Source organism: Vipera ursinii (assembly GCF_947247035.1).
Source record: "Vipera ursinii genome assembly, chromosome: 3".
Taxonomy (NCBI): domain Eukaryota; kingdom Metazoa; phylum Chordata; class Lepidosauria; order Squamata; family Viperidae; genus Vipera; species Vipera ursinii.
In genome coordinates, this window is record NC_139516.1 from 105073335 (window position 1) to 105361692 (window position 288358).

Consider the following 288358-nt stretch of genomic DNA (forward strand, 5'->3'; position numbering starts at 1 on the left):
CATAACCAAATGTCAGTAAGTGTGCAGAGGTCTCCTTGAGCTGACAAGAAGTTGCACAGACAATTAAGGAAAAAAGTAATGAAGTACAGGTAGTCCTCGACTTACAAAAGTTTGCTTAGTGACTGTTCGAAGTTACAATGGCACTGAAAAAAGTGCCTCCCAAGCCACAGCCGAGCAAGACACCTGCCTGCCCGCCCGGTGGCGCTCTTCCTCCTGTCCAAGGTTTTCATTGTTGTGAGCATTTCTGTTGAGGATTGGCAGCGGGGGTGGGGTGGGGTGATGTTTGGTTTTTATTTCCCCCCCTCGTCTGCTGGGTGGTTGCAGCAGGTTTTGGTCACTTCACATGATCCTGGGACACTGTGACCATCATAAATATGAATCAGTTGCCAAGCATCTGAATGTAAATAACAAGACCCTGGAGATGCTGCAACATTCTAGCTGATCGGCACTTTTTCTGGGCTCAGCGGAAGCACCAGGATCAGTGCCAAGCTCCAGCTGGAGCCTGGAGCTGATCCTGGTGCTTTCACTGAGCCCTTACAGCCCCAAAGAAGTGTTGATCCTGGCACTTCTGCTGAGCCCTGACAGCCCTGCAGCTCCAGCCATCTCTTGCTCAGGCTTGTGCGGTGCTGCCTTAATTGCTTAAATCATTTCCCTAAACCAAATACTGTAGGCCAAGAGATTGGTGTTGCATATATATAATATGAGCCAAAAATTCCCTATAAAATAGGAAGTGATGTATTCAAAGAGGAATCCCTTGTGTTTTTCCATATCAGACAACTCATTAAAAGTTTTCTTCCTCTTCTCTTGGTGTTTACAGTAAGAAAAAGCAATTTAAACATCAATGTGATGAGGGAGCATGGAATATTAAAGATTTAACTTGACTTCTGCTATACTGTTCTTTTTCTTTTCCCATTCAATCGTATCTGACTCTGGACAACAAGTCCCTGCAATTTTCTTGCAATGGTTTGTCCTTTCCTCCTTCCTAGGGCTGTGAGAGAGTGACTGGCCCAAGATCATCTAGGTGGCTTCTGGTTTCCAACCCAATGCCTCATCACTACACCAAACTGGTTCTTGTTCTTTAAATAAAACTCTATTATACAATTTTATGGGGATTTGATAATGGACTAAATTCTGCATCTGTTTCGTGTCATTGATTCTAGTTTTATCATTGCTTCACCCTTGCCATCCCACTGTCTTCCTGTAACTGATAGTTCAGCCTGCCCCAACCTTTTGCCCTTTAAAAATGCTGAACAATGTTTCAGCATCCCACAGCCAGCATTACAGAAGTTACAATCCATTACATTTAAAGGGTATTAGAATAATTTGGATTATGAGCTTTTTACAGTAGGAAGCTGACTCTTTTAATTTTGCAAAATGAAAAAAATCCATGTACATTAATGACATAGTAAGTTGTGAAAGCAATGTTAATTATGATGATGCAGAATCAGTCTAAAAATTAACTACGTACATACCCATCATGCTGTTCCCTTTTGAAGTATGCAATGCCTTGCAATGCATTAAAAAGAATAAAAAATAATAAGCAAAAGTAAACTGAAAGGCCAAAAATAAGAGCAAAAAAGAAATCTATATATACAGGTGAAACTCGAAAAATTAGAATATTGTGCAAAAGTTCATTTATTTCAGTAATGCAACTTAAAAGGGGAAACTAATATATGAGATAGACTCATTACATGCAAAGCAAGATAGTTCAAGCCATGATTTGTCATAATTGTGATGATTATGGTGAAAACCCCAAATCCACAATCTCAGAAAATTAGAATATTACATGCAATCAATAAAACAATGAGTGTACATAGAACAATATTGGACCTCTGAAAAGTATAAGCATGCATATGTACTCAGTACTTGGTTTGGGCCCCTTTTGCAGCAATTACTGCCTCAGTGCGGCATGGCATGGAAGCTATCAGCCTGTGGCACTGCTGAGGTGTTATGGAAGACCAGGATGCTTCAATAGTGGCCTTCAGCTCATCTGCATTGTTCGGTCTCATGTCTCTCATCTTTCTCTTGGCAATGCCCCATAGATTCTCTGTGGGGTTCAGGTCAGGTGAGTTTACTGGCCAATCAAGCACAGTAATCCCACGGTCATTGAACCAGGTTTTGGTGCTTTTGACAGTGTGGGCAGGTGCCAAGTCCTGCTGGAAAATGAAGTCAGCATCCCCATAAAGCTCGTCTGTAGAAGGAAGCATGAAGTGCTCCAAAATCTCCTGGTAGACAGCTGTGTTGACCCTGGATTTAATGAAGCACAGTGGACCAACACCAGCAGATGACATGGCTCCCCAAATCAACACAGACTGTGGAAACTTCACACTGGACTTCAAGCATCTTGCAGTGTGTACCTCTCCATTCTTCCTCCAGACTCTGGGTCCTTGGTTTCCAAATGAGATGCAAAAGTTGCTCTCATCAGAAAAGAGGACTTTGGACCACTGAGCAACAGACCAGGTCTGTTTTTCTTTAGCCCAGGTAAGACGCTTCTGACGTTGTTTGTTGTTCAGGAGTGGCTTGACAAGAGGAATACGACATTTGAAGCCCATGTCCAGGACCCGTCTATGTGTGGTGGTTCTTGATGCACTGACTCCAGCCTCAGTCCACTCCTTGTGAAAGTCGCCAACACTTTTGAATGGCCTTTTCTTGACAATCCTCTCCAGGCTGTGGTCATCCCTGCTGCTTGTGCACCTTTTTCTTCCACACTTTTCCCTTCCACATAACTTTCTATTAATGTGCTTTGATACAGCATTTTGGGAACATCCAACTTCTTTTGCAATTACCTTTTGAGGCTTTCCCTCCTTATGGAGGGTGTCAATGATGGTTTTCTGCACAACTTTGTCAAAAGTTGTTAAAAACAGATCATGCCAGACAAATCTTATTACATTCTTTGACCAAGTGACAAAATTAGTGGACCAGAGGAATGCTGTAGATATAATTTACTTGGACTTCAGTAAGGCATTTGATAAAGTAGATCACAACCTACTACTTGATAAGATAGAAAAATGTGGGTTAGATAGCATCACCACCAGAGGGATTTGTAGCTGGCTGACAGGCCGTACTCAGCGTGTGGTCCTCAATGGAACTGCATCTACATGGAAGGAAGTGTGTAGTGGGGTGCCCCAGGGCTCTGTTCTGGGCCCAGTGCTCTTCAATATCTTCATTAACCATTTGGATGAGGGGATACATGGGGAACTCATCAAATTTGCAGACGACACCAAGCTGGCAGGAATAGCCAACACTCCTGAAGATAGGCTTAAGATACAGAAGGATCTGGTCAGACTCGAACATTGGGCACTATCTAACAAAATGAAATTCAATGGTGAAAAAAGTAAGGTTCTACATTTAGGCAGGAAAAATCAAATGCACAGGTATAGTATAGGTGGTACCTTGCTCAATAGTAGTAACTGTGAGAGGGATCTCGGAGTCCTAGTAGACAATCACTTCAATATGAGCCAGCAGTGTGCTGCAGCTGCCAAAAAAGCCAACACAGTGCTAGGCTGCATTAACAGAGGGATAGAATCAAGATCAAGTGAAGTACTAATACCACTTTACAATGCTTTAGTAAGGCCACACCTGGAATACTGCATCCAGTTTTGGTCACCACGATGTAAAAAAGATGTCGAGACTCTAGAAAGGGTACAGAGAAGAGCAACAAAGATGATTAGGGGGCTGGAGGCTAAAACATATAGGGAACGGTTGCTGGAATTGGGTATGTGTAGTTTAATGAAGAGAAGAGTGAGGGGTGACATGATAGCAGTGTTCCAATATCTCAGGGGCTACCACAAAGAAGAGGGAGTCAAGCTATTCTCCAAAGCACCTGAAAGCAGGACAAGAAGCAACGGATGGAAACTAGTCAAGGAGAGAAGCAACCTAGAACTAAGGAGAAACTTCCTGACAGAACAATTAACCAGTGGAACAACCTGCCTCCAGAGGTGGTGAATGCTCCAACACTGGAGGTTTTTAAGAAGAGACTGGACAGCCATTTGCCTGAAATGGTATAAGGTTTCCTGCCTGAGCAGGGGGTTGGACTAGATGACCTCCAAGGTCCCTTCCAACTTCTTCTTCTTCTTCTTCTTCTTCTTCTTCTTCTTCTTCTTCTTCTTCTTCTTCTTCTTCTTCTTCTTCTTCTTCTTCTTCTTCTTCTTCTTCTTCTTGTTATTATTATTATTATTGTCAGGTCAGCAGTCTTCCCCATGATTGTGATTCCTACTGAACACAATTATGACAAATCACGGCTTGAACTATCTTGCTTTGCATGTAATGAGTCTATCTCATATATTAGTTTCCCCTTTTAAGTTGCATTACTGAAATAAATGAACTTTTGCACAATATTCTAATTTTTCGAGTTTCACCTGTAATATATACACCATTATTTCTTTTTCTTTTCTGAATTTTTCTGTCTCGCATACCATCTTTTCTTTCATTACATCCATACATCACTATTGTACTTTAAATTTGTTACCTGTCCCTTTTTCTCTCTGATAACAGTGCCACTCAACCATGACTTTCTCTGTCTTCCCCTTCCTTTTGCTCCATTTATTCTTCTTTCAATTATTTCTTTTGCAAGCTGATTCTCATTGATTCTTACTATATGCCAAAACAACCTCAGCATAGTTCTTTCATTCTAGCCAATCACTTTTGTATTCAGTTCACATTCATTTCAGCACCCATTCATGCTTGACCCTATCTCTTTTGGTTTCACCCTATACACTTAAATAACTTGTTCCCTTTGTATTTGCCATAATTACTTTTGTGTAACGAAGTGAGAAGAAACACATGAATAAACATCCATTTTGTTATTTCTGACAAGCACAAGTCCTATGAGTTAACATTTCCAAATAACACCAACAATAAAATTTATTAAACTTGTATGTCACCCACCTCTCAGTAACTCTGGGTTGTTCACAACACCCAACGAAATTACAATAAAGAATAAAAAAAAGATGGTAAGTGTGCTGAAGTAAGTGTTCTCACTTTTCGTCACCCAAAGTCTGGGTAAACATCCAGGTCTTAACAGCTCTTCTACACAACAGCAGAGTGCAGGCCATCCAGATCTCAGGGGAACTTTGTTCCAGAAGACAGACACTTCTTCTGAGGTCCTGAGAGATGATATTGTTTAATTGAAGTTACCTGAAGCACGCCAGTTCCGCAGGATCAATTCTGTCAGACAGATGTTATGGCAGACAGACTCTCCCTCAAATAACTAGGCCCCATGTCATGTAGGACTTTTTGAGTAATAATAAGCATGTTGAATTCCACCCAGAAGAAAATTGGCAATCAGTGCAGCTCACAACGTAGAGATGTTACATGAGCATAGTAAGGCATGACCATTACTGTTCACGCCACAACATCTGGATCAGTTGAAGCTTCTGGATGGTAGTCAAGAGTATTCAGAGAGTATTGCAGTATTCAAGCCATAAGATAACCATATGGGATTTTAGCATAAACTGCATACAAATGTACACATACATAAATATCTCAAACTCATACAGATTTAATATCACCAGAAGCATTCCTTATTAATTTTTAACCATAAATATGAATATGTAAGAGGACAACACATATCCTTGTGTTATTCACTGCTCACTGTTTAACCATTCATTGAGTATTCCATTTATTCTCGCTCATGTTTTGTTTTCATCATATAATGCTCTTACCATATTTAACAATCAACTTCCAACTCCATATTATCACAAGATATTCTATAATGCAATCCTATTCCATAATTCATCTTACCCTAAGCTTTTTCTTCAAACATATAATTAACTTTCTCACATTGATATATTTTTCAATAACCAGCTGAAAAGGAAAAATCTGGTATGCACATTCCCTGCCCAGCATGGAGCCACTAAAGTACTTCTCAAACTTTGTTCACTGTTACTGTTTCATACCATTTTAATTACAATTTTACACTTTCACAACTACACATTCCCAGATATATTTATCAGACCAATCTCCCTGGAGGCTTTGCAGTCATTTTACTCCTTTTCCCTTTCTATAAGAAAACAATATGATCATTTTTTATCAGTCATCAGGCCCAAATGCATCCATCACATGTACATTAAATAAGTTACATAGCCACTTCATTAGCAAATAAGTTGCACAGTCTACACCTGCAGCCTTATTGGATCATTATAAGGAACTTACTTCACCTCCACTACTATATCTTGCTGAAATTTAGAAAATAGATTTATTTCCTTTTAGAAAAGAAATCCTTGTGTCATCCAGACCATAGCCAAATTTTCTATTCATCTTGAAGAATCCTTAGGATATCTTAAAACATTTCCTTGTATTTGATATAAAGGAGGTATTATATAATACTTCCACTGCATTTTATGTTGTGCCTCATCAGTGTATTTATATATGAAAGCTAGTTTTAAACTATAATAATTATTTCTTTCTGTTCCTTCTTTTATTGTAGTCTTGCCATTTTCAACATTCTCATAGCATTTATTAGTCCATTTATTTCTGTGGGACTTTAGAATAATTCATTTAATTCCACTCTGTATATTGTTATCATTCCCATAAGAAATCTCTAAGTCACTCTTTCCAACATCCATTCACTTCAATTTCATTTGAAGAGTATTTGTTTTATTCTTAACTGGCTGATTTCAATTAATATCCAAATTCAAATCTAATACCTCTTTGATTCCAAACTTTTATCAGAATTTACATATGAAATTGTGTGCGATATCAATGCCGTTCCCTAGAGTTTTCACTATTCCCTATGGATTATTCACATTTATAGACTGGGAGTTATTTTAATCAGATTTCTATTATGTTTTTTCTCCTTTTTTCTTTTATCCCAATACTCTTCAATGTTTAGCAAATACTAGGTCAACCTATGAAGATAGATACTGTTGCCAATATCATAAGCTGATGAGATGTAATAATTCTACTCTAAAAAATTGCAAATGAAATGACAGGTCCCTTTATGCTAAGATGACATGTTGGTAAATGAGGATTATTAGCAAGGTTATATCCAAAGCAAGGTTATATCCAATTCCATTGCTGAATTTCTACATTGCTGTTATGTAGAAGATTCTGCAAGAGCAAAGGCCACACTGAGGAATAACAAAGCAGAGGAAAACTGGAATAATTTCATTGTTACAAAAGTTGTTTTAAAACATATTTGTCTTTGTACAAATGAAAATCTTGGAGTCGGGGATGGTCATACAAACTGACAAAGGTTGTCAAGCCAAAAATTTAATGGGACAGAAGATCACAATAGTAGTTGCTTTGCTGTTTGTTGGCATTTATGGAAATAGTTGTAATACCCCAAAGTTAGCTTACTTCTGTTGACAAGGTGCAGAATGCTATTCTATAGTGAAGGGACAAATAAATAGAGCCAGCTGTTGAAAATGAAATGCAGAAAGGAAGACCACCCTCTTATCCTTCACCTTGAGATGAAGTATGCTTTTGGCCCCTCTTTTTCAATAGCCTAGTTTCACTCCATTTCATGACAGTATTAAATTGGTAGTAGAAAGAATAAACATGCCTTGAACTGACACAATATCTTTTCTTTGCTGGTGAGGAAAAAGGGGCTTAAAGTACTTACAGTAAGAATAATCTCAGCATGAAACTGAGTGGGGAGATTAGCCTAGATTGTTCTTCTATAAACATTAGTCTTACAGAGAAAATACTGCACATAAGGAGCTTTCAATGTTCAGCTTCACTGATTGTTTTAATCGGCATATTCCAGCAATCATGCCAGATTTTTTTTCATTTATTTCAGTTCTTTTTTTTTTAATTGAAAAGTTTTACAATACATTTTTGAATACAAAAAAACCCCTCCTCCCCCTCCCCTCTCCCCAACCCCTCCTCCCCTCCCCCCTCCCCGACTTCCCAGAGCTGAATACAGGGTATAATAATACAAACAAGCATAATCTAAAATATGGTAACAACAATAATAAAACATTAAATTCTATCACACTTTAACTCTCCATAATATTAATAAAATAACTACTAATTATACGTCATAAAAATCCGCTACTTATTTAAATGCTAAATGATACTTTTTAGTCCCATATTTATTCTGGATATAATCAATCCATCTTCTCCACTCCACAATATATCTCTGTTGCGATTGGTCTTTCAAATACGCTGAGATCTTTGCCATTTCCGCCAAGTTGGAAACTTTTAAAGTCCATTCTTCTATAGTCGGTAGTTCTTCCTTCTTCCAATATTGTGCTACTAAAAGTCTCGCTGCTGTAATTAAATTCAACATCAACTTTGTATCTATAATAGTAGTATCTGTAATAATACCCAATAAAAAAATTGCGGAGAAAACTTTATCCTTTTCTTAAATATCTTTTGCATATTCCACCAAATTTTAATCCAAAAAGCTTTAACCTTTTTACAAGTCCACCATATATGAAAATAAGTTGCATCCTCACAGCCACACCTCCAACATTTGGGCTGGCAGTTCGGATACATACTTGCTAATTTCTTAGGGTCTAAGTGCCACCTATAAAACATTTTATAAAAATTCTCTCTTAAATTTTGGGCCTGTGTAAATTTTACATTTCTAACCCAAATCTTTTCCCAAGTGTCCATTGTTATAACTTCTTGAAAATTCTGGGCCCACTTTATCATACAATCTTTAACAAGTTCCATTTCTGAATCAATTTCTATCAATGCATTATATATCCTTTTTATATGTGCTTGACCTTGATCTCTAATTTGTTTTACCAAATTTTCATCAATCATCGAGAAACCAACTTTCTGGTCCTCTTTCCATCTTGCCTGTAATTGCCCATACTGGAACCAAGTTTGTACAATCTTTTCTTCTTTTAAGATATTATATGGCTTTAATTGCCATACATTCCTTTCTAAACTTAAAATTTCCTTATATGTAGTCTCATCATGTTTAAACCCCACATTTATATTTTCTATTGCATGTTTAGCTATTGCCCAAATTGGTATCTTATAATTTAACTTATGTCTATACTTTTTCCAAACTCGCAACAGAGCATACCTTAAAATATGTATCTTAAACACATTATTTATTTATTTTTATTTTAATTCCATTTATATCCTGCCCTTCTCCGAAGACTCAGGGTGGCTTACAAGCTTAGCAGTAGCCTTCATTCTATGTATATGCCTGCTTATTAGGGCTTTCACACACACACCAAGCGGCATTATTACAAAGTCAGCTTAATTGCCCCCAACAATCTGGGTCCACCTTCTTATCATACAATAAATATGCATGCCAACCAAATAACAAATCATGACCCTCAAGATTTAATAATCTCCCTTGTGTTAAATTAAACCAGTCACTTATCGATGACAAAGCAGCAGCCTCATAGTATAATTTAAAATTAGGCATTTTAAGACCGCCTCTTTCACGCGTATCTTGCATTATCTTAAATTTAACTCGTGGCTTTTTCCCTGCCCAAACAAATTTATTAATTCCTTTTTGCCATTCCTCCAAATTTAAATCCTTTTTAAGTATAGGTATAATTTGAAATAAAAATAAAAATTTTGGCAAAACATTCATTTTCACTGCTGCAATTCTAATTCTAAAAATATTTTAGTTTTTTGTATGTTTATCTTAAATCCAGAAACTTTCCCATATGACATTATTATCTCCATCAATTCTACAACTGAATAATCCGGCTGAGTTACTGTAATAACCAGGTCGTCCGCAAACGCCCTCAATCTATAATCCTGATCTCTTATTTGGATTCCCCTAATTTTCTTCGAATCTCGTATTTTAATCAGTAATATTTCCAATGTTAAAACAAACAATAAAGGTGACAGTGGACACCCCTGTCTTGTACCCTTTTCAATATTACATGGTTCTGTCAAACTGTTATTTACTATTATACGGGTTGTTTGCTTTTGATATATTGCCCGAATAGGTTGTAAAATTTTTTCCCCAAATTCCATTTTCTCTAATACTTTCATCAAAAATTGCCAATCCAATTGATCAAAGGCTTTTTCAGCATCCAAAAAGATCAGCGCTGCGGGGATCTGATTATTTCTTTCCAAGAATTCCAATAGATCTACAATGTGTCTCATATTATTCTTCATTTGTCTACCACTTATAAATCCAGTTTGATCACTATGAATCACTTGTTGCATTACCTTCATTAATCTGTTAGCTAAGATTTTTGCAAATATCTTATAATCAGTATTTAAAAGCGATATTGGTCTGTAGTTTTTCGCTTGGGTGGCATCCTGATCTTCCTTCGGGATCAACAAAATAAAAGCAGTTTTCCACGATGGAGTTACCCCTCCTCCCAATTGAATTGTCTTAAACAGTTCCCTTAAAGGTTCCACCATTTCTAACTGTAAATTTTTTATAGTAAGCGGCAGTCAAACCGTCAGTTCCCGGCGCTTTACCCACTTTTAATTGTTTAATTGCTAGAAAAATTTCTTCATCAGTTATCAATTGGTTCATCCCTTCCTTTTGTTCTTGCGTAAGAACAGGAATATTGGCTTTTATCAAATATTCATCTATATCTACATTTCTAATCTTATCTCTAGCATACAACTTAGAATAAAAATCTACAAAAGTCTTTTTAATAAGACTTCCGGTGGCGGCGCGGCGCCGGAGACAGCCTTTTCGGGCTGCCCGCGGCTCAGCTGTGTTGTTTCCACCCGAAACAGCGCCGATCAGCTGTTTGGGTGGATTTGAAGCCCCCTCCTCGGGAGAAGAGGAGGGGGTGAGGCCCCAGGTAGGGGTTGAGTTCTCCGGGGCCGCCTGAGCTTATAGCTGGGGCGGCTGAAGGATTGAACTCCCCCGCAGCCTGGGTTGCTCCCAGCTGTTCAGCGTCTCTGCTCCGTGATTTCTGGAGCGGAGCCAGGCGTTTGCGACCACCCCTGCCAGAAGGAAAGACCATGGAATAAAAGGAGCAGGCAGAGCGGTACAGGAGGAAAAGGTGAAGAGGACTTTTATTACTGCTTTCTAGCTTAATGGACTTTATAAATTTAAAAGTGAAAGTGCGTAGTAAGTGAAAGTAAAGATGGCGGCTAAACCTCCCCCAAAAACTCTTCGGAGTGCTGGAACGTCTCCGGTGCAACAGTCATCATTGCAAGCGTTGCTTCCTCCTGATGTATTGACACCGAAGGATCTACAAGATGCTCTTGAAAAACATGCCCAGGTAATTCTGGAATCAATGGGTGATAAATTTGCAAAGATGGAGGAGAAATTGGAGAAATTGGAGGAGAGAATAGAAGAGAGGATGGAAGAGAAGTTTAGTGTGATGAAGGTAGACATTTTGTCTTCAGTGCATAAAGTGGCTGAATGTGTGGAAGATTTGGATGAAAAAGTGGAAGATTTGACTCAAAAGAATGCCATATTAGAAGCAAAAGTACTGGAGAATGAAGATTTAAGAGACAAAATGGACAGAGAACTGAGTCTTGCTCAATATTACCAGATGCAGTATGCTGTTAGAATCAGAGGCTTAAAAGAGAATATTAAGGAAGACCTAAAGCAGCTGATTTCGGAGGCTCTGGAAGTAGTATTGAGTCAGCCAGCATCTGAAATAAAGGGAGGCATGGATAAAGTGTTTCGTGTGAACTCATGGATTGCTAGACAGAGAAAGCTACCTAGAGATGTGGTGGTTTATTTTGCAAAGAGGGAAATTAGAGATGAAGTTATTCAAGCTGCCTATGATACTAAAGTTGTGATTGCTGATCAAGAAGTTTTGGTTCTAAAAGAAATTCCTCCAAAGATTTTAAGGAGAAGGAAGGATTTTATATTTCTTGTGCAAGAGCTCAAGCAACGAGATATAAGGTTCAGATGGGAGATTCCAGTTGGGTTGATGGTGATGCATGAAGGTAAAAGGTACCGTCTGGCCACTGTGATGCAGGCGCGTGATTTTTATAATAACGTTTTAAAAGCAACCCCACTATCACTTCTGGAAGCTGCAAAGGGATCTGGAGAAGGAGAACATCAAGAGGCTGAAGATGGACAGACAGAGGAGAATGGTGCTGGAGGAGACCAAGCTACAACTTCTTTGGATGATCCTAGAGAGCAGAGGGTGACGCGTGCTGCTTTAAAACGATAAAAAAAAATAAAAGAACAAGATCAGCAGAAGTCTATGGAACTTCCAAAACGTACTTACAGCCAAGCAGTGGGAGGAGCACAGCCTAAAAAAGATAGTCCTATTAAAGCAGTGCTCCAAGAGCTTTGGGATGATATGCATGGCAACTAAATTTTTAACTTGGAACGTTAATGGACTAAATTCACCACAGAAGAGGAAGAAAGTTTTTCAATATTTAAAACAATTTAAGATAGACTAGACGCCAAAGGCGCACGGAACGCTGTTACCTTCCCACCGTAGTGGTCCCTATTTTTCTACTTGCATTTTTACGTGCTTTCGAACTGCTAGGTTGGCAGAAGCTGGGACAAGTAACAGGCGCTCACTCTGTTACGCGGCACTCGGGATTCGACCCGCCAAACTGCCGACCTTCTGATCGACAAGCTCAGCGTCCTAACCCACTGAGCCACCACATACGCTGTCATAAAACCAGAGAATGGGGGTAAATCCATCAGAAAGTCCATGGACACAGCCCCCCAGGGTCTTTTGGGTGTCGGCAAAGGCTGCAGTAATCCAGGCGGGGCCCGTCGCTGACTTGGCCTGCCTGCATGGGATGCAGGAGGTAACATAGGACTGGGCATCGTGTCGGACTCGGGGCCACCAGAAGGTACGGGAAACCAGGTTCAGGGTCTTGAACAGGCCAAAATGCCCCGCCGCCGGGTTATCGTGACACTGGCTGAGGATGAGTCCCCTGAGTGGCCCTCCTGGAACGTAGAGCCGGTCACGATAATACAAGAGTCCATCCGTGACCGTCCAAGGAGAATCTGGCCCCACCTCCTCCTTCCGCTGAGCCACCCACACCTCCTGCTACTGTGCCTCCTGGATCCGAGCCCGTATATCAACCGGCTCCCGCACCGCAGCAAAAGACTTGACGGGGATCACTGTCCTAGGCAGAAGCTTGTCTTCCACTCGGGAATATTCAGGCTTCCTGGACAGAGCATTCGCTCTTTGATTGTGCCCGCTAGGTATGTACCGAACCCGGAAGTCAAACCTCGCAAAGAAAAGAGACCACCGGATCTGGCATTGGTTCAAATTCCGAGCGGTCTGCAGGCTTTCCAAATTCTTATGGTCCGTCCGGACCTCGATTTGATGCTGCGCTCCCTCCAGATGATGCCTCCAGGCCTCGAACGCCACTTTGATGGCTAGCAGCTCCTTCTCCCAGATTGTATAATTGCGCTCCGAAGGGTTCGGTTTTCGTGAATGGTACGCGCAAGGGAAGAGGGTACCGCTGGGCGTCGTTGCCTGGAGTAACACTGCCCCAATGGCAATGTCAGAGGCGTCCGCCTCCACAACAAACGGCCGTTGCGGGTCAGGATGCTTCAAGATGGGCTCCTTCATGAAGGCTTCCTTCAAAGTCTGGAAAGCCTGTTGTTCTGGAGCGTTCCACTGGAACCGAGTCTTCTTCTGCAGGAGCTGGGTGAGGGGGGCTGTCAAGGCAGCAAACCCAGGGATGAAAGTTCGGTAATTGTTGGCGAACCCAAGAAGTCGCTGAACATCCTTCACGCAACGTGGGGGTTGCCAACTCTGCAAAGACTCAACCTTACTCGGCTCCATGGCGATGCCCTCAGGAGAAATGCGGTGACCCAAGAAATCAATGGTCACCTGGTAGAACTGGCACTTCTCCAACTTGGCAAACAGCTGATGTTCTCGGAGTCACTGCAGGACCTGATGGAGATGCTGATGGTGCACCTCACGCGACGGGGAATAGATCAGGATGTCGTCCAAGTAGATCACGACAAACTGATCCAACAAATCCTGGAAAATGTCATTCATGAAATGCTGAAACACAGCAGGGGCATTGGTCAGGCCAAACGGCATCACCGTGTACTCAAAATGTCCATAGCGAGTACCAAACGCCGTCTTCCACTCATCACCCGGCCGAACCCTGACGAGGTTGTAAGCTCCACGCAGGTCCAGTTTCGTGAAGATCTTAGCCTCCCGGAGTCGGTCCAAGAGTTCGGGGATGAGGGGCAGCGGGTAACGATTGTGCACCGTGATGGCGTTGAGTTTCCTATAATCGCAGCAAAGCCGCAATTCGCCTGACTTCTTTTTGACGCACGGGTGCAGACACTGGCGAGGACGAGGGCCGGATGAAACCGTGAGCCAAATTCTTCTCCAGAAAGTCCCGCAATGCAGCCAACTCGGGGTCCAACATGGAGTACAAACGCCCCACTGGGAGAGGCGCATCAGGGACTAAATCAATGGGGCAGTCATAGGGCCTGTGCGAGGGTAATTGATCCGCCTCTGTCTCGCTGAACACATCAGCAAAGTCGGACAGTTCGGGAGGCAAGGAAAACCCTGGGGAACCCTCCACCTGGCCGGCACAGATATGGAGGGAGTGGTCCACGCACTGCAAGCTTGGGAAGGTGACCAAGTTCTGTGACCAATAGATCTGTGGGTCATGCGCCCGGAGCCACGCCAGTCCCAAGACCACGGGGAAATGCAGATCTGAGGTGATATAGAACTGGATGGCCTCCACATGGGAACTGATGGCCATACATAATGGTTGCGTGGTGGCCGTAATTGGCCCAGACAAGAGCACTCGACCATCGATAGTCTCCACTAACATGGGCGGATCCACCGGGCACTGGGGAACAGCCCATTTGGCCACAAATGCTGAGTCCATAAAATTTGTGGTGGCCCCAGAGTCAATTAAGGCATGGACTGGAATCCCCTCTGGCTTGCCAGGAAGGATCAGACGTGCCTCCAATATCAGATGCCGTGGAGGTCCACAGGCAGCATCGGAAAGACGTCGCTCAGTGTTGTTGTGGGACGCCGGATCTATCACACCTTCTAGATCGGGCTGGGGGCATTTCCCGACAGAAAAGTAGGGGACTTTCTCGGGGCAGACTCGGTCACTGATGCCCGCTGTCGCTTCTTTGGGCAAAAAGCAGCCAAATGCCCAGGGTCCCCACAGTAAAAACACAACCCCCCCGATCGTCGTCTGTTCATTTCAGTCACCGATAGACAAGACCTGGCGGCACCCAGCTCCATTGGCTCCTCCCTTTGAACTAGGGGCTCATGCACAACAGGGGCTGCAGGGGTCTGTGGGGTGGCACGGCGACTCCTTTGCTGCTGCAGCTGAGCATCGATCCGCAGACAGAGATGGATCAGCCCATTGAGGTCTGAGGGAATATCCACACGGGCCAGCTCATCCAACATCTCCTCCGACAATCCATCCTGGAAGGCATCCACAAGCGCAGCCTCATTCCAGGCGGAATCCTGGCTAAGCAGGCGAAAATCGCTGATATAGCCCTGTAGGGGGCGTTGACCCTGCCTCAGAGCTTTCAGGCATCGAGTAGCAGTCTGCGTCTTAATAGGGTCCTCATACATCAGACGCATATGATCACAAAACCCCCCAAAGTTGTCCAACAATGGGCTAGGTTGAGCCAGCAGAGGCGTGCCCCAACGAGCTGCATCACCCGAAAGAAGGCTTAACACAAACCCCACCTTATCCCGGTCAGTGGGGAAATCAGCTGCTCTCACGCTGATAAAGAGCTGGCATTGTCCCAGGAAAGCAGGAAACAGTTCTGGAGTGCCTGTAAATTTATCCGGCATCGCAACTTGGCATTTTCTCCTGGGTGGGGGTGATGGTGGGGGTGCAGCATGAACCTGAGCTTGCAGTTGAGCCACCTGAGCTGCCAGCAAAGTGAGTTGCTGGGTGAGCTGGGCATTCTCAGCACGTAGCTGCTCCATAATAGTAGTAAGGGGTGGGAAGCTGAAGGCAAACTGTTCTGTACCAGCCTGCTACCGGCCCTGCAGAAAAGGCAGGGACAACCCCTTTTACAAGCAGGCAAGAGGCTGGAATTACGCCTGCCAAATTTATTGCTACAAAAACAAACGGAACAAGACAAACCAAGAAACAGGAGCTTTAAGAAACAGGAACGAGTGGTTGCCTTCAGCAAACCAGCCCTCCCAGACACTCCCCTTATATAGAGTTCAGGGCGTGGCTTCTCTCTGCCTCCTTCCGAGAAGCCCCATTGCCTTCCTCTGTTTACTCCTAATTGACTGCCTCCTGCGTCGGGCGTCCTTGAACAGGGCCAGCTGTGGGTCATCTTCATCCACGCTGTCAGGCTCACACAGCTGGGTCTCCGTGGTGACCAAGTGGGAGGGGCCTGGCTGAGTGCTTTCATCAGCAAGATCTTCAACCCCCTCAGCAGGTGTCTTCAACACCCCCCTCCTCCTCCTCTGAGTCATCCGACCCAACTGCCGAACCCACAGGCTGACCCTGAATCACAACAACATCTAAAACATTAAGTGGCTCAACCGGTGGTACGTGTACAACTAGTGCTACGCGAGCACCTGGCTGGTGGTACGTGTAGGACGGGTTGAACAGCACTAAAAAAATGTTAAAAAAATATATTAAAAAAGTGTTTTTTTACTAACCTGCTTTCAGCTGTATTCTGTTTCTCCATTTGCTTCTCAGCCATTGCCACACATTTGAGAGACAAAAAAGAAAGTTCCATGAGACTTTCTAACTTCTCATGAGATCTCGCAAGAAGTTAGAAAGTCTCATGGAACTTTTTTTTGTCTCACAAACGCGTGGCCAGAAGGGAGAAATGGAATGCAGCTAAAAGGCAGTTAACCAAAAAACCACTTGGGGGAGGTGAGGGCATCTGGGCGAGGACAGGAACCTTACCCTGCATAGTGGCAGGAAGGTTAATGACGGGCGTGGGGGGCCCAGGAGGAGCTGCACGGGAGGGTGGGCAGATTGTGGGCACCAGGTTTGTCCCCGTGCGTGAGCACGCCCCCACCGTGCCAGGCAAGTGGAGCCGTGGCACTCATTGGCAGGCACAAGCAGCCCCGATCCCAGCACAGCCCCTCCCCACTCTCTTCATCCTCCCCTTGGAAGAGCTGCGGGGCTCAGGAGTCTCCCCCCATGTAAAAGCAAACACCGGGAGGTGTGCACAGGGTGAGTGTCTTGGTTGCCTTCCTCCCCCCCTCCGCTTTTTTTCCGCCCTTTCTTCAACGGCCTTGAACGCATGTTGAGGAGGAAAAGGGGCGTCCAGCCCTTTTTATCTCTGCTGCTGCTGCCAGCACCATGTTGAAACAACCATTGCCGCCACCCTTCTCTCAACCTGCTGTGCCTTCCTCGGGCCCCCCTCCTCCGACCACACTGCCGCTGCCTGTTTTTCACAAGCAAGTGAGCTGGATAGGAGCCCAGGTGACACTGGCGTTTGCGTCTTTTCTGCAGCACAGACCTGAGGGCTACTTCATTCCCACTCAGCCTCTCACAGGACCCGGGCTGCCTGCACTGGTGGGAAACATGGTGATTCTTTTTTCACAGCGGTGGAGCGCAGGCATCGCTTGGTGATGACTCTGCGAGATGTGCCTTTGCAGCGGGTTTCCCCTTCTGTTAGATATCAGAGGATTGAAAGGCAAGTTGCTCCCGGGGCATAAAAGTAGAGGGTCCAAACGGCGAGAGTGACGCAGCTCTCCGACTCTCTGCTTCAGGCTGAAACAGTCTCAAAGGTGGGGACCGGAGATTATTTCGCCCAAAGGAAGGGTGACTTGGTGGCGATGCGAGTTTGTCTCCCTTCCTTTGGAGAAGGGAGAAAAGTGTTGCTCTCTTCCTTCGGGCAGGTACAAATGTAACTTAAGAACGGTAGCAGTGTGGCCAGGAATGGGCATCTCTCGACAGCGCTGGGGAAAGCTATGGGGAGAACGATTACACAGAGAGGATCGGGGAGCCTGGGTCGAACAGTGGCCCCCCATAGGGGGAAAAATGACTGGGAGACTTAGCCGGTTCGTAATATATGTACCTGAAAACAGGAGATGAACCAGCGACATCCTCGCCCTGCCTGTGCGTGCGCAGAAGCTGAGGCGCATGCACTCTCCTCTGCCTCTGCGCACGCACAGGCAGGGCCGCGATGTCGATGGTTTACTTCGCCTGGATGCTCCTGTGTGGTTGAGAATGCGCCACTGCCTGCCAAAACCAGGCTGGGATCTGGGCAGCACAGGACAATGGGAGGGAGGGAGGGAGGGAGGGAAGGAAGGGAGGGACAAAGAGGGAGGGTAGGAAAGGAAAGGCAGGAAAGAAGGAAGGGACAATGGGAAAGAGGGAAGTCACCCACCCCAGTCCCACCCCCCTCCACCAGAGACCCACGAATTCCCCCCCAACAGGCACCCCACAACCTGAGTGATGAGCTGGCCACACACACACACACACACCCAGCCATTGATCACATGACCCTGGGACACTGAATGTTATAAGTATGAATCAGTTGCCAAGCATCCAAATGTAAATCACATGACCCTGGGGATGCTGCAAAAGTCATTAGTGTGAAAAATGGTCATAATTCAGTTTTTCAGTGCCGTTATAACTTCGAACAGTCACTAAGCGAATCGTTATAAGTCAAGGACTACCTGTATTTTATCATTTTTTCCTCTTTTTTTGGTCAAGTTTTTTACACCTTGCTGGGCGACTGGTGGTACTCGGATATTGCCTTATCTTAAAAGTGATACAATGGGTGAAAAGGTTGAAAAGCCCCGAACTAAAAAAAAAAGTCCATTTTTTATAACTAATGAGAAATTTGAGGGGCAATGTCAATCTAGTTGATTTTCTTTTGGAGAAAAAATAAGATCTCTTTTTTTTAATATTTACTTATTTTTATTTTTCCATTTCTTCCAGAAACAAGTCAACACATATACCGCAATACATAAATACATACTCGTAAGTTTGGGTGCTGCTCGCCCATTTCCCCTTTCACTCCTTCTCTCTCTTTCCTCTTTTCTACTTTCTTTTTCCCTTTCTCCTTTCTTTCCTACTTCCCTCTTCTTCCTCTCCTCTCCTCTTTCCTTTACCACTCCCCTCCCGTTTCTCCCCACTTTTTCTCCTCTTTTCCTCTAACCTTTCTACTTCCTTCCCCCTCCTCTACTCTCTTCCCTCTCTCCTCTCCTTTCTTTCCTCCCATTCCTCTTCTGATACAATTCAGGGGTAATGTCCGAGCAGCTCCTCTCCTTAGATTTTCAATATCTATATTAGGTATGATAACATTAATTTTCTATTACATCAATATTTCTATAAATCTGGCCTTCTTGGTATATACTTCTATAAATTTTTATACTACCTCCGGTTAAGCAATACAGTGTCGCCTGGGTCTCCCTCCTTATCTCCTCCTTTTTTCCCATTTAAATTAGTATTAGCCATCTTTTAGGCATATTCTCTTTTTCACTCACTCATACAATTTTCCTCAGATTTCATAATACTCTGGCTCTGTCTTATTTTTAATTATCATTGTTAATCTGTTCATTTCCGCACATTCCATTATTTTCCCAATCACCTCTTCTTCCGGAGGAGCTTTCAGTGCCTTGCAGTTTTGTGCAAACACAATCCTAGTTGCAGTGGTTATATGAATAATCAAATATGTGTTCTCTTTACTATATTTCTCTGGTAAAATACCCAACACGAATATTTCCGGTCTTAGTTCTATATGTTGTTTAATCATCTTTTCTATCCATGTTCTAAATATATTCCAATAGGTTTTAGCTTCTACACATGTCTACCACAAACAATAGAAAGAGCCTGGTATTTGATGACATTTCCAACATTTCATAGATCTGTCCTTGAACATTTTAGCCAGTCTTTCTGGGGACATATGCCATCTGTAGAACATCTGGTACATATTTTCTTTATACACTGTTGCCATTGTCAGTTTATAATTTCTTTCCCATAATTGCTGCCATCTACCTAATTCAATCGTATATCCAAAGTTTCTTGTCCATTTTATCGACTCCTTAACTTGCTCCTCTTCTAATTCTCTATATCAGGGGTAGGCAACCTTGGCTCTTTTATGACTCGTGGACTTCAACTCCCAGAATTCCTGAGTTGAAGTTCACGAGTCATAAAAGTGCCAAGGTTGCCTACCCCTGCTCTATATAAAGGTAAAGGTAAAGGTTCCCCCGCACATGCGTGCTAGTCGTTTCCGACTCTAGGGGCCGGTGCTAATCTCCGTTTCAAAGCCGAAGAGCCAGCGCTTGTCCGAGGACGTCTCCGTGGTCATGTGGCCGGCATGACTAGACGCCAAAGGCGCATGGAGCACTGTTACCTTCCCACTGTAGTGGTCCCTACTTTTCTACTTGCGTTTTTACGTGCTTTCGAACTGCTAGGTTGGCAGAAGCTGGGACGAGTAACAGGCGCTCACTCTGCTACGCGGCACTCAGGATTCGACCCACCAAACTGCCGACCTTCTGATCGACAAGCTCAGCGTCCTAACCCACTGAGCCACCGTGTCCCTTTGCTCTATATAGTAAGTAGCTATACAAGATAGATCTAACATGTAATTGAAAAATATGATACTGGCTCTACACACAGACTTCAAGGAAGGGATAGGCAAACTAGAAGAGGACTTAAAAGAGGTCAAAGATCTGATGGAGAAAAACGAACAAAGACTGCAACAAGCTGAAGAAAGAATTGAACTAACAGATAAGAGACTAGAGGAGATTGAGAACCGACTTACATCAACAGACAGGAATCAGAAAAAAATGATTATCTCCTTAGAGATGGATAGAGCTGATTATTATTTAAGATTCCAAAACGTTGAAGAAGAAAAGGGAGAGAACCTAGCAGATGTAATGGCGGGAATATTAGCAGAAGCATTGGAGGAAAGCAAGGAAAAGGTAATTAATGATATAGATGAGATATTTAGAATACATAATAGATATGCAACGAGAAGTACTCTCTCCAGAGAGGTGCATATAAGATTTACTAAAAAAGCATTAAGGGCAGATATATTATAGAAGCTAAGAAATGCTACAATAAAATACAAAGGAAGAGAGATAGTGATATTAAAACAGATCCCAAGAAGAGTGAGAGACCTGAGAAAGGAGTATCAATTTTTGACGAAATGTTTAATTAAAAAAGGGATAAATTTTAGATGGTTAATACCAGAAGGAGTAATGATAAATTGGCAAGAACAGAGACATAGACTGGACACATTAGAGAAAGCAGAACTTTACTATGATCAATACTTTGGGCAGCAAAAAGAAGAAAGGCGGAGAGGGGAAAGAGTAATCAGACATCAGGGAGACGATACAGAGAAGCAACGGAGTAAGTATAGTATAGAACAGGAGGAAAGGGTGTTGAGAGAAGGGACAAGAGCAAAAGAGTCAAAAGATCAGACAGATGAGAATAATGAGAGCAACTAAAACTTTAAATAAATAATCATGGAGGAAAAGATAAAAGCAATTTCGATAAATGTAAATGGACTAAATTTGGCTATAAAAAGAAAAAGAACCCTAAATAAATTAGGGAAATTAAAAATGGACATAATTTGCTTGCAAGAAGTTCATATTAGGAAACAACATAAAAATCTATTAGAATATCCAAAATCGGGAGAATTATATACCTCACTTGCAGATCAGAGTAAAAGAGGTGTGGTATTATATATTCAAAAAACAATACAAACTACATAGTTATATTCAGATGAAGAAGGGTGAGTTTTAATGGTGGAAGTAATTATGAATTGTAAAAAACTTTATTAGTAGCGATTTATGCCCCAAATGAAAACCAAGAAAATTTCTATTCAAAATTACACCAGAAAATAATAGAATTGGAATTTGAAAGCATATGTATGATTGGAGATTTCAATGCTATCGTAAAGGCCGAGCTGGATTATAATACGACAAAAAAAACAACAAGACTCTAAGGAGAACACTTCCAAAATCTTTTCATAATATGGTGGACAAATTAAATATATTAGATGTTTGGAGAGAAAAATACCTGGAAAAGAAGCAATATACATTCTACTCTAACAGACACCTGTCCTGGTCGAGAATAGACATGATATCGACGTCAATAGACTTATTCATAAATACACAAAATATAACCATAGAAACAAACACATGGGAGGACCACAACCCAGTCACAATTATATGGAAAGGACAAAAAAAAGAACAAGATGGACATTAAACCAAATCACACTGAATGAAAAAGACTTTCAGCAATATATGGAAAAAGAAATGACTTTCTTCTTCAAGGAAAACAAAAAAGAAGATACCTCACTTCAAAATGTCTAGGACATGTCAAAAGCGTACATGAGAGGACTTGCTATAACTTATTTGGGGAAAAAGAATAAACAGAAAAGACAAAATAGGGAAAAACTGGAGGAAGAATATAAGACACTTGAGAAAGAATTACAGAAGGATACACAAAACAAAAAGATCAAAAATTTAATGGAGTTGAACAAACATAAAATGAACTTACCGCTAATAGAAAATGAAGAAGTGGCAATGAAAATAAAGGGAGCTAAACAAACGTTTTTTGAACACACAAACAAACCAGGGAGATGGTTGACATAGAAAATTAAAAAGGAAAAAGAGAAGAGATGGATTAAACAACTGGAAGATGCTGAGGGGACTTTACAACACTGGAATGAAGAAAAGAAAAAAAAATAGCTTGGGAATATTATGAGAATTTATATAAGCAACAGTTTCAGATAGGATAAAACAATTCATGGAAAAAACAGAGATACCTAAAGTACCAGAGAAATTAAAAAAGCTGCTAGAAGGGAAAATAACAATGATGGAATTAACAGAAGCAATTAAAAAACAAAAGAATGGCAAAACACCAGGACCAGATGGGCTACCAGCAGTTAGGCAGTGTAATGCTGGAACTCTATAATGAACTTCTCTCTGAAGCCAAGATACCAGATTCGTGGTCGGAAGCACTCATTACCCTGATACCAAAAGAAGAAATGGAAATACAGAAAATAAAGAATTATAGACCGATTTCCTTGCTGAATGTGGACTACACAATATTCGCATCAATCATGGCCGAAAGACTTAAAAAGTTCTTAAACGAATTTATTCATTTGGACCAAAATGGATTTCTGCCGAAAAGACAGATTAGAGACAATATGCGAATTATATTAAATACATTAGAATACTATGAAACACATCCCGAAAAACAGATGGCATTGATGTTTTTGGATGTGCAGAAAGCATTTGATAATGTGAATTGGCAATTCATGATAAGACAACTACAGATTACGGATTTGGGGGAGAAATTTACAATATAATTAAAGCAATAAGCAAGTAGCCAAAGTAATGATTAATGGAGATATGACTGAAAAGATTAACATTATGAAGGGAACAAGGCAGGGATGTCCCCTATGTCCATTATTGTTTGCGTTGACACTAGAGATACTAAATAGAAATATAAGACAGAATAAGGATATAAAAGGTATGAAAGTTAAGAGGGAAGAATATAAGCTACAAGCTTTCGTAGATGATCTAGTGTTTATCTTGGAGGAGCCACTAGAGACAGGGCCTGTATTAATAGAACAAATAGAAAAATATGGTGAGGTAGCAGGTTTGAAGATTAATAAAGATAAAACAAAAATGTTAGTGAAAAATATGACTGAAAAACAAAAAAAAGAATTGATGGGAAAATTAGATATACAGATTGTAAAGAAGGTAAAATATCTGGGGATTCATCTGACAGCAAGATGTATAACAATTAAAGAAGATAACTATTACAAATTGAAAAGACAAATCGAAGTAGATTTAGATAAATGGAAAAAGGTACAATTATCATTAATGGGTAGGATTGCAATAATCAAAATGAATATACTACCACAATTGTTGTTTTTGTTTTCAACAATATCAATAAGATTGGAAAACAAATATTTTGAGGGGCTAAATAAAATAATTTTGAAATATATTTGGCAGGGGAAAAAAGCAAGGATTAATTTAAAAATGTTACAGAATGCAAGACTCAGAGGTGGATTTGGTTTACCTAATTGGGAACTATATTATCAGGCTGCAGCATTATCATGGATGAGAGAATGGATCTTACTGAGGAATTCTAGATTATTGACATTAGAGGGACATGACTTACAGTTGGGATGGCATGCTTTCATATGGTATGGGAAAAATAGAATACACAGCTATTTCCAGAGACATCATATTAGGAATTCTTTATTGATGGTTTGGGAGAAAATAAAGAGAAAGCATTACTTGAAGATTCCAGATTGGCTCTCAACTATGGAAGCGTTAATACACCCCAACATATTTAACATGGGAAACATTATAAGATATAAAGACCTACTAACAGACATGGGGGAGCTAAAAAGCAAACAACAATTAGAGGAACAAGGAATAAAGATGGACTGGTACATGAGAACGCAAATACAATCTAGATATGAAAAAGATGCTAAAATAGATGGTTTTAATTTGGGGAGAACAGAGTTAGATGAAATACTTACGGGAACTGAAGAAAAATGGATTAAGAAATAAGATCTCTCAATGCAGGTAATTCTCAACTTACAAACATTTGTTCAGTGAACAAAGTTACAACAGCACTGAAAAAAAGTGACTTATGACCCGTTTTCACACTTATGATCCCACAAGCCTGTGATCAGACCTTGGGTGCTTAGTACAGTATTGGGTGCTTAGTATTTTCATTTGGAAGACTTCAAAATGCTGTGTATGTGAGCAGTAGTGCCATTGCTGGTGGGAATTCTTACTTCAACTTATCTCCTCACTTCTGAATTCAAGGCAACCGTTATCCTGCCTTGCAACCTACCCCATGTCCAAAACTTCAATCAGAATATATCTCCAAAGAACTTCTATTTCAAGGCAGTTACTTGAAAAAAAACAACAAGCAGGAGTATCTGTGCTTTATCAAAGTTAAGATGAAAACAAACAGTACTTCCTGCTTACTATGTCTAGACTATTGTGCACCCAGGAAAATGTGAGAGCCATCTGTCTGCAACATCTGTCACTCTCAATGATCATCATTGGCTGAACTGACTTGTTAAGCAGACATCTCCTTCCTTCCTCACTAGCCCACATGGATCCTTTCCAAAGCTGCACGAGTGGAAAGAAGGCCATTCCAGATATAAATATATCATTCTTCAATTTATGCAACAGCTACATACCGCAGACATGCAAATCAAGTACTATGAGGAAGAAAACTTAAGTTCTACTAAGGTTCCTTCCAAAGCATTCTGGAAGATAGAAAGGAATAACTGTTCTCACCACCCTATTTCTGGAAATATCTCTTCCCAAGGTTAATACTATAGGAAAAATTGGAAATTACCAGTTAAATATATTACCAGTTAAATATATAGTATCTGCTATAGTTACCAGTGTCAATGCTGCTAACATTGGATGTTGTTGCTTGACAACATAGGTGTCATGGTTCCGAGGCAGATGAAAGAACATTCCATGATTGTTTATTCTAAAAAGTCTATGATAATGAGAACAAAGCATCGGCACTCATGGATGGCTGCCAGAATCTGAATTCTCCTCCCCTGAACACATATCATACACAATTCCCTCCTTTAATTACACATCATGAATCACATTCTCCAATTAGTTTAACATACGAAGTTTCACTTCCTTTCTATAGCGTGCCATCCCTTATCTTATCAAAACATCCGGGTTAACATTCCCCCCCCACTTCAGTGATTCAAAGCAAAACGGTTAAAGCAAAAGGCTGCCTCTTATATTGTTAGAGCAAAAACATCCAATGTTTGCAGCATTGAAATCATGGAGATGTAGCCTTTTTCTTTAACTTGTATGTTACTTTTAGAGTTAGAATAAGTGGACACTGGGGGGGAGTAGGGAGAATGTATCACAAGACTGTTTGTAATAAGAGAAGAATTGGTGGTTGAAGAAGGGAGGGAAAGTTTGCATTTTAAACTAATTGGAGAATGTGATTTATGACATTTAATTAAGGGAGGGAATTGTGTTTTGATACAATGTGTTTAGGGGAGATCTTGGCTTTGACTAAAGCTATGCTACTTGATTAAAAGATTATTTAAGGTAAACAATGCCTTGAAGTTCTTTCAAGTACTGCATTTGTCGGAACCATGACAACCAGTTTCAAACCTTAAAAATCAAAGCACAATTCAGCAAACAAAAGCTTGCCCTGGACTTTCTATTCCTGTTTAAAACTAAATTTATTCAATTAAGGTGTTCATTAAAGCACATTTGCACTAATTTACAGATACTATTCAAGGGCATGTTTTTTCATGCCTAATTAGTACAATATTACATACCATGAGACTGAGTCCACGTATTGCACAATACTGTGCCTTATTAAACCCACAGATTACCAAATAAACTATAACTGGTTTGGTTCATACAACATTCTAGCCTAAAACCAAAATAACCACATTATGTTTTAATTTATTTATATATCCAAAATCTAAAAGTCATTCCCTTTTCTAATGAATATAAGTCAAAAACTAAACAAACTGCATCAACTGACCTCACTTAAAACCCCATTTTGTGAACTGGGTTTGTGGGTGACTATCAACATGGTGAGGATGGAATGTTTTTTTTTATTAAATTTATATGCTGCCCATCTCACTATCAAAATGACTCTGAACTGCTGGAATAAAAGCATGAACCAGAGAAAAAATAAGTATTGTCCTTACCTGCCTACTTATTTACAAACTTATTTGTATTGCAACAGTTGTATTTGAATGAGCCCATGTAAAGTTCTTTAAAAACTGTTTCTCCCACAAAAGAATGGAAATAACTGATTTTTTTTATGCTTTTACTCAGACATTAGAAGTCAAGATGCACATGCTTTGCTATTATTTATGGGCTGAGGGACCAAAGACTATTGTCCTAGCGAAAAAATCAGAAGGGCAAGACTAGTGTGGCTCCATCTATTAATCAGCACTACACTGATGTTTTTTCTTTGCTGTAGGTCAGAAAGAATAATGCCCCAATCATCCCAATTGTCCAGCAGCACCAAAAATATATTCCAGGTCTATCAACTACCATATTTTCTGGTGTATAAGACGACCCGGCGTATAAGACGACCCCTGACTTTTAAGAAGATTTTCAAGGTTTTTCATCTTATACGCCGGAAAATACTTACATACCCTGCCCTCCCTGTCCGTCGCAAAGGAGGCAAAGGCCCGACTGGCCCCGCTGGCCCTCCCGCGCTTCTGCCGGCCCCCGAGGCGCAGCGTTTCCCGGGCGGCAGGCAGCACCAGAGGGCAGCCGCCACCCTGCCATGGCCGGCGCCCCTCCTGCTTCCCCTCCAGGCCTTGAAGTTAAACTTCTCCCATTGGGCACAGGGCGGGGCAGCTCCGCCCGCAGCCTCTTTTTTAGAACTCGTGCTGCTTCCCTCTCACCGTCGGCCGAGGCGCGCTCAGCCCAGGCTCCTGGTCCCTCTTCCCGGCCGGCTTCCCGCCCTGCCCCTCATGGAGCTGGACTGGGCGTGCAGCCTCTCGGTGTGGCTGCTTTTCCTGGGCAGCCTGGCGGTGCGGCTCCTGCGCTCGGACCTGTTGCTCAGCCGGCGGCTGCTGCTGCGCGTGGGGCTGCTGGCCGTCCTGCAGGCGCTGGGCCAGGCCGTCCTGCTGCTGCCCCTCAGCGCTGCGCTCACGGCGGCTGCCTGCTGGCTCGTCTCGGCCAGCACCGCCCGGCGGAAGCGCATGCCCGCAGGGGGGAAAAGCGGTGCTGGTGACAGGTGAGTCCGGCGGGTGCGAGGCCCTCCCCTCGGGCCAAGAGCCGACGGGCAGCACCGCCTTCACGTGGGGAGAGCCGCCCGACGCTCCCACCCAGCTGTGTCCCGGAGCCGCAGTTGCGCGGGGCGGCCTGGCCCGGGCGGGGTCCTGGAGAGCCAAGGGCCCCGGGCCCGCTCCATCCTCCCCGCGGCAGGACCGAGCCTGGTCTCCACGCTCGCCGGAACCAAGAGGAGGATGCTGGCGGCGGGCAGGCACTCCCTCCCCGATCCGCCAGGGAGCGTCTCCCAAAGCGCAGCTTCTGGCGGCCGGGAGTCCGTCGGCCTGGTCGCTGGCGAGCTGGCCCGCGGCTAGGGCCGGGGCCCAGGAACCGGTAGCCGGGTGCGGGGAAGGAAAGCCGGGCGCGGGCTTCTGCGGCTGGTTGCGAGGCCGGATGCGGGCATCTGCCGGGAGAGATAGTGGGTAGCAGGGCGTGCTCTGCTTATGCTCAGATGCCGCTTGGGTGAGGGGGAGGGGCTTCCTGCCGCTCCCAGGGTCTGGCATTTGCAAGGGGGAGGGGAAGGGGCTTAGAGGCTCTTGGGGGTGGGAAGGGAGAGTCACGATGGAGGGGGGACTGGACTAAGGAGGCTTGAAGTTGCTTTGCAAGAACGGGGACGCTCGACTGATTTATGGTTTTTTTCCGGCGTATAACACGACCCGGCATATAAGACGACCCCCCAACTTTTTTTTTTTTTTATTGAAAAGTTTTAAAAATACAGTTTTCCTTTAAAAAACCCCCTTCCCCCTCCCTCCTCCCCTCCCTACCTCCCCCCTTCCCCCCCCTCCCCCCCTCCCTCCTCCCCCCCACCTCCCCCCAACCCCCCTCCCCCCCGGACTTCCCAGAGCTAAATACAAGGTATATATATATAAAAAAGCAATCATAAACAACCATATACTAACAACTATAAATTCTAAAATCCATCACTCTCTAACTTATATAGGATCAAACAAAACTTAGCATTATTAAATATATATAGAAGACAAAATAAAAAAAGAAAAAAGAAAACGAAAGAAGACTTATTCAAATGCTAGATGAAACTTCTTGACCCTATACTTATTCTGGATAAACTCAATCCATTTTCTCCATTCCATAATATAATGTTCTTGCGAGTAATCTTTCAAATAGGCCGAAATCTTCGCCATCTCTGCCAAGTCGGAAACCTTTAAAATCCACTCTTGTATAGTCGGCAGTTCCTCTTTCTTCCAATATTGACCTATCAAAAGTCTTGCTGCCGTAACTAAATTCAACATCAACTTAGAGTCCACAACTGTAGCGTCAACAATTATTCCCAACAAAAAAAATTGCGGACAAAACTTTATCCTCTGCTTAAAAATCTTCTGCATGTTCCACCAGACTTTTATCCAAAAAGCCTTGACCTTTTTACATGTCCACCATATGTGAAAATATGTTGCCTCTTCATCACCACACCTCCAACATTTAGGCTGATAATTCGGATACATACTTGCAAGCTTTTTAGGATCTAGATGCCATCTATAAAACATTTTGTAAAAGTTCTCTCTTAGACTTTGAGCTTGAGTGAATTTTACATTCCTCACCCAGATCTTTTCCCACGTGTCCATTGTAATAACTTCCTGAATGTTTTGGGCCCATTTTATCATACAATCCTTAACAAGCTCTGTTTCTGAATCGATCTCTATCAATGCAAGATATATCCGTTTAATATGTGCTGGTCCTTGATTTCTAATTTGCTTTATCAAATTTTCATCAGTCGTTGCAAATCCATTTTTTTGGTCTTCTTTCCACCTGGCCTGTAACTGAATATATTGAAACCAAGTCTGAACAACCTTCTCTTCTCGCAAGAAACTATATGATTTCAAGCACCAAATATTCCTTTCCAAACTTAAAATTTCCTTGTAAGTAGTCTCATCATGTTTGAAACCAGCATGTATATTTTCTATTGCGTGTTTTGGGATTGCCAACAATGGTATCTTGCTGCTTAACTTATGTCTATACTTCTTCCAAACTCTCAGCAATGCCTGTCTTAAAATATGCATCCTAAACACAGTATCTACCTTCTTATCATACAACAAATATGCATGCCAGCCAAACAACAGATCATGGCCCTCAAGATTTAATAACCTCGATTGTGTCAAATTAATCCAATCACTTATTCCTACTAGTGCAGCAGCTTCATAATATAATTTAAAATTAGGCATTTTAAGGCCACCTCTCTCACGAGTATCCTGCATAATCTTAAGTTTAACTCGTGGCTTTTTCCCTGCCCACACAAATTTATTGATACCACGCTGCCATTCCTCCAAGTTAGAGTCTTTCTTAAGAATCGGTATCATTTGAAATAAGAATAAAAATTTGGGCAGGACATTCATTTTCACTGCTGCAATCCGTCCCAACAAAGACAATTGCAATTTTTCCCAACTCTCCAGTTCTTTTTGAATTTTCCCCCATAACTTTTCATAATTATTTTTATATAGCTTTGTATTAGAGGGCGACAAAATCACCCCCAAATATTTAACCCTTTTAACAATCTCAAATCCAGTTAATCCTTCTAGGAGAGCCTTCTGCGAAACTGTCATATTTCTAGCCAAAATTTTAGTTTTCTGTATATTTACTTTAAATCCAGAAACCTTCCCATATTGTGTTATTATCTCCATCAGGTCCACAACAGAGTTCTCTGGCTGGGTCACTGTAACAACCAGATCATCTGCAAATGCTCTCAATCTGTAATCCTGATCTCCAACTTGTATCCCCTTAATTTTTTCCGAATTCTGAATCTTAACCAATAATATCTCTAATGTTAATATAAATAACAAGGGCGATAGCGGACACCCTTGCCTTGTGCCCTTCTCAATATTACATACTGTTGTCAAACTATTGTTAACTATAATTCGGGCAGTTTGTTTTTGGTATAATGCCCTAATCGGTTGTAAAAAATTTTCCCCAAAATCCATTTTGTCTAAAACTTTCAACAAAAATTGCCAGTTCAATTGATCAAAAGCCTTTTCAGCATCTAAAAAGATTAGCGCAGCAGAGATCTGGTTGTGCCTTTCCAAAAACTCTAACACATCAACTATATGTCTCACATTAGTTTTCATTTGTCTTCCACTAATAAACCCCGTTTGGTCCCCATGAATCACCTGTTGCAGAACCCTCATCAGTCTATTAGCCAAAACCTTAGCAAATATCTTATAATCTGTATTTAAAAGCGATATCGGTCTGTAATTTTTAACTAAAGTAGCATCCTGGTCTTCCTTCGGAATCAAAGAGATAAAAGCTGTTCTCCAAGACGGGGGCACCTTTCCCCCCCTCTGGATTGTCTGGAACAGTTCCTTTAACGGTTTTATCATCTCTAATTGTAAATTTTTATAATAGGCCGCAGTCAAGCCATCAGTGCCTGGTGCTTTATCCACCTTCAGTTCCTTAATAGCTGTAAAAATTTCTTCTTCGGAAATCAGCTGGTTAATCCCCTCTTTTTGTACTTGCGTAAGAACCGGGATGCTAGCCTTCTCCAAATACGTATCAATATCTTTTGCATTAATGTCCTCTTTAGTATATAATTTCAAATAAAAATCCACAAAGGCATCCTTAATAAGATTCTGTTGATACACAACCCTTCCTTTATACTCAATCTTATCTATATTAGATGCCCTTTGTTTTTTCCTCAGTCTATAAGCCAACCATCTGCCTGGCTTATTAGCATTGCAGAAAGTATTATGCCTAGCAAACCGCAGATTGGTCGCCACTTGATCAGCCATTAATTTATCAAATTGTCCTCGTAACAGTCTAATAGCCTCCTTGATCTTCACCTCCTCTGGGTTCAAAATCAAAGCCTTTTCTTTTTCCTTTATTTCATTCTCCAGTTCTTTCCTTCTAGTTTCCACTGCACGTCTATGTCTATTATTCATATATATCAACACCCCTCTCATATAGGCCTTGCTAGCATCCCAAACCATATCCATAGAGGTACCCTTATTCATATTCATCTCAAAAAAATCCTTCATCCGCTGTTTGCATTCTTCCACATTTCTCTGATTTCTAAACAAATTCTCATTTACGCGCCATGAGCGTCTATCTCCTCTTTCCTTATCAATCTCCAACCACACTGGACTGTGATCAGAGATAATTCTTGCGCAGATTTTCACCTTTTTAGTTCTCAAAAGAAGATCATTAGTCAACAAAATAAAATCAATCCTCGAAAAAGATTGGTGTCTATCAGAATAAAATGTATAATCCTTCTCCCGCAAATGTCTCTCACGCCAAATATCTCGCAATTCCAGGTCATCCTTCATTTCAAAAAAAGATTTAGGCAGTCTAGCGTGACTTGGAATGCGTTTAAAGGCTCCAGCCTTATCCAACTGTACATCCATAACTCCATTCCAGTCCCCCATAAAAATAAAGGATTTATAATCCAACTGGGTAAGTTTTGTATGAAGTAAACTAAAAAAGTCAGCTTGTTGTTGATTTGGAGCATATAATCCAACTAAAAGCGTCTTTTTACCTTCAAACAACAGCTCGATCATAACATATCTTCCATGCTTATCTGCTTCAATTAGATCCGCTGTTAAGGCACTTTTAACATAAACAACCACTCCATTTTTCTTATTCTCTGCAGAAGCAACAAATTGCGTACCCAGCCTCGAGTTCAATAAATACTTTTGATCCAAAACTCTAATATGCGTTTCTTGCAGGCATATAACATCTATCTTAAATTGTTTTAAATATTGAAAAACTTTCTTCCTCTTCTGCGGTGAGTTTAGTCCATTAACATTCCAGGTTAAAAATTTAGTTGCCATGTATATCCCCGAAAAGCTCTTGGACCACAGCTTTGATAGGACTGGTTACTTTTGGCCGTGCTCCTCCCACAGCTTGGCTATGAATGCGTTGTGAAGAATCTGAAGACTTTTGCTGATCATGTTCTTTTATTTTCTTTGCTCGTTTTAAAGCAGCACGCGTCACTCTTTGCTCTCTAGGATCATCCAAAGAGATTGTAGTTTGATCTCCTCCAGCACCATTTTCCTCTGTTTCCTCCTCTTGTTGTTCTTCTTCTCCAGATCCCTTTCCAGCTTCCAGGAGCGTTAATGGGGTTGCTTTTAAGACATTATTGTAGAAATCACGTGCTTATTTCACAGTAATCAGCCTATACCTTTTACCTTCATACATCACCATCAGCCCCTCTGGAATCTCCCATCTAAACCTTATATCTCTTTGCTTGAGCTCTTGCACAAGAAATGTATAGTCCTTTCTTCCCCTTAAAATCCTTGGAGGAATTTCTTTTAAAACCAAGACTTCTTGTTCAGCAATCACAACCTTAGCATCATAGGCAGCTTGTATAACTTGATCTCTAATTTCTCTTTTTGCAAAATAAACCACCACATCTCTAGGCAACTTTCTCTGTCTGGCAATCCATGAATTCACCCGAAACACTTTATCCATAGCTGCTCTTATTTCAGATGCTGGCTGGTTCAATACCCCTTCGAGAGCCTCAGAGATCAGCTGCTTTAAATCTTCTTTAACATTCTCTTTTAAGCCTCTAATTCTGACAGCAAACTGCATCTGGTAATATTGGGCATGGCTTAACTCCCTTTCCAACTTGCCTCTTTCAATTTCATTCTCCCGTGCTTTTACTTCTAGTATAGCATTCCTTTGAGCCAAATCATCCACTTTTTCATCTAAATCTTCCACACATTCCGCCACTTTATGCACTGAAGTCAAAATGTCTACCTTCATCACGCTGTACTTCTGTTCCATCCTCTCTTCCATTCTTTCCTCAAATTTCTCCAATTTCTCCTCCATCTGTGCAAATTTATCAGCAATTGATTGATTAATTGATTCCAAAAGTACCTGGGCATGTTTATCCAAGGCATCTCGCAAATCCTTCGATGTCAGCACTTCAGGAGGGTGCAATGCCTGTAGTGATGATTGTTGCACCGGCGAGGATCCTCCACTCCGAAGAGTTTTAGAGGGAGGTTTAGCCGCCATCTTTTAATCCTCAATTATGACGCACTTTCAATTAAAGTTTAAAAAGTCCAACAAGTTAGAGAGTACAGTAAAATAGTCCTCTTCACCTTTTCCTCTTGTACCGCTCTGCCTGCTCCTTTAAATCATAGTCCTTTCTTCAGGCAGGGATGGTTCGCAGACGCCTGGCTCTGCTCCAGGAAGTTCGGAGCAGAGACGACGGCCAGCTGGGAGCAACCCAGGCTTCGGGGGAGTTCAATCCTTCAGCCGCCCAAGCTCGAAGCTCAGGCGGCCTCGGAGAACTCTACCCCTACCTGGGGCCTCACCTCCTCCTCTTCTCCCGAGGAGGGGGCTTCAATTTCGCCCGAACAGCTGATCGGCGCTGTTTCGGGCAAAAAAACAAACAGCTGAGCCGCGGGCAGCCAGGGGAGGCTGTCTTCGGCGCCGCGCCGCCAGCGGAAGTCCGACGACCCCCCAACTTTTGAGAAGATTTTCATGGGTTAAAAAGTTGTCTTATACGCCGGAAAATACGGTAGCCAGTTGTATGGAACTGCCAGATTTTTGCCCTGAACACTCATATCATCTCTGTATTATGTTAACATATGTATTTAATACTGTACATATATTTCATAGTTTAACTATCAAATATAAACTGCAATAAAATATAAACTGCAATAAAAAAACATAGAAATTATGCTGGGTCAGATGTGGTTTTATTTCTTCTCACAAGTTTTCTCCAAATAGTTAAACAGCAGAATACTGGAGAAATAATGCTGTTTATGATTACAAAGATGCACAATGACTTAGAATAACTATTCTAAGAATATTATATAGGAAAGAATGAATGTTCTGTAGCTTCCCTGATAGTAAAATTCAACTAGGTTATAGGTTTGTTTTGTTTTGCTCTGACAATCTAGCGACCTTTACTAACTACCATCAATACATCTGCCATACTCCAATGATAAATAAATATTCATTATTTGTAGGTTGTAGTCCGGAAATTACTTCAAGGTAAGAAATATAATGTGACCATTATTAAAAAAATGCATACTACCTTTGCAGCCTATATCTCTTCATGTTTTTATTTGGAAACTAATGTAAATGAATTCAATGTGGCTGACTTCTAAGTGACTATTCATAGTCAGTAAGTCTAAAACCTGAGCGATACCTTCTGAAATAAAACAATGAGAGCTTTACAGTACCATGTGGCCACTTTTCTTCCAACAGACTGTTGAGAAAGAAACACGCCATGACTAGAACATGTTTTCTTTTGATGTGTTTTATAGTAGTTTCCGAGTATGCATTTAATTTCAAAAGGAAAAAGAACTAAAATGCAGCTACAGATTAAAGAAATGTATTAGCATAATTTAACAAAAACCTTACGAGTATATGTCTATGTATACACACAAACTTAATATTGTGAAATATCATATGTTATTGTAGGAATAATAATGTAGGTGCCAAAGTATGGGAGAGAAACACTACTGTATTTAGTTTCTGAAAGACAAAAGAAGCTTTATATAATTGATCTACCTTGCACTACAGGTTGTCCTAGGTTTACAATGACAATTGGGACTGGAATGATCATTGCTAAGCAATATGGTTGTAAAAGTGCAATATCACATGACTGCAAAACTTAGTGACAGCAATTCTTGCAGTCCCAGTTGCTGTCAAACAAGGACAAACACACTAATGACCCCCGCCAGTTCGCCCATTGACTTTGCTTTTTAGAAGCCACAAACATTGCAAATGGCAACCACATGAATGTTGGGATGCTGTGAAGGCTAGAACTCTGTGGACTGGTCATAAGTACCACTCACTGAGCACAGTCACAAGTTTGAACAGTTGCTAAGTTTGTGGACATAAAATGAGGGCTACCTGTAATTATTACTTCACACATGGGAACCAATGTATAAAAGAGTCAGGTAATCACACCCTAACAATATTAATCTCAATTATAAAACAACTAAAGCTGCCATATATGGGCTGTAAAAATACAAACAACCACTAGGTAAAGATAAAGGTAAAGGTTCCCCCGCACATGCATGCTAGTCGTTTCCACCTCTAGGGGCCGGTGCTCATCTCCGTTTCAAAGCCGAAGAGCCAGCACTTGTCCGAGGACGTCTCCGTGGTCATGTGGCCGGCATGACTAGACACCAAAGGTGCACGGAACGTTGTTACTTTCCCACCGTAGTGGTCCCTATTTTTCTACTTGCATTTTTACGTGCTTTCGAACTGCTAGGTTGGCAGAAGCTGGGACGAGTAACAGGCGCTCACTCTGTTACGCGGCCCTCGGGATTTGACCCGCCAAACTGCCGACCTTCTGATCGACAAGCTCAGCGTCCTAACCCACTGAGCCACCACGTCCCTATAAACAACGACTAGATGGTGTTAAAGCTGGATAATTGAGAAAGGCAAAGAACACAAAAAAGGACTCATTTCTAATTATAGAAATTCAGTTGTGTTAATCATGTCAGATTATGGAAAGAGCTCACAAAAATAGGGATCTTATCAGAACATCTCATCAGAACATCTCATTACTCTCATGAGAGACTTAAATACAGGTCAGGAAGTGACAGTACAGATAGAACATGGAAAAACAGACTGACTCCAGTCATTCCTTTCCAGTGTGAAAGGAATGCAACAAGACTCCCATTGTTTATTTAACCTGTATGCCAAATATATAGGAAACATATATTTGGGGAACATATATTATTATAATACATAAGGAAAGCTGAATTGGAAGATGCACATGGTTTAAAATTGGAGGAAGAAACCTGCACTATGCTGATGACATTACCCTAATGGCAAAGGAGTTACAAGCCATAAGTACTAGAAGTCAAAGAGCACAGTGGAAAAAAATGGTACTAAAATTAAATACGAAGACAATCAAACTAATGAAAACAGAACAACCTGCTTAGAATTTGGAATGAAGATATCAAAGTGGTGGATAGCTTTTACAATCAACCATCAACAATAAAGAAACAATCTGTCAAGAAATATGCCACAGACTAGCACCTGGTAGAGAAGCCAGGAAGGCCTTAGAAAAGATATTAAAATGTTGTGATATGTATCTATAAAGATCAGAACAATGTCTGCCACAGTATTCCCTGTGATACTCAATGGAAGAAAACTGTGAAAGAAAGACTTTAAAGACTTGGAAATCCAAGAAAACAAATTGATAGATCATCTGTTCAGGCCAGTGCCGAGGCGGATCGCGGGGGGGAGGAGTGGGGGTCGGTTGCTTCTGGGGCTCCAGGGCCAGTCGTGGGATTACCCATTCCCACGACGTTAGGGAATGGCAGCAGGTGTAGGAACAGAGGGCCGTATCGATCTCAGGGAAGGTCTCTCCGCTGCTTACAAGCGGTGAGGCACTCCGACCCTCTGGTTCTGCCCCGAGGTCCCGGGAGTGAGGATGTGCAGCCTCCTGAGCTCCGGCTGGTGTACTTGAATGCCAGGTCGGTCGTTAACAAAGCTCCTCTCGTCCGTGACTTGGTCGAGGGTGAGCAGGCGGACCTGGCTTGCATCACGGAAACTTGGTTGGGCCCAGAGGGCGGCATTCCTCTGGTTGATCTTTGCCCACCAGGTTTCCGGGTGCTGCACCGGCCTCGGGCTCAGGGTAGGGGTGGGGGAGTGGCTGTTGTTATGAGGGAGACCTTGTGCCCACGGGAGGCCACCGTTCCCCAGATAGTCGGGTGTGAGTCTCTCTTTTTGAGATGCGGCCCTGGTGCGCAGTTGGGCTTGCTGCTGGTGTACCTTTCACCTAGTCACGCAGCAGCAGCCCTGCCTGAGCTTCTCGATGTCCTCTCTGGGTTGGTGATTGAGTTCCCGAAACTTATAGTTTTGGGGGACTTCAATCTACCATCTCTGGGAGGATCATCTGAGTTGGCTCGGGAGTTCATGGCTTCCATGACGGCCATGGACCTGACGCAAGTAATTTCGGGACCGACTCATGAGGGAGGCCACACCCTTGACCTAGTTTTCTTATCTGGACGGTGGTTAGATGATCTTGGTGGGGGCTCCCCAATTGTTATGCCCCTGTCATGGACCGATCATCATCTCCTGCGGCTGGTCTTCCGTTTTGCCACCCCCCGCCGTGGGTGTGTGGAACCTATCAAATGGTACCGCCCCAGACGCTTAATGGATCCCCAGAGGTTCCAGGCGGCGCTGGGGTCCCCACCTGCCTCCCTTGCTCACAGCTCGGCAGACGCCTTAGTGGAAGCCTGGGAAAGGGCAGCCACTGAGGCTCTTGACCGAGTTGTACCCCTGCGGCCCCTGACCCGGTGCAGATCCCGTCGAGCCCCATGGTTCTCCGTGGAGCTCCGGGAGATGAAGCGTCGGAGACGGGGCCTAGAGAGCGGTTGGAGATCCAGCCGATCCGAATCCGATCGATTGCGACTAAGAACCTATACTAGGTCTTATCTCGCTGCGATAAGGGAGGCGAGGTCTAACCACTTCGCCACCCTTATCGCTTCCGCAGATAATCGCCCGGCCGCCCTGTTTAGGGTGACTCGCTCCCTCCTGAATCAGGAGGTGAGGGAGGATCCCTTGCAGGGTCGTGCCGAGGAGTTTAACCAGCATCTGTCGGACAAAATCGCTCAGATTCGGACCGGTCTGGACTCTGACTGGGCAGAGTCTGTCGAGCAGGACACGGGTGGTCTTGTCGATATCACCTGGGAGGAGTTTGATTCTGTGACTCCGGAGGAAGTGGACAGGATCATGGGGAGGCTGAGCACCACCACATGTTTATTGGACCCGTGCCCTTCCTGGCTGGTTTATGCAGCCCGGGAGAGGACACGTAGCTGGTTCCAGGTAGTTATATCGGCTTCTTTGAGTGAGGGTAGCTTCCCCGCCGTCTTGAAAGAGGCGGTGGTGAGGCCTCTCCTCAAGAAGCCTGCCTTGGACCCAGCTATATTGAACAACTTTCGTCCTGTCTCCAACCTTCGCTTTCTTGCGAAGGTTGTTGAGAGTGTGGTGGCACATCAGCTCCCTCTGGTCCTGGATGAAGCGGATTATCTAGACCCGTACCAATCGGGTTTCAGGCCCGGGTACAGCACGGAGACGGCATTGGTCGCGCTGGTGAATGATCTCTGGAGGGCTCGGGACAGGGGGCATTCCTCTGTCCTGGTCCTATTAGACCTCTCAGCGGCTTTCGATACCATCGACCATGGTATCTTGCTGCGGCGTCTCGGGGGATTGGGAGTGGGAGGCACGGTTTTGCAGTGGTTCTCCTCCTATCTCCAGGGACGCTCGCAGTCGGTGTTGGCAGGAGGGCAGAGGTCGACCGCGAGGTCTCTCATTTGTGGAGTTCCTCAGGGGTCGGTCCTCTCGCCTCTCCTGTTCAACATCTATATGAAACCGCTGGGTGAGATCATTCGTGGTTTTGGAGTTGGGTATCATCAGTATGCTGATGATACCCAGCTTTTCTTTTCAACCCCAAACCACCCCAGTGATGCCCTCACCGTGATGTCCCGCTGCCTGGAGGCGGTTCGGGTCTGGATGGGGAGGAACAGACTTCAACTCAACCCCGACAAGACCGAGTGGCTTTGCATACCTTCATCCCGGGTTTATTCGGACTTTCCACCTCTCGATATGGGGGGCAAATTATTACCCCCCGTAGATAGGGCTCGCAACTTGGGAGTCCTCCTAGATTCACGGCTCACCCTGGAAGACCATATAGGAGCTGTGACTAGGGGGGCTTTCGCCCAGGTTCGCCTGGTGCGCCAGTTGCGGCCCTATCTAAGCCGGGATGATCTATGCACGGTCACTCACGTGCTCGTGACCTCTCGACTAGACTACTGCAACGCTCTCTACATGGGGCTGCCCTTGAGGACCACCCGGAAGCTCCAACTGGCACAGAATGCAGCCGCGAGAGTTGTGTTGGGAGTTTCCCGATACTCCCATGTCACACCTCTGCTCCGTGAGCTGCATTGGCTGCTAGTTGTCTTCCGGGTGAGATTCAAGGTACTAGTTATGGTATTTAAAGCCCTACATGGCAGGGGGCCGGAGTACCTTAGGGAACACCTGCTGCCGGTGTCAACTTCCCTCCGCCCTGTGCGTTCCCACAGAGAGGGACTCCTCAGGGTGCCACCGGTCAGGGAATGTAGATTGGTGGCCCCCAGGGGGAGATCTTTCTCTGTGGGCGCCCCGGAGTTATGGAACCAGTTACCGGTTGAGCTCCGGACGGCGCCCGATCTTCGCTCCTTTCGCCGCTATCTGAAAACATACCTGTTCGAACAAGCCGGCCTGGCCTTAGGGTGGGATTGCTGGGGTTTTATTATCATTTTATTGGGGGTTTTATTAATGTATTTATTGTTTTTATGGGTATGTATTTAATTACTTTTTAATTTTTGTAACTTTATGTTTTATTCTTGCCCTGTACACCGCCCTGAGTCCTTCGGGAGAAGGGCGGTATAGAAATATTAATAAATTAAAATTAAATTAAATAAATAAAACAAATTAACTCAAGAGTTCTCACTTGAGGCACAAATGATTAGGCTCAAATTATTCTACTTTGGGACATACGTGAAAACCTAGTTTTCTCAAGAAGGATCATTTTTCTCCAACATTTTAGCTTTATTTACAAGACTTGCTGTGTCAGAAAAAATAGTCTAATGAGGTTCCAATATGCCATTTCACCCAATGTATTTGTGGGAATCAGAATTTAAACATACAAAATTAAACCTTGATTTAAAAATTATGGCAACTCCAAGTATAGATGTCAGTCAGTTGAGCTATCTCAATATTTCACCAGTCTCCTGGGGTCCCCAGGCCTGATGGAACAACAAGGTCTTCAGGGACTTTCAGAAAGTTAAAGGGGATGAAATGTTTTGGGGATGAAACCAAAATAACCAGGACATATACAGTTGCAGTAAGGGACGCGGTGGCTCAGTGGCTTAGGACACTGAGCTTGTAGATCAGATGGTCGGCAGTTTGGCGGTCAAATCCCGAGTGCCGTGTAACAGAGTGAGCGCCTGTTACTTGTCCCAGCTTCTGCCAACCTAGCAGTTCGAAAGCACGTAAAAATGCAAGTAGAAAAATAGGGACCACTACGGTGGGAAGGTAACAGCGTTCCGTGCGCCTTTGGTGTCTAGTCATGCCGGCCACGTGACCACGGAGTCGTCCTCGGACAAGCACTGGCTCTTTGGCTTTCAAACAGAGATGAGCACCAGCCCCTAGAGTTGGAAATGATTAGCACGCATGTGCGGGGGGGGGGGAACCTTTACCTTATACAGTTACAGTAGTACCATTATCTCATGGTTTAGAATATTAAATCATGGTTTAATTACGACTGGTAAAAGTTCATACAACAAATTAAACAATATATGCTAAAGTGTGCAAAATATAACAACCGGGCTTACTCATGCTACAACAGTATGTGAAAATAATTGCTCATTTAATACTATGCCGTATTAAAAGTGAACTGTGCATGCAACATTCTCTACAATTGCAAACTCAAAATGTTTTCTTTCGTCTCTTTGTTCTTGCTCTGTTTATATTTAACGATTCACTTCGAAATTTCAGAAGATTTTGGGAAAAATACGGTGAAGGAAGAAAAACAGCTAAAATGAGGGATAGTCAGTAAAATCTCAGGTTAAATTGTCACATTGCCCCGGGATGTATGAATTAATCCAACGGCCCGACTCTGCTCAATATACACTGAACCCTAAACTGAATTTAAAAGCCGTATTTAGTCACAAATCAGTCAGCCCCATTTTAACTCCGTAATAAGCGAAACAATGAATGTCTAAAGGAGTTTCTGTTCTTCGTGTAGGAGACAGAGCAAATCTTAATATGGCTGCGGTCCCACAAATGTCTATTCAAAACAGTCTGCCCAGTTCAACCGGTCTTTCTTTTCCGATTGCCGGTTCAAGGAGGCATCTGCAAAGCCACAGGACAGATCTTTGAAGCCCCTCGCACTAACAGCTGCCACTCCAGCCAGAAGGGCATCTACCCGAAGGAAGTTTTACCGGAACTTAATTTTAAGCCAACAGAGCAAAAAAAGTAACAAAATAAAAAAAATTAAGCAGCCTCGTCTGGAAGTAAGCGAGACAGCGCAAATCGTTAGAATTTTAAGATCGAATTTGTGTTGGTTAAATGTTATTTTATTCGAGTTAAAATTGAATTCAGATATAAAGGCGGACGGATCGGGCTGCTGCACAAATTTAGAAGCCAACAATGAAAACACATCCTCAGCCTGGGAGCGACGGGGAAACACGCCGAATAGGCGACTGCAATTCCAAGTGGCCCCTTGATACCACAGTAATTAAAATCGCTTCATTCCCCCCCCCCTTCGAACGGATGGAAAGAGGAAGAACAGCGGCTTCCTCTTTCTCTGAGGAGAATAACACTCTACAACTCGCATACCTTCCCCCCTCCTCCTTCTACTGACCCACTTTGTCGCGAGCCGGGTGGATTAGTAAGGAGAGGGGGGAAGAAAGACGAAGGAGGAGCTCCCAGCCGGAATCGTTGCGAGGCGGAACTCTTTTTTTATTACTGCTAAAGTCCAGCCGGCAACCCGCGGAGTGATCTGATTCGTCACACAACGAGCTGTAATCTATCATCTCAGTTAGTGGCGGAGGGTTACCGAAGATATATATTTAAAAAGTCCCCTGCGAGGAGGCGGAGCGCCGAAAACAACGTCTTTTACGCACCTCTCGGGTTCTCGCTGGACTGGCTGCAGAAGGCGGAGAGCCGGAGCGCGATAAAGGTGGTTGCGGTCTTTTTGTCAATCTCTCCCCGCTGGAGAAGAAGACGAAGAAAAAACACGCGTGCTTGCCTCGTCACGACTGACGTCGGATTTGCTCGTCCTTCCCGCCTTTCGGTTGTTACTGCGCGCCAAGGTCCTCTGCCCTGCCACGCGGAGTCGGTCGGCGAAGGGGAGGCGGAACGAGTTGCGCCCTTCTCTTCCTGCCGCTGCCGTTCCCGTTTTTGTTTTCCTCCCCCACCTCCACGGTCTTTTTTGTCCCTTCTCACCCCCTTCTCCCGTCTGGTAGTTCCTCTGAGGTGCCACGGTGCGCCCCACGACTTGGAAGCAGAAGCCTCCTTTCCTTCGCTACAGACTGGACGTTCTCAATATGAACGGTATCGTCTATATTGTGCAATTGCAGGTATGAAAAGGGCGGGCAGCAGGCGATCCATGGCGTCTTTCACAGGCTCCGGTTTAGCGCTTCACCGAAGTCCGTTGCTGGGAGCGCTGTTGGGCTTTTGTCTCCGAGGGGGTAAAAAAAAAATGTCCGTAGGTTGCAGTCTTGTGCATAGAAGACCACTGATCTCGAGGGAGGTACTCTGGAGCACGCCTGGCCGCGAGTAGCCTTAGAGGTGGGAAGAAAAGAAGTGGCAAAGTGGCTGCTTGGAGCATTTTGTAGACTAGAGACAGTACTCGGCTAACGCACGTGGATTGCTTTGATCCATAAAATGCGCAGTGGAAACGGAAAGGGGTTCTGCTAAGAAAAAAAATGTTTCTGCGTCTAAACTTTATTATGCATAGATTTTATTCCTTTTGGGGGGGGGGTGTTTCCACCTTGATTTTCTTAGCATGATGACCCCTCTCATTCGCTCCAAGGAAAAATTGTCGCTTTTTTAGACTCGGTGCAGCTTTCTTCTGCCGAGAAATGGAAGAAGCGAAAAGAGTCTTTGCTGTGTCAGTAATGCCCTTAATTTCAGCATGGATGGTTGCAGTAGTGGGCGTTCCCCTAATCGTGGTGTCATAAATCACAGTAAGAAGGAAAAGTATTTTTATTTGTGTCGGTAAAAATGTAAAACCAAAGGTCGCTCCGATTTTGTAGCATTAAGTTGAAAGGTTTCATCAGGATTCAATACTGAGTTGCTGAGATGGGATTATTATCCATTGCTTACATTTCTTCCTCAAAAGAATGCAAGGGCAAAAGGATATTCTTCTTTGCGGTCAAATAACCTACGTGATTTAAAATGGGAAGGCTGGTTTGAAATAAAGGCGTCTAAATTCTTGTATTTCAGCAAATCTGACTTGTCATCCCTCAAACAATCTTGAAATACAGGTAGAAGTCCTGACCTTTCCCAGAATGATGCACTCATCATAAAGAATATTTTTTTTCTCATGATTGGCCATGTCTGAAAGCATTGGCATGTGGCAAGCTAAGACATGTTTTTTTGGCTTGTTTTGTCTGGGTTAGGGAGTATCCTTGTTTGAAAGAAAGCAAGAATTGGCAAGGATTTTAGAATTGCAATATTAGAATTGCTAGGAAGTGGGGAAAATAAGCTATAAGGTAAGAATTGTTCATTATTGGTAGCTTTTTTTCTTATGCTTTTCCTTTGTTCGTTCTCAACGTTGCTGCATCTTGTTGCCAGCTCATGGGATTGAAAATCCTCTACTCCAATATGCTTCTTGGTGGAAGAAATATGATTGGCTAGTGTGCTTTCTTTTTCAGCCAATTGAAAGATGAAAGCTGTATGATGTGTGTTGCACAGCTGCGGAGTAAGGAGACAGCTTTTATTAGTCTTCCATATCTTAAATTTATTAAATAATTGACTCAAATCTCTTCATGCAGAATGTTTCTGAAATATAGTATATGGTTATTTCTGGGATTTTAAGTAAGGAAAGTAGTAAATTCTCCCTTGTGGTCAAAATATAAACCTCGCACAAATATTGGCATTAATTTATGTTGTCATTTGCTTGTTCCTGAATAGTACAACTAAATAGCTGTATTCTGTATTAAAACAAAATCTAGGATTCAAAATACAGGAAGGTTTCTTTCCTTTAAAATTGTTGGGAAAGGCTCTACATTTAATGAGTTTGTAACTTTCTCTTCACTATAATTTCTCAATCCAAATATTCTGCTTTTTTAAAGTACAGTTTACACACCTGTATCACAGCCCCTCCTCCATGTTAATAACTATTTCTGTGAGGTAGAATTAATAGGGTGAAATATTTATATCAGCTGAACAGAAACTAGAGTGTTGTGAGATGGGAAGAATACATTGTGAAAAAGATAACCCAGCCTTAGTGCTGCTGCTTTAATCAGCATAAATCTAGAAAGGTTCAGTCATAATTATATTATGCTTATTTGGCCTACTTGAGCTAAATTTCACACATGTTGCATAGTTGAAGGGGTTTAAGGAAAGGTATGGTGTACCAATATTGAAAAGCATAGTATATGAATGTCAGGAAGCTGGGATTTTTTTTCCAACTTCCATTACTTTTTATTTCTGCCCTCTTTTACAAAAGGACTAAGGTGCAGTTCTATTCTGCCCTTGAGGACCACCCGGAGGCTTCAGTTGGTGCAGAATGCAGCCGCGCGGGTTGTGGTGGGGGTTTCCCGATACTCCCAGTAACACCTCTGCTCTGCGAGCTGCATTGGCTTCCGGTTGCCCTCCGGGTGAGATTCAAGGTGCTGGTGATGACCTATGAAGCCCTAAATGGCTTGGGTCCGGGATATCTGAGGGAGCACCTGCTGCGGGCATCAAGCTCCCTTCGTCCTGTGCGCTCCCACAGGGAGGGCCTTCTCAGGGTGCCGCCTGCAAAAGATTGCCGGCGGACAATAGGGGGGGGGGAGGGCGTTCTCTGGGTGCGCCTGCCCTTTGGAACCAGCTTCCTGTAGAGCTTAGGACTGCCCCTGACCTTCACTCATTCCGCCAGGACCTGAAGACTTGGCTCTTTGAGCTTTCTGGCCTGGACTGAGAGTTTTAATTGGATTCTAATTGGGATTTTTATGTATTCAAGGTTAATGTAATCATTTTAATTGTTTTTAATTTTTGTAATTGTTGTATTGTATTTTTTAAAAAACCTTGTGAACCGCCCTGAGTCCTGCGGGAGAAGGGTGGTATATAAGTTTAATAAATAAATAAATAAATAAATAAATAAATAAATAAATAAATAAATAAATAAATAAATAAAATAAAATTTTTTTTTTCCTAGGACAGTTAATGCCTTGCTGTTTTATACAGTACTCAACTTTCATCCAGGCTTTTCTTAACAGCATTTTCTCAACATTCTGGCATTGAGAAATTGTTACTGTGTTTAGAAATATTATAATTAGTGATAGTGGTTTTTTTAATCTATTGTGCAACTTTTTCTGACTTTTCTTTGATCTTAGTTGTTAGATGTTTGCCCCCTGTCCCCTGAAGTACATTTTCAGCATAATACCTACTCAGATTTTCACACCTGTAAATAACCACATTTGGTTATTTATCAATTATTTTTGAAATTGGATGCAGCATAACTGCACAGGAAGGGATAAAGTTACACAATTGTTTTAAAAAAAATATGAAGAATTATTTTTTTATTTCACTTACTGTTGCAGCTGTTAATGCTTGGGGTTTAATTATGAGATGCATAAATTATGAAACATGCATAGCTTTTCAATTATCATTTGGTTATATAATAACTTTAAATATTTTCATGAATTGGTACATGTCTCTTTCAAGAACATTGTTTAGTAAATCTCATACTTTTTTAAACATCTAAAATTTTACTTGAAAGTTTCTTATGTCATATATATCCGTTCATCCAATTCAAATCAAAGTACTTGTATTACTTCAACCTCAAAAGTCTAAGTTATTGAAAAATGGTATAGAAATTGGGGAAAATTCTATCTGCAATTTGGTACATTGAAGAGGCTTGAAAATTATTTGTTTTTGTAGATGTTCATTTAGCCATTTCAAAGTGACTAAGCAACCACATAAATACAATAAACTTTAGGAAAACATAATTTTCAATTCTCTTCAATGTACTGAATTGTAGTGATAGATTTCTTTTCCAGTTTCTATAATGTTTATATAGCAAGTGCTGTGCTGTTTAATCTGACCTGTGCTCAAGTTGATAATTGTAACATATTACATTCTAAAATAGTATTTAGTGATTATAACAGTGATCTAAGATTCAGTTTTCAAGTGGAGTAGCTGTATCTTAAAATATATACTTACTATAAAATTGTCTCTGGATTTATGTTCACAAGGAAAAAAAGTAACTTTTATAGATCTCTTCAAATAACTAGAAAATCTGAATAACATGGAAATTCCAAATTCATTTCATATTTGGGTTTGGGTTTTTTTTGTTTCAGAGTATGATGCATGACTATCACAGAAGAAATTCATGTCTATAGCTTTTAAGGACTTGATTACATCGTTTTAAAGCCTGATAGTTTTGGAATCAACAGTTTAGAAGTTACAGCTGCATGCATTTTTTCCAAACCAGTGTTCTCCTTAGAAGGAATATAAATTGACATACCCTGTAATAACACACAGTGGATTATTGAAAGTCTCCTAACTTTGAAATCACAGCATAAATCTAACTGGTGAGTTTATTCATTTATATATGCTTGTAAATAGTATTTCATGTGATGTATTGTAAATATAAATCAGTATATATTTAAGTAGATAGACTTTCCCATGTTCTGAAACTAAAGCCAGAGTAAAAAAAGAAAGCAATTACTATACTAGAAAAATGTAAACATCAAACAGAATTTTATTTATTTATATATTTATTTTAATTCCATTTATATCCCGCCCTTCTCCGAAGACTCAGGGCGGATTACAAGCTTAGCAGTAGTATATGTATATGTATATGCCTGCTTATTAGGGCTTTCACACCCCCCCCAAGCGGCATTATTACAAAGTCAGCTTAATTGCCCCCAACAATCTGGGTCCTCATTTTACCTACCTCGGAAGGATGGAAGGCTGAGTCAACCTTGAGCCTGGTGAGATGCGAACCTGCACTAATTGAAGGCAGCTGGTGTTACTTAAGGAGGCATTAGCCCACTGCTCCACCAAGGCTGCATTTAGCTCCAATTGTAATAAAGAAGTTTGCAATAGTGACGAATAAAGAAGTCTCAATAGACAAATAGGAGGACAGTTGCTCATCTCTTTCCCCATCCATGCAAAGAAGATATTCTTCCATGGTTTACTCTTCTTTCTGATCTTGAAAGTAAAGAGGGGACAGCTACTTTAGTCATATGCTACACTCTGAAAAGTCCTTATTGCTGAGGTGGTTACTTTTTCTTGAAAAATAATCATTGAGAGAAAAGATAATGCCAATTTTTGTAATACTCTCATTTGTAAAGCACAACAAATAGTCGCAAAGCTGAAAAGCTTTCATTTTTAAAATTAAAAGGCAAAAGCAAGCATCTTTACAGCTATTATTTTCAATTAAAAGAGAGACATAAAAGCTTTTATTGCCCCTTTCCTCCCCATATTGATTTCCCAATTTATGTTAAGGCAAATTTTATTTTCCTGAAATGAATGCTCAGTTATAATCTCACTTAATTCAGAGGTCAGGATAAATCTCCTAGTTCTTTTTTTTTTTAGTTTGATGTGCCTCCTAGCACATATAGAGGGAGAAAACATTCTGGCCAATGGGCAGAAGGAAGAGCAACAGCAGCAAAAATGTTTGTCCTTTAAATTAGTTTATTTACAGTCAAGGGGAGATACTGATCCAGCTTATCTTTGTACATGGACAGAGATCATTTCTGATATTTATATATTTTTGGTTGGGAGTTGCTCAGACAGTATTTTTTTTAGTTTTCCTCAGTACTTTTTAGTAACCGGCAGTTTTTAGTAACTGGCACTTATTAGCATCCTTAAGATTGTATTTTTCTGTGTTGACAATTATGTAAAAACATACTTTTCTGATGTTAATGTGCTTATGGCATTTATGCCATAAATTCACACATTAAATATGTAATCCCATGGAACAGATTCAGTATAATGTGGGGGATACCAGAAATTATGAAAGAAGGGAAAAAGAATGTATCTATTTGAATTAGATGTATCATTTTTGCAACTTGTTGGGTCTATTCAAGAAATGAAAAAAAAATTTACTGCATAATTCACCACAATGCTTGCCTAGACCTGAATTTTATTATTTTCTGTATAGTTTACACTATTATGGTGTAATACTGGGCAGAGTCTGACGGTGAGAACATGGGTGATCTTGTCGATGTCATCTGGGAGGAGTTCGATCCTGTGACTCCGGAAGAGGTGGACAGGATTATGGGGAGGCTGAGCTCCACCACCTGTTTATTGGACCCGTGCCCCTCCTGGCTGGTTTATTCGGCTCGGGAGGGGACACGAGGCTGGCTCCAGGCAGTGATAACTGCTTCTCTGAATGAGGGTAGTTTTCCCGCCGCCTTGAAGGAGGCAGTGGTGAGACCCCTCCTCAAGAAGCCTGTCCTGGACCCAGCTGTTTTAAACAACTTTCGTCCAGTCTCCAACCTTCACTTTCTTGTGAAGGTTGTTGAGAGTGTGGTGGCGCAGCAGCTCCCTCTGTTCCTGGAGGAAGCTGATTATCTAGACCCGTACCAATCGGGCTTCAGGCCCGGGTACAGCACAGAGACGGCATTGGTTGTGCTGGTGAATGATCTCTGGCGGGCTCGGGACAGGGGTTGTTCCTCTGTCCTAGTCCTATTAGACCTCTCAGCGGCTTTTGATACCATCGACCATGGTATCTTACTGCGGCGTCTTCGGGGGTTGGGAGTGGGAGGCACTGTTTTACGGTGGTTCTCCTACCTCCTGGGACGTTCGCAGTCGGTGTTGGCAGGAGGGCAGAGGTCGGCCTCGAGGCCTCTTGTTTGTGGAGTGCCTCGGGTTGGTACTCTCACCACTCCTGTTCAACATCTATATGAAGCCGCTGGGTGAGATCATTCGTGGTTTTGGGGTTGGGTATCATCAATATGCTGATGATACCCAGCTTTTTATCTCCACCTCAAACCACCCCAGTGATGCCCTCTCTGTGATGTCCCGTTGCTTGGAGGCGGTCCGGATCTGGATGGGGAGGAACAGGCTTCGGCTCAACTCTGAGAAGACTGTGTGCCGGCGTCTCGCGAAATTCAGAATATTCCATCGTTAATTATGGGGGGGTGAGATATTACCCCCCGTAGATAGGGCTCGTAACTTGGGTGTCCTCCTAGATTCACAGCTCTCCTTGGATGATCATATAGGAGCTGTGACTAGGGGGGCCTTCGCTCAGGTTCGCCTGGTGCGTCAGTTGCGGCCCTATCTAGACCGGGATGCCTTGCGCACAGTCACTCATGCACTCGTGACCTCCCGTTTGGACTACTGCAATGCTCTCTACATGGGGCTGCCCTTGAGGACTACTCGGAGGCTCCAGCTGGTGCAGAATGCAGCCGCACGAGTGGTGGTGGGGGCTTCCTGATACTCCCATGTAACACCTCTACTCCGTGAGCTGCATTGGCTTCCGGTTGCCCTCCGGGTAAGATTCAAGGTGCTGGTTACGACCTATAAAGCCCTAAATGGCATGGGTCCAGGTTACTTACGGGAGCATCTGCTGCCGGCATCATCTTCCCTTCGTCCAGTGCGCTTCCACAGAGAGGGCCTCCTTAGGGTGCCGTCAGTCAAAGAGTGTCGACTGGCGACCCCCAGGGGGAGGGCGTTCTCTGTGGGTGCGCCAGACCTTTGGAACCGTTTACCGGTGGAGCTCCGGACGGCTCCCGACCTTCGCTCCTTCCGACGTGACCTAAAAACATATTTATTTGAACAAGCCGGCCTGGTCTGATGGGTTTAGGGGTATTTTAACGTCTTGTATTAATCTATTGAATTGGGCTATTGTATTTAATATTTCTTTTAATTTTTATATATTGTATTTTATTGTATTGCCCTGTACACCGCCCTGAGTCCTTCGGGAGAAGGGCGGTATAAAAATTAAATAATAATAATAATAATAATAATAATAATAATAATAATAATAATAATTATTATTATTATTATTATTATTATTATTATTATTATTATTATTATTATTGATTTTAAGATGGCCTTGTGTAAAAGAACTGTGATTATAGTAGTTTATATTAAATATCACAAGCTGTTCTTTGTTTCAGCCACAGAAACAGCAAAATGATTCCTAATGGGTATTTGATGTTTGAAGATGAAAACTTCATCGAATCGTCTGTTGCCAAGTTAAATGCTTTGCGCAAAAGTGGCCAATTTTGTGATGTTAAGCTTCAGGTAGAGTGTGCCTGCTAATGCTGAGTTTCTAAAATATTCATAAATATTTTAAAGTAAGGATATCTATTTTGGTAATTTTATTTCAAAGATAGATATAGGTCTTCAACTTACAGCTGGTTGCTTAGCAACCTGTTGAAGTTACAATGGACCTACCTGGGAGGGGTACCTACGAACCTGAATTTGAAGTTCCGATGGTCAGGCCTATAATCATATGACCACATTTCAGCTGCTCAGTATCTGGGCTGCATTTGTGGCCATTTGCAGCTTCCTGGGGTCACATGACCACAATTTAGAGAAGTTTTGCCAAAAACGTGAATTTACTTCCATTTTTCAGCCAAACCAACCCATTGTGAACTATGGCTTCACTTAATGGCCATGGTGGTCATTGTTTAAGCAATGACCATTTAAAAAAATTAGGTCAGTCACATGGGTGACCGATTTACAACCTTGAATGGCAGGCTCCGTTACAGTCATGACTCAAGGACTATAATAAGACATTAATAAAGTGGCCTTTTATTGCATATTGTGAGATCCATTCACACTACTTGGAGGTTATTTTTACGCCTCTTTCAGTTTTCTAATTATGATCATGATTGGTCCCAAGTCTTAATTAAAATTTGTGTTTATGATAGAATTGTTTTAATATTTTTAAATCAAGAAGAAATAAAAGTGCTTTGCCAAGTGTTCTGGTATATCATGTACCACTCAAATTATAGTTACTCTTAGCAGTTTTATAATTTGGTGAATAGTTTCTATTTCAAATTTAATAACAGGCTTTTATTTTAATGAAGGTCTGTGGACATGAAATGTTGGCTCACAGAGCAGTACTAGCCTGCTGCAGTCCTTATCTTTTTGAAATCTTCAATAACGACAGTGATTCTCATGGCGTTTCTCACGTGAAATTTGATGATCTTAATCCAGAGGCTGTTGAGGTCTTGTTAAATTATGCTTACACTGCTCAGTGAGTGATCCTTTTTCTATATTACAAATATTTTTACTTTATACTCTGTCCAGAATAAATCAGAACAATAATTATATCATTTTAATAGATTAAAGGCCGATAAAGAACTGGTCAAAGATGTGTACTCTGCAGCTAAGAGGCTGAAGATGGAGAGAGTCAAACAGGTATAATGGGGTTTTGGCAGATAGCAAAACTTGAACGACTTGCCTGAGTTCAGAGGCTGAGCACGTTCAGGCTTAGTTAGCATTCACCATAGGAAACTTCTAGGGCAGATGTCAAACACAAGGCCCGGGGGCCAGATCCGGCCCGCGAAGTGGTTTCATGTGGCCCGCGAAGCCATTCTGGAAACAGTGAGGGAACGGCCCCCACTGCCTTGACCCCAGCCCAGAGACCCTCATCCTGCCAGAGACCCTCAGATCTGTCCCACTCCTGCCCAGGCCCCCATAGGCACCCTTGATGCGAAAGATGTAGAGCTGGCCACGCCCACCTAGTAGGCCATACGCACTCTAGCCACCCCCACCCTGGCCATACCCACCCGGCCCCTTGAGGGCAATCGCAATGCTGATGCGGCCCTCAATGAAATTGAGTTTGACACCCCTGTTCTAGGGAATGCTGAAGCTGAAATATAGACTAGGAAATTGGTAAGCCATTTCCATGGTGATACCAGGATACACAAATATATCCATGAATGCCCAAAGAATTGAACTAGGTCATACCTTAAAATGTAAAAACTGAACACTTTTTCAAAGTTAAATAGTATGAATAACTGCTGGCACACTGTTACACTTCAGTTCTAGGACCAGTTTCATATAATACATTTTTATTAACTTTTAAGAAGTTATTTTCTTGTACTCAAAAGATATACCTAATAGACAAACTGGACACTAATCATAATTACACATAGCAACAAAACGAAAATAAAAGTCTGTAGCGCACATTGTTAAAACATCCATAAGAAGTCTCTCTTAATCATAGTAAAATCATTTAAATCATTTAGAGACAATGTAGCCAAAAATAACTTGAAATGTATTGTGTAGCATTCAGGTCAGCGAATTAAAATATCTTGTGCATATTTTAATTATTTAAAAATATTTTTATTAAACAGTTTGGGAAAAATATATTCAAAATGAAAAAAGTGGGCAAGAGACTAAGATACAGGGGGGGCAGTATCTTACAAGGGTGGGTTTTTTTGTAAATTGATTGTAGATATGTCATTTTAAAAACCAAACTATAGAATACAGACTAGGGATCTGGTAAAATCTGAAACAATGAAGTTGCAAACTACAATATATCGTAATTGTATACTTTTTTTGTGGGGGGGGGAAAGGTTTGTGGAGATTATTTGCTGTCCAGGATGAATGTTGAAAGTTGCATCTCTTATCGGAACTTTGCAAGCAACATGAGTGATTTACGATTACTGAACAAGATTGATGGTTACATTCAAGAGCATTTGTTGCAGATCTCTGACCAAGAGGAATTTCTCAAACTGCCACGTTTAAAGGTACTTATCCCATTTCCTCCTTCCGCATCCATCATCTTGTTAAGTTTTTCACATAAATATTAATTGCTTCAGTTAAGTGTTCCAGGTTGACAAATAACCTATCTAGTACCAGGGACATACACAAGCATTTAAATTTTTATTCAATTATGACACCATTTGGAAGTAAATAAGTATACTTTTAGCAGCATTCTTTCTCTAATTAAAAAAAATAGTTGCATGAAAGTCACCATGCACCTACTTAGCACAGTTGGGAATACTGATTGCACAAACTTGTAATCTTAAACAATTTGCAGATACGCAGTTTTGTAACAATGCCACCTCAGCAAGAAAAGATAACAAGCATGTTTAGTATAGATTTTCCCAAGCCATTTACTGTTGCTCGCTGTGACATACAAGCCCAGAATTCAGGTCATTTGCACAATGATAACAGTGAAATTCACTAACATCTTATAACTTGAGCATATCTTTTAATTAGTTTAGCCAATTTCTCTTTTATTTCCAGTAAACCCTAACTTTCCAAACCTCCTCTATTATTTTTAGTATTTTCAGTACTTTCTCTCTCTTGGCAGATACAATTTCTTCCACATTTATCATACCTTCATTAGTTATAGTATATCCATGCTAGGCCTCCCAGGACCACCTCCTCCACTCCCTGAGACATCCCATACACTGCTTAATGACTTGTGTAAATGCTTAATGACCATATAGGCAATTGCCAGGATTGCAGTCATTGAACAAAGCAGTCACATACTATCTCACTTAACAACTACAACAACTTACAACTGAAATTCCGGGCTCAGTTTTCCTAACTGAAGGACTACTAGAAATGGATATAGATTAAAACAGCAAATAGCAATTCATACCACATCATAGATGAAAACCACCAAGGGCTTAAATGAATTGAGGAAGACTAACACAATTTTTATTTATTATTTTACTTTAACTGTTCACAGAAGACTAAAATATATTGTTCAAAATCTTTGACATAGCTTGTTCTGAATGATTCAGTACAATAGCCATAGAGTGCTAAGTTTCATTACTGCTTTTTATTTTGAAATATCTTCTAGGTTGTATCTTTTGAGATAGCAAGTATGTGCTGTCATTTATTAGCCACATTTCTAGCTGGTTCATGGTAAATCTGAATTTGGCAAGAAATCTCTTATCCTTCTATACTGCCTGTGTTCAATGCAAAAAAGATACCCATGCTCGATTGCTAATTGCTATTTAGATTACATTGATAACTTTCTTCCCTGTTAAAAATGTGAAGTCTGTATATGTTCTGTATTATACAAAAATATATGTAAAAGTATAGCCCATCAAAAATGAAGAAATCTTTATCACATTTACAATGTTTGGGGTTGTAGGCTCTCTTAACTAGTGTGAATTTAGGGTTGATTTAGTGGCCACAGTGTGTTTTTCTTTTTTATTTCAGCTGGAGGTTATGCTTGAAGATAATGTTAGCTTGCCCAGCAATGGCAAGCTGTACACAAAGGTAATCAACTGGGTACAGCGCAGCATTTGGGAAAACGGAGACTGTCTTGAAGATCTGATGGAAGAGGTCAGTTTTAGGAACATGAGATTGGACCATCTTTACCTACTACATTTTTCTGAAATTAAGGATGATCCCTTCTTTTTTTGTGTCTTTTAAAACAAAGCTATGAAGAATTTAAATTTTACTATAGGTATCCCTAAGCTGAGAAACTAGGGGGGTTTCAGGTGAGCTGCTTAAACTACTGTTCGAGCTGGTCTTCTGTGTTTGTCACAGTTTTCTTTACTCAACTTCAAATAAAGCAGTTGTCTTCATTTTAAATTTGGGGAGGTGGTTTGAAACTTGCTTTGTTCTTAATGTATTCTTTTTACAGGTTTTACTTAAAGAGAGAAAATAGGCCAAAGGTTCTAATGGTTGTTCCTCCCCATTGATTTATCTCCCCATAGGTTTATTAACAAAACTAGGATACTCATCGCTGAAGGACCATAGAAGAAACTTCAAGTGTAATGACACGTAAAGAAGCAGCAGTTCTGCCCCAGTTCTCCTATGAAAATTCGCTGTGGGCAGAGAACGATGATGATGTTTAATGGTGTTTACTTCTTTACAGGATATTTTAACAATTGAAAAGTTTTGTATAATTAAATAGCCTAATTCATGAACATAACTTCAACCATTTGGGTTAAAAATGAAATGCACTGGAGATTCACATTTCAAATTGTCTGGAGAAATTTATTTAGTTGCCATCAGAGGGAAGCCTTAATTTCCAGAGCAATTGTTTGCTGTTCTTCTTTTATACCTGAGAATCTCAGTTATATAATCAAATTTCCCTTATAGTATTAATACATTTAATCTGAGATGTAGTAATGTGCGACAGAAGTTCCTGAAATGAAAAGTTCCATTATCTTTTTTGAATTCCCTTTTATAAAACATAAGTGTTTGATTTACATATTTCAAAACTGATTTGCAAAAAGAAATTTGTACAATTTATTCTGAAAGATAATGTACATTATACTTGTTGTACATTTGGATATTTATGAAACAAGGAATATAGAAGTCAAGAAGATTTCTTTTGAGCTGTGAAAACAAGGATCCTTTATCCAGTGTCTGAAGATCTGTTGTCATGAGAAAAATCTCCTTTTTAAAAAAAAATGCCGTTCTGCTAGATGAAGAGAAGATCAGGCTGCACTCCTGGAATCCTTATGAAGTTTCTATACAATGTACCATTAGTTAAGCAGCAATGGAGACTATAGCCAGATTGCTGTTCTATTGTTTTGCAGGTGCAAACGTTGTACTACTCAGCTGATCACAAGCTGCTTGATGGAAATCCACTAGATGGACAGGCTGAGGTGTATGGCAGTGATGATGACCACATTCAGTTTGTGCAGGTACAAAATGCACATGGTCTGAGGTAACCTCAGGTAAAGCTGGGTAGAGTAGTACAACACAACTACAATGTTGTGTATTATAATGAAAAGACATTTACAGTTTAGAAGACTAGGGAAATTCATACTTAGAACAGTTGTGTCTTCCTGGCTCATCTAATTTTGAGCTATGCCATAATGCATTTAATACATGCTAAATGCTGCGAAACCAAGAATATAATTAGATATTTAACTTAAGCTTCCATGAGATAGAAAGATAAATGCTGAGAAGATGAATGTGGCAGAACAAGTCTCCCCTTTTCTCAAGAGTTCAGGAGAAAAGAACGGGCAATTCAGAAGTACTGGAGAATAGAACATGTTTCTGTCACAGGTGGCTAGGTATCAAATCGTAACATAATTTTGAAATCCTGGTGTAAACAATGGGTGACTTGAGCAAAAAGGTTTGTCATTGCAGGAATAAATTACGTGTTCTAGATAAATATGGCAGAAAGTAGTGGGAAATTTTGTTTCATTTCATGACAATCTTGTTTTCTGGACTTGGTAATAAAGTTATGTTTTCACATTTCAGTTAAGTATGAAACAAAATTCATTAACAGTTAATTATGAGTGAATTCTGAATTTACAAGAATTAGAATGAGATGATATTAGTTTCTTGGCCATTTAGTAAGTTTTTCACTAGCATTTAATATTTGAAGAGAGTAAAGGGTGTTAAGATGCATGTCGAATTCCACTGAATTTAGTGCAGAGGAGTAAAAAGAAAAGGTTAGGATATTAAAACAAGCAGTCATGAAAAATATGGAGAAATAGAAGAAATAGAAACAGGAGAAAGGGAAATAGGAAGCTGTATTATAGAATAACTTTATTCAAAAAAAATAGATCCCCTAATCTTAGCTGATAGGTTTTACAGGCAAGGTGGGAAATTTATGTTAGTGAGAAAATGGTGCAGTAGGTAGGTTTAAACCATTTAAAAGTAAAAATAATATAGATTTAAAGTAGGTGATTTATATAGTGCTAAAATATGTAATTTAGTTAGATTGGGTTTGTGAGTGGTGAACCAATGGCTTTTATCATGTATGAATACAGTTTGTGATACCTTGAATTTGGTAAATGCTGACTTGATGTAAGGAATAAAATTATTTCATTTGAAATTGGATTATCTGTCCTAAAATCCAGAGTTGATATACTTTGGAAGAGTGCAGGGAATTGTATTTTTTAATGGAAAGTAGATCTGTGAAGTTGAGGATAGTAACTGATTAAATGGAGGAGAACATTATTTTGTGGATAAACGAAGCATTAACTGTTTCATCTTGCTGTGTTCGCCAATTTACCTGTGTAGCTGTGCTATTGGATGAGGCTCCACAGCAATAAAAATAATTCTGAAAACAAAGGTAGAGCAAATTTTGCTCTTTGGCTAGGTTTCTGTAGCTGCCTTTTGATTTTGCAGAAAAGGCCACTCCGTGAGAATGATCTCAAGCAGTTAAGTAGCAGTTCTTCTGGAAATCTTTCACCAAATGCAGCAGTGCAGAATCTTAAACACGAGTGGAAAATTGTTGCTTCAGAGAAGACCTCAAGTAAGCCAAAGTTTGTTGTTGCCGATTTTACTCTAGATTATTTCATTCATGTTAAAACAGAAGTAGTGGGAGGAAGCAAACAACTATCCATGTACATAATAAGAGATTCTTTTTCCTTGAATAATTTAAAGGTATTTAGAATTACAACACATTTAGAGAGAAGGATGTGAAAACCTTGATGTAGTGCAGGGGTGTCAAACTCAATTTCATTGAGGGCCGCATCAGCATTGCGGTTGCCCTCAGGGGGCCGGGTGGGTGTGGCCTGGATGGGTGTGGTCTACTGGGTGGGTGTGGCTAGAGTGCGTATGGCCTACTGGGTGGGCGTGGCCAGCTCTACATCGTTCGCATCAAGGGTGCCTATGGGGGCCTGGGCAGGAGTGGGACAGATCTGAGGGTCTCTGGCAGGAGGAGGGTCTCTGGGCCAGGGCCAAGGCAGTGGGGGCCGTTCCCTCACTGTTTCCAGGATGGCTTCGCGGGCCGGATCTGGCCCCGGGCCTTGTGTTTGACATGTCTGGTGTAGTGGAATTGAAATGTATGTTTTGCTTTTCAGATAACACCTATTTGTGTCTTGCTGTTCTGGATGGTGTCTTTTGTGTGATATTTCTTCATGGTCGTAACAGTCCACAGAGTTCCCCAACTAGTACTCCACGATTGATGAAAAGTTTGAGTTTTGAGGTTCAACCAAACGATCTTATAGAAAAGGTGATGTCTCCTATGCAGTATGCTCGATCTGGATTGGGAACAGCAGAACTTAACAGCAAGCTGGTTGCTGCAGGTAACACCATAATACTTATACCTCCACTGAGCAATATGTTGCTCTTCAACTCTTGGAACTGGAGATATCCTGGCTAACAGCAAGTTCGAGTTCATAAAAATTTGGAGGGTCACACATTGTCTAAGCTTTTTAAACACAGTATTTCACTAATCCGAGAATACATCTTCCGTATGCTCTTTTTACAACAAGGTGGCTACAACAGACAAGAATGTTTGCGCACTGTGGAATGCTACGATCCACAAACAGATTGCTGGTCTTTCATTGCACCAATGAGGACTCCAAGAGCTCGATTCCAGATGGCAGTTCTGATGGTATGTTGTGAAGTAAACAGTCATGGTTACATCTGTTCATTTCCCTGCTGAAACCTGCTTTAACAATTGCAGCATGTTAGCTTAGGTGGAGGTAGGAAAGTAGGATTCTCAAGTGGGAGGGGATCAATATTGCAGGGGAATATTTTATTTTGGGCTTTGAGATAAGCCTTTAATACTAGGCCATTATGCTCTTAGTGGTTTTCATTGTACTGATTTAAAAGCCTCTATTAATGCACAGATTTAGAGATAATATAATTTAAAAGATCGTCTCAACAACATGTATTTCTGCAACTCAGGGACAGCTGTATGTTGTTGGTGGATCAAATGGACACTCTGATGATTTAAGTTGTGGGGAGATGTATGATCCCGAAATAGATGATTGGATTCCAGTTCCGGAATTGAGAACTAACCGTTGCAATGCAGGTAGATATCTGTTCATGCTCTATAAAGCTACCTATTTTAAAACTTGCAAATTGTAACTTCTTCTTTTCCTTTTGGATGAACAGGAGTATGTGCACTGAATGGAAAACTGTATATTGTTGGTGGGTCAGATCCTTATGGACAGAAGGGATTAAAAAACTGTGATGTCTTTGATCCTATAACAAAATCTTGGACAAGCTGTGCTTCGCTAAATATCCGTAAGTTCATAATCTCTTTACATTTTGGAGTGATTTATTTTCTCTTCTTGCAGATTTTACTTGTTTTGCCTGTAGAAGGTATCAGAATTTACCAATGGCATGTTTATGCACCTAAAAATTTAATCTAGGAAAAACTATATGATGCAAGTAAAATAAAATAAAGCTGCATTTACCAGAATGCTTAAGTGACAGAATCTTAGACAAGAACCTAGATGCTAAAATAGTTGTTTTTTTCCTCCTTTGGTCTTTATAGGTAGACACCAGTCTGCTGTATGTGAACTTGGTGGACATTTGTATATCATTGGAGGAGCTGAGTCTTGGAATTGCCTTAACAGTGTAGAATGTTACAATCCAGAAAACAATACTTGGACGCTAATTGCATCAATGAATGTGGCTAGGCGTGGAGCTGGTGTTGCTGTTCTTGACGGTAAGCTCATGGTATTGGAGAAATACTATAAATTTTGGCTTTAACAATTGTTTAATGCCTGGGATTTGTGAGCATGCAGCATCGCTTCCATGTTATTTTAGTCAGCCTCTGTACTACAACATCAAGTTGAATATAGATAGATACTTCAGATACACTGGCTTGTTACAAAGATAGGAAGTATAGAGTGCACGTGTATATGTGCATATATATGATTGAAAAATCTGAAAATCAAGCTACTTCAAATTATCTCTTCACTACAAAAATGAAACTTGAAAAAAAGTATTTCCTACTTATTGCCATTCAGAGATCTATACTTGTGATATTAATGAGATATACCTGAGTAGGATTCCATGTAGCAGTGGAATAAATTGCAGGATAAACTATTTTGTGTGTTAACTGTTGCATGTAACAAAACATTTGCATTTAAGTAATCCATATCTTAACGCAAATGCTTTTATTTTGGAGTGCCTTGTTCCATGCACTGGTGAAATATGCCGCTTTGCTCTTGGCAGAAATGGCTTTATAGGAAATAACTGAAGGTATCAGAGCTTAGTGTAGGGATTTGGTGGGATATGTTGCACCAAGAAAATCGGTAGCTGATGGGAAGTAATAAACTTAGGGCATCAGCTGCTATGGAGAAGGAGGAAAGATCTACAGAGAGAAAAAAGTCCATGGATCAATAGGTTATGCCACGGGTCAGCAACCTGTGGCTCCAGAGGGGAGCCACGGGAAAAAAAACTTAAGAATTGATTGGTTGAAGTTCCTTGGTTTGTGGGACTGCCCACAAACCTCTTTTCTTCGAACTGCACGTGGCAGCAGTGGAGGAAGAGACGGGAGGACTGCTAGAAAGGTGAGTGGGTTAGTCAGATGGGGTAGGGGGAGTTGTTTCTAACCAGCATATGGAGTCTCGGGCGCTGCCAGACCCCCTTCTTCTTTTCCCCCTTCTCTCTCCTCTCTCCTCTCTCTCTCTCTCTCTCTCTCTCTCTCTCTCTCTCTCTCTCTCTCTCTGTGTGTGTGTGTGTGTGTGTGAGAGAGAGAGAGAGAGAGAGACCATTCCATTGGTTTACCAGCAAGCCACCGCCACCGCCTCATCTCCTGCCCTTGCTTCCTCTCCTGTGAAGACATGTTTGCATCTCTCTCTGCCACTCAAAGCCATCCTGCAGCTCAATCCTTGAAGCGGTTTCAATCGGCCCCAATCAGCTCCTTCGTTGCCAGGCATCCCCATGGAAGTCAATGGAGGTCCGCGGTGCCTCAAAAGGCCAGCCACGGTGCCTCCAAGTCTTGGTTTTACCAGTGAGCCACCACCTCCTGCAGCTCCACACCACCTTCCACTCTAAACCGCAGCCTGCGAGCATTCCTCTTCCCACAGCTGCCACGCCAGTTTGTCACTCGCCCTGTTGGTGCCACAAACCATGGGGACACCTCACCCCGGCGTTGCTGGCCCGCCTCCACTGGCTCCTCTATGCTCCGGCTGTGCCGACGATGTCAGAGCCATACTGAGCCACTAGTTGACTTTGGGGGTGTCCCAGAGCTGGCTCAGCCAATGGGCCGCAGTCTGCATGGGCCACTTATTGGGCTTCCTGGCGGCAGCCATGTCCCGCAGGGGAGGTCTGGTAGGGAGGCAGCGGTCCAGTGTTGTCCCCCCCCCCACCGTGTGTCAGACCCACAGGGATCGACACACAGATGCAAATGTGTCTCCACAGGAGAGGCAGCAAGGGCAGGAGATGAGGTGGTGGTTCGCTGGTAAACCAACAGACTTGGAGGCGCAGCGGCTAGCCTTTTGAGGCGCCGTGGACTTCCATTGACTTCCATGGGGACACTTGGCAATGAAGGGGCCAATTGAAACCACTTCAAGAATCGAGCTGCACGATGGCTTTGAGTGGCAGAGAGACAGAGATGCAAACGCCTCTCCACAGGAGAGGCAGCAAGGGCAGGAGACGAGGAGTCAACCTATGTCTGTGCACACAGAGACACTTAAACGGAGACTTCCAAACCTGACACATGGATGTCTGCAACTGGTCATTGGAAAAAGGGGGAAAAGTGGGCATGACTAAGACCCCCACTTTTCCTTTCCTTCCTCCTCTTTGGCAGTGTTGACTTCTGCTCCTCCAATCCTGGCTGCTCCTCGCGGTCCCTGCCTGCCAGTCACTGTATTCAACTTTTCTTTCATTTGCTTGGACTGGGGAGAGAGGCGCTCCCCCACTTCTTTCCACTCCCACCGCGGTGATTTCTGAGAGCAGGCAGCAGCTGCCTGCTGTGCAACTCCTGAAAGCTTTCTTCCTCTCCCCAATCTTGCCTTTCTTGCTCCCCCTGTGATGTAGGTGTCTGTAGGGTTTCCTCAACCTCCCCCCCCCATTTTATTTTAATCCCACCACTGCCTCCCTCTTTTGCAAAGCCTCGGAAGATTTGCTGCAGCAGCTCCTTCTCCAGGAACCTTCCTGCCAAAAGGTGGAAAGAAGAAAGTACCAGAGAGGGAGAGTGCAGGGTGGGGGGAGAGCAGTCTTTTCCAAGGGGAGGAGAAGCCAGGACAGCAGAGCCATCCATACCAGAGCTGGACAGGGGCAGGGCTGGTGCATGTCTCGACTTAGGCTCCACTCTTCAATCAAGCCTGCTGTTCTGCGCGCGCATCTGTGCACACATTTTGCAGCTCCCAGTTTTTTCTTTTTTGAGGGAAACAGGTCCAAGTGGCTCTTTCAGTGTTTCAGGTTGCTGACCCCTGGGTTATGCTGTACTGGGAGCAGCTTAGCGGGAGGGAAGAGGAAGACAACACAAATTGGACTTACCTATTAATAGGATATTTAGCCCAATTTCAGAACAGCTAAAGCAGGGCTTTTTTTCTCATAGAACACTCAGAATAGAGTTTTGGCACCTTTTGGGGATGGAACCTTGTAGGGTAGGCAAGGTGGGTTGTATGATGTGTGAGTTCCGGCACCTTTTTCTTTTACAAAAAAAGCACTGAGCTAAAGTATTCCAAACTGACTGACCTAAAACAATTTGGCAGGACTTAGTTTGTCCAAGTTTCAAAGAAAACTACATTTTTTAGGTATTAAGCTTTTTTTTTTGGTGGACAATTGAGATTTTGCATCTTTGGGAATTTATTGGGACACAAGTTCTTCAAATTTCTATTCTTATTTGCTTCCTAGGAAAACTTTTTGTTGGTGGTGGCTTTGACGGCTCACATGCAGTCAGCTGTGTGGAAATGTATGACCCTGCTAAGAATGAGTGGAAGATGATGGGTAGCATGACCACACCAAGAAGCAATGCTGGTTTTGCAACAGTGAACAATACTATCTATGCAGTGGGAGGATTTGACGGCAATGAGTTTCTAAACACAGTTGAAGTCTACAATTCAGAATCCAATGAATGGAGCCCCTACACAAAAGTCTACAAGTTCTAATTTCCTTAAAACTAACAGGCTTAGTGGTGTAATTGTTTTAGTAGAGGTACACATGTGAATAAGGTGGGAGGGAAGGGTAAAAGTTGCCATCAGCAACAAGGCTTTTGCATATTGCATACTATTAATATGCTGTACATATTTTTTTAGAATAAATGAAGGGTGTTGTATGCATTAGAATTTAATTTAAACTTAACATTAGATTTTTCTGAGATAAGAATGTAAGTTGATGGCATATCATTTCATGAGCATCCCCCAATGTTATGTTTTGCTGATTTGCACAAGCAAATATTTTTATTTTGGAATTGTTTCTGGTGCAGGAAAGAAACAGAAGTCTTCATTATCAGCAATTACTTTATAGGCCTTTTTTCTTAAATAACTGGAATAATCTCAAGCCTTATTTAAATAGCTAAACAGCTTTATTTTTTAAAAAAGCTGACACCTGCCATTTTGACTGCCTTTTATAACTTTTTATATATTAATGGAGCCAGGACTCTTATAATCTTGAAGTGACACGGCATACAAATGTATGATGCAAAGAGACAATCTCAAAATTCATAGACTGGAGTAAGACATTTAATTTACTATCAAAGCTATTAATTTTTTCCCCTGCTTTGATGTTGTATGATCTATTAATACATAATTATTTTCATTATATCTGAATGGAATTTCTGAACATGAGTGTAATATGAGTGAGGAAGCATAACTGAAATTCAGCCAAGGTAGAGGATGTCTTCTGTATGGTTCTTAAATAGTTGTAACAAACATGCAGTTATAAAATACAAAGCAAAAAAGTGTGCTGTCTTAGAAAGCAAGGTTACCTATCTGAAAAATTATTGTATAAGTTTGTATCTTTCTACTGCAAGCTGAAAACATGCCGTAATATAAATTGTGTTTCATTTCTTTAATAATTATTTGATTCTGATGCTGGAGGGTTAGCAATGCTTGAGGTGTAATATCTTAATATCTTGCTAAGTACTTTAGCATTTAAGAACACAATAGAGCTCTGCTGGATCTTAAGTACAACACTTTCACAGTAGTCAACTAGACACCTTTGAGGTGCTTAAAGCAGGAGGTGATCTACCCATATCCTACTATTCCCCCCCCCAGCACCTGATGTTTGAAAGCCTGTTACCCTAACTCAAGAGGTGTTTTAAGATCAATAGCCATTTCTATAAAGTTGTCTAAACTACATTTATAAAGCCATCCAATATAGTGCCCTTCAGTGGATTTTGAAATAGTACCTTCCACCAAGTTATGTGCTGTGTGAAGTGACTAAATGGTACAGGTAGTCCTTGATTGCAAGTGGCATTCGGCCATAAATCATAGTTATTATGCAAGTCACTCTGTGACCATGCTCAATTTTGCAACCTTTTTTTGGCTGTGATTGGTAAATGAATGCCATGGCATTGAACAGGCCCGTTGTACCTGATGGCTGTTTTTTTGCCAGAAATCATAAGCAAACAACTTTCTGGCTAAAAAACTCAGAAATCACAGTCATATGACTGCAGAATCCTATAAAATGCAGGCTGGTTGCCAAGCACCCAAAATGCTATCTGACTGCAGGGAGAAATCCACCATCGGAATTTTAAAACTAGGTTGCAAGTCACTTTGGAGAGGTGTATTGTAATTTCAGCCACTAAGCAAGTAGTCATAAATTAAGGACCATCTGTACAGGTGAGTTGTCAGTTTGTTTAACATTGCAGTGTTGATCTTTTTATTACTTTCAATCCCTTTAATAACCCCATAGTATGGAATTTGCCTTTCACAACTGCCACCTGAGTTCTGCTATCCATTACGACCCAAAAATCTATCTACTGAATTGTCAAATTCATTCACTGTCATCTAAAACAAGGGTGTGTATGAGTGTGTGTTCTAATGTGTATTATTTTGCAGCTTCTTGAACTGAATGGTATTTGCCATTCATGAAAAAGGTAGTTCCACTCTGAATAGTACCAGCTACAAACATAACCCACTCCTTGTTTGCCTCAAATTTACTTAATGGTCCCAACACAAAAACTTGAAAAGTTCTACATCCTACTTTTTCTCATTTGAGAATGTTAATTTCTTGTTAGCAGTCTACAAAAAAGTAAATCCTTTCAGCCATTTGGTCATTAAGTTTATAAAGAACCACTGAAGAGGGATTTTCAAAAACTTTGAAAATCAAATGCACTACAGATGGTAACAAAAACTTAAAGGTTGATGAGGCACACTGAATTTTTGTAAAATCCATGTTTTCAGTAAGACTTGATCATCTATGCTCTGTAACAGACATTAGTTGACTAGCCTATAATTTCCCAGATCTCCCCTGGGCTTCTTTCTAAAATTGGTCTGTTGGTTACCTCTCCCTGGCACTAAACTTGGTTTGACTGGTAAGATCTATTTTTTTTGCTAGAGCAATTTCCTATCTGATGTCTCACAAGGGCAATCATTTTTAGTAGGCTCCCAATTTGTAATCAAATGTTTCAGATCCTGCAGGCAATTACCTACTGATGTATGCTAAATATGACATTTTCTGTTTCATACTGATTCCACAATGGTTGCATCTTGCTGTAGTTATCAGTGAGATCCAAGGTTGCCTCCACTCTAGTTGGTTTTAAGACCAAACATTCTAAGACAGTTATATCTAGAAAATAATTCATCATACCTGGAGCATGATTTACTTACATGTTCCCTTTTGCATGCATTTCTGATGTATTTTACCATCTCGGCCGTACCCTCAGTATTTTGATCAGGATTCCATTTACATTTGTGACCAGATACTGCCACCCTCAATGATCTTTCAATGTAGCCTATTGTATATTTTACATTCTTGATATAAAGAATTATTCCTTCAGTACTTTACCCTGTTGTAAGATTATATTCAGTGTCAGCATAAGCTTTGTGTTTCACAGGTGCCTTTTATTTCCTGATATGATTATCTATTAACCTTTTTCCAACTTTGTTTTGCCCGCTATACTTTTTACTGATTTATTTACATTCTACTGAGCTGGAAGTGAATCCAGCTTAACATTTGTCCTGCCATTTTTATATTTCCAAGCCAATGAAATTTGCAAAAAATTATGCAAATGGACTAGGAGATCTATCAGTTTGCAGGATAACTTGAAAAGGATGGAACAGGATCAGATTGAATGTGGTGAAATGCTAGTAAAAGAAATATTTAAAATAAAAATAGTTTAGATCAGAGGCTATAAAGAGGGGGGGGGGGAAACCCTCCAAAGCCTATTAATGGTGCTGTGGTTAGAATGCAGTATTGCAGGCTAACTTGGCCCACAGCCAGGGAGTTCAATTGGGACAAGCTGAAAGTTGACTTAGCCTTCCATCCTTCCAAGATCAGTAAAACAAGGATCCAGATTGTTGGGGGCAATATGCTGGCTTTAAACTGCTTAGAGAGGGCTGTAAAAGCTCTATGGACCAGTATAAAATTCCAAGTCTCTCTGAGATTCTCAGTTGTCCAGGTCATGGTTGTTCCAAAGGTGCTTTCTTTCAAAAGGCAATGACTTACCTGTTTTGCTTGAAGACGTTTCGCTTCTCACCAAGAAGCTTCTTCAGTTCTGACTGAATGGTAAATCCTTCCATTCCCCATCATTCGGACAGAACTGAAGAAGCTTCTTAGGCGAGAAGGGAAACATTTTCAAGCAAAACAGGAAAGTCGAGTTGCCTTTTGAAAGAAAGCACGTTTGGGATATGTTTGAGTGCTATTGCTATATCTAAGAAGAGGCACTGGACCATGGCTTGTTCTATTCTAAGCCCATCTCTTTTCTTCCTTAATCATATGACCAAAGCAAAGTTATCTTTAAAGGATTGGAAAGAACTAAGGCCATGTTTTGCATGCTTTCCCTTGTTCGATAGCATGTGCTTGAATTGATGAAACCCATCTCCTTTAGACCTCTGAACTATGCCTGTTTACCTGAACCTGTGCAAAGGAATAACTAGTACTTAATGAGAACTGTACTATAAAGGCAATCCTTTATAGTAGACTGCACTTTTTGCCTGTTACCCAGAATATTTGACTGCAAACATTGGCATTAAATGGCCATCTCCATTTAAACATTCTAATATTTTAAACAGCTTTATCTGAACACTTGATATCTTGTATGGCATTTAGGAACCTTTGGATGTTCCTAAGTTGCAGCCTCCCAACAGTCACAGTCCACATGTCCAATAAATGATGTTGCAGTGGGGAATAATTGGAGAATATTTTTCTATTCCTGTTCAATATTATTGCAAGGCATCAATTCACTTCCTGAATAAGACCAGTGACCAAATTATTGTTTGCCTTTCTCCCTTCTCATTGCCTATTGTCCCAATCTGCATTTTCAGGTGATATGTGGTGGCTAAAGCTGCATATGCAGCATCATTTCATAGATGTCTCGATGACCAGTTTTTAGTCAAGCCCCCTTCTCAATCTCCTTCAGCAGCTGCCCCCTTCTCATGTAATAACACGCCTCCAAAGTTAGCTAGTTACTTCATTTATAGAAAACTTAAGCAAAGGAACAAGTAAACTTCGAAGGAAAGAAATTATTTTCTTGTTGATGCATGATTCTGCAGCTTAACAACGTTAGTTAAAATCCCTGAAAAGGTATTTCTGAGACATGGAACTAAACCATTTTTCTTTAATTTAGAGAGATCCTAGATGGAAAATTCAAGCTTGGCCACTCTAGGTGCTTTTCTTTGTGTTCACTTCCTTAAAAGTTAGATGGCAGCCAGGGAGAAAAACAGTACAATGGGGAGAACTCTTTCAGTGTTAATCTTACTTTCTAGGGAGTGTTGTCTCCTGCGCCTCTTGCTCACAGACGGTGGCATACTGACACAAAAATGATACACCATATATTTAGGGATTAGATGTAATAAAATGTGTGAACAAGTCCAGTTAAAAGCAAATTATGTTCATTGTTCCTTGTTCTGGGAAAACAAGTGTTTGGTTTGTTTTGGAAACAACTCGTAATACAGTTTAGACTAAATACAGAAGTCTGAAAGATCAAGGGTCAGGTAAAGGTGGTCATATTCATCCATCTGTGACAAATCCCTAGACTTATTTCCCAGCCACTTGCAAAGAAGTTTCCATGTCTGAACTTGCAAAAGTAGGTGTTTGCAGGTATGGATATGGTAGATTATATTGTTCAGACTGTAAATGTTCAACTTTTTAATTGCTAGGAGGAAACATTTTACTCCAATGATAATGTTTATTATCATAACATGGGTAAGAAAGAGACTGCCCTATAGGGAACCAAATGCAATTTACTGGGGGCAAAGATCTTTACAAATTAAAAGATAATTTCAATTTTTATTTCCACACATGAACATAAAATGAAGACTGAATATGCTGCAATTCAAATAGCAGAATTACTAGACTAGTGCCTAAAAATAAAAATGCTTAGTGGGTACACTATTTATATCCTGCCTTTATTATATTTATGAATAACTCAAGGCAGTGAACCCACACAATGCTCTTTCCTATTTTCCCTACAACAACAACCGGGTAAGGTGGACTTAGTTGAGAGAGAGTGACTAAGCTGGCCTTAATGCACGTCTGTCAGAACTCACCCCAATCCACATCTTAGGAAAGAAGAACTCTTGGAGACGAGTTCCAAACAGGAACTTTTACTAAAACATGGTTGACAGTGGATAATATAGACAGGATCTGGAAACTGTCTCACAGATCAATACTTTTAAAATGTCCCTGAGTAAAAACCCCTCCCCTCAGTCCTACACCCCTCATAGGAAACCTCATTTGCAACATTATTACTTCCCTTCACATTCCAATCAGAGATACAAACCAGAATCCCACCCCTTTCTTTGTTCTTAGTTCAAAGGATCTCTTCCCTGGTCTTTTGTGATGGCCTCCAGGCAGGCTGAATAAACACCTTGCATCTAAGGGATAGGAATGGGCTCTTAACAACCCTGTCTTCTCTTCCCTCCTTGGGAATGGCAGAATCCAGTAAGGGGGTGAGATTTAGATTTGCACAGATAGGGAGTTAGAAATGAAATATAAATGGTTTCTGACAACTTCTCATTTTATAGCCTAGTGCCTTAAATACTAGTAAAACATTTATAAAAATTGTATTATTAAATTGCTGAGAAAATGAAATAACAATACCAAAACACTCCAGTTGTCTACTAAGATACTGAGGATCCATAAGCTGTTAACAAATTATCAAAATAATGTTCTTTCCCTGCTTGGTCATCTTTCAGCTCCATATTTATGTAGAAATATCTAATGGATTTAATAAAAAATGTTTATAAAAGGCAGTATGTTGGCAATTTCAGTTTCAATACCTTTCTCTAAAAACCCCATATATAATAGCAGTGCAATACCTTGGCATACATATACACCAAATAACTAAAGTTATCACATTAGGTGACATTTAAAGATTTCCCCCCTCTTGGATACACACACATATGCATATAAATCACAAAGAAAAAAAATAAGTGAAAACAATATAAATGCAATACACTGACATACAGACACACCAAATAAATAATGTTATTGATACCAATGCATATACCAAGGTGATACATTGTCTTCTGCTGCTATTCTGCATTAGTTTGAACATTCTCAGCCAAATAATCCAAGGACTACTTACAGATAAAAGTTCAAGAATGGAACTATTATCAACCATCTTTTCTACATGGATGACATTAAGCTGTATGCTAAGAGTGAATGAGACATTAGCTTGCTAATCCACCTGACACAGATTTACAGTGAGGACCACTGAGATGTCATTTGCAGTAAAGAAGTGTGGCCAGATGGATAGTAAAGAGAAGTCATGTAGTTAAGATTGATGGCCACATACCAAACATGCAGACCAGCTACAAATACCTTGGTATCTCACAGTCACATGGAAACCACGATGAGGAAGCAAAGAATACAGCAGCATCCAAGTCCCACCAAAGGATAACACAAGTCTTGAAGAGCCAACTCAATGAGAACAAGTTCCATACCATCAACGTGTATGTCCTGCAAGTCATCAGATAACCCTACTGGTATAGTGAGCTGATCAAAGGACATGAAAACTGCCAATGTGGAGAGCTGGAAGCCTCTCACAAAGTATGGAGGCTTACAACCCAAGTTCAACACCCAGAGACTATGCACCAGCCAGAAATTGGGCAGGCAGGGTCTGGTGAATGTCAGAACCACTGTCCTCCTATTCTGTGCAGATGTTCCTGAACACAATGCCAGCTGATTGGTTATGCCAAGTATATCTTTCTCTTCCCCCCCCCCCATCTATCCAACAATCAAAGCATGATTTTCTGCCATGTTGTGGTAGGAAATCCTCAAAATATGTATCCTGAATCAAAATATTTTTCACATATTTCACATGCCTTTCACATATTGAGAGTATGCATCAAGTAACATTTATACCTTTAACAGCCATTCTTTTTGTTTGCTGCATGATTTCTTTGGGTTGGGAATGACTTTCTGTAAGTCTATGTTTTATCCCAACTTTTATTATTTTTATTTTGATAAATAACTCAAGGTGGCAAACATACCAAATATTTCTTCCTTTTCCTATTTTTTCCTACAACTCTGTGAGATGAGTTGGACTGAGAGAAAGTGACTGGACCAAAGTCACCTAGATGGATTTCATGCCTAAGGTGGGACTGGAACTCAGTCTCCCAGTTTATAGTCTCATGCCTTGTACATCTAGATTTATAACTCTATTTGTACTGTCTGCAATTGAATCTTCATTACATGCTATTGCTTTAAATGTCTTTAAAATATTGTGATCTCTCCCAATGGAGAGGTGGAATAGTTAGACAAGAATTGACTATCCATTTTTGGAACGTGACCATCTAAATGATAAATTGCTTTTGATCATTATTCCCAAGACAAATGCAATTATCTCATAGTGAAAGTCAAGAAATATCTTAAACTCTCCAAGGACTTTAATTACATAAAATTATCAATCTTTGTCTAATATTTCCTTCAAAAGGAATTCTCTCATGGGATGAGAAGGCTAAAAACAATATATGAATAATTCAATAACAGAATTCCATGTCAGGGTTTGCCAGAATTGTGCCAATATGTATTCAAAGCAGAAAAAAATGATACTGTCTGTCAAAGAACAAGTTGGAAGTCCTAAAAACATGCTTCCTTTTTCACCGAATGTATTCTGTAATTATCATAGCCTTTTCTTGTGGAATATTGGTGTAATTATATACAGTAGATTCAGAAAGTGTTCAGACCCGCTTAATTTTTGTTAATTTTGTTATGCTGCAGCCTGTTGAAATTCATTTTTTCCTCATTAATCTACACTCAGTACCCCATAATGACAAAGTGAAAATAAATTTTAGAAATGTCTGTAAATTTATTAAAAAGAAAAAAACTGAGATGTCACATTGGCATAAGCATTCAGACCCTTCACTTAGTACTTTGTTGAAGCAACTTTGGCAGCAATTACAGCCTTGAATGTTTTAGGGTATGACGCGACAAGCTATGAAATGGGACAACTTGCCACAGCCAGCTCACTGCAGGTCAACTTGCCACGGGCTACTTGCCAAGGCCCAACTTGCCATGGGACAATTTAAGAGTTCAATTTAATTATTTCAAATAAATAAAAAAATATTTTAATTTTTGTCATTCATTCTATCCCTCCTTTTGCATCCTTTCTTTAATGATTCTATTCCACCATTTCTTTGATATTAGTGTAATTCTTGGCCCGCAGCAAGTTGGCCCGTGGTAAGCTGGCCACAGCAAGTTGGCTATGGCGAGTTGGCCGCAGCAAAATGTCATAGACCCAAAAGCTTCACACAACTGGGTGGAGGGAATTTTTCTGCCATTCTTCCTTGCAAATCCTCTGAAGCTCAGTCAGGTTGGATGCGACTGTCGATGGACCGCCATTTTGTAAGGACCCGCTTCAAAGCCTCATCCCAAGAAAGCAGGACTCTTGGAACAGTTTCATTCCAAAAGAAACTTTTATTAGGAGAAGCTGATAGCAGGCATAGAAAACAGGATCTGAGGGTTTCCCACTCAGATCAATAGGTTAAAAGGAGCCTCAAGCAAACCCCACCCCAATAGTTCATCTGGTCAGTTCAAATGAGCCAATCCCCAGGTGTAAAGTCAGCTGTGGGAACGGAGCTGATAATGGAGTCCATTCCCATGCCTGTGAAGACACTGTAGGGTCTTCACACCTTTCTCTTCCACAGTGAGAGATACGCCAGATGGCCAGAGGCACATTTCTTTCTCACCCCAGGTTGACATCAAGGGGAAACAGTTCAAAGAGCAAACAGATAGAAAGGCAGAGAGGATACACTGTAGCTAAGTGAAAGGAGAAATAAGGTATCCCAAAAGGCCACCCCCCCTCAGGAGAACCCACAGAAAGAACCCAGAAAAGTACAGATCAACTCCAAACATGAAATGGGTTCTGACACATTTTCAGGTCCTTCCAGAGATGTTCAATAGGATTCAGGTCAGGGCTCTTGCTGGGCCATTCTAGGACATTCACAGAGTTGTTCCTAAGCCATTTCTGTGTTGTCTTGGCTGTGTTCTATGGACACAGGATCACTGTCATGTAGGAAAGTGAACTTTCTGCCCAGTCTGAGGTCCTGAGCACTGTGGGACAGGTATTTACTGAGAATATCCCTGTACTTTGCTCCATTCAGCTTTCCCTAAACCCTGACCAGTCTCCCAGTCGCTTCTGCTGAAAAACACCCCCACAACATGATGCTGCCACCACGCTTCACTGTTGGGATGATATTGGGCAGGTGATGAGTGGTGCCTGGTTTTCTCCAGACATGGCATTTAGAATTGAGGCCTAATAGTTCAATCTTGGCTTCATCAGATCAGATAATCTTGTTCCTCACAGTCTCAAAATCCTTCAGGTGCTTTTTTGCAAACTCCAATAGGGCTTTCATGTATTTTGCACTGAGGAGAGGCTTTCATCTAGTCACTCTGCTTGGTGGAGGGCTGCAGTGATTGTTATCCTTCTGAAACTCTGTCCCACCTCCACCACAGGATCTCTGTGGAGCTCAGTCAGAATGACCATTGGGTTCTTGGTCACCTCTCTTAGTAAGGCCTTTCTCTGATTGCTCAGTTTGACCAGCCGACCAGCTCTTGGAAGAGTCCTAGTTGTGCCAAATGTCTTCCATTTGAGAATTATGGAGGCCACCGTGCTCTTAGGAACCTTCAGTGCAGCAGAAATTTTATTGTAGCCTTCCCCAGATCTGTGCCTTGCAATAATCATGTCTCTCAGCTCTGTAGGCAGTTCCTTTGACCTCATGGCTTTTGTTCTGCTACAGTATGCATTGTGAGCTATGAGGCCTTCTACAGAGAAGTGTGTACATTTCTAAATCATGTCCAATCAGTTTACCACAGATGGACTCCAATCAAGGTGTAGAAACATGTCAGCAATGTTCAAGAGAAATGGGAAGCACCTGAGCTAAATTTCAAGTCTTGTTGCAAAGGGTCTGAATACTTATGCCAATGTGATATTTCAGTTTTTTTCTTTTTAATAAATTTACAGAAATTTCTAAAATTTTGTTTTCATTTTGTCATTAAGGGGTACTGAGTGTAGATTAATGAGAAAAAAATTCAACAACTGTAGAATCAGGCTGCAGCATAACAAAGTTGACTAAAGTGAAGAGGGTCTGAATACTTTCTGAATTTATAATGACACTCTGAGTTTAAAACTAAAATTCTAATATTAAAAAATAATCAACCGTGTTTCAAGTGGATGGAATAAATGGTTTTAGTGGAGAAATTATATAGGAAAATGTCCTAACTTTATCCAGTGATTTTATGGCAATGTCAATTCTAGGTTTAACATAATTTAAATTTGGATCTAATTTCTAGAAATTATCCACATTTTATCATCCAGCAGTATCAATCCTAAACCAGTGAATATATGAATGATCAGGCAATTAAATCTAAAACTTATTCTCAAAATTGCAATATACTTATTATACCTTTCTATGCTTATAAAAGGGACGCGGTGGCTCAGTGGGTTAGGACGCTGAGCTTGTCGATCAGAAGGTCGGCAGTTTGGTGGGTCGAATCCCGAGTGCCACGTAACAAAGTGAGCGCCTGTTACTTGTCCCAGCTTCTGCCAACCTAGCAGTTTGAAAGCACGTAAAAATGCAAGTAGAAAAATAGGGACCACTACGGTGGGAAGGTAACAGTGTTCCGTGCACCTTTGGCGTCTAGTCATGCCGGCCACATGACCATGGAGACATCCTCGGACAAATGTTGGCTCTTCGGCTTTGAAACGGAGATGAGCACCGGCCCCTAGAGTTGGAAACAACTAGCACGCATGTGCGGGGGAACCTTTACTTTTATGTTTATAAAAAGAGGTTGGTTTTCTTTGTTTTGTTTTTTTTTGAAGCTGGAGTCCGAGATGGCGCTGCCTTGGGAGGGGAGACGATAGACGGCCGAGCCTCTTGTTGTTTTTCAGGCCTCCTGCGGCGATATTCTGCCGTTTCCAGCCCCAGAGAGGCTGGGAGAAGCGGAGGGGGCATTTTCGGAGGCGAGGTGTGGTGCAACCACCTTGCTGGAAAAAGGAAAGCACCCCAAAGATCCGGAGGCTTGAAAGAGGGCTGCGATTTGGCAGCCCTGAAGCCAATGACTTGACAGTTTGAGAAGCAGGGAAGCGAGAAAGAGTGGAAGTGAGTTTAAAGACCTTCTGAGTGAGCGCGCTGGTGGGGCGCTAAGCAGAAGTGAAAGGAGCGGCAGCCAGTTATCGGGGGTGGTTTTGGCAACAAATATTTTTTTTCTTTCTTTCTTTTTTGTTACCCCTTTTGTCTTCTGCTGCCGTGGATCCAAATGCTGATTAGAGGCTTAAATGGACTTGTTTACGAATATGACGTGATTGGTGGAAGCTTCTTCTCCCCTGAAAAAGCTAGTGTACTGATTTGCGGAATTATAGAAATCCTGCTTTAAACTGACGGATATTGATGTGACTCTTTCTTTCCTTTTTTTTTCTACCTAAAGAGTGGAAGTGAAATTAATTTACAGAACGGGTTTAGATAAGTTCCGGCAGAAGACTTATTAGAAGCAAGTACGGGGTTATTGGTAGTTTAGGTGTTGGCTCTGACAAGTTTGTGATAAAGTATCTGGGAAGGAGTTAACCTGTGGTGTACAGTAGTGTGGAGAAACCTCCTGGGACAAACTGAAATGTCTTTAACGACGATGTCAATTAAAACCTTAAAGAAGGCCCCCACCCTGACAGTAGCGGCCTCTCCGGTTACAGCGCCACCAGGGGTTAGGAAGTCAATGGAGAGCCTATTGGCGACAGAAAAATCTGCTACAATTCAAGGGGTTTATACGATGCTACAAAATATGCAGGACATAATGGAGAGGAATTTTGACAGTCTGAGGGCTGAGTTGGGGGACATGAGAGAGGAGATGAAGGAAATTAAAGGAAAATTGGGTGTAGTCCAGGTGACTCTGGATACGCATGAAGAGCGAATAAAAACAGTAGAAAAGGACTCTGAGAATATGGAGAAGCGGATGGAGAAATGGGAGCACAGTTGCATGCAAGCATCCAAGAAGCTGGAAGATGATATGGCGTACCTGGAGATGGAGAAAGCGGCCTTTTTTGCGCTTCCGAAATGTGACGAACACAGAGAAGAACAGTTGGAAGAAGTGGTAGGAGAAATGATCGCAGACCTGGTGGGGAAAGAGAAAAAAGAGGTTCGGTGCGTGCGATATTGATGAGGCCTTTCGAGTTTATACCAATTATGCCAGGCGATACAGCCTCCCTAGGGAAGTGTGCGTTAGGTTTACCAAAAAGGCACTTAGAGATGAAGTGCTTTATAAAGCTAGAGACCAACCAATTCAGTATAAAGGCCGTCCGGTTACAATTCTTAAGCAACTACCAAGAAGGGTCCGAGAGCATCGTCAACGCTATCAATTTGTTACTTCGCAATTGAGGAAAAAAGGTGTGGCATATAAATGGCTGCTTCCAGAGGGGCTCCTGGTGATGTGGGAAGACTGAAAGATAAAGATTGAGAGTCTACGCGACGCACAAGATTTCTATAAAAAGTTTTGTGGGACTAGCGATCAGGAGAGTGATGGAGAAGTGGAGAGTAGAAGTCAGAGGGAGGAGAGGAATCCAGGGGGAGCAGAGGGGGGAGGGGGGCGGAGAGGGAAAGGGAAAAGAATATAAGAGGGTAACTAGACAGACTACCAAATCTAAGGCCCCACGTAAGTAAGGATGTGTCAAGGGGTGAATTTTTTGACGCTCAGTGTTAATGGTCTCAACGCTCCTGTTAAGAGAAAAAATATCTTAACTAGATTAAGGAAATGTGGAGCCGATGTATTATGCCTTCAGGAAACTCATATTAAGAAATGCCAAACTAACCTGTTGAGTTATCCTAAACTAGGGAAATTATTTGTAGCGTCTGCTGAGGAGAAAAAGAAAGGTGTAGCAATGTATGTTAAGGAGTACTTGTGTCCTAAAGAATTATGGGCGGACCCGGAGGGGAGAAGCCTGATGTTGGAGATAGAAATGGTGGGAAGCAAAGTGTTACTGGTAGGCATATATGCACCTAATAATAATCAGGGAGACTTTCTCCAGAAAATATATCAGAAAATATTAGACCTGGAGTATGAGCAGATGTGTCTCTTGGGGGACTTTAATGCGGTGGTAGATAGGGCTAAGGATTACAAAACGGGGAGGGTTGATTTGAAGAAGAAAAAAGGAAAAGATAGGAGGGTCTTGCCCAAAGTATTTAGGGATATGTGCGAAGAATTTGGCCTTAGGGATATATGGCGTGAGATTAACCCGGCCTCTCAACGTTATACCTACTATTCCCCCAGGCATAACTCGTGGTCTAGGTTGGATATGGTATGGTTGTTGGATGGGCTGATATCTTATGCGAAAGATGCCATGATTTTGACGAATGAATGGGCGGATCACAACCCGGTGGCTATTACGTTGATAAGGGGGAGTAGAGTGAGGAGTAGATGGATGATGAGTCTGGAGACTCTAAAGGATACGGTTTTTGTACAAAAAATTAAACAAGAGATGAGCCTGGTTTTTTTTAGAAAATAGGACGGAAGGGATGCCCCTACGAATAGTTTGGGATACAGCTAAAGCTTATCTGAGAGGCTTGATAATAAAACAGATGGGAGTTAAACGTAGGAAGGAGGAGGAAAGTAGGAGGGAAATTGCTGAGCAACTTACTAAGGCAGAGAAGGCTCTCCAGGTAAACCCACAGAAAGTGTACGGGAAGGAGCAGGTGGATTTTTGGAGGCATAAACTTAACCTTGTGGATCAAGAGAAAATAGCACGTCAAATTAGGGTGGTGAGGCAGAACTATTTTGAATATGCCAATAAGCCAGGGAGATGGCTTAGCTATAGAATAAGGAAAGAGAAGGAAAGTAGAAGAATTGAGCAGTTAGAGGATAAGAGGGGGACACTGATAGGGGATAAAGAAGGGAAAGAAAAGATAGTGACTGAGTTTTTTTACAGAATTATATCAGAAAGAAAAGGTTCCTGAGGAGAGGATTAAACAATACCTGACAGAGTCAGACCTTCCTAAGTTACTTCCTAATGAGAAAGAGGCCTTAGGTCAGGAGATAACAATAGCAGAAATTGAAAAAGCGGTAAGACAACAAAAATGTCAAAAAAACCCAGGCACTGACGGAATTCCTGCAGAATTGTATAAGGTATTAGTGGAAGCGCTGGGAAAACATATGAAAGATCTATTTAATGAAATTTTGAATAAGGCTATAGTCCCGCAAACTTGGTTGGAGGCAAATATTAGTTTGATCCCTAAGGATGACTCCCCTTTGAAGCATATTAAAAATTATAGGCCAATATCCCTTAATTCAGACTATAAAATATTTGCAACAATTATTGCTGATAGATTAAAAATTTACTTAAACCAATTCATACATACAGACCAGAATGGGTTCCTTCCCACTAGACAAATAAAAGATAATCTCAGAATTATATTAAATGTTCTGGAGTATTATGAAAGCCGACTAGATAAACAATTAGCTTTAATATTTATCAATGCTCTAAAAGCATTCGATAGGGTTAATTGAGATTTCCTAATGTGTCATTTGGAACATATGGAGTTTGGGGCTAAATTCTGTAATATGATTAAAGCAATCTATACTAAGCAGGAATTGAGATTGTTGATAAATGGAAATTTAACTGACAAATTTGATATCTGTAAGGGCACTAGGCAGGGTTGTCAACTTTCCCCACTTTTATTTATTTTAACCTTAGAACCCCTATTGAGAATAATATTTATTTATTATGGGACTTATGGGAAAGATGAGGAGATTACCGGGCTTCAGATAAGAGACCAAATTTATAAACTGCAGGCGTTTGCAGATGATATGGTCTTTGTTTTGGAAAACCCTCTGGAATCCAGCACGGAATTACTAAAAAGGATTGAGGAATTTGGAAATGTGGCCAGTCTACAAGTAAATAAAGATAAGATGAATATATTAACGAAAAATCTTTCAAATAGAAGTAAACAGATGTTAGAGGACATTACAGGGTTTAAAATCGTGAAGGTGAAATATTTAGGAATTTGGTTGACGGGAAGATGTTCAAGTATTAGGGAGGATAATTATTCTAAATTACTGATACAAACAAAAATGGACTTGGGAAAATGGGGTAGGATACAGTTGTCATTATTAGGAAGGGTAGCCACGGTGAAATCTTACATTTTGCCAAAATGAAATTTTCTTTTCCAGACAGCACTGGTTAAACTTTCGATGAAATTTTTAAAAGAGTTAGAGGGGGTAGTTTCTAGATTCGTATGGCAGGGGAAATGGCCCAGGATTGGAAAAAAAATGATGCAAGAAATTAAGGAAAGAGGGGGCCTTGGCTATGTGCAAATTCCGTGTTGGTTATCAACCTTGGAAGCCTTGACCCATCCAACCCTACTCAAGAAGGGAAGAAGACCAACTTACAAAGAACTTTTAGATAGCGGGGGAGAACTCAAAACGCGACAAGATCTGGCTCAGCAAGGGTTTCAACTGAGTGGTGGGCCTACCTGCAGATCCAGTCAAGGTATAAGAAGGATAAGGAAGGAAAGGGTATTTATCTGAATCTGCAGGAATTAGATAAGATTCTGCTGGGTTTGGAGAAAGGGATGATATCTAAGTGCTATAAATTGCTGCTAACTAGGGTAGTAAGGGAGGAGGTGGTAAAATACGCGATGATTGCCTGGGGGAAGAATTTTGGTTATGCACTTCCACTTGAGAAATGGGAAGAGATTTGGTGGATTAATATGAGGCTGGTGGTTTCCACGTCATATAAGGAGAACATATACAAAATGCTTTATAGTTGGCATCTCCCTCCGGCTAGACTTTCCAAAATGTTCCCCGGATTGTAGGCCGATTGTTGGAAGTGTGGTAAAGGGATTGGCACGTATTATCACTTATGGTGGACATGTCCGGAAGTGGTTAGATATTGGATGAGGATTCAAAAATGGATAGAGGAAATTACAGGGTGTTTAGTTGATCTTAAACCAGAGACGTATCTGCTTGGCTTCAGACCTGGAAATATTAAGAGGGGAATATGGTATTTAATTTTACCTATCTTAACGGCGGCGAGGATGGGGTATGCTCAATTTTGGTAGGCAAATCATACCCCGCCGGATGAAGCTATAATTAGGAGAATACTTGATTGTGCAAAAGCAGACACATTGACCAAGAAGTTGAAGGGTAAAGAAGAGACACCAACATTTCTATCATGGAATAAATGGTATATTTGGATGGATAAAAGATTAAAGAAATGAGGGTGGCTTGGAGGTTGGTCAAAAATGAAGTGATATAGTTTTTGTTAATGAATAAGCTTTGGAGCTGGATAGTTATAAGAGATTTAATGAGTGGAATATAATTGTTAGTTTAGAAGTAGATATAATTTGAAATTTTTGAAGTGGTTTTCAGTTTTTTGATTTCTTCGTTTTCTGTATATTGTAAATGTTTTTTTGTCTCTGTTGGTGTATGGTGTGTTTTTAACATGAAATGTAAATAAAGATTTATTTTTTAAAAAAGAGATCAATTAATCTTTTGTAAATATATGTTGCAATTCCAACATGGTCAGATCTAGTGGTAGAATCAATCCAGGTAAAAGGAATGAATGAGAAATTAGGGTTTTATATGGCCCTTCATATTGTATTACTCAATAATGCAGGTTTTTTATAATTGTTGCTGCTCAAGATACTGCCTTTCTAATACTTGGATTACAATCCTGATAGTTCTTGATTGTGGGCCATGCTGGTTGGGCCAATGGGAATTATAATGAAAGGCACTAAGTCCTAATATGTTTACAGTACAGTTATTTTTTTACATGTCTAGGATATTATTTCAATCTATATAGCTTGGTGTATTTAGATAATTGGGACTTGCTTTCAAAAACAATCTTTAGGATTTCCTCACCAAATGGAATTGGTTCACCAGTTCCTGTTCCTCCTGACTATTCCAACCACATAATTCTAGATATAAATGAAATTAAATTATTGTAAATAAGCCTCAAGTCTTTAATTACTTCCATTTACCAGTTGCTAGTTCTCCAATGAAACACTATCAATGCCTAATCCAAATTATATGTAATGGATGCTCTGAAATATCAGCATAAGAATCCAACTGTAATTAAACATTTCTAGAATGACAATGCTTAGCTCTACAGAAATTAAGGAGATAACTGTAACTTATTTGCATAATACAAGTTCTCATCACATACTCCTAAATGGGCTCTCAAATGAAACAATCAGATGTATGAACTTACTATTCCCTCTTCCTTGCAATGTCCTCATGCACAGAGGATGTAAGGCCAATAGGTAGGATGGAACATTTTTTTAATCTAAAATTGAAATTAAAATGTTTGAAATAAATCTATAATAGTATGGAATCTCCTTCCATTAAAACATGTCAAATGATACCAGTGAAAAAGTAACAACAGAATTCAGCATTAAATAGCAAACAGATTTAAGACATTTTTACTGTAAAAAGAGACATGCACAAAATAAATATGTCCCCCTCTACAACCTTGAAACCTTGTCCCCACTGTTAGCATACAAAGTTGGTTTCCAGTCAGGTAGGAACTTTGCTTTTGTAAAAATAGCAAAAATGCTTGCAATTATATAATCCTAGTTTATTCTGGGTGATGGAACAGAATCTTTTGCACATTCACTCAGGATTCCTGGGCATTTATCTTTTCACACAAATGTACAACAATTATTTGGAAAATTAGTTATGCTGAGTGGATGATGATCAATTGGCCACAAGAATTCCATGATGTCCCAATATAAGAATCTTACAATGGAGTGGAGAGGAGTGCAAGCCACAGTTTTGGTTCAGCTTGCCATGAGTATCCACTGAGATCACCTGTTTTCCTTCTCCCTGTCTCTTGACCAGTGCTGCATTGTTCCATAGTTCCCACAGCCAAGGAAGATGCCATAGCATTTTATATCTAAATTCTGCAGTTTTTGAGTGAGCTCTTTGGTGATTGAGCTAGAAGGAAGAGGGGATTTCAAGAAACTGTAATTATGACAGCTACAAGATCAGTAGGTCAAGAGAAGCAGACAGATGGGCATTATGTATTGAGACTGTTTTCAGGGAATGGGCTAATAAAATATACATAACTGCATCTGCAAGCTTCATGATCAAAAAGTCTGCACAACTCAACTTGAAGTTATGATATACTGGGAAAGGAGAGGGATAGAGCTATGTCACTGTCATTAGAATATTGCTCTGGGAATGGGTAATATAAAGATTTAAAAGCAGTAATTTACATAAGGAGTACCATATTTTCCGGCGTATAAGACGACTGGGCATATAAGACGACCCCCTACATTTCCTGTTAAATTATAGGTTTTGGGCTATACTCGCCGTATAAGACTACCCCTCTTCCAACGCACACCAAATAAAAATTAAAAAACATCAGATTTGATTTTAATATGGTAATTTTAATTCAAATGCTTATGACATGCAGGTACTTAGTAGGAAAACTGTCACTTATAAACATAAGGCTGTTTGTCATCAAACATGTAAACATAAAACAGTGCAAGTGGATTAAACTAATATAATAATAATAATAATAATAATAATAATAATAATAATAATAATAATAATAATAATAATAATAATAATAATAATAATAATAAAATAATAATAGAAGGAGGAGGAGGAGGAGGAGGAGGAGGAGAAGAAGAAGTTGGAAGGCACCTTGGAGGTCATCTAGTCCAACCCCCTGCTAAGGCAGGAAACTCTATAGCATTTCAGACAAATGGCTGTCCAGTCTCTTCTTAAAAACTTCCAGTGTTGGAGCATTCACCACTTCTGGAGGCAGGTTGTTCCACTGGTTAATAGTTCTAACTGTCAGGAAGTTTCTCCTTAGTTCTAGGTTGCTTCTCTCCTTGACTAGTTTCCATCCATTGCTTCTTGTCCTGCTTTCAGGTGCTTTGGAGAATAGCTTGGCTCCCTCTTCTTTGTGGCAGCCTCTGAGATATTGGATCACTGCTATCATGTCACTCCTCAGCCTTCTCTTCGTTAAACTACACATACCCAATTCTAGCAACCATTCCCTATTTTCCTAATTCACTTTTTCACTTTTTCTAATTCACTCTAAAGCTTTTTCTGCGCAGAGCCTTAAGTAACACCAGCTGCCTGCAATTAGTGCAGGTTCACATCCCACCAGGCTCAAGGTTGACTCAGCCTTCCATCCTTCCGAGGTAGGTAAAATGAGGACCCAGATTGTTGGGGGCAATAAGCTGACTTTGTAATAATGCTGCTTGTGGGGGTGGTGAAAGCCCTAATAAGCAGGCATATACATAGAATGAAGGCTATTGCTAAGCACATTGATTTGTGCTTTAAATTGTAAGCCGCCCTGAGTCTTCGGAGAAGGGTGGGATATAAATGGGATTAAAAAAAAAAGACCAAATGGGAGATCCGCTCCAGGTTTTCCAGCCAGCCCGCCCAGTTCCTGAGTCAAATGTGTCCTTAGAGCTAAGCAGCTGCTCTGACTGCTGCATTCCCCACCTGCCTTTCAAGTTGGGATAAATTACAGCTGCTCTTCAACTTTAGAAGGAAAGACGCCCAGACCCCAGCCTGTAAAAATCACAGACTGCAGCTTCTTCTCCAATTGGTCCCACTTTCCCTGCGCAGACTAAATGGGAGATCCACTCCAGGTTTTCCAGCCAGCCCTGTCCCTAAAGTTTCAGCACCCAGCGTATAAGACGACCCCTGACTTTTGAGAAGATTTTCATGGGTTAAAAAGTCGTCTTATACGACAGAAAATACGGTAAAAGCTAATATTGTCAGGAAGATTTAAAAATCCCTTCATCATGGTCCCAGTTGTTTTTTTTCTTCCACGAAGTGGAAACACACACACACACACAAATAAGGCCAAACCAAGGATTAATGTTTCTTTAAGTGTGATCTTCAAACAAAGTTGCTAAAATCAGCAAGGAAGACCAATAAATTACAGAGGTTTAAACTTTTAGATAGCTGAGTCATAGGTTTGTTTTGCTGGAGAGAAGAAAACTAGTCTTTCAAATGTTTCTGTTAATTGAAGGATTTAGAGCCATCCTCTGTTTTTGATTTCCGAAAGGACCGATTCATAGCACTGTCTAACAGTATGTTCCAGTTGAATTAGTTGGCCACATCCGACTGATAACCGTGCTCTGGGGAGGAAATGAGAAAAATGCAATTTACTAAGCCTAGCCCTCTGTTATGATTTTCTGTAGCAGCTTTTCAAAATGCACAAGATTCTTTTCTTCTAAGGGTTGTACTAGCTTCCATTGTGAGTATTAATTTAAAGTACTTTTTATAGCCTTTAAAGCTCTAAGCATATTACCTGGAGGAATATCACTTTCAATATGAAGCTATCCATATCTTTCAAGAAACCTTATTCTATAGATCTTGCCAAATTCTGCAGTGCATCGAGTGAAGATATAGGAAAAGGACAGTACTCAGGGTTTTGCACTCCCTCTTAGTCACCATTTCAGCAAGCTTCCAGTTTGCTGGGAAGATAAATTTTAATCTAGCTGTCTTACTATTTTGCATAATTAATTGGTCTTTATCGGTGGCTATTAGTTACCACAATATATGTTTTGGGGAGGGGCTAACATTTAAGATGACTTTTTGTTAGGTTCTTTGGAATTTATTATCACGTAAATGAATATTGAAACAAGGAAATCATCCTTAAATGCATTGCATCATGTAGATCCAATATGCTTTGGAACTGGAATTCCTCATAGTTAACGTAATTTAAAGATATTTGTAAAATAAGAATAATGACAAGATATACTAGACACACTATTATATGGGTCTCATGGTACCGTTCCTTTTTTAATTATGTTGACATCCGTTTAGCATTCCATCTCTAGCTTAGAAAGATTATGTAGAAATGTACATCGGGCATATAAAAACGCAAATCTCACCAATGAGCCATTATTTCTACATACTTCCTTCTCCAAAAATAGCACATGCCCACCTTTTTTCTCTCTCAGAATGCATCAGTTTGGGTCTCCTAGGTTAGACTGCTATTTTTTCAAAAGTGATCCTTCTAGAACAGGAAGTAATTCACAGTATTTTAGATGTGATACTACTGTTCCTTAACTAAATACATGCATACAATGTGATTTAATAATGTTAAAAGGAGATTTCAATCCATTTTTAAAGGACTTCTTGTCCAGATAGTGGGTTAAACTTCTAGATCTTCCCTTCAAAAGGTTACTGTCAACGCTGCTAACATTGGATGTTCTTGCTTTGACAAAAGATGAAGAAGCAGCTATTTCTTATTTCCACTTGTGTACCACTTTTCAAGTTAAAGTTAGTTGAAGAAGGGAAGGGGGAAGGAAGAATGTATGAGAAATTAGTTAGACATAATCAACAGTAGCGAATAGTTTCAAGGTTGAATGTTCAAGGTTGAATGTAACAACAGACGATAAGTAAGAACTCGGGAGTTTACGCTAAGGATGGAGAACTGACCCTTCAAACTAATTGGAAAATGTGATTAATGACAGCAATGAAAAGAGGAGAATTGTTTTTAATATTATTGTGGTAAGGGGAGGGGAATTCAGATTCCAGCTTCTCACAAGGATTGCCGATGTTATAGGGCTCTAATAAAAGACTTTTAAGGTAAACAATGCCTCAGAGTTCTTTGAAGAGCTCATCCGTCGGAAACTTGACATCAAGCTGGAATCCACCAACTTTACAAACTAACTAGGGGGTCCCGTACTCCCATCGCTGTCTCCAAGTTTGGGAGACAGGCTGACAAAGAGTCAGGGAAGATTCCATGATGGAGGAGGAAAAATTGCCTGAAGCCAGCTCCCCGGCAACAGCAGCCACCCCAGGAGGGGAAGGGCCAGTGAAGAAGCCAGTAGGAAAAGAGATTCAGCAATCCTCCCAGCTGGGAGCTAGACCCAAACAACCAGGAGAATTGGTCTGGTCGTCAGAGTGGATTAAGCCCAGCAGAGACTCCAGACACCTGGAAGCAGCCTTGCCATCCCCAAGGGCTTCAAAGGCAGAGGAGGTGGAGCGACAACAAAGACTCCTGCACACTGCTTTCCCCAGACCAGTGGGGAGCTGCCAGGCCATCTGACACTGAATACTCAGGTAAGTGGAAATATCTGTTGGCAGCCCATAGCCAATCAACTGACTATCTAGCAGAAAGGTTTGAAGAGCTAGAAGTGAAGAACGCAAAACATCTCCTGCCAAGAGAGACCCCCAGCCCTCCTTTTGCAGAGCTAACAACTCCATGGAAGCTGGTCACCACCCCCGAGCGCCAAGCAACCACTGAGGGGCCCGCAAGTGAGGGAGGCACCACAACAATTGAGGCTAACACGACTCCTAGTGTTCTGTTCCAGCCTACAACCGGCCATGCAGAAATGTCAGGGACAACCCCTTTGTTATATTCAATAGGCTGGAATTAAGCCAACCAAATTTATTTGCAAAAACTAAACAAAACAGTTCAAAACAGAGTAAAACAAATACAGACCGAGACTATATCAGAAGCTCTGCAAACGGATGCCTTCAGCAACCAGCACCTCCCACACATTCCCCTTTTAAACAACAGTCTCAGGGCATGGCTTCTCTTTGCCTCCTCCCGAGGTGCCTCATTGCTTTTCTTTGTTCACTTCTGCTTGTCTGCCTCTTGCTTCGAGCATCCTTGAACAAAGCCAGCTGTGGATCATCTAATCTTTCAGGCTCACACAGCTGGGTCTGAGGAGGAACAAGATGGGAGGGGCCTGGCTGAGAGCTCTGCGATGCATCTGCAACCAAAGGCTCTCCAAACCCCTCCTCCTCCTCCTCAGAATTGTCCGATTCAGCTGCCGAAACCATAGGCTGACGCTGAATCACAACACCTAGTAGATCAGCAGCAGATGGCACAATTCCCTGCAGACCAATAACAGAGTAGACAACAGCAACCCCCATCTATCCAACAACCACTGAGGGGCCTACAGCAGCAGGTGGTGCCACGGCTTCCTGCTGGCCATCAGCAGCCTCCCCTCAGACAATCACAGCAAGGGGGGCAGCAGCAGACCCAAATGTGCAACCACTGGGCATACAGCAGCAACTGGGGGTCCAACAGCCAAAGTGGGGGCCCCAGCAGCCATTGAGCCAACAACCAGGATGGGGCCATCAGCAACTGGAGGCACAATAGCAGCAGCAGGGGCCCTGGCAGCCATTGAATCAACAATCAGGATGGGACCAGCAGCAGTGGGGGCCCCAGCAGCCATTGAACCAACAACCAGGAAGGGGCCAGCAGCAGCATGGGGCGCCCTCCAACCAATGATGGCCCCACCTTTCAGAGCAACCTTCGATGGGGACCCAGAGAAACTGATTTTTTTTCCTCAACCAAGTAGGCTCTCATTTGAATCGCTGAGCCTATCTCTATCCGGACCCAGGTGCTATGGTCGATGTGATTGCGTCCAGCCTAGAGGGAGAAGCATCCAAATGGTTAAACAATTTATATAATGAGCAAGCTCTTGAATTGGAGGACCCCCACCTTTTCCTCCTAGGGCTGAGAGAAAGATTTGAGGACCCATCCATTGCCCTCAAAGCAGAACAAATCCACAAGATAAAACAAGCTGGCCGGCCTGCCCTGGAGTACGTGCAGGAGTTTCGCAAGATTGCCGGTCAGATAGAGAGATGGCCTGAGCAATCTATAATTCATCATTTCAGAGAAGGGTTGGACGACCACCTTTGTCAGGCATGCATCTACTGAGCTGTACCTGACCATCTGCAAGAATGGTATAAGGCAGCGGTAAAATTAGATGTCCAGCTCGCCCACTATAAGAAGCCTCTCCCACCTGAAGCTATGCCAAAGCCAGAACCCAAACAGCAACCACCACCCCGAAAACCTCCAACTACTGCTAATGCTGTAGGGCCACCAATCAAGTGCTTTTGATGCAGACAGCAGTGACATTGAGCAGCGAACTGTCCAGTCCCCTACCCACAACAGCAGAGTAGACCGGAACCAGCAACAAGGAGGAGACCTGCACAGCAGCCACCAAGAGAAAAGTCCAACTGGGCTACCCAGGAGCCCGTTGCCCAGGTTAAATCCCCCACCCGGGAGGACGCTGGGCCACCAACTGGACCTGTCCCCACTCTACCCAGCTTTAACAGTTACAACGAAGGGGAGAATGACCCAATGGTGAGTCAACATGTCCCACCTTTTTCATTGCCTGCTAAACTCATAATCCCTAAATCAGGGTCACAAGTAGACTTGAAAGTACTAGTTGATACTGGCTGCTCCCGATGCATCATTAGCCTGTCATGTGCCCTGAGACTGGGCATACGGGCTAAACTGCTCTCCAAACCTGTGGGGGGCTCCCTAATGGGAGGGACTTTAGTCACGCAATTAACGGAGCCCTTACGCCTAGAGATAGGTGAGCACTGGGAGTTTATTCACTTCCTGGTGGCTCCAAAAATGACTGAGGCTGTGATCCTAGGACTAGCCTGATTAGACAAATGGAAGCCATTTATCTGGTGAGAGAAAAGAATGAGAACTGTTTGACTACCCATAGGGCCCGATCCCCCTATTGATTCAACAGATGTTACAGGGGATTTTAGCCCACCCAATGAATGAGCGCACATGGCTACCTTACGGCCATCAGGCAAGCCACTCATCCCCAGTGAGTACCGGGACCTAGCGGATACATTTAGTGAGAAAGAATGTGATACCTTGCCTCCTCACCGGGCCAATGATTGAACTGTTGCCAGGGGCCAAACTTCCATGACCAAGAATGTATGCTATGTCCCCCCTTGAAATGGAGGAGATGCAGCGATATGTGGATACAAATCTAGTGAGGGGATTCATCAAATGGGCCAAGTCTACTGTGGGAGCCCCTGTGTTGTTCAAAGAAAAAAAAGATGGGTCTCTTCATCTCTGCATGGACTATAAGGGTCTCAATGCTATGAGTGTGGAAAATAAATACCCCTTCCCCCTCCTGAAGGACTTACTAACCCACCTGATGAAGGGGAGTGTCTTCACCAAATTAGACATGAGAGAAGCATATTACTGGGTGAGAATAAAGGAGTGGGATGAATGGAAAACTACCTTCAATCGCCCCTTGGGAAGCTACCAGTTCAAAGTCATGCCATTTGGACTGCTGGGGCCCCCAACCGTATTTATACAATTGATTAATGAGGTCCTACATGATGATTTATACAAAGGGGTTCTGGTGTATCTTGATGACATCCTGATATACAGTACGAATATGACTAACCACATAAGACTGGTCAGAGAAATGACTTCCGGTGGCTCCGCCGGCGCTGGAGACAGCCTTCCCGGGCTGCCCGCGGCTCAGCTGTGTGATTTTCGCCCGAAACAGCGCCGATCAGCTGTTCGGGCGAATTTGAAGCCCCCTCCTCGGGAGAAGAGGAGGGGGTGAGCTCCCAGGTAGGGGTAGAGTTCTCCAGGGCTGCCTGAGCTTTGAGCTTGGGCGGCTGAAGGATTGAACTCCCCCGTAGCCTGGGTTGCTCCCAGCTGGCCAGCGTCTCTGCTCTGGATTTTATGGAGCAGAGCCAGGCGTCTGTGACCATCCCTGCCTGAAGGAAAGACTATGAAAGGAAAAGAGCAGGCAGAGCGGTACAAGAGGGAAAGATGAAGAGGATTATTTTATTCTACTCTCGAGCTTGATGGACTTTTTCTAAAACTTAAAGTGAAAGTGCGTCACAACTGTAAGTAAAAGATGGCGGCTAAACCTCCTCCTAAAACTTTCCGGAGTGCAGGAAATTCTCCGGTGCAACAACATTCATTATTGCAGGCGCTGCATTCTTCTGATGTATTGACATTGAAGGATCTTGAAAAGCATACCCAGTTAATTTTGGAATCAATGGGTGTTAAATTTCTACAGATGGAGGAGAAATTGCAGAAATTGGAGGAGAGAATGGAAGAGAGGATGGAACAGAAATTTAGAGAGATGAAGGTAGACATTTTGACTTCAGTGCATAAAGTAGCTGTATGTGTGGAAGATCTGGAGGAAAAAGTGGAAGATTTGACTCAAAAGAATGCTATATTAGAAGCAAAAGTATTGGAAATTGAAGAGTTAAAAGACAAAATGGATAACGAACTGAGTCTGGCTCAATTTTACCAGATGCAGTTTGCTGTTAGAATTAGAGGTTTAAAAGAGAATATTAAGGAAGACCTAAAGCAGCTGGTCTCAGAGGCTTTTGAGGTGGTATTGAATCAGCCAGCATCTGAAATAAAACAAGGCATGGACAAAGTGTTTCGTGTGAACTCGTGGATTGCTAAACAGAGAAAGCTGCCTAGAGATGTGGTGGTTTATTTTTTAAAAAGGGAAATTAGAGATGAAGTTATACAAGCTGCCTATGATACTAAAGTTGTGATTGCTGATCAAGAAGTTCTGGTTTTAAAAGAAATTCCTCCAAAGATTTTAAAGAGAAGGAAGGACTTTATATTTCTTGTGCAAGAGCTTAAGCAACGAGATATAAGGTTCAGATGGGAGATTCCACTTGGCTTGAGCTTGACGTATGAAGGCAAAAGGTATTGTTTGGTTACTGTGAAGCAAGCGCGTGATTTTTACAACAATGTTTTAAAAGTAATCCCATCAATACTTTCGGAAGATGCAGAGGGATCTGGAGAAGGAGAATATCAAGAGGATGAAGATGGACAAACAGATGAGAAGGGTGTAGGAGGAGATCAAGCCATAAATCTTTTGGATGACCCTAGAGAACAGAGAGTGACGCGTGCTGCTTTAAAACGTTCAAAGAAGATTAAAAAATAAGACTTGCAGAAATCTATGGAACTTCTATAATGTACTTACAGCTAAGCAGTGGACAATGGACTAAATTTACTAAATACTTACAGTTAAGCAGTGGAACTAATGGATTAAATTTACTACAGAGGAAATGGAAGAAAGCTTTATGGGCTAATGTGGGTTAATTTGTGTAAGAATTATCTATTATAGACTATTTTGGTTAGAGAGTGATTAGGATAATAGGGATAGGTGTTTGTGGTGTGTAAATGAGAATTTGTTTAGTAAATAGACAATTGTGGAAGAATGTAGACAGTGGAGGAAGGTTTTCTGTTTTTTTTTTCTTTTTTAACATGAATGACGCTAGTTTTTTTTTATCTTAGTTTTCTATATATATTTAATATTATTGAGGATTGGTTTATTTTATATAAGCTAGAGAGTGATGGATTTTAGAGTTTATAGTTGTTAGTATATGATTGTTTATGATTGTTTTTTTTAGATATATACCTTGTATTTAGCTCTGGGAAGTCAGGGGGGGGGTAGGGGGGAGGGGGGGAAGTAGGGGGGAAGGAGGGTGGGAAAGGGGGGAGTTAGGGGGGGGAGGGGGAGGGGGGAGGTAGGGGGGGAGGAGGGCAGGGGAAGGGGGGTTTTTTAAAGGAAAACTGTATTTTAAAACTTTTCAATAAAAAAAAAAAAAAGACTGGTCAGAGAAATGTTAAAGAAACTTGTTGTTGTTGTTAGTTGCGAAGTCGTGTCTGACCCATCGCGACCCCATGGACAACATTCCTCCAGGCCTTCCTGTCCTCTACCATCTTCTGGAGTCCATGTAGGCTCACACCTACTGCTTCAGTGACTCCATCCAGCCACCTCATTCTCTGTCGTCCCCTTCTTCTCTTGCCCTCAACCTTTCCCAGCATTAGGCGCTTCTCCAGTGAGTCCTTCCTTCTCATTAGGTGGCCAAAGTATTTGAGTTTCAACTTCAGGATCTGGCGTTCTAAAGAGCAGTCAGGATTGATCTCCTCTAGGACTGACCAGTTTGATCGCCTTGCAGTCCAAGGGACTTGCAGGAGTCTTCTCCAGCACCATAGTTCAAAGGCTTCAATTCCTTGGCGCTCAGCCTTTCTTATGGTCCAACTTTCACAGCCATATATTGCAGCTGGGAAGACCATACCCTTGACTATATGCAGTTTTGTTGGCAGGGTGATGTCTCTGCTTTTTAGTGTGCTGTCTAGATTTGCCATGGCTTTCCTCCCTAGGAGCAACTGTCTTTTAATTTCTTGGCTGCAGTCCCCATCTGCGGTGATCTTGGAGCCCAGCAAAATAAAATCTGTCACTACCTCCATTTCTTCCCCATCTATTTGCCAGGAATTGAAAGGTCCAGATGCCATGATCTTGGTTTTCTTAATGTTGAGTTTCAACCCAAGTTTTGCACTATCCTTCTTCACTCGCAACAAGAGGCTCTTTAGTTCCTCTTCACTTTCTGCCATTAGAGTGGTATCATCTACATATCTTAGGTTGTTGATATTTCTCCTGGCAATCATAATTCTAACTTTTGATTCATCTAGCCCTGCTTTTCTCATGATGTGCTCTGCATATAAGTTAAACAGGCAGGGTGATAGTATATAGCCTTGCCAGACTCCTTTCCCAATGTTGAACCAATCAGTGGTTCCGTGTCCAGCTCTCACTGTTGCTTCTTGACCAGCATATAGATTTCTCAAGAGACAAATAAGATGGTCTGGTACTCCCATCTCTTTAAGAACTTGCCACAGTTTGTTGTGATATTGGTTTGCCTTGGATTCGAACTGAGATCATTCTGTCATTTTGAGGATTGTATCCCAGTATTGCTTTTCCTACTCTTTTATTGACTATGAAGGCTACTCCATTTCTTCTGAGGGATTCTTGCCCGCAGTAGTATACCTGATGGTCATCTGAATTAAATTCACCCATTCCTGTCCATTTTAGTTCGCTGATTCCTAAGATGTCGATGTTCAGTCTTGTCATCTCTTGTTTGACCACGTCCAGCTTTCCTTGATTCATGGATCTTACATTCCAGGTTCCTATGGAGAAAAAATCTTTACAGCATTGGACTTTCCTTTCACCACCAGATATATCCACAGCTGAGTGTCCTTTCGGCTTTGGCCCAGTCGCTTCATTCTTTCTGGCACTACTAGTACTAGCCCTCTGCTCTTCCCCAGTAGCATATTGGATGCCTTCTGACCTGAGGGGCTCATCTGTCCATGGGGTTTTCATGGCAAAGAGTGGGTTGCCATTTTCTTCTCCAGTAGATCATGTTTTGTCAGAACTCTCTGCTATGACTTGTCCGTCTTGGGTGGCCCTGCATGGCATAGCTCATAGCTTCATTGAATTATGCAAACCCCTTTGCCACGACAAGGCAGTAATCCATGAAAGAGGTTAAAGAAACTATTGAATGCCAAACTTTATGTCAAATTGTCAAAATGTGAATTTCACCAAACCCTATTAGATTATCTTGGCTATATAATTTTCAGTGAGGGCATTGAAATGGACCCAGCCAAAGTGAAAGCCAAAGTGGCAGCACCCAAAGACTTGCAAACAGCTCCAGAGCTTCATAGAGTTTGCCAACTTCTACCGTCAATTTTCCCCCTCTTTTGCCGAGATTTCCTTACCCCTTACAGAACTACTCAAAACAGGTAAGGGAGGGAGAAAACCGTGACCTGGCCAACCACTAGCATGGACTATGAGTTGTCTGACAGCTTTTGACAATTTAAAAAGACTATTTGCTGCTGAACCAGTTCTAAAGCACTCCTGCCCAGGGGAGCCCTTCATAATTCAAGCTGATGCCAGCGATGTGGCATTCGGAGCTGTATTACTGCAAAAGAAGAAAAGTGGGGTCTTGCAACCTTGTGCCTACACCTCTAAGAAATTCACTGAAAGTGAGAGAAGATGGGCAGTCTGGGAGAAGGCGGCCTTCGCAATTAGGTGGGGGCTATTAAACTGGCGACACTATCTAGAAGGGAGCAAGATGCCTTTTGAAGTATGGACAGATCACAAAAATTTAAAAACTCCCCGCAAATTCTCCCCAAAGCAAGTGCAATGGGCACATTACTTTAACCATTTTAATTTTACTCTAAAGTACATACCAGGAGGAAAAAAATTTCTAGCTGATGCACTATCGAGATTGCCCCAGTAGCAAAGCGAACACGAAGAAGTTAACGAGGCAATTATCTCCAGTCCACAAAGTGCTGCCCAACTCACGCCTCACAGGACCCCTAATCCTGATGACCCCGGGGTAAAGAAAATAAAATGAGAACTCCTCACAGACCAATGGTTCAAAGACAATCACATGTCACTAATATGCAGGGATGGTCTGGCTTACAAGGGGGGGGGAATTGTACTTGTCTGAAGCCCTCCGTCTTAACACTCTCAAACACAGCCATGATGTCAAACAGGCTGGACACGTTGGATATCTAAAAACTCTACATCTTATTCGCCGGGAATTTTGGTAGCCAGGACTAAAACGAGACGTGGAAAACTATATCAGGAGCTGTACTGTATGTGCCACCATGAAAAGAATCCCAGGGAAAACCCCTGGGCTACTGCAAACGATGGCTGGCCCTTCTCAACCATGGGAAGAAATAGCTATGGACTTTATAGTAGACCTACCTGACAGTAGAGGAAATACTGTCATCTGGACTGTGATAGACCTATTTTCAAAACAGGCTCATTTTATCGCCTGCAAAGGACTCCCATCGGCCCAACACCTGACTAAATTGTTCCTAAAACATATTTACCGGCTACATCATGCCCCATACCGAATAATTTCAGACAGAGGGGTGCAGTTCACAGCGAAATTTTGGAGGAATTTTCTTAAATTAATTGGATCATCTCAAGGCCTATCAACTGCTTTTCACACAGCTACTAATGGGGCCACAGAATCTGCTAACAAAATGGTGGAACAATATCTCAGATGCTACGTTTCTTACCAACCAACGAACTGGACCGACCTCCTCCCTTTCACAGAGGTGGCTTACAGTAATTCAGTACAGAGCAGCACTGGTTACACTCCTTTCCAGGTAGCCACAGGGAAAGAATTCAACCCCATACCAGAATACCCTCAGTTGCCCTCCACTTCCCAGACACTTGATCAATGGGTGAAGGGTTGGGAAGAAGTTTGGAAAAACATGAAGATGGCCTTAAAAAAGACTTTTGAGACCAACAAATAGCAGCCTGATAAAGAGAACTCCCCAAAGGGCATTCCAAGTTGGGGAAAAGGTTTGTCGACCAAATACTTACGCCTTAAACTACCCAACAAGAAATTAGGACCAAAATTCTTGTGGTCTTTCCCCACTGTAAGAATCATCAACCCGGTCACAGTAGAATTGAAACTCCCCAGACATTTGGGAAATATTCACCCGGTTTTCCATTGTAGCTTACTGAAAACTTTTTGGGCCTCCACTTTAAGACCTCCCCCTAAGAAGGCACCCAGATCCCTCGTAGTAGTAGGTCAGACCCATTATGAAGTGAAACGTATTCTTGACTAGTATTTTTAAGGGAAAATTGCAGTACCTAGTACAATGGGTTACCCATTGTCTGAAGCCACTTGGGTGAAATCTAGCAATGTGAAAGCTGACAGACTTATCAAAAGGTTTTATGAGAAACACCCCAACAAACCAAAAGTCAACTCCTAATTTGTGTTTTTGTTTACATTACAGAATCTGTCCTTTTTGTAAGGGGGAGCCAGATGTCAATGCTGCTAACATCGGATGTTCTTGCTTTGACAAAAGATGAAGAAGCAGCTATTTCATATTTCTACTTGTGTATCACTTTTAGAGTTAAAGTTAGTTGAAGAAGGGAAGGGGGAAGGAAGAATGTATGAGAATTTAGTTAGACATAAACAACAGTAGCGAATAGTTCCAAGGTTGAATGTAACAAGAGACGATAAGTAAGAACTGGAGGGTTTACACTAAGGACAGGAACTATCTCTTCAAACTAAGTGGAGAATGTGATTAATGACAGCAAAGAAAGGAGGAGAATTGTTTAATAATATTGTGGTAAGGGGAGGGGAATTCAGATTCCAGCTTCTCACAAGGATTGCCGATGTTATAGGGCTCTAAAAAAAGACTTTTAAGGTAAACGCCTCAGAGTTCTTTGAAGAGCTCATCCGTCGGAAACTTGACAGTTACTTTTTCCATCAATAGAAAACCAATCTCTTTATATCAGGTGAATGACAATTTCACAAATACTACTTACCTTCCAGTTTTCCTAATATATGAAACTACCTTAGCATATTCATTCATGTGATCAATATAAAAAGCACTATAAGACATAGGGTACAGTCTCTGCTACATCCCAGTGATTATTAAAACAAAATTATAAACCAATGACAGATTTAAAATTATCCCAGAATCTGGAAGTTGCTATTGAATAATTCTGTCCTGGACAATTATTTCCCCTGAACTTCATCTCAGTAAGGATCAAGATTCATCACTGCAGATATGCCATCAAATTAAGCTAAATAATTATCTATGACAGGGCTTTTCAACAAGTGGTACAGGTACCACCTATGGTACATTGGCACCTGGCAGGTAGTACGCGACCATCATAGAAAAGTGGTAGTGGGGGAGGGGAATGTGTTCTGTACCAGCCTGCTACCGGCCCTGCAGAAAAGGCAGGGACAACCCCTTTTACAAGAAGGCAAGAGGCTGGAACTAAGCCTGTCAAATTTATGGATACAAAAGCAAACAGAACAAGACACGAACCATGAAACAGGAGCTATTCAAGCGGTTGCCTTCAGCAAACTAGCCCTCCCACGCATTCCCCTTTTATACAGTTCAGGGCGTGGCTTCTCTCTGCCTCCTTCCGAGGTGCCCCATTGCCTTCCTCTGTTTACTCCTGATTGACTGCCTCCTGCATCAGGCGTCCTTGAATAGGGCCAGCTGTGGGTCATCTTCATCCATGTTGTCAGGCTCACACAGCTGGGTCTGCGTCGTGACCAGGTGGGAGGGGCCTGGCTGAGGGCTCTGTGGAGCCTCAATATTATTCTCAGCAAGCTCTTCAACACCCGCCTCCTCCTCCTCTGAGTCGTCCGACCCAACTGCCGAACCCACAGGCTGACACTGAATCACAACAGAATGAGCTGAACCGGTGGCAGCACCGCACAAGGCTGAGCAAGAGATGGCAGGAGCTGCAGGACTGTCAGGGCTCAGCGGAAGTGCCAGAATCAGCACCAGGCTCCAGCTGGAGATCGGTGCTGATCCTGGCGCTTCTGCTGAGCCCAGAAGAAGCACCGATCAACTGGAATGTTGCAGCATCTCCAGGGTCTTGTGATTTACATTCAGATGCTTGGCAACTGATTCATATTTATGATGGTCACAGTGTCATGTGAAGTGACCAAAACCTGCTGCAACCACCCACCAGACGGGGGGAATAAAAACCAAACACCCCCACCCCACCCCCACTGCCAATCCTCAACAGAAATGCTCACAACAATGAAAACCTAGGACAGGAGGATGAGCACTGCCAGACCGAGCAGGCAGGTTTCTTGCTCGGCTGTGGCTTGAGGGCACTTTTTATAGTGCCATTGTAACTTCAAACAGCGAACTGTTATAAGTTGAGGGCTACCTGTTCTTCATCACTTTTTTCCCCTTTTTTGTCAAGTTTTTGACACCTTGCTAGGCGACTGGTGGTACTCAAATGTTGCCATATCCTAAAAGTGGTACAATGGGTGAAAAGGTTGAAAAGCCCTGATCTACGATATGCTGTAACCAAATGTCTGATGAAAATATGGGAGGGAGAGATTCATTCAAGAATTACAGTATATGACTGTACTTGATTTCTGCCCAGAATCCTCAAAGCTGATTTCAGACATGATTAAGAAAATAATTACATTTTATGATGAAATTAATTAATTACCTTGGCCACCCAAGATATGCATCCGTCTTACCTATATCAGGAAATTCTGTGAGGCACTTTAGAAAACAGCACTAGCAAAAAATCAGCCTTCCCTCATATAATGATCTCAAGGCACCATGAAATCCGAAAAAGTGACATATACATAATGTACATACCCTTTTTACCCTTGAGGTTTCTAATATTGCAACAATAACTTTTAGGAGCATTTTAATTTAAAAAGGTACCATCTAACAATTGCTAACAGAGTGTCATGTAAAGCCTCATGGTCTGAAACATGCTGTATTGATTTGATTTCATTTGATTTTTATATATTTTTGGAAAGTTTCCCCTTTTTTGCTATGTTTTAATTATGGCTTGTTTATTGTTGTATTTGATCTGATGAAGTTTAACAAATAATTTGAAAGAAAAATATTCTTCCCTAATATATTTACTTTCTTCAAGCTACACTGATACTTTTTTTTCTCTTAATAATTTAATATTAAAAATTTTTACAGGGGGCCCACACCTTATGACTGGTTGCTTAGCTACCATTCAAACTTAAGATCCATCCAAAACAGGGGAATTACAACCTGGATTTGTCGTTTGGATAGCTGGGCCCTCTTCACTGTCATGTGACCAAATTTCGGGCACTTAGCATCATGACCACATTTATGGCCATTCGCAGCACCCTGCAGTCACAAGACAGCAGTTTACAACTGTTTTGCTAAAAACCAGCGCTGTGTGTGTTTTTTTTGGCAAAACTGCGCCCACAGTGAATCATTGGTTCACTTCACACCCAGGGCATTTGCTTAATACTCATGTTCACTTAATGCCCAAGAGGTTTGCTTATTGCCCAAGGCATTCGCTTAACGACTGTGAAGTAGGCTCCATTACAGTCGTATTGCAAGGCTACTTGTAGTGCTCCAAAGCAGCTGCACAGAAAAAAAAAAAATAGCTACGGTATTTGTTTGCTAATTTTGGCCAATATACCATCATGAACCTGAAAAGGAATCAGATTATTTGATAAGCATCACAAACTGATTACTTCTCTGAAACAGTTTTGGGAAATTTATATAAATAAAAATAAAATAAAATAAAGTATGCAACAGGTACTCACAGGAATATGTGATATTCATATTTAATTATAACCTTATATTTTTTTGTTAAAATGCCACCTGACCTCTAAGTCATAGGATTAAAAAAAACAGATTTTGCATAGACTGTTGCATGGGAAGGTTATGAAAAACACTTGGTATAACTTTATTTTTGTTTCTTTTTTTTTAAAAAAAAAGGTTACCTGTATAATTCTTGGGAAATACAGTCATAAAGTTCCTCAGCAGTAAATTTTGTACTATTATTTACCTATGAATTAAAAAAAACACCATCTTATTAATGTAGGAAAATTCATTATCAAATACTAATGTTATATACTGGGAATTATTTGTTGCTGTAACAAAAGCAAATAAAAGCTTCAGATTTTTTATTTAAATTAACTCTTATGAATTGGCCCACAGATTAACATTGTAGAGAGCAGCGTCTGCAGCAAAAGATTTTTGATGGAAGACAACTGTAGTGAACCCTGAGAATTTGAGAAAGCTTCCCCTTTCTGCCCCAAAGGTGCTTTTTCATGAGGCAACTGTACTTTCTTTTTTCTCTTTGAAGACATTTCACTTCTCATTCAAGAAGCTTCTTCCCCTTTCTGATAATCTTAACACATTGCAAATGTTGTTTGCAGTGGGAAAAGAATGGCTTAATCAAGATTGTGGGATGTAAGCTTTTGTCGGGTGGGAAGGATCAGGGCCATATCTTAAGTTGCAACACAGAAGATTTATTTAAGCCTATACACAAGAATCTAATCTAGTAACAGTCAGCACTAAATTGGCACTAGATAAGGGTCAACAGAATTCAAGGAATGCTTGACTTGGATCGTTTGTGGCAATGCAAGGACTCTATATTGATGACATGTTTAACTCTGCCTGCATTTCTCCTACAGCTTTGACTAGTAAATCAGTGCTAAGCCAGACATGCATTCCATTAATTAGTATGTCACACTCCCCATGTTTTTGCTCTGTTTGAACTAGAGCAACTCTTTTGTACTCAAGGGACATTGGAGGGGGGAGAACATTTTTTAAGACCTCATTTGAACACAGAGTGTAGCCTTTCATGTTATGAAGTCATAAGGGGAATTTAATCATTCAGAGCAAAATGGGTGCCTGAAGTTTTGCTTATTAAAAGTACTTATTTTGCTGCTTAACCCTCCCCAAGCAATTAATAATTTTGCCTTGTCAAATTCAAGGGTACTTTGTATAGCCAGTGAGTTACCAACCCTGACCGATTTATGACTTGATAACCAAAATGGCACTTTTATTAGACTACAATTCAACAGGCTACTGTTGTAAGATAAATTTAAAACATGTAGATATAGTGAAGTGCATTTAAATAATTTTGTAGACCTTTTCTAAGTACACACATAAACATTATTTTTAAAAAATGTGTACCAGACTGTTTTGAAATCTTTAGCCAAAATTTCTGTCTTTTCTATCATAGATAATTTGGTAACAACAAACATACCAAATACCTGAAAGTTAAATAACCCACCTCATTATTAGTTAAGAATCTATACAAGGCCCAGACATCTTGAAAGCTACTATTTGGCACTAAGACTCTGGAAAAAATAAACAGAGATAGACAATTAAAGGATTTTTAAAACATGAATGTTAAAAATGTTATAGCCTACCTCCCTTCCTGACAATTTTAGATAGATTTTAATATGAGTTTAGATTCTAAAACTTGTCCTGTTCCTACAGAACACTAATCAGCAGGTGAAAAGGTAACTTTGGAAATATTCATACTGTATACCCTTACTCTGCTTCTGTTGGACAAGAAAAAAATATATCACTTTTATTATAGTTTAATCTCTGTATCATCTATATGTCAGACTGTGGGATCTGCCATTGGCCATTAGACTTGTGCAGGCAAATTAAGTCGTACAGCTCAGAGTGGTCTCAGTCTACCAGTACAAGGCTAATCAATTTTGTTTTCACAATGACTCTAATTGTTTGTGTCCCACTTGAGGACACCAAACCACAAACTGAACCTGCCTCAGGCTACTGGATAGTCTGTTTAGTAATTAAGAAGCAGAAGCACTATTTCTATTGTAGGAGGCTGATCAAACCTGAAACAAGGGAAGCTAAAAAGCAGTTGGCTGTTTGGATTAAAAAAAAGGATTCAGGAAATAGCTGATGGAGACAGGAGCTGGTTAAAACAACCAGTCCTGAATTGATCTTTAAGAACTAATTCCTTAAAAGCTGCAAACCTGTCTTAAAGTAACATTTACCACTGTAATCCAACCAGAAAGAAAAACATACAGGAATTTCTTTTGCTTAAAGTTGGAGGAAGACCCCATAACTAACATATTTGAAAGCATTCAGGGTGCTAAAGCAAGGCAGGTTGGATTGCAAAAATGACTGGGCTGGGAGATGAAGCCCGGGAAACCAGACTGGCATTATGGAAACTCCTCAGAAATGTCAAGAGTTGTAAACAATTGTGGAAAGTAGTAGACAATTCCAAGATAACACCTCCCAAAATTAGGACAAGGGAAGGAGAAAGCCACACTAGTAGATCAGGGGTTCCCAACCCCCGTGTCATGGCCCACTACCGGGCCATGGCCTATTTGGAACCGGGCCATATTACAACAGACCGTTTCACACGTGTGCGCAGCTCAACTTGCTCAAGCAGTAGGCCTTGTACAAGTCAAGATGCATGAGCATGAGCTGGCCAGCAGCTCATGCGGCCCAGTTCCCCTCTCCCTGCCACAAGCCAGGCTACCAAGATATCCGAGCCTAAACTATTGAGATAGCTGAAGGATACCATGAACACTTTAGAAGAAACTGAGATCTGCCATACCTGACTGGTTTCAGGCCACACATGCAGCTTGGCAAGGTTTACAGGAACATCACTCATTGTCTAAGTCTGATCAGCTTTCTAACAGAAGTGAATGTATTTAATAGCAGTGAACCAAGTTTCTGAGCTTCCCAGGATTCCCCATCTCAAGAATACATTCCTGGAGCCTGTATATGATTCCCCGAATTATGTAGCATGTTTGCATGGCAGTAGGTATAGAAAATAAGTAGAGTCAAGAGAACAAGTACGGGATACATTGCATGCTACTCAATATACTTGATATGTAAAATTTATGTTTAGTGGCCCTGTCATATAACATCTTGCCTTATGAGATGTTAGTGTCACTGTATCAAAAATGGACAACCTAAGGCCCTTGGCTATTGTCTCTAGAATCTAAAGAATTCTAAAATCCTCACTGTTACTTCACATTCATTATGCTCTATACTGCTCTCTTGTGGCTATTCATGTTTTTCAAATGGCTGAGAAAACACTAGGTTATATCAGAGCCACACACACGCTATTCAATTTATGGATACTCACTGCTGAATTCCAGCAAGAATTTCATTCACTGTGCTCATTAATTTCTGCAGACCCATAAAAGCGTCTTGAAAGGAAGACATATTCGAAGTTGGGGGTATTGCACTAAGATTAGGATCTACTTTTTGGAAAATTTCAAAACTAAAAAAAAGAGAGTAATGTTAAAAAATTAATTACAAATTAACATGGACTCATTTTTCCCCATTGCAATCCAATCCCACCAAATTTGCCAAAAACTATACAGACATGAGATTTGTTCCTGATGATCCCTAACTCAATACTATCACCTCTGTCTAAACCACAGCAGCCAATAGACTTCCCTCCAAAGTATTAAGTGACAAGGCCTAAAAGATATTATATACTTTAAGATTCCAGTCAGTAATAAAGTGTTTAGGGGAAGGCAAATATTTTAATGGTGGCATGTTGCTAGGGCATATTTGTGCTATAGTACAGAGGTCCCCAACCTTTTGGGCACCAGGGACCAGTTATGTGGAGAGAGATTTTTCCGCAGACTGGAGGGGGTGTTTGTGTGCTGGCTGCATCCTGCGGATGGGGCTTTGCTTGTTTCTGTGGCCCAGTTGCTGGCATGCTGCGGCCCGGTACCGGTCCACGGAAATGGGGGTTGGGGACCCCTGCTATAGTAGATATAAGTGGGGAAAAGCCCCCAATGGCTGGTTTAAAAGGAAAAAAAATAACCATGGACATTCTTGGAATGACCAGTTCATTATGTGTGAAATCACTTGCAAAATGAGAGAAAAGCAAACCACTCTTTCCAATAATTAAATAGCAATTTTGTGGCAGAGACCCTTATAAGCAATGAGTTGGACCAGATACACAGGACAGAAACACTAACACAGTGGGGTGTACAGTAACAGAAAGCAAATACTGAACTCTCCAACATGTAAAGGACCTGCTGAAATTTATACTTCCCAGTCCCCTGGTAGTCAGGGATTGGGGAAAAAAGAGAGAATTTAGAGTTTCAGCAGTCCAAACCCAAAATTCAAAGTAAAACTCAAAATATCTAACCAAGGAAGTAAATGAATCTGGAAGCAATGGTTTTAGACTCATCTGTGAACATATAAGCAAAACTCCTTAGTTGAGAAGTCAGCGGTCCCTTTCTAAGAAAGGCTTTTCACCATGAGAAACCAGCTCCCTTATCTGCCTGGGTGATGAGTTGAGTCCTAGTCAATTCAGAAGAATGAGGGGCTTGGTACACAGGGCCCTAATAAGGGTAATATAGCAAGTATTTTCTCTGTAAGATTATTTTTGTCATTCTCTGGCATATCCTTCAACCATCTTCTCCAATCCACCACCACACTTGCCCTTTTTTCAGAACAGCCTTTATGCTTAGTAGGTCCTAAGTGTGCAGACGCTCATACTCTGGTCCAGAGACTTACTCACAAGGAAGCTGCTGCTTTCAAGCTCGTTTCTAAAACTAGTTAATATTACATGAGTTAATATGCAGCCTATTGGTGGCAACACTATATGCAGAAATAATATTGATTCAGTGCGATTCCATATCTGGCACTTTACTAAATTACACAAGAAAATATTAGGCAGGTTTCCCCCCACCCCCCACAAAAAAAAGAATTCACAGTTCATGCTCAGTAGTGGAGCATGTTTGCAAGAAGACATAACACATGAACTTTTTAAATCCTGTAAGGAAAGTTTTATATTAGACTTTATTTAAAAGCATACTGATTTGGGGCTGAATATTGTTTTAGTAAACATTGTTTTAGCAAATAGTACCTGAACACATTGATTCTATTCCATACACTTTCAAGGACAGACCAAATTTCCATGTGCCTATTTTCTTGTGCTGAAGGCTCTGTTAATGGAAACTTATCTCCTGTCTGAGTGTGTTCTGACAAAATCACATCTTCCATTTTTTCACATGTATCATTTCCCAAATTGGATTTCAGGGTACCTTTAGAATTTTCTCCTGTACTTGACTCCATCTTATGAAAACACAACAAAGAGGCAGTAAGAGTACTGCACAAGTAAATGTGCAGCTGTCAATTACAAATATTTGAGGAATGCCACATTTTATTATTAACATCATCATGTTAATAATAAAACCCAAGATAAGTTTTGTTTCCCCCTGCCTTCACAAAAAAGATATAGTTCAGTATACATGGGCAGTTCACAATGCAATTTAAAATCTACAAATAATAAATCTTAACAGAGAAAAAAATAGTAATAGCAAATATTTTCAAATCCTAAAGATAAAATAAATTTATAAACTCACAATAGTGATTTTCTAAGACTGAATATTTTCTAGCCAGGCCTTTGCTCACTATGGAAGCTTTTCCACGTGCTCTATTTCCGGAACATAATAATAGAGCTCTCCTCGAGATATCTGAAAATATCTCCTGTAAATATTTCCAAATAAGGAATTCTTTACCACACATACCTTGGTAGTGATTTGGAGGAAAGATAATTTAGGTGCCTACTTCTTTCTGGTCGAAGCAATTGTGGCTGAGAGGAAGCTAGTTTTCTCATGACAGTAGCAGACCCAATATAAAAATATTTTTCTCTCTCCTCTCAGACAATGCAAGATATCCTTTCTTCTTCTACTTGACTCTTAAATTTTGAGGGAGTCTCTTCTGCTCCCATTCAGAATATACTTGTGGATGCAAGATACTTTCCATCAGAATGACTCTAAATTTGGTTGCTTTTCTCTTTCCATATTTTATTCACAACCAGGACAGAAAAAGAGGCAAGAAGAGAAAGAAGGCACTAGACAGTAGAAGAGAAGCCAATAGGCTATCTAACTGAAGAAAGGAAGAAGAAAAGATTGATAGTGGTGGTGGTAGTGTGCTGCCATTACATGAAACATCAAAAACTGAGCTATTAAAGCAAAATTTTAATGGTTACAAAGGGGGCGCTTTCTTTGCAAAACTGATATTTGGATGGTATTTGGATCTCCCTGGATTCAAATAAGGGGTATAGGAAGAAAGGGAGATACATTTGAGAATTTAAAGATGCCAAAAGGGAAGCCTAATTGGCACAAAAGGAAGGCGAGAGTTAGATTTAAAAATTGAACTTGTCTCTTTTTTGGGATCCCTAAGGATAGAGTTTAAAAATATTTTTTAATGGATTAAGGGGAATCTCTAAAAAATATAACTGATTTTACATTTAGGTTTTAGATCTGTAAGGGAAAACAAAATTAAGCTTCTAGAATATAACTCTGAACTATATTATAGAATTTGGAATGATATAACAAAAGATAGTATTTTAACAATTGATAAACGGTTAAGACGACATATAGAATATATTAGTTGTAATGATATAGACAGAAACTCATCTTGTATTTAACTTTTAAAAGAAAGTTGGTTATTAGAATCGATATATAATAATAATAATAATAATAATAATAATAATAATAATAATAATAATAATAATAATAATAATAATAATAATAATAATTTTATTTATATACCGCCCTTCTTCTGAAGGACTCAGGGCTGTGAACAGGGCAGAGATATAAAAAATACAAAAATACAAAAGTTAAAAAATATTAAACATATGCCCAACTAAAAACAGTAAACAGTAACAGTATATTATAGAATTTGGAAAGATATAATATATGATATTTTGTTATAATTGGTGAATTGTTAAGATGATAAATAAGACATTATTGGTAAAAAAAAGAATGTTTTGAAATGAATAATGTAAGTTTTGTGGACAGGATAATTACTCTTTATTGAAATAGGGAAATGTGGCTTACCCAAAAAGTAAGCTTTCTTCCACTTATCATAGTCTAGATTATTTTATTGCAATTAGGTAAAACCTAAAAGCAGGATATTGATATGTATTAGTGAAAATATATTGAAAATTCTTTTAAGTGATTAGGTCACTATTAGAAATATATTAATTTGATTAATTTGACTATGTTATAACTAAGGGAATCGGAGAGGGAATCCTTGTTGATGTAACCTGAGCAAATAACTTGTTATTTGATATTGTTTACTTTTGATTACCCAACCATCATATTGCTTCACAAATATTTGAATGTAAATATTAAAAAATTAATAAAACTTGTAAGACGGAAAAAAAGAAAGGAAGAAGATTGATAGTGGTGGTGGTGTTGTGCTGCCATAAGTGATTTTTTACTTACCATGTTTACCCGTAAATAACACCTATCTCGAAAATAAGCTCTAGCTTGACTTTTACACGTGCACCCAATATAAGCCCCACCCCAAAAATAAGTCCTAGTTTTGGGGCGAGGCACGTGTAAAAATCAAACTAGGGCGGGGGGGGTTGGAGCTGCCAAATGCACCCCACACCCACTTACCTTAGGACTGCTGCAGCCAGGCCTCCCATGCCCTGACAATTATTGCGCTACCGCCTGAGTTCTTTTGCCACCACTTGAGACTGCATGCCACATGGTGTATTGTGCCGGTGCTGCTGCTCGCAGGACGTTGCGCCAATTGTGCTGATATTCTGCTCGCGGCAGGAGGCCACACAGCACATCATGCCAATCGTGCTGGTGCCGCACTCATAGCAGGATGCTATGAGGCTCATCACGCCGTTTGCACCGCTGCTTATGAGCACAATCAGTGCACTGAGCCTCGTCGCCTCCTACTGCAAGCGGTGGCAGTGGCGTGAGGCCTCCTGCCACAATAGGTAGCAGCGCAACAGGTGTTGGGGCATGGGAGGCCTGGTTGTGCGGATCCTAAGGTAAGACATCTCTAGAAAATAAGATCTGGTGCCTCTTTTGGAGGCAAAAAAAATCTAAGACTGGGTCTTATTTTTGGGAAAACATGGTAGGTATAGAAGTAGAAGGGAAGATGGTATATTGGAAGCATCTGTATCTCTTTCTTGCCTCCCTTCATGCTGTTATTCCAATCTGTCTTCTGTTGGGAACCTAAGAAGGCATAAAGCAATAGGAGTCAGAGCCTAAGGACTTCTATCCCTGGAGGTTCCAAGATGGTCTCCTCCCATATCTTTACAATTTGTACATCACTGCTGTTACGGAAGCCAATCCTTTTTATTCAGCAGTGAAATTTATTTTTATTTTATCCACTGCAAATACAATATTAATTTCCATTTAAAAAGAAACAGTTCAGACACAACTAACTTTTTTCTCTGAATGATGATAAATGTGAATGCTATCAATCTTGTAACCAGGCTTATGCACTTAAAAGGAACTATGCTTGTTAAAACCTAGCCTGGGTTACCTCTTCAACAGTCTTGAGTAATTTTTCCACTTGAGCTAAAGCCCGTGAAAGAAAACCATCATAGCTGGATCTTGATCTGAACATTTCCAGTAACATTTTTGATTCCTGGAGGACATCTCTTAGTGTTGAATATTCAATTATTTTACCTGAGACAGGAAGTAGAAAAAAACGTTGTTGAGTTCTGAAATCTTGGCTACTTTATTAATAAATTTCTAAGAAGAACATATACTAAACGATATGGTTATTCAAGCATAATTGACTTTTTAAAATATGAGATGAACAATTACAAGGCTTAAAACTGGATTAATTTCTATTACTCTGTTTTGAGTTATACAAAATGGTAGAGGAGAAGAAGAAGAAGAAGAAGAAGAAGAAGAAGAAGAAGAAGAAGAAGAAGAAGAAGAAGAAGAAGAAGAAGAAGAAGAAGAAGAAGAAGAAGAAGAAGAAGAAGAAGAAGAAAAAGGAGGAGAAGAAAGACAGAGTTCCATGGTCTCATAGCATTGCCAAAGGAAGCCATCATAGCATAATAATATTGTAATAACAGCAGAAACCGCAGAGAAAAGGGCAAGAAAGATCAAGAATTGGTCAGCACCAGGTGAAGATGAACTGTATGGCTTTTGGTTGAAATATCTGACTGGTTTGCACACACTCATTGTCAAGTATTTTAACAACATATTGTAAGGAAGTAAAACTGAGGACCAGTTAACATATGACAAAATCTATCTGATAATGAAAGATACAACAAAAGGGGACAGTGCCAGGCATTCTAGCCAATTCCTGCTTAACAACAGTCCAACAGCATCTAGTTGTAAACAAGCTCTTTCCATCTGAACAGAAAAGAAGCCCCCTAAATAGCAGAGACTCAAGATAAACTCCCAATTGACAAAATGACTTTGGAAAACTGTAAGAGAAGGAAGAACAACTTGAATGTAGTCTGGACATTACAAGAAGGCATTCCACCCCCTGCCACATGACTGGATGGGTACTCAAGTGCCAAGAAATAACAGAAATCAGTAGAAACATCATAAGCTTTGTGCAAGGATCAATAGCACAATAGAAGACACAGTTGCTGGTTAATGATGATGGACTGGGAGAGGTTAACTTCAAAAGAGGAATCTTTCAAGAAGACTCACTTTCACCTCTACTGTTTGTCATTGCATTGATTCCACTGTCAACAATACTGAACGGGCCAAGCAATGGCTATCGAACATCAAAAACATTTGCCAGGCTATCCCACCTTCTTTACATGGATGATCTCAAGCTGTATAAAAAAACACCATCTGGAATAGAATTGTAGCTCAAAACCATCTATATATACAGCCAAGATATTGCAGTGGAGTTTGGACTGGCAAACATGCCACCTTACCACCAACAGGGGGGAAAATGGTGAAAACTGAAGGAATCAAGATGCCTTATGCAAATAAGAGTCTCAATGAAGATAAGTCAAAATTTTCTGGGTCAGGAGTTCGTGCACTCAGTCATTCAAGCCCTGGTCATCTCACACTTGGGCTACTATAATGTGCTGTGGATGGGGCTACCCTTGAAGAGCATTTAGAAGCTTCAACTGGTGTGGTGGCATAGGCAGTCTCTGAGAGCCCTAGAATGGCCCATGTTACTGCACTGACTTCCAGTCTCCTTCTGGGTACAATTCAAGGTATTGGTTATTACCTATAAAGTTTTGCATGGCTTTATGTGTCCAGGTTCCTTGAGGAATTGTCTCATGTATATGGGACAGGCCCATTCCATTCATACAAGTAGAGTTCCATTCCATTCATACAAGGAATTCCTGCTGACAGGGATCAGGAGAAGAGCCTTTTCTGCTGTGGCCCTGACCTTTTAGAACCTCTTGAGGTGAGATTGACTCTTCCCCCTCCTGACTTTCCACAAGAGCCTGAAGACTTGGCTCTGCCAATTGGCCAGGGGGCCTACGGGGGGACTACCATGCTGGAGGTAGTTGATGGACTAATAGTAAATCTCATCTCCCTGTGTATCTTGCTCCTTCTCATATTTTAATTATGATTTTGTATTTTTTAATCGTAATTTTGTATTCTCGTTGTTACAGTGTTGCTGCTTTTATAGGTCAGTGGTCCCCAACCTTTGTAGCTTGGCAGCCTGAATGGCGGGGGAGAGAGGAGAACTGAGCTGCATGAGCAGCTGGCCAGCACACATACACACAGCTCAACTTACACAAGTTGAGTTCCGTGTGCGTGTGCATGTACGCTAGGCTGCTGCTCCTGCAAGTCAAACTGTGTGCATGGTGCATGCCGGTCCGCCGCTCATGTGGCCCAGTTCTGAATAGGCCACAGCCTGGTAGTGGGCCACGGCCCAGTGGTTGGGAACTCCGTTATAGGTCACCTTGTAGAAAGATGGGCTGAACACCTGGGCAATTCCAATGACTAGATATATAACTGGAATAATAGACTGGATTCAAGTTGAAGGAGAAACCCTAGACAGGAAGACCAGAAAAATAATGACAAAGATTCATGCTCTTCTTTCAGGCAGCAAAGTTGACCGACTCTATTTACCAAGAAGCATAGATAGATGTGGAATGTTGAAGAAGAAAAAAGGGTATTGGAAAAAAATTTGAAAGACAGTGCAGAAGATTTTTTGAAGCTTATATACCATGAAGGCTTATTGAGTAGACAAGAGTCCAAACTGGCCTAAAAAAAGACCAAATGAAGAATAGAAAAGATACACAAAGGCAAAGTATTATATGGCCAGTATATCAAATGGCTAGACCACAAAATAGACAAAGTAATAGAAAGTGAAGAAGCTAAAGTACTCTGGGAACTTTAGTATTCAAATAGATAAGTATATCTAAGCACTCCAGACTTAATAACTGTCAATAAGACAGACAAAAAAGTTTGGATTGTGATCATTGCAACATCTGGAGACAAAAGAGAAGAGAAATATCTGGAAAAAAAATGATAAAACACAAAGATCTGTAAATACAATAACCATGACAAAAGGAAGCCAACATAGTACCAATAGTGATAGGCACTTTGGATGCAATCCCGAAAACATATAGAACAGGGGTCCCCAACCCCCGGTCCATGGACCAGTACCAGGCCTTGGCATGCCAGCAACCAGTCCATACAAACAAGAAAAACCCCACCCACAAGATGCAAGCAACACACAAAACCATGCACCCTCTGGTCAGCAGAAAAATCTCACTCCATGGAACCGGTCCCTGGTGCCCAAAAGGTTGGGGACCTCTGATATAGAGCATCACGTGAATACTACTGGCATTAACAAAACCATTGACAATCAAGTGTAAAAGGCAACTTCTCGTGGAACAGCTTACATCCTGTGACAGTATCTTTGATATTGTTAAATTATAACATCCACATATTCCAAGTTCTTGGGAGGGATTCAATAGGTGCACAAAAATGCAAAATCCAGACTAGATATCTGGCAGACTATGCAACCAACCATAATCAATAATAAAAAAAATAAAACAAGCTTTACATTTTTAATACTGATGACTGTGCCCTTTTGATCTAATTCTGCAAATTAATATAAATACTCCTACCTTTACAAAGATGTGCGTAGAGATATTCAATAGTTGAAAAAAGGCTTCTTGATATAAATTGTCCAAAAACAGCCACCCAGTGTTTTTTGTAACACTCCAACACATTTGCTAGTGTCCAAGGGGGTTTATGATATACTACCTAGCAAAGAAAATAATTTACTAGTCAGATTTCAATATTTTTTCTAGAAAATATAATCTGGCCGCCCTGTTCAGGGTGACCCACTCCCTCCTCAATCAGGAGGTGAGGGAGGAGCCCTTGCAGGGTCGAGCTGAGGAGTTTAGTCAACATCTGCTGGACAAAATCGCTCGGATTCGGGCCGGTCTGGACTCTGACTGGGCAGAGTCTGACGGAGGTGACACAAGCAGTCCTGGTGATGTTATCTGGGAACAGTTCGACCCTGTGACTCTGGAAGATGTGGACAGGATCATGGGGAAGCTGAGCTCCACCACGTGTTTATTGGACCCGTGGCCCTCCTGGCTGGTCTATGCGGCTCGGGAGGAGACACGAGGCTGGCTCCAGGCAGTGATAACTGCTTCTTTGAGTGAGGGTAGCTTTCCTGCCACCTTGAAGGAGGCGGTGGTGAGGCCCCTCCTCAAGAAGCCTGCCCTGGACCCGGCTATTTTGAATAACTATCGTCCAGTCTCCAACCTTTGTTTTCTTGCGAAGGTTGTTGAGAGTGTGGTGGCGCATCAGCTCCCTCTGTTCCTGGAGGAAGCTGATTATCTGGACCCGTACCAATCGGGCTTTAGGCCCGGGTACAGCACGGAGACAGCATTGGTCGCGCTGGTGAATGATCTCTGGTGGGCTCGGGACAGGGGTTGTTCCTCTGTCCTAGTCCTATTAGGCCTCTCAGTGGCTTTCGATACCATTGACCATGGTATCTTACTGTGGCGTCTCAGGGGGTTGGGAGTGGGGGGCACTGTTCTCCAGTGGTTCTCCTACCTCCTGGGACGTTCGCAGTCGGTGCTGACAGGAGGGTAGAGGTCGGCCTCGAGGCCTCTCATTTGTGGAGTTCCTCAGGGGTCGGTCCTCTCGCCTCTCCTGTTCAACATCTATCTGAAGCCGCTGGGTGAGATCATTCGTGGTTTTGGAGTGGGGTATCATCAGTACGCTGATGATACCCAGCTTTTCATCTCTACCCCAAACCACCCCAGTGATGCCCTCGATGTGATGTCCCGTTGCCTAGAGGCGGTTCGGGTCTGGATGGGGAGGAACAGGCTTCGGCTCAATCCCGACAAGACCGAATGGTTGTACGTTCCGGCATCTCGGGAAATTCGGTCCATTCCATCTTTAACCATGGGGGGTGAGGTGTTACCCCCCGTAGATAGGGCTCACAACTTGGGTGTCCTCCTGGACTCACAGTTCAGTTTGGAGGACCATGTAGGAGCTGTGACCAGGGGGGCTTTTGCCCAGGTTCGCCTGGTGCGCCAGTTGCAACCCTATCTGGACCGGGATGCCCTGCGTACAGTCATTCATGCGCTCGTGACCTCTCATATAGACTACTGCAATGCTCTGTACATGGGGCTGCCCTTAAGGACCACTCGGAGGCTTCAGCTGGTGCAGAATGCGGCTGCGCGAGTTGTGATGGGGGTCTCCCGATACTCCCATGTAACACCTCTTCTCCGCGAGCTGCATTGGCTCCCAGTTGCCCTCCGGGTGAGATTCAAGGTGCTGGTGATTACCTATAAAGCCCTAAATGGCATGGGTCCGGATTACTTACGGGAGCACCTGCTGCCGGCGTCATCTTCCCTTCGTCCTGTGCGCTCCCACAGAGAGGGCCTCCTCAGGGTGCCGTCGGTCAGAGAGTGTCGGCTTGCGGCCCCCAGGGGGAGAGCATTCTCTGTGGGTGCGCCAGCCCTTTGGAATCAATTACCGGTTGAGCTCCGGATGGCTCCCGACCTTCGCTCTTTCCACCGGGATCTGAAAACCTATTTATTTGAACAGGCCGGCCTGGTTTAAGGGTTTGGGTTTTTTAAAATTATTTATGGTTAGGGCTTCATTAATTTAATTTACGTTTAACTTTTGTAACTTTTGTAGTGCTTTTATTGCCCTGTACACCGCCCTGAGTCCTTCGGGAGAAGGGTGGTATAGAAATTCAATTATAAATAAATAAATAAATAAACATGCCACCTACATCAGCTAGGATACTTAGCAATTGTATAAACTCCTCCCTGTTCTGACCGACAGACATATAAAATAAGTGATAGAATTTGATTTTGAAATAGGGTTAATAATACCACAATACAGTCTCTTCTAATATTTTATTTTCTTCTTTAAAGACAAATTATATCAGGGGGACTTATTTTCATCCTGAAAGATTACAAAAGCTTGTAACTCTTCAATTTGTCACTATTGTGAAGCTATGAAGTTATTGTCAAGGTTTTACAAAACATGTATTGTTAGCAAAGAGAAGATACAAGTCTGTTAAGATAAGAATATTTGTATGCCATCACACAATGTAATCCAAAAGGCAAAAATGTGGAATTGAGGATAAAATTCATCTTCCTGAGATTTTCAATGTTATTTAACCTATGAAGGTGTCATTAACAAAAAATACCAACCTAAATCAGCTGTCACAGATGGCTAAAAGCTGGCAGAATTTTGCCAGTCATGGAGAATCAGGAAATCTGAAGAGCATTAAATAATAAGCAAATCTGGCATTAAGAATGCAAATTTGTAATAGATTTGCTCATTTTGCTTACATAACCCATGGGCACCCTAATTTGATAAGTTTCAGATTATCTTAAATCCAAAATACACTAAGCATGAACACAGATTTTTGATGAAGGTTTCAAAGGTGTTATTTCTGCACAGCTGTTAGAACTTAGCATTTTAATTATTTTTAAACACATCTTTTTTAAAGGCGTATGACCTTTGCAGGATCTCAATGGCCATGTGATCAAAATTTGGGCACTTGGCAACTGGCATGTATTTATGACAGTTGTACTGTCCCAGAGTTATGTGAAACTCCAAGACTTCCAGTGAGGCATTCTAGCATCATTTCCTGATCTTCTGTTTTTCCTAGTTCTTTGCAACAACCGTGGTCACTACCAAACACATTTGCTTCCCTTGACCAAGTTTCTGGTATTGTCTTGCTTTGGCTTTTTCTGTCCCCCAAATCTTTCTCTTTACCCTACAGCGATGAAGTGAGGTTCAAAAAAATTAATAGCATCTGATAGGATGCTTTGTAATGTATGGAAATTATGTGCATGTAACCAAGTTGTACCAAAACTGCTTAGATGGGTGACAGGGCTTGGGGCACATCTCTGTGTCCTATGCAAAGGGGAGTTTACTTTAGAAAAAAGAAGAAACAGGTCAGAAAGAAACTGTCAGCCTGACCATGCTCCTTGTTCTTCTCCAGACTCATACCTAATTTAGGGAATTGTATTTTGGACAGAAACAAGCAATGAGAGTTAGAACAAGATTGCAGTTAAAGATTCTTCTAGTGGTGGAAAGAGCTGACATAAATGATGGTAATTGTTCTCATTCTGCACCCACCTTGTGTGCTACTTTGTGAAATGGATTCTGAATGACAGCCCCATGCTGTATAGCAACAATGGTTTATATGTGCAGAAAATTCTGCTACAAAAAGGAAGCATTCTAGGGGTACTTTCAGAAGGCGCACTTGAAGTGACTTGAGGATACTGTAGTAGAGGCTTGTTGGCAAATGTGCCAACAAGACGTATTTCAAATTTTGATACAAAAAGATCTACTATACGGGAACAGCATTTAAATATAAAATATACAATCTAAAAATATGAAACAATTTGCTGTATGCCATAAAGTGAAAATAATCTTGAGAGTTTGTCATCACAAAAAAAGGGGGGGGGAAGGAACCTATCAGTCTTGCGGCTAGCAGAAACAGCTATATCAAAAAAATCCTTGCCTTTTCTGCTTATAGGAGCAGGATGCCTACTTGCACCAAATTGCAACTAAAATTGGAGTTAGAACGCACATAAGTTCATGTAAGACACACTGATGCATTATACATGAGTTCCCTAAATGGACATATATTTCTTTTGAATAGTGAAAATATTCACCTCAATCCATAGATCTCCAAAAGCAATCTTTAGTTCTGTTTCTAAAATAGAAGATAAAACATCACCCAAGCTTTTTTCCATATCAAAAATAACTTCTGAAAGATGATTAGTAGAATTATTTTCAGTCTTCTTGGCATATTTATCTGTTAATGAGCAAAACCAAAATTAATGTTTCAATTCAATTACAGTTTCAGTGTATTAGGTATAAACATAATTAGGCCATTAGCATGATCCTGGGAAAAGATTCATGTGGTAAAAGGAGGTGCAGGCTGATGCCAAGACAACTTTTTCCTTTGAAAACTGAAATGCTTCCCAGTCTTCTTGGCTGATATCCTGACCGCACTGTCTAAGCTCTTCCATATCGAAAACTACTGTATTGAAAACTACTACATTCAAATTATCTCTGATACTCTCCCCTTTTGCATATCAAGGCTCTTCAGTAATTCTTCAACTTAACTGAGGAACTCTGCTGATACCAAAATATAAATTATTTCTCCAAACAAATTCATTGCAATTAGTATAACTTTGAAGTGTTTTTCCCCTATACTTAACAACCATTTCTTTTGTTCCCTAACAGTCATTTAGAACAGCAGTCCTCAACCTTTCCAGCTTTGTATACTGGGAGCGGAGGCGGTGTATGTGTGTGAGGGGATGGTTTTCTGTCAGTGGAGCTGCACACAGGGTCCATCACTTCTACACTTGATTCTGAACGGGCCACAGCTTGGGGGTTAGAGACTCCTGATTTAGAGCCACAAAAACATTAAGCCAATTAAGTCAAGAATTTTTGTCCAGCTAGAGTTAGATTTTAATGTGGCATATACACTGTGGGCACAATTATTAAGCAAGTTGTATTTTGGAGGATTAATTTTCTTATTGAACAACTACAGTGCTCTCAGTCAATCCAAAATGCTAATAAACCTCAAACCTGAATATTTAAGAAAGTAAAAGTGAGATTTTGGCTTTCTTAGGAGAACATATATGTGTGCACAATTATTGGGCAACTATCAGTGTACAGAATTATCATGCAAGTAAATGAAAAATGAAAATTTGCCCATCTCACTTGTTTATTTGCATCTATTAAAGTGAGAATAAACATACAACTCAAAATGTACAAATAAACATTCCTGATGTTTTTTAAAAAATCAGTGACCAATGTAGCCACTTCTATTCAATAACAGTCCTAAGCCTTCTATTCATGGAGTCTGTCAGTTTCTTCATCTGTTGAGGATCAACGTTTTGTGCAGCAGCAAGCATAGCCTCCCAGACACTGTTCAGAAAGAAGTTGTCAGAACCCACTTCAGCCCACAGCTTAAGAAAGGAGGACTCTTGGAGACAAGATTTTCCAAGCAGGAACTTTTACTAAGAAATAGGAGATAGCAGGTATAATAGACAGGATCTGAGGAATTGCCTCACATATCAATATTTTTAAAGTGTCCCCAAGCAAACCCCACCCCTCAGTTCATTCAGTCAGTTCCGGATCAGCCAAGCTCCAGGTGGTAAGCCCATCGTGGGAGAGGACAGATAACAGGTTGCAGCAGGATCATTTCCACCCCCCTCACACTTCATTTGGAGAAACAAACCAGATTCCAGAGAGTTTCATTTCTCCTTTTTCCACCCCCTTTCTTAGATGAGAGGGAATCCCTAGTGAGAAAGCAATTGATTATATTGTGATGGATAGCAGGCAGGCAGAATAAACAAAGGTTACATTAAAGGGAGGAAGTGAAAGCCATAAAGCTCCATGACTGTTCCCTCTCCCCCTTGGGAATGGCAGAATCCAGGGGGAGAGATATTTGGGGTTATCTCAGAGGAGATAATTAGAAATGAAATATAAATGGATTCTGACATCCTGCCCCCCCTTTAAAAATAGGAGAGATCCACCAGTATAGGAAACAAAAATATAGATGTTAGCCTGGTTTGCTGGGATATTCTGTATGAAACCTCTTTAGCAACTTAGGTGCTCTGATGTGACATTTATGGAACCACTCATTTTCTGAGGAGGGAAGGTGTTTCCAAGCTACTCTTTATTGAATTGCTCCATGGTGCTTTCTAGAATCCAGGATTTCTTTTACCTCGAAGTGTTGTTCACCTTCAACCATGATAGGAGGTGGTGGGGAGGGGGGTTTGGCCGTAAGGGTGACTGTTGTTCCCTTTTTAGCAAAATGCAGTGAAAGATTGGGTGTATTTGCCTAGGATTTTGGGGTAGTTCTAATTCTAGTTACTGGGTATATGATTCTTTTAATTGGAAAACGTCCTATATATTTTGGTCCAGGTTTTTTAGAGGGCTGTAGGGATTTTAAGTATTTTGTAGATAAATATACCATCTCTCCTACCCTGAATGGTATGGGTTCAACTCTCTTTTTGTCTGCCTATGCTTTGTATGCTTGCCTAGCTTCATCTAAACCTTTCCTAACGATTGGCCAGGTGCTTTGCAATTGTGCAATCCATTCTTTCAGGGATGGGATTTCCAGTTCGGTTGGGATTAGTTCTGGCATAGGGTTGAAATTTTGACCGGTGGCTATTTGAAAAGGAATGTAGCCTGTGCTGGAGTGGACTGTGTTATTGTAAGCAACTTCTGTGAAGGGGAGTAGGTCTGTCCAATTTGTTTGCTGGAAATTAATAAAGCATCTTAAGTATAGCTCAAGTACTGAGTTCCCGCATTCTGATTGGGCATTCCCCTGAGGATGATGACTAGATGTCAATCCCTGAGTAGTTCCTAAGAGGGATAAAAATTCCTTCCAAAACTTTGATGTAAATTGCACTCCCCTATCAGATATGATGTGTTGGGGTGCTCCATGCAGTCTGTAAATGTGCTGCACAAATAGTTTCACTAAGGTTTTTGCGGTGGGAATCTTTTGGCAAGGGATAAAGTGCACTTGTTTGGAAAACAGATCCGTAACTCCCCAGATGACAGTGTTCCCGTTGCTTTCTGGTAATTCCACTATAAAATCCCTGGCTATTTATTTCCAGGAGACTGAGGGTTTCACCACTGGTTTTAACAGTCCGGGCAACTTCCCCTGCAGCCTTTTAGCCATTGTGCACATTTGGCAGCTGGCCAGGTAAATTTCTATGTCCTTTTTCATGGATGGCCACCAAAATTGTCTTTTAGTTAAATGTAAAGATTTTACAAACCCAAAATGTCCTGTTGATTTTTGTATCATGGCAGAACTGCATGAAATTGATCCTCTGGGTGGCAGGCATATAACTTCTCCCCCACCCAGGGTAGTCTGTTTTTTATTGTGCACACATCTATTTTTCTGGAACCATTCATCTGTTTCCAAAGACTTTCGGAATTCAATTCCAGTTTGGCTATCCAGTTACGGCTTCATTTTAGCTTGGGCCCTGGTGGTTACTGGCGCTGCTAGTTGTTGTTCGGGTATAAGTGGTTTAGAGTCAGTGGCCCATGTGCTGTTATATTGGGGAATGCGAGACAGTGCATCTGCCAGGAAATTCTTTTCCCCAGGTAAGTGTTTAAGCGTGAAACAGAATCGGTGAAAATATTGAGACCAGCGGGATTACTTAGGAGTGAGTTTCCTGGCTGTTTTTACTGCTTCCAAATTTTTGTGGTCTGTCCAGACCTGAAAGGGGATTTTATTTCCTTCAAGGAAATGATGCCACATAAGTAATGACCACCTCACAGCGTAAGCCTCCTTTTCCCACACAGCCCAACATTGTTCTGTCTTCGTGTTTCTTGGATGTACATGCACACGGTTGCAGTGCCCCATCATTTTCCTGTAATAATACAGCTCCCACCGCCACATCATTTGCATCTCCCTGTATTACGAAAGGTTTATCAGAATCTGGGTGCCTCAGTATGGGTATGGCAGAAAAAAATCTCTTTAGCCTCTCGAATGCCGCTTGACATTCCATTGTCCACTTCAGAGGCTGGCTGGGTTTCACTGCCCCCATTTTCATCAAGTTCATGAGGGGCAGGGCTATTTAGGCAAACGAAGGGATGAATTGGCAGTAGAAGCTTGCAAAACCCAGGAAACTTTGCAGTTGCTTCCTTGTGTGGGGGGGTGCCCATTCTAATACTCCCTTGACATTCTCGGGGTCCATTTCGATGCCCTGCGGGAATATGCAATATCCCAAGTAGTCTATTCTTTCCTGATGGAATTCACATTTCGGTAATTTTGCATATAGGAGAGTGGCCCACAATTTTTTTAGAACTGCTCTGACTAGATTAATATGCTTCTCCTCCTTGGTCTCAGTGAAAATAAGGATGTCACCTAAGTAGACCAGGACCCCCTTAAGTAGGTACTCTCTTAGCACTTCATTAATTGCATAAAAACTGTGGGGGCCCTTTGCAGTCCAAACGGCAGAACTTTGAACTGGTAGCAACCCACTGGACAACTCAATGCGGTCTTCCATTTGTCCCCTTCCTTGATCCTAATGTGGTAGTATGCTTCTCTTAGGTCTAGTTTGGTAAAAAATCCTTCCTTTCAACAGGTGGGATAGCATATCCTTCATGAGGGGTAGGGGATGCAGATTACTTTTACTAATTGCAGTCAGGGCGTGGTAATCTATGCAAAAACGCATAGTGCTGTCCTTCTTCTCCCTAAATAGGACCGGAGTAGCCACTTTGGGTTTGGCAGGTTCAATAAATCCCCTAAATTTTTATTTATGAATGTTTCCATCTTCTCCGTCTCTTTAGGGCTCATGGAGTACAGCCTGGGCTTCGGGAGTTCTGCCCCGGGTTTGATTTCTATAGCACAGTCTGTGAGTCAGTGAGGAAGGAGCTCATCTGCCCGTTCCACACTGAAAACTTCAGCAAGGTCCTGGTATTCTTCCGGTATTTCTGGTAATCCTCTCTCTTCTTCCACTGATGCTGTCTCCACTCCTCATGTTCTCCAATCCTTGGGTTTGGGGGGTGGCTTTGGGGTTTTCAGTTTGCACGCCCCCCCTCTCTGGGAAGTTCAATTCTGCTGTCCTCCAATTTACCCAGGGGTTCCATTTCTTTAACCATTCTAGCCCTAAAATCATTGGGCATTCCATGCCTGGGGTCAGTATAAACGTTATATCTTCCTCATGGGTCCCCAGGGACAGGTGAACTGGTAAGGTGGCTAAGGTAGCTGGTATCCCCCCCTGCTATGGACCCATCTAACTGGCCAAAGGAGATTGGTTGCTTTAGTCTCCTCACCAGAATGCCCAAATTCCTCACTAGCGTCAGGCTAATTAGGCAGCCAGTCTATTAAGGCTTTGACTTTGACAGCTTCAGGCATGGAGGGAGCTAATATAGTCACTGTCTTAGGGATGGGTGGAATGGATCCAATTACCAGGGTTTCGCCCTCCGAGTTGTCTTCCGAGGTGTCCACCACCCTTGCGGTGTAGGCCGGAGTTCCCTCCCAATTCCTTAGCAGGGGTTGGGGACTCTACAGCCTCTATCCCCCTCAGGGTGGGCTCTTTTGGTTTGGCTGGGGACTTCCCTGATTTCCTGGCTGGTGATGGGTTTGATTTGCACTGAGGGGCTTTTGAGCGGCATTCTGCAGCACGATAGCCCTCTCTCCCTCATTTAAAACAGCCCGTTGATTTCTTAGCCGTAGCCACTGGTTTCGCTGGCTTGTGCATCTGTTCGGGAGGCGGGCAGGCCTATGGTTTTCCTCAGTGGTGCCTCTTCAGTAGGTCTATCTCTGCCTCCTCTGCCAGGACATACCAGTCATTGAGGTGGTGTGGGTCCCCTCAAGGCAGGCAAGCATCATACAGGTCATAGTTTAGCCCGTCTTTGAAATGGCTAAGGAGGATATCTTCTGGCCAGTTCAGCTTGTTGGCAATGGCCCGGAATTCTTGCGTATATTCAGCCACTGGCTGTCTGCCCTGCCTCACTGTTTTGATTCTCTCCCGGGCCTTGTAATCAGCCAAAGGATGACCTCAAATTGCCTTCTCAAGGATGACATGAGCCGGCTGAATTCGTTGAGTTCTGGGACGTTGGAGTCATGCATGTTCACCACCCAGTCTGCAGCCAGTCCGTCCAGGGCGGATTGTTCAATGTGGATGCAGGCTTTGTCGCTGGGGATGTCCCGTCCATATTCTTCCATATAACTGAGGACTTGAGTTAGGAAAAACCCCAAGCGTGGCGGCTTCCCCCTGAATTTTGCTTCCAGAGGCAGGAGTCTTTGAATGGATTGGTGCCTTCGCCGCTGGCAGTACTGTCCCCCCCATCCTGATCCCCTTCTGCGTGTCGGTGGGGGGTGGATGCTGCTGAGGTGGTACCTCCAGTTTCAACGGACGCCCCCGGTGCTACAGGTTCTAGATTCCCCCCCTTGTTCCTCCAGCTGCAGCTCCAGGCGCTGGTGCGGCTGCGGGACTCAGGTTTCTCCCCCCTTAAGAGAGCCAAGTTTTTTTTCATCAGGTCAATAGGTTTCTCTAAGATCCAGTGTGGTGCATAACTCCCAACCTCCACGCTGACGTGCAGGGAATTTTCCATCTGTTGCTTTCATTTGGGTTGGTGGCTGCCCCGTCTCAGGGTCACTTTCCTTGATGCCTTTTCCCATTCGCTTTTCCTTCCAATGCCCACCGACCACCATGGTTTGTGATCACGCGTCTCCACCACCTCTTCCCCAGAGGAATATGATGCTTCAGCTCCCGATATTTGGTGTGATTTCGGTTGGGGGGAAAGCTCCCTTTCCATGGGGCTTCCCTCCTTCCCTGCCTCGTCACTAGACATTGTACTTTTTGCAAAGTCCCCCGGTAAGGTTCTTCCTTCCAGGTTGACTCTTAATGCAGATCCTGTCTAATGTCAGAACCCACTTCAGCCCACATTTTAAGAAAGAAGGACTCTTGGAGACAAGATTTTCCAAGCAGGAACTTTTACTAAAAAATAGGAGATAGCAGGCATAATAGACAGGATCTGAGGAATCCCCTCACAGATCGATATTTTTCAAGTGTCCCCAAGCAAACCCCACCCCACAGTTCATTCGGTCAGTTCCGGATCAGCCAAGCTCCAGGTGGTAAGCCCATCGTGGGAGAGGACAGATAACAGTCTGTTTGCAGCAGGATCATTTCCACCCCCCTCACACTTCATTTGGAGAAACAAACCAGATTCCAGAGAGTTTCACTCCTCTCTTTTTCCACCCACTTTCTTAGTTGCCCATAAGATAAGAGGGAATGCCTAGTGAGAAAGCAATTGATTATATTGTGATAGATAGCAGGCAGGCGGAATAAACAAAGGTTACATTTAAGGGAGGAAATGAAAGCCATAAAACTCCATGCCTATTCCCTCTCCTCCTTGGAAATGGCAGAATCCAGGGGAAAAGAGACTTGGGGTTATCTCAGAGGAGATAGTTAGAAATGAAATATAAATGGATTTGGACACTGTTGCACTGTTTTCCTTCACCGTAAATCTGCAGTTTAAGAAGGGCCCATAAGTTCTCAATATGGTTTAGGTAAGGTGAGGAAGGAGGCCATGTCATTATTCTTTCATCTTTAAGGCTTTTACTGGCTAGCCAGGCAGTGGAGTATTTTGATGCATGCAATGAAGCATTGTATTGCATAAAAATCATGGTCTTCTTGAAAGCTGCAGACTTTTTCCTGTACCACTGCTTGAAAAAATTGTCTTCTAAAAACTCGCAGCAAGTTTGGGAGTTGATTTTGAGTCCATCTTCCACCGGAAAAAGTCCAACTGAAAAGGCTCATCTTTCATAATACCAGCCCATACCAGTACCCCACCTCCATCTTGCTGGCATCTGAGTCCAAGTGGAGCTCTGTGCCCGTTACTGATCCAGCCATGGGCTACTTATGCTCAAATTGTATAGTTAAAATGTCCGCGGCTGTATAAATATGCTTCATTGTCAAAGGCATCTTTAGGGAATGCTGCATAACTCTCTATAGTCTATTGGCAGTGGCATTAAAGTCAGCACTTAGTTAGGTTACAAAAACTCTACATTCCAACCCACAAGAAATGGAAGAAAATAGCAAGTGAAATTCATATGCTATTACATAACAGTTTGTATGAAAGCCGTGATAGTTAATAGTTGAATTTTGTAGACATGTATAAGCAGCCGTTTCAAAAATGACAGCACCCATGATCATAAGAAAGATGGAATCAGCTCTGTCTTGAAGGGAATTAGAATTCCCTTCCTTTTACCAAGCCAAGCTACTTTTTTGAAATTTTCACTTCCATTATTGGAATAGCACAAGAGTCACTCTCATCTCATCAGTCTATAAAACCTTTGAAAAATCTGTCTTCAGGTATTTCTTGGCCCAGTCTTGCCGTTTCAATTTATGTGTCTTGTTCAGTGGTGGTCGGCTTTCAGCCTTCCTTACTTTGGCCATGTCTCTGAGCACTGAACACCTTGTATTTCTGGGCACTCCAGGTAGGTTGCAGTTCTGGAATATGGCAGCACTGGGAGATAATAGGTTCCTGGTTGCTTCACGTTTGCTTCTTCTCAAATCTTTGGCACTTAATGTGCGTCTTTTTGTCTCAACACGCTTCTTGCAATTGTTGACTATTTACAACAAAACGTTTGATGGTTCTGTGATCATGCCCTGAGATCTTAGCAATTTCAAGTGTGCTGGATCCCTCTGAAAGACATTTTACAATTTTTGGCTTTTCAGAGTCAGTTAAATCTCTTTTTTGGCCCATTTTGCCTGAGGAAAAGAAGCTGCCTAATACTTATGCACACCTTGATATAGGGTGTTGATCTCCTTAGGCCACATCCTCCCTCATTACACAAATACAGATCACCTGATATGCTTATATCCACTAAGCATTCAGGTTTATACAGCTTGGAGGTGGAAAATATGCATGAAAATGATGATATGGTCAAAATGCTCACTTGCCTAATAATTGTGTTCACAGTATACTTTATGGCAGAAGTCCCCAACCTTTTGGGCACCAGGGACTGGTTCCGTGGAGAAGTTTTTCCACGGACCGGAGAGTGCGTGGTTTTGTGTGCTGCCTGCATCCCATGGATGGGGCTTTAATTCTGTGGACTGGTTGCTGGCATGCTGTGGCCCGGTACCGGTCCACAGACCAGGGGTTGGGGACCCCTGCTTTAGGGTAATGTTGGCATTTCATCAGTGATGATTATTTGGAAATATTTATTTTATGACACAATTTCTTTTAAAAATGCAATTTTTAGTTTTACATTGCAAAATCTTATGTTTACCTGGACATAAATCACACAAAATTCAGAGGCACTTACTCAATTAATTCTATTGTAAGGCAGTACTGTCATGAAAATATATAAAGAAAAACCAACCTTTTTCCCACTTGTTATTGGAAGTATCTTCACTAATAATTGTGCCTTTTGGAGTAATTTTCTGGAACACAGCAACTAAATCTGCTTTACTATATGCTTTTATTTCACTCACTAGGGCTTTGTTGCACAAATTTTTATCATCCCTATTAAAGAAATACAAATAGACATACCTAGTTTTGCTTTTCTGGGAAAAGGAAGACAATTGAATGTATCCATAATGCTGAGCTATGATTTTGGCTTAGATGATGGGTGAACATTACATATATTCAATGAATTGTGATTTAAAATATCCTATGTCTGTGTTACATGAGCTGCTGAATCTCTCAATACCTGCATGAAACCATTTTAAAATAAATTCTCCACAAGCAAATGTATAAGTTGAACTTGCAAAAATCTGTTTTCAAAGAATTAGGATTTTGGAGGCTCTAATTGAAAAAAACCATCCTCCTTTATTTAGAATCCCCAGAATTCCTACATAAGCATATACGTATCTGTATGTTTGATTGTTTGAAACAGCAATAGTATTTGCTCTTCAGTAAAATGAAAGACAATAGTTCTAAAAAAAGTATTATTTCTAACAACAGTTTGCTAACTTCTTTGTTTGAGAAATTGTCATCTCCAATTAAAGATTGCATATATATGACAATTTCCCACTACATTACACCAATCTACATACAGGTAGTCCTTAATTTACCACCATAACTATGGGTAGAATTTTTGTTCCTAAGGCAATTGTTAAGCAAATAATAGAACAGAATAGAATAATCACTTTGAATGTACACCAATCGGCATACATCAAAATGAAATTTCTTTGCATACAGCTCTCAAAAGGTCACCACCTTCGATATACACTCCTTGTTTGTGGCCAGCTCAAGTTTCAGAATGTCCATTTTAGTCTCTAGGGCAGTGATGGCGAACCTTTTAGAGACCGAGTGCCCAAGCTGCAACCCAAAACCCACTTATGTATTGTCGGGTGCCGGGTGGGCATGGCCCATTGGGTGGGCGTGGCCCATTGGGTAGGCGTGGCTGTGGTGGTAACGGCAGACTGGGTGGGACTGAAAAGTTCAATCAATCAATTCCAAATTTGCGTGATCTTTTTTTTTCCGTGAGAAGTTAAAATCGATTGATTGAACCTTTTTCTTTTTTGCACACGGCGGTGGAGGCCTAAAGCAAAAAGGTTTTATAAAACCCAGCTGAAGGCCTAGGACTGGACCGACGGCTCATGTGCCCACTGAGAGGGCTCCATGTGCCACCTGTGGCAACCATGCCATAGGTTCATCACCACTGCTCTAGGGAGTGAACAATGGCAAACAGGACAGATGGAAATGGATCTCCAGGTGGATTAGCCCCCAAATTAGCTTGTATTCCTGCACAACAATCTTGCCTTCTTTTATTTTTCTGATCCTGTCTCTTCCACCTTTTTCTTAAAGAGGTCTCACCCCTTTTCACCCCTGGAGCATGCTGCCACTGCCTCCAACTCCTCCAAAAGCCTCTCTCCCTTCCTCTGGGCCTGCTGACAGCCTCATCCAGTTCCTTTGTTGCATAAGCTCCGGGACCTCTCCTCCTCTGCCTCCTCCGCAAACAGCTCTGATTTGCAAATAGAATCAGTCACTGTGCCAGCAGTCATATATTGCTGCTGGCAGAACAATTTCAAACGGCGCAAACAACTTTTAACGGTCTCACCAACAGTTCCAAAACAGCTTAAAAACTTGCCATATCAGCAAATAATTACAATTAAATGACTCACATGGTTGACTTTGCTTGTCGGAAGCCAGTAGGGAAAGCCACAACTGGCTATCACATGACTTTGGAATACTGCAAATGTCATAAATACATGCTGATCACCTAGCACCCGAATTTTGACCGTGAGACCATGGGGATGCTACCATGGTTATAATAAGTGTGAGGACCAATCATAAGTCACTTTGTTCAGTGACATTATAACTTTGAATGATTGCTAAACGAATGATTGTAAGTTGATGACTACCTGTAGTTCCCCAAGTGTTTTTAAAAAGGGCTGCTGCTGAGAAAAATCAGTAACTGCATTACTTTTTTGAAAAGTGTATTTAAAATGATTATGTGCTTACTGCCCTGTCGATGAAATGTAGATCCTCCATTGGAAAGCTACACCAAAAAACTTACGTCAGTAAGATTACTTCAGCTTGAGGGTAGAGATTCTGATATTGAAGGCAGCATTGTAACACACGATCATCATTGTTCCCAGTACTGAAACTTTCTGAAAATTCAGAAAGAAGAGATTACGGTGTCATATTCTAAAACAATTGCCTGAAGAGCAAACAGCAATAGCACATCAAGAGGCAAGAAAAAATATTTTTATATTTGTGGCATTCTTTATTTACAATTATCCTCTTTGTTCCTGATGTTCAGTATTTATTAGAGTTTGCTAAAGCTCTGTCTTGGGAGTAAATGTAACGTAACATAATGTAATGTAATGCAATACAGTGCAAGAGTGAAGTGCCAATACTCAGAAGGAAACGTTATTCAAGAGAATACAAACTTGACCAAGAATGGAGGTTACTTTCTCAACTAATTACACCAATTATAGCTGGTGGCTATGATTGTTATAATGTATTTGAAATAAGACAGCAGCTCATTTTGAAGAATAAGCCGTGATTCACAATAATAACAGACAAAATTAAAACAATTGCACAAAACTCAGGCAGCATAACACTCCCATCCCAAATACATATTCACCCAATTCTCATCCTGGCTCAATGTCTGGGGAAAAGTCAGATCTTCAAGGCTAAGAAGGCCACTAAGAAAGTTAGCGGCCTTCCAAATCTCAGGGGATAGGCTTCCTGGTCACACACTATCTCAAAGACACATTGCTGTAAAGTATCCAAAAGCTTCAAATGGTGCAAAAATGCCTATACAGAAAGATGGTGCTGCTTCTTACCAGGCTTAATTTAAGGTATTGATTTAAAACACTAAGCTACTAAGCATTAAGTCAAGCAACTGGAAAGACTGATACTACAGATTTTAAAGCTATACTACTTTGAGTCTTCTCTTCATGTGGCAGCATATATTTATTGTACAACTGGTCCCCAGTTTCTATGTCTCTTTTAAAAAAAGCATTAAGATACATCTCTGCCATATAGTTTCTTTTATTATTTTGAATAACAATATTCTTACACTTTTATGCATTTTACTTATCTTTTAATTATCTCTTTTTAAAATTTAATTCTCTGCTATCAGCAACCATATGCAGGTGGAGAAATCATAAAATAATGCTGATGATGATGATGATGACGAACTAACAAAATAGATTGTTTTCCCTGAACCAATTTATATTTGTGATTTATTTTATTTAGCATTTGGCTGGGAATACTTTATAATGAGCAGTAACTTACTACTTTTGTTTCACTGTTTCTCAAGTGTTTGGGGCACAGAAACATTCTTAAAAGGAAATTACAGTAGGTCTAGAAAAACTAGTCCTTTACTTTGAGTCCTTCTTTGCACTTGCTGATTGATGGGAGAATTAATCATTTTTTAGATACAGCCATACACTGCAACTGGGAAGGTGGATGGGCAAGGGATGGGCTTGAGAATTGCATCACTGACTTCACAGAAAGCAGCCAACACCATTATTTTAGACCAGAGAAATAAATAGGCATTAAAAAAGTTCATTCTCAATATTTTCATTTGTGATGGAACAATTTCTGTTGGAATGGGGTTTATTACGACGTATGTGCACTTACTGAAGATTTTAGAGATCTAAGAATAAGAATAAAATTATGACTATTTCTACAATGACTTACGTGTTTTTTGAGAAGCAAGCTGCATGGATTGACCCCACAACTTTGGATCTTGATTTTTCAGGCAAGTATAGATGAAGTGAACTGCAGGGATTGCTTTTTGCCTAACATTTTCCAATATCTTCCCTCGCTTTAAGTTGTCCAGTTCTTGCAGAACTACCCAGGGAATTAATAGCAAAAATCTACCTATGCCTAATTAGGAGAAAAATAGCATTTTTGTCAAAAATTATCAAAGTTCTTAAAACAAAAAGTTGTATTTGTGAAATCCATGTGGTTGCAATATTCCTATACAAAATATTTCCACAATCCTCTTGTTTTCTCTCTTTATCCTCTAATTTCCAAATCTCTGTCTTGTTATCTGTTGATTCCAGAGAGAGGATTTCCAGAAAGAGGGGGAAAAAACTGTTTAGTTCAAAACTATCTTTCTGTGTGTGTGTGTGTGTTTGGATTTTTTGGTCAGGCATCTTATCATTCTCAATTTTGTGTATTGCTAAATTTCCTTTATTCAATTCAAAACTCAGACTACTATAAATAAGATTTTACTAAATTAGATTTTTACTAGTCCAGTAATTATTCTCTTTAATTTTATCAAAAGCATAAAAAAGAAAAAGCAATTTTCTTAACATGTCCTAGCGCACCTGGTTGACAAATACACTATCACACCAGGTGGCAAACTTTTTACTGCTTTCATTGATCTCTAAAGCAGACATGTCAAACACAAGGCCTGGGGGCTGGATCCGGCCCGTGAAGTGGTTTCATGTGGCCCCCGAAGCCATCCTGGAAACAGTGAGGGAACGGCCCCCACTGCCTTGACCCTGGCCCAGAGAACCTCCTTCTGCCAGAGACCCTCAGATCTGTCCCACTCCTGCCCAGGCCCCCATAGGCATCCTTGATGCCAGTGATGTAGAGCTGGCCATGCCCACCCAGTAGGCCACAGGCACTCTAGCCACGCCCACCCATTAGGCCATGCCCACCCTGGCCACACCCACCCAGCCCCCTGAGGGCAACCGCAATGCTGATGCGGCCCTCAATGAAATTGAGTTTGACACCCCTGATCTAAAGGCAGCGTTTGGACTCAGTCCCTAGGGAACTGCTGTGGTTAAAATTGTGCAAAAGTTCCATCGATAGACGTCTCTTGTTCCTAATTAGGTCCTTGTATAATCAGACCTCCAGCCAAGTCAGGTGCGGCTTGCAGGGAGAACTCTCAAATCCTATCCTGATTAAGAGCGGAGTAACGCAGGGTTGTGTCCTAGCCCCTCTTTTGTTCAATTTATTCTTATCTGATTTGGCATCTTACATTGGACTATTGAGTCCCATGCCCCAAATTACGAAAATTCCACTTCTCCTATATGTTGATGATGCAGTCCTTCTATCACTATCAAGACTAGGACTGAAAAGATTACTTTCTGCATTTGGGTCCTACTGTGCCGAGAACCACTTGTCCATTAATTACAACAAATCTAAAGTATTGGTGTTCTCTAGAGCCCGGAAGTTATACAACTGGGCTATTAATGGTAATGCTGTTAGGCAGGTCTTCCACTTCAAGTATTTAGGTATTCAATTTCAGAATACCGGCGCTTGGACCAGACATTGAACCCAGGTGCTGAATTTGGCTTCCTGTAGCCATCAGCAGATTCTAAGATTTTTCTTTACCCAAGGAGGCCAGTTCATCCCTTCTGCGCTGCGTATATATAAAGCCAAAACCTTGGCCCAAACTCTTTACGGAATTCCCATATGGATACGGGGCTTCAAGGATTGTATTGAAAGAACCCAAGCTGTTTTTCTTAGGAAACTCCTGGGTCTCCCTCCCTGTGTTGGCTTTGCTCCGATGTACCTGGAACTGGGCATTCATTCAATCGAATGCATGGCGTGGATCAACACTTTTAAATGGTGGTTTCGGGTGCTCTTCTCGGCAGTCCCTGGTAGCTACCTCTCCCTGGTGTTTGCTGACCCTCATACTTCTCGTTGGGAGAGGGAGCTGACGAAGAAACTCCACTTGCTAGGTTTTTCGGGTGATGCCTTGGGAGATTATGGCCTTAAGGATGCCCAATCTAGGGTAGTCCAACGGCTTGTAGACATAGATTTGCAATATTTAAGAGCCAGAGCTAACAAAACCTGCTCCCCTCTGATCTTCAGCCAATCTAATAATTATGGACTGAGGATGGCTTCATACTTCTATACTCTAACTATCCCCAAGTATAGGAGAGTCTTCTCTCTAGCCCGTTTCAATGTCTTGCCCTCAGCACTACTCGACAGGCAATTTAAGAGGCTCCCGATTAGCGAGCGATTATGCCCGTGACAGGGCTGAGGTTGAAACTGTGGAGCATGTTTTTTTATACTGCCCTATGTATAACGCAGGCAGAACTAAATTACTGTCTCTCCTTAAAATAGACCCTTCTGGTCCCAATGCTAGTAATTTGGTCTTATATTGTTTAGGGGATGGCTCCTCATATATTACTTCTCAGGTCTCTAAAATTTTTTAAGAGCTGTAATTATTAAAGGAGAATGTTGTAATTTCCCTCAGCCAAGGCTTCTGGTGTCCAATTGTCTATGATTTTACTTTTTCCATGTTTTTCTTTTGTTGTATTTGTACTTCGTTCTGTGACCGTAAACAAATAAATTGAGTACTAACATGTTAAATAAATGCACTTACACTATTTTCAATCAAGAAAGGATAGTGTTATGACCAGAAATGACAAGTTTTCCCCAATTCAGCATCCTTGCTTAGCTGACAATGATAATGATTATGCAAGAATAAAAGTTAAAGTAAAATGCTTATTAACTACAAGATTGCAGAGCATTTAAAGAATGAGTATTACAATATTATTTCTGCATGTTAAACATTTCATGCTTTACTTTGCTGGCACACCTGGTGAAAATGTCTGTGCATGGACCTGCAAATTACCAGACAAAGTTCTGAGAAGCAGCTACGTAAGCCTTCCTAACAGCATGTCTGTTTTCAAAGTTTTGAAGAGGATGATCCTAACAAGCTTTATGTTTTAAATGACTATACAATCATTTGTTGAATCATAATACACAATAGACATTATCCAAGTATATGAGACACTTAGTAAGCACACTGTTATGAAAGTAAGAAAGCCAATAAAAATTCTAGATTTTTTTGTTTGAAATCAAACTGATCCACCATCTTTTAACTTTGTGTGATGTCTACTACTTCAGTACATTTTGTATCAGGAGTGGTCAATAAATAAAATAATAAAACTCATGCCTGCATACATCGTATTATGTTATATTGCTTTATTAAAGATAACTTAAAAGTAAAAAAGGCTAAAGTTATTTGTGAAATGAAGCTATCTGCTATATGATGCGGGGTTGAAGTTTAGGTTTCAGACTGAAAAAAGATGTGGCAGGTAATAGACAAGCAACATCTTTCAGGTCAGATATACTTGACAATGGCTTGTTACTGAGATAAATGCACACATACCTGGGATATCAGCATTCTTCAAATATTTGATGAATGTCAAATGGCTGATCATTATATTAGTATCAATCACAATCAAAGTATTCAACCCAGAGAAAATATCTATTAGAAAAGAAGAAAAAAATATATATAATTCAATAATTGTCTTTATCTTTCATTTATTTTCTTCTTTCCATCGCCCTGATAATGGAGAGACAGCAGAATACACAGATAAGCTTACTAGATGATATATGTGATTCATCATCTGCAAGATCTATTTCCATGCAAGTTAGCTCTCCACAAGTCTGCACAACAGGCAGATCCATCTTCTTCTCAATACGAGCTGCATGCAAGTCTTCTACAATCTGCATCTACAAAAATAATTGTAAAATGGTGAGTTGTTATCTTAAGAACAAGACAAGGAAGAGTTATTGCTGCTTTTCCTTCTTCCTATTACTAATTACTTCTCCAAGTGTGGGGGGGGGGTAGGAGAGAGGGAAGGAAAATACTATTCCTTGTCTTACTCTTTCCACCTAGATGGTAGATGAATATGATACAGAAGAAAAGGGAAAATAAATGAATAATACTAATGGCAATGAGTAAAAATTGTTCTCAGTGAAAACATTTATCAGAAAGGTCTAACAAACCTGTAGTTAACACTGCATGATATTTGTAACCTGTCTATATATCTTGATACATTGATGTAAGATACTTTCTTTTCCCTATTTTTCATTTCTCTCAATTCTAGTTTGCACACATTTCAGAAGAGAATTAGTCAATACAAATCCTGATTATTTTGACAGGAATCAAACTATTATAATTTCTCTTAACTTTGTATTATTTATATTGTTTAAATAAACATGGTGTAGGAACCCATACAGGTTTCGCTATCAAGTTCAAAATGTTATGCTGGGACTCTTCATTCATTTTCTATCTAGCTTTGGAATTGAGATCAGAATAAGTATGTTCATTCTTCATTACTTTTAGATACCTTGACCAATAAGTATGCTCAGTTCTCATTAGGCTACCGTACTTTTGGATTCCTCCCAGTTATCCATTTCGCCCCTTCCCTCCAAGGTACAGTTGCAAGAAAAAGTATGTGAACCCTTTGGGATTACGTGGAGTTTTCCATGAATTGGCCATAAAATGCGCTCTAAACGTCATGTAAGTCACAATAATAGAAAAACACAGTCTGCTTAAAATAATACTACACAAACATTAGCTGTTGTCATGTTTTAATTGAACATAAGATGGAAACATTCACAGTGCAGGGTGGAAAAAGTATGTGAACCTTTGGACTTAATAACTGGTTGACCCTCCTTTGGCAGCAATAACCTCAACCAAACGTTTCCTGTAGTTGCAGATCAGACCTGCACAACGATCTGGAGTAATTTTGGACCACTCCTCTTCACAAAACTGTTTCAGTGTAGCAATATCCTTGGGATGTCTGGCGTGAATCGCTCTCTTAAGGTCATGCCACAGCATTTCAATCGGGTTGAGGTCAGGACTCTGTCCACGTTTGAAGTTTGCAAAAGAGCACCTGGATGTTCCACAGCACTACTGGCAAAATATACTGTGGACAGATGAAACCAAAATTGAGTTGTTTGGGAAAAACACACAACACTATGTGTGGAGAAAAAAAGGCACAGCACACCAACATCAAAACCTCATCCCCACTGTAAAACATGGCGGAGGGAGCATCATGGTTTGGGGCTGCTTTGCTGCCTCAGGGCCTGGACAGATTGTTGTCATTGATGGGAAAATGAATTCCAGAGTTTATCAGGACATTTTGCAGGAAAACGTACGACCATCTGTCCGCCAACTGAAGCTCCGCAGAGGATGGGTGATGCAACAGGACAATGACCCAAAGGATACAAGTAATTCAACAAAACAATGGCTTCAACAGAACAGAATACGCCTTCTGGAGTGGCCCAGTCAGAGTCCTGACCTCAACCTGATTGAATTGCTTTTGAAATCACTCTTAAGAGAGCGATTCACACCAGACATCCCAAGAATATTGCTACACTGAAACAGTTTTGTGAAGAGGAATGGTCCAAAATTACTCCAGATCGATGTGCAGGTCTGATCTGCAACTACAGGAAACGTTTGGTTGAGGTTATTGCTGCCAAAGGAGGGTCAACCAGTTATTAAGTCCAAAAGGTTCACATACTTTGTCCACCCTGCACTGTGAATGTTTCCATCTTATGTTCAACTAAAACATGACAACAGCTAATGTTTTTGTAGTATTATTTTAAGCAGACTGTGTTTTTCTATTGTTGTGACCTACATGACGTTTAGAGCGCATTTTATGGCCAATTCATGCAAAACTCCACGTAATCCCAAAGGGTTCACATACTTTTTCTTGCAACTGTACATATATTTCTGTGAACCTCTGCAATAGTCTCATGAGAGGTATAGAATTTTCATGCATTTCTTCTGCAGTGGAAATTTCAATTTGTTTCTGCTATTGGTGATTTTGCTGGTAACATACTTTATGTTTTTATATACTGTTTTCATTTTAAAACTTCATAATTGTAAAGCACCCAAAACTTAGATAATAAAAATACAGTCTCTTAAGTATGTATTATTAGCATATATTAGAATGGATGAGGACAAACAGAATATGAGCAAAAAAACCCAATCTAAAGTTTGGCTAGTATTAATTAAAAACTGCATTTAGGGAATTCTGATAAAAAAATCTCTAACCTCTTGATCCACATCTGTATTTTCAATGTTTTCAAGGGAAGAACATGAGGATGTGGAGCTCTGTAAGAAAGATATATAGGTACTTAGCTGTTAATGTTACAGTTAGAATTTTACTTGGAATCTGAAGCAATTTTGAAAGGAAGAAAAATAATACCAGAGGAACTAGGTAAAATGTATTATAGTTTTAGAAAATGTTTTTGGTTTCATTTCATTTTTAAATGATTGAAGTATTATTAATTTCTTCTCATATTTAACTCATAGTCTGCTTGCATTTCTCCTTCAAAATTTGTCTTTATCAATCACTTTTAAGCACCCCTAGCCCTAACTTAATCTGCTTTCCAATATTTACTACAGTCTAGATCTCTGCTCAGTCTTTCTTATATCTGATCAATCTGAATTTCACTAGTGTTTGGAAGTTAGAATCTTCCTCATTGCTTTATGAAGTGAAAGAATGCACCCCTTTATTGATACACTATCTAAGCAAGAACTCCTTTACTATTTAAGGAATCGTTCCTTATATTCTTACATTATCAACCCATGGAAATTATTTAAAAACCAGTAAGCGATGTCAACAAAAGCAAAACTATCACTTCATATCTCATGATAATTTTTTTTTACTTTACCCAACTTGAATGAAATGTGACAGGTTCAAATTTATTTTGTTGAATCCTTGAATTACAAATATTCCTCTCTGAATCAGTAGGTGTTAGTTCTTCATTTTTATACTTCCAACATTTGGGCAGCTTTGTCAGGTGATATGAGAGTGTGCATTTGACTTCTTTACCATTTTTGCTGGAAAGTTCTAAAGAAAGATGCTTGTCTTTCTCAAGATTGTCGTTTTTGCAAGCCTGTATATGCACTTTAGAATCTGAGAAAGTAAAAGGCAAAGCTGGAACATGCTGGCTTTTAGTGCAGTTCATCTTCTGGGTGAATTCATTCACTCTTAGTGATTTTTTCTTATGAAGGAATGAACATTCTGAAGGTTTCGCAGTTTCCTTGAATTCCTCCATTATGTGTTTTATAATTACTTTTTTAAACTTGGTGCTCTCCATTTTATCTTTTTTTTTATCCTTCTCTCTGATGTTTATGATCCTCAAATTGTGTGACAACTTCTTCCTTTTTTTGTCATCAGGATCACTACCATTCATGCCAGACTGTTCTTTACAAGGGAAGACAACTACAGGCTCCATAATGCTTCTTTTCTCACCAAGTTTAGCTGTGGCTTTAAATTGCATGGTGATCTTTTCACGCTCTTCCAGAGGTATTAAAGCGCTATTACTGTGTTGTGAGTCTTTTGGTATCTTTGTTTCAAGTCCCGTACTAGAATTTTTGAGTTCCAAACTCATTTTTGCTTTCATATATCCAGCACCACTCACTCTGCAAAAATATCATTAAAAATCACTTTAAAGAAAGTTAAGGCTGTGGAAGGTAAACTGTGGATTTTTAAAATTATAATCCAATATTTTATTTAACAGGAAAATGTTAGAGGAAAACCAGAACTTATCAGTAGATTATTGATATATACAGAAAATGTGACAGGTAGCTTGTTATAAAATTATTAGCCTCTTTAAAATGAGATACTTAATCTAATTCTAAAAATTAGTTCTAAATGAGAAGCATCCTCCAGTCATTTTGAACTATATTCCCATATAAGAATTGAAATAGAAAAAAATCCAAAGAATATCATGTTGCTACATTAGGAATGAGAATTCTCATTCGTAAATTACAAATGGCATAAGTATTATCATATAGCTGAGGGTATTTCTGTTAGCCATGGTATCTTCCATAAGTTACTTTCTTTGCTTATGGCAACATGGCAAAACAATTTCAAATATAATGAGGTTACAAATAAAACTAAAAACAGTAGGTAATTTTCCCTGATAACTGAACAATAGTACAAGTAGGCAAAGTAATAAAAGAAAGAATAGAAAAAACTATAAAATTAGTGCATTGGGGATTATTACAAGAGTATCATTTTCTTTATAATTTACCGTAACTGATTAAAGGTCAGGCAACTAAAATGATCCAATCAGATTCCAAATTAATCAACAGATTTCAAACAGTGTTGTTCTCTGCACTATAGCCAATTTAGATTTTTCAACCTTCAAAATATCAATACTTTCATTCTTCCTATCAAAGAAAGATATTACCTTTGGTCCAGCTGTTCTTTTGCATGTCTGTTCCCAATTTCTGCTAATTCTGGTTTCTGAAAGAATAAGAAATATTTATAAGCATGTGTGTTTTCCAGCCTTATATTAAATAGTCTTTCACAATAGGGAGAGAAAAGTTGAATGGAATTTCATTATATTGTATGCATCATTCTTTCCTCAAAGACAGTACAGGATATGATCTCTAAGTCAGATTATTACTACCTTTATAATCTTCTCTTTCACTTTAGTTGTTTTTACCGTATCATATTAACAGTAATATTCATTCATCTCCATGGGCCTGCATAACTTCAAAAAATTTCCATTAAGATTCAACAATAACTACTTCTTGATCACTGTTATTTATACTATTCTAGATATGTCTTGGTAATTTTTCCTTGCACAATCTGCAAGTTAATTCCTGCAGACGTTCAGTGTATGGTAGAAATTAGTACTATTTTATAGCCTACACACTGAGCAAGAGTCTTCTAATCTTGCTGTCCTTGAGTTTCTGCAAAAGCTTAATTAGTATGACTCACTGTCACAATTTAACATTAAATCCTTAAGTTTCCCCAAGTTTGATATTCTTAGATCAAATATTTCATGGTCCTCATATAGTATGTATAAACATACTGCTTCAAGCAGTTAGAACCTTCTGTCTTCTGTGTTTTGTCAAGTGTCAGGGCAGTGATCAGGTGCCCAGGTATTTGGATGGAACTTTTTTTTTTGATCCACAATCAATAAGCACACCAGTGAATAAAAGATTTTAAGCTTTATTATTAATTCAAGCAAACATATTTAAAAGTATAACATAAAAAGCATCCGTACCAAGGAAGATGACTCCCAGATCTGTTACAAGCAGCCAGGAGCTTCTGCTAATGATAGCAGAGATAACTAAGGGGTGGCAAATTTCCACAGTACCCAATGCAAGGATCTGTGCAGAAGCTCTCAATAAACAACAACTATCTCAAGGTTTTTTTTAATCAAACTTGGTCAAGAGACTACAAAACCTGACCTTGACTGGATGGCATCTGAAGCAAGAATCTTTCATAGTGAGAAAATCTTTGAAGTATGTGAAGCTACCGCCCACACACTTCCTCCTTTATTCAGCAACAAGAGTAAAAAAAAACCAAGCATGCCTGCTCAGAATGAACTACAAAATTCTAGACTTTTCTTAATATGAAGGAGAAATCAAAATGTCACTAAATTCCTTGAAATTACAGTGACCTTCTCCATTGTCACTACTAACTGCTGCTTTGTCAATTTTGCATTTGTTATGAACAAAAGCTCATCAGCATTCAATAATAATTTTAAATTCTCCTGACTTTCCACATTTGCTCTATCCTACATGCCTATTTAATCATGAACCCACCATGGGAAATAGAAAAATTATTTGCTTATGCTTAAAAAAACTACCTATTTGACTTTATAAAGCCCCTGTCCTTGGCAAAATCTGAGAACCTAATGATACTTTTCTTGTTCAAGCATACTCAAAAAATAAGATTGTAAATATGCAATCTAAATTCTGTTCTGCATCTGAAAAGCCTGGTTTGGAACCAAAATAAATATTTGAAAATAAAAATATTCTAGGGAAAGGTCCTTTATTCCTCTACAACTGTTACCTAAACACTGGGCCACTTCATGTCTTCTGCAGCTGTCTGGCCTGCAGTTTTGGGTGTATATAAGCTGGCCACTCTTACATGTTCTCCTAATTCTTAGAGAATAAAGCTTTTTGCCCCATCTCTGCTTAGCCTAGGCAAGTTAAACCATTAGGAAGTAACTGATGGAGAGAAAAAGCAAAGAGCATAACACTTCAGGAGGGTTATGTTTAATTCTGTTAGGTAATAAAATGCTACATTGAATTCAGTTATATCCAAGATCCAGAGAACAAAAGCAGACTATCCATATTTTTAATACTGCAAACATGGCATTAAGTCTTCCGGTGGCTGAAAAAGACTTCCGGTGGCTGCGCGGCGCCGGAGACAGCCTTCCCGGGCTGCCCGCGGCTCAGCTGAGTGTTTTTTCGCCCGAAACAGCGCCGATCAGCTGTTCGGCCGAATTTGAAGCCCCCTCCTCGGGAGAAGAGGAGGGGGTGAGGCCCCAGGTAGGGGTCGAGTTCTCTGGGGCCGCCTGAGCTTGGAGCTTGGGCGGCTGAAGGATTGAACTCCCCCGAAGCCTGGGTTGCTCCCAGCTGGCCAGCGTCTCTGCTCCGGATTTCTTGGAGCAGAGCCAGGCGTCTGCGACCACCCCTGCCTGAAGAAAGGACTATGGATTAAAAGGAGCAGGCAGAGCGGTACAAGAGGAAAAGGTGAAGAGGATTATTTTATTTTACTCTCGAACTTGATGGACTTTTTGAACTTTAAGTGAAAGTGCGTCACAATTGAAAGTAAAAGATGGCGGCTAAACCTCCCCCTAAAACTCTTCGGAGTGGTGGATCTTCTCCGGTGCAACAATCATCATTACAGGCGTTGCACCCTCCTGATGTATTGACACCGAAGGACTTACGAGATGCTCTGGATAAACATGCCCAGGTAATTTTGGAATCAATTGGTGATAAATTTGCACAGATGGAGGAGAAATTGGAGAAACTGGAGGAGAGAATGGAAGAGAGGATGGAACAGAAGTTCAGCGTGATGAAGGTAGACATTTTGTCTTCAGTGCATAAAGTGGCGGAATGTGTGGATGATTTGGATGAAAAAGTGGATGATTTGACTCAAAAGAATGCCATATTAGAAGCAAAAGTACGGGAGAATGAAGATTTAAGAGACACAAGAGAGATTATTAAATCTTGAGGGTCATGATTTGTTGTTTGGCTGGCATGCATATTTGTTGTATGACAAGAAGGTAGACAATGTGTTTAGAGTGCATATTTTAAGACAGGCATTGCTGAGAGTTTGGAAGAAGTATAGACATAAGTTAGATTGCAAGATACCACTGTGGGCAATTCCAAAACATGCAATAGAAAATATACATGCTGGTTTCAAACATGATGTGACTACGTACAAGGAGATCCTAAGTTTGGAAAGAAATGTCTGGTGTTTGAAATCATATAGCCTCTTGCGAGAAGAGAAGGTTGTTCAAAACTGGTTTCAATATACTCAGTTACGGGCCAGGTGGAAAGAAGACCAGAAAAATGGTTTTACAATGACTGATGAAAATTTGATAAAGCAAATTAGAAATCAGGGTCCAGCACATATCAAACGGATATATCTTGCATTGATAGAGATTGACTCAGAAACAGAGCTTGTTAAGGATTGTATGATAAAATGGGCCCAAAACATCCAGGAAGTTATCACAATGGACACGTGGGAAAAGATTTGGGTGAGGAACGTAAAATTTACACAAGCTCAAAATCTAAGAGAGAATTTTTACAAAATGTTTTACAGATGGCATTTAGATCCTAAAAAGCTTGCAAGTATGTATCCGAATTATCAGCCTAAATGTTGGAGGTGCGGTGATGAAGATGCAACATATTTTCACATATGGTGGACATGTAAAAAGGTTAAGGCTTTTTGGATAAAAGTCTGGTGGAACATGCAGAAGATTTTTAAACAGAGGATAAAGTTTTGTCCGCAACTTTTTTTGTTGGGAATAATTACAGATGCTACAGTTGTGGACACTAAGCTGATGTTGAATTTAATTACGGCAGCAAGACTTTTGATAGGTCAGTATTGGAAGAAAGAGGAACTGCCGACCATAGAAGAGTGGACTTTAAAGGTTTCAGACCTGGCAGAGATGGCGAAGATTTCGGCCTATTTGAAAGATCACTCGCAAGAACGCTATATTATGGAATGGAGAAAATGGATTGAGTTTATCCAGAACAAGTATAGGGTTAAGAAGTTTTATGTAGCATTTGAATAAGTCTTCTTTCTTTTTTTTTCTTTTTTTCTTTTAGTTTTTTTATATATATTTAATATTACTAAGGCTTGTTTTATCCTATATAAGCTAGAGAGTGATGGATTTTAGAGTTTATAGTTGTTAGTATATGATTGTTTATGATTGCTTTTTATATATATACCTTGTATTTAGCTCTGGGAAGTCGGGGGGGGGGAGGGGGGAGGGGGGAGAGGTGGGGGGGAGAAGGGAGGGGGAGGGGGGTTTTAAAGAAAAATTGTATGTTAAAACTTTTCAATAAAAAAAAGAAAAAAAAGACTGAATATCATCATTAGTCATCAATCATATTCTATTCATGGTGCCATCCTAGTTTTTCCATTCTTTTTATGCAATGAAAAATGTAATCATTATTAGTTATTTATTAAATTTATTTGCTGCCTATCCCGCTGTCACACAACTCTGGATGGCTTACAATCCAATAAAATTATAATATCAAAGACTGCAACACTAAACTGCAACAGTAAACAATAAATACATTAACAAGAAATAGCTAAGATAGCAGGGGATATACAGTAAAGGGGAGGTCAGATATTCTATTAATCCAGTAATTATCTCCAGGATAACACACCCTTATCCTAGCCCCAGGCCAACTGGCAGAGCCAGGTTTTAAGATCTTTACAAAAGGTCAAGATGGTGGGAGCAGATCTGACTTTGAGGGGAATGATGTTCCAGATGGCAGCTTCCATTGCAGAAAAGGTTCTTTTCCTGGACCCCCAAGAGCCAAATTCCTTGGTTGACAGGATCCACAGCATGCCGCTTTTGCTGGCACAAGAGGGGTGGGCCAATCTCACTGGGAATGGGACAGTTCCTCAGCTAATATAAAGGTAATAACTAGATTTTCTTACCTTTTTATCTGGGATGTCATCTTTTTGACTGGATTTTTTTGTGTGTTTTTTTGACATGCTTAGGTCTGAAAGTCTGAAAAAAAGTACTACAGTCTTAATTACAAGTATGTTTAGATATTTTTCCAAGGAGTTATGTAAAGTACAAAAGCTCCGAATAGGTTGGCTATTCCTAATTTAAGCAGTGAATACTGTAGCGGAATATCTCTGACTTTTTTCTTAGGTTTAATTCAAAATTTAATATAATACAAATGAATCAATGATAAATTAGAAGGAGAGGAGGAGAGAGAAAACAATGATATAATCTTTTGTATGCTCATGTGTTAGTTACATGATATATATTATTACTTAGTAAATAGAGTACAGTCAATGTTAGATTTATCAGGAATCGTTTCAAATGACAACATATTTGTTAAACTTTAGTGGCTAAATAATGGATCAGAATTTGCTCCTATAATGCTTTTCTTAAAGTGTGCTTAGTTTGTATAAAAAAGATAGTGCTGCCTGTTTCCCTTAAATCTTCCGTTCTTTAAACATTTTGTTTATGTATTTCTACAGTTTCATGACTTCAGGTGTTACAAGAATGCTGACTTACTTTTTTACCTTCACAAATGTGAAGGTAAAAAAGTAAGTCAGCATTCTTGTAACACCTGAAGTCATGAAACTGTAGAAATTATGAATCTAGATGAACTTATTTTTGGGTGATGGACATATAGGCTACGTCCACACCATTAAAAGAAAAGTTTATAGTGCATGAAAGATTTTATGGTTTTGAACAAAGACTGAATTTGAAACAAAATTATGCACATTACTAAATTATGTATTGTTACTAAAATGTATAAACTTTTATTGACATATGAGACAAGAAGAGCTAGTGAAAAAATGTATGATAAACTGGGCTAAAAAATTTGCCTATAATATACAAATAAACCAGTGGAAAACTATATGGTCAAAGGGACCAAAATTTACCTTGTCTTCCAGACTTAAGAGAATTTTTATAAAATGATGTGTCACTGGTATTTGTCACTAGAGAACTTGACTAGAATGTATTTCAAATTTTTGCTGAAAATGTATGAACAACATGAAGGGACATTTTATCATGTTTGGTGGACATGTAAAAAACCCAAAACATTTCGATGCAAATATATGCTTTAATTCAGAAGATTTTAAAGGTTAAAGTATAGTTGGAACTCAACTTTTTTTGGGGAATTAATGAACAAATAGAAAAACGACACAAGACTTTGTTTTTATATATGAGAACTGCAGCAACACTATTATACGCTCCAAAGTGAAAAAAGGCTTGATACTAGCTATAGTTATTGTCAACTGGAAATCCCTTACACTTTTTGAATGAAACAGCAAAAAAAATATAGTTATAATTTGTGGGTTTGATGATTAGAAAAAATGTATAATGGAAAAAAGTGAAGGTTTTTGTAATCATAGAGCAAGATAATTTTGTGATTGTACTTATATTTGCTGCAAAGAAAATCAAACACTTCTATTTTTTCTCTTTTTGGATCTTTTTAACTTTTGCTTTTCTTCCTCTTTTTCTTTCTTTCTTACACACTTTATTGGTGTTAGTTTTTAAACTTTTTGTAAAACATTAATAAAAAATTGTACAAAAACAGAGCAAGTAAACATTAAAAGATAGTGTTACATGAGAAAATTAAACAATAGAAAACACTGATTCTAGATAACATTCCACAAGTGGCAAATGTATGGGTTACATTACTCCCTTTCCCAATTGAGTTTATATCTTATTTAAAACTTGCAAGTGTATTCAGCCATTTTCAGAATAAAATGCTGGTTACTTCATGAGTAGATTAGATTTTGTACAGTTAAAGAAATGGGTTTGGCTAAAAAGAAAACATGGTTTACTGAACTTCAAAATGAGACAGGGATGCCATTCTAAAATGCTAATACCACCTTTATGAAAAGGCTAATAATGAAACATTACCACGTTGCAATTTGAAAGGAAACCAACATATATGTCTTTTTAAAAACTGTTTTAGTCATGACTAAAGTTCCCACCGTTATGTTTCTATGTGTGATATTAAAGTTATACTAAGGGGGAGGAATGGACTGTGGAAGTTTGCTCTTTTTTAAAAAAGCAGCAATTAAAAATAAAAGAGCAAAAATCCGTAGTCTTTGTTGAAATGGGGTAAGAAGCACTGTAAGGTGGTCAATAAAAGATGATAGCAACTAGAATCACAATCAGCCAAACTGGTTACCAAAGCCCAGGGGAAGGGTTGGTTTTCAGTTTCTAAGTTCCATTGTATTCCTATTTTAAAATACTTTTCTCCTCTCCTGTGCTTTTTAACTTAACTAAGACAGACTGTGTAAATAAATGAGCACAATTCCGTTGTTCAACCAGTCTCGCTTTCACCGGAATTCGTTAAAGAAACCGTAAAGCTGGATTCAAACACCATGTCAAACCTAACTGAAGCTAACCTACCTTGTAGCTTTTGCGGAAGCAGGGACGACTTACACAGGCACACCCGGATCAAGATTCCCAGGAGCTCGACAATCTTTCCAGAGGGATCATTTTGAGTTCCTTAAAATCTTTGCTCCCTGCCCACGTTTTATGACTCTTTCTCGGAAACTAAAAGACACCTTCGGGCCAAAACGTATTGGCCATTCGTCGAGGCATGTTTTCCTCTGACGTCTCAGGCGCCCAGTTTCTCCGCCCTCTTGCAATAAAAGAGGCCCCTCCGGGAGCCAATCGGCTTCTCTTTGACGTTCTACTATAACCGGCCAAATTGAGGTGTCCCACGACATATACCCTTTTAGAGCATAAACACCACCCCTGTCGAGTTGCACGCTGGGTACTGTAGTTCATCAACTGCCCGCGGGCTGTCACCTGACAAAAAGGCAACACGTCGTATTCAGTGTGGCGGCATTTTGGGAATTGTAGTTCACGAGCTGCGTTGGATTTTGGGTAATGTAGGCCTCTGGTGGGGGAGTTCAAAATGTCACGGGGGCGTAGCCTCGTTCTTGCCGTCCCGAAGTGCAGCAGCGGTTTGGCCAGCAAGGGAGCCTTCTTGAGCAGCCTGAGGAGGAGGGCAAAGAAATCCTCGCCTCTTCAACTTCGCTTTGTGGGAACAATGGCGGCTGAGGAGGCCCCGCTGCCGTTGTTACAACTACCGCCGTCGCCCCCCAACGAAGAGAGACTTAGGGAAAGCAGAGAGGATGAAGACGACAAGGAGGCCGCGGAAGAGCTAAGTGAGTAAAGGGAGGGGACAGAGTGAGGATTTTGCCCTGTGGAGAAGGAGGGAAAGATTGCATTTGCCGCCGGCCTTGCTTCTCGTTACCCACCCCGTTTGAGAGAAACCTTTTTTAGACGGTTAGAAGGCGCGTTCATATGTTAGGCACGTCGGTCAGAGGTTTCCTGACATCGAGGAGACGCCTTTCTTTCTTGGACGACCTGGAAGGGGCATCAGCGTGAACTGCTTTGGGGTGGGAAAACGATGCCACGGTTTGTAGGGATGCAAATATTAAGCCTCCTTTAAGGGGAGGGAGAAATACTGCGGGTCCTCAGCCAGTTCCTCCTAGACTGAGGACTAGCTGTTGCAAAAAACACATTAGCATGAAGAGAGCATGTTTCTGGCGGAAAAATTCTTTCTCTTTAGGTTGGAAGAAAGTGTTTGTCAGGAGACTCTTCTTATTGCCAGATCTCCCCCCCCCCCCCGTTACAGTAAAGCAGTGGCTCTCAACCTTTTCCTCATCATGGACCCCATTTAAATACCTTTTGTGACCATGGCCACAAATCCCCAAGACTTAACTCAAGGTTTAAATATTTCTTCAAGTCTTCACGGACCCCATGTGACAACATCACAGCCCCCCCAGGGGTTCGTGGACCACTGCATTAAAGGATGGAATAGGTAAATTGCAACTCATGGTAGAATTGTATGGTGTATTTCTTCATGCATGATTCTCTGTCAAAAAGAGAATCCAGATAGTACCAAATACTATTTATCAGATCCAAGGGCCATCTGGCCTCATTAGCAGTGAATGCCCCCTAGGCAAAGCCCAGAAAACATCAGCTGCCTGCACTTCCATTCCTCAATTGCAGTCATTAAGTCTAGGAGCATCATTGGTCTGTCTGATGCTTTGTTTCTGGAGAGCTTTGGTGTTAATGATTCTATTGTTTAAACAGATCCTGCCCCTAAGCAAACAAATCCTGTATTAGTAAATTTTTTGGGAAGCTTAGTACTTCATTGTTCAAGCAGTGCCAGATTGAAATCTCCTTATTCAATGTTAGCTGTTTTTCAGTCACTTGTCAATTAACTCAGGAGAGATATGCAGCACATGGAGGCTAAATATAGATCCATGGAAACAAAGCTTTGTTTTAAGCCTTATCTATTCCTCCTCTTTTCACTATATTTCTGAAGTTGAGTATTTGTCTGAATCTGTTTGTTGAAATGTCTGCAAGCAAAAAACCAAGCTCAGAGCATCAAGGATTCCACATTTCATATACTGTAGTCAGAAGGGGGAAATCATAAAGCTAAATTCCAACTTGCCATAGCCCAAGGAAATAGAAGACTTCATTATCCAAGCAAAAACTTTTCTAAAGAATTGCTTGTTTTTTTCTGTTAATATATAGTGATATGTTCATTGAATTCTTTTATCTTTTAGATTTTCTTTATTTCTTTCGACTAGGTAAGTGGCAAGATATTATAGTTCACACTATTCCATTAGTGTGCAACTGCCTGTAGTTCATAAAATCAATTCTGGCCTATATTTACACACTTTCTAAATTTATCTTATCTAAATTTATCTTATCTAGACAAGCATATCTGATTATTTTAACTTTTTTCTTTTCCTTTGCAAGCAAAGGTATGGACAAATCATATATTGAATAAATGTATTAATACAGATAGTCCTTGACTTATGGCTCACAATTTAACCCAAAATTTCCATTGTTTTGCAAGACAGTTTTTAAGTAAATCACTGCAGTCAATTTAGCAACATGGTTGTAAAGTGAATCTGGCATCCGCAAGGTCGCAAAAGGTGAGCAGATGACATCACTCCAGGACACTGCAACTGTCATAAATGTGAGCCAGTTGCTGAGTGTCCATATTTAATCGTGACTATGAGGATTCTGTAACCCGTGTGTGAAAAATGGTCATGTCATTTTTTTCAGTACAGTTGTAACTTCAGTCACTAAATGAATGGCTGTAAGTCGAGGACTACCTGTATAGCCCTATAACATAGCTTCATAACATATATCTATGTCCATTTTGTTGTATTTGCTTATTACAATCATTAGGATTTGCTTTCTGGCAAAAACCCTGAGGTTTTTAATCTGATTATTTTATGACTGCTTGAGTGCCTTTTGGGAAGAATGAGAAATATAGTTAATTATACCTATCTGAAAATTTTAAGAAGCCTACATTCCCTTTTTCCATCACCAGCTTAGGATACTGAAAGGCATACAAAAGGCAAATTATTTCAGGGACCTAATATCTGAGAGCTTCCAGAATTTCCAGTTGTTAACCTGGCAATATTAGATATACTAATAAAGCAAATGGATGACATATTTTATTTCATTCTCTTCTTCAAGCTGCCATGAACACCTTCTGTAAAACCCAACAGAAGGCTAAACAGGCTAAAAGAAGGCTAAACAAATATTCTTGAGCTTGAAATTAGATCAAGAGGGGACTCTGGTAATCTTTTATACTTTGAATTAGCTTGGGAAAATGGTGGCTGCTGGCAAATGTAGTTTAGGGACACCTTGAGGGCCGCAGGTTTTCTAGCTCTGATACAGATGGAATTAAGGATTCAGAGAATAATCTATTTTAAAGTATGTTGTGTGCCAGTTAATAAAGAATGTATAATATATAATCTTGCCCATTCTTTTATTCGAGACATTGCCTTACAATGTTATAAACGTTTTTAAAAAATCAGAATTCCCCACAAATCCTGCACTAGTCAGTTTTTTAGCCAGAACTGTAAGTGGCAACAAGCCATGAGCAGGATAAAAGTGAAATAGATTTCATTACTGCTTTAAGGTTTTTTGAGAGAAATAAAACATATATGTAAAAATGATTGTATATTCCCATTTTAGCAGAATTGGCAAGCATACTTTTGCTGAACTGAAACTTGTGAATGGGCACAATGCACGAAAAGACTATGCTTCAAATAGAAGAGAATATATATAGCTCAGGGTTGAACTATGGAGAATTTGGTGTGCTCTGAGTTTGGTTGTTTCCTTGCAGTCATTTTTTTTACCCAACTACATGATGTCATCAGTAAGTGTGGGATCTGCTACCTGATTTTACAGATAATCCTCAATCTATGACTCCTCGGTGATATTTCAAAATTAAAACAGTGCTGAAAATATGGCTTATGAATGGTCCTCAAAGATACCATCATTTCAGCACTCCTGCCGTCAAATGAAAAAAAAAGGCCTTTTCCTCACAACTATATAGGCGCTTCAACTCCCCCACTCATCTAATCCTCCATCTGTGCCCTTTTTGGTGACACTACAACCCACCACATATCCCTGCAGCCTCTCTGCTACTATTTCAACAATCCACAGTTGATCTTGCTGTCTTCTTCCTGCTGATAGCTCAGAATCCAGGCTCTGGGCAAGGATGCAGCCCTGGGATGTGTACAGAGAAGGTGGCAGAGTGGTAGAGGCTTGTCTGCCAAAGGGAGCTTGCTAGACCCAGCTGGGGAGGTGGCATTAGGACAGTGAGGTGCAGCACTCTTTGTTGCCAAGTGAAGGATACCACAAGGATTATTCTGCCCTGAGATACATAATTTGCTATAGAAACATTTATAAGCAGTAGTTTAACTGACATGCAACACTAAATCAGAATTTTTTATTGTGCTTTTTTAAGTAAGCCTGGTTGCTGATAAAGATAACCTATAATTTACAAGAGGTGGGGCTCTACTTTTCCAGATTGACTGGCTTCAAAAACAGGTTGGACCAATTAATGGAAATCATGGGGTTCAGTGGCTATTAGTCTTGATGGCAATGTGATTGCCTCTGAGGGCCATTTGATGGGAGACTAGTAGACTACCCTGTGAAGTTAGTTCACCACTATGAGGATTGTTGGACTAGTTGGGTCAGGGGTCTGATCCAGCAGGGCACTACTTAATGTTCGTATGGATTTGTATCTTGCTTTTAACCAGAACAAATCAAGCTATTTATAATTTAGTATTGGGTGTGAATTGTTTAATTGCTAAGTCATGTCTGACTCTTCCCAACCCCATGGACCATAGCATCCCAGCCCCCCCCTTGTCCTCCATTGTCTCCCAGAGATTGCCCAAATTCATACCCATTATGTCGATGACATTATCTAACCATCTCATCCTCTGCTGCTTCCTTCTCCTTTGAGGTGTGGATCAGAACATTGTAAATGTATACCTTGCATTCATTTTGTTAATTTATTAAAAATAGGTAAAAAGATAGAAAGTCTTAAATAGACATTTTGTGTTTGTTACAATTTAAAACCTGAGAAGAAACACCACTTACCGCCTTTTTGTACTACTTTTGTGAACGTAAATACCCTCTTTTTGCTAAACTGAGAAGTCCCATCTCAACCAGAATTTACAAGTTAGCTTGATCTTGCACTGATACTAGGTTTGAAATCAAGAGTCCAAATGGAAATACATAATTAGATGTTGGGCAGCATGGTGGCTCAACAGTTAAGACACTGGGCTTGTTGGCTGGAAATCTGACAGCCCAGGTCCAAGACCTGAGCACCACATGACGGGATGAGCTCCCCTTCTCAACCCAGCTCCTGCCAGCCTAACAGTTCGAAAGCATGCAATTGTAAGTAGATAAATAAATAGGTGCCACTTTGGTGGAACGTAACAGTGCTCCATGACTTCGTACTGGTCACATGACTGTGGAAATGCCTTCAGACAATGCTGGCTCGAAACAGAAATGAGCGCTGCCTCCTATAGTCAGCAACGACTAGTGGAGTAAAATCCGAAGGGACTCCTTTACCTTTTTTTTTGTTAACAGACCTGGCATTTTTTGGCCCACAGGCTACATTCAGCCCTTTGAGCATCACTATCTCACCTGCAATAGGAGAGATAATGGTGGCGGAGGAGCTGCAGCGGTCCTCCACAACAGTCCCAGTTTCTCATGCGGCTCCTTGGAAAAATTAATTGCTTACTCTGGTTCCCTTAGATCTTCAGTATTGCATAAGTATTATTTTTAGTAAATATGGCACTAGACATGCTACTTTCCTTTTCAAATTGTTAGATGCAAGCTCAAATATTGTTTGGGGGGAAAAAAATCTAAATTCTGTGGGACTTCTTTGTGATGCCATGTTGAAATCCTGTTGATTGTAATGGGCCTAATTTATCTTTTATCTCATACTTTTTTGCACTGCAAATATATTAATTAGAATGCTATAATAGATTTAAAGAGAAACTATTAAAAGTTAATGTATTGTTTTGCCTTACAATCTTGTTTGTTTTTCTGTAGATGGGATGGATGTCCCCAAAGAACCTGATAGCAGAAATACAGAAGATACAGAAATCATTAATGAAGATATAAATACCAAAATAAAAAAATCAGAGCAAAATTCCATTGAAGATCTTAACAGTAATCGACTAGATGCATCATCTAAAACTCCACAAGGTTTGAAAGGATAATATGAAAACCTTTGCTTTATTTGGGGTGATTTACAGGAAATATTCTGCCCATCTATCTTTTAAAAATTAGTAGAGACATATAGTTAAAGAGTATAAGTTGAGGTACATCCTCTAATTTGTTATGCTGAAAGATATTACAGCTTCAAGGAAAGATGTGAATTCTTGGTATGTTCATATTTATTTTCCCAATATTTATAAATCAAGCCTCACTTATCACTGCTCATCACTTTTGAAGTAGTGTTATACCGTTGTAACAAACAATGTTAGCCAGGAATGTATTACCTACACTTATTGGTTCCTAAACTCAGTTTATGTTTATTAAAATATATGTGCACTTCCCTAGAGCCACTGGCAAAATTCAGCAGCATAGAATTATTCTATGCATCATAAAATTACCCCAAATTTCTAGAGAGGAATCTGGGCCACCAGGCAGTCAATGAAACTTGATATGTAATCCCAATACAGTTAGTTATAAGGAAACCCATTGAATACACTGGGATTTTGCTCAATTAAATATATTTTTGTTGTTAGCTGCAGTCATGCCCGACTCATCGCAACCCTATGGACAACGTTCCTCCAGGCCTTCCTGTCCTCTACCATCTTCTGGAGTCCATTTAAGCTCACGCCTACTGCTTCAGTGACTCTATCCAGCCACCTCATTCTCTGTCGTCCCCTTCTTCTCTTGCCCTCAATCTTTCCCAGCATTAGGGTCTTCTCCAGTGAGTCCTTCCTTCTCATTAGGTGGCCAAAGTATTTGAGTTTTAGCTTCAGGATCTGGCCTTCTAAAGAGCAGTCAGGGTTGATCTCCTCTAGGACTGACCGGTTTGATTGCCTTGCAGTCCAAAGGACTCGCAGGAGTCTTCTCCAGCACCATAGTTCAAAGGCCTCAATTCTTTGGCACTCAGGTTTTTTTATGGTCCAGCTTTTACTGCCATACATTGCAACTGGGAAGACCATAGCCTTGACTATACACACTTTTGTTAACAGGGTGATGTCTCTGATTTTTAGTGTGCTATCTAGATTTGTCATTGCTTTCCTCCCCAGGAGCAAGCGTCTTTTAATTTCTTGGCTACAGTCCCCATCTGCAGTGATCTTGTAGCCCAGGAAAATAAAATCTGTCACTACCTCCATTTCTTCCCCATCTATTTGCCAGGAATTGAGAGGGCCGAATGCCATGATCTTGGTTTTCTTAATGTTAAGTTTCAACCCAACTTTTGCACTCTCCTTCTTCACCCGCAACAAGAGGCTCTTTAGTTCTTCTTCACTTTCTGCCATTAGAGTGGTATCATCTGCATATCTTAGGTTGTTTATATTTCTTCCGGCAATCTTAATTCCAACTTTTGATTCCTCTAACCCTGCCTTTCTCATGATGTGCTCTGCATATAAGTTAAATAGGCAGGGCAACAGTATACAGCCTTGCCGGACTCCTTTCCCAATTTTGAACCAATCAGTGGTTCCGTGTCCCATTCTCACTGTTGCTTCTTGGTCCACATATAGGTTTCTCAAGGGACAAATAAGATGGTCTGGTACGCCCATCTCTTTAAGAACTTGCCACAGTTTGTTATGATCCACACAATCAAAGGCTTTAGCATAGTCAATGAAGCAAAAGTAGATGTTTTTCTGGAACTCCCTAGCTTTCTCCATGATCCAACGTATGTTGGCAATTTGATCTCTAGTTCCTCTGCCTCTTCAAAATCCTGCCTGTACTTCTGGTAGTTCTCGATCCACATACTGCTGGAGTCTAGCTTGTAGGATTTTAAGCATAACTTTGCTAGCATGAGAAATGAGTGCAATAGTGCGGTAGTTTGAACATTCTTTGGCACTGCCTTTCTTTGGAATTGGAATGTAAACTGGGATATGATTTAATTCATACCTGAGTGGCCTAGTGCTTTTTCCTACTTTCTTCAGTTTAAGCCTAAAGTTTGCAATGAGAAGCTCATGGTCTGAGCCACAGTCAGCTCCTGGTCTTGTTTTTACTGACTATATAGAGCTCCTCCATCTTTGGCTGCAGAGCACATAGTCAATCTGATTTCTGTGTTGACTGGTGATGTCCATGTGTAGAGCCGTCTCTTGGGTTGTTGGAAAAGAGTGTTTGCTATGACCATCGTATTCTCTTGACAAAATTCTATCAGCCTGTGCCCTGCTTCATTTTGTACTCCAAGGCCAAACTTGCCTGTTATTCTGGTTATCTTTTGGCTTCCTACTTTAGCATTCCAATCCCCCATGATGATAAGGACATCATTTTTTGGTGTTAGTTCTATAAGGTGCTGTAGGGCTTCATAGAACTGGTCAATTTCATCCTCTTCAGCACTGGTGGTTGGGGCATAGACCTGGACTACTGTGATATTGAATGGTTTGCCTTGGATTCGAACTGAGATCATTCTGTCATTTTGAGGATTGTATCCCAGTATTGCTTTTCCTACTCTTTTATTGACTATGAAGGGTACTCCATTTCTTCTGAGGGATTCTTGCCTGCAGTAGTATACCTGATGGTCATCTGAATTAAATTCACCCACTCCTGTCCATTTTAGTTCGCTGATACCTAAGATGTCAATGTTCAGTCTTGTCATCTCTTGTTTGACCACGTCCAGCTTTCCTTGATTCATGGATCTTACATTCCAGGTTCCTATGGAGAAAAAATCTTTACAGCATCGGACTTTCCTTTCACCACCAGACACATCCACAGCTGAACGTCCTTTCGGCTTTGGCCCAGTCGCTTCATTCTTTCTGGTGCTACTAGTACTAGCCCTCTGCTCTTCCCCAGTAGCATATTGGACGCCTTCCGACCTGAGGGGCTCATCTTCCAGCGTCATATCGTTTTGCCTTTTGGTACTGTCCATAGGGTTTTCATGGCAAAGATACTGGAGTGGGTTGCCATTTCCTTCTCCAGTGGATCACATTTTGTCAGAACTCTCTGCTATGACCTTTCCGTCTTGGGTGGCCCTGCACGGCATAGCTCATAGCTTCATTGAATTATGCAAGCCCCTTCGCCACGACAAGGCAGTAATCCATGAAGGGGCAATTAAATATATACACTTAAGTAAATATTCAACACCAGCTATTCCAAATTATGCCCAGAGATACATAAAAGCAAAATACACTATTTATTCTTTATCACTGAGCCAAAAAGTTAACCTTTTTAAAGATAGAAATCAGAGTTTAAACCTAATTCCATGGAGGAAATTCTTTGCTTTCAGTGCAACCTATGAACATGTATGAATTTACAAATGGCATGAACATTTTTTGATATTACAGATGGTCCTCATTTAACAACCACTCATTGAATGACCATTCAAACTTGCAAGCCAAACACACTCAGTTGGTCAGATAATCCTCAAATATAGCTGATGAGATCCACAGATATTCCAGTTACAAGCCTATGTACTATTTTAACATAAATATGTTGTCAATGTATGAGCTGTTGTGGAAATTTAGTATGAGGTTCGTAATGAATTTTTAGTCTTTTGGATTTGTACTATTACATAGCTATGATAACATAATAGGCAAGATGACTAGATATGTGTGGGCCATTGTAAAAACAGGATTGCTTGAGAGATACAGTGCACAAAGACTCCAAACTTAAAGGTTTTGAAAGATTGAAATTAAGTGGTATTTATGTATAGTGCGCACACACACGCACACACACACACAGCCTTTGCTGAAAAGTAATTTGAATTGTTTATTTTAGAGAAACATATTTCAATTCAGAGGACCCTTGATGATTTAGAAAAACTGGCTGATTTGCAGGAAGGCTGCCTAATTTCCTTTGATTCCAAGAATGAAGACCAACAACTGGCAGGTATTTAAATTATTTCCGGAAGAAACAACAAATGGTTGAAATGAAATACTTGCGGCATTCAGTTCTTGGACAAGTACTTTGCTTGGTAACTACAGAAAACTGAGATAATCTGAGGAAACTATATTACTGATCTTAAAATAGAACCAAATAAGGAGTCATGCATCCCTGATGGTTATCTAGGCCAGGGGTCCCCAACCCCTGGTCCATGGACTGGTACTGGGCCGTGGCATGCCAGCAACTGGTCCGCACAAACAAGCAAAGCCCCATCCACGAGATGCAGGCAGTACACAAACCCACACACCCTCCTGTCCGCAGATAAACCTTTCTCCACGGAACGGGTCCCTAGTGCCCAAAAGGTTGGGGACCTCTGATCTAGGCAATATTTATTTTTATTTATTTTAATTCCATTTATATCCCGCCCTTCTCCGAAGACTCAGGGCGGCTTACAAGCTTAGCAGTAAAGAATTACCAAAATTAATAGTAAATAAAAGATTTTAAAGGAAAAAGAACAGAATTATCATTTCACTTATTTGGGTTATACTTGTAGTTCTATCCTTGTCAGATCCAAGTAAGAAGATGCAGTAGAATTCATTTCACAGAGGCTTGGGAGCAAATTCATCAGTAATAGATGGAAAGGAACAAAGAAAAGTGTGTGTTGAGTAAGCAATGATGTGCTACTTATTTTTATAGTAAACTTAGATTATTCTCTTAGTTGTATGAAAAAAATAAAAGATTTCTACTACTGTCTTGGATCACAGATATTTCAACACTAATTCAACTAAACCTTAAACCATGGCTTTTAAAGCAAATAAGTTTCTTAGATATTTGAGCTGTTAATTATGTGATTGTAAGTGGTTTTGTTGAGATGGAAATACTACTTCTGTACATAATGATTTGATTGCAAATTGTTGAGATGCAAATAGTACATCTGTACATTGACAAAAAAACCTTAAGCAATTGTTTTCCTTATTTCAAAACTGAAAGATTGGGTTTTTGTATATTTTTCTCTTATTTTGGTTTAATTTAAATTATCAGCTGACAAGAGGTCCTGCCCATTATGTCCTGAAGAGAGGTTCAAAGCTTGCAGTAGTCACAAGCTCCGTCGCCACCTTCAGAATCTTCATTGGAAAGTGTCTGTTGAATTTGAAGGTAAATGTATCTAAAACACCATTATGAATACTAATACAGTTAGATGACAACTGTTAGTTTTTTTCTGTAATTAATGCTGTAACTCAAACATGATCACAGGGGCATTCTTTAATTTATAATGGTCAGAGTTCAAGAGAAGAAAAAAGCTGACTTTTGCCTCAAGGTTTAGGACAATAAAGTTGGAGACAAGGAGATAGTAAGATGAATAGATATAGAAGATTGATTTTGAGAATAGTTGAATTGCCTTGATTTTTTTCTTGTACTGTTTTGTGTGTTTGTGTGTGTGTGTGTGTGTGTGTGTGTGTTTATTGTTATCTTCTCAGAGTTGTGTGCCAAAAGGTAGATGGCATACAACTCTTTTAAATAAATATAATCCACAAAAAAGCTCAAGAAAAATAAATACTTCTGTATGAAATGGAAAGTATACTTCAATAAAGGAAGAGATAAAATTCAACAAAACTTCAGGACAAGTTTTTTTCTACAATATAATAAGACCTTCCAGGAAAGATAGATTTAACCATTAATTCAGGCAAAGAATAGAATAGCAATGTTAACTATTCCCTCTTCTTGGCAAGAAGCTTTTATTTCCTTGATTTACAAAAGAGGGGAAGGAACAATCCAATTCACCTAGAGTTGTATAGACCTCTCTAATGAATAAGCTGCAAGCTTTTTTTGCAATACTTGCCAAGAGATTAAATGGCTTTTAAGTGAATGAATACATCCTGAATGACTGTGAAAAAGAACTGTGGTTTAAAGTTTTTTATTGGGTACATATGTCTAGTGACTCTCAGTGGTTTGCAAATTGTTAAATACATTTAAAACAACACATAACAAAAAAGAACAAAGATTACAGAGATAACAAACCCAGAAGGGAACAAAGAAAAAGAGGTGTCAGCCACAGTAGGTGAAGAGCCAGGCTTCAGGGCCGGGGTTTTGTTTTGTTTTTTTGTTTTTGCTCTTGGATAGGGTGACACTTCTCCATTCAAAGGTCTTCCTGGACTTACAGCACCTGTTTGATGACCAGGTGGCAGCTGTGGCCAGGGAAGCCATTGCATATCTTCATCTGGTATTTTGTTTTTCTCACTTTCTGTTTTTCTTCTTGATTTTTTTTAAAATGCCTACTAAAATGAATTCAATCCCCCTCTGTCCTGCAAAATGGAAATATGAAATGTACATCTTAGCATCTGAGCAATATAAATAGTAAAGACTGTTCAGTTGTGTATATAATGCTGGTTTCACATGCTCATATACATTTTATTTTTGGTTCAAGTTCAGAATGAGATTATTAGACTATGTGTGAGTTAAAATTCACCATTCGGGGAATTTTTATCGAATGTTGTAGCAATATATAAATCGAATCCTAATTCCAAACAGAATTGTAGTTAGTTTGTCCTTATACATAAATATCTCTAATGTTTTGGTTTTTTTAATTAATACTGCTGGCTTTAATTGCTAATTTTAATTGTTAATCTATTAATCTAAGTTTTCTAAATTTGTCTTGCTAGAATGAGAGAAAAAGAAAGCCCTACTTGAGCTGTCTTTTCTTTTTTCTTCCTACCCCATCAACTATATATTTTCTATTTAAAAAAGTGTCATGAGTTCTTCCCCACACTCTAAAGGAACATGCCATCATTTCCAATTACTTATAGCTGGAAAGATTTTTTTTCCTTTAGACCACTTGATTGACCAAAAGAGATATTAGTAAAGTCTTTAATTGCATTGATGTTATTTATGAAAAAAATTTTGTGTTAATATAAGCTTTCTCCCGCTTATCAGCTTTATATAATTAGTCACTTGCTTTAAAAATATGGATGCACAATCATGGTGATGATTTGAAGCTATCACCTTCCTCTCCCCACATCTCAGATTACGAAATGTACATTATTAGTGGTGATTAACATTTTATTTCCAATGTATAACATTTCAAAAAGTTAAAACAGTTTGACAAAATAGAACTTTAGAACATGAATGAATTCAGTGTTGACAACTGCGTAATCATTTAGAGATGTCCAATGTCTTTTTTGATTTTCAGGCTACAGAATGTGCATCTGTGACTTGCCGTGCCGGCCGGTGAAACCAAATGTTGTAGGAGACCAGGTAACAGCTATTCAGCTATGTGAATTGTTGCTATGATAAGTTCCATTTTAGTTATTTATGAATTACATTCATCTCAATTTTGAACTTGAGCTCTCTAGTTAATGGGGGCAATAAGCTTTCCTTTCAGACATTATATTTTTTTAGCTATTTATCTATATTCCGTTCAGTATTCACTATAAATATTCAGTTTACAATGTAAACTTTGTACCTGTTTTGTACCTCTTTGTGCATAATAGGTAATAGTGACAGAAAGTTTATTTGTTACTAGGTATTTTGTATATAAGAGAATTACATGTTATTATGGGAAGGTTTATAACTACTTTTTTCTTTCAGTTACATATTCTATGTGATGCTACCTTGCCTATATTTTTATTCTAACCAAAAGAAACAAAATGGTTCTGTGAAATCTTTGGTGCTCTTTGAGGTTGATTGTTTGCCTGCAGACATTGCATTATTTGACTAGATAACAACATCAATACTACTAAATGTGGGATTTGCTCCCTGTTTATGTACAGAACTTTGCTCTGATAGGGTTGGTAGAGATGTGGTTTTCTCTTTGGTAGTTTCTTAAGTAGACTATTGTTTTGTACTTGAGTATTTGATGTTAATTCCTGTTTATTTGGTGATAGCTGCTCTAGTGGATGTATTCTGCCCTATTTCTTTTTTAGTTTTTTTATTTCCGTTTTGAATAGTATGCAAATATGCTTTATCACTGTGTATTTATTGAAAGTTGATTTGTCTGAATGTCAAGCTTCCAGGAATTCCCTAGAGCAGACATGTCAAACACAAGGCCCAAGGGCTGGATCCGGCCCGCGAAGTGGTTTCATGTGGCCCGTGAAGCCATCCTGGAAACAGTGAGGGAACGGCCCCCACTGCCTTGGCCCTGGCCCAGAGACCCTCCTTCTGCCAGAGACCCTCAGATTTGTCCCACTCCTGCCCAGGCCCTCATAGGCACCCTTGATGTGAACGATGTAGAGCTGGCCATGCCCACCCAGTAGGCCATACACACTCTAGCCACACCCACCCTGGCCATACCCACCCGGCCCCCTGAGGGCAACCGCAATGCTGATGCGGCCCTCAATGAAATTGAGTTTGATACCCCTGCCCTAGAGCTTTCAGATTTAGCTTGGTCTAGGATGCTCATGCTTTTGTACTTGAAACTATGGTTGAGTTTGTCCAGCTGTTCTGAGTTTAAAAAGTTGTATCTTTTGACTTTTAGTTGGTTTAAGTGCTAGGGTAATGCTGTATGCTTGAAATAATTTATTGTTTGCTTCTGAGATGTATTTGATTTATGGTAGTTTCATGTCTTGTATTGGTTGTGCTGTAGTGGGTTGAGTGATCACGTACGAGTTGTGTGACTACCTGATCTAATCAAACTACCAAGGAGAAAACCATACCCCCACCAGCCATAGTAGGGGAAGCTACTGCACATAAACCAGGAGCAAACCCCACATTCTCTAGCATTGATAATGTTACCTAATCAGATAATTATAATGAAACATCTGTAAGCAACTAATAAAAACTCAAAGAGCACCAAGGACTCCACTGTTCAATCCTGAGGTATGTATACTCTTTTCTGTTAAAATGGTTCCTTTTTCTGTGATATAAATAGTAGTTGAGAAAAGTGGAAAAAGTTCAAAGCAGACTATACAGAAGTCTGTAGTAGTAGAACATATAGGATTTATTTTTATGTAGTAAAGTTATATAAATGAGGATAGCAGGCAGATAGTAAAAGTATTGAGTAATTTTATTATTCTAATATAGTTGTGTCAGAAATGCTAGAACTACAAAAAAGATTTGTAGGATTTGTGACAGAAATATTTGAGTATGGAATTTATCAATAGTATGATGTTCCAGTTTATTTATTTATTTAGATTTATATACCGCCCTTTCCCGAAGGACTCAGGGCGGTTTACAGGGCATTTAAAAAACAGTCAATACAAATGTTAAAACAAATTAAAAGAGATTAAATAGAACCCTGAGAAAATTAAAACCCAATTAAAATTAAAAATATTCTCAGCCTGGGCCAGAGAGCTCGAAGAGCCAGGTCTTCAGGTCCCGGCGGAATGAACGGAGGTTGGGGGGCAGTCCTAAGCTCCGCAGGCAGCTGGTTCCACAGGGCAGGCGCACCCACTGAGAAGGCCCTACCCCTGGGTGTTACCCGGCGGCAGTCTTTAACCGGCGGCACCCTGAGGAGACCCTCCCTGTGGGAGTGTACTGGACGAAGGGAACTTGATGCTGGCAGCAGGTGTTCCCTCAAATATCCCGGACCCTCGCCATTTAGGGCTTTATAGGTCATCACCAGCACCTTGAATCTCACCCGAAGGGCAACTGGAAGCCAATGCAGCTCGCGGAGTAGAGGTGTTACATGGGAATATCGGGAGACCCCCATCACGCGCGGCCCCATTCTGCACCAGTTGAAGCCTCCGGGTGGTCCTCAAGGGCAGCCCCATGTAGAGAGCGTTGCAGTAGTCTAAACGGGAGGTCAGGAGCGCATGAGTGACTGTGCGTAGGGCATCTCGGTCCAGGTAGGGTCGCAACTGGTGCACCAGGCAAACCTGGGCAAAAGCCCCCCTGGTCACAGCTCCTATATGGTCTTCGAAAGTGAGCTGCGAATCCAGGAGGACGCCCAAGTTGCGAGCCCTATCAACGGGGGGTAACACCTCACCCCCCATCGTTAGAGATGGAATAGTCTGGTTGACCCAAGATGCCGGTATGCACAGCCACTCAGTCTTGGCAGGATTGAGACAAAGCCTGTTTCTCCCCATCCAGACCTGGACCGCTTCCAGGCAACGGGACATCACGGCGAGGGCATCGCTGGGTTGGTTTGGGGTGGAGAAAAAAAGTTGGGTATCATCAGCGTACTGATGATACCCCACCCCAAAACCACGAATGATCTCGCCCAGCGGCTTCATATAGATGTTGAACAGGAGGGGCGAGAGAACCGACCCCTGAGGAACTCCACAAACAAGAGGCCTCGGGGCGGACCTCTGCCCTCCCGTCAACACCGACTGCGAGCGGCCCAGGAGATAGGAGAACCACCGCAAAACAGTGCCCCCCACTCCCAACCCCCTGAGATGCCGCAGTAGGATACCATGGTCGATGGTATCGAAAGCCACTGAGAGGTCTAATAGGACTAGGACAGAGGAACAACCCCTGTCCCGAGCCCGCCAGAGATCATTCACCAGCACGACCAATGCCGTCTCTGTGCTGTGCCCAGGCCTGAAACCCGATTGGTACGGGTCCAGATAATCAGTTTCATCCAGGAACAGAGGAAGCTGATGCGCCACCACACTCTCAACAGCCTTCACCAGAAAGCGGAGGTTAGAGACTGGACGATAGTTATTTAAAACAGCTGGGTCCAGGGCAGGCTTCTTGAGGAGGGGTCTCACCACCGCCTCCTTCAGGGAGGCGGGGAAGACACCCTCCTTCAAGGAAACAGTTATTACTGCCTGGAACCAGCTTCGTGTCTCCTCCCGAGCCGCATAAACCAGCCAGGAGGGGCACAGGTCCAACAAACAGGTGGTGGAGCTCAGCCTCCTCATCATCCTGTCCACATAATCAGGGGAAACAGGATCGAACTCAGTCCAGATAACATGCTCAAGACCGTCCGATTCCTCCACGTCAGACTCTGCCCAGTCAGAGTCCAAACCGGATCTGAGCGATAATTCCTAAAAAGCCAGAAGAATGGATAAAAATATTTATCTTAAAAATCACAGTAATGTGAAGGGAATGACATAATAAAAGTACCAACACTGATACAGATTTTCATCTTATTCTTCTCAGGATACTTTCAGATAAATAAGGGAGTTGAAGTAATATATAAGCCAGAGATATAGGCCAATGATCTCAGTGCTCGGGAGAAGTATGTAAGAAAAGAAAGCATACTATCAGGTTTCTCTTACCTTTAATTAGATTGCACCCAGAAACAAGTTGAGAATGAATGCAATTCTTTCAGCAGTTGATAACATATTCTTGCTTTATTCATTAGTAATTCATTGGATACTGAAATTTCTGTTCTAAACTACTTTCAAAATCATCTTACATATAGAATGTATTGCAGTATTCTAGCAGTATCACTTGATAAAATTCTGATCTAAACTTTAGTTTGTTTTTTGAGTTCAATAAATTAAAATCTTGGTGTTAATACAATTTTCAAAAAAATACCTTAATTTTAATTAAATTTTCTTGATGAATTATAGGTTAAAATATAATTGAACTAGGACTCCTTTTTAAATATAAGACATAGATACAGTATAATATTAATAAAAGCATTTATTGAACTTTAGATTTGTATGTGTTGTGTGTTACAGATATCCATAAAAATGGGATCACATTATCATTGTATTATCTGTTCAGCAACGATCAGCCGAAGAAGTGATATGGTAGGACATATTAAACGACATGTAAATAAAGGAGAAACTGAATCAAGGTTTACTTCAAGTAAGTAGTTAATATATCTCTGTTTTTTCTTCATAAAGATCTCATTATTTTGAACATTCAGTGTCATAGACTGAATATACGATAAATTTAGAATAGTGAAACTTTATGGTTTTATATTTCTGTCTAGGAACTCAGAACATCTTAACAGGACAAGGTTTCTGTAATTTCTAGGTACAATTTTTATGTATCTTTATTTGACCTTATTTGTTTAAAGAGGGTAAGCTGAGTTGTTAACAATGTTACATAGTGAAGTGTTATTTTATTGGATTTAATTGTCGGGGGAAATAACTGTTTTTCAAGGATCGTATTTTGTAGTTTGTTTTCTTCCTCTAGAAAAGCATATGTCCTTTTTTGTTCTTTTTTAATTGTACAATTTTAAAATGTTGATTATGAAATACTTCTAAGACATAAGTAGTGAATTTGTGGCTGCCAAAAGTTTCTGAATTACACTGCCACCATTTCTGAATCAATGTTGGGAAACAATGTGTGTGTGTGTGTGTGTGTGTGTGTGTGTGTATACTATTTTGTTTGTTTCCCAACATTGATTCAGAAATATATATGTTTTCTGAGGTTTTTGCGGGTGTTTGTATGTAGATCTTTGGTCATTCGGGTTTTTTCCCACGTAGAATTGGAGGTATCAGGGCAACGTTTCGACGAAATCTCATCTGTCATCCTCAGGCTGGTGACTTCAGCTTCGTTCTTCTGGGAGAAGTGTGTGATAGTGGCTGTTTTTTCTTTTTTAAACTGCCAGAGGGGGTGTGTTCTGTGGGTGGAGGCTTGGCTGTGTTCTGATGGGGTGGAGTTGTGCTCTGATTGGGTGGGGGCTTAGCTGTGTTCTGATTGGGTGGGAGTGTGTTTTGAATGGGGGCTGTGTTCTGATTGGGTGGGGATGTGTTTTGAGTGGATAGGCTGGTCTCAGCTGCCTTAGACCTGAACTGGTGAGTTGTGCTGCTTTTGTTCGGCTCCGTGTTTGTGGTGGTGCCATGTTTTTATAGTGGGTGTCAGTTTGCTTATTGTGTGGTTTGGAGGGGTTTAAAGTGGCTAATGTTGCAGCTGTAGTTAGGTTTCTGTTTTATGGTTGTGTGTCGTTCTCGTTGTGGGTTCGGATTTGCTTTTTGAATGTTTGTGTGGTGGTGATGTCATGTGATGTTATCATGAGTTTGGGTCTGGTATCATTCTTGGTGGTTGAGACTCGTCTGTCAATCAAGGCGGGTTTCCAAATGGCTGGTAGGCGAGAGGTATCTCGTTTGTTCATGCTGTGGGTGCGTTTTTCTATCTCGATGGCTTCTCTGATTATTCTGTTGTTAAAATGTTCAATTTTGGCAATAGTTCTGGTTTTTTTAAAATCAATTTCGTGTCCAGTGGTTTTAAAGTATTGGAACAGGGATGAAGTTTGTTCTCCCTTTCTGAGTGACAAAGATACAAACAAATAGAAGGAGCACCCATGGGATCACCCCTTTCACCTGTCATCGCAAACCTCTACATGGAATAATTTGAAACCCTCGCTCTAGAAAAATCCAACCACAAACCCAAACTCTGGCTCAGATACGTAGATGACACCTTTGTAATCTGGCCACACGGCAAAGAAAAACTGGATGACTTCCTCACACACCTCAACAGCCTACACCCCAAAATACAATTCACCATGGAAACAGAAGCTAACAATCAAGTTCCCTTCCTTGACGTCTTAGTCTACAAGAAATCCAACGGCTCCCTAGGACACACTATCTACCATAAAAAAACACACACAAACCGCTACCTGAATGCACTCTCACACCACCACCCAGCACAGATCAACTCTGTAGCCAAGACACTCATCTCCAGAACAAAACACCTAGCTGACGAACAACACCTAAAAACCGAACTACACACTCTCGCTAACGTACTAACAGCCAACGGATTCTAAAGAAACATGATTACCAACTTAATCCGAAGAGAGACACCCACAAAAATCCAAGACAGAGAACAAGAAAATGGCAAAGCCCTCCTCTCATACTTAAAAGGGATCACAGACAGAATCAGCAAGATCCTCCACAAACACAACATCAAAACAGCATTCTGCACAGACAGAAAAATATCCACCATCCTAAGAACCCCAAAGACATAATTGGGTTAGAAAACCAAGGAGTATATGAAATCCCATGCCCCACCTGCCCCACCACATACATCGGACAGACCAACAGAAGAATAAGTGCACGCATTGAAGAGCACAGGAACTCACTCAGAAAGGGAGAATAAACTTCATCCCTGTTCCAACACTTTAAAACCAATGGAAACGAAATTGAATTTAAAAAAACCAGAACTATCGCCAAAATTGAACATTTTAACAACAGAATAATCAGAGAAGCCATCGAGATAGAAGACCGCCCCCACAGCATGAACAAACGAGATGATACCTCTCGCCTACCAGCCATTTGGAAACCCGCCTTGATTGACAGACGAGTCTCAACCACCAAGAATGATACCAGACCCAAACTCATAACATCACATGACATCACCACCACACAAACATTCAAAAAGCAAATCCGAACCCACAACGAGAATGACACACAACCACAAAACAGAAACCTAACTACAGCTGCAACATTAGCCACTTTAAACCCCTCCAAACCACACAATAAGCAAACTGACACCCACTATAAAAACATGGCACCACCACAAACACGGAGCCGAACAAAAGCAGCACAACTCACCAGTTCAGGTCTAAGGCTGGCAGCTGAGACCAGCCCATCCACTCAAAACACATCCCCACCCAATCAGAACACAGCCCCCATTCAAAACACACTCCCACCCAATCAGAACACAGCTAAGCCCCCACCCAATCAGAGCACACCTCCACCCCATCAGAACACAGCCAAGCCTCCACCCACAGAACACACCCCCTCTGGCAGTTTAAAAAAGAAGAAAAAACAGCCACTATCACACACTTCTCCCAGAAGAACGAAGCTGAAGTCACCAGCCTGAGGATGACGGATCAGATTTCGTCGAAACGTTGCCTTGATACCTCCAATTCAACGTGGGGAAAAACCCGAATGACCAAATATATATAGATATGGATATGGATATATGTGTATGTGTGTGTATGTATGTATATATATATATATATTGGTTTTCATCTGTTCTTAACTACAACCCTTAATAGTTCTAGCTGACATACTTAATGTAAAACAGTTGTAGGAGATGTCTTTAGAAATAGTCCCTAACCAAGAGATTTCCTGTCTTTGGCTCTAGAATTTCTATAAAAACTGTCATATATTTTACCACATGATTTTTTTTCTAATAAGGATCTCTTTTAAGGATTGTGACAAAATCTAAGCACAGCTTAAATTCTCTTTAATATGATGGCATAGTGGTAACATTTCACCATAAAATAGTTTTAAGTATTATCAGAAACCTGCTTTACTTCTTCGAATGTCTCTTTTTAATACCCCACATATTTCAATTTGAATCTAACTGTCATGGTAGTTTTAAACTATACAGCATGCAGGTATCAGTAGGACTCTCTCATTCACTCCTGTCTTTATTAACCAAGGTTAAAGGAGTCGGGAACAATAATCTTAGCCAGATAGTTGTTCCTAGAACCATCTCACCATTCATGTGCACATTTTAGAACTCACTTTCCATCTTTTATACAGTCCCAATGTGGAAACACTGATTAGTATCATTTAGCAAATTAGAATAGGATTGATTCTGATCTTTGAAACTTTGAATGATCATCTGAAATGGGCTATAACGCTCTTTCATCTGAAAATAATCCTTAGCCCTTGCTCCTAAATATGAAGTACTGAAGGAAGCGGACACAGATGTACAAGTCCTTCCTAACTATTCAACACCTCAGAAAACAGATTCCTATTTTAACCCCAAAATGAAACTTAACAGGTAAGAAATGATAAAATTGTTTGGGGAAGAATTATAAATAAATATTGTGAATTTTCTTATTAACAGACACCAATAATTATATACATTTTTGCTGTATTGTGGGTTATAAAGGATTTAAGGGAACCTAATAAATTATTAGAAACCCAGTCAGTCAACCAAGAATACAAGTGAGGTTTGAACTAAAATAATAGCCAGAACTACAAAAAACAAGACTACAATTAGTCCTCAGCTTACAATCACAATTGGGACCAGAATTTCCACTGCTAAACAAGGCAATTGTTAACTGAGTTGCATCCAATTTTATAACCTTTTTTGCCATGATTATTAAGTGAATCATGTTATATGAATCTGGCTTCCCCCATTGACTTTGCTTCTCAGAAACCGGCTAGGAAAGTTTTGTAAAAGGCGATCACGTGATCCCAGGAGGCTGCAACAGTCATAAATAGGCACCAGTTGCCAAGCACCTGAATTTTGATCATACGTCCAGGGAGAATGCTGTGATGTGTGAGGACTGGTTATAAGTTACTTTTCTCAGTGATGGCACAGTACTTAGAATGCAGTACTGCAAGTTAATTCTGCTGATTGCCGGCTGCCAGCAGTTCGGCAGTTCGATTCTCATCGGCTCACAGTTGACTCAGCCTTCCATCCTTCTGAGGTCAGTAAAATGAGGACTCAGATTATTGGGGGCAACATGCTGACTCTGTACACCGCTTAAACAGAGCTGTAAATCACTATGACACAATATATAAGTCTAAGTGCTGTTGCTATTGCTAAATAGACATGTACATTTGAGGGAGGGGTTCTCATTTTTAATTTTTCTGCAAAAAAAAGACTGAGTGGAATAGTCATAATCCATTGACATATCAAGAAGCTGCATTTTGAAAGGATTCCTCAATTCTAATCTAGCATTCTAACTACTACGTTACACAGGCTGTATTCACAAATTATGCTAATCCAGGACTTTTTAACTCTGTTTGATTCAAGTCAATTTTTATTAAGGCCATTAGCCAGCAAGTAAGAATTACTTAAGTGAATTAGTCACATTGGTTTATTTGCACATAACGCTAATCAGTTGGTTTATCCCTTTAAAACAAAAACAAATGAATTGCGCTATATCTCAGCATTGTACAAGAAGTGGACAATTCTTTGCCTAGAACAATTGAAGCTCTACCAAAAATCTCAGTACTTTAGATTGGCCAAAACAATAAGAATAATTACAACTGCCTTATGTTATATATTGTTTGAACAAGATATAAGGATAATAAATGCATGGTTTACGTGTATTTTCAGTATACTTTTTTTTTCTTTTAGACAACTTATAGTCTGTGCTTTAACTGTTCTAACTGAGGAACGGAAACCTTTGGAATGTCTGGATGCATTTGGAGCTACTGGTAGTCTGCTGTTATGTATTTTGATTTATAATTTGTAAAGAGAATTTGTAATCTGAGGGAGTAAGTCTTATTAATAGAGTTTATTTCTGAATAAAGATGCTTAGGAATGCACCTTTTTTTAAAGCTTGCCCTGCCTTTAAATTTTATGAGTGCATATATATGTGTAATAGAATTGGGAAAAGTTATTTTGATTTCATGGTTTTATTAAATGAACTACAGGTAGTCCTCATTTAGCAACCGCCTTATGTAGCAGCGATTCAGTATGAAAAGTAACTTTTCTACCAGTTCTTGCATTTATGATCTTCTGTTCTGTAGAGCAAAGGAAAACTGAAGTAAGATCGTAAGCACACATGTGGTTTCACTTATTGACCATTTTGCTTAATAAACAAGTTGTTGATCCTAATTATGGTAATTAAACAAGGGCTACCTGTATATGTGTGCTTCCTAAATAATTCAAACCTAATATTATATTCTGCGTAGTGAGGTCACAAATCTGTAGGCATGCCTTTTGCTAAATTCATCATTTTGTATGTATCATCTGCCTTCCAGGTATAATGGGATTGCAGTGGACAAAGCATCTTGGAAATTCAGTAAAAGTCACAATTAATGACTATAATGAAAATTCAGTGACCATGATTCGAGAAAACTGTCATTTAAATAAGATGAAAGTTGTGATGAATTTTGAGGAAGATGACTGCGATGAATCAATGGAAGAAGGGGAAGAAAACTTGCCTACCATTGAGGTGACTAAATTGGATGCCAATGTCATCATGCATCTGAGAGCATTCGATTTCATGTAAGTTTTGTCTCACTTCAGTCAGCACTTTGTCCACTTGTGCTTCCCAATATCTAGATGGGGAATAATATAGATATAAACACAAAAATGAGATTGATATGCAGGCTTAAGGTTTGCCTCTTTAAGTCCAACTAAAATGCGTAATTCACAGGATATACTATTGCGGTTTAGTATCCTGTGAACTAGATCACAAACTGATTGAGGAAGAATATGAGTGCTAGGCTATTACTTGCTGAAGGAATTTTAATTCTGTTCTGGAATCTTTGATTTGGAAAATTAAGATTGCTTAAAAGTATCTCTAAGAATCATTGTTGCACTTTGGTTTCTTGCTACTTTCTTCTGCCTACAATATCTATTAAATCCCAAGTTTTAGAAAACTGCATTCTTCATCTGGGTTCAGGTAGTTAATTGAGCTTACTGCACACTTTTCTATGTATATAGCTCTTACAATCATCTTATGTTGTAAACATCTTGGAATGATTATCATAAAATGTCAATATATTCAACACTCTTTTTACTTTAGATTTTTTTAAAAAAATGTTACATATAATAAGTGCTTTTTTGTTAAAAAAAAAAGGTGCCACACATCATACAACCCACCTTGTCTACCCTACAAGGTTTACCTTTGTAGTTGAAACCCCCCCCCCCATTTTTAGTGTATCTAAAAGACTAGGATTTTGTTCAAGGTACGTTAATACTATTAATGTTACCATGCACTGTGTGGTTTTAAATTACAAGAAGGTATTTTATTAATCTTTTGGGACATTTACCACTGGCATACCCATTTAGATTAATGAGTGGAAATGTCAGCTTTCTATGTGGAATGAAATTGGCCCAATAAAACAAAATTTGGTTGCTTGTAAAAGATTGAATTATTTTTAAGAAGTTGTCAAACAAGGTGGAAAAATTTACATTTGGAGTTTAATATGGATATTGACTTGAAACAAAGTTGAAAATTTGTCAGTGAACAGATTACTTTTAATTTAGCTTTAAGTTAAACCCAATTTAATAAATAGATCTGATTAAACCTTATACTGTAGGTCTGTCTACCTTTACATCTGACCAATACATAATTAATATATATTATTATTAATAATAATACCTCCAAATCTCAAGACATTGGCTTTATTCTTATTCTTCCCCTCTTCAGTTTGAATATAAAGTATAAAAGACTAAAAAGAGATTTTCATAGACATCCCAGTCTTTGAACTACCCAAGGAACTGAAACAGCAAAGTTTTGCTGTCAGGCAAGCTTCTACGCCAACCGTGTTTCTTTCCTCTTGCTTCGCCTCTTTAACCTCACACCCCACCTTCTGTAAGGGAAGGCAAAAGGGTCACTCACCCTCTCGTGAAAGATGACCTCCATGTTTATGTGTCTCCCACTGCACCCATCGGCTTCCACACCACATGGTCCAACCTAGCCAATCAGGCCATGCTCTGGCTGTGGTGCTCTGGTGCCTCATGGCTCCTCCTAGAGGAGGCAGACAGTGCCGGAGGGGACCCTGTTTGTACTGTACCGCCAGCGGGGCATTTTCAAAAACAAATGAGGATAGGAAGGGAAACAATAGGAAAAGAACACAACTCTGGGAAATCCATTGAAAAAAAGTGCCGGAACTTTGTTCTGGTGCATTCTATGACAAAAAAGTATATAATACATAAAATTAAAACCTTAGGCAGACAGTACTTTTCTGAAAGGAATTCCTGTTGAATTCTTTCCTGTATAATTTTTAACTGCTATGTTCTGTTTATTACATTATCATACAGCCACCTGGACCCATTTGGATCATCAGTAAACTACCTAGATGCAGCTTTCAGAAATATAAGAAATCTTGGAATTGTTTCAGTGACATCAACAGATACGAGTTCTCTCTATTCAAAAGCGCAGCATGTGGCCCAACGTCATTATGGTTGCAATATTATCAGGACAGAATACTATAAGGAACTGGCTGCTAGGATGGTACTTGCTGCTGTGGCAAGGTACAGTTGCATTTCCAGAATAGTTTCAAATTCTAGTATGAGGTGGCTCTGATTTTTGATTTGATGCAAATTGATTTTTGCATCCCATTTCCCAGTAACCTTCAGCAAGAATTATGAATGTGTAAACACAAAAATTCTTCAGAGCCTGTATACAAAAATTTTGATCCACTAAGATGAATGTTGTATCTTTGACCTTTACAACCTTTTTACAGTCCCTGAATCTAAACAAAAATAAGCAGAAACTGAATCTCTAGTAATTGTTTTAGGGCTGATGGTTTGCAGGTCTAGGGAATAATTTTGCAAAAGTTTGGGAACTTATTGAAATAGATTTCTTTCAAAAAAAACACATTCAGGTAATTACTAAAGAGCCATTTCATAAAGGGAGAACAATTATGCTACATAAGAATAATCATCAGATAAAATATTCCAGGATTGATTATGAAAATGGTTTCTTAGTCAAATTGATTTAGGAAGCCTCAACAGCAATCCCATTATGTATAGATCTTTGAAATGCCACGAAATTATTCTGGGATAACATCCAACTGTTGGTTTGAAAACATTATAACAGGGAAGGAACTCTTATCCAGCTGGGTGCCTTCCCTCTAGAATGGCAATTCTCTTTTCATTATGTGGATAGAAGTCAGTTGTACAATGTGCATAGACCCGCACATTTTAAAACATCAACTTGAACTACACTTTTATTTTGGGTTCAGATTTATTAAGCCTCAATTCATGCAAGAACCAATTTGATGGAATTAGGGATTTAAACAAAAAAAATGTAGATACCTATGATGAGGTTCCCCTGAGATTCAAGCAGCCTTCACTCTACTGGTGGGGGCCCTGAATACCTGACTCTGCCCAGCCATTTGCCAAGTGCGACTGAAGGTTTTTTTTCTTCTTTTTTTTCTCATCTGGGCTAGCTATCTTTGCCATCTTTGCTCCTTTTTGTTTTATCACTTTAGATTTTTTTTAAAGCATTTTATAATACCTGCTTCCCATCACAAAGTAACTAGGAGTTGGGCAATATATAAATGTTGGGCAGTATATAAATAGATTACTGAAGGAATCAATGGATTGGGTTTGCTATATTTGTCTTGGCTGCATTCAGCAATCCAAAAAATTGTCCATTGAAAACATGCTTCTACATGAAGTTACGAGTAGGATATTTGGGGAGAGTTTGCCTTTGCTGGATTCTATTAATAGTTTCTCTTTCTACAGAGCTGCTGCTAGATGCAACAAAGGCATTGAAGTTTTGTTTGCTGTGGCTCTTGAACACTTCGTACTAGTACAAGTGAGAGTGTTGAGAGGTCCTTCTTCTGCAGATGATACTGTCAAGAAAATTCGACACCTAATTCACTGTCAATGGTGTGAAGAGAGGATATTCAAAAGAGAGGGCAACATGATAGAAGGTAATTCTGTTTTGTAATTTCAGGTAGTTCTTCAGTTAAGGAAAATCACCAGAGCCCCTGCATTTTGTGTCGCTTGTTTGTTCAGTAGTAATCTATTCTCAAATTAACATGTAGCAGACTATTTTGGTACTGTGATGATTTAGAATGTAGATGATAGTCCTGCATAAATTTTATTTCTACCCTTCCTCTTTATGCAACAGAAATATCTTAACAATGAGAAATAGCAACAGCATAAAGAATAACATTAATGTGCTAATAATGGAAAACAATATTGGTATTGTTTTCATGAGAAATGAGAACTTATTGCACAGGAAGGCTACAATCATGTACACAATTAGTGGGGCTTAACTTCAGTTTATATTTGTAAAACATACTAAGTCGACATATAGAATTGAATAATGATACCACAGAACTTGAATTTGCCTGTTCCATGGAGTGTTTCTTAGAGAAAAGCTTCTGCCTTGAATTTACTGAAATAAGCTAGTATCTCATAGTGCCATGAGGCAGGCTAAATTAAGTTGCAGTTATTGGATCAAAATCAAAACCTAAGCTTTTTTACTCAAACTTCAATCTCATTGTTCAAGTGTTAATGCTATTATTACACTTGAACTTCAGCTCCCCATCAAATTTAGGAGAATTATCAGAGGAAATACGGTAAGCTGTAATATAAGGTCATATTTTATGCATGCCTGCAGGGATTAATTCACCCATTTCTGAAATTATGGTGTTTAGTAACAGCCAGAACAAATTACTTTTGTAATTATAATGGCTTTTAATTTATTAACATTTCAATTTCCATAACATTCATATATATCACTCAAATCTAGAAAAAATATGTTTTACTGTTTCTTTTTCACAGACAATCCTTACTGGCAGCTTCCATGTGACTGCCATAACCAAATGACTGGGAAGACAGCAGTTGAACTGGGACCCTTGTGGTAAGTATTTTTGAATCTTTACTCACTTTGGGATAAGAATGAAAATTAGATTGCAAAGGGTGTATATTACATTAATAAAATACTCTTGCCCATATCTAGCATCTAAAGTGCAAGCCCTTTTTTACTTACTTGGAAGTAAATGTAGTTAAAATCTCTTCTAATTAGATAGATACAAGATCTTTTAACCAAGGCTATGCAAAAAAAATCTATATCTCACATTTACTTTCTCTTTGTTGGATATTGTATTTTTCATTGTACAATCAAATATTTACACTGTCCAGTTGCAAAAATAGTTCTTTGGGGGAACTTTTTTCATTGGCTTTAACTGAACACTGCAGTGCACTCTAAATTTATGTAATGTACTATTTTCAGCTATTCATCTGAATATTCCTGGTTTTTCTGTTGTTAATCCAGATTTTCACCCATATGGCTTTTTGTTTCTCTTCCACGGCTTCCTCATAGCCCAATAAGACATTAACAATGAAGTTTGATGAATCTCAAAGAACATTTCTGGTTGGCTGGCTGTTATTACTACATTTTAACTTACTGCTATATCAGAATCAATCTGAAATCAGTCAGATTTATTTTTACCTAAAATGTTACTCATTGCACTCCAGAAGAGATTTGCGCTATTTGAAAATTTTTTGTGCGGTTATTAGAAACAAAAGAGGAAATAAATAAAAACATTTGCATGATCATTGTAAGGTAAATTTCTGGTTACACAGTTTGGACTTTTGTAAAAAATAAGTGCAAACATACATTTTCTACATAATTTTGAATATGCATAACTAGATTATAGTTTTCCTAATTGATACTCTCCTTCTTTACTGGGAGAAATACACTTTTTTTAACCCAGTTTTTATTTTGTTGGGAATAATAAAATATTGTTGTTTGGGAAACAGGCCAGGATCTTTCCCCGCTCCACTAATTAACTTTCTGAATATGTTGTTTGCAAAAAGAGAAATCTAAATATATTTCTAATTCTTTAAATCCCTTTAAAATCTAGGAAATGAACATTAGTAATATCACCCAATGCTATTTTTTTTCTAAAATAATTACTCTCTCATTTTAAATAAATTCTCCATTACATTCTATAGTTTTGTTGCGTTGTAGGTCAGGATCCCTCTTTAATACAGGATTTCTTAGAAGAATGCTGTTTGAAGCAGTTCAGTACGGCCTAGAAGACATCCAGGCACTTCTAAAAACACTGATCTGTGAGGCAGAATGCACAACACTGAAACAGTTTTCAATTCATGCTCCTGGTGGTCAGAGTAAACAAGGTAAGAAGGCATGATGATGTTAAATAAATGTTTAGTAATTTGTAAAAATTCCAATTTAATATATAAACCCAATAAAAGGTAAAGGTAAAGGTTCCCCCATATGCGTGCTAGTCGTTTCCAACTCTAGGGGCCGGTGCTCATCTCCGTTTCAACGCCGAAGAGCCAGCGCTTGTCCGAGGACGTCTCTGTGGTCATGTGGCCGGCATGACTAGATGCCAAAGGCGCACGGAACGTTGTTACCTTCCCACCGGAGTGGTCCCTATTTTTCTACTTGCATTTTTACGTGCTTTTGAACTGCTAGGTTGGCAGAAGCTGGGATGAGTAACAGGCGCTCACTCTGCTGCACGGCCCTCAGGATTTGACCCGCCAAGCTGCCGACCTTCTGATCGACAAGCTCAGCATCCTAACCCACTGAGCCACCGCGTCCCTATAAACCCAATAGGGGGCTTTAAATCAAGCTTTGTGTTCTGCTTGTTATTGACTTCTTATGTGAGGAAGAAAAATATTAGTGATGTTCATTTTTGCAAAAAGTTAAAATGCCCATGAAGTAGTATGTTATCAAGTAGAAATAGAAATAAAAAACTTTATTTGGCCAAGTGAGATTAGACACACAAGGAATTTGTCACCAGTGCATAAACTTTCAGTGTATATGCAAAACAACACTCATAATAATGCTACCAATAATAGAAGGTAGTAGAAAAGATTAGAAGGATCCTAGTAATACAGTTGCAAGAAAAAGTATGTGAACCCTTTGGGATTACGTGGAATTTTGCATGAATTGGCCATAAAATGCGCTCTAAACGTCATGTAAGTCACAACAATAGAAAAACACAGTCTACTTAAAGTAATACTACACAAACAGCTGTTGTCATGTTTTAATTGAACATAAGATGGAAACATTCACAGTGCAGGGTGGAAAAAGTATGTGAGCCCTTAGCCTAATGACTTCACCAAGAGCAAATTGGAGCCAGGAGTGAGCCAACCTTGACTCCAACCAGTGTGATGATATTGGATGTGTTGCTGACAGCTGTCCTGCCCTTTAAAACACACACCTGTTTTGGGTTTACTGGTCTCAAGAAGCACTGTCTGATGTGAACCATGCCTCGCAGAAAAGAGTTCTCAGAAGACCTACGATCAAGAATTGTTGACTTGCATGAAGCTGGAAAGGGTTACAAAAGTATCTCCAAAAGCCTTGATGTTCATGTGTTCACAGTAAGACAGACTGTCTACAAATGGAGAAAGTTTAGCACTGTTGCTACTCTCCCTAGGCATGGTCGTCCTGTAAAAATGACTGCAAGAGCACAGTACATAATGCTTAAATGAGGTAAAGGAAGAATCCTAGAGTGTCAGATAAAGACCTACAGAAATCTCTGGCACATGCTAACATTTTTGTTGACACATCTACAATAAAGAAAATATTAAACAAGAATGGAGTACATGGAAGGATACCACGGAGGAAGCCATTGCTGTCCAAAAAAAATATTGCAGCACGTTTGAAGTTTGCAAAAGAGCACCTGGATGTTCCACAGCACTACTGGCAAAATATACTGTGGACAGATGAAACCAAAATTGAGTTGTTTGGGAAAAACACACAACACTATGTGTGGAGAAAAAAGGCACAGCACACCAACATCAAAACCTCATCCCCACTGTAAAACATGGCGGAGGGAGCATCATGGTTTGGGGCTGCTTTGCTGCCTCAGGGCCTGGACAGATTGTTGTCATTGATGGGAAAATGAATTCCAGAGTTTATCAGGACATTTTGCAGGAAAACGTACAACCATCTGTCCGCCAACTGAAGCTCCACAGAGGATGGGTGATGCAACAGGACAATGACCCAAAGCATATAAGTAATTCAACAAAACAATGGTTTCAACAGAACAGAATACGCCTTCTGGAGTGGCCCAGTCAGAGTCCTGACCTCAACCCAATTGAAATGCTGTGGCATGACCTTAAGAGAGCGATTCACACCAGACATCCCAAGGATATTGCTACGCTGAAACAGTTTTGTGAAGAGGAGTGGTCCAAAATTACTCCAGATCGTTGTGCAGGTCTGATCTGCAACTACAGGAAATGTTTGGTTGAGGTTATTGCTGCCAAAGGAGGGTCAACCAGTTATTAAGTCCAAAGGTTCACATACTTTTTCCACCCTGCACTGCGAATGTTTCCATCTTATGTTCAATTAAAACATGACAACAGCTATTGTTTGTGTAGTATTTTTTTAAGCAGACTGTGTTTTTCTATTGTTGTGACTTACATGAGCGCATTTTATGGCCAATTCATGCAAAACTCCACGTAATCCCAAAGGGTTCACATACTATTATTGTATTTTATACATATTGCCCTGGTTATTTAAAAGGAGCCGAGTATCTTCTGATATATGAGACAACCAATGACTATAATCACAATACTACTGTTTTTCGTTTAGGTTGAAAGTTGTGGCACTTAATACATCTGCTTTGGAGATAGTAACAGTACTAGATCTTGGCATACTACAGAAAATAAGTTGCCTTTCAGAAATCAGAAGGATTACTTTTTATTACATAGTTCCAGAATTTAAAAAATGGATTTCCCTCATTGTTTCTTTAATATCAGAGATATTCTCTGTATTTTCAGTAGCAATTTCACTTACAAGGACCAATTGTAAATAGCTATAGTGGCCTCATCAGAACAGTGACAAAAAGTATTAGTGCAGTCTAATTTATTGTGTTTTGCATCCAAATGAAAATGCAATAAAATATGTGAAAATATATTCAACACTTCAGCCCCCAAATACTCAAGTATGAGTTACTGAAATTAGTGCTGCACTATTTCAGTTATGTAGAATGTTTTACTAACTCAGCCTTTTCATGTTATCAAATATGTATTTGTTCCCTGTAATGACCAAATTATTGTTTTCCTTATATTTTAGAAGAAAGTGGTGTATTTATTAAGACATCAGATGCTGCAGCTGATTACTGCATTGTGCCTGGTAGGTAGTTGTCAATTTAAAATAATAGCGAGAAACAGCAATAGTTATCTAGGATATTCTAGTATAGAAAGTCAGTGAAACAAGAAAAACTTTCACTGAATATTAAACACTGGGATAGCAACCTTAAATTTTGGTTTGCACAAGATATCCGTCAAACCTTCTCTGTATAAAACATTTTGTGGCTCTTCAGCTCATCTGCATCTCTGAAGTTCATTCAATCAATCCAGGCACATCATGCTGCATGCCTCTCCAGCCCACCTATCCGTCTCTTCCATTTTCCTAGTTTTTTTCTGGGCTACTCCCATCCAGAACAATTCTGCTGGAAAATCTATGTCTGGACCAACATATGCTTCAGCATGCACATGGACCAGTAATTACTGGCTGAAGCGCACACTTATTGTTTTGCACATTCCATATTTCATACACCATTTCCCTTGCTAAGCAAATATTTACCAAGATATTAAAAGGTTCTGATGCTTCACCTCTGTTGCAGAGAAAAGGAAAAGTGTTGAAATCAACCAAAATGGAGCAAAGCGCCAGAAGTTAGAAAGTAACACTGAGCATCCTGCCTTTTATTATAATGTCCACAGGCACAGCATTAAAGGAATGAACATGCCAAAGTAAGTTGCAATTTTAAAATATCAATGGTGTAAATGTTAAGAAATAAGGAGACTCGGGTCCTACTCTTACTAAGTGTCTTTGAGCTGGTCATATTCTTTGCTATCTGTCAGGGTTGGAATTGTGGGGAAGAGCAAGCGCTAAGGGCACTTACCTTATGCCTATACTTTCCCCCCCAGGTTAAATAAGTTCTTGCAGTCTCTGTTTGAAGCTGGATATCGTGTAAGCCGAACCCATTTTGACCCTATGGGTGTCCGTACCAATGCCCCCTTGATACAGTTTAAATCTATCCTTGTGAAGTACAGCCTTCCTACGTATACAGGAGGACAAGCAGATGGCTCTTTGCAGGCAATTGAGGAAGTCCAAGCGGGAACCGAAGGTGACTTTGCAGAAGAGAGCATTTGAAAGGGTGCTTCTGGAATCTGCTGTCTTTTATTGAAGATTTATGTTGAGAGCATCTACTGAGCCCTACATCTCAACATCTGTGATTGGCTATTTTAACATTTCAAATTTTTCAGGAAAAAAAAGTGATGAGGAATCACTTATGTACAGTTAACTTCCCAGCTCAGCAGGAACTTTTTTCATGTAATCCTTGCATTTAAACTTGGTAACTACCCTGTTTTTTCTGACTTCTAATTCTTTGTTCAGGTGTATATTTTTAAGACAATATGGAATTGAAAGACGTTAAGCATGTGTATAAGCACAGCTAGTACCTACCAATAAAGTGTTTTCATTTGTTTTGAGTCTCAACTCATTAGTGTTAAGAATTCAAATACTTGGCTTTCAAAAAAATGTAATGCAGACATGTCAAACTCACCACACCACGTGACATTGCGCAATGTATCGGGATGATTTTGCCATTGCCAGCAATGGGGTGGGTGCAGCTTCCAGATGACACATCCGGCCTGGAGGCCAGCAGTTTGACACCCCTGATGTAACTGGAAGAAGGTTGGCCAGCCTGATCTAGAGAATCTAGGCCCTGCCACTGACTGCTTTCTGTGGTTAAAAATATCAGAAGTCAGAATTTTAGTATTTTTATTGCTTGTAAAATACCCATCACTTACATAGTTTCTGAACAATTTGGATAAAATTCAAAATGGATTCTTAATTTCTTATCCCTCCCCAACATACAGATTTGCTTCTGAAGCTTATATCCCATGACTGAAATATGGTCCTTGATGTTAGATGTAATTTGGAGTTATACTTTTTGAAAGTCATTTCAAGTAGAATGATGTTAAGATTATTGATTGCTCTAGATCCGAGGTAGGCAACCTTGGCTCTTTTATGATTCATGGACTTCAAGTCCCTGAATTCCTGAGCCAGCCATGCTGGCTCAGAAATTCTGGGAGTTGAAGTCCACTAGTCATAAAAGAGCCAAGGTTGCCTACCTCTGATCTAGATTAAATTTGATCTAAATTATTGGCCTATTCTTATCAAATAGACTTTTATCAAAGAACAGTCATACCCTAACAGTCATATCTTGAGGATTGCTAATATACAGATTACTGTGCAGTTCATTATTTGAAGTGTGAAAACGTAGCATCTTTTTCACTTTCTGAAATATTTCATTTTGAAAGATACCCTTCAAACCCTGCACATCTTCCTGGAATTCAGTTACCTTCCTTGAATAGTTGTATAATGAAAAGAAAAAAATCAGAAGGAACCATATTAAAAACAGTTCCTTTTCTAGTGTTCACAATGAATTGAATGGCTAGAGGACCAGAGGATGGAGCCAAGAGGAAATGAGCAGAGCAAACTAAAGTTCTGCTGTTATTTGTGTCCTCTTTCATAATTATATTTTTTAAAAGAAAAAAACCTGGAAAATTTGGCTTAAAACCCCCCAAGTATAAGCTTGTAGGGAAAAAGAGTAGAACAGAATAGAATAGAATAACAGAGTTGGAAGGCACCTTGTAGTTTGTTTAGTCCAACCCCCTGCCCAAGCAGGAGTCCCTATACCATTTCTGACAGATGGCAGTCCATTCTCTTCTTGAAAGCCTCCAATGATGAAGCACCAACAATATCTGAAGGCAGTCTGTTCCATTGGTTGATTGTTCTCTCTTGTCAGAAAATTTCTCATTTCCAGGTTGAATCTCCTTGATCATTTTCCATCCATTATTCCTTTTCTGGCCTTCAGGTGCTTTGGAAAATAGGTTGACCCCCTCCTCTCAAATATTGGAACACTGCTATCATGTCTCCCCTGGTCCTTCACTAGACTAGCCAGGCCCTATTCTTGCAACCTACCAGGACCCACCCCAATCCACATCTTAGGAAATAAAGACTCTTGGAACCGAGTTGTCCAAAAAGGAAAAAGTTTAATAGGATAGGATTGGTTGTGGAGATATGAGACAGGATCTGATCTTGAGTCACATTCAATTCTATATAAGCAATCCCGGTTCAACCCCCCCTCCCCTCAAACTCCATTTGGTTAGGATCCCATCAATTCTGGTTGTCAGGTCCTTCCTTAGGAAGAAAGCTTCATGCATTCCTTTGTTGATTGCCTTCTTCCTACAGCCCCAAACAGACCACTTTCCCCCCTTAGTTCCCTCAGATCAAAGGTTCTTTGAAAGCAGCTACAGATAGACTGAATAAACAACCCCCCCCTCCTTCTACAAGTATGGCAGAATCCCGGTAGGCACAATATTTTAACCATACATTTATGAATGTGTCATCAATGGATTCTGACAATCTGCTCTCCTTTCAAAAGAAGGATAGGTCCATCTGCGGGAAGAAGAAAGAGAAAAAAATATATAAATGTTAACCCTGTTTGTTTGGATATTCTGCATGAAATCTCTTGAGCAACTTTGGTGCTCTAACGTGGTGTTTATTAACCCACTCATTTTCCGAGGAAGGGAGGTGTTTCCATGCCACTAAACATTGGATCTTTCCGTGGTGTTTTCTGGAATCCAAGATTTCTTTCACCTCAAAATGTTGTTCTCCCTCCACCATGAGTGGTGGTGGTGGTGGTGTTCTTGTTCGTAGGTGTGATTGTTGTTCTCTTTATTAGTCTGCAGTGAAAGGTTAGGTGTATCTGTCTTAAGAGTTTTGGGTAGTTCTAATTCGAGTGTCACTGGGTTTATGATCTTTTTAATTGGAAAAGGACCTGTGCTCGCTTTGGCAGCACATATACTAAAATTGAAACGATACAGAGAGAAAAGGACCAATATATTTTGCATCTAGTTTCTTACAGGGTTGGAGTGATTTGAGGTATTTTGTGGATAAATAAACCATCTCTCCTACCCTGAAAGGTGTGGGATCGGTTCTTTTTTTGTCTGCCTGTGTCTTGTATGCTTTTCTAGCTGCTATTAATGCTTCCCGAACGATCGGCCAGGTGTTCTATAATTGAGCAATCCATTCCTTCAGCTCGGGAATGACCGGTTCCTTTGGGGTTAGTTCTGGCATTGGGTTAAAGCTCTGGCCCGTAGCTACTTGAAAAGGAGTGTAACCTGTACTAGAGTGGACTGCATTATTATATGCTACTTCTGCAAAAGGCAGTAGGTCCGTCCAATTCGGTGGCTGAAAATTAATAAAGCATCTGAAATATTGTTCAAGTATTGAGTTCAATCGTTCAGCCGATCCGTCCGACTGAGCATGACTAGATGACAGTCCTTGGGTGGTTCCTAAAAGGGACAAAAAAAATTTCCAAAATGCTGACGTAAATTGCACCCCTCTATCAGATATGATTCCTTGTGGTGCCCCGTACAATCTGTAAATATGGTGTACGAAAAGTTTCGCTAATACTTCGGCAGTTGGGATTTTTTGGCAAGGAATGAAATGTACTTGCTTAGAGAACAGATCTATGACAGTCCAGACTACGGTGTTTCCATTAATTTTTGGTGGTTCTACAATAAAGTCCATGGCTATTTATTTCCATGGGGCTGAGGGGTTCGCCACCGGTTGTAGCAGTCCTGGCATTTTTCCTTGCAGCCTCTTAGCCATCGCGCAAGTTTGACAGCTGCCCACATAGCTTTCTATGTCTTTTTTCATGGATGGCCACCAAAATTGTCTTTTAGTTAAATGTAAGATTTTTACAAACCCAAAATGTCCTGCTGATTTTGTATCATGGCACAGTTGCATGAAATTGATTCTCTGCGTGGCAGGTATATATAGCTTCTCCCCCACCCAAGGCAGTCCATCTTTAATTGTGCACACGTCTATTTTTCTGGAACCATTCATCGCTTTCCAAAGCTTTCCGGAATTCTATTCCAGTTTGGCCATCCACCTTCAGCTTCCTTTTTTCTTGTGCCCTGGTGATGACTGGAGCTGCCAGTTGTTGTTCAGGCACAAGTGGTTTAAAGACAGTAGTCCTTGTGCTGTTATATTGGGGCAAGCGGGATAATGCGTCTGCCAGGAAATTTCCCCCCCCCCCCCAGTAAGTGTTTGAGCATAAAGTTGAATCGATTGAAATGTTGGGACCAGCGGACTTGCTTTGGAGTGAGTTTCCTGGGTGTTTTTAGTACTTCCAAATTTTTTGATCTGTCCAGACTTGGAAAGGTATTTTACTTCCTTCTAAAAATTGGCACCATGTCATTAATGCTACTCTTAAAAGAGAAAACTTCCTTTTCCCATATAGGCCAGCGTTGTTCTGGTTCCGTGAGTTTTCTGGACATATATGTGCAAGGTTGCAACGCCGCCCCATCATTCTCCTGTAATAATACAGCTCCCACTGCTACATCGCTCACATCTGCCTGTATTACAAAAGGTTTGTCCGGGTCTGGGTATTTAAGTACTGGTTCAGCAGAAAAAAGTCTCTTAAGCCTTTCAAATGCTGCTTGACATTCCATTGTCCATTTTAGAGGCTGGCTTGGTTTCACGGGGGACCCCCCCCCCCTTCGTTCTCAGCAGGTTTGTGAGGGGCATAGCTATTTGCCCAAAAGAAGGGATGAATTGCCGGTAGAAATTTGCAAATTCCAGGAAGCATTGTAATTGCTTTCGTGTGTGTGTGTGTGGGGGGGTGCCCATTCTAATACTGCCCTGACTTTCTCAGGGTCCATTTCTAAGCCCTCCAGGGATATGCAATATCCCAGATAGTCAATTCTTTCCTGGTGGAATTCACACTTTGATAATTTAGCATATAGGTGGGCAGCCTGCAATTTTTTCAGAACTGCTCTGACTAGCTTAATATGTTCCTCTCTGGTCACAGTGAAGGATGTCATCCAGGTAAACCAGGACCCCCTTATATAGTTGCTCTCTTAGCACGTCATTGATTAATTGCATGAACACTGCGGGAGCCCCTTGCAGTCCAAATGGCAGTACTTTGAACTGGTAGCACCCCAACGGGCAGTTGAATGCAGTCTTCCATTCATCCCCTTTCTTAATCCTGATGCGGTAATATGCTTCCCTCAGGTCTAGTTTAGTAAAAATCTGTCCTTTTGACAGGTGGGATAGCATATCCTTCATTGGGGGTAGGGGGTACAGAATGCATTCACTAATTGTGTTCAGATTTCTATAATCTATACAACATCGATAAGAAACATCCTTCTTCACCCTGAGCAGAACTGGGGCGGCCACCTTGGGTCTGGCAGGCTCAATGAAGCCTCTTTCTAAGTTTTTCTTTATGAATCTTTCCATTTCTGCCATTTTCCTTGGGCTCATTGCATACATCTTGGGTTTTAGGAGTTTTGCCTCGGGTTTGAATTCTATAGCACAGTCTGTGGGGCGGTGGGGGGGAAGTTCATCTGCCCGTTCCTCACTGAAAACCTCAGCCAGGTCTCTGTACTCTTCTGGTATCTCTGGGAACAACTTATCTTCCCCCACTGCTGCTGTCTCCTCCCTCCAGGCGGGGGGATGCTTGGGGAGTCTAAGTTCTGCCCCCCCCTTTGGGAAGTTGAGTTCTGCTGTCCTCCAGTTTATCCCGGGGTTCCATTTCTTCAGCCACTCCAGTCCTAAAATCATTGGGCATTCCCAAAGAGCCTTGGTGGAGCAGTGGGCTACTGCCTCCTTAAGTAACACTAGCTGCCTGCAATTAGTGCACTTTTGCATCCCACCAGGCTCAAGGTTGACTCAGCCTTCCATCCTTCCGAGGTACATAAAATGAGGACCCAGATTGTTGGGGGCAATTAAGCTGACTTTGTAATAATGCCGCTTGGGGGTGTGTGTGAAAGCCCTAATAAGGCATATGCATAGAATGAAGGCTACTGCTAAGCTTGTAAGCCGCCCTGAGCCTTCGGAGAAGGGCGGGATATAAATGGAATTAAAATAAAAATAAAAAATAAAAAAAATCCATGACTGGGGCCACTATAAACGTTATGTCCTCCTCATGAGACCCCAGGGATAGGTGGATTGGTAAAGTGGCTAGGGTAGCTACCCCCCCTGCTATTGACCCATCTAATTGACTAAAAGAGATTGGTTGTTTTAGCCTCCTCACTGTGATGTTCCATCTCTCCACCAGCGTTGGGCTGATAAGGCAGCGGATGCAACCAGAGTCTATCAGAGCTTTTATTGTGGCTGCTTCAGTCATAGGGGGAGCTAATATAGTCACTGTCTTATGTATGGGTGGAAGGGATCCACTTACCAATGGTTCTCCCTCTGAGCTGTCTTCTGAGGTGTCTACTGTCCCTGCGGTGTAGGCCGGATTCCACTCCCAGTTCTTGACAGGAGTTGTGGACTCTATATCCTCTGTCCCCTTCATGGAGGATTCTTTTGTGTTGCCTTGGGGCTTCCCCAGCTTCTTGGAAGATGATGCCTCTCGCTTTTGAGCGGCATTCTGCAGTGCGGTGCCCCTCTCTCCCGCAGTTGAAACATCCCGTTGATTTTTTTGGCTGTGGCTGGTGGTTTTTCCCCCTCGCGTAGTTGCTCGGTTGGTGGGTGGCTCCATGGTTTTCCTCTGCGATGTCTCTTCAGTAGGTCTATTTCCACTTCCTCCGCCAGGATATACCAGTCGTCGAGATGTTGTGGGTCTCCTCAAGGCAGGCAAGCGTCGTACAGGTCGTAGTTTAGACCACCTTTGAAATGGCTAAGGAGGATGTCTTCGGGCCAGTTCAGCTTGCTGGCGGCTCGAAATTCTTGGGTATATTCAGCCACCACCCGCCTGCCTTGCCTCACTGTTTTGATTCTCTCCCGAGCCTTTCGGTCAGCTAAAGGATCTTCGAATCGTCGCCTCAAGATTGACATGAATCAGTTGAAATCGTTGAGTTCTGGGGTGTTTGAGTCGTGCAGGCTCACCACCCAGTCAGCAGCCGCTCCGTCCAGGGCGGATTGCACAATTCGGAAGCAGGTTTTGTCACTGGTGATATCCCGTCCATATTCTTCCATATAGCTGAGGACTTGGGTCAGGAAAAATCCCAATCGTGATGGCTCCCCCTTGAATTTTGCTTCCAGGGGCGGGAATGTTTGTCTGGAGCATTGTCTGACCCGCGGACAGTATTGCTCCTCATCCTGATCCCCGTCTGTGGCTCTGGGGTGGGTGGGTTCTGCTGAGGTAGCGATTCCTGTTCCATTGGATGGCCCCGGGGTTTCAGGTGCTGGATCCCCTCCGTTACCTCTCCCGCTGTGGCCCCAAGCGCTGCCTCTGCTGTGGTACTCAGTTTTTTCCTCTCGTAGTGAGCTAAGGGTTGCTTTCATCAGGTCAATCACTCTTTCTAGCATCCGCTCCTCTTCACTGGCGTGCAGAGAGCTCTCCATCTCTTTCTTCCATTCCAGTTGGTGGTGGCTCTGCCTCAGGGCCACTTCCCCCGATGACTTTTCCCACTCGCTTTTCCTTCCAACGCCCATCAACCACCGGGGCTTTCGGTCGTGCTGCTCCACCATTTCTTCTCCGGGGAAATATGACGCTCCAGCTCCCCATCGTTCCTGGGATTTCAGTCGGGGGGAAGACTCCCTCTCTGTGGGGCTTCCCTCCTCTCTTGCTTCATCGCCAGACGTATTTGGTGCAGAGTCCCCCGGTAAGGGTTTTCCTTCCAGGTTGACCCTTATAGCAGATCCTGTCTACTGTCAGGACTCACCCCAATCTTAGGAAATAAGGACTCTTGGAGCTGAGTTGTTCAAAAGGAAAAAGTTTACTAGGATAGGATTGGTTGTGGAGATATGAGACAGGATCTGATCTTGAGTCACATTCAATTCTATATAAGCATTCCTGGTTCAACCCCCCTCCCCTCAAACTCCATTTGGTTAGGATCCCATCAATTCTGGTTGTCAGGTCCTTCCTTGGGAAGAAAGCTTCATGCATTCCTTTGTTGATTGCCTTCTTCCTACAGCCCCAAACAGATCACTTTCCCCCCTTAGTTTCCTCAGATCAAAGTTTCTTTGAAAGCAGCTACAGATAGACTGAATAAACAATCCCCCCCTCCTTCTACAAGTATGGCAGAATCCCGGTAGGCACAATATTTTAACCATACATTTATGAATGTGATATCAATGGATTCTGACACAACCATTCTTCATATGTTTTAGCCTCCACTCCCCTAACCATCCTTGTTGCTCTTCTTTGTACTTTCTCCAGAGTCTCAACATCTTTATTATAATGTGGAGACCAAAATTGATTGTAGTATTCTAGGTGTGGCTTTATAGAATAGTATGTGATATTGAATAGCATGTGATATTGAATCCCTTTGTTAATGCAACTTAGGATTGCATTGGCTTTTCTGGCTGTCACTGCACAATTGACTCATTGATTGTCCAAGACTCCTCTCACCGTTGCTGGTATTAAGACTGGTTTCACCCAATCTATTCCCTCATCTAGGTCATTTATGAAGATGTTAGTGTACTGGGCCTAGGACAGTACACCATCCTACCTCCATCCATGTAGATGTAGTACCATTACTACATCTACACCATTAAGGACTACTCTTTGAGTGCAGTTTGTTAGCCAGTTAAAAATCCATCTGATGGTGGTGCTGTCTATCCCACTTTTTTAAGCTTTCCAAGAAGTAGGTTGTGGTCTACTTTGTCGAATTCCTTGCTGAAGTCCAAGTGTACCACATCCACAGCATTCCGCTGGTACACCAATTTAATCACCTGATCAAAGAATGAAATAAGATTGGTTTGGCATGATCTCTTTTTAACAAACCCATGCTGGCTTCTTGTTATAACTTTGTTTTTGGATGTTCGCACATCTTTTTTTTTAGTATCTTTTCCAGTATCTTCCCAGGTATTGATGTTAGGCTGATTGGTCTGTAGTTTCCTGGGTCTCTTTTTTTTCCTTTTTTGAAGATGGGAACAACATCAGCTCTTTTCCACTCCTCTGGCAGTTCCCCGGTGCTCCAGGATGTTTGAAAGATGTGGTACAGTGGTTCTGAAATGGCATCTGCCAGCTCTTTCTGAACTCTGGGGTGTAGTCCATCAGGTTCCAGTGATTTATGTTCATCGAGATCAGACAAGTATTCTCTTACCATTTTTTTTATTATAGCTTTTATTTCTAGTCTGTCATTTTCAGTTATGCTTTTGGTGGGTTCAGCTATAATTTATTTTTGTATGAAGACTGATGCAAAGAATCAGCTAAGTAGCTCTGCTTTCTCCCTGCTGCCTGTTACTTCCTTGCCATATTCTCTCTTTAGTGGTCTGACTTTCCTTGATTTATTTCTTGTTATTTATATGTTGAAAGAATCTTTTTTAAATTATCTTTGATTTTTTTTGCAAGTCTTTGTTCATTCTGAACCTTTGCTTGCTTCTTTGCAGATTCTGGCTGATATTCTGCCTTAGTTATGTGTCCCTCTTTCCATTTTTTGTACTTGTCCTTTTTGTCTTTGAGTTTATCAGAGATCTTTGTGCAGCTATGCTGGTTTTGTTAAGATTTCTTGATTTTCTTTTTCAGTGGTATTGTGCTGCATTGGGCTTTTATGATCGTATTTTCAGTTTCCCAAGCTTCTTGAGTTATTTTCCCCTTTACAATTTTCATCCAAGTAATCTTTCCCAAGTTCTCACAGCTTGTTAAAATCAGCTCTTTTAAATTCTAAGACTGTAGTGTTTCCTACATGTTTAATTGCGGCTTGGAGCAGCGCGGGCGTGGAAATGTTGAAGTGTTTGTCGGCTTTTTGGAGGGCCCCGGCTGCTCGGAGGAGGTTTGGGAGAGCCGTGTGGGTCCGGAAGATCTGACTGAGCCCCGTGTTGAATTTCTTGGTGCCGACCAGCTGACTGTGCTCTCGGTGCCGACCAGCTGTCTCCAGTTGCTCAGGAGCCGGATGTTGGTTGAGTAACAACTCCCATTATGAACTACGGTTTGGAACAGCGTCAGCGTTTTAAGCTGGAGTGGTGGAGACGGCCCTGGTTGACGTCTGAGACGGTTGGCGGTGAGGGGGTTGGAGTGCCGCGACCGTCTTGGTACAGTGACTATGGCTGGGTGGAGTATGGACTTTTATGCCTGGACATCTGGAGGCATGGACTATTATGCCTGGACATCTGGAGGCATGGACTATTATAGTTCACTGGACCATATCTTTGAGCCCCACTCCGTGACTTTATGGGTTTTTTACCCTAATCCATCTCGCTGACTGGTTTCGCCTATTGTCCTCTCCTTTCCTTTCCCCCTGGGCTGTGGAAGGTGCCGGGTGTATAACCACTGTGAGAGAGTGGTTAAGAGTTAAGAGCTCCATCTTTTCCGTCCTAGAGGTGAGAGCTCTAGGCGGTATCTCTCTCCCCGGCTGTATATCTCAGGCTGCTCCCCGGTTCTGACCGTTGTGAGAGAACGGGGATTGTCCCGGGGTTACCCTGCTCTAGTGGCAGAAGAGCTGGGTTTGCAGTCTGGATATTCCCCTTCCATTTTTAAGATCCTCCCTTTTTATTTATTCGATCTGGGTCTGTTTCTTGCTGTATTACCCAATTTTACCATGGTTTTGAGATACTCCAGCACGGTTTTACTCGCTCTCAGGGGTGCCCCCCCATCCTGGGAGCGACCCGCCTTACCTTTTAATTTACCTCTTGATGACGGGTCCGACTGTTGGGACCCTGAGAGATGGCCGGGCAGAAACAGGGGCCTAAGATATAAATTTAACAAGAGGCCCCTGATTACTTTTTTAGCTAAATTTTTTGTAGGGTTAGGGAGGGGGGAGGGTTGTGGTTGGTTGGAGAGAGGGGGCACTCTGCCAACTGCTGTTCAGACCAGGCCTAGTAGAGATCGCGTTGAGAGGGAGCCGGGGTCGGTCATCTCTGGAGCTCTGGAGCGGGTCGTGGGAATGCCAATTCCCATGACGATAGGGAATGGGTGCAGGTGTAAGATCAGAGGGCCGTATCGACCTCCGGGAGGGCCTCTCCGCTATCTCCAAGCGGTGAGACGCTCCGACCCTCTGCCTTCGACCCAAGGCTCTGGGAGCGGGGATGTGCAGCCACCTGAGCTCCGACTGGTGTACCTAAATGCCAGGTCCGTTGTTAATAAGGCTCCCCTCGTCCGGGATTTAGTCGAGGGTGAGCAAGCGGACCTGGCTTGCATTACGGAAACCTGGTTGGGCCCAGAGGGTGGTATCCCCCTGGTGGATCTCTGCCCACCAGGCTTCCGGGTGCTACACCGGCCTCGGACTCAGGGTAGGGGTGGGGGAGTGGCTGTAGTTATGAGGGAGACCTTATGTCCGCAGGAGGCCACCGTTCCTCAGATAGTCGGGTGTGAATCTCTCTTATTGAGGTTTGGTCCTAGGGCGCAGTTGGGCTTGCTGCTCGCGTACCTTTCGCCTAGTCGCGTAGCAGCAGCCCTGCCTGAGCTTCTCGATATCCTGTCAGGGCTGGTGATTGAGTTTCCTAAACTAATGGTTTTGGGAGACTTCAATCTACCATCCCTGGGAGGAGTATCTGAGTTAGCTCGGGAGTTCATGGCTTCCATGACGGCCATGGACCTGACGCAGGTAATTTATGGACCAACCCATGAGGGAGGCCACACCCTTGACTTGGTTTTCTTATCTGGTCGGTGGTTAGATGATCTTGGTGGGGGCTCCCCAATTGTTATGCCCCTGTCATGGACCGACCATCATCTCCTGCGGCTGGTCTTCCGTTTTGCCACCCTCCACCGTGGGGTTGTTGAGCCAACTAGATGGTTCCGCCCCAGGCGCTTAATGGACCCTGAGAGGTTTCAGGCAGCGCTGGGGGCCCCACCTGCCTCCCCAGCTCACAGCTCGGCGGATGCCTTAGTGGAGGCCTGGGAAAGGACGGCCACGGAGGCACTTGACCGAGTTGTACCCTTGCGGCCCCTGACCCGGCGCAGATCCCAATGGGCTCCATGGTTTTCCGCGGAGCTCCGGGAGATGAAGCGTCGGAGACGGGGCCTAGAGAGCGTTTGGAGGTCCACCCGATCTGAATCCGACCGATTGCGACTAAGAACCCATATTAGGTCTTATCTCGCTGCGATGAGGGTAGCGAGATCTAATTATTTCGCTGCCCTCATCGCGTCCGCAGATAATCGCCCGGCCGCCCTGTTTAGGGTGACCCGCTCCCTCCTCAACCAGGAGGTCAGTGAGGATCCCTTGCAGGGGCGTGCCGAGGAATTTAGTCAACATCTGTCGGACAAAATCGCTCGGATTCGGACCGGTTTGGACTCCGACTGGGCAGTATCGGATGATCAGGACACGAGTGATCTTGTCGATGTCATCTGGGAGGAGTTCGATCCTGTGACTCCGGAGGAAGTGGACAGGATCATGGGGAGGCTGAACTCCACCACATGTTTATTGGACCCGTGCCCTTCCTGGCTGGTTTATGCAGCCCGGGAGGGGACACGAAGCTGGTTCCAGGCGGTTATAGCTGCTTCTTTGAGTGAGGGCAGTTTTCCCGCCGCCTTGAAGGAGGCGGTGGTGAGACCTCTCCTCAAGAAGCCTACCTTGGATCCGGCTGTTTTGAATAACTTTCGTCCGGTCTCCAACCTTCGCTTCCTTGCGAAGGTTGTTGAGAGTGTGGTGGCACATCAGCTCCCTCTGGTCCTGGATGAAGCGGATTATCTAGACCCGTACCAATCGGGCTTCAGGCCTGGGTACAGCACGGAGACGGCATTGGTCGCGCTGGTGAATGATCTCTGGAGGGCTCGGGACAGAGGATACTCCTCTGTTCTAGTCCTATTAGACCTCTCAGCGGCTTTCGATACCATCGACCATGGTATCTTGCTGCGGCGTCTCAGGGGATTGGGAGTGGGAGGCACGGTTCTTCAGTGGTTCTCCTCCTATCTCCTGGGACGTTCGCAGTCGGTGTTGACGGGGGGGGCAGAGGTTGACCGCGGGGCCTCTCGCTTGTGGAGTCCCTCAGGGGTCGGTCCTCTCGCCCCTTCTGTTCAACATCTACATGAAGCCGCTGGGTGAGATCATTCGTGGTTTTGGAGTTGGGTATCATCAGTATGCTGATGATACCCAACTTTTCATTTCGACCCCAAACCACCCCAGTGATGCCCTCGACGTGATGTCCCGGTGCCTGGAGGCGGTCCGGGTCTGGATGGGGAGGAACAGGCTTCGTCTCAACCCCGACAAGACGGAGTGGCTGTGCGTACCGGCATCCCGGGATATTCAGGATATCCCACCCCTCATTATGGGGGGTGAGTCATTACCTCCTGTAGATAGGGCTCGCAACTTGGGAGTCCTCCTAGATTCACAGCTCTCTTTAGAAGACCATATTGTAGCTGTAACTAGGGGGGCGTTCGCCCAGGTTCGCCTGGTGCACCAGTTGCGGCCCTATCTAGACCGGGATGCCTTGCGCACGGTCACTCATGCGCTCGTGACCTCTCGTCTTGATTACTGCAACGCTCTCTACATGGGGCTATCCTTGAAGACCACTCGGAGGCTCCAGCTGGCACAGAATGCAGCCGCGAGAGTTGTGTCGGGGGTCTCCCGATACTCCCGTGTTACACCTTTGCTCCGCGAGCTGCATTGGTTGCCAGTTGTCTTCCGGGTGAGGTTCAAGGTGTTGGTAATGACCTACAAAGCCCTCCATGGCATGGGTCCAGAATACCTTGGGGAGCACCTGCAGCCGGCGTCAACTTCCCTCCGCCCAGTACGCTCCCACAGAGAGGGCCTCCTCAGGGTGCCGCCGGTCAAAGAATGCCGACTGGTGGCCCCCAGGGGGAGAGCGTTCTCTGTGGGTGCACCGGACTTATGGAACCATCTTCCGGTAGAGCTCCGGATGGCGCCCGACCTCCGCTCCTTCCGGCGCGACATTAAAACCCATCTCTTTAAGGAAGCGGGCCTGGCCTGATGGGATGGGGTGGGTTTGTTATTATGACTTTAATTTTAAATTTGTACTATTTGTACTATGGGCATTGTTTAATCATGTTTTAATAATTTTAACTTTTGTATTTGTCTTTTACGTATTGCCCTGTTAACCGCCCTGAGTCTCTTGAGAGAAGGGCGGTATATAAATTAAATAAATAAATAAATAAATAAATAAATAAATAATTGGTTAGCAAAAAGTACATATATTTTTTCTGCTTAGTTGGGTGGCCTGTAGTATACTCCTATGGCAATGTCATTCTTTTTTTCTTTTATATTGACCCATATGCATTCTAGGTGGTTTTCATCTTTGGTCTCGTGCATTTCTGTAGCAATATAGTGATCTTTTACGTATAGTGCAACTCCACCTCCTCTTTTATGGGATCTGATTTTTTAAAGAGTTTATATCCTTCTATCAGTGTGTTCCACTCATGGGTCTCACCCCACCAAGTTTCAGTAATTCCAATTGTATCATATCTACTTTCATGTATTAGTAATTCTAGTTTACCGTTTGTTCCCCAATTTGAGATCTTTTATGTCTGACTCTGGGTATGCTTCCCATGTCTCCTATTTGGTGTTTAAGTTTGTCTTCCTTCCCATCCGTCTCATTATTTGATTTGTTTTCTAGGCGTTTTTGCTTGAAATTAGGTCCTAGAGATCCTAAAGTTTGGTCACCCTCCCCCCTCAATTTTAGTTTAAAGCCCTCCTAATAAGTTGAGCCAGGCGTTTTCCAAAAACATTCTTCCCAGTTTTTGTGAGGCACAGCCCATCCCTTGCCAAAAGTTCATCACGGAAGTAGTGCAGACCATGGTCCAGGAATCCAAAGCTCTTTTGACAACACCAACCCCTTAGCTAATGGTTCACTTCTAGAATCCATCTTACCGGATGTTGACCTTTCATTGGCAGTACAGATGAAAAAACTACTTGTGCACCTAACTCCTTGACCTTCTTGCCTAGCTGTTCATAATCACTTGATATTGTTTTCAGGTCCATTTTGGTGTTGTTCATCCCTATGTGTAGTAGTAGAAAAGGGTAGTAATCTGTGGGTTTTATTATTTTGGTTAGGTTCTTGGCCACATCTTTTTTTTTATTGAAAAGTTTTACAATACATTTTATCTTTAGCAAAAAAAAAACCTCCCAACCCCCTCCCCTCCCACCCTCTTCCCCCTCCCCAACCCTCCCCAACCCCTCCCTCCCTTTCCCCTCCCCCCCCCCGACTTCCCAGAGCTGAGTACAGGGTATAAAAATACAAACAATCATAATCTAACTTATGCAAACAATCCTAAACTATTTAAACTATCGCACTTTAACTCATATAGATAAACTCCAAACATATATATATAAGGAGCCTTGGTGGAGCAGTGGGCTAATGCCTCCTTAAATAACACCAGCTGCCTGCAATTAGTGCAGGTTCGCATCCCACCAGGCTCAAGGTTGACTCAGCCTTCCATCCTTCCGAGGTAGGTAAAATGAGGACCCAGATTGTTGGGGGCAATAAGCTGACTTTGTAATAATGCCGCTTGGGGTGTGTGTGTGTGTGAAAGCCCTAATAAGCAGGCATATACATAGAATGAAGGCTACTGCTAAGCTTGTAAGCCGCCCTGAGTCTTCGGAGAAGGGCGGGATATAGATGGGATTAAAATAAAATAAATAAATAAATATCATATCAATAATTATTCAAATGCAAAATAATACTTTTTAGTCCCATATTTGCTCTGTAGTATCTCTCTGTTGCAAATAATCTTTCAGGTGCACTAAGATCTTTACCATATCCTCGAAGAAAAAAAAACTTTACAGTCCATTCTTCTGTAGTTGGTAATTTTACCTTTTTACTAGAAATCTTACTACCATAGTTAAATTCAACATCCATTTAATATCCACCACAGTAATATCAATAATACCCAATAAAAACAATCACAGATAAAACAATTTATATCAATTATTAAAAACTATTCTTCTTTCCAACTAGGCTTTAAATTTCCATACTAAAACCAAGTTTATACAACCTTTCCTTCTCCTAATATATTATACAACTTAAAATACCATACATTACTTTCCAAACTTAAAATTTTTTATATAATCACATCATTCTTATATTTTCTATTACCTGTTTCATTATTACCCATAAAATATTACAAGTTAACTTTCATCTATAATTTTTCCCAAAGTTGCACCAGAGCATATCACAAAGTATATACCTAGCACACAATATCCACCTTCTTATCACACCGTAAATATACGTACCAACCAAATAGCAAATCATAACCTACAAAATATCAGTAAGCACTACTACAAATCTTCCCAATTAAATTTTCATAATCATCTTAAAACTAAAGCAACATAAAATATTACATAGTTATTTTATAAGGGTGAAAAGTATATCCCCAAATATTTAGCCCTTCTAACAATTTCAATTCCCATAATCCTTATTACATTATTATCTCCTGCAGTTATGCAACTAAATCTTCAGGCTTGGTTCATTCGTCTAGAAGCAGCACGCCTCTTCCAATTTCTGGCCTCCTCCAGTGGTACTGAAATTTGATCCACTCCTGTAACTTTCTCATCTGTCTGTATTATTCCTTCAGCATCTTGTAGATTCTCTCTGTATCGTTGAGACTCTCTCTCACCTTTTTTCTTTGTAGATTCCAAAAATGATATGGGGGCTGCTTTTAAAACATTACTGTAGAAATCACGTGCCTGAATCACCGTAGTAAAACAATGCCTCGTACCTTCATAGGTCACCACCATACCCACTGGTATCTGCCATCTAAACTTGATATCACGTTGTCTCAATTCTTGTATCAAAAAAGCAAATTCCTTCCTTTTTCTTAAAATTCTTGAAGGGATCTCTTTTAAAATCAGAACTTTTTGCTCAGCAATTACAAAATGAATATTGTAGGAGGCCTGGATAATTTCATTTCTAATCATTCTCTTTGTAAAATAAACCACCACATCTCTGGGTAATTTCCTTTGTCTTGCAATCCAAGAATTAACACGAAAAATTTTATCTATATCTTCCATTATTTCATCTGCTGGTCGTCTCAGCACCCCTTCCAAAGCCTCAGAAACCATTTTCTTCAAATTTTCCTTCGGATTTTCTATTAGACCTCTAATCCTTAAAGCAAACTCCATCTGATAATACTGTATCGAAATCAAATCATAATCAATTTTCTCTACCACATTTTCAGTTTCTGTCATTTTTGCTTCCAGTGTAATATCATTTTAAGTAAGATCTTCCACTCTTTCGTCCAAATTCTCAATACATTTAGCCATGCCTTGCAATGCAGATAAAATGTCTGCTCTCAGTTCTGTTAATTTCTCTGTAATCTTTTCATCCATAACCTTAGCTAGTTTTTCTGTTAACTTCTCCAACTTTTTATCCATTATCTCAGCAAATTGTTGCATTTGCTTTTTCAGTCTCTTGAAGCAGATTCTGCAAATCTTTTACTGTAAGAGCTGATGCAGATACGGGTGCAGGGGACAATAAAGTTTTCAATGAAGACTGCTGCACCAGAGCAGGAACTTTAAAAGATATAGCTGCCATTTTCACCCACTATTGTTAGCTACGCACTTCCACTTATGAGCTCAGCAAAGTCCATTGAGTTAAAGATCAAAACACCATCTTCACCAAAATCTCCTGCATCGCTCTGTCCTCGTTCTCAAAAGTTCTTCCTTGCTAGCAGAGATGGTTGCGAATGCCCTGTTCTGCTCCAAAAAACCCGGAGCAGAGGCGCCTCGCAGTCCGGAGCATGCCCAGGCTTCGGGGGGGCTCAATCCTTCAGCCGCCAAAACTTAGAGCTCTACCCCTACCTGGGCGCTCACCCCCTCTTCTCCCGAGGGGGCTTCCGAGCCGCCGAAACAGCTGATTGGCGCTGTTTTCGGCGGCTCTATGGAGCCGCGAGGCTGACAGCCGAAGAATGGCTGCCTCCGGCGACGCCTTGCCATCCAGAAGTCCTCAGGTTCTTGGCCAGATCTTTTGATTCTTGCTCCAGGGAGGCAACATACCTCTCTGGATTGATTGTCGGGCCTACAGATGGCTGATTCTGTTCCCTTGAGAGTTGAATCTCCTGTTACCAACACTTGCCTTTTTTTTTCAGGGGTTTTTTGGGTTCTTTTCTGTTTATCACAGGAGCACTTGATGTTATCACTATTTGGGGGACGTTTGATGATGCTTCTTTTCTAGGTGTCTGCTTGTTTTCTTCCAGGGACAGTCTATGAATCCATTGCTCAGCACCAGTAGGGCTGCATCAGAGAGGGTTGGGTTGGACAGAAGATAGATTACTTCAAGGAGACTTCAAATCTCTAAAGGAGAAGATTTTTACTAGAGAGTTTAAGGCCGTTATGGGAAGGGAAGAGGGAATTCTCATTTCCCCCCCCAAAAAAAATAGATACATCTACCTAGCTCTGAAATAGGTGGATGATCAAAACTGTAACCTAGCCTAATAGTGCTTATGTTGGTAGCCACTATATATAATAAGCATGCTGACTATAAAACGATTTCTGAAATTGATGATTTTTTTAAAAAAAATTTGTTAAGAAAATCTTTAGTAACCTCTCTGGAATATACTCTGATCCCTGCCATAAATAATCTTATTTTAAAGAAAGAATAAAATAGGAAAATATTGCAAGAAGGGAGGAGGAAAAATCCAATTTTTGTTCATTTAGTGCAGAAACATCTCTGCAGTAAACATAGCCCATTTGGCTAGAAGTGCAAACATGAAAACCTCCAAAATTTAAGATACCTGAATGGCTCTCAACAATGGAAGCCTTTGCTTACCCAAACTTAATTAACCATGATAAACTTTTTTTTACTGAAAAGTTTTACATTTTATTTATAACAAAACAAAACAAAACCCCTCCCAACCCCCTCCCCTCTTCCCAACCCTCCCCACCTCCCTCCCTCCCCCTCCCCAGACCCTCCCCTCTTCCCAACACCTCCCACCCACCCCTCCCCGACTTCCCAGAGCTAAATACAAGGTATAAAAATGAAAACAATCATAATCTACCATATGCAAACAACAATAAACTATTAAATCTATCTCACTTCAACTCTTATAAAATGACTACAAGCAATATAACAAAAATGATATTGGTCTATAATTTTTTGCTTAAGTGAGATCCTGATCTTCCTTCGGTATCAAAGAGATAAAAGCAGTTCTCCAAGACGAAGGCACCCCTCCTCCCATTTGGATTGTCTGAAACAATTCCCTTAATGGCTTTACCATCTCTAACTGTAAATTTTTTTATAATACACAGCATTCAACCCATCGGTCCCTGGCGCCTTGCCCACTTTCAATTATTTAATTACTAAAAAAATTTCTTCCTCAATTATCAATTGTTCTTAATAAGACTCTGCTGATACATACCACCCTTATGTTCTATTCTATCTATATTCTCCTAAATTCCGGACTACATCTATATTTGTTATTCAAATATATTAACACACCTCTCATATAAGCTTTATTAGCATCCCAGACCATTTCCATAGAAGTATCCTTATGCATATTAATTTAAAAAAGAATCCTTCATCTGTTTTTTACATTCATCCACATTTTCCTGATTTCTAAACAAATTCTCATTTAGATGCCAGGAGCACCTATCTCTATTATCCTTATCTATCTCCAGCCAGACTGGGCTATGATCAGACATGGTTCTTGGACAAATCTTAATCTTCTTAGTCCTGAAAAAGAAATCATTGGTAATTAGTATAAAGTCAATCCTAGAAAAAGATTGATGTCTATCAGAAAAAAAAGGAAAAAAAATATATAGTCCTTTTCTTGCACATTTCTTTCTCTCCAAATATCTCGCAGCTCCAAATCATCCTTCATCTCAAAAAAGGATTTAGGCAGTTTAGCAAGACTTGGAATACTTTTAAAAGAACCACTCTTGCCCATTTGTACGTCCAAGACACCATTCCAGTCTCCCATAAAAATAAAAGATTTATAATCCAATTGAATAATCATGCTGTGTAGTAAACTATAAAAGTCTGCTTGTTTATTTATTTATTTATTTAATTTGTATACCGCCCTTCTCCCGAAGGACTCAGGGCGGTGAACAGGGCAATACATAATAAAAAACAAGGTACAAAAATTAAAGAGTAATTAAACAGCAATGCCCGTAATAAATTAATACAGATTAAAAGGCCAGGCCAGCTTGTTCAAAGAGGTAGGTTTTAAGATCGCGCTGGAAGGAGCAGAGATCAGGCACCATCCGGAGCTCGACCGGAAGATGGTTCCATAAATCCGGCGCGCCCACAGAGAACGCCCTCCCCCTGGGGGCCACCAGTCGGCATTCTTTGACCGGTGGCACCCTGAGGAGGCCCTCTCTGTGGGAGCGTACTGGGCGGAGGGAAGTTGACGCCGGCCGCAGGTGCTCCCCAAGGTATTCCAGACCCATGCCATGTAGGGCTTTGTAGGTCATTACTAACACCTTGAATCTCACCCGGAAGACAACTGGAAGCCAATGCAGATCGCGGAGCAGAGGTGTGACATGGGAGTGTCGGGTGGTCTTCAAGGGTAGCCCCATGTAGAGAGCATTGCAGTAGTCAAGACGAGAGGTCACGAGCGCGTGAGTGACCGTACATAGGGCATCCCGGTCTAGATAGGGCCGCAACTGGCGCACCAGGCGAACCTGGGCGAAGGCCCCCCTAGTCACAGCTACTATATGGTCTTCTAGGGAAAGCTGTGAATCTAGGACTCCCAGGTTGCGAGCCCTATCTACGGGGGGTAATAACTCACCCCCCATAACGAGGGGTGGGATATCCTGAATATCCCGAGATGCCGGTACGCACAGTCTTGTCAGGGTTGAGTCGAAGCCTGTTCCTCCCCATCCAGACCCGAACCGCCTCCAGGCAACAGGACATCACATCGAGGGCATCACTGGGGTGCTTTGGGGTCGAAATGAAAAGCTGGGTATCATCAGCATACTGATGATACCCAACTCCAAAACCACGAATGATCTCACCCAGCGGTTTCATGTAGATGTTGAACAGGAGAGGCGAGAGGACTGACCCCGAGGGACTCCACAAACGAGAGGCCTCACGGTCAACCTCTGCCCCCCTGCCAACACCGACTGCGAGCGTCCCAGGAGATGGGAGAACCACTGAAGGACCGTGCCTCCCACTCCCAGTCCCCTGAGGCGCCGCAGCAGGATACCATGGTCGATGGTATCGAAAGCCGCTGAGAGGTCTAATAGTACTAGGACAGAGAAATATCCCCTGTCCCGAGCCCTCCAGAGATCATTCACCAGCGCGACCAATGCCGTCTCCGTGCTGTACCCGGGCCTGAAGCCCGATTGGTACGGGTCTAGATAATCCACTTCATCCAGAACTAGAGGGAGGTGATGCGCCACCACACTCTCAACAACCTTCACAAGAAAGTGAAGGTTGGAGACTGGACGAAAGTTATTCAACACGGCTGGGTCCAAGGCAGGCTTCTTGAGGAGAGGTCTCACCACCGCCTCTTTCAAGGCGGCAGGGAAACTACCCTCACTCAAAGAGGCAGATATAACCGCCTGGAACCAGCCTCGTGTCCCCTCCCGGGCTGCATAAACCAGCCAGGAAGGGCACGGGTCCAATAAACATGTGGTGGAGCTCAGCCTCCCCATAATCCTGTCCACTTCCTCCGGAGTTACAGGATCGAACTCCTCCCAGATAACATTGACAAGACCGCCCGTGTCCTGATCGTCTGACTCTGCCCAGTCGGAGTCCAAACCGGTCCAAATCCGAGCGATTTTGTCCGACAGATGTTGGCTAAACTCCTCGGCACGCCCCTGCAAGGGTTCCTCATTCACCTCCTGATTAAGGAGGGAGCGGGTCACCCTAAACAGGGCAGCTGGACGATTATCTGCGGACGCGATGAGGGTAGCGAAGTAATTAGACCTCGCCACCCTCATCACTGCGAGATAAGACCTAATATGGGTTCTTAGTCGTAATCGGTCGGATTCAGATCGGCTGGACCTCCAACTGCTCTCTAGGCCCTGTCTCCGACGCTTCATCTCCCGGAGCTCCGCGAAGAACCTTGGAGCCCACTGGGATCTGCGCCAGGTCAGGGGCCGCAACGGTACAACTCGGTCAAGTGCCTCCGTGGCCGTCCTTTCCCAGGCTTCCACTAAGGCATCTGCCGAGCTGTGAGCAGAGGAGGCAGGTGGTGACTCCAGCGCTGCCTGGAACCTCTCAGGGTCCATTAAGCGCCTGGGGCGGAACCATCTAGTTGGCTCAGCACCCCCATGGTGGGGAGTGGTAAAACGGAAGACCAGCTGCAGGAGATGATGATCGGTCCATGACAGGGGCATAACAATTGGGAAGCCCCCACCAAGATCATCTAACCACCGTCCAGATAGAAAAACCAAATCCAGGGTGTGACCTCCCACATGAGTCGGTCCATGAATTACTTGCGTCAGGTCCATGGCCGTCATGGAAGCCATGAACTCCAGAGCTAACTCAGATGATCCTCCCAGGGATGGTAGATTGAAGTCACCCAAAACCATGAGTTTGGAGAACTCAATCACCAGCCCCGAGAGGATATCGAGAAGCTCAGGCAGGGCTGCCGCTGCGCGACTAGGCGAAAGGTACACGAGCAGCAAGCCCAACTGCGCCCTAGGACACCTCAGTAAGAGAGATTCACATCCGACTATCTGAAGAACGGTGGCCTCCTGCGGACATAAGGTCTCCCTCATAACCACAGCCACTCCCCCACCCCTACCCTGAGTCCGAGGCCGGTGTACCACCCAGAAGCCTGGTGGGCAAAGATCAACCAGGGGGATGTTGTTGATTAGGAGCATATAATCCAACCAAAAGTGTTTTTTAGCCTTCTATAAACAGTTCTATTATAACATATCTTCCTTATCTGCTTCAATTAACTCCGCTGTCAAGGTATAACATAAACAACCACTCCATTTTTCTTGTCCGTTACAGAGGCAATAAATTGTGTACCCAGTCTTGAATTTAATAAGTACTTTTAATCCATGACTCTAATATGTGTTTCTTGTAAACAAATAACATCATTCTTAAATTGTTTTAAATGTTAAAAAACTTTCTTTCTCTTCTGCGGTGAATTTAAACCATTAACATTCCAAGTTAGAAACTTAGTCGCCATCCTTCGCGACCCGAAGCTTTTGGAGTGCTTCTTCCAGGATCCCCTTTACATTCTTAGGTCTCGCCCCTCCCTCAGCTTCGTTATAGGTACGTTTTGGAGGTCCCATGACTTTCTGCTGGTTTTGTTCTTGCTCTCGTCTCATTCGTCTCGAAGCAGCACACGTCATCCTCTGGTCTCTAGCCTCTTCCGACAATACTGAAATTTGATCCACTCCTGTAGCTTTCTCAACTATCTGCGTTGCTCCTTCAGCACCTTGTAAATTCTGACTACGTAGTTGAAGCTCTCCCTCGCCATTCTTCTTTGTAGATTCCAAAAGTGGTATGGGGGTTGCTTTTAAAGCATTACTGTAAAAATCACGTGCCTGCATCACTGTAGTAAGACGATGTCTCGTACCTTCATGCATCACCACCATACCCACTGGTATCTCCCATCTGAACTTGATATCACGTCGCTTTAATTCTTGTGCTAAAAAAGCAAACTCCTTCCTTCTCCTTAAGATTCTTGGAGGGATCTCTTTTAAAACCAAGACTTCTTGCTCAGCAATTGCATATTTAGTATTGTAAGAGGTTTGAATGACCTCATTTCTAATTGCTCTCTTTGTAAAATAAACCACCACATCTCTGGGTAATTTCCTTTGTCTTGCAATCCACGAATTAACACGGACAATTTTGTCTATATCTTCCATAATTACATCTGCTGGTCGCCCCAGCACCCCTTCCAAAGCCTCAGAAACTATTTCCTTCAAATTTTCTTTAGGATCCTCTTTTAAGCCTCTGATTCTCACAGCAAACTCCATCTCGTGATACTGTACCAAGGTCAAATCACTATCAATTTTCTCCACCACATTCTCAGTCTCTGACATTTTTGCATCTAATCTGCTATTATTTTGGCTGAGATCTTCCACTCTTTCATCCAAACGCTCAATGCATATAGCCATGCCTTGAAATGCAAGTAAGATGTCTGCCCTTGTTTCTGTTAGCTTCTCATCCAACTTTTCATCCATAACCTCAGCTAGTTTTTCTGTCAACTTCTCATCCAACTTTTCATCCATAACCTCAGCTAGTTTTTCTGTCAACTTCTCATCCAACTTTTCATCCATAATCTCAGCTAGTTGTTGCGATTGCTTTTCCAAAGCCTCTTGCATCACATTCTGCAAATCTTTAACTGCAAAGGCTGGTGCAGGTGCAGGTGCAGGGGGCAATAAAGCTTGCAACGAAGACTGCTGCACCGGAGAAGCCCCCGTGCTTCTAAGAACTTTAGAAGATTTAGCCACCATTTTCACTCACTATTGCCTGCTACACACTTTCACTTTCAAACTCCGCAAAGTCCATTGAGTTAAAGATCATAAATCCACTTTCACCTGAATCTCCTGCATCGCTCCGCCTGCATCCAAGTTCTCCATAGTTCTCTCTTGCTGGCAGGGATGGTTGCGGACGCCCTGTTCTGCTCCAAAAAACCCGGAGCAGAAGTGCCTCGCAGTCCGGAGCATACCCAGGCTTCGGGGGGGCTCAATCCTTCAGCCGCCAAAACCTTAAGTTCTGGCGGCCCCGAAGAGCTCTACCCCTACCTGGGCGCTCACCCCCTCCTCTTCTCCCAAGGAGGGGGCTTCCGAGCCGCCGAAACAGCTGATCTGCACTGTTTTCGGCGGCTCTATGGAGCCGCGGGGCTGACAGCCGAAGAATGGCTGCCTCCGGCGACGCCTTGCCACCCGGAAGTCCAATTAACCATGATAAACTTGTAACATATAAAGACTTACTGGATAATGAAGGAAGATTGAAATCTAGACAAGACTTAAAACAACAAGGTATTGACCTACCATTGTGGCCATATTTACAAATTCAATCGAGATATGAAAAAGACGTGAAAGCAACGGGGTTCTATAAGGAACAGACAGAACTGCTAAGCTTGTAAGCCGCCCTGAGTCTTCGGAGAAGGGCGGGATATAAATGGAATTAAAATAAAAATAAATAAAACTTGATCTTACATTGTTAAAAACAGATGAAAAGCTGATTAAAAAACTCTATAGATTACTGCTTAACTTAAAGATGGAGGAGGAACAAGTTAAAGAAACAATGATAATATGGGCAAAAAATGTTGGTCATACTATAGAGCTTGAAGAATGGGAAAAGCTATGGGATAGAAATATTAGATTAACCAAAGCTGAATCATATAAAGAAAATTTGTATAAAATGTTTTATAGATGGCACATGACACCAGTGAGACTGGCTAAAATGTTTAAAAATACTTCAAATGTTTGTTGGAAATGTAAGCAAAGACCAGGTACTTATTATCATATCTGGTGGACATGTCCAAAAGCAAAAAGGTTTTGGCTTAAGATACATTTATGGTTAGAGATGATTAAAAAACAAATAGAATTTAAACCAGAATTGTTTCTCTTAGGAATGATAGGCCCTAACTATGATAAGGAGAGCGGATACTTAATGTTACATGTATTGACAGCAGAGAGAATTATGTATGCCCAATATTGGAAAAATGAAATGTCACCGACTGAAGAAGTATTAAGAAAATACTGGATTGTGCAGAAATGGAATGTTTTTGGGGGAAACCCCAACCCTCACCCTTAACCTTTCCTCTACCCTATCCCAAATCCCCATTTCCCTACCTTTTTAACCCTATAAAAACTAATTAAAAAAATTCCAAAAAAAGAAAAGAATGAAAACCTTCAAAATTATTCCTAATCATTTTTAGGCAGTTCAGAAAGTTTCCCAAGTACCTTTTTTAATAGGCAAAATAGCACACTTTCCATCAGAATTCTTCAAATTGCTATTATCAAGCATGATTGTTAGTGCAGAAACAGGGACAAAAGCAATAACTTAAGCTTGCACTCACATTCAGGGAGATATAAGGACAGTTAGTTTATACTGTAATGTGGAATGTGTCTTTCCAAATCCTACCCCTTCACAGGAAGAATAATCAGCTGCTTCTGTCAGCATGTAGTTGTTGGATGATTCCAATGATCAAGATGGTGTCCCTTTACTGCTTCTACTGTGCAAATAGGGAATCTCAAAATGGGATAATCAAAGACACAAGTCTTCTGTAGCACTTGTTGCACCATATACTATAGTAAAGAAAAGCTGTTGTAAAAATACACAGTTTTGCTAAGGTGGAGAGTTGAGAAGGGCACTAAATTGACATGTTGTGTATTCTTCAGGATTATTCTCACCTTCAGAGTTAACACTACTACTGTAAATGGATTTTGAATCACACCAGATCTTAGCTAGTCACAGAGGATATATTTACCTGTTCAGGTTCTCATTTCTCTTTGGAATTTCTTATATATACACCCATGAATGAATTCTGAACTTCAGGAATGAGAGATGTAACATTTCATGATAAGACTGTCACTTTTCCAAAATAGCTTGCTTGTGAAAATGTGGCACTAAGGATAGGCAACTTCTCAAAGCTGCCAATAGTTGACCCATTAAAGTCACAATGCAATTCATTGATTAAAACAACTACTTTTATATTTAAGTAAATATAAATACTTAAGTAAATATAAATACTCACCATAACAAGTTAAAAATTCACATTCTTTCCCAACTTGGGAACAATGTACCTTCCCTAGACAGACAATTTTTTCAGAATGCTATATTTGATCTGCATCTAGGGCTAAACAATTTCTTGGGTAAGTCACAAATCAAGTTTTTTTTTGCACCTGATGTTTGCTTATACAAAACCATTTTTTCACATAAAAATGTGATTATATTTAGTGGACATGCACTAGCAAGCTATATAGTTTGTACATTACACCAAAAATACTGAACAAAACTGAGTAAGCATGATACATTTTCCCCACCCCACCCCCAACCTGGCTTGGACTTATGAACTGTCATGGCACAAACTGGTAAAATAATTCAGGAACCTCTAACACTGAACTGAGTACTATAAAGCTTTTTCTTTCTGTACAATCATCAGATCTTTCAAATTAGTAGGCATATTCTCAGCTTTGAATTGCAATAATTGACTTTTTGACTTTTATAGTAGATAATTTTTAGACCAACAACCATAAGAAGTTGCTAAATATTGAAGTTAATCCCATAAAAGTCCACATTTTTCTGTATCATTCATTTTCTTAGCATATTCAAAACTCTCAAGAGTACTGGGGAACATTTCAGTGAAAAGAAGGTTTTTTATATACTATATATCATCAGCCACACAGAAGGATGAGTCTTCTACTACGTCATGGATGATAACTGATTTACAGAAGTTTGGATGCTACGATAGGTAAGTATACAGTTTTGATCCAATCAAAATTAAAGATCATTACAATCCATACTGCACTTATTTTTACAAGTGCCTAATTGACTTGGGAAAATTTAAGAATGCTGTCAAAGAAATTTGTCAATATTGCATCATTATTATTTTTAAGTAGTATCAGTACAAATCAGCATATTTTTCCCTTTTTCCGGAATGTTAATATGATTGTACCATCAGCACTTCATGAACTGTGATTAACAAAATTTGGAACTTGTCTCAGAAATGTACACTCATTCTGTAAAGTCTTTTCCCAGAGCTAGTTCTTAAACTGCAATTAAGCTATGAAACAGTATTACAGTTAATGTTCTCTTAGCTATAATGTGAAGTTGGTAAGAATAATTTACCTTAAATATCATGAAAACAGGAAAAAGAGTAGCTTGCATTCCCATGGACACTGGGAATGAAGACAGTGTTGTATATGAGGTGGCTTTTTTATTCACAAAGCAGAATGACATTACAGGGCATTGCATAAGAATTCAGGTACTGCTGTGAACAATCTATCTTTTCCTCCAGCCTGTTATTTCTTTAGCATCTGAACTAGTTACTTACTAACAGACCTACTCTTAATCATATATAATAGAATTATAGCATCTCTTGTTCCTTTGTCAATGTACATCAAGGTGCTAGTGAGTCTGCCCATCCAAAGCCTTCTAACATTCCATGTTCTAAAGAAATTTTGCTGCCACTAACTTCATGCACATGAACCAAGAGCCACCAAATTAAAAGAACATATACAACAGTAACAGTGGAATGTTCTGATCATTCAGTTCTTCAGAAAGAAAAATATAAGTTAGATATCACACAAAATACTGTCTAGAGATATTCATTGAGGAATCCAAGTCTATGTGCAGTTGTCCATGATGCAGAGGATGGTACCTCAAATTAAAGCAAAGCTATAAAAGCAAGTATTGTTCCAACTCAAAGCCTTTTTGTAAGGCTTATTTGTGTTCCTTTGTTGGTGCATAGTAGAGCTCCATGGGCTTATTCACTTTCCAGTATTTTTCACTGACCAGCTCCAAGGAAAAAGAACCGTTTAATACCTAGAGTGGGAGCCAAAAGAAGTAACAAAGTTAAAAATAGAAAAGTGTTATTGCCATTTGAAAATGAATAACAAAAAATAATAACTAGAAAATTACCAAACACTGACAAATCACAGTTCGTAAACAACATTCACTCCTAATATAAACCGATATTTCAGTTCCAAAGGAAAAGCAGCTGTAGAACAAATGAGGGTGTTATAGTATATTTCCATAAAAAAGGCTACAGATCTTTTAAAATTTATCCTTCCCATTGCAAAATAGAGCCTAGAGGTTTAGCAAACAAATATGTACGTTTGACATTTCTGCAGTCTACCATCAAGGTAAATAAAGCTATTATGTTCAAAGTACAGCAACATAAAAAGCCACTCCAGCTTTGCAAGATGAAATTAAGAAATATTAGGTCAATTCTGATCTTTCAAAACTGAACATGATAAAGCGTGAACATTTTTAGATCTTTACACATTTAGCATTTTGAAAAAAATCTACCAACATTTAAATTTTTGGGTTTAAGTAATAGCAAACAAAATCTTGTAGCTGTCTGTATTTTTGTCCAGTATTTTTCAGGCTGGTATCTTCATCAAGAAGACCTTGTCAATCAGAATCAGAAAATATTTATATTTTCCTATCAAATATGTTAGCAATATCATGGGACATAACCCTAGTTGCTTGTTAAAGCATGGAATGAAATCACTTAACACAATTGTCTAAGTAGAACATGATTACAGCAATTAATAGTATCTTGAGCTCAGGTTATTGAGGTATGACAGGCCATTTAATGAACATCTGAAGTTACAAGAGACCCCTCCCCCCAAAAAAGGTACATACCATTTCAAAGATACGACAGCAGCAGTGGCCTTGAGGTCATTTGCCCTTACAACCCAGCACAGGGTCACTACAGCACCCCCTGCCTCCCTATCCTACCCCATTGGAACCCTGCAGCATTTGGGCCTGATCCTACACACCCACCTTGCATTTCTCTCTTCAGATCTCCCGTGGAAGGAGGGCAGGCCATGTATTCCAGGACGCACAGCAGTGATCCAAATCTGACTGCCATTTTGTCCTACCCACTCAGTAATTATAATTACAAGTGGGTGGGGACATTATGCATATATTACTGGATCTAGCACAGATTTAATACACCCTTTTTATTCAAACATCTAAAGTCTAAAGTGGAGGCCTAACCCCCAAAATTACTTGCCACTAACAATGCACAATTCTAGTCAATGAATTAAATAGCTCTTTTCAATTAGATCAAGACCAGATGGTTAAGTTTAATCTTATACATTTAAGTTTACACTAGAAGCCTCAAGTCCTTTAAGATTGATACAATGTGTATGGGAGGCTAGGTTTTGATTTAGTCCTTTTTAAAGGTCACTGTAATTTATTTTAAGTACACAGTTCAGTAATGAATAAATATATCAGACAGCTAGATTCCGTACAATATCCTTTTTCTTTATATGTTCCCACAATTTATGTACTTCACTGAACACTAATTCTGAAAAAAAGTAAAGATATGTGGATGTAGCAGGCCAGTTAGTAGGGAGCTGCAGCCAATACAGACTCTTTTTTAGACACTGTAAAAACAGCAATAAGTTCTGATTGGTTTCCAGGATGTTGGAAGAAGCATACTGTATATTTAAATCTTGTCCAAAATAAAAAGACCTTTCATCCATCTTAAACATCATATAACAGATCAAAATTCCAGATATACGAATAGAAGTTTCCTAGCATGTTCACTTAGTATGTTTATATTCAGCATTTTCATAGGTTAGCCGTGTTAGTTTTCTGCAGCAGTTTTATGATATCTTGACTAATCAATTTATTACAATAATATTAACTTTTGTACAATCCACTTCATCAAATGTGTGCAGTCCAAACATCAAGCAGCTGTCGTAGGAGGTGGAAGGAGAAGAGGGAATAGTGAGAATGGAGAGACAAGAGAGTGACTATTAACAAAACAGTAACTAAATGTGACACAATCTTGCACTGATAAACCATATAAAGTACTACAAGAAATCTCAGTTTATTCTGAGAGTATGAAAACTGGTGCAGGATAAAATGTGTCTTTAAAATTGCTTTGTTGAAGGATAACCACCTTGGACACACGGTGACAAGAATATTTTCAGAGACTGAAATAATCCCACTGTTATTTTTAGCGTTCATGGACCAGAGAATTACATGCCTTCCTCCCTCACCCCAAAAAAAGCCCTTTCTGTTTTGTTAATGGTCAGTCTCTTACCATTCTTCATCTCCTTTCTTCCCGCACCTGACAAGAATACACATTTTGCCCTTTTTGTCAGGACTGTACTCCCTGCTTCTGTTGAAACAGAGTCGTTCTCTGCAAAGGCTTATGAGCTATGGTTGAGGCTTTAATGTACAACAAAACACTTGGTTGTTTGCATTGTATTTTTTTAAAATACTCCTTTCTACATGTTAACCTTCCACAGTAGGGGATAAATAATTCTGCTAGGATTGTATAAGAAAGTGAGATGAACAGGAAAGCTCAGAAACGAATCAATAATGGTCTGAAACTAGATTTTCCTCATCTTTTTTTAGCAACATATGCACGTGTCCTTTTCGGAAATTTTCCACACAGAGGGTTAAGCCTGGGTATATAGATCATACCTTTTAGATACAATCAGAATCCATTTATATATTTCATTTCTAACTCCCTATCTGTGCAAATCTAAATCTCAACCCTTTACTGGATTCTGCCATTTCCAAGGAGGGAAAGAGAAGGCAGGGTTGTTAACAGCCATCCCTTAGATGCAAGGTTTGTTTATTCAGCCTGCCTGAAGGCCATCACAAAAGACCAGGGAAGAAACCCTTTGAACTAAGAAGAACAAAGAAAGGGGGGGGGATTCTGGTTTGTATCTCCGACTGGAATATGAAGGGGAAGAAGTAATAATGTTGAAAATATGATGGGGCTTTTCTTTCCCATGAGGAGTTTGACACCTGAAACTTGACTGATCCGGTACTGACCAAATGGACTGAGGGGAGGGGTTATTACTTGGGGACACTTTAAAAGTATTGATCTGTGAGACAGTTTCCAGATCCTGTCTAGATTATCCACTGTCAACCATGTTTTAGTAAAAGTTCCTGTTTGGACAATCCTGTCTCCAAGAGTTCTTCTTTCCTAAGTTGTGGATTGGGGTGGGTTCTGACATACACATTGTCAAGATCACACATCCTGACAGCATACCCTATTTGCTTTGCCTCTGTATGTTTAGCCCTGGGCATAATGACATTCTGAATAGAATTCAAATTTATTTTGAAACAATGCCTTTTCTCAATTGCATTTTTGCTCAAACAGTTACTCACGGTGAATTGGCCATTAGCTGTAGCAATATAAATTGTGTATTGCTTCTCACTGGCTGTTTCAAGATTCATCTGATTAGACTCTCCTTTGCTCCGAAGTTCTTCTAAGGCTAGCCTCACAGCTAGGTACTTAGACAAGTGATCAACAGTGGCATTGCCCGAGGTCTTAATGTACCTGTACAGAAGCAAAGAGGGTTTATGTACCTACAGGTTACAAGAAGTAAGATTAACAGATATGGAAAGGCTTACAAGGAAAATAATCCAGTATTTTCTATTGTTTATTCTACATGAAGTCATACAGAGCCTACAATATTTAACTGGATTCATCTACTACCATATTCAGCATTTCTTCTAAAATAAAAATGAATCACTGCTTACCTTGTCTGTGCACTGTCATCATTTTCCATAAGTGTAGGATGGGGTCTGAAAACTAATTCTATTTCACTTGCACCATCCAATACTGGGTCTATAGCAACTGTTGTATTGTTATTGTCCAGTTCAAGCCCAGAATCATCAGAAGTTTTGGTTCTTTTGTTACTTGGTCCAGCCTCCTGATTACTGTGGGTCGAAGCGTTACTACAATGCGAACTGTCACCATTGTCTTCTGCTCCGCTGCCATTCTCTATCTGTTGCTTCTTGCCTCTCTGTAACCTAGTTAGCACAATCAAGAAATAACCTTAAATTCTTCATTTTCAGAGTCTTTGTTTCAGCTAGCAAATTTTGTCCATTTTTTTTCATTAAATACACATATCCAACATACAACCCTCCACCATTAGCTGTAGTACTGAAATAGTAGTAGTATTAATACTAATACCAATGCATTCTTCTTCTTCTGCCATGAGGAAATTCATTTTGCAAAATAATTCACATATTACAAATATGTTTAGTATTTATAGTATTTAGTAGACATGTCATTTGAAATATAGATTTTGAACAAATATTAGGATATGGTTAGCTGTAACATTGGAAGTTAGGCTGTTGTGGTCAATTTTGCATGATCCACAGTTTTCAAATTTAAAAAAAAGGCAGGAATTTATTTAAAAATGTAAGCTTTTTGATTACTCGTCTACTCAATCCAGTAATGTGTATTTCAAATAGAAGCAATACTCTAACCTTCTGGTAGGCATCATTTTCTATTTTTTCTTTTTATGCTGAAGTCTGAAGATATAGATCTTCATACAAATAAGTATGCAGACAATCACCCAACTAGAGATACCCATCTTTTCACTATATATAATTTTTTTACCTGTTCAAGGCTTGTATTTTCAGACCCTCTTCAATGCTGTGGCTCAAAGCTTGCTGATTATTGTGCTTGCTGATCCTTGCTAAAACTCTCTCCTGGTGAGCCTCATATTCATCACGACTTGGATAAATTTTACTGATGAGGGCATCAAAATTTGGATCTGGTCTCAAAGATCTTTTGGAAACGAGCTTTTTACGACAAGTAGGGCATTCTTTGTTTCTGAAAATAAGAAAAAGAATTCCAAAAATATGTTCTTACCTAATTCAAAAATTTTGTATGCTTATTGCATTGTCGGCAAATCTTTGTGATTTCTTTTGAAATACTTAACTATTTTTCAGAAGGGGAACAGCCATTTGTTAATTTTGGACATCTCAGAATTCAATAGAATGATATGGTCAATGCTCACTGACCCTCTTTGCTCTTAGTCCTGTACATTATTTGGTGACAACAGTACAAGGAGCCTAGTATTCTTTATGTACCCACTTTTTAATAGGCTGAAAAAAGTCATTACTTGGAGTCAGTGTAGTATACTGGATACAAATCCTGATTTGAACTCCAAATTGAAGTCTTTGCTTGGATATAAGATGCTTTGAATGACCTAGGTTCAGGTACTACTGCAGCAAACCTATCCTACAAGGCAATAAAGGAGAAAATATTTGAGGCTCAGGGTTGAAATGAGAACTCTTTGGTGCTCCCTGAGCTTGCAGATGTTTCAGTACCCAAACTAGGTAATATCATCAGTGCTGATGAGTTTAACTAGTTTGGGTAATAAAGCATCTGCAAGAAAACAATCAAGCTCAGAGAGCACCAAGGACTCCCATCTCACAAGATTAAGTAGGATAGCAAAAATACTCAACCCATCCTAGCTGCAAATTCTTTATATATAACCTTCTTTGGGTTTTGAATGTGGCCAGCCATATACAATAGGTGACAGAAGGCAATTTCAGAGGAGAAAGAAGGCAAAAGTATGTTTATAATTCCTTTGTGGCAGAGCTGTGATAGGCAACAAGCAGATTAGCCATCCTTCCGAGGTCAGTAAAATGAGGGTGACTCTGTAAACTGGTTAGAGAGGGCTGTAAAGCACTATGAGGCGGTATATTAGTCTAAGTGCTATTACTATATAATCCCATATATCATTAAATGTTGGCAGCAATCTGCTTTTTTTGGCCTTTCCTACCCACCCACCTCTTGCTGAAATAAGAAGCACCTAGTTTTGTTACAATTACTCTTAAAATTTCCGCCCCAATTCACATACTCCAGCATGGGGCAAAAACAGTGGCCTTATCCATATCTAAAACATTCATGCATCACTGGCTGTATCCCATGTGGCTTAAATTCCAAAAAACCTTTTGAATCACTGGTCTGAGCGTAATTCCAAGGTACTATTCAGTTCTGTAGCAGTAGGATTTTTTCATCAACCAACTTACCCACTTCTAAGGGCTGTGATAATGCAATCAGCACAAAATCGATGTAGACATTCCTTAGTAGTCATGGTATTTTTCAGCATATCCAAACAAATGGGACACATTAGCTCACTGTGGAGACTTCGGGGTGACACCACTATTTCCAGGCCATCTGTTATAGCTTCCTAATGATCAAAATAGTGTTTTCAAGAAATTATTTCCTTGTTCCAATAAAATTAATATTTACAAATGATACACTTTCAATACTCTTATAATTTGCATTACTTTTCTTCCTATCAAATTCTTCTGGTACAAATTATCTGGGATGTAGAAGATCACATTCACACTAAAACAATACAACGATACAAGCTATTACCAAAAATAATACAAAGATGGAGAAGAAAGTAACTACAGTACCTGAGGTGTTCTTTGAAGTTCATATAAGCTGAGTTCCCATGTTTTGCTCAATGGTTGTGTGCCATTTGTCTGTACGGTCTGAGACATGGCTAAAAGAAAAATAGAATCATCATCATCATCCTATTATTATACTATCTCCTTTTATATTTAATTCAAGATAGCAAACATACCCAAAATTCCTGTGTCTTATTTTTCCCACAACCTCTGGGATGAATTGGGCTGAGAATGACCAGCCCAAAATCACCAGCACTTTTCCTAATTTTAATAAGCCCTGTAGACTGGAGAGATTAGATAAGCATAAGCATAGTCTTGCTAAGGGACACGGTGGTTCAGTGGGTTAGGACGCTGAGCTTGTCGATCGGAAGGTCGGCAGTTTGGCGGGTCGAATCCCGAGTGCCGCGTAACACAGTGAGCGCCTGTTACTCGTCCCAGCTTCTGCCAACCTAGCAGTTCGAAAGCACGTAAAAATGCAAGTAGAAAAATAGGGACCACTACGGTGGGAAGGTAACAGCGTTCCGTGCGCCTTTGGCGTCTAGTCATGCCGGCCACATGACCACGGAGACGTCCTCGGACAAGCGCTGGCTCTTCGGCTTTGAAACGGAGATGAGCACCGGCCCCTAGAGTCGGAAACGACTAGCACGCATGTGCAGGGGAACCTTTACCTTTACCTATAGTCTTGCTACAGCAGGATAAGATCCATTCTAGTGCAACATTTTGTTTTTTAAAAGTGGTTAATGAAATACCTCTAGGGTGCTCTCAAGTAAAAGACAGAGTATCCTATTACTGTTCACCTAAAATTGGTATTTGGAATCAAACTGCCCCCAACGCAGAGATAAAATTGGGTCCTCAAGTTACTAGTTTTTAACTAACATTCCATCCCACTATCCAATCCCTTTTAAAGGCATTCAAGTAAGTGGTCATCGCCATGTTTTGTGGTAATTCGACAGATTAATTATACATGGTGTGAAAAATTTCTCCCTGTCTACTTCTAGTCTACATATATTTTATCCATTTTGATAAGGTTGTTTCTCAACTGATTTTTTTTCTGCATTCTGTATGTAAGAAACTACATCCCTCATACTATTTCCAGTTCCACTATGCATTTTTATTTCTCAAACTTTAACACAGTAGCTACTTTGTAGAACAGGATAGAAACAGAATAACAGAGTTGGAAGGGACCTTGTGTTGTTTAAAATATAAATTATCGCAGCCTTTTTCTTGTTTTCTTCTTGTGACAACATAGAATCACAAACATCTGACAGTGGTTTATCAAAATAACTGTGGTTTAATAGACAACATGAAACAATAACATTCAGGGAGCATACATCATACAAGGAAGTCATTTATATTCAAATGGTTCAAGTGAAGTGCAAGGTTCCAACTGTCATTTTCCTCAGGTTCAGTCTCTTAAAGGACACCACCCCAAAATACTCTGCTTGCTGGTCAGCTACTAAATTACAATTACTGTACCTTGACACCTTGGAGGTCTTTTAGTCCAACCCTCTGCTCAAGCATTCTGTATGTAACAAACTACATCCCTCATAATCAGTGCTTTTTTTGTAAAAGAAAAAGGTGCCGGAACTCACACGTCATACAACCCGCCTTGCCTACCCTACAAGGTTCCATCCAAAAAAGGTGCCGGAACTCCGTTCTGAGTGTTCTATGACAAAAAAAGCCCTGCTCATAATATTTCCAGTTCCACTATACATTTTTATTTCTCAAACTTTAACACAGAAACTACTTAGTGGAACAGAACAGAATAACAGAGTTGGAAGGGACTTTGGAGGTCTTTTAGTCCAACCCTCTGCTCAAGCAGGAAATCATATACCATTTCAGACAAATTGTTGTCCAATCTCAAGTTGACCCCCTCTTCTTTGTAGCAGCCTCTTAGATACTGGAACACTAATATTGTGTCACCTCTAGTCCTTCTTGTCTTTAAACTACTAAAGCCTTCTCATTCAGGAACAGGCACAATTGGCACAGCAGATGGAGATGTGCAAAAGCCCTTTTCACCATAAACCACAACTGCCTCTTCTCTGAACAAGATTTGTTGGGAAAAAAGTACTAAGTTTGTTTAATCTTGATTTATGAAGTCATAATGATTATACTCATGTACATTGAGAGGTTGATAACCTGATATACAATTTGTCATCCAATCAAAAGCAGGATTTTTTTCCTGTTTCTTGGTATACAAAAGCAATAATGATCACATTAGATCTAACTCTAACTAAAAGGGAAACATATAGTAAACCTTCCTACTCTGAAATCCTTTAGAAAAACTGGTAAAGTTGTTCACTCAAATTAGGTTGCCAGAATATTTAGATCTAGGGAAATTACATAAACTACTACTATTTGCTCAGAAAATTTGTAATTGGTTTACGCAAAAGGAAAATTATTGTGAATTCAAGGTTCTTCCCTCTAAAGAAGTTTAAACAAACAAAATTATGTGTGCATTCTTAGTGAACCTAAGGGACCCCACACCTTTCAAAGATAAATAATTTGGGAGTTGATGTAATGTTTTCTTTCAAGTACAAAAACACCTGAGCAAAGAATCTCACAATCTTGTTCTTATAAATATTAGATATAAATCCTTCTTAAAAAACGAGTCCCAATTATTTTGCCCATCTTAAACAAGGAAAGTAGTCAGCTATAAATGGAACTGGGAACCCATAGGTATCTTTTTTGAATGTCTTTAACAGAAACATTCATTGCTAAATATACGTTTGTAAGAATTTCTCAACAAATGCAAACAATTTTATTACAAATATTAATGACCCTTAAATTGCAAAGTTCAAAAATATTTACTTTGTTTAATCTGTTAGTTTAAAAAGAGGTGGTCAACCTATTCTCCAAAGCATTTGAAGGCAGAGCAAGAAGGAAGGGATGGAAACTAATCAGAGAGAAGCAACCTAGAACTAAGGAGAAATTTCCTTTCAGAACAATTAATCAGTGGAGTGAACTGCCTCCAGACGTTTTGGGTGCTCCAACACTGGAAATTTTTAAGAAGAGACCGGACAACCATTTGTCTCAAATGGTACAGTTTCTTGCTTGAGCAGATGGTGGACATTTCTTACAACTCTATTATTCCATTATTCTATATATAGGAGCAATGTTTGTAAAGGACATATCCACGAGATTGTAAAAGGACATCCAGGAAATCTAAGTGGTTCGTGTATGCCTGGGGTCCTTCTAAAAAAATTGTGCTAGGATACCTTTGTTTTCTATTCATGCTCTGAAAAGCAGCAGTTCTGAAGCTAAGTATATGATCAACTTCTCTTTAGCCAAGCCCATTTAATAGGTGGTGGTGGTAGTGGTGTTAGTTTGTTTTTATTCAGGATAGTAGGGTAATTTTAGTTTGTTAAAAAAACACAGTTTTATATTAAAAGAGCATTTTCCTCCTGCGAGAAGAACTTTCCCACAAATAAAGCCTACTTATTTACTTGTATTTTTTCCCCAAACAGCTCTTCCTCCCTTGCTGTGGATACTATACATTATTATTATTATTATTAATTTTATTTGTATACCGCCCTTCTCCCGAAGGACTCAGGGCGGTGAAAAGGGCAATACATGTTAAAAAGACAGAATACAAAAATTAAAAAAGATTAAACAAGTGCCCAGAACTCTTAAATAGATTAAAATGCATTTAAAAGTAATAAAAACCCAACCCCCTCCCATCAGGCCAGGCCAGCTTGTTCAAAAAGATACGTCTTTAGATCGCGCCGGAAGGAGTGAAGGTCGGGCGCCATCCGGAGCTCAACTGGAAGACGGTTCCATAAATCCAGCGCGCCCACAGAGAATGCCCTCCCCCTGGGGGCCACCAGCCGGCATTCTTTGACCGGTGGCACCCTGAGGAGACCCTCTCTGTGGGAGCGTATTGGGCGGAGGGAAGTTGATGCCGGCCGCAGGTGCTCCCCAAGGTATTCCGGACCCATGCCATGTAGGGCTTTGTAGGTCAATACCAGCACCTTGAACCTCACCCGGAAGACAACTGGGAGCCAATGCAGCTCACGGAGCAGAGGTGTAACATGGGAGTATCGGGAGACTCCCAACACAACTCTCACGGCTGCATTCTGTACCAGTTGGAGCCTCCAAGTGGTCTTCAAGGGCAGCCCCATGTAGAGAGCGTTGCAGTAGTCTAAACGAGAGGTCACGAGCGCATGAGTGACTGTACGCAGGGCATCCCGGTCCAGATAGGGCCGCAACTGGCGCACAAGGTGAACCTGGGCGAAGGCCCCCCTAGTCACGGCCACTATGTGATCTTCCAAAGTAAGCCGTGAATCTAGGAGGACTCCCAAGTTGCGAGCCCTATCTACGGGGGTTAATAGCTCACCCCCCATAGAAAGAGATGGGATATTCTGAATATCCTGGTATGCCGGTATGCACAGCCACTCAGTCTTGTCAGGGTTGAGCTGAAGTCTGTTCCTCCCCATCCAGACCCGAACCGCTTCCAGGCAATGGGACATCACGTCGAGGGCATCACTGGGGTGGTTTGGGGTCGAAATAAAAAGCTGGGTATCAGATGATACCCAACTCCAAAACCACGAATGATCTCACCCAGCGGTTTCATGTAGATGTTGAACAGGAGAGGCGAGAGGACCGACCCCTGAGGAACTCCACGAGAGGCCTTGAGGTCGACCTCTGCCCCCCTGCCAACACCGACTGCAAACATCCCAGGAGATAGGAGGAGGACCACTGAAAGACTGTGCCTCCCACTCCCAATCCCCTGAGACGCCGCAGCAGGATACCATGGTCGATGGTATTGAACGCCGCTGACAGGTCTAATAGGACTAGGACAGAGGAATGTCCCCTGTCCCGGGCCCTCCAGAGATCATTCACCAGAGCGACCAATGCCGTCTCCGTGCTGTGCCCGGGCCTGAAACCCGATTGGTACGGGTCTAGATAATCCGCTTCATCCAGGACCAGAGGGAGCTGATGCGCCACCACACTCTCAACAACCTTCACAAGAAAGCGAAGGTTGGAGACTGGACGAAAGGCAGGCTTCTTGAGGAGAGGTCTCACCACCGCCTCCTTCAAGACGGCGGGGAAACTGCCCTCACTCAAAGAGGCAGATATAACCGCCTAGAACCAGCCTCGTGTCCCCTCCCAAGTCACATAAACCAGCCAGGAAGGGCACGGGTCCAATAAACATGTGGTGGAGCTCAACCTCCCCATAATCCTGTCCACTTCCTCTGGAGTCACAGAATCAAACTCCTCCCAGATAATATCGACAAGACCGCCCGTGTCCTGATCGTCAGACTCTGCCCAGTCAGAGTCCAGACCGGTCCGAATCCGAGCGATTTTGTCTGACAGATGGAGCGGGTCACCCTAAACAGGGCGGCCGGGCGGTTATCTGCGGACCCGATAAGGGTAACAAAGTGGTTAGACCTCACCGCCCTTATCGCTGCGAGATAAGACCTCATATAGGTTCTTAGTCGCAATCGGTTGGATTCGGATCGGCTGGACCTCCAACAGCTCTCTAGGCCCTGTCTCTGACGCTTCATCTCCCGAAGCTCCACAGAGAACCATGGAGCTCGCTGGGATCTGTGCCGAGTCAGGGGCCGCAACGGTACAACTCGGTCAAGTGCCTCAGTGGCTGCCCTTTCCCAGGCTTCCACTAAGGCATTCGCCGAGTTGTGAGCAACGGAGGCAGGTGGGGGTCCCAGCGCTGCCTGGGACCTATCCGGGTCCATTAAGCGCCTGGGGCGGTACCATCTAATTGGCTCCACACACCCACGGCGGGGAGTGGTAAAACGGAAGACCAGCCACAGGAGATGATGATCGGTCCATGACAGGGGCATAACAATTGGGGAGCCCCCACCAAGATCATCTAACCACCGTCCAGATAAGAAAACCAGGTCAAGGGTGTGGCCTCCCTCACGAGTCGGTCCATGAATTACTTGCGTCAGGTCCATGGCCGTCATGGAAGCCATGAACTCCCGAGCTAACTCAGATGATCCTCCCAGGGATGGTAGATTGAAGTCACCCAAAACTATAAGTTTGGGGAACTCAGTCACCAACCCTGAGAGGATGTCGAGAAGCTCAGGCAGGGCTGCTGCTGCGTGACTAGGCGAAAGGTACACCAGCAGCAAGCCCAACTGCGCCCCAGGACCACATCTCAGAGAGACTCACACCCGCCTATCTGGGGAACGGTGGCCTCCCGCAGACACAAGGTCTCCCTCATAACTACCGCCACTCCCCCGCCCCTACCCTGAGCCCGAGGCCGGTGTAGCACCCGGAAACCTGGTGGGCAAAGATCAACCAGAGGAATACCACCCTCTGGGAGCAGCCAAGTCTCCATGATGCAAGCCAGGTCCGTATGCTCACCCTCAACCAGTTCCCGGACAAGAGGAGCCTTATTAACAACGGACCTGGCATTCAAGTACACCAGCCAGAGCTCAGGTGGCTGCACATCCTCGCTCCCGGGACCTCGGGGCGAAATCAGAGGGTCGGAGCGCCTCACCACTTGTAAATAGCGGGGATGCCCTCCCGGATATCGATACGGCTCTCTGTTCATACACCTGCTGCCATTTCCTAACGTTGTGGGAATAGGTAGTCCCACGACCCGCTCCAGAGCTCCGGAGGCAACCGACCCCCGCTCCCCCCCTGCGCAATCAATCCTGGACCTGGCCCTCCCCCTTAACCCCTTAAAATTTTTTGCTAAAAAACAGATCAGGGGTCTCTTCCTAACAATAAACTGGAGACCCCAATCCATACCTGACCATCTCTCAGGGTCCCAACAATTGGGCCCGTCATCAAGAGGAAAGGTAACAAAGAAGGCGGGACGCACCCAGGAGGGGGGAGTACCCCTGAGGGCGTATAAGTCCATGTCAGAATAACGTAAGCGTGCCATGACTGGCCATGTGAGTTCGGGAAGTGGCAGTCAGATGTTGAAAGATGATGTCATATCAGGAGTATATGAGTCCAAAACCGCCAATGCAGCACAACTCTCACTTGTGCTGGGTACCCTAGAAACAGACAGCAGTTGATCTCTCACGCCGACCTCGAGGCTGATCTGGGAGGTAGATGGAGACCCCATCCAGGGAGAAAGAACATACCCTCACGGATCGCTCACATCCGGAGGGTTGTAGATGAAAAGAAACTGAGCCGCCCTCTCACAGCGACTCTTCACCCCGGGTCCTCCTGAGTCTATGGGGGACAGGAGAAACAGCATACAAGAGTCCAACTCCATATGGGTGATAGGCAAGCCCAGCCCAACTTGGAAGCCGTAACTCTAGGCCATGATTGAAAGCTGCCTCAGATCTCTTAAGGCAGTAGCTCTTGAACCAGCGGGGGGAGGGGGGTAGATAGCAGCAGGTAGCAGATAGGAGCAAGCGAGGAGTCAATAAAAATATCCCAGCTCCTCCAGCAGCATTCACCCATGCCGAAGTTTCTCCAGTTAATCCAGCCATTCGGAGCCGTGTCTCTATCTGCCCCAAAACTGGTCTCTGTCGCCTGGTAGTCCGCAGCAAGAACCGTTGTGGAAGGGCCGCCATGCAGGATTCTGCACTGGGCAACCCGCAGCATTACCCACGCTGCAACCCGCAGCATTACCCACACCGCAGCCTTCGCCCGTGCCGCAGTTCCTCCAGTTGTTCCGGCCATTCGGGGCCATGGCTCTATCTGCCCCCAAAACCAGCTGACTTGGGCGTTTTCAAGCCATGGCTCCTCCGGCAGCATTTGCTCTTGCCGCAGTTCCTCCAGCTTCTCCTCAAGCTTCTCCAGCCAATTCCAAGCGTTCCAGGCTGGAGCATTCACTCCCGTCGCAGTTCCTACAGCCATTTCTGATCGATTCAAGCCGCGGCTCTATCCACCCCGAAAAATAGCTGATCGGGCGTTTCAAGCCGCGGCGTTTCAAACGGAGCCAGAGCCAGAGCCATGATCTCCAAGCAGGACCTCCAGTCACCTGGAGGGCACCGATGCCCCAAAAAGCAAGGATGGCAAAGCAGTCTGTTCACCCAGTCCTAACATGGAGGCATTATGCACTCCCAAGGGCGCCCCCCCAAGACCACCAATCCACACCAAACTCACGGAGCTCATGGAGCTCAGCTCGACACGTCCGCCATCTTGGGGGGATGTCCAAGGGCCTGTGTAATGTGTACAGATACTGACAGCATTGCTGCTTGCTGGTTATATGTGGGCACATATTAAATAATAATAATAATAATAATAATAATAATAATAATAATAATAATAATAATAATAATAATTTGGAAGGGACCTTGGAGGTCATCTAGTCCAACCCCCTGCTAAGGCAGGAAACCTTATACCATTTTATACCATTTCAGACAAATGGCTGCCAGTCTCTTCTTAAAAACTTCCAGTGTTGGAGCATTCACCACTTCTGGAGGCAGGTTGTTCCACTGATTAATTGTTCTAACTGTCAGGAAATTTCTCCTTAGTTCTAGGTTGCTTCTCTCCTTGACTAGTTTCCATCCATTGCTTCTTGTCCTGCTCTCAGGTGCTCTGGAGAACAGCCTGGCTCCCTCTTCTTTGTGGCAGCCCGAGATATTGGAACACTGCTATCATGTCATCCCTCACCCTTCTCTTCATTAAACTACACATACCCAATTCCAGCAACTGTTCCCTATATGTTTTAGCCTCCAGTCCCCCAATCATCTTTGTTGCTCTTCTCTGTACTCTTTCTAGAGTCTCGACATCTTTTTTACATCGTGGTGACCAAAACTGGATGCAATATTCCAGGTGTGGCCTTACCAAGGCATTGTAAAGTGGTATTAGTACTTCACGTGATCTTGATTCTATCCCTCTGTTAATGCAGCCTAGCACTGTGTTGGCTTTTTTGGCAGCTGCAGCACACTGCTGGCTCATATTTAAGTGATTGTCCACTAGGACTCCGAGATCCCTCTCACAGTTACTACTATCGAGCAAGGTACCACCTATACTATACCTGTGCATTTGATTTTTCCTGCCTAAATGCAGAACCTTACTTTTTTCACAATTGAATTTCATTTTGTTAGATAGTGCCCAGTGTTCGAGTCTGTCCAGATCCTCCTGTATCTTAAGCCTATCTTCTGGAGTATTGGCTATTCCTGCCAGCTTGGTGTCATCTGCAAATTTGAGGAGTTCCCCATCTATTCCCTCATCCAAATCATTGATGAAGATGTTGAAGAGCACTGGGCCCAGAACAGAGCCCTGGAGCACCCCACTACACACTTCCTTCCATGTAGATGCAGTTCCATTGAAAACCACACACTGAGTATGGCCTGTCAGCCAGCTACTATCATCCATCTGGTGGTGATGCTATCTAAATTGAGCACTTTATTTTTTACTTTAAAAGATAGCTAGCTTTCCAGACTTCTTTCCCACGCTCCAGGTTTGGCAACTATTACCTACTCCAAACTACATCACTTCCCCCCAGAACAAACCATCATTGAGACAATAGGGCCAGTTAGAGAGGCTAGTTAGAAGGAGGGCAGTGTCAAAAGAGGAAGTGGAGACTGCTTGACTTAGTTCCATCACTAAATGGTATCTAGCTTCGTACGCTGGAGACTAGTACTAGTAGGGAACCCTTCCTCTTACATAAACAGAGATGGTGGTAGTGTTGAAGCTTATGGTAGTCAGCCATCTCCATTCTGTTAGCAACCGAAAAGCTGAGGGAGAATATTGGGAGATAGGAGGTTGCCCCTCCTGAAACTGGGAATATGGCATGTGTAAATAATTGTTGTGTTTCAGGGTCAGCCTGTGGGTTCGGCAGTTGGGTCGGACGACTCAGAGGAGGAGGAGGGGGGTGTTGAAGACCTTGCTGAGGGGGTTGAAGATCTTGCTGATGAGAGCCCTCAGCCAGGCCCCTCCCACTTGGTCACCATGGAGACCCAGCTGTGTGAGCCTGACAGCGTGGATGAAGATGACCCACAGCTGGCCCTATTTAAAGACGCCCGACGCAGGAGGCAGTCAATTAGGAGTAAACAGAGGAAGGCGATGGGAAGGAGGCAGAGAGAAGCCACACCCTGAACTCTATATAAGGGGAATGTCTGGGAGGGCTGGTTTGCTGAAGGCAACCGCTCGGATAGTTCATGTTTCTTAAAGCTCCGGTTTCTTGGTTTGTCTTGTTCCGTTTGTTTTTGTAGTAATAAATTTGGCAGGCGTAATTCCAGCCTCTTGCCTTCTTGAAAAAGAGGTTGTCCCTGCCTTTTCTGCAGGGCCGGTAGCAGGCTGGTACAGAACAATAATAGTGACCCAACACCACAGTATGAAAACATTTGAAGCTTGCACCTGAAGACCTATTCTATTCTATTTGCCACCAATGCAAAGCACAGCTCAGTGAAGAAAAGGACATCATGCAGTTTAACGCTCCATCACTCACATCTAAATACTGATTTGGTGGAGCAACTGATCTTCCACAAGGGGAATCTCCCCCTTTTGGACTTCCTGGTTTCCCCTTTCTCATTTTCCAAACTCTCCCCCCATGACCAGATGTGGCCAATGGTGAGTCTCTTACACAACTCTGAGCACTAGCGCAACTCATATTGGTATGAATCTTTGATTTCTTTCACCCAGAAAGCTTTATATTGGAAAACATTCTTATGACTCACTTGGTTACCTCTTTTAGTACCCGAGCACTAACGGACGACACTCCCTGGGTCAGGCGAAAGCAGCCACAACCGCTCGTAATTTCGTTGTTAGTCAGCTGTATGAAAAGAATCTCGTCAGACTGACTGCATTCCCTTGGGAACAGCAAGAGAAAGCTTCAAGGATTCTGGGGGAGGTTGAACCTGAGTTGCTTCTTGAAGAACAGCAATTCCAAATTCAGGCCCCTCTTAACTCCTCCCTCCAGTCTACAGGAAATTCCACTCTGCCATGTAACTTCAGCCAGATGCTGCATCATCTGAACTGAAAGTACTGCTGATTCTACTGACTGCCCAATCTGTGTAAACAGAATGCAATGATGCAACAAGGCCACATGCTTTTTCAATGCACACAGATGGAAGCATGGAAATAGTGGTCTAGCCAGCAGCAGATTACCCAACTGAGATAGAAAAAGAAAAGGAGATTGTTCCCTACTCATCATGCCAACACTCTGTCTGAAAGGTAATTACTGTTGGTTTTTGTAAAGATTCCTACAGTTGCTGAGATTTATCTTCAAAAGCACTGTGAAATATCAACAGGACAAAAGAGCATGCACAAAGTCCATATGCATATGTAATCTCAGCAAATAATCTTAAATGTAACTTTCCATTTTATTTATTTATTTATTTATTTATTTATTTGTTGAATTTATATACCGCCCTATTCCCGAAGGACTCAGGGCGGTTCACAGGGCAATTAAAACAGTACAAAAAAGAATAAAATGGAATCAAATTAGTACAGGCCCACAATTCCTAATAACAATAAAATTAAAATTTTAAAATTAATTTAATATAATTTAATTAAATACTTTAAAATTTAAAATCCCTCAGTCCAGGCCAGACAATTCGAACAACCAGGTTTTTAAGTCCCGGCGAAAAGAGTGATGGTCGGGGCAGTCCGAAGCTCCATCGGCAGTTCGTTCCAAAGGGTGGGCACACTCACAGAGAACGCCCTCCCCCTGGGAATCACCTGCCGGCAATCTCTCACCGGCGGAACCCTAAGGAGGCCCTCCCTGTGGGCATGTACAGGACGATGGGAGACTGATGCTAGTAGCAGGTGCTCCCTAAGGTAATCCGGACCCATGCCATTTAGGGCTTTATAGGTCATCACCAGCACCTTGAATCTCACCCGGAGGGCAACTGGAAGCCAATGCAGCTCGCGGAGAAGAGGTGTTACATGAGAGTATCGGGACACTCCCATTACTATTCGTGCGGCTGCATTCTGCACCAACTGAAGCCTCCGAGTGGTCCTCAAGGGCGGCCCCATGTAGAGAGCATTGCAGTAGTCTAACTGGGAGGTCACGAGCACATGAGTGACTGTACGCAGGGCATCCCGGTCCAGATAGGGCCGCAACTGGCGCACCAGGCGAACCTGGGCAAAAGCCCCCCTGGTCACGGCTCCTATATGATCTTCCAAACTGAGCCGTGAAACCAGGAGGACGCCCAAGTTACAAGCCCTATTGATGGGGGGTAACACCTCACCCCCCCATCATTAAAGATGGAGAAGAGTGATTCACTCGAGATGCCGATACGCACAGCCACTCAGTCTTGGCAGGATTGAGTCGGAGCCTGTTTCTCCCCATCCAAACCCGAACCGCCTCCAGGCAACGGGACATCACGTCGAGGGCATCACTGAGTTGGTTCGGGGTAGAGAGAAAAAGTTGGGTATCACCAGCATACTGATGATACCCCACCCCGAAACCACGAATGATCTCACCCAGCGGCTTCATATAGATGTTGAACAGGAGGGGAGAGAGGACCAACCCCTGAGGAACTCCACAAACGATTTTGTCAAAAGCTCTTTTCTAATGCCTTGGCCTGGTTTGGCTAGCTCGTTTGAAATGTTTGACTCCGTGTTTCTGAATCGCAAAGAGTCACCCCGTTTGGTTGGTTTGATATCACTAATTCATTATTACTTTCTATTCATTGCACCCTCTTGTTACCGTCCATTTGTGGAAGCTTCAGATTGTATTTAAAAACCTATAATGGCTGGCCTCATACAAACATGTATTCATTGTGTGCATGCTCTTAAGTTCTATTGATGCAGTCCACTGTGTATTTTGCTTAAAAGACATGTTTGAGCTTGCTGATTTGTGAGAACGCTTCTATCAATTGGCCCCTTTAGCACTTCAAGTGTAAAAAAAAAGAGTTGTTTGCTGAATATAGCACTGTACATGATTCAGATTACTCCTTAGCCAAGCAGGGGTTTGTTTCCCAGTATTTGGCATCTCTCCTGTGCAGCAATACTCTTCCACTTTCCCTTTCCAATCCTCTTATTCAACCAGAATTGCGATTTCTCCATTCTCTAATTTCTTCTTAGCAAAAATAAAACTTGCAATAGCAATAGCACTTAGACTTATATACCACTTCACAGTGCTTTACAACTCTCTCTAAACCAGGGGTCAGCAACCTGAAACAGTGAAAGAGCCACTCGGAACCGGTTCCCTCACAAAAGGAAAAACTGGGAGCCACAAAAAATGTGTGCGCATGCATGTACATGCGCGCATGCGCAGAACAGAGTTTGACTGAAGAGTGGAGCCAAGGCGAGATATACACCTACCCTGCATATTTGAATTGATTGGTTGAACTTTTTTAGTCCCACTTTTTTTTGGGGGGGGACTGCACATGGCAGAGGACCGGGAGCTGCAGGAGACGGCTGAAAGAGCCGCATGTTGCTCCGGAACCGCGGGTTGCAGACCTGTGCTCTAAGCGGTTTAGAGTCAGTATATTGCCCCCAACAATCTGGATCCTCATTTAATCGACCTCAGAAGGATGGAAGGCTGAGTCAACCTTGAGCTGCTCAGAATCGAACTCCTGGAGTGAGCAGTGAGTTAGCCTGCAGTACTGCATTCTAACCACTGTGCTAATAATAATAATAATAATAATAATAATAATAATAATAATAATAATAATAATAATAATAATAATAATAATAAAAAATCTGCACTGCAGGTACAAAAGCTTTAAATACAAGGATTGAGGGAGACAGTCCATGCTCCTGAATGGGCTTCAATTTAGAAAATATAGGAAGAGGTTTGTTTTAAAACTTATTTACAGTAACATTTTTTTTCAGGATGCTCTCCTCTTCTGGAGATGGTAAATGATTAAAAGGACTTTGTCTTGTGTGATGTATTAAGACCGTAGTGACATCAGTAATAACTTCCCTTCACATTTCCTTTCTATTAAGAATACTTGTACCACAGGACAAACTATTGTTGTATAGCTGGGTTGCAAAAATCTGGGTGCCTTCTAGATCAGGGGTCCCTGGCCTCTTTGGAACCGGGCTGCACAAGCGAGCAAAGCTTCATCTCCACATGTGCAGGATTTAGGTAACACACAAAACCATCCTCCATCCCTGGAAAAATTATCTTCCACGAAAGCAGTCCCTGGTGCCAAAAAGGTTGGAGATCACTGTTCTAGATGACAAGAGATATATAAACCAGGGCTTTTCAACCTTTTCACCCATTGTACCACTTTTAGGATATGGCAATATCCGAGTTCCACCAGTCACCTAGCAAGGTGTCAAAAACTTGATGACCAAAAAAAAAAAAAAAGGAAAAAAGGGATGAAGTACAGGTAGTCCTCAACTTACAACAGTTCGCTTAGTGACTGTTCGAAGTTACAATGGCACTGAAAAAAGTGCCCCCCAAGCCACAGCCGAGCAAGACACCTGCCTGCCCACCCGGCGGTGCTCTTCCTCCTGTCCAAGGTTTTCATTGTTGTGAGCATTTCTGTTGAGGATAGGCAGGGGGGGTGGGGGGGTTGGTTTTTATTCCCTCCATCTGCTGGGTGTTTGCAGCAGGTTTTGGTCACTTCACATGACCCTGGGACACTGTGACCATAAATATGAATCAGTTGCCAAGCATCTGAATGTAAATCACAAGACCCTGGAGATGCTGCAACATTCCAGCTGATCGGCGCTTCTTCTGGGCTCAGCAGAAGCGCCAAGATCAGTGCCAAGCTCCAGCTGGAGCCTGGTGCTGATCCTGGTGCTTCTGCTGAGCCCTGACAGCCCTGCAGCTCCTGCCATCTCTCACTCAGGCTTGTGCGGTGCTGCCACCAGTTTAGCTCATTCCCCTCCCCCACTACCACTTTTCTAGGATGGTCACGTACCACCTGCCAGGTGCCAATGTACCACAGGTGGTACCCGTACCACTGGTTGAAAAGCCCTAATATAGAGTCTTCTGTATCTCTTTGCTGCCACCACATGGCCTTCTTGATTTCTTCATGCCAAGAGGCTTGTCTGAGTTCCCACCGTTTCTTATGGTTGAAACTTTGAGACTGATTTGAGTTTTATTTTGACAAAACATAAAATATCCAAGTCACTTTCAGTTTTGCATCAGTCTGATGGAATATCCAGAATGAATGTTTTGCTTCAAATTTGAAAAAAACATTTTCCATTTCAATGTCACCCCTATCTTAAATAATATGTTAACCTAAATACACATATTGGTAAATACAACACTAGGCCTAAGCAAGCCAATCTTGCCATGCCATAGGTATAGTACATGATTTTAGTTAACACATTTTTCTAGTGTTCCTTTATTTTTAGAAGCAGATATTTTTGATTCTTTTAAATATGACGCTTTCCAGATGTGACATCTTCAACTACCAGAATTCCCTCTCAGCATAGTTACTATTGAGAATTTCGAGTGAAATCCAAATGTAAGGATGATATTGAGGTTGGAGACTATTTTATTGTTTGGCACAAACTATTATTTTAAATATGTTGCTGTTAGGCAGAAGACTGTTATTATAAACCTCATGAAGTAGGAGGGACAATATTTTAGGAATTATACTCTGTGTGCACAATTATTAGGCAAGTTGTATTTTGGAGGATTAATTTTCTTATTGAACAACTACAGAGCTCTCCGTCAATCCAAAATGTTAATAAATCCCAAACCTGAATATTTCAGAAAGTAAAAGTGAAGTTTTGGCTTTCTTAGGAGAATATCTCTGTGCATAATTATTGGGCAGTTATTGGTTTGCAGAATTATTATGCAACTAAATGAAAAATGAAAATTTGCCCATCTCACATTTGCATTTGTTGAAGTGAGAATAAACAAACAACTCAAAATGTACAAATAAACATTCTTGACGTTTCAAAAAAAAAATCAGTGACCAATATAGCCACCCTTCTTTTCAATAACAGTCATAAGCCTTCCATTCATGGAGTCTGTCAGTTTCTTGATCTGTTGAGGATCAACGTTTTGTGCAGCAGCAAGCACAGCCTCCCAGACGCTGTTCAGAGAGGTGCACTGTTTTCCTTCCCCCATAAATCTCCAGTTTAAGAAGGGCTCACAAGTTCTCAATAGGGTTTAGGTCAGGTGAGGAAGAAGGCCATGTCATTATTCTTTCATCTTTAAGGCCTTTGCTGGCTAGCCACGCAGTGGAGTATTTCAATACATGCAATGGAGCATTGTCCAGCATAAAAATCAGTCTTTTTGAAAGATGCAGACTTTTTCCTGTATCACTGCCTGAAGAAAGTGTCTTCTGAAAACTGGCAGTAGGTTTGAAAGTTCATCTTCAACCCGAGAAGGTCCAACTACTTCATCTTTAATACCAGCCCATACCAGTACCCACCTCCACCTTGCTGGTGTCTGAGTCGAAATGGAGCTCTGTGCCCGTTACTGATCCAGCCACGGGCTCATCCATCTGGTCCATCAAGAGTCAGGCTTTTTCAGCATCCAAAAAGATCAACGCTGCAGGGATCTGATTGTTTCTTTCCAAAAATTCCAACAAATCTACTATATGTCTCACATTGTTCTTCATTTGTCTACCACTTATAAACCCAGTTTGATCACCATGAATTACTTGTTGTATTACCCTCATTAATCTGTTAGCTAAAACTTTGGCAAATATCTTGTAGTCCATATTCAAAAGTGATATTGGCCTATAATTTTTTGCTTGGGTGACATCCTGATCTTCCTTCGGGATCAAGGAAATAAAGGCAGTCTTCCAAGACGGAGGTACCCCTCCTCCCATTTGAATTGTCTGGAACAATTCCCTTAAAGGCTTCACCATCTCTAACTGTAAATTTTTATAATACACAGCAGTCAATCCATCCGTACCCGGCGCTTTACCCACTTTCAGTTGTTTAATTGCTAAAAAAATTTCTTCATCAGTTATCAATTGATTCATCCCTTCCTTTTGTTCTTGCGTAAGAACAGGAATATTAGCTCTTACCAAATAATTATCTATATCTGCATCTCCAATCTTATCTCTAGCATACAACTTAGAATAAAAATCAACAAAAGTCTTTTTGATAAGACTCTGCTGGTACACTTCCTTACCCTTATGTTCTATTCTATCTATATTAGAAGCCCTTTGCTTCTTCCTTAACCATCTACCTGGTTTATTAGCATTACAAAAAATATTATGTCTAGCATACCGTAAATTAGTTGCCACTTGATCTGCCATTAACTTATCAAACTGAACCCTTAATAAAGTAATTACCCCTTTAATCTTCCCATCAGATGGATTCAAAATTAAAGCCTTTTCTTTTTCCTTAATTTCATCCTCTAATTCTTTCCTCCTAAATTCCAATTTACGTCTATATTTATTGTTCAAATATATTAATACACCTCTCATATAAGCTTTACTTCCATCCCAAACCATCTCAATAGAAGTACCTTTATGCATATTAATTTTAAAAAATTCCTTCATCTGTTTTTAACACTCTTCCACATTTTCCTGATATCTAAACAAATTTTCATTTAAGCGCCAGGACCGTCTATCCCTATTATCTTTTTCTATCTCTAACCATACTGGACTATGATCAGACATAGTTCTTGGGCAAATCTTGATCTTCTTAATCCTAGAAAAAAAATCGTTAGTAATTAATTCAAAGTCAATCCTGGAAAAAGATTGATGCCTGTCGGAGAAAAAAGTATAGTCCTTTTCTTGCAAATTCCTTTCTCTCCAAATGTCTCGCAATTCCAAGTCATCCTTCATTTCAAAAAAAGATTTAGGCAGTTTAGCATGACCTGGGGTGCTTTTAAAAAAAAAACCTTGTCCATTTGCACATCCAAAACGCCGTTCCAGTCTCCCATCAAAATACAAGATTTATAATCCCACTGAATAATCTTGCTGTGTAATAAACTGTAAAAATCTCGTTGTTGATTAGGAGCATATAGTCCAACCAAAAGCGTTTTCTTGCCTTCTATTAACAGTTCAATTATAACATATCTTCCTTGTTTATCTGCTTCAATTAAAGCTGCTGTCAAAGTATTCTTAACATAAATTACCACTCCATTTTTCTTATCAGTAGAGGAAGCAATAAACTGTGTGCTCAACCTTGAGTTTAACAAATACTTTTGATCCGTGGCTCTAATATGTGTTTCTTGTAGACAAATAACATCATTCTTAAATTGTTTTAACTATTGAAATACTTTCTTTCTCTTCTGTGGTGAATTTAAACCATTAACATTCCAGGTTAGAAACTTTGTCGCCATCTTTCGCGACCTGAAGCTTTTGGAGCGCTTCTTCCAAAATCACCTGCACTCTCTTAGGTCGCGCTCCTCCCACTGCTTCACTGTAAGTAAGTTTTGGAGGTGCCATCATAACTCTCTGCTGTTCTTGTTCTTGCTCGTCTCATTCGTCTAGCAGCAGCACGTGTCATTCTCTGGTCTCTAACCTCCTCCGATGATACTGAAATTTGATCCACTCCTGTAACTTTCTGAAATTCCTTCAGCACCTTGTGCATTCTTACTTTGTGATTGACACTCTCCCTCACCATTCTTCTTTTTGGATTCCAAAAGTGGTATGGGGACTGCTTTTAAAACATTAGTATAAAAATCATGTGCCTGTAACACTGTAAGAAGACAATGTCTCGTGCCTGCATACATCACCACCATACCCACTGGAATCTCCCATCTAAACTGAATATCCCATCTTCTTAATTCTTGTGCCAGAAAAGCAAATTCCTTCCTTCTCCTTAGAATTCTTGGAAGGATCTCTTTTAAAATTAAAACTTCTTGTTCAGCAATTGCAAATTTATTATTGTAAAAAGCTTGAATAACCTCATTTCTGATTGTTCTCTTTGTAAAGTAAACCACCACATCTCTGGGTAATTTCCTTTGTCTTGCAATCCACGAATTAACATGAAATATTTTGTCTATGTCCTCCATAATTTTTTCTGCTGAGCGCTCCAAAACACCTTCTAAAGCCTCTGAAACTATTTTTTTCAAATTTTCCTTAGAATCCTCTTTTAGACCTCTAATTCTCACAGCGAACTCCATCTCCCTATACTGTACCAAGGTCAAATCGTTGTCAATCTTATCCACCACATTTTCAGTCTCTGTCATTTTTGCATCTAATCTGATATTATTTTGGCTGAGATCTTCCACTCTCTCGTCCAGACACTCTATACATACAGCCATGCTTTGAAATGCAAGTAAGATGTCTGCCCTCATTTCTGTAAGCTTCTCCTCCATAAGTTCAGCTAATTGTTGAGATTGCTTTTTCAAAGCCTCTTGCAAAACATCCTGCAGATCTTTCACTGTAAAAGTTGGTACAGGTGCAAGTGCAGGGGGGGCATTAAAGCTTGTAGCGAAGATTGCTGCACTGGGGAAGCCCCCGCGCTTCTAGAAACTTTAAAAGATTTGGCAGCCATTTTCACCCACTATTGCCTGTTGCGCACTTTCACTTTTATCAAACTCCACAAAGTCCACCGAGTTAAAGATCATAAACTTGCTTTCACCTGATTCTCCTGTACCGCTCTGCCTGCATCCAAGTTATCTGAAGTTCACTGTTGCTGGCAGGGATGGTTGCTATGCGTGCTCTGCTCCGAAGCCCTGGAGCAGAGGCGTCCCGAGGTCCAGAGCAAACTCAGGCTTCAGGGGGGCTCGATCCTTCAGCCACCAGAGTTTCAACTCTGGCGGCCCGGGAGAGCTCTACCCCTGCCTGGGCACTCACCCCCTCTTCTCCCGAGGAGCGGGCTTCCGAGCCGTCAAAACAGCTGATCGGCGCTGTTTTCTGCGGCTCCACGGAGACAACGGGGCTGACAGCCAGAATGGCTGCCGGCGGTGGAGCCTTGCCACCCGGAAGTCCTTAATGTGCGTCTTTTTGTTTCAACATGTTTCTTATGACCCTATTGACCATTTGCAACAAAATATTTGATGGTTCTGCTATCACACCCCAATATCTTAGCAATTTCAAGAGTGCTGGATCCCTCTGAAAGACTTTTTACAATTTTTGACTTTTCAGAGTCAATTAAATCTCTTTTTTGGCCCATTTTGCCTGAAGAAAAAAAGCTGCCTAATACCTATGCACACCTTGATATAGGGTGTTGATCTACTTAGGCCACACCCTCCCTCATTACACAAATACAGATTACCTGATATGCTTATATCCACTAAGCATTCAAGTTTATGCATCTTGGAGGTGAAAAATATGCATGAAAATGATGATATGGTCAAAATACTCACTTGCCTAATAATTGTGCACACGGTGTATTTACTTTTTCTATAAATTAGAAAAACTGAAATCACATTGATTTTCCCTGTTTCAGGTACTTAAGCAGCAAAATGGCTGCATTGAATCGCTACAGTCACAAATCAGAACAAAAAAAAATCCAACCCTACCTTCTCCACTGATATAACATCACCATACTTTTTGTAGTCCTGAGGTAAGATAGTAGCATAAAATGCTGGAGGTCAAAAATGATTGTTTACCCTTAGGATACTTTGACTCCCACAATTGATGAATGGCTGCAAAAGTGCATGGAATTAGCAAAGATGGCTAAACCTCAACTTTTTACTTTTATATGGTAACATATATTAGCCATTTATATAATAACAAACCTATCTAATCAGCAAAATCCAAAATCAAAGTTTTATTTTTTTTCAGCTCAAGCACAAAGTTGAAAAGCAATTTCCAAGTAGAAACAAAATTAATTGCATTCTGTTCTTTAACCAAAGCAGTCAATTTAACCATTTTGGCTAGCCTTGTGGTAGCTAAATTGTGAGTTTCGTGCCGGCGCTAGCCATGAGATTCTCGCCAGCCAAGACATGAGCCTCTCACCAGCGCTAGCCAAGCCACATGCCAGCACTAGCGCCCCCATTTATAGTGTGTGCATGCTCACGTCCCTGTTCACGCGCATGCAGCCACATTTATGTTTGTGTGCATGCATGCATAAAGGTGCCTGCCCCTCCCTATCCCACTGGTCTGCCAACCTGGAAAGGTTGGTGACCCCTGCCATACATACTCATTCTCCAAGTTCAATTTCAATAATAATTTGTAAACTTTAGCAATAATGTGTTCATTACTACCACACAGTAGAATTTCCAATTCATTCTTCACAAAATCAAATCTGTAGCTCTTTTTTTGTTTCTGTCTTTCAATTGTAAATATGTGAAACAATGGCAAACACATCCTTCTGACTCCAACGTCTATTTAGATTTGAGAATAGGGTCACTATAATTGAAAGATATGATGATTTGACGATATGATTTCAGCAAACATTTTTAATCAAAATCACTTATAGTATAAAAATATTTGACTTCTCTTAGTTGATTCAAAAGGGATGACCATTCATCCCTTTAACTTCAGTTTCAACTTCTATTTTTTTTTCTTTCATTCAGTCATGTCCAATTCTCATAGACTTCCTAGACAAGTGCTATAGCTTTTTTGCTAGGTTTTCTGAAGTGGCTTGCCACTGCCTCTTCCTAGGGCTGAGAGAAAACAACTGGCCAAAGGTCATCCAGCTGCTTCATGCCCAAGATGGGACCAGGACTCACGATCTCCCAGTTTCTAACCTAAAGCCTTAAATACTACATCAAACTGGCTCTTCTACTTCTATTACAGCACTTAATTTCTTTGATTGTTTCTTTGCCTAAGATAGGCTAAATTAATTATTTTCTATTTTTTGTTTAAATCACTTTTTTGGATAAATAATTCTGCAGCAGATCATTTTCTTTGGAAGCAAATCAAATCGTACTACAAATGTTTAGAACACTCTATATCTTCGTATCTTCTGTATCTCTAACCTTGAACTTTAGAGGGAATTTTATCAACCCTCTGAAAAGTCTACCAGGTATTTTTGCAAATATCACTTATAAAAATGTAGATTCTAAAGCATACATAAAACTATCACTTATATAAATGTAGATTCTAAAGCATACATAAAACTGTGATTCACATATAGGTAATATGCAGGCTCTGAAGAGCATAGATAATGTTGCAATCTTATTGCACTATTAATACATTAAATTCTTGCAATGGTGGCAAATATCTCTAGCTCAGGTATAGGATGAGGGGGGAGGTTCATTCTCCTAGCCTGGTAAAGAAACATTCGGAAACCATCTCACAAGATTGGAGAACGAACCTCCACCCACATTAAATTCTATTTATAACATACATAGGTAGGCTAGGCAGCACTTTATTCACACAAGAAAGTAAGGTTTCATAAATAAAATTTATGAAATCTTTTTCCCCGCAACATTGCTTTTAACCACTGAAGCATACTGACCAATTATCAGTCAAATATTATCTAAATGTTATCATTTGACCACAGATAACCTATGACAAAGTTAACAAATATTCAATGAAACTAATACTATCATAAACATAAGCATCTTAAAATCTCATCATTTAACCACACTTTGAATTTTACAATTTTCAATGTTGGAATATTGCTGGAATGGGGCAGTGGCTCAGCGGTTAAGACGCTATGCTTGTCAGCCGGAAAGCCAGCAACCTGGGTTCAAGACCCAAGTGCCTCATCCTATCCTCACCCCAGCTGTTGCCAACTAGCAGTTCAAAAGCATGCAAATACGAGTAAATAAATAGGTACCACTTCTATGGGAAGGTAAACAGCGCTCTGCAATGTCATGCTGGCCATAGGACCATGGAAACATCTTTGGATGCAGACAGCGGTGGCTCAATGGCCTTGAAATGGAGATGAACACTGCCTGGTATAGTTGACAACAGCTAGCAGAGTAAAATCCGCAGAGATCCCTTAACTTTTTTTTCAAATGTTGGAAACTGAATGACAGAATCCCCATCTTATTTGGTTTAAACTAAAACCAGTGAGTTTTACTATTTGGAACAGCAACAAAAAGTCAAGTTCTGCCTTTAAAAAAAAGGGATGTCACCACCAAAGCAATTGCACTCTTTTGACAAACCTAGAAACACACAACCTGTCCTACCGACAAAAAGCAACATCTCTTGGTCAACCCGGACAATTTTTGGAAGGTCGGAGAGTTCAAAGTCCCAAGAGGGATGCCCTTGAAAAACAAAGCGATACCTAGCAACCCAAGCTCTTTCAAAGGGACTAAGCGACTGCATATGGTGTTATACGTTATCACCCGTCAAAATACAACTCCTTTCACCTTCTGCCGACTAAAAACATCGTTTCAGTCCTAAAAAGATGGGTGGCAACAAGTACCCCACTTGCGCTTCTCAGAAAAGAGCTGGCCCTGGGCCAAAAGCGGCGAACACACAATGCAACCCTTTGTATTAAAGGTTCGAGACCCAAAAAGCTTTCCCAGAAGGAAGCAGCTGAGCGCATCTGCACCCAGGCAAGAGTCCCTCGGGCAACCATCGCATTTGTACCCGCTCACCCAGGCCGGGGCCGCACCGGGACGGAACGATTCTGTCCACCTTAGGCCACGGGGAGGCGAAGGCAGCTGGAGCAACGGCAAGCACGGGAGACAGGTTATACGCGGCCGCTGACACCGTGACTGCCCCTTCCCGAAGGCGGCCGACGGACTGGCTCTCTTTCGTAGCCTAAAAATGAGCGACCAGGCAAGGCGGCCCTCCAACCAGACGGGGAGGGGATGCCTGAAAAAGGGGCGGGTAGAAAGGGGAGCAGGGGGGTCGTCCCCTTGAGCGCCCCAATAAGTACTTCTCCACGGGGCCGACATTTTCAGCCCCGAAGGGGAACCAGGCGGAGGCCTTGTCAGCCGGGGGACCCTCCCTTTCCAGCCGCGTTCCGCGCCGCTCAACAGCGGAGGCAGAGCCCCGCCGCCCCCGTCCCATTCCTACTTACCGGCCCCGTTGCTGGCGAGGTCTTGCAAGCCGGCCCACTCCCGCCGGCGCACCTGGTTCTCCTGCACGTCGTGGTCGTCGTCACCGCCCACGCCGTCGGTGCCCCCGCCCCCTCCTCCTCCTCCCGCAGCCAGGGCTGAGGCGCGTGCGATCGCGGTTGCCCCAGCCCCCCTCCCCTTCCAGCCGCCTTCCTCGCTTAGGCAACACAATATGGCGAGCAGTGGCAAACAGCGGCCGCAAAGGACCCTGGGAAAACAAGCAGGAGAGGTACGCGGTACGGTGTACGCGGAGCGGGCGAGGAGGGGCGTCGAAGTTCCGCGCAAGCTCCGCCTATTGGCCGCGCCCCTCTCGCCTTCATTGTCCGCGGGTTTTGATCGGGGTTGTCGGTTGTGTGTTGTCGGTTGTTTTTCCGATGTTGTGTTCCAACGCTTTAGGCACTTCAATAATCCTTTGCCTTCCTGCTGTGCCCTGTAGATCTCCTACTGCTTCTTGCAAAATCAGTTTCTACTTCTCTTACGGCCTCCTCAGCTTTGATTCCTCTTGTTATAACTTCTCACTTGTCTGTGTCCTACCATAACTGATATTTCTAAATCCTTTACGTTTTATTGTCTCTCCCTGACTATATATATTACATTTGGTGCCTTCAAGTCAGTCTGCGCTCCTGGAAACCGCCAGGACTAGTCCCTGCAGTTTTTTAAAAGATTTTGGAAATGGTTTGTCATTTGTAAACAGTTTTCTCACCCAAATTCAGGGAACAGATTTTCAATTCCACACCCACTGGGGGTGCCTGATTTTTGAGGCAGCATCCCCGTGTAGTAGTCTGAACAGAAGATGACCAGGCATAAATGACCATGAGCGGAGATGCACAACACAAAGTTGAGCAAAGACCCTCCTGGCCATAGCTGCCACTGGAATTGGAGCAGGAGCCATTATTTGCAAGCTTCAGCATACCCCCCCCACCCCACCCCTGCTGCCAATCCTCAACAGAAATGCTTACAACAATGAAAACCTCGGACAGGAAGAAGAGCGCCGCCGGGTGGGCAGGCAGGTGTCTTGCTTGGCTGTGGCTTGGGGGGCACTTTTTTCAGTGCCATTGTAACTTCGAACAGTCACTAAGCGAACTGTTGTAAGTTGAGGACTACCTGTACTTCATCCCTTTTTTCCTTTTTTTTTTTTGGTCATCAAGTTTTTGACACCTTGCTAGACGACTGGTAGTACTCGGATGTTGCCATATTCTAAAAGTGGTACAATGGGTGAAAAGGTTGAAAAGCCCTGATCTATCATGATGGCCCCGGCTACAAATGCAATTGAGGTAAGATAAGGATGTTAAAATATATGGTTTTATAAAGATCACACATCATTTGACCAGATGTTGAATTCTAATGAAAAATTAATTTAAAAACTGTATAATTTTTTATTGACTTTGAAAATGGAAGATAAACAAGTGAAAGAATCAATGATAATATGGCAAAAAAATTGGATATAATATAGAATTAGAAAAATGGAAAAAAAATTTGGGATACAAACTAAATTTACAATGGCAACTTTGTATAAAGAAACATATATAAAATGTTTTATAGATGGCATTTATCCCCCCCATAGGTTAGCAAAAATACTTAAAAATATGTCTAACAAATGTTGGAAATGTAACCAAAACCCTGGTACATATTATCACTTGTGGTGGACGTGTGTTAAAGCAAAAAAAATTTGGAAAAAAATACATAACTTGGTTAGAAAAGATATTAGGGAAACACATAGACTTTAAGTCCACACTGTTTTTATTAGGTATAATTTCAGAAAAACGTGATAAAGTGTAAATTTAACATTACATGTATTAACAGCAGTGAGGATTGTATTTGCACAGCACTGGAAAAATGAAAAAAACTCCATTGGAGGAAGAGATAATTAAGAAAATACTATACGTGTGGAAATGGATAGACTTACACTGAGAATTAAAGAAAAAGAAGATACAGAATATTATCAAACATGGAAACTAGTTTATCAATGGCTGGAAATGTGACAGAGAGTGTCAGGACCCACCCCAATCCACATCTTAGGAAAGAAAGAACTCTTGAATCAGGAATTGTCCAAAAGGACCTTTTCATAGATGGCCACCAAAATTGCCTTTTAGTTAAGTGTAAGGTTTTTACAAACCCAAAATGCCCTGCTGATTTTGTATCATGGCACAGTTGCATGAAATTGATCCTTTGGGTAGCATCCGCCAGCAATTTTTTTCCCCCCGGTAAGTGTTTGAGAGTGAAATTGAATCAATGAAAATGTTGGGACTAGCGGGCTTGCTTAGGAGTGAGTTTCCTGGGTGTTTTTAGTGCTTCCAAGTTTTTGTGGTCTATCCAGACCTGAAAGGGGATTTTATTTCCTTCTAAGAACTGGTGCCATGTGAGTAACGCCCATCTTATTGAATATGCCTCTTTTTCCCACGTGGGCCAACGTTGTTCTGTCTCCGTGAGTTTCCTGGATGTATATGCACATGGTTGCAACGCCCCCTCATCATTTTCCTGTAATAATACGGCTCCCACTGCTACATCGCTAGTATCTGCCTGTATTACAAAAGGTTTATCGGGATCTGGGTGTCTCAGGACAGGTTCAGCAGAAAAAAGTCTCTTTAGCCTCTCAAATGCTGCTTGACATTCCATTGCCCACTTCAGAGGCTTGCTGTGTTTTACTGGGGACCCCCCTTTCGTTTTCAACAAGTTTGTGAGGGGCATGGCTATTTGGGCAAATGAAGGGATGAATTGGCGGTAGAAATTTGCAAATCCCAGGAAACTTTGTAATTGCTTCCGTGTGCGGGGAGGTGCCCATTCTAATACTGCCCTGACTTTCTCAGGGTCCATTTCGATGCCCTCTGGGGATATGCGATATCCCAGATAGTCTATTCTTTCCTGGTGGAATTCATACTTCGATAATTTAGCATATAGGTGGGCAGCCCGCAATTTCTTCAGGACTTCTCTGACTAGGTTGATATGTTCCTCTTTGGTCTCAGTGAAGATAAGGATGTCATCTAGGTAAACCAGGACCCCCTTATATAGGTGCTCTCTTAGTACGTCATTAATTAATTGCATAAAGACTGCGGGGCCCCTTGTGGTCCAAATGACAGTACTTTGAATTGATAGCAACCCATTGGGCAGTTGAATGCAGTCTTCCATTCATCTCCTTCCTTAATCCTAATGCAGTAATATGCTTCCCTCAGATCTAGTTTAGTAAAAATCCTTCCTTTCGATAGGTGAGATAGCATATCCTTCATTAGGGGTAGGGGGTACAGATTACATTCACTAATTGTGTTCAAATTTCTATAATCCACACACAAGCGAAAAGAACCATCCTTCTTCTCCCTGAACAGGACCGGGGCGGCCACTTTGGGTTTGGCAGGCTCAATAAATCCTCTTTCTAAGTTTTTCTTTATGAATCTTTCCATCTCTGCCATTTCCTTTGGGCTCATGGCATACATCCTGGGCTTTGGGAGTTTTGCCCCGGGTTTGAATTCTATAGCACAGTCTGTGGGGCGGTGGGGGGGAAGCTCATCTGCCCGTTCCTCACTGAAGTTGTATTCCTCTGGTATTTCTGGTAATCCCTTCTCTTCCCCCACCAATGCTGACTCCTCTCTTTGGGTTGAGGGGGCACTTTTGGGTTTTAAACTCCTAAGTGCCCCCTCTGGGAAGTTGAGTTCTGCTGTCCTCCAATTTATTCCAGGATTCCATTTCTTTAGCCATTCCAGTCCTAAAATCATTGGGCATTCCATGCCTGGGGCCACTACAAACGTTATGTCTTCCTCATGAGACCCCAGAGATAGGTGAATTGGTAAAGCTAGGGTAGCTGGTCCCCCCCTGCTATTGACCCATCTAATTGGCTAAAGGAGATTGGTTGTTTTAGTCTTCTCACTGGGATGCTGAGTCTCCCCACCACCGTTGGGCTGATAAGGCAGCAGGTGCAACCAGAGTCCATTAGGGCTTTTATTTTGACAGCTTCAAGCTTAGAGGAAGTTAATATAGTCACTGTCTTGAGGATGGGTGGGACGGATCCACTTACCAAAGGCTCTCCCTCTGAGCTGTCTTCCAAGGTATCCACCGCCCTTGTGGTGTAGGCTGGAATCCAAACCCAGTTCTTGGCATGGGTTGTGGACTCTACAGCCTCTGTCCCCTTCATGGAAGATTCTTTTGGGTTGCCTTGGGGCTTCCCTACTTTCTTTGAGGGTGATGCCTCTGATTTACGCTGGGGGCCTTTTGAGCAGCATTCTGTGGTGCAGTGACCCTCTCTCCTGCATTTGAAACAGCCTGTTGATTTTTTAGCTGTGGACGGTGGTTTTTCCCCCTCACGTGTTTGCTTGGTTGGCAGGCGGGCCCATGGTTTCCCTGACAGTGCCTCTTCAGTGGGTCTATCTCTGCCTCCTCTGCCAGGACATACCAGTTGTCGAGATGGTGTGTGTCTCCTCGAGGCAGGCAAGCATCATACAGGTCGTACTTTAGCCCATCCTTGAAATGGCTAAAGAGGATATCTTCTGGCCAGTTCAGCTTGCTGGCAATGGCTCGGAATTCTTGGGTATATTCAGCCACCGTCCGTCTGCCCTGCCTGACTGTTTTGATTCTCTCCTGGGCCTTACAATCAGCCAAAGGATCCTCGAACTGCCTCCTCAAGGATGACATGAATCAGTTGAAGTCGTTGAGTTCTGGGGTGTTGGAGTCATGCAGGTTCACCACCCAGTCTGCAGCCGGACTGTCCAGGGCAGATTGTATGATACGGATGCGGGCTTTGTCACTGGAGATGTCCCGTCCATATTCTTCCATATAGCTGAGGACTTGGGTTAGGAAAAACCCCAAGCGTCGTGGCTCCCCACTGAATTTAGCTTCCAGGGGTGGAAGTCTTTGAATGGATCGTTGTCTGCGCTGCAGGTGGTATTGCCCCTCATCTTGATCCCCATCTGTGGTTCTGGGGGGGTATTACTGAGGCAGCAACTCCTGTTCCAGCGGACGGCCCCGGTGTTGCAGGTACCGGATCCCCCCCACTGTCTCTCCAGTTGCGGTCCCAGGTGCTGCTGTGGCTGCGGTACTCAGCTTTCTCCTCTCTTAGTGAGCTAAGGGTTTTCTTCATCAGGTCAATAGCTCTCTCTAGGACCCACTCCTCTTCACTGACGTGCAGGGAGCTCTCCATATCTTGCCTCCATTCAGGTTGGTGGCCACCCCACCTCAGGGTCACTTTCCTCAATGCCTTTTCCCACTCACTTCTCCTTCCAACGCCCATCAACCACCGTGGTTTGCGGTCGTGCGTCTCCGCCATCTCTTCCCCGGAGGAATCTGATGCTTCATCTTCTGACCGTTGGTGGGGTTTCGGTTGAGGGGAAAACTTTGTAATTGCTTTTCATGGGGCTTTCCTCCTGCCTTGCTTCGTTGTTAGACATTGTATTTTTTGCAAAGTCCCCCGGTAAGGAGTGGGTCCTAGAGAGAGCTATTTTCTGCTGAACCTGTCCTGAGACACCCAGATCCCGATAAACCTTTTGTAATACAGGCAGATACTAGCGATGTAGCAGTGGGAGCCGTATTATTACAGGAAAATGATGAGGGGGCATTGCAACCATGTGCATATACATCCAGGAAACTCACGGAGACAGAACAACGTTGGCCCACGTGGGAAAAAGAGGCATATTCAATAAGATGGGCGTTACTCACATGGCACCAGTTCTTAGAAGGAAATAAAATCCCCTTTCAGGTCTGGATAGACCACAAAAACTTGGAAGCACTAAAAACACCCAGGAAACTCACTCCTAAGCAAGCCCGCTGGTCCCAACATTTTCATTGATTCAATTTCACTCTCAAACACTTACCGGGGGGAAAAAAATTGCTGGCGGATGCATTATCTCGCATGCCCCAATATAACAGCACACCGACCACTGACTCTAAACCACTTGTGCCTGAACAACAACTGGCAGCACCAGTCACCACCAGGGCTCAAATAAAAATGAATCCAAAGGTGGATAGCCAAACTGGAATAGAATTCCGAAAGTCTTTGGAAAGTTATGAATGGTTCCAGAAAAATAGACGTGTGTACTCAATTAAAGATGGACTACCCTGGGTGGGTGAGAAGTTATACATACCTGCCACCCAAAGGATCAATTTCATGCAACTGTGCCATGATACAAAATCAGCAGGGCATTTTGGGTTTGTAGAAACCTTATACTTAACTAAAAAGCAATTTTGGTGGCCATCTATGAAAAAGGACATAGAAAGCTATGTGGGCAGCTGTCAAATTTGTGCAATGGCCAAGAGGCTGCAAGGGAAATTGCCAGGACTGTTACATCCGGTGGCGAACCCCTCAACCCCATGGAAAAAAATAGCCATGGATTTTATAGTGGAATTACCAGAAAGCAACAGGAACACGGTAGTCTGGACTGTCACAGATCTGTTTTCTAAACAAGTGCATTTCATCTCTTGCCAAAAGATCCCTACCGCAAAAGCCTTAGCAAAACTTTTCGTACAGCATATTTACAGATTGCACGGGGCACCACAACGCATCATATCTGATAGAGGGGTGCAATTTACGTCAGCATTTTGGAAACAATATTTATCCCTTTTAGGAACCACCCAAAGACTGACATCTAGTCATCACCCTCAGTCGAATGGTTAATGTGGAAAGACTAACTCAGTGCTTGAGCAATATTTATGATGCTTTATTAATTTCCAGCAAACAAACTGGACGGACCTACTACCTTTCGCAGAAGTGGCATATAATAATGCAGTCCACTCCAGCACAGGTTACACTCTTTTTCAAGTAGCTACCGGTCAAAGTTTCAACCCCATGACAGAATTAACCTCAACCGGACAGGTAATTTCTGAACTGAAGGAGTGGATTGCTCAATTACAAAACATCTGGCCAATCGTTAGGAAAGCTTTAGATGAAGCTAGACAAGCATACAAGACACAGGCGGACAAAAAAGAGTAGATCCCATACCATTCAGGGTGGGAGAGATGGTATATTTATCCACAAAATACCTTAAATCACTACAACCCTGTAAAAAACTCGGAGCAAAATATATTGGACCTTTTCCAATTAAAAGAATCATAAACCCAGTAACAGTTGAATTAGGACTACCCAAAAATCTTAGACAAATACATCCAATTTTTCACTGCAGTTTACTAAAGAGAGAACAACAGTCACCCCTGTGAACAAAAACCCCACCACCACCACTTCCCATCATGGTGGAAGGAGAACAACACTTTGAGGTGAAGGAAATCCTAGATTCCAGGAAACACCATGGAGCAATTCAGTATCTCGTAGCTTGGAAACACCTCCCCTCCTCAGAAAATGAGTGGGTCAATAAACACCACATTAAAGCACCAAAGTTGCTTAAGAGGTTTCATACAGAATATCCAAACAAACCGGGCTAACGTTTATATTTTATTTCCTCTACAGATGGACCTATCTTTTTTTTCTAAGGGGAGCAGATTGTCAGACTCCATTTATATCCCATTCATAAAACTCTATCTGTATGTTCTAAAATCTTATACCTCTCCCTGGATTCTGCCATTTTTCCAAGGAGGAGAAGAGTAGATGTTAATAGGTGCAAGGATTGTTTATTCAGCCTGCCGGGAGGCTGTCTTCAAAGACCAGGGGAAGAACCTTTGAACTGAGAACAACAAAGGAAGGGCGGGGTAAAGAGATCTGGTCTGTATTGTCGATTAGAATCTGAAAGAAAGGAGGTAATTGTAAAGGCATGGGAAGCTCCCTCTTTCCCATGGAAGGGTTTGACACCTGAATTTTCATTGATCCGGAACTCACCAGATGGTTTGAGGGGAGGGGTTTGACTCGGGGACTCTTTAAAAGTACCAAACTGTAACACAGTTTCAGATCCTGTCTAGTATTCCCATTACCAATCATGTTTTAGTAAAAGCTCCTTTTGGACAATTCCTGGTTCAAGAGTTCTTTCTTTCCTAAGATGTGGATTGGGGTGGGTCCTGACAGAGAGTAAGAACTTAATTGGTATTACTAAACATAAATTAATCTAGACAGCACATTACTCATTAAGCACTAAGGAATTGTAATAACAGAAAATTAATAAAATATATAAAAAAGAAGCTTGGGAAATTTTGACAAGTCAAATTATAAAACCCCAGTCTAACACAATACCAATGAAGAAAGAAAATAATATCTCTCCAAAGAAACCAACATGGCTGCATAAAGAACTCTCTGATAAACTGAAAGACAAAAAGGACACGTATAAAAAGTGGAAAGAGTGTCACATAACTAAGGCAGAATATCAGCAGAGGCTGCAAAGATGAAGTGAGGAAAGCTAAGGTTCAAAATGAACTAAGACTTTTGACAAAGTCAAAAATAACAACAAAAAAAGCTTCTTTCAACATGTAAAAAACAAGAAAAAGTCAAGGAAAAAATTGGTCCATTAATGGGAGAAAGTGGCAAGAAGGTGCCAAGCAACAGGGAGAAAGCAGAACTACTTAACTCACTTTTTGCATTCATCTTTACACAAAGGGAAAAAACAGTCCAAAACAGTACTGTAAAAAACAAATTAGAAACACGTTAAAATAGATAAAATGGTAAGTGAGCATCTGCCTGCTCTAGAAGAGTTCAAATCACCAAGAGCAGATGGATTACACCCCAAGGTTCTGAAGGAACTGGCAGACATAATCTCAGAACCACTGAAGTATACATTTCAAAGATTCTGGAGCACCGAGGAACTACCAGAGGACTGGAAAAGAGCTGATGTAGTTCCCATCTTCAAAAAAGGGGGAAAAATAGATCCAGGGAACTATAGACCTATCAGCCTGACCTCAATACCTGGGAAGATTCTGGAAAAGATAATCAAGAAACAAATCAGTGAACACCTAGCGGCAAACAAAAGTCATAACCAAAAACCAAAAATAGATCATGCCAGACAAATTGTATTGCATTCTTTCACAAGGTGACAAAATCAGTGGACCAGAGGACTGCTGTGGATATAATTTACATGGATTTCAGTAAGGCATTTAATAAAGTAAACCACAACATGCTACTTGATAAGATAGGAAAAAGTGGGTTAGACAGCATCCCCACCAGATGAATTCGTAACTGGCTGACCAACCGCACTCAATATGTCATCCTGAATGGAACTTTATTTAGCTCAGGGGTGTCAAACTGCTGGCCCGTGGGCTGATTGCATCATGCGGAGGCCGCACCCACCCCATCTCTGGCAATGCAAAAAAAGTCGTGATATGTCACGACACGTCATGTGACGTGGTGAGTTTGACACCCTTGATCTAGCTGGAGTGCAGTGGGATACCCCAAGGCTCTATTTTAGGCCCAGTACTCTTCAATATCTTCATCAATGATTTGGATGATGGGATAGATGGGGAACTGATCAAATTTGCAGATGACCCCAAGCTGGCAGGAATAGCCAACACTCCAGAAGATAGGCTTAAGATACAGAAGGATCTTGACAGACTTGAACACTGGAAGCTATTGAACAAAATGAAATTTAATGGTGAAAAAAGTAAGGCTCTACATTTAGGCAAGAGGAACCAAATGCTCAGGTACAATTTGGTGGTATCTCGCTCAATAGTAGTAACTGTGAGAGGGATCTTGGAATCCTAGTGGACAATTACTTAAATAATTGTGTGCTGCAGCTGCCAAAAAAGTCAACACAGTTCTAGGCTGCATTAATAGAGGAATAGAATCAAGATCACGTGACGTGTAATACCACTTTATAATGCCTTGATAACACCACACTTGGAATACTGCATCAAGTTTTGGTCACCATGATGTAAAAAAGATGTTGAGACTAGAAAAGTGCAGAGAAGAGCAACAAAGATGATTTATGGACTGGAGAACATTGCTGGAATTGGTATGTCTAGTTTAATGAAAAGAAGGACTAGGTGTGACATCATAGCAGTGTTCAAATATCTCAGAGGTTGCCACAAAGAAGAGGGAGTCAAGCTATTCTCCAAAGCACCTGAGACCTCCAAGGTCCCTTCCAACTCTGTTATTCTATTCTATTCTAAAACCTACTGCACAGCGCTGAGGACCTCAGTTTGGTCAAAGGTTTACTTTCCAACATAACAACAATCCTAAGAACACAACTAATACAGTGCAAGAGTGACTTAGGCACAACTCTATGAATGTCCTATAGTGCCCCAGCCACAGCCCTGACTTGAACCCTATTGAATTTTTCTGGAGGGACCATCCCACCTGACAGAATTTGAGAGGATTTGCAAGGAAGAATGACAGGAAATCCACCATCCAGATGTGCAAACCTTGTCACATGATATCCCAAAAGACTTGAGGCTGTAATTCCTGCCAAAGGTGTAATTCCTGCCAAATCTTTTATTCAGTGGTGTGAATTTCCAGGCAAGTGTGCAGAGTTTAGATGCCAGAGATATAAGTTGGCACCTAAATTTAAGAATAAACCCAGATAAAATTGTTTTTAGGAAAAAATAGGGTCTTTAATAGCTGTCAGTAAGTTGTCTTTTAAAATAGGGTATTTTGTTAAAAATGCAGGAGGAAAGACCTCTACCTTGTTTTCACAGACACAAATTGAAATATGTAATGAATATTTGTAACCAGTACACAAAATATTAACAATGAAAATCATAAACACTGTAGAAGCCCAATATAGTGGTGGGGATAGTAGGGTGGGTGGGCGGGCTGATGCTTAAAGATATTACTTATTGTAATATATTAACTTGTACTTTATCTCTTTTTAAATCTATTTTGACTTCTCCGGATTCTTCAGAAAGAACACCCTCAGAAGGATTTTATGTAAGTCTTATCATAGTTGAAAATAACTTTTTGTGGAGTTGACAATTGCAGTAGCTGCAGACTGATGGAAACTGTGAATGAAAGCATGGATTCCCATTGGAAGGAAAGGTCTTTGAATAGAGGATTTTCAGGGCATCCTAGAATCATCTGTGTTGTTTTGAATTGGGCCTTGAAAACAATCAGCAACCAGGGAGGATCTTTGAACCTGCGCAGAGAAGGCAATTGTGCACAAGGAGTTAAAAACAAAAACAAAAACATACTGTAGAAGTACTTGTATCACTCTTGGTCTCCTTTTGCTGTCTTAGAGTCTACTATTGGGTTTATAAGACTATTCTTACTGTGTCATTTTAAAGGGTTTAAAAAGTTTGAGGTGTGAGACTTTGTCTCAAGTTTCCTTTGCATTGTAGAAACTCAGGATATAAACAAATAAATAAAATTGAAATGTCACATCCACAGCATAATAAGCAGTTATCATCACTTAATAGAAAAATTAGCTGTTTGTCTTCTTTCATATTACTACATACTAGTAAACTTGATTATTGGAGTAGTTAAACATCACTTCCCATAAACCAGAGCCTTAAAATTCATCACTTCTGCATGCTACGTGTAGTTACTGCTAAATTTTATTGTATTACAAACATCCACAATTCTATAAAATAAACTTCCAAAAGAACAAAAAAGCTCTAGTATGCATAATGAGACTTTGGACACAAATCTATCAGTGTTACTACATATAAATTTCTCTTATGCATATTTAGATAAAATTTCAATTGATGTTTTAGGACAATATAACTTAATATTATTAGCTAAATGTTACATATAACACTCTTCAGTTATAGATCAAGTTTTGAAAGTAATATCCCCTTCCCACACCAAAAATTAAAAGACTGAAAGAAATTTATGAATTATGGCTTATTACACATTTAATCCTACATATACAAATCTAGAAGTAAGTCTTGTGGAAGTGAGTGGCATTTTTCAAAAGGTATGTATAGGAGAGGTCCTTTAACATTCCTCCCCCCACCACTCAAAAATATTGATATATGTTTGGAGTAAAAGTTTCCTGACATCAAAGCAGTTCCCATTATTGATAACTAAGAATATTTTTAGTTGGTCCAGATTCATATGTAACCTTTTTATTTTTCTAGAGAGAAACCACTGAGGAAGAACAGCTGCTGGCCATTGATATACAGGAACCAGGTGGGGTCATCTAGCAGTAGAGACCTCAAAAGAGGCTTCATGAGTCCCTGGCAAATAAGTGTAGATAGTACAACAGCAAAAAAACATGCGAGAACCTCTTAAAAAGATGAAGCGTCATTGGCACAGATATGAATTAAATAAAAAATGGCTTAAAGCACGTTTAGACAGTCTCAAAACAAAAAAACACAAAAGAATCCAGGCAAAATGTATTGCAGTGGCTACAAAAATCTCATAAAAGCCTTAATGAAAAGTCGTACCAACCAGGGCCTAGTATCTCCCTGAGAACATGGCTTCTAAATTCCTGAATCAAGTTTGAGCAGGAACATCCTGAAGCATTCCTGAGGGATGTAGATAATTGGCTGGAGATATCCGTAAATCATATGGAAATTAGAGAGCCAAAAACATGTGATTTGACACCAGAGGAATGGCCTGAAGCATCTATTCAAGCCATTCAAAATCTGTTGACTTCTGAAGCAAAGTCTCAAAGTAGTCTAAGATGGCTTGAAAAGTCATTAAAGAAATCAACATTCTGAAGGATACATGGAGAATATATTATAATGGATTCCAGGATCCTTAGAAAGCCTCTCACTTCAGCAATCCTTCAAAAACCTACAAGGGCTTCAGCAATCCTTAAAAAAATTGTGAGGGGAAGGACCTGCGGCATCTAAACTAGATGTCAAAAATGACTTGAAATTTCTGTAGAGTCCTGAGGGGGAAGTACCTGAAACATCCCAACTAGATACTCAAGCATGGCCTGAAGCATCTATTAAGGGCATCCAGTATCTAAAGGATCTGAAATGAGCATGGTAAAGAGGAAGGAGAGAGTGATTTGGGTAGAACTTTCTTGCTTCGAAAGAAACATAAGGATGGATAGATTGGCTTCAGGCATCTTTAGTAAGTTACAAAAAGCATGGTTCTACTGCATCCCAAACAGATGTGCAAGCATGGCAACTGTGAAATGGTCTCACGAGGTCGATGGATCGTTAAGGTGCTTCCAAGTGAAAGGCATCATGCAAGAATGCGATCATTCAAAGCTCTATTCAACGATAGATTAGAGAGAGAATTACTTGGCATGGAGGCATCCATGCCTGTGTGAGAGAGAGAAGAAAAGAACAGAACTAAAGAGAGAGCAGCCCCTTGAGCAGAGGTATTTATGGGGGGTCTCAGCCCCTCCCTAACCATAAAACTCTCTCGCCAATGGGACTGCAGGGGCCGGGGACCCCTGACCCATCAGTGGAAGCAAAGAAGCCTCTTTGCTCCCATCTGATGACCTTTTTGGGGAACTGCCATGGCTGGCACAAATCTAACAATTCCCCTTCTTGCCAGCCAATGACAGGGACCGGTGAATGTGTGTGAGGGGGCGAGCAGGTGTCATAGACATGCATAAACATGTTCAGAAGACCAAACACAAACGCTTACACAGAAGGTTGTGCCGGTCAATGGGAACAGGTTTGGTTAAAAGATCAGCTATCTGGTCAGTTGTGTTACAATGCTCAACATGTATAAAACCCTCTTTGGCAAGCTGCCTGACATTTTTATAGCGTATGTCTATGTGGCGGGACCTAGAGCCCACCGCATATGCCCCCGAGATTGCAATTGCGGCTGTATTATCCTCTTGAATTTGGATGGGCAGAGGAGGAGGTGCCCAGATGCTCGTTATCAGAGCATTGAACCAAATCAAATCATTGGCCGTGTCTGACAGGCTGGCATATTCAGCCTCGGCCGTGGAGCAAGAAACAAATTTTTGCTGCCTAACATGCCAATGGACAGGACAGCCATTTAGCAATATGAGGAAACCAGAGGTGCTCCGTCTACTCTTGGTGTCACCAGCCCAGTCTGCGTCCAAGTAAGCGGAGAGCTGGGCCGTCTTCCCCTTCTCTGGTTACAGCACAAGGAGAGCATCGGTCGTGCCCCTGAGGTACCTAAGTACCCTCTTAACAGCAGTCCAGTGGAATTCCTTTGGGTGTTCCACATGCCTGGACAGTAGATTCACAGCTAAAGCTATGTCAGGCCTTCTCCAATTGCTGATATATAGCAAGGAGCCAATCACAGAGCTGTAAAGCTTATTATCTGTGACCGTCCTTGTGAGTGTGATTGTAATAGTCACTTTGCATCGGGCTACGTGTTGGGTTAGATTCTGCCATTTTGCATTTGGCCAATAACTCCTCTATCTTTTCTTTCTGAGATAGGGCGAACCCCCCCCCCTTAGTGGCCAAGATGTGCACACCCAAGTACCTGTCAACCCGCCCCAAAGACGTCAGGGTAAACTTTTCCCCCAGGGCCTTGGCAAATTCATCACACCCTTCCTTGTCAGGCCCTACATATAGGAGGTCGTCCACATAAACTAACACCAGTTCTGTGGTACCCTTGGAGTTGCGTGTGAAAACACATTCATCTGCATGGGATGCACTGAAACCAACTCGTTCTAAACCTTTTCTAAGGCAGTCGTACCATAGTTTCCCCGACTGCTTGAGGCCATATAACCCTTTGCGGAGCAGCCATGTATTTCCCCCTTCCTGCTGGTAGCCAGGAGGGGCCCTCACATAGATCTGCCGGTCCAAGTTGGCGTGGAGGTAAGCCGTCTGGATGTCGAATTGGAAGACTTCCTCCCCCAGAGCGGCTGCAGTTACAAGGGCGGCCTTGACGCTTTCTGCCCGGACAGTTGGAGAGTAGGTCTCCCCATAGTCCTCCATGTAGCGCTGGGCAAACCCCTGAGCTACCAACCAGGCCTTATACAGGTAGAGGCCATTGGCAAGTGGTTTGGCCTTGTAAACCCACCTTGTGCCAATGACTTTCCTCTCCTTTGGTGGTTGCTGGGGGGTGAAGACCTTGAGTCTTCTTAGGCTGTCCATTTCCTTCTCCATCGCGAGCTGCCATTTCCCCTGTTCTTCGATGGGCAGCTCCTGGATGTCAGAGAAGGATTTTGGGGTGACCACAACGCTGTTGACAGACACGATGTGCCCAATGTCGATTCTCTTTGGCGGGATCCCTTTGTTGGACCGCTTTGACCTCCTTACCTTCTGCCACTCACCGCCCTTTTTTTCCGCGGGTCTCTGAGGCGTCGCTGGGGGTGAAGACAGCGTGTCTTCCCCCTTGGGACTGGACGGCTCATCCTCCCCATCTGATCCAGGTAGGATGACATCTTCGTCTTGTTCCTCACTTTCATCGGTGGCAGGGTGGGTGGTCGTCTCAGGTGATGTCGTGGTCGGTGTGTCCTTGCTGGGTCAGTTGATATATGGGCTCAGATCATTTGAGTGGATCTGAGTCCAATTGGAGTCCTCTTCGAAGGAGGCAGATTGGGAAGTCACAATCCTGACCCCTTCTCCCAGGAAGCGGTAGGCCTTGGAGCCAGGAGCATAGCCCAAGAACCTCAGTCTCTGAGAGACAGATCTCCCCTTCTTCCTCAGCTGCTTGGGGATGTGCACCCATGCGTAGGAACCAAACACACGCAAATGTCCCAGACTTGGTTTCCTACCGTGGACTAGGAAATATGGGGTCTGGTTCACAACACTGCTCCAGGTGCGGTTTAAGGTGTAATTGGCGTATTTCACCGCCTCTGCCCAGTATGATTCTGCGACCCCAGCGTCCACAATCAGACTACGCACCATAGTTTGCAGGATTCCATTTCTTTTCTCTGCTACGCCATTTTGAGCAGAGGTGAATGGCGCAGTAAGAAAATGGTGGATGCCCTTACGCCTTACCCAGTCCTGGAATTTTCGGGACATGAACTCAGCCCCGCGGTTGCTCTGCAGTTGTGCAATCTTGGTCTTATACTGGGTCTGTACAAAGTTGTACAGTGATTTTATAGCGTCAAAGGCTTCGGATTTTTCCGTGAGGGTATACACATGCCCGTACCATGAAAAATCGTCAACGGCAGTGAGAAAATACTGACTTTTCCCTAGAGATGGTGTGAAAGGCCCAACCAAATCAACATGTACTAGTTGGTACGGGTATTGGGCCTTACGCAGTGACACTTTAGGGATGGGGGCAGCCTTCCTCTTTGTTTTCTTGCAAATGGCACAGTCCAGGAACACCTCACAATCCTTGAGCTGGACTCCCTCAGCAAATTCTCCCATCTTTTTAACTACAGGGAAGCTCGCATGACCTAATCTTCGGTGTAAGAGATGGGCACACTTATCGTGGAGCGGCTTCCCCACTGACACCCTCTTGGCTCTGGTTGCCTTGAGCGGTGCTCTAGGTGACTGCTGAGGTTCGGGTTTCTTGTCCACACTGCCCTTGGAAAGCCTTGGGGCTGGCTGTGGAGACTTTCTATCATTCCGCGCGCATGCCCCTTCTGAGGTGGGTGGGTTCTCAGGGGAGAAGTATGGCAAACCATTTATGATGGCAATACTTCCAATGACCCTCTGGTTCCGGGTGACATGAACTCCCCCTTTGCGAAATAAAACTTCCACCTTGTCATCGTCACATAATTTGATAATGCTTAATAGGTTGTTGGCAATGGAGGGAGCATGCAATACCCCTTCAACTTTTCCCAGCCCAGGTACAGAAACAGTGCCCTCCCCAACAACTAAAGCGTTATCACCATTGGCAACCTTGACAGATGAGTTAATTTTCTTTAACCTTTTAAACCCTTGTTTCATATTGGTAATGTGAGATGAAGCTCCAGAGTCCAGTAACCATAAGTCAGTGGGGCTATCAGCTTTTGTGGTGGGGGTGAGATAACAAGTATGCATAAAATTGCCCTTGGCACTACCTCTGCCCCCTCCACGCCCCCTTCCTTGCCCCTGGCCCCTTACTTGATTGGGACCACGTTTGGGGCCTTGTTGTTGATGGAGGCAGTTCTTCTTGAGGTGCCCCTCAGAGCCACAGATGAAACACTTAAGTAGAGCATTAACCTTCTCTGAGTTGTGGCACCCCCTTCTGGCTTGCTGAGTGGTGACTCTGGCGTATTCTCCTGCATCTCTTCACCTTCTATCTTCTTCAATGAGTCTGCCTGTGAGGTAGGATAGAGTCATGGCTTCCTTCGCTGTCCCCTCCAGTGAAACAATGAAGCTGCTCCAACTTCTGTCCAAGGAAGCCAGAATGACAGCGACCATGTTCGCATCAGTTACAGGGTGGTCTCTGGACACCAGTTCTGCCCTGAGTGTCTTCAACTTTCCCAGATGTTCAGGCATGCTAGTCCCAAACTTTAGTCTGGTGGTGTAAAACTCAGTTGTGAGTCTGGTGATCGAACCAATGGTGTCGCTGTTGAATAAATTGTATAATAACTGCCAAAGTTCACCAGCTGTGAGTCCATCTGGAATGCTAGAGTACAAGTTATTATCCAGTGAACTCAGTAGAGTGGTATATGCTTTCTTATGATACCACTCTTCTTGGGGTCCCCAGAGAAGAGATGGGGGGTCCAGAACCATCTCTAGAGTCCCTTGCTCTAATAGATATACCTGCACTTCTTTATTCCATCTGCTGAAATTTCCCCCTCCAAGTTGCAGTTTTTCAAAATTATTTGAGAAAGCAGGGGCAGATAGAGGGGAATCTTTCATAGATCTATATGTATTGTTATAGATCTTTGAACTTTCCATTGATGTGAATGGAAGAGGGATCCCTCTGCTGGCAGTTGGTGGTATTGTTCTCTGATTTTTCGATAGCTCCGACTGAGCATGCTCGGAAATCATGTGATCCGGGGGAGGGCGGTGCCCAAGTCTGCCGGCCGGCATTTCTGAAGGCTGCAGAAGCTCTGAAGATTCCTCCTGAAGCCCCCCCCGGCACTGGAATACTCACCGGGGGGGCGAGGATTGCAAGATGGAGGCTGGATGGCACATGGATTGCCCGGATTGCCTTGAGAAGCCCATCGCTGGTCCTGAAGAACCTGGGGGTGGCTGAAGATGGATTTGGAGGAGGGGGCCTCTTCCAAAGCCCCCCCGAAGACCATCTGGCAAGCAGGGTGACTGGGCGGCGGCAAAAAGTAGGCTGGGGGCCCCGGGGGTTCACTGGGGGTCCTCTGGAGTTGCAGGACATAGTTGTGAGGCTCCAGGCTGGACGCCTCCCGGCAGTTAGGCCCCGGGGAGAGGGTTGGAGGCCGAGGGAGGCTGGCTACCCCCGATGTTGAGGCTGAAGTCGTTTTAGCCTCCAGAGCTGCAACCAGGGTCCGGATAGTTGCTCCAATCTCTGCTGCAGTAGGCGCGGCTGGGCAGGCTTCATTGTCATCATAGGCCTTAAGGCTTTCTGGTGGGGAAGACCAGGCGGTTTCCGTGCCACTTCGGCTGGATGCTACAGATTGCTGGGCCTCCAGGCTTGGTTGAGGCCTGTCTTTATTAGACCATGTGGGTGTACTGGGGGCCACCATCTTGCTTCCGGTTGCCCCAGGAAGCTGTAGGTCACAGTTTGGTGAGAAATTTCGCGCCAAAAGCTCTGGGGTCCCGGGGTCACTAAGGGTGGCCGGCGCCATGTTAGGGGGCCTCGTGGGCGCTGGGGAAGGACTCACCCAGTCTGGCATCCCCCGTGCAGAGGCTTGTGGCATCCTTTGTGCTGCAAGAAGCGTTAGTAGTAGCTCCTTGCATTCCTGGTCAGTCATCTGGTCCACGCGGCGTCTGTCTTGGGCTCGGGCCGTTTCCGCTGCGTCTGGGCAGTCTTGGGTGGACTGCAAGCCTTCCATGCTTCCCTCTGTGGTTTGCAGCTGTAGGGAGGCATGCGAAGGGGTTCCTGGCGCTCCGCTGGATCCTCTGGGGGAATGGAGGTCATCTGTGCTCTCACCTGGAGCGGAGCTTGCTTCAGGAGGTGGGTGCAGGGCTGTTGTCTTTGATTGAAGACTCCTGGTCACAATCGGAGACTTCCTGCCATCCATTTTAAATGGGTTCTTGCTCATCTTGCAATAGCCGCTGGCTTGGAAGCGTTGCCTTAAACCATCCTCTTGCTTCCAACTTGTGAAATGGTCTCACAAGGTCGATGGATCGTTAAGGTGCTTCCAAGTGAAAGGGATCACACAAGAATGCGATAATTCAAAGCTTTATTCAACGATAGATTAGAGAGAAAGAATTACTTGGCATGGAGGCATCCATGCCTGTGTGAGAGAGAGAACAAAAGAACAGAACTAGAGAGAGAGCAGCCCCTTGAGCAGAGGTATTTATGGGGGGTCTCAGCCCCTCCCTAACCATAAAACTCTCTCGCCAATGGGGTTGCAGGGGCCGGGGACCCCTGACCCATCAGTGGAAGCAAAGAAGCCTTTTTGCTCCCATCTGATGACCTTTTTGGGTAACTGCCATGGCTGGCACAAAACATCTAACAGCAACAACCATCTCTGAAAACACTCAGATGAGAATTCCTAAAGAAGCCTGCAACCGTCTGGAGGAATGGCTCCAGGAATCCCTAGAAAATGTTCAGATGGGATTTCCTGAAGGATCCAGGCAATATGTGAAAAAATGGCTTGAAATAGCCATAAATCACCTCCATGACGAAGAGCCTGAAACATCCCATCTAAATTTGGAGGGGGGACTGGAAGCATCTAGACACAGCCTGCAGGAGGAAATACTTCAATAGATGATAGCAAAGAAAGATCCTGAAATATGCAGGAAAAAACTACATGTTTCCAAAGGAATTCCTTCTCACAGAAAATGTATGTGAAAAGCCAATGTAATTAATTATATTCAGGGTGGGCTAAATATTCCTGCTTTTTTCTCTTTCTATTCCTTATATATTGAACCAAAATAAATTGCTTTGCTTCTAGTTCTGGGTAGCACGTTTTCTTATAGGGGGAACTGGAAAGGAAGAGGGCACAGCATATGTTTGCATGCAGTGAATTCCGGGGAAGAAAGGTGTCCCTGCAGGTTTTCCCCCACTAGTTGTGGCCGACTTTAAGTGATATTGCTCATCTCCATTTGTTAAGCCAAAGAGCCAGTGTTTCCTGGAGGTGTTTCCATGGTCATGTGTCCAGCTTGACAGCATGGTGCAGCACAGAGCATATGGTGATACACAGAAAGTAACATTCCCGCATGCTTAATGCGGTACATATTCATATACCTGCATTTACCTGCTTTCAAACTGCTAGGTTGGCAAGAGGAGCTGAGACAGGTGATGGCAGCTCTGGCACTTGCTCGTCATGGAAGCCAGCCACCTACTCTGCTGCTTCCCCTTCTAAATTTGCGACCACAACGTCCACCATTCCAGCTCCATCGTGATAAGCTTGGCCGTAATGATTCATGTGAGCCCCCACTTGGTTCAGGAAGAAAGGTACAGCTTCTCAGGATCCCCATCGAAGGTGGGCTTAAGAGGGGATGGGTCCATGGGTCGCTGCTGCCAGAGAGCCTGCAATATGCCAGGCACATGGCTCTGGGGTCGCTGATAACCTCCTCCCTGGAAAGCCCTTGGCTGGGGTCCTGGACTGGCTGGGCATTGATAATGGTTAGGACTTGCAGGACACTGGTAACATTCGGGACTGACATAATGCTGTTAGTGATTAGGGCTGACCTGACATTGGTAGCAGACAGGACTGGCATAGCATCAGCTATGATCAGGGCTGTTGTGTGGGTAGCGGTCAGGGTTGTCACAGCGCCGGTGATGGTCAGGGCTGGCAGGGCATCACTAATGGTCAGGAGTGGCATGGCGTCAGTGACTGTCAGGACTGTCATGGTGACGATAACAGTCAGGGCTCCACCAGTGCATTGGGCGTGAAGTTAGAGCTGGTCTAGGCAGTGGGGAAGCAGCACAAGTCATCAGTATGGAACTGGGGCTTTGCCATAGCGGTGGATGGTCATGGGAATGCCTGTCCTCTCGCCTGCTGGAGATCACCTGGTGGGTGACTGGCTCCACTTCTCCCATCTCCAGTCGATCAAACTTCTCCCTCAAGCATTCGATGGAGTGACTGTGGACGGCTGTCAGGTATCTCCATTCCCATGATTCATCCCACGTAGCGGGCGCTTCACCTTTCTCAGCACCGGTGAGTGAGATCCGTGGGAAGAGATCAATGGGAATTCAGCTTCAGCAATCTTCACGGTGCTTTTTCGTGGCAGGGCAGTATCTGATCGCCAAGTCCCTCCAATGGCTAATGCTCTTTCTGGCTGCATCACCATCTCCAGCAGGACCTCCCAGGCTTTTGGTCTGTCTCCAGTCGCAGGGGCTGCACTGTCCACCTGGGCTGTAGCCTGCTTCCCATCTGCTGCCACTGTGCCGATTCCCCTTTCTTCTCCATCTCAAAATCTTCCCTGAGTCTTTGTTGTCCTCCCAGGGTTCCCACAGAACAATTTATTGTTTTGACTAAGCTAAAAAAATACTCATCCCCCCTCCCAATTCTGTGGCAACTGAAAATGAAGGGAAAATGGCTTCAGCCAAATTTGTTTGTAGTGTTAACATACTTTAAAGTTCACTTTCAATGATATTTTACAGACTTTAAAAATTGCTCAAGCATTTATATATAAAGGGGAAAAAACCCTTCATTTTTAAAGCCACTTATTAAAAACAAAACACAAAACTAAATTAAAGCTTTTTTCAATTATTTGTAGTACATCAATAAAAATCAATTACTTCTAATTAGTTAATTGGATTTATATCTCTCCCTCAAATTTATCCTGATGAAATAAAATATTTTTCTTCTCTTTAGGGATTATTCTAACCTTTTATATTTTCAAATTTGATCAATAATATTTTATAGACTTTGGGAATTATTCAGACAATAAACGTTTACAACTCATAAATACAAAAGTATATTAAAACCTTATTTCAATACCTATGTCAGATTATAAAAATCTATCCTAACTCTAATTAACTCATTATTCAAGTATTATATATAAAGGGGGGGAAATAAAACCTCTTCATTTTAAACCCAGAACCCAAAACACAAAACTGCATTAGAGCTTTCTCAGCATTACATTAAAAAAACAGAGGACATAAATTTACAAACTCATTTTATACATATGAAGCTACCTTAAAGCTTTCTTTCAATACATATATCAAACTTATAAAAATCCATCCTAACTCTTATTAAGTCATTAAATATAAGTCACTCCCTCCAGCTTGTCTTCATAGAATGAAGTCTTTATCTGCTCAAGGGTGTCTATCAAGTCTCTTTTCTTCAAGAAGTTCTCAGCCTTATTTATATCTATGAAAAAAGTCCCAAGATTGTTTTGTTAGACTTTAGAATTAGATTAACCTGGAGCAAATCTGTAAAGCGTTTTCAAAGACTTCCCTAATGACAGACTCAAGGTCAGGTTTAAGCATTTTCGTAGCTCCCTCTAGTGGTCATAAAATGTATTTTTATTTATTTTTTCTGGCCAGAGCTTATCAAAATTGGAGAATTTCAGCCACCCACAACAAAACAATCCAAGGTTACAGATTATTTTAAAAATAGTAAAATAAAACCATGATTTTTATCCTTATGTTTCTCCACCAAAATTAAAAAGAAAAGATACTTAACACTTCCTTATTGTAGCTTGCCTCCAGCAACCCTCTTCCTTGTCATTTAACAATAAAGAAGTCCAGGAAGGAGTAACAGGCTGTGACTTTAAAAAGAGCCTCTTTTATCTAATAAAGATAATAGTCTCATAAATTGGTTAAGAAATGAAAGGGACGACTTATTGTTCATTTGAAAAATAAATTTCAAAATGGCTGTTTTGCCAAAAAAATGAAGTGATTGCAGCCCCCCAAGTCCCCCCCCCCGGTACTGGGACAAAAGCTACTCCAAAGCATGGCTGCTGAAGTGACTTGCAGACTGTTGCTGAATGCAGGATCTTGTAGGATGATTCCAGGACTCTCCCTTAACCTAGGAGAGTCATATAAATGAAAACAAAGCCTGTTTCTTCTGTTGTTAAGTTGGAAAAACGACAGTCCAGAGAAAGAAGATTCTCGGGGTGTGTCAATCATCGGCCATATCACTGGAGGTCTCTCAGTTGTAGGAGTGTATTGATTGTTTCAGATACATTTTTCATGTGTGGTTGTGCATGTAATTTGTAATTATGTGCTTTAATTTGTAGTCCTTTTGCTCTGTTATTCTATCTAATATGTCTGTTTAACCATTCCAACACTAGAATAAATTGTAAAGAGTGTTATGTACTGGGCTTTTGAGTACCACACCACGTGCGTTGCTGGAGAACTAACGGTTCTCCAGCAACCCGACTCCAGGCCTGCAATTGGTCAGCCTCAGGTGCCAAGCGCGGGTTCAATCTTATTGGTTGCTACCATAGGGCTTGGCTATATATTGGGGTTATTCACAACAGATAAGCAAACTCCCCACATACTATCTCCAAGAATGCTGAGACGGTCTATATTTTTGTCTGCATACAATTTTAAGTTAATTCATAAAGCTGGGAAGGAAATGGGCCATGCAGATGGCCTCAGCAGACTACCACTGCCACTAATGGATCCTGATCCAGCTCCTGCTGCTAAAATATTGTCCATTCAGGACTTACCTGAGTTTCCCCTTCACGCAGGGGATATTGCTGCTGAAACTGCCACAGATAAAATTCTGAGCAGAGTACAGTCATGGGTATACACAGGCTGGTTGGAAAAAAGTCCAGGCTCTGAATTTCAAAGTTATTTTGTCAGGAGACATGAGTTGTCTGCACACAAGGGCTGCATTTTATGGGGCAACAGAGTCATTATCCCCATTTCATTGAGGGAAAGAGTCTTACAATCTTTACATGAAGGCCATCCAGGCATTGTACGAATGAAAGCCTTAGCTAGAAGCTCTCTTTGGTGGCCTGGCCTGGATAAGGCTGTAGAGGATCAAGTTCATGGTTGCTATACTTGCCAGCAATCTAGGCCTGAAATGCCTCAGGCCCCAGTTCACAGATGGGAAGAAACACATACTCCCTGGTCCAGGGTTCACATAGACTTCGCTGGGTCTTTTCAAGGACAGCTTTTCATGGTAGTAGTGGATAGCCACTCAAAATGGCTGGAAGTAGTTCCAGTCCCTAATATGACTACTGCTAGGACCATCCAGGTGCTGAGAAAACTCTTTGCAACACATGGGTTGCCTGATGTTTTGGTTTCTGATAATGGGGCTCAATTCACTGCTGCTGAGTTTCAGGCTTTTCTTAGAGCTAACCTCATCAGACATGCTACGTCTGCACCATTTCATCCTTCTTCGAATGGACAAAACGAATGCATGGTGAGGACAACAAAGGAGGCACTCAAGCACATTGTCACAGGTGACTGGCATCATAGATTGGCAGATTTTTTGCTCTGTCAGTATTCTACACCCTGCACGGCTACAGGTAAAAGTACTGCTGAGCTTCATTGGGGACGGCGTTTAATTACTAAACTGGACAGTTTGCATCCAGACAGAGTGGCATCCGAAGCTTCTAGACCAAAACCCCCAAGGGGACTGCAAATGAGTGATTGGGTTTGGGCCAGAAACTATGGGCCTTGAAAATTGTGGGTTCCTGGTCAGGTGACCAAGGCATCCGGACTTATGAACTGGGGTTGGAGGGAGGGCGACTGGTCAGAAGACACATCGACCAACTTAGAGGTTTCCAGAATGGTCACTAAGTGAGGACTATGGCATAAGTCCCTCCCGAAGTCCTCAAACTGGCACCCAAGCCAGCCCACACCAGAACCACCAAGGTTTCTCCTTCCCAGCTGAAGTTGATTCCGAGGAAGAACCAGGAAGCTCGGAAGTGCAACATGGGACCCCTCACCAGGTGAATCAGCTGAATCTCAGCAACCGCTGTGCCTACTCTGCAGAACAGACTGACTCTGGGGTGGGCCAACCTGGTGAGGCCAGAAAGAGCATTTCAATTCCCCCGGACGATGGAGCACAAAGGGACATGGGTCTACCCAGCCCACCCGGTAAGCTGGTAGACCACAAAGTGAGTGGAACTCCAAGGCGTTCCTCCAGGCCACACAAACCTCTGTCATATCTTACAGACTATATTATAAAATAAAGTGATGTATAGTGTTGTGACAATGGTACCACTACCTACAGAAATTGGGGAATTTTGTAACTTTTGGCAAGCATGTTCATTGATATGTTGTTTCATCTCTTTGTAGTCCTTACTGCATTGACAAGCCATTTAGCCATTGTTAAATCTTATTGTAGTCCGTACTACAAGGGCACGTCTGTAAAGGTCGCATAATGTCATTCTAACTACCTTGAATTAACAAGCATTATTTTTTATTTTGTTATTATGCATTTTGGCTGTTGTCAAGTTTATTAAGGGGATTATAGCCTGATCTTAGGAGGGAGGGGTGCTATGTACTGGGATTTTTGGTACCACACCATGTGCGTTTCTGGAGAACTAACAGTTCTCCAGCAACCCAGACAGGCCATCTCCAGGCCTGCAATTGGTCAGCCTCAGGCGGCAAGCGCAGGTTCAATCTTATTGGTTGCAACCATCGGGCTTGGCTATATATTGGGGCTGGGTGCGGTCCAAGCCTAAGTACAGTTCCAGCTTCAATAAAAGAATGAGTTTCTCTGTACACAGCTGTGTGTCTTCATTCCTTCTCACCAGAGCCCACGACTTAACAGAGAGGATAAAGGACATCCGTGTCTTGTTCCTTTCTAGATTTCACATAGTTTTGTCAAATCCCCACAATGTGAGCTTTCTGGAGTGTATAGATGGATTTCAGATCCTGTATAAAGCCCAGTCCAAAACCCATCTTTTCCACTACTTTAAACATAAATGCCCAGTTCAAGTTGTCAAATGCTTTTTCTGCATCTACAAAAATTAATGCAACCTGTTTGTCACTACATTGTTATAAATAATCAATTATATTCAAAATTACTCCTACTGTTATGTATTGGGCTTGTGGTGTTACACCACATGTATTGCTGGAGCAGCTAATGGCTCTCCAGCAACCCAGACTAGCTGTCTCCGGTCCTGCAATTGGTAAGCCCCAGGCGGCAAGAGTGGGTTCAAACCTATTGGCTTCTCCCTAGGGGCTAGACTATATATTGTGGCTGGCTGCAGCCCAAGTTCCAGTACAGTTCTGGCAAGAATAAAGCATGTGTTATCTTGTACTCAGCCTCGTGTCTTCCTTCCTGCAACCAAGAGCCCATGACTTAATTGTGGCGACGAAGGTGGGATCCTGCTTCACCGATTAAGAGCTGAAGTCAACGAGATCGGACTTCCGGGTGGCAAAGCTCTGCCGCCGGCAGCCATTCAGGCTGTCAGCCCCGTTGTTTCCGTGGAATCGCCGAAAACAGCGCCAATCAGCTGTTTTGGTGGCTTGGAAGCCCACTCCTCGGGAGAAGAGGAGGGGGTGAGCACCCAGGCAGGGGTAGAGCTCTCCCAGACCGCCAGAGTTAAAACTCTGGTGGTTGAAGGATTGAGCCCCCCCCCGCAGGGTGAGTTTGCTCCGGACTTCAGGACGCCTCTGCTCCAGGGCTTTGGAGCAGAGCAGGGCGCAGCAACCATCCCTGCCAGCGAGAGTGAACTTTGGATTACTTGGATGCAGGCAGAGCTGTACAGGAGAATCATGTCAGAGCAAGTATATGATCTTTATCTCAGTGGAATTTGTGGAGATTTTTAAAAAGTGAAAGTGCGTAACAATTGAGTGGGTGAAAATGGCTGCCAAATCATCTAAAGTTCCTAGAAGTGCGGGGGCTTCCCCGGTGCAGCAATCTTCGTTACAGGCTTTAATGCCCCCTCCCCCTGCACCTGCACCAGCTTTGACAGTAAAAGATTTGCAGGATGTTTTGCAAGACGCAATGAACTAGCAATCTCAACAATTAGTTGAACTTATGGATGAGAAGCTTAAAGAAATGAGAGCAGACATCTTACTTGCATTTCAAGGCATGGCCCTTTGCATTGAGCGCTTGGACGAGAGAGTAGAAGAACTTAGTCAAAATAACATCAGATTAGATGCTAAAATGACGGATGCTGAAACTCTGATGGATAAAATTGACGATGATTTAACCATGGTTCAATACCAAGAGATGGAGTTTGCTGTGAGAATTAGGGGCTTAAAAGAGGATTCTAAGGAAAATTTGAAAAAAAAGTAGTTTCAGAAGCCCTGGAAGGCGTTTTGGGGCGTTCAGCAGAAGGTATTATGGTGGATATAGACAAAATATTTCGTGTTAATTCATGGATTGCAAGACAAAGGAAATTACCTAGAGATGTGGTGGTTTATTTTACAAAGAGAGCAATTAGAAATGAGGTCATTCAAGCTTTTTATAATAGTAAATTTGCAATTGCAGAGCAAGAAGTTTTGATTTTAAAAGAGATCCCTCCAAAGATTTAAAGAAGAAGAAAGGAGTTTGTTTTTTTGGCAGAAGAATTAAGAAGACGGGATATTCAGTTTAGATGGGAGATTCCAGTGGGTATGGTGGTGATGTATGCAGGCACAAGATATCGTCTTCTTACAGTGTTACAGGCACGTGATTTTTATACCAATGTTTTAAAGGCAGTCCCTATACCACTTTTGGAATCCAAAAAGAAGAATGGTGAGGGAGAGCGTCAATCACAAAGTAAGAATGTACAAGGTGCTGAAGGAGCTACGCAGATGAAAGATGGAGAATTTCAGAAAGTTACAGGAGTGGATCAAATTTCAGTATCATCGGAGGAGGTTAGAGACCAAAGAATGACACGTGCTGCTGCTAGACGAATGAGACAAGAGCAAGAGCAAGAACAGCAGAGAGTTATGATGGCACCTCCAAAACTTACTTACAGTGAAGCAGTGGGAGGAGCGTGACCAAAGAGAGTGCAGGTGATTTTGGAAGAAGCGCTCCAAAAGCTTCAGGTCGCGAAAGATGGCGACAAAGCTTCTAACCTGGAATGTTAATGGTTTAAATTCACCACAGAAGAGAAAGAAAGTATTTCAATATTTAAAGCAATTTAAGAATGATGTTATTTGTCTACAAGAAACACATATTAGAGCCACAGATCAAAAGTATTTGTTTAGGGTGACTCGCTCCCTCACCTCCTTAACCAGGAGGTGAGAGAGGATCCCTTGCAGGGACGAGCCGAGGAGTTTAGTAATCATCTGGCGGACAAAATCGCTCGGATCCGGACCGGCTTGGACTCTGACTGGGCAGAGTCTGATGTGGAGGAATCAGGCGGTCTTGAGCACGTTATCTGGACTGAGTTCGACCCTGTTTCCCCTGATGATGTGGACAGGATCATGGGGAGACTGAGCACCACCACCTGTTTGTTGGATCCGTGCCCCTCCTGGCTAGCTTATGCGGCTCGGGAGGGAACACGAGGCTGGTTCCATGCAGTAATAACTGCTTCTTTGAAGGAGGGTGTCTTCCCTGCCGCCTTGAAGGAGGCGGTGGTGAGACCCCTTTTCAAGAAGCCTGCTTTGGACCCGGCTGCTTTAAACAACTATCGTCCAGTCTCCAACCTTCGCTTTCTGGCGAAGGTTGTTGAGAGTGTGGTGGCGCATCAGCTCCCTCTGTTCCTGGAGGAAACTGATTATCTGGACCCGTACCAATCGGGCTTCAGGCCCGGACACAGCACGGAGACGGCATTGGTCGCGCTGGTGAATGATCTCTGGAGGGCTAGGGACAGGGGTTGCTCCTCTGTCCTGGTCCTATTAGATCTCTCAGCGGCTTTCGATACCATCGACCATGGTATCCTGCTGCGGCGTCTCAGGGGGTTGGGAGTGGGAGGCACCATTCTACGGTGGTTCTCCTCCTACCTCCAGGGCCGCTCGCAGTCGGTGTTGACAGGAGGGCAGAGATCCGCCCTGAGGTCTCTCATTTGTGGAGTTCCTCAGGGGTCGGTCCTCTCGCCTCTCCTGTTCAACATCTATATGAAGCCGCTGGGCGAGATCATTCGTGGTTTTGGGGTGGGGTATCACCAGTATGCTGATGATACCCAACTTTTTCTTTCCACCCCGAACCAACCCAGTGATGCCCTCTCCGTGATGTCCCGGTGCCTGGAGGCTGTTCAGGTCTGGATGGGGAGAAACAGGCTTCGTCTCAATCCCGCCAAGACTGAGTGGCTGTGCATATCGGCATCTCAGGTTAACCAAGTTATTCCACCTCTAACGATGGGGGGTGAGGTGTTACCCCCCGTTGATAGGGCTTGCAACCTGGGCGTCCTCCTGGACTCACGGCTCAATTTTGAAGACCACATAGGAGCCGTGACCAGGGGGGCTTTTGCACAGGTTCGCCTGGTGTGCCAGTTGCGTCCCTATCTGGACCGAGACGCCCTACGCACAGTTACTCATGCGCTTGTGACCTCCCGTTTGGACTACTGTAACGCTCTCTACATGGGGCTGCCCTTGAAGACCACTCGGAGGCTTCAACTGGTGCAGAATGCGGCCACGCGAGTTATAATGGGGGTCTCCCGATACTCCCATGTAACACCTCTACTCCGCGAGCTGCATTGGCTTCCGGTTGCCCTCCGGGTGAAATTCAAGGTGCTGGTTATTACCTATAAAGCCCTACATGGCCTGCGTCCGGGCTATTTGAGGGAACACCTGCTGCCGGCATCAAACGCCCTTCGCCCAGTGCGCTCCCACAGGGAGGGTCTGCTCAGGGTTCCGCCGGTAAGAGATTGCTGGCGGGTGACACCCAGGGATAGGGCCTTCTCAGTGGGAGCGCCTGCCCTCTGGAACCAGCTGCCAGTGGAGCTGAGGACTGCCCCCGACCTCCGATCATTCCGCCGGAGCCTGAAGACCTGGCTCTTTGAGCTCTCGAGCCCAGGCTGAGGAGAAAATTTTTAACGGGATTTTTAAGAGTACAGGGTTAATTTAATATTTTTTAACTTGGTTTTTAACTTTTGTATGTTTGATTTTTAATTCCCTGTAAACCGCCCTCTGTCCTCAGGGAAAGGGCGGTATATAAATGCAATAAAATAAATAAATAAATAAATAAATAAACTCAAGGTTGGGCACACAGTTTATTGCTTTTATTGCTTCTGCAACTGATAAGAAAAATGGAGTGGTCATTTACGTTAAGAACACTTTGACAGCGACTTTAATTGAAGCAGATAAACAAGGAAGATATGTTATAATTGAACTGTTAATAGAAGGCAAGAAAACGCTTTTGGTTGGACTATATGCTCCTAACCAACAACAAGGAGATTTTTATAGTTTATTACACAGCAAGATTATTCAGTGGGATTATAAATCTTGTATCTTGATGGGAGACTGGAACGGCATTCTGGATGTACAAATGGACAAGGGTGTTTTTTTTAAAGCACCCCAAGTCATGCTAAACTGCCTAAATCTTTTTTGAAATAAAGGATGACTTGGAATTGAGAGACGTTTGGAGAGAAAGGAATTTGCAAGAAAAAGACTTTACTTTTTTCTCCGACAGGCATCAATCTTTTTCTAGGATTGATTTTGTATTAATTACTAATGATTGTTTTTCTAGGATTAAGAAGATCAAGATTTGCCCAAGAACTATGTCTGATCATAGTCCAGTATGGTTAGAGATAGAAAAAGATAATAGGGATAGACGGTCCTGGCGCTTAAATGAAAATTTGTTTAGATACCAGGAAAATGTGGAAGAGTGTAAAAAACAGATGAAGGAATTTTTAAAAATTAATATGCATAAAGGTACTCCTATTGAGATGGTTTGGGATGCAAGTAAAGCTTATTATGAGAGGTGTATTAATATATTTAAACAATAAATTGAACAATAAAATTGGAATTTAGGAGGAAAGAATTAGAGGATGAAATTAAGGAAAAATAAAAGGCTTTAATTTTGAATCCATCTGATGGGAAGATTAAAGAGGTAATTACTTTATTAAGGGGTCAGTTTGATAAGTTAATGGCAGATCAAGTGGCAACTAACTTACGGTATGTTAGACATAACACTTTTTGTAATGCTAATAAACCAGGTAGATGGTTAGCTTACTTGTTAAGGAAGAAGCAAAGGGCTTCTAATATAGATAGAATAGAACATAAGGGTAAAGTAGTGTACCAGCAGAATCTTATTAAAAAGACTTTTGTTGATTTTTATTCTAAGTTGTATGCTAGAGATAAGATTAGAGATGTAGATATAGATAATTATTTGACAAGAGCTAATATTCTTGTTCTTACGCAAGAACAAAAGGAAGGGATGAATCAATTGAAGAAATTTTTTTAGTAATCAAACAATTGAAAGTGGGTAAAGCGCCGGCCACTGACGGATTGACTGCTGTGTATTATAAAAATTTACAGTTAGAAATGGTGAAGCCTTTAAGGGAATTGTTTCAGACAATTCAAATGGGAGGAGGGGTACCTCCATCTTGGAAGACTGCTTTTATTTCTTTGATCCCGAAGGAAGACCAGGATGTCACCCAAGCCAAAAATTATAGGCCAATATCACTTTTGAATACGGACTACAAGATATTTGCAAAAATTTTAGCTAACAGATTAATGAGGGTAATACAACAAGTAATTCATGGTGATCAAACTGGATTTATAAGTGGTAGACAAATGAAGAACAATGTGAGACATATTGTAGATTTATTGGAATTTTTGGAAAGAAACAATCAGATCCCTGCAGCGCTGATCTTTTTGGATGCTGAAAAAGCCTTTGATCAATTGGATTGGCAATTTTTGATGAAAGTATTAGAGAAAATGTAATTTGGGATTAAATTTTTACAACCAATTAGGGCAATATATCAAAAGCAAACAGCCCGTATAATAGTTAATAATAGTCTGACTGAATTATGCAATATTGAAAAAGGTACAAGGCAGGGGTGCCCGTTGTCACCTCTATTATTTGTTTTAACATTGGAAATATTACTGATTAAAATACGTGATTCGGATAAAATTAAGGGAATCCAAATAAGAGATCAGGATTATAGATTGAGGGCATTTGCAGATGATCTGGTTGTTACGGTAACTCAGCCCGATTATTCAGTTGTATAATTGATGGAGATAATAACGCAATATGGGAAAGTTTCTGGATTTAAGATCAATATACAAAAAACTAAAATATTGTCTAAAAATATGACAGTACCACAAAAGGCTGTTTTAGAAGAGCTAACGGGATTTGAAATAGCTAAAAGGGTTAAATACTTGGGGATATATTTGTCAGCCTCAAATGTGAAGTTATATAAAAATAATTATGAAAAGTTATGGGGAAAAGTACAAACAGAATTAAATAGTTGGAAAAAATTACAATTATCTTTACTGGGAAGAATCGCAGCAGTGAAAATGAATGTTTTGCCAAAATTTTTATTTTTATTTCAAATGATACCTATTCTTAAAAAGGATTTAAATTTGGAGGAATGGCAAAAAGGAGTTAATAAATTTGTTTGGGCAGGGAAAAAGCCACGAGTTAAATTTAAGATAATGCAAGATACGCGTGAAAGAGGTGGTCTTAAAATGCCTAATCTCAAATTATATTATGAGGCTGCTCCTTTGTCAGCGATAAGTGACTGGTTTAATTTAACACAAGCGAGATTATGAAATTTTGAGGGTCATGACTTGTTATTTGGATGGCATGCATATTTATTGTATATTAAGAAGGTGGATAATGTGTTTAAGATACATATTTTAAGGTATGCTCTGTTGCGAGTCTGCAAAAAGTATAGACATAAGTTAAATTATAAGATACCTATTTGGGCAATACCTAAACACGCAATAGAAAATATAAATGTTGGATTTAAACATGATGTGATTACATATAAGGAAATTTTAAGTTTTGAGAGGAATGTATGGCAATTAAAGTCATACAACATTTTAAAAGAAGAAAAGATGGTACAAACCTGGTTTCAGTATGTGCAATTACAGGCTAGGTGGAAAGAGGACCAGAAAACTGGTTTTTCAATGATTGATGAAAATTTGGTAAAGCAAATTAGAGATCAAGGTCAAGCACATATAAAAAGGATATATCTTGCATTGATAGAAATTGATTCAGAGACGGAACTTGTTAAAGATTGTATGATAAAGTGGGCTCAGAATTTTCAAGAAGTTATTACAATGGATACTTGGGAAAAGATCTGGGTGAGAAATGTAAAATTTACACAGGCCCAAAATTTAAGAGAGAACTTTTACAAAATGTTTTATAGGTGGCACTTAGATCCTAAAAAATTAGCAAGTATGTATCTGAACTGCCAGCCCAAATGTTGGAGGTGTGGTTGTGAGGATGCAACGTATTTTCATATATGGTGGACTTGTAAAAGGGTTAAAGCTTTTTTGATTAAAATTTGGTGGAATTTGCAAAAAATATTCAAGAAAAGGATAGTTTTGTCCGCAACTGTTTTTATTGGGTATTATCACAGATACTACTGTTGTGGACACTAAGTTGATGTTGAATTTAATTACGGCAGCGAGACTTTTAGTAGTGCAATATTGGAAGAAGGAAGAACTGCCGACTATAGAAGAATGGACTTTAAAAGTTTCCAACTTGGCGGAAATGGCAAAGATCTCAGCGTATTTGAAAGACCAATCGCAACAGAGATACATTGTGGAGTGGAGAAGATGGATTGATTATATCCAGAATAAATATGGGACTAAAAAGTTTCATTTAGCATTTGAATAAGTAGTGGATATAATGTATAACTAGCTTGTAGTCATTTTACTAAGAGTTAAAGTGCGATAGAATTTAATATTTTATAGTTGTTTGCATATTATAGATTATGTTTGTTTGTATTTTTATACCCTGTATTTTGCTCTGGGAAGTCGGGGAGGGGAGAGGGGAGGGGTGTGTTGGGGGCTTTGGGGAGCGGGGAGGGGGGTTGTATTCAAAAATGTATTGTAAAACTTTTCAATAAAAAAAGAGCTGAAGTCAACGAGGGGTCGGCAGCACACGCCAGAGGGAAGAGGTATTTCCCCCCCCTAGGCTGGCTAGTAAGCCACACTAGCGGCCGCATGCTCAGAGGATGCATTCCCTGAGCCTAGAAGCAGGATCCGAAGATTGCAGTAATCTGAAGGAAGAATGCCGAAGGTCGGCAAATTAAGAGAGTTTGACATGAAGCATCCGGAAGAATGGCCATCAAATTGCAGAGGAAGGCCTGAAGGCCCCCATGTTTCTTTGCGTGTGCGGCCCAGGAACTTTCGACCTAGCAGAGAACCTTTTCGCACTGACTCCCATCGAAGCAGTCTCATACACAGACCTTAAGAAGAACCTAACCGGGCACTTCCAGCCCAAGATGTCGGAGATGGTGTGGCGATTCAAATTTGACCAAAGAGTGCAGTTACCCAGGGAGACAGCTTCAGAGTTTATTGTGGGTCTAAGACAGGCCGCACGCCTTTGCAAGTTCTCAAACATAGAAGAATGACTAAGAGACCGTCTCGTCTGTGGCCTTCGGGATAGAACACTTCAGCAGAGATTGTTTGCTAGACCCAACTTAATGTTTTCCAAGGCACAGGAGGAGGTGATGGCCAACAAAGCTGCTGGGGGTGCAGTGCAGACTGTTCAGCCTACCAAACCTTCAAAAGACCCTTGGTGGAGCAGTGGGCTATTGCCTCCTTAAGTAACACCAGCTGCCTGCAATTAGTGCAGGTTCGCATCTCACCAGGCTCAAGGTTGACTCAGCCTTCCATCCTTCCGAGGTAGGTAAAATGAGGACCCAGATTGTTGGGGGCAATTAAGCTGACTTTGTAATAATGCCGTTTGGGGTGTGTGTGAAAGCCCTAATAAGCAGGCATATACATAGAATGAAGGCTACTGCTAAGCTTGTAAGCTGCCCTGAGTCTTCGGAGAAGGGCGGGATATAAATGGAATTAAAATAAAAAATAAAAATAAATAAATAAAAGTCAAAGAATTGGTCCATCTAGAGGTCGCCAAATGTGCCGGAGAATCGTCAGAAGAAGAACCCGAGATCAACAGACTTCAAAGGCAATCCAATGCACAAAAACACAACAACCACCAGCGAGAGGACGGTTACAAAGCAGTTCTCTTACCAAGATGTAAGGGGTGCGGAGGCAACCATCTTCGCGCCAATTGCAGATTTTGCTCGGCCACGTGTAGAGCTTGCGGAAGAACAGGCCACATTGCGGTGGTTTGCAGAGCCCGCCAGAGAGACCGGCCACCCAAATACCAGTCAGAAGAACCAACTAGGAGAGGTACTGGGGCCCAGGGTCCAGTTAGTGTGGGATTCTGCAGAAGCCGTAGAAGCGTATGCCGCACTGGGGCTTGACGCCCCCTCAAACCCAAACTTAAGCTCTTAGTAGAGCTACAAGGAGTTGCATGTAATATGGAATTGGACACCGGCTCTGCAGTCTCAATCATTTCACAAGACATATTTGACTTCGTGTGTAGGCGCAGTAACAATTGGGCTAAACTAAGACCCTCAGATATCATTTTAACGGATTTTCAGAATGCTCACGTTAAAGTTAAGGGTGAAGCCACATAATTGGTAAAATTTAAAGGGTTTATGGGGCACCTGGATGTAATAGTAGTAGGGGGCCAAAGAATGAGTCTTATTGGACTTGATTGGTTTGATGCCTTAGGTATTCAGATTACTGGCATAAACCGGACACAAACTGCAGACCTCATGGCAGTATGCGAAAAATACACGGATGTTTTTTATTCAACCCTGGGGACATACACAGGGCTGCCTATTTCTTTTAAGTTAGATCCTAATGTTGTTCCAATTAGAGTTAAACCTCACAGGGTACCCTTTGCCTTAAAGCACAAAATTGATTCCGAAATTTATAAGCTTGTATACAGCAGTTGAAATGCTGCTGTTATGGTAACAACAACTTTATTGATTAGCCCTTGGGCCATATCAAAGTGCAAAGTTCCAGCAACAAACCATCACCAAAACTTGATAAAAGCAATCCAAAATGGAATTTTATAAAATACAATTTAAAATGGAATTAAAATAAAATACAATTTAAGATGAAATAGTAATAAAATACAAATTTAAGATATAGATAAAATATGATAACATTATATTTCGGAGTCACCCTTGCAATCTACCCCAATCAGTCCCACATATGCAGATCTTAACCGGATCATTTTGTTTAAATACTGTGCTATGTTAAATGTTATTTTCAAGTTCTGACCTGACATAAGATAAGTTATTTTAATATGGGGATCCCAATGGGTCATTCGTTTGGTATATAGACCAAGATACCTGTCTCTCACCCTCTTATACAGACAACAGTCAAATAGGATGTGAGCCAGGTCCTCTACCTCTGCCGCTCTGCAAATGCAGAGATGCTCATTGTACAGTATAGCATGAAATCTCCCATATCTGACCATTGTGTCAAGCTGTTCGAATCTCGCTCTCGTAAATATCTCCCTAAGATGTTTTGGGAGTTGTAACTTCAAATAACTGTCCACTTGAAAAGTACATTTGTATTTACTCAGCCATTTCAAGTTACCCACCTTACTAAGGATAGCTATATCAGTTTGTGCTTCTATATCCTTAATTCTTTGGGCAACTCTTTTTTTAGATTGTTTTCCTGTTATGCAAGAAACAGGAAGGCCACAGCTCACATTAAAGTTAAGGGTGAAGCCACATAATTGGTAAAATTTAAAGGGTTTATGGGGCACCTGGATGTAATAGTAGTAGGGGGCCAAAGAACGAGTCTTATTGGACTTGATTGGTTTGATGCCTTAGGTATTCAGATTACTGGCATAAACCGGACACAAACTGCAGACCTCATGGCAGTATGCGAAGAATACATGGATGTTTTTGATTCAACCCTGGGGACATACACAGGGCTGCCTATTTCTTTTAAGTTAGATCCTAATGTTGTTCCAATTTGAGTTAAACCTCACAGGGTACCCTTTGCCTTAAAGCACAAAATTGATTCCGAAATTGATAAGTTTGTAGAACAGGGCACCATCAGCCTGTTGATGGGGGGGAGTGGGAAACTCCTATTGTCACCCCACTGAAGTCCACTGAAGTCCAACGGGAAAGTTTGCATTTGCGCTAATTATAAATACACATTAAATAAGGCCCTCAAGCAACACGCTTACCCGGTTCCTGTAGTCAACCATATTTTAGCCTCTTTGCAAGGGGGAACCATTTTTGCTAAACTTGATTTAGCACAGGCCTGTCAGCAATTGCCAGTTGACGAGGCCACAGCTGTGGCTCAAACAATCGTGACTCACAGAGGGGTGTTCAAAGTTAAACGCTTACAGTTCGGAGTCAGTGTTGCACCGGGTATTTTTCAAAGTATTATGGAACGTACACTTAAGGGCATCCAGGGCGTCTGCCCTTATTTTGATGATGTTCTTATTGCAGGGGAATCCCCAGAAGTGTTGGCCAGAAGGCTCAGGGCTGTTTTGCAGAGGCTTCGCAAAGCAGACCTCAAATTAAAAAAGAACAAGTGTAGTATTGGTGTTTCATCAACAGAATTGTTGGGGTTTCAAATTGATGCTAACAGCATTCACCCCACTGATTCTAAAGCGAAGGCCATTAAGATGGCTCCTAGGCCCAAATCAAAAGGAGAGCTTCAAGCATTTTTGGGTCTCCTAAATTTTTATCATACATTCCTACCGCATAAGGCAGCAATAGCAGAGCCCCTCCACAGGGTACTTGACAAAAAGTTCCTTGGAAATGGACTAATTTACATGAAAAAAGTTTCCAGGACTTCAAAGCATTACTGTCTGAAAACTCCACGGTAACTCATTACATAGAGTCTAAACCTGTATGTCTTGCATGTGATGCATCTCCTTATAGGGTGGGGGCAGTCTTAAGCCACTTAGAGAAAAATGGGAAACAGGGTCCGATAGCATTTTACTCAAGGACTTTGTCCTCTGCTGAGCGCAGCTATGCCTAGATTGACAAAGAGGCCCTGGCCATAGTTGCTGGAATTAAAAAATTTCATGATTACTTATATAGCAGGGATTTCACTGTCTACACTGACCACAAACCTCTGTTGGGACTGTTCACAACAGACAAACAAACCCCCCACATACTATCTCCAAGAATGTTGAGATGGTCTATTTTTCTGTCTGCATATAATTTTAAACTAATTCACAAACCAGGAAAGGAAATGGGCCATGCTGATGGTCTCATCAGACTACCACTGCCACTAATGGATCCAGCTCCAGCTCCTGCTGCTAGAATACTGTCCATACAGGACATACCTGAGTTCCCCCTCCATGCAGGGGACATTGCTGCTGAAACTGACACAGATAAAATACTTAGTAGAGTGTTGTCATGGGTATACATGGGCTGGTTGGAAAAAAAGTCCAGGCTCTGAGTTTCAAAGTTTTTTTGTCAGGAGACATGAGTTGTCTGCACATAAAGTGTGCATTTTATGGGGGGACAGAGTCATAATTCCCATTTCCCTAAGAGACAGGGTCTTACACTCCTTACATGAAGGCCATCCAGGCATTGTCAGAATGAAAGCCTTAGCTAGAAGCTACCTTTGGTGGCCTGGCCTTGATAAGGCCATCAAGGGTCAAGTCCATGGTTGTTATACATGCCAGCAATTGAGGCCTGAAATGCCACAGGCCCCAGTTCACAGGTGGGAGGAAACGCACACTCCCTGGTCTAGGATTCACATAGACTATGCTGGGCCTTTTCAGGGGCAGCTTTTCCTGACAGTAGTGGATAGCCACTCAAAATGGCTGGAAGTAATTCCAGTTGCTAACATGACTACTGCTAGGACCATCCAGGTGCTGAGAAAACTCTTTGCAACACATGGGTTACCTGATGTCTTAGTTTCCGACAATGGGGCCCAATTCACTGCTACTGAATTTCAGGCTTTCCTTAAAGCTAATCTCATCAGACATGCAATGTCTGCACCCTTTCATCCATCTTCTAATGGTCAAGCTGAACGCATGGTGAGGACAACAAAGGAGGCACTCAAGCGCATTGTCACAGGTGACTGGCATCACAGATTGGCAGATTTTTTTACTCTGCCAGCATTCTACACCCTGCACAGCCACAGGTAAAAGTCCTGCAGAACTACGTTGGGGGAGGCGTTTAATTTATTTATTTATTTATTATTGGGACTTATATGCCACCCTATCTCCCGAAGGACTCAGGGCGGCTAACAACAATAAAATAAAATAATACAAAAGTTAAAAAGAAATTAAATTAATGGCTCCAATAGAATAAGTTAAAATTAAAATTAAGTTAAAAATTAAAAACATAATTAAAATCCCTGTCAGTCCAGGTCAGCCTGATGGAGTGTTTTGAGGCTGCGGTGAAAGGATTGGAGATCCGGGGCCATCCAAAGCTCAAGGGGGAGTTGGTTCCATAGGGCTGGCGCTCCCACAGAGAAGGCCCTCCCCCTGGGGGTCACCAGCCGACATTGTCTAGCCGATGGCACCCTGAGGAGGCCCTCTCTGTGTGAGCGCACTGGGCAATGGGAAGTCGTTCCCGGCAACAGATGGTCCTGCAAGTATCCCGGGCCTAAGCCATGTAGGGCTTTAAAGGTAAGTACCAGCACCTTAAATCTCACCTGGAGGACAACCGGTAACCAATGCAGCTCACGCAGGAGGGGTGTAATATCGGAGTATCGAGATGCTCCCATCACTACCCGCGCGGCCGCATTCTGCACCAGTTGAAGCCTCTGGGTGGTCTTCAAGGGCAGCCCCATGTAGAGAGCATTGCAGTAATCTATCCGGGAGGTAACGAGTGTGTGGGTGACTGTACGTAGGGCATCTTGGTCCAGATAGGGGCGCAACTGGCACAGCAGGTGAACCTGGGCAAATGCCCCCCTGGCCATGACTCCAATATGATCTTCAAAACTGAGTCGTGAATCCAGGAGGACGCCTAAATTGCGTGCCCTATCAACGGGAGGTAACATCTCTCCTCCCATAACCAAAGATGGAACCTCTTGGACTAAATGAGATGCCGGTACGTAAAGCTACTCAGTCTTGGCTGGGTTGAGCTGGAGCCTGTTCTTCCCCATCCAGATCTGTACCGCTTCCAGGCAACGGGACATCACATTGAGGGCATCACTGGGTTGGTTCGGGGTGGAGATGAAAAGCTGGGTATCATCAGCATATTGATGATACCTCACCCCGAAACCATGGATGATCTCACCCAGCGGCTTCATATAGATGTTGAACAGGAGGGGTGAGAGTACTGACCCCTGAGGCACCCCACAACTAAGGGGCCTAGGGGCTGACCTCTGCCCCCCTGCCAACACCGTCTGCGAACGGCCCGAGAGGTAGGAGGAGAACCACCGTAAAACGTTTATTATTTGGTGCATATATTACTACCAACAGTGTTTGTTTTTGATGTGAAAATATTTCTACCATCACAATTCTTCCTTCTTCATCTAAATAAATCATTTTAGAATCTATTATCTCTTTAATATATACAGCTACTCCTCTTTTTTCTGTTGCGCTGATGCATGATAAAGTTTCCCAATTTTTGAGTATTCCAACAGTTTGTAGTATTGTCTTTTTATGAGTGTCTCTTGCAAACAAACTATATCTATATTTAGTTTCTGTAGTTTTCTGAAATATTTTTTCTTTTTGATGGGGAATTCAGTCCATTTATGTTTACTGAAAAAAATCCATTTTCTTTCTTCATTTTAATTACTTATATTTAGGTCTAGTCGATCTCGTAGTCCTCTGTTCTCTTGCCATTCCTTCATGCTCTTGGTCAGACTTCTCTTTCTGTTCTTCTGTTTGTATAGTTGTTTCCTCAGTTGTTTCTTCTATCTGTTTCTGGCCTTTTCTCTCTTCTTGTTGATGTTGTACTCTTTCATTTAGGGACGCTTGATTTCTTTCATCAAAGTCTTCTGCCTTCCAAACTGAATCCAGTCGATATTTTGTATTATTCCTTTAGCTTTGTAGTTAGAAAGTGATATTGTCTTTGGGTGTCTCTTATTCTCTTAGGGATCTGTTTTAACACCACAATTTCTTTACTCTTATATTGTAATGGTTCATCTCTTTCTCAGTATCTCATCTCTTATTGTTTTCTTTATAAATTTTACATGGACTTCTCTGGATAGTTTATATTTCCTTGCATAGCTTGAATTCATTCAAAATATTTCACCTATCTCCATTTGTATCTATGCTCGGTCTGTTTTTAAAGCCTCTGCCAATAAATTAATAATCACTTCTGCTATATCTTCTTCTCTATCTTCAGGAATATTTTGAAATCTTAAATAGTGTACAGCTTTCTCCATTTCCAAAGCTGCAACTGCTTCTTCTAAGCTTTGATTTGCTTGTTCTAATTTTTCATTTTCTTGCATTAATGCTTCCATTTTTTGGTCAATGTCATCTGATTTATTTTCCATTCTCTGAATTATTTGTTCATTTTTAACAATCATTGCATAGCTTGAATTCATTCAAAATATTTCATCTATCTCCATTTGTATCTCTGCTCGGTCTGTTTTTAAAGTCTCTGCCAATAAATTAATAATCATTTCTACTATATCTTCTTCTCTGTCTTCAGGAATATTTTGAAATCTTAAATAGTGTACAGCTTTCTCCATTTCCAAAGTTGCAACTGCTCCTTCTAAGCTTTGATTTATTGTTCTAATTTTTCATTTTCTTGCATTAGTGTTTCCATTTTTTTGTCAATGTCATCTGATTTATTTTCCATTCTCTGAATTATCTGTTCATTTTTAACAATCATTTGCTGATGAGCCTCAAATTGTGTCTTTATATCCAGCATTTGTTTGTTTAATTTATCAAAGAGCCTTGGTGGAGCAGTGGGCTAATGCCTCCTTAAGTAACACCAGCTGCCTGCAATTAGTGCAGGTTCGCATCCCACCAGGCTCAAGGTTGACTCAGCCTTCCATCCTTCCGAGGTAGGTAAAATGAGGACCCAGATTGTTGGGGGCAATTAAGCTGACTTTGTAATAATGCCGTTTGGGGTGTGTGTGAAAGCCCTAATAAGTAGGCATATACATAGAATGAAGGCTACTGCTAAGCTTGTAAGCCGCCCTGAGTCTTCGGAGAAGGGCGGGATATAAATGGAATTAAAATAAATAAATAAAAATAAATAAAAGTTACTTTTTGTCTCTTCATGATTTCTCTGTATTGATTCTTAAATTAATTTTAATGTAGTTTGCATCTCAGTTTGAGCAGTATTTATTTTTTCTTGCAGCAACATTGTTTCAATAGATCCCTGGCTTGTTGGGCTAGATGTTCCCACTGATGGTACAGAGGAAGTTCTTTTCATAGGTCTGGTGAGATTTGGTGCACTCATTTTTCAATTAAGTAAGTTTATAAATCCACAAGGAGAAACAAAATAAAAAAAGGAAAGGAAAAAAGCCAACTATCTTAGGCTAAATCCAGATCCTCCAGTCAGTTCAAAGATGTAAAAAGCCCTATGTCTCCAAATAATTCCTGTTTTAGTTATATCCAGGGTCAAAAGATATGATTGTAGAAAGTCTTTTCTAGTGCAAAGTCATATAAAGCTCTTTGTTTACACCAGGTGTTATTTCAAGGTCAAGAGCTTTTCAAGTTCTTTTAGTATTTGGTATTGCTGTAGTAGGGACGCAGTGGCTCAGTGGGTTAGGATGCTGAGCTTGTCGATCAGAAGGTTGGCAGTTTGGCGGGTCGAATCCCAAGTGCCGCGTAGCAGAGTGAGCGCCTGTTACTTGTCCCAGCTTCTGCCAACCTAGCAGTTCGAAAGCACGTAAAAATGCAAGTAGAAAAATAGGGACCACTACGGTGGGAAGGTAACAGCGTTCCGTGCGCCTTTGACATCTAGTCATGCTGGCCACATGACCACGGAGACATCCTCAGACAAGTGCTGGCTCTTCGGCTTTGAAACGGAGATGACCTCCCGGTTAGACTATTGCAACGCTTTCTACATGGGGCTGCCCTTGAGGACCACTCAGAGGCTTCAGCTGGTGCAGAATGCGGCCACGTGAGTTGTGATGGGGGCTTCCCAATACTCCCATGAAACACCTCTGCTCCGCGAGCTGCATTGGCTTCCGGTTGCCCTCCGGGAGAGATTCAAGGTGCTGGTGATGACCTATAAAGCCCTAAATGGCGTGGGTCCGGGATATCTGAGGGAACACCTGCTGCTGGCATCAAGTTCCCTTCGTCCTGTGCGCTCCCACAGGGAGGGCCTTCTCAGGGTGCCGCCGGCAAAAGACTGCCAGTGGGTAACACCCAGGGGGAGGGCCTTCTCTGTGGGTGCGCCTGCCCTTTGGAACCAGTTACCCATAGAGCTCAGGACTGCCCCTGATCTTCGTTCGTTCTGCTGGGACCTGAAGACCTGGCTCTTTGAGCTTTCTGGCCAGGACTGAGGATTTTAATTTTAACTTATTGTAATTGGGTTTTAATTGGAGCTATAGGTGTTTTATATTTTACTCAAGGATAATTTAATTATTTTAATTGTTATTAACTTTTTGTATTTGTAGTGTTATTTTAATTACCTTGTGAACCGCCCTGCGTCCCATGGGAGAAGGGCGGTATATAAGTTCAATAAATAAAAGAAATAAAAAAATAAAATAAATGAGCCCCTAGAGTCGGAAACGACTAGCATGCATGTGCGGGGGAACATTTACCTTTTTTTATTGCTGTAGTATCTCCTTTCACTACTAGATGTCCCTATTCACTATATCTGGGTTTAGAAGGATTTTTGAAAAGTTTTCTTTTAAAGTTCTTTTTAAATTATTTCTCATAAAAATTGAATATAAAAAGATTTCCCAAACCCTAGGGATTAAGTAGTTTTTCTTTAAGTCAGTCTGAATTCCATTTTTAAGTATTCTTTTATATTCCTTAATTTCCTTCCCCTCTTTTTAATTTCTCAACACTTTTAACTCCCTTCTTCCCTGGTTTTTCCAGGGTCTTTTCTTCGGAATGTTTTTTCCGATCAGGGGATCTCTATTTCCAAGTCCATAAGGAAGAGAAATAAAATAATCTCACCCCGTTTCAGCATTTTGTTGACAGTCAGCTGTTCAGCGGCACGCTGCAGCTTCTCGCTTTTTTTTCTGGCTGACAATGACTTGGACTGCCTGTGCTTACAGGCAGCCTTTCTTCTGTCCCTTTGAAGAGGTTCCTTGGTTCATTTGGACCGACTGTCATCTGGTTCAGACTCCAAAAGCTTCCCTTCTTCTTCATTGCCCCTCCAGGGCAACTTTCCAACCCCTTGGGATTGCCAGACCGAATGAAATCGGGCTAAGAAGCCAGAACCCTGGTTTCTTCCACCCATCTCATCATAGCATCAGCCCAGATCCATCTTTCTGTCTGGCTTGCCTCTTCAATAAACCGCAACCTTCTTTCTAAAGCAGTCTCTATTTTGATTATTCCTTGCTTGGACTGGACCCTGATGAATCTTTTTCTTTCAACAATTTGGCACCCAGGATAGGACTCCAAGCTAACCTCTCCAGTGGACTGAGACTGGTAAACCCCATCTTGCTGGCAGCAGACCCCTTGTGTCTGTGGATCAGTTTCCCAGGCTCTGCCCATTTGGAGCAAGGGTAGTAAAAGAGACTTTTGAGTTTGATCTCAAGGGCTGCTTTGGAAAGAAGGCGAGTACCTCTAAATTTTAACTTTAAAGCCCAGGGGATTGAGAGAAATGTGTGTGAGTGAGAAGACCCTTTTCCAATCACAGTTGGATTTTGCTCCATCTGGACTTTCCTAACCGCAGAAAGGATCTGTTTAAGTGACAGACTCTGGAAAGCATGGGGGTTTGGCCAGAGTGCAGGACCTTTTGTTAGGGAAAAGGGAGAGGCTGTGTGAGATGGAATGGAAAATTGAAGGAGAGAATTGGATTTGGGCAACCAGCTAGTAAGGCCCTATAAGCAAAGCCTGGGTCTGGGAAGGAGGTGCTCATGTTTGCTGCTTGGAAAAGGCAAGCAGATACTCCCAGACTCCTCTGAGTCCAAAATAGAAAAAGTAGAAGTGTGTACAGAGGAAAAGTTGTGAATAAAACTGTAGTTATAAGTAGTTGTGAAAAACCGGTGGAAGGAGGTGCCCATACCTGCTGGTTGGGGACAGCAGGTCCTCTCAGACCACTTTTTGGTCTGCAAACTGAAGGCAATGTTCCCATTAAAGGAGGGACCCTTACTTTGCATTGGGAACCAGAATCCTCCCAGGCCCTCGTTTTTTTGGTCTGGAAACTGTCAGGTAGTGCGGTAGGGATTTTGCTGTGAGGGAGATCTGGCTAGAGCCCATTGAATGCACATCTGAAGGGGAACATGAGAAGCTGTAGCTCGAAGTTTGTGCCCGGATCCCCTGTAAGTTATTTGTTGATGGCTGTTGTGATTCAGCGTCAGCCTGTGGTTCCGGCAGCTGAGTCGGATGATTCTGAAGAGGAGGAGGAGGAAGGGTTTGGAGAGCCTTTGGTGTCAGAGGAAGGTTCTGATGCATTGCAGGACTCTCAGCCTGGCCCCTCCTGTCTTGTTCTTCATCAGACTCAGCCGTGTGAGCATGAGGGATTGTAAGAAGACGATCCACAGCTGGCTCTGTTCAGGGACGCTAGGAGCAGGAGGCAATCTAGCAGAGCAGAACAGAGGAAGGCAATGAGGCAACTCAGGAGAAGGCAGTGAGAAGCCATGTCTTGGGACTGCTGATAAAAGGGGAAGGTGTGGGATGTGCTGGTTGCTGAAGGCAACCGTTTGAAGATCTGCTAAAGTCCTGGTCTGTTATTCTTGTTTAAACTTTTGGTTTAACTCTTGAACTTTTCATTTAACTTTTGTTTGAACTCTTTGTAAATAAATATTTAGTTGGGTTTTTTCCAGCCTGTTGACTATAAAAAGAGGTTGTCCCTGACATTCAAACAGGGCCAGTCATAGGCTGGAACAGAACAGTTTGCCTTCAGCTTCCCACCCCTTATTATTATTATGGAGCAGCTACGTGCTGAGAACGCCCAGCTCACCCAGCAACTTTCTTTGTTGGCAGCTCAGGTGGCTCAATTAGAAGCACAAGTCCATGCTGCACCACCACCACCATCACCACCACCCAGGAGAAAATGCCAAGTTGCGATGCCAGATAAATTTAATGGCAATCCAGATATGTTTCCTGCTTTCCTGGGACAATGCCAGCTATTTATCAGCATGAGAGCAGCTGATTTCCCCACTGACTGGGATAAGGTGGGGTTTGTATTAAGCCTTCTCTCTGGTGATGCAGCTCATTGGGGCACACCTCTGCTGGCCCAACCTAGTCCATTGTTGGACAACTTTGTGGGGTTTTGTAATCATATGCGTCTAATGTATGAGGGCCCCATAAAGACGCAGACTGCTACCTGACGCCTGAAAGCTCTGAGGCAAGGTCAACGCCCTCTACAGGGCTATATCAGCAATTTTCAGCTGCTTAGCCAGGATTCAGCCTGGAATGAGGCTGCGCTCATGGACGCTTTCCAGGATGGATTGTCGGAGGAGATGTTGGATGAGTTGGCCCATGTTGATATTCCCTCAGACCTCAATGGGCTGATCCATCTCTGTCTGCGGATCAATGCTCAGCTGCAGCAGCGAAGGAGTCGCCGTGCCACCCTAGAGACCCTTGTGGCCCCTGTTTTGCATGAGACCTCCGTTCAAAGGGAGGAGCCAATGGAGCTAGGTGCTGCCAGGCCTTGTCTATCGGTGGCAGAAATGAACAGGCGACTTTGGGGGGTTGTGTTTTTACTGTGGAGACCCTGGGCATTTGGCTGCCTTCTGCCCAAAGAAGTGATGACGGGTGTCAGTGACCGAGTCTGCCCCAAGAAAGCCCCCTACTCCTCTGTCGGGAAACGCCCCGAGCCCGATCTAAAAGGTGTGTTAGGTCGGGCGTCCCACAACACCAAGCGATGTATTTCTGATGCTGCCTGTGGACCTCCATGGCATCTGATATTGGAGGCACATCTGATCCTCCCTGGCAAGCCGAAGGGGATTCCATTCCATGCCTTAATTGATTCTGGGGCCACCACAAATTTTATGGACTCAGCATTTGTGGCCAAATGGGCTGTTCCCCAGTGCCCGGTGGAACCGCCCATGTTAGTGGAGACTATCGATGGTCGAGTGCTCCTGTCTGGGCCAATTAAGGCTGCCACACAACCATTATTGGTTTGTGCTTAAATTGTAAGCCGCCATGAGTCTTCGGAGAAGGGCGGGATATAAATGGGATTAAAAATTAAAAAAAATTAAAAAATTATGTATGGCCATCAGTTCCCATGAGGAGGCCATACAGTTCTATATCACCTCAGATCTGCATTTCCCCGTGGTCTTGGGACTGGCGTGGCTCCGGGCGCATGACCCACAGATTTTTTAGTCAAAGAACTTGGTCACCCTCCCAAGCTTACAGTGCGTGGACCACACCCGCCATATCTGTGCCGGCCAGGTGGGGGGTTCCCCAGGGGTTTCCTTGCCTTCCGAACTGACTGAATTTGCTAATCTGTTCAGCAAGACAGAGGCAGATCAATTACCCCCGCACAGGCCCTATGACTGCTCCATTGATTTAGTCCCTGATACGCCTCTCCCAGTGGGGTGTTTGTACTCCATGTTGGACCCCGAGTTGGCTGCATTGTGGGACTTTCTGGATAAGAATTTGGCTCGGGGTTTCATCTGGCCCTCGTCCTTGCCAGTGTCTGCACCCGTCCGTCAAAAAGAAGTCTGGTGAATTGTGGCTTTGCTGTGATTATAGAAAATTAAACACCATCACGGTGCGCAATTGTTACCCACTGCCCCTCATCCTCGAACTCTTGGACTGACTCCAGGAGGCTAAGATCTTCACAAAACTGGACCTGCGTGGAGCTTACAATCTTGTCAGAGTTCGGTCAGGTGATGAGTGGAAGGCGGTGTTTGGTACTCGATACGGACACTTTGAACACATGGTGATGCCGTTTGGTCTGACCAATGCCCCCACCGTGTTCCAGCATTTCATGAACGATATTTTTTGGGATTTGTTAGATCAGTTTGACATGATGTACTTGGACAACATCCTGATCTACTCCCCATCGTGAGAGGTACACCATCAACATCTCCGTAAGGTCCTGCAGCGACTCCGAGAACATTGGCTGTATGCCAGATTGGAGAAGTGCCAGTTCTACTGGATGACCATCGATTTTCTGGGTCACCGCATTTCTCCTGAGGGCATCACCATGGAGCCGAGTAAGGTCGAGTCTTTGCAGAGTTGGCAACCTGCACATCATGTGAAGGATGTTCAGCGACTTCTTGGGTTTGCCAATTACTATCGGGCTTTCATCCCTGGGTTTGCTACCCTGACAGCCCCCCTCACTCGGCTCCTGCAGAAGAAGACTCGGTTTCAGTGGGACGCTCCAGAACAATGGGCTTTCCAGGCTTTGAAGGAAGCCTTCATGAAGGAACCCATCTTGAAGCATCCTGACCCGCAACGGCCATTTGCCATAGAGGCAGATGCCTCCAACATTGCCATTGGGCAGTGTTACTCCAGGCAATGACGCCCGGCGGTACCCTCTTCCCTTGCGCGTACCATTCGCGGAAACTGAATCCGTCGGAGTGCAACTATACCATCTGGGAGAAGGAGCTGCTGGCCATCAAAGTGGTGTTCGAGGCCTGGAGGCATCATCTGGAGTTGGCGTGGCATCAAATCGAGGTCCGGATGGACCATAAGAATTTGGAAAGCCTGCAGACCGCTCAGAAATTGAACCAATGCCAGATTCGGTGGTCTCTTTTCTTTGCGAGGTTCAATTTCCGATCAAGTACATACCCAGCGGTCGCAATCAAAGAGCGGATGCTCTGTCCAGGAAGCCCGAATATTCCCGAGCGGAAGACAAGCTTATGTCCAGGACAGTGCTCCCCATTGAGTCTTTTGCTGTGGTGCAGGAGCCGATAGATATACGGGCTCGGATCTGGGAGGCACAGCAGCAGGATGTGTGGCTGGCTCAGCGGAAGGAGGAGGTGGGGCCAGATTCTTCATGGACGCTCACGGATGGACTCTTATTTTATCATGACTGGCTCTATGTTCCGGGAGGGTCACTCAGGGCACTCATCCTCAGCCAGTGTCATGATAACCCAGCAGCGGGGCATTTTGGCCTGTTCAAGACCCTGAACTTGGTCTCCCATACATTCTGGTGGTCCCGAGTCCAACACAACGTCCAGGTTTACATCACTTCCTGTATTCCATGTAGGCCAGGCAGGCCAAATCAGCGATGGGCCCCACCTGGATTACTGCAGCCCTTGCCAACACCTAAAAGACCCTGGGGGGCTGTGTCCATGGGCTTTCTGACGGATTTACCCCATCTTCTGGTTTTACGATGGTGTTTGTAGTAGTGGACATGCTGACCAAGATGGCGCATTTCATTCCATGTCGTGGTTTATCGTCAGCCCACACCACTAGTCGTATGTTCATTCAGCAGGTTTTTTGGCTGCACGGCCTCCCTGATAGAGTCATATCTGATAGAGGGGCCCAGTTTACAGCCCGTTTTTGGCAGGAGTTGATACATGCATTGGATGTCAAGATTTGCCTCTCGTCCGCGCATCATCCTCAAACTGACCGGGGGGACAGAGAAGATCATTGGTATTCTAGAGCAATATCTGCGCTGCTATGTCAATCATCAGCAAAACAATTGGGTGGACTATCTGGCCATAGCTGAGTTTGCATTCAACTACTCGCAGCACACCTCCACACAGATAACACTATTCTTGGCCAATGTGGGATATCACCCCCTGTTTTTTCCCCTTTCCCCATTAGACCCACTGGAGCCAGCAGCAAACGACTACATGGCAGAGTTACAGGCAATCCATCGATTGGTGCAGCGACAGTTAGAGAAGGCCAAGGCCGATTACAAAAGATTTGCTGATCGGTCGAGGCGGGATACACCTCCACTATCGGTGGGAGATCGGGTCTGGTTGTCTACCAGGAAGCTACCGTCAACCCAGCCAGCTAAAAAGTTAGACCACCAATATTTAGGACTGTTCCCAATCGAGGCTGTCATCAATCCGGTTGCCTATCACTTAACTCTGCCACGTTCCCTGCGTGTGCATCCAGACTTCCATCGGTCTCTGTTGGTCCCTGAGCAACCGGCGTGTACACTCCACCAAGCAGAACTTCCCCCACCGAAACATCGTGACAAAAACAGCACCCCTAAGTATGAGGTCGCCAGCATCAGGGACTCCCATTGGCTGAAAGGTCATTTCCAGTACCTGATAGAATGGAAAGGCTATGGACCAGAGGAGTTCACCTGGGAAGATATGACCACCGTTCATGCTCCTGCTTTGGTGTCTGTCTTCCATGAACAATTCCCATCCCGACCGCATCCAGATCGGCAGACCCATGGGAAGGGCCCTGTGGTGCGGGATAGTGTTGTGATTCAGCGTCAGCCTGTGGTTCCGGCAGCTGAGTCGGATGATTCTGAAGAGGAGGAGGAGGAGGATTGGTTTGGAGAGCCTTTGGTGTCAGAGGAAGGTTCTGATGCACTGCAGGACTCTCAGCCTGGCCCCTCCTGTCTTGTTCTTCATCAGACTCAGCCGTGTGAGCATGAGGGATTGGAAGAATACAATCCACAGCTGGCTCTGTTCAGGAACACTAGGAGCAGGAGGCAATCTAGCAGAGCAGAACAGAGGAAGGCAATGAGGCAACTCGGGAGAAGGCAATGAGAAGCCACACCTTGGGACTGGTGATAAACGGGGAAGGTGTGGGAGGTGCTGGTTGCTGAAGGCAACCGTTTGAAGATCTTCTGCTAGAGTCCTGGTCTGTTATTCTTGTTTGAACATTTGGTTTAACTCTTGAACTTTTCATTTAACTTTTGTTTTTCCAGCCTGTTGACTATAAAAAGAGGTTGTTCCTGACATTCAAACAGGGCCGGTCATAGGCTGGAACAGAAAAATGGCATGGGATGAGAGGTGAGTGCCCAGCCTAGCCAGTATGAAGAAAAAATGATAAAGGGAAATTTGTCAAAAAAGGGCTTTGCTCAGGGCTTTGCTGGGAAAACAATTTGGCTAAATAAAGGTACTTAAAAGGAAAATAAAATATAGGAATAGTGATTTTCTCTCTCTCTTTCTATGTAACCAGTGCTTTTTTGTCATAGAACGCATCAGAACGGCGTTCCGGCACCTTTTTTTTGAAGGGAAGAATTGGCTCCTTCTAAGCCACCAGTGTGAGTAAAGCTCTGGCTCGGTGAAAGAAAGCTGCCCAGGGAAATCGGGGGCATCAAAGGTCAACCCGGAAACACTTCCACGACCCTGAAAGTAGACCCGCTTCTCTGTCTTGGTTCACGGGCTCCCACCACCACTGCTGCCTGTCCTCATCCCTGCGTTGGCCGCCAGTGACCAGGACTGGCTCCTGGAGCGAATCTCTTTGAGAGACCAGGTGCACTCTCAAAGCAGAAGCGCCACTGCCACCTCTGGATCTGGAGGAAACCTCTGTGTCATCAGAGATGGAGGAGGACAAGGTGGTAGAAGACATCCCGGCTCCAAATAAGCACCCTGTCAGGACCCACCCCAAACCATGTCTTAGGAAGACAAAACTCTTGGAGCCAAATCTTAGTCCAAAAGGAATCTTTACTATGACATGCTTGGTTGTAGGAATACAAGACAGGAATTAATATTGTTCTACAAACTAAACCCTTATAAAGAGTTCCCGGTTCAACCCCCCCCTTAACCCCATTTGGTCAGTCCCCCATCATTTACCTCATATCATCCCTCTCGTGGGAAAAAGGAACTTAGGACCTTTTATGTTTATTGCTCTCTTCCGTGACACAAGCCAGATGCTCCTACCCTAACCTCCACTTTTGTTCCCTCAGTTCAAAAGGCTTCTCTTTTCCTTTGAAATGCCTAATACAGGCTCAATACACATTCGTTCCCTCCTCCTCGGGAGATGGCAGAATCCATGGAATAATGTTTTAAACATACATTTATGAATATGATATAAATGGATTCTGACACACCCTCTCAAAAGCCAAGGCAATGGCATCCACCAGCTGATGCTGCTCACATGATCTGCACCTCGGAAGCTCTCTATAGCAGTTTCTCCCCCCTGCTCTGTAAAAGGCTTTCAACTGGAGCTGGATGCGGCATGCTAGAGGCTTCTGCCAGTCCACCAGAGATGTGCATGAGGGTTTTTTTAACAAAAAAAAAGCACTCTATGTAACTATGTGATATGTTTGTTAAGATTCATGCCTTCCCTAATTTGAACTAACTGAGATTAATAGTGGGAATGAACAGGTGTGAAAATTGGGTGTTCTGTTTTCCTCTCCTTTTCTCTTTGTTTTTGTGTGTGTATGTGTGTCCTCAAGGTAAATGTTAACTGTTAATTGTGTCTAATCCAAAGAGAAAAGAATTTTAACATTCTGCTAGAAATTCTGCTTACAATAAGCCACCAAAAGGAAAATATCTTCACTCTTATTTTGTCTGGTCAACAAAATAGAGTGAAGTGAAGAGAATCGAGTTCCCTTTTTGCCTTCCCTTGTCAGGAGGGAATGTTTTAAGCTCATTCAGAGGAAAAAGTTTTATTTGTGCATTTTCTGTATGTGTTGTAAATGGGTTTTATCTGTCTATCCTTTTCCTGAAGAGCCTCATGAGCTCAAGTTTGCTTGTGTAGGGAAATAACCTCCTTAAGTTATTTTTCTTATCCTATCATTAATCAGTAAAACTGGAACACATAAGCATTTATTTTCAATCTCTAATGTGGCCTGTTCTAAAATAAAATGTTAAAGGTAGATTCTCCACACCCTCACAAATTGTACACACAAAAATACTAGGCTTATAAAATTATTTGGAGCTTTCAGCATTTTCAAGTTGCAAGTCCTTAAGTCCTCTTTAACATGTTGCAAATGTTCAATTTCAGAAGTGAGACCTTTCATTTTTTGTTCTTACCAGAATCTAGCCTCTCTTTTGTCATTTGTGGTGTCCCCATTTTGTCTGCTTGTTTCTTTAACAACTGCAGTAATGTTTTTTCAAACTCTACCTGCAAGTTACCCCCCCAATCTACTTCATTATTTCTTATCTTGTTCTCCATGCCTTTGTCTGATCAGCAAAGCCTCTCCTGAGAGAGTCCACCCAGAAAAGGGGGGGAGGGGATTTTGTTCTCATGTCTTTCAGCCCTGCACAGATGACCCCCACAACCTTGGAAGCAGAGCACACTGACCCAGACACTGCCTCCATCCATTTGAGCCAGAGAATGGGGTTTGAATACAGCCATCTGCTAGAAAGTCACCATGCAACCAGAGTGAAACAGATCTTCCCAGTGCTACATCAACCAGAGGCCTGTGAAAGCTGCAGAAGAAGGAAGGAGTCCTGGAGCTATTGGCCCCCATGTGAAGCCTCAGAAGACAACTGGGAAAGACTATGGGGGGAGGACAGAAACTCATTGTAAGGTTTTTTTTCTTGCCCCATTTGTGTTGTAATTAAGCAGTTGATTGGATTCATGGAGGGATGGCATTTGGGAATGGTTGGCACAGCAAGTACTGAACACCTTGGAGTTCTGTCTGGTGGAAGGAAAATTTGTCCAGGATGCTTGTATTGCCTGTTTTGTATGAGTAGCTACATGCACACGCACACCATTTAGAATCACACTGAGTCTATCCCAGGGGTCGGCAACCGGAAAAAAAAAAGAGCCACTCGGAACCGGTTCCATCACACAAACAAAAAAGTGGGAGCCGCAAAAAGTGTGCATGCACGCGCATGCGCAAAAAACATTTTGCGCATGCTCAAAATGGGAGGCACCTGCGTGGCGACGGGTCTCCCCTTTGGAGAGGTGCGCGCGCACCTCCACTTGAACAGGCAGTGGCGCCGCTTGTTTGGAAAGCTGCCGTGGCCCGTTTGCAATGCTACTGCCTTCGAAGGAAGGCGGCAGCCTGCAAGCGGGCCGCAGCAGCTTTCCAAACGGATGCCGCCATTGCTGTGCAGTACACCTAATGTATAGTTGCAAAATGAACCATCAGTAGGTATGGTTTAATATCAGAGGTTTCGAATTTGGAGATTGGCACATATTTGTAGTTACAAATGGAATTCCTGCTGGACTCCAGCCAGCGATCTCGGAAGCAATTGTTTTAACAATTATCACATTTCAGTATCTCGAGATTTATTAGTTTCTTTCCTCTCAAAGGGGGATTTATTCTTAAGTGCCAATGTAAGCGGGTCAGCCGAGGCTTCCATGCAAAAAGGTTTGTGCTTAATCTTAAATAAATTATAAACTATTTTACAGAAAGGGAGAGCTAAGTGAAAGTACTGGTTCTTTTCTGAGAAAAAAGTTCATTCGCCACTAACAACCCCCCCTGCCACATTCCAATAGATACAGAATTCTTTAATATTTTGGGGAAATCTTCAGTAGCCTATGTGTGAGCAAGATATATCTTATTTTCTAGTTGGGCGCTAAATAGGTGACATATGGGATATGTGTTTGCACAATTGTATTTCAATTAAAAACAATGAGATTTTCAGATCTCGGCAAACAGTAACAACAATAATTTTCAGCCGCGTTGCTGGAACCCTTTGTTCTCTCCGAGGTGCTTGGAAATAAGCAATCCTGCATTTCTGGGATTTGGGGATTGTTATAACTTGAAGGACAACTGAGGCCAAGTCTTGCCTCTCCCGTTATCTTCTCCGTTCATCCATCCCATCGGGTGTTAGAACTGAGTAGGACCCAGCGACCAGTGGGCACCAGGGGCGACCAGTGTTCTCCAAGGCACCAGGTCCATTGGCAAGGGGGCGCACTGGTTGCTCCCAACAATCCCTTCCCCCCATCTCTTCATTCAGTCCGCTGCTCTGGTTCCCGTCCCTCAGGGGGGCCGTGAACAGCGGGCTGACGGAGAATCACGTAGCCGGAACAGAAAATCGGGTTTGCGAGAGGCCATAACCTTCTGCATCCCGCTAGAAACCATCGGTGGCTGTTGTACGGCAGCACCTATAGACTCGTCCAGTCCAGCTGCAGTGGTCTCATGTGTCAAGTTCTCGGCCCTAGTGGCTTTTGTAAAGCAGGAATTGCTTCCAGCGGAGTCTTTTCCCTCTTTTTTTTTTTACAATAAGTTTCTCCTCCC

At 41.9% G+C, this 288358-nt stretch overlaps 4 protein-coding genes and 1 long non-coding RNA gene across 18 annotated transcripts; 2 read left to right on the top strand and 3 right to left on the bottom strand.

The window, feature by feature from the left end:
- The first annotated feature begins 41997 nt into the window (after positions 1 to 41997).
- Positions 41998 to 65684, top strand: IVNS1ABP (influenza virus NS1A binding protein). Of its 3 annotated transcripts, XR_014492135.1 has the most exons (16): positions 41999 to 42568; positions 46499 to 46732; positions 50273 to 50399; positions 51191 to 51360; positions 51449 to 51524; positions 52688 to 52861; positions 54294 to 54419; positions 55628 to 55735; positions 57177 to 57303; positions 57854 to 58078; positions 58268 to 58389; positions 58686 to 58812; positions 58896 to 59027; positions 59281 to 59454; positions 62598 to 65387; positions 65423 to 65684. XR_014492135.1 is itself a non-coding variant. In XM_083359787.1 (15 exons), exons 3-15 carry the CDS (start codon positions 50289 to 50291, stop codon positions 62849 to 62851), a joined length of 1794 nt encoding a protein of 597 aa, XP_083215913.1. In that variant the 5' UTR covers positions 41998 to 42568; positions 46499 to 46732; positions 50273 to 50288; the 3' UTR covers positions 62852 to 65684. The 3 variants fall into 3 exon arrangements, 2 of the variants coding, with proteins under 2 accessions (XP_083215913.1, XP_083215912.1); XM_083359787.1 differs by having other exon boundaries at positions 41998 to 42568; positions 52820 to 52861; positions 62598 to 65684; XM_083359786.1 differs by having other exon boundaries at positions 62598 to 65684.
- A 15894-nt stretch (positions 65685 to 81578) lies between these two features.
- SWT1 (SWT1 RNA endoribonuclease homolog) lies at positions 81579 to 142826 on the bottom strand. 5 transcript variants are annotated; one of them, XM_083359076.1, is made up of 19 exons: positions 142488 to 142826; positions 140036 to 140108; positions 135300 to 135355; positions 133773 to 134526; positions 133150 to 133209; positions 130685 to 130814; positions 130468 to 130566; positions 127026 to 127214; positions 125389 to 125491; positions 123247 to 123389; positions 114050 to 114192; positions 110009 to 110147; positions 106477 to 106622; positions 103043 to 103251; positions 101297 to 101434; positions 99452 to 99518; positions 98151 to 98215; positions 84253 to 84324; positions 81579 to 83440 (listed from the first exon to the last, which is right to left on the bottom strand). In XM_083359076.1, exons 2-18 carry the CDS (start codon positions 140090 to 140092, stop codon positions 84294 to 84296), a joined length of 2529 nt encoding a protein of 842 aa, XP_083215202.1. In that variant the 5' UTR covers positions 140093 to 140108; positions 142488 to 142826; the 3' UTR covers positions 81579 to 83440; positions 84253 to 84293. The 5 variants fall into 5 exon arrangements, with proteins under 5 accessions (XP_083215202.1, XP_083215204.1, XP_083215203.1 ...); XM_083359075.1 differs by lacking the exon at positions 84253 to 84324 and having other exon boundaries at positions 81583 to 83440; positions 125389 to 125482; positions 142488 to 142825; XM_083359074.1 differs by lacking the exon at positions 84253 to 84324 and having other exon boundaries at positions 81583 to 83440; positions 142488 to 142824.
- Positions 142827 to 142981: 155 nt separating this feature from the next.
- TRMT1L (tRNA methyltransferase 1L) lies at positions 142982 to 207212 on the top strand. 6 transcript variants are annotated; one of them, XR_014492064.1, is made up of 17 exons: positions 142982 to 143254; positions 148479 to 148634; positions 152337 to 152447; positions 153483 to 153596; positions 155629 to 155693; positions 160007 to 160136; positions 163898 to 164015; positions 165327 to 165406; positions 165956 to 166202; positions 167967 to 168179; positions 169398 to 169588; positions 170448 to 170526; positions 171640 to 171806; positions 174718 to 174777; positions 175271 to 175397; positions 202690 to 202837; positions 204896 to 207212. XR_014492064.1 is itself a non-coding variant. In XM_083359080.1 (16 exons), exons 1-16 carry the CDS (start codon positions 143002 to 143004, stop codon positions 202778 to 202780), a joined length of 2202 nt encoding a protein of 733 aa, XP_083215206.1. In that variant the 5' UTR covers positions 142982 to 143001; the 3' UTR covers positions 202781 to 203760. The 6 variants fall into 6 exon arrangements, 4 of the variants coding, with proteins under 4 accessions (XP_083215206.1, XP_083215205.1, XP_083215207.1 ...); XR_014492065.1 differs by having other exon boundaries at positions 206467 to 207209; XM_083359080.1 differs by lacking the exon at positions 204896 to 207212 and having other exon boundaries at positions 202690 to 203760.
- LOC310638235 lies at positions 154105 to 170709 on the bottom strand. 3 transcript variants are annotated; one of them, XR_014492069.1, is made up of 4 exons: positions 167545 to 167677; positions 166143 to 166255; positions 164480 to 164665; positions 154105 to 154744 (listed from the first exon to the last, which is right to left on the bottom strand). It is a non-coding gene; the product is annotated as an uncharacterized lncRNA (long non-coding RNA). The 3 variants fall into 3 exon arrangements; XR_014492067.1 differs by lacking the exons at positions 164480 to 164665; positions 167545 to 167677 and adding an exon at positions 170656 to 170709; XR_014492068.1 differs by lacking the exon at positions 164480 to 164665.
- RNF2 (ring finger protein 2) lies at positions 203310 to 234029 on the bottom strand. Its single transcript, XM_083359095.1, has 7 exons — positions 233866 to 234029; positions 210292 to 210380; positions 209899 to 210059; positions 208475 to 208690; positions 207607 to 207879; positions 207232 to 207403; positions 203310 to 203910 (listed from the first exon to the last, which is right to left on the bottom strand). Exons 2-7 carry the CDS (start codon positions 210376 to 210378, stop codon positions 203809 to 203811), a joined length of 1011 nt encoding a protein of 336 aa, XP_083215221.1. The 5' UTR covers positions 210379 to 210380; positions 233866 to 234029; the 3' UTR covers positions 203310 to 203808.
- Positions 234030 to 288358: the final 54329 nt, after the last annotated feature.

Bases quoted from the DNA above. Each gene is read 5' to 3' on its own strand.
- IVNS1ABP (XM_083359786.1), top strand. From the start codon at position 50,289: ATGATTCCTAATGGGTATTTGATGTTTGAAGATGAAAACTTCATCGAA. The intron at 51,361-51,448 runs GTGAGTGATCCT...TCATTTTAATAG, and splicing joins AATTATGCTTACACTGCTCA to ATTAAAGGCCGATAAAGAAC. The intron at 51,525-52,687 runs GTATAATGGGGT...GGGGGGGGAAAG, and splicing joins AGATGGAGAGAGTCAAACAG to GTTTGTGGAGATTATTTGCT.
- SWT1 (XM_083359074.1), bottom strand. From the start codon at position 140,092: ATGTCAAAAAAACACACAAAAAAATCCAGTCAAAAAGATGACATCCCA. The intron at 133,210-133,772 runs GTAAAGTAAAAA...TCTTTCTTACAG, and splicing joins TCACATTTCATTCAAGTTGG to AGCTCCACATCCTCATGTTC. The intron at 123,390-125,388 runs GTAAGTTTTTTG...TTTCTTTAATAG, and splicing joins GCTGAAGTAATCTTACTGAC to GGATGATAAAAATTTGTGCA.
- TRMT1L (XM_083359079.1), top strand. From the start codon at position 143,002: ATGTCACGGGGGCGTAGCCTCGTTCTTGCCGTCCCGAAGTGCAGCAGC. The intron at 143,255-148,478 runs GTGAGTAAAGGG...GTTTTTCTGTAG, and splicing joins GGAGGCCGCGGAAGAGCTAA to ATGGGATGGATGTCCCCAAA. The intron at 152,448-153,482 runs GTATTTAAATTA...TTAAATTATCAG, and splicing joins TGAAGACCAACAACTGGCAG to CTGACAAGAGGTCCTGCCCA.
- RNF2 (XM_083359095.1), bottom strand. From the start codon at position 210,378: ATGTCTCAGACCGTACAGACAAATGGCACACAACCATTGAGCAAAACA. The intron at 207,880-208,474 runs GTAAAAAAATTA...TGTGCTAACTAG, and splicing joins AAAATACAAGCCTTGAACAG to GTTACAGAGAGGCAAGAAGC. The intron at 207,404-207,606 runs GTAAGCAGTGAT...GCTTCTGTACAG, and splicing joins GATGACAGTGCACAGACAAG to GTACATTAAGACCTCGGGCA.